At 37.5% G+C, this 288,358-nt stretch overlaps 1 long non-coding RNA gene across 1 annotated transcript; it reads left to right on the plus strand.

Moving 5' to 3' along the window:
- Positions 1–475: 475 nt before the first annotated feature.
- On the plus strand, positions 476–188,389 carry LOC143665344 (uncharacterized). Its single transcript, XR_013166894.1, has 3 exons — positions 476–1,095; positions 89,782–89,910; positions 188,301–188,389. It is a non-coding gene; the product is annotated as an uncharacterized LOC143665344 (long non-coding RNA).
- Positions 188,390–288,358: the final 99,969 nt, after the last annotated feature.

A 288,358-nucleotide genomic window follows, 5' to 3' on the forward strand; every position in this document is an offset into this window, starting at 1 on the left:
TGAATGGGTGGAGTCACATCTCCACCTAATCAGAAGGCCACACCCACAGTTGAGTGTGTCACATCTCCATGGAAGGAATCTAATAAAAGTTTCCCACCGTAAACAATAGGTCTGGCCCCACAAGATTGGAACAGGATTAAAACATGACTTTTCTGGGGGTACATAGAAGTTTCCAACTGGCACTTTCTCTGTCTCTCAATCTGGCACAGGGCATTTACAAAAAGAGAGGCCCCAGGGAATGTCATTCATTGTTCAGCCAAAATTATTGTCTTTCACACTAAGGACTCTGGAAATGAAGTATGATTGCAGGAATAAGGAAGTGAGCTATGTATCCAAGCCAATCAGCCTACATGAACCAAGAAAGATTTTTTAAAAAAACTGTATAGATTTTATGTAAATTTGGTATTTATGAGCACCAAACTTTTAGCACTGACATCTGCCTGAGAAGAAACTTCATTTACAGCAGTGGCAGAAATGAAGTTCACTGTGAACTAGTTTTGGATACCATATGCTTTAGCATTCTGAAAAGGAGGGGGAGAAGAGGCTTTTTAAAAACAGATTTTTCTTGCTCTCACTGTGGATGATGCTGCATGACAACATTGTGACATCATAACTTACGCTATCTTACTTGCTGTTGCGCCAATATAGCGTCAAGAGGTGTAACAGCACCTTGGATGTATGCAGTGCTTTCTTTCCATGGAACTTAAGGCACTTCACAGGCACGTTCTTTCTAAACCTCACAATATCTCTCTAAGGTATTGCCAAACTGGAGACAAATTTCACAGTTTAATCATGTGGAACACATTGGTAAATATAGATGTGCCTTTTAGAAAGTTGCTTCAAAGTGTATTTTGCAGCTCAAGAGACGTTTCTCAGGGTGTAAACCAGTGGTGTAATGTAAAGCTTTCGGCCCTCCTCCGTGTGAGCTGGGAGGAGAGACGTGTTTGGCACATAACACAGCGGTGCAGGAGGAAATGTGGGCAGGCCGACTGTTCTGTTACACTCTTCCCCTCTCTCCACCTCTGCAAGCCCACACAGGAGTGCCGTAGTTTTGCTCCATCTTATTCTTTTCCTTTCGGCGTCAATAAAGAAAAAGTGAGTTAAAAATTTAACTTGTAATTGGGTCTGGTTAGATTTTCAGGCCAAAACACAAAACATGTTAGTACTGTTGATTATAATCCTGGCAGTCTAACTGGTATTTATAATATAGTTTAAAGGGAAAATGAGTTCTTCTTATGAAATGGGAACGTGGCAACACTGTAGATATGTCCAATCCACGATAAAGGGAATGGGCTCGTTCTCAGAAACTTCTCCTTCCCAGACCCCAACCTAGCTGTGTGAACTTTGAGCAAATCATTAAACTGCCTTAAACCGGTGTTTTCCCATTTGTAATTTACAGATAATACCTAACTCACTCACAGGGTTGTTGTGAAGAGTAAGTAAGATAATGTGTGTGGGAGAGCTTTGTAAATCCTTAAGTGCCATCTAGATGTGTGGTGGAATGCGTTATTATCCATACCGGAGAGCTGTCCAGCAGCTAAGAATAAGACCGATTAGAAACATTTTTACAGTTCACTTTTCTGAGGCTCCATTGCTCTCCCTTCCGGTAATATGACCACATAATTTACTATCCAAACCAAGACATTTTTGAGCGAGAGGGGGAGCTAGCAATAATTACTCCAGGGCTAAAACAAGCGTAAACTGGGATTGTCCCAGGCAAACCAGATTGTATCACCAGCTTACTTATAGGGAACATTTGGATGGGAAGTGCCTGTGCCTAATTGTATGTAGCATTGTGGATGCTTGTGTTTTATGGATAAGAATCTCATTTATTTGCCCCGTACCAGTTGAACCTGTACCACTTATGTCTCATTCTCACAACTGTCTATACAGCTTAAATTTCCCAAAATATGGTGTGTGGACAACTGGTGGTACATCACTCCAGTTATAAGCGGTGTTTGGTAAACATTTTTAATAACTGTAATGTCCGATCTATAATTTTGGTAGTGAAAAAGGTTTTGTTTTAAAATAATTTATTTAGGTAAAATTTTGAATCAATTTAAAGAAGAGAAGAAAATCATACAATACTTGGATTATAAACATGGGAAGGTTGACTTCCAGTGACTGATATGGGGGGGCCTGCGTAATAGGACACAGCCAGCAGAATGAAAGAACACGCTCCTCACTGTTTGAATAAACATTATAAAAATGTAACCCCATTCATTCCAGGAAAAGTGTTTTATCGGGGCAGGAGAAAGGACAAGTACTCACTTGTGGCCTAGGTGGGAGGGGTAGAAATGAAGTAATAGTAGTTGAACTGTAACCTCCCAAATGTCCTGGCAAATTCTGGGCCTCACCATCATTTTTTGTACATTATTAGTATAAACTGTATATAAAGCCTAGATAAAATTTGGCAAAATTCTATGCATACACTTTTAAAATGTTTTGTGGGGATGTTTTGTGCCTGGTTTTCTTTGACAGTCATGAGTTAGTACTGAGAGTTAGCTGGTCTTGTCTTGAGAATTTCAGGAATAAAGGCTCCTCACTTTTTTAGTTTTTCATTTAATCCTATGTTAATTGAAAAGTTTTCCTGATAGCTAGCCCCAGAACCTTCTAATTTAAGTGCAAGCCCCAAAGAAATAGAAAAAGAGGAAAGGTTCTGCCATTCCACCTCACCGTATTGGGTTCAAAGACAAGGACAAAGGGGCGTTTCTCACCCTCATGTGATTTGGTATATACACGATTTCTTTTTTGTTTGTGATTTCTGCAGTGGAAACAGGAATGCTTCTTATTGTTTTTATTTGTTTATTTGAAATGGAGACAAGAAACTTGGGCACGAATGATTACAAGTCAGTTATCAGTAATTATACCATTTCCTAAAGCACATCACAATGTTTGAGAGATGGCCATTTATAACTAGCTACTTGTGTGCACTAGAACTCATGGTTCATAAAGTTTTACAAGTATTTATGTATGATTTTATGTATATTTTCAGAGTTTTTTTTTCTTGTGGAACTTTGAAAAATGAAGAGAATTAAGTTGTTTCTAAAAAGCCAAAGCAGCCTGCCATCTCTTTTTCTTTTCTGGGCTACAGTCCAATTTGCACAGCAGTTGCAAAGAAAAAGCAAACGCATCACTAGATTCAGCGAGAAATATTGTAACAGTATGTAATCTCTGTCAAGATAAAATTGCTTTGTGATTTACATTACAATAAATCCTGACCTTTAAGTGCTGCAGACTAAGCTAATCTGTGAAGTACTCTATTCCAACACTGAATCAGCGAGCGAAGCTCAACCGAAGTGTCTGTATTAGTCCCACCATGGTGTGGTTAAAGAGCCTATATATATATCGAAGCAGATTATAGAGCATTGTTCTGTGTGTACTATAATAAGGAGAATAATTGAAATATTCAGTCTGTTTCACCATTGTGAAATAATAGAATTATTTTAACCTCCTTTTTGTTTGCCTATTATGGGAATTACAACCAGCCACGTTTAAATATCATTAGGGTCTGACTTAGATTGATGAGAACAAGGAAATCCAGAATTAAGGCTAAAATACCACATGACATTTCAACCTTAATTCACATTCTGAGGGTACAATTTCTTTTCTTTTTTTGGTAAAATGGTTAGAATGTCATGCTGAATTTCTCAGTACCAACTTTAAAATTGTTGGCTTTTTGTATGTTTAAGTGTTAGGCTTATGAATCACTGGGAGGGTGGAATTTTCTCAGATATATTATGAATTTAAAAAATAGCTAGAATTGATCAAATCTGAGAGATTTGTAGCCATTACTTCTTAAAATAATTTTTCTCCCCAACACTCTTTTGGCTTACCTCTGGATTCTGATTACAGAGATACTAGACAACTTTCTAATGCCCCACAGGTCAGTTATTACTCTTCCCCCCCGCCCCGGAACCTTTATTTTTCTCTTTCTGTGCTTAATTTTGCATAGTGTCTATGGCGTATCTTCAAATTTACTGGTCTTTTATTTATTTATTCATTCTGCAGTGCTTCATCTGTTGTTAATCCTATCCAGTGTAGTTTTTATTTCTGATACTCCGTTTTTCATCTCCAAAAGTTGTACTTTTAATATATGTCTTCCATTTCTCCTCTCATGTTATGGACAAAATCGTGTCTCCCACACAGACATGTTCAAGACCTATAGCCTGCTCCTGTGGATGTGAACTCAATCATTTATAAACAGGATCTTTGAACAACCTATTAGTTAAGATGAGGCCAAAGTGAATCAGGGTGGGCCCTGATCCAATATGACGGGAGTCCTTTTAAGCAGAGGAAATTTAGACACAGCAGTAGGAATGAGATGGAGACAGGAGACAGATGGCCATGGGATGGAAGCAGGGATTGACTTATGAACTGCCAGCAAGCCACCACTGGAATGCCACAGACTTCGGAGGAAGCGTGATGGCTCTGACATCCTGATTTTGTCCTTCTAGGATCCAAAATTATGAGACAAATTCCTGTTGCTTAAGCCAACTAGTCTGCTGTACTCTGTTACAGCAGGCTTTGTAAATAAGACATCTCATCGCATTCATGTTTACTAATTTTATTATTTCTGTTATTTCTGAGTCTGTTTCTATTGATTAATAATTTCCTCTTGGCTATAGGTCATATATCTTGTTCCCTTTCATGCCTGCAGATTATTAGCTGGATGCTGGACATGGTGATATTCTATTCCTTTAAATAGTGCTGGATTTTTGTCCTGGCATGCCATTTAGTTCTTTGGAATCAGTTGGGTTCTTTTGAGGCTTGTTTTCAAGCTTCGTTAGGCAGATCCTGAGCAATCATTAGTCTGGTGTTAATTTGGCCTTACTAATAAGGCAATAGCCTTCTGAGAATGTTTCCTGATGCTTCGTGTATTACAAGGACTTTCTACTCTGGCTGGTGGGACTACAAACTATTTTCAGCTCTATATGAGTTCGGGAAATTGATTGGCCTACTACTTTCTGCTGCTTTTTGTTTGGCCAGAAGTGTGCTCTCTTCTCTCACATGTAAAGATTAGTTCGCAGCTAAAGATTTACAGGGAACCCTATGCAGATTTCTGGAAATAGCTCTGTGGCTCCCTCCTCTCTTGTACTTTGCTCTACATGTTCTAGCTACCTTGATCTCTCTGAATTCTAGCTTCTGTGCCTTCAACTCTGTGACACCACAGGGCTCAGTTTGGGTTCTCTTTCCTGGGATGATGATGAAAACTATCTTCAGCTAATAAACTGGGACATATATAGTAGCATATTGTCCCTCCCCCCGTCCCACTCCACTTAGGTATCACAATCCTGTGTGGCCTAATGTTCAGTAGTTGAAAACCATTGTTTCCTATACTTTTGTTAAGTTTTCTTGTTAAGGTGGGAGGGTCCCTCTTATTTCATCGTGGAGAGTAGCAGAAGTCTCCAATAACTAGAATTTGAATGATAATTTAAGATCTCTGTCTAACTATGTGATCAGCACTCCTTGCCAGGTCATGTGTCTGGAGATGGTAAATAATGTGCTAAAAGGTTATTAAGACAAATCTGGACACAATAAACTATAACCCTTATAAGGATCATTGCCCAACCAAAGGCACTGTAATCATTGCAAAGAACTTAGGGTACCATAACGACATTAGCTTCTTAAAATCAGAATTCTTCACTGTTTTCAAAGTTATATACATGTATTTTCTGGAGAACTTAGAGGCCTCTTCTATTGTTTCTTGCTCTGCTCTATTTTAAAGTTATACTGAGTCAGGGGAACAATTTTAATTTCAGTAAGGCAAACTTTTTTGTTATTTTGTGTTTCTTATTTTAGATTTTTATAATAAATTTATAGGGTGCCTCGAGGGCAGCTCAATTTGCATTGTAGGGGGCCACCTATGAAACTCACCTGGGAAAGACCACTCTGTTCTGCCTTGGAGCGCTACTGCCTGGAACCAGAATTGTTCATGAGATACCCTATATTATAAATAGAGACATCCTCAGGGCACCATATCAATATATACTGGAGGGTCTTCTCATGCATTGTGAGGGGAGAAAGGAATTTTGATTTCCCCAAGATGAGAGAAAGTATTCTTGATGCTAAAAGGATACCTAAGCTCTTAGTTGAAACAGTATTTTGAAAGGTCAGTTTCATAGTTCCAAACGATATTAAAATGAAAATATAATGATTTTTTGAAAGAAATTATATACTAATATTGATCGATATAGATAAGGTTACCGAAAATATTGACACATGCACACATGCATAGTCTTTCAGTGTAAGAAACAACTGCAAACTGATAGAACGTTATACTCTAATGACTTATCAATATTCAAATTTTCTTTGACCTAAGCTGTATATTAGAGTATAAGAATACCTTACCTAACTTTTGTGATGTCAGTTAAATAAATATATGCCTCTAAAACAGCAGGTTCTTACTAGAATGACGTTTAAGTCTTAGCCTGCAACATTTCCCAGTGATTGGGGATGTAGCTGTTCTCACATCTGAGGGACACCCCTTCACTTCCATATACACAAATGTTCTTGTAGATATTGATGTTTTGTTCCTATCCGCTTGATTTTGGGGTTCAATGGGATACCTTTTCACCTATTTTGTTTTAGATTTTGATTTTGTGGGTATTTGGGTTTGCTGTCATGATTGTCTTCTCTGTTTTTATGGGAGAACTTGGGGAGAATCAAAACTACTGACTGCCACCATTGGTGTCCTAGTATTTCCCCCATCTTGTCTCCTTAAGACTTGTTTCCTCAGTTATTAAAATAAAGAGAACTGAATGATCTTCCAATATCCCTTCTAACTCTAAGTTCTGAGATTGTATAAGGTAGCCTATTTGGACTTAACTATTTGGGCTTAACTAGACTAAATATGTGGAGGAAGGAGCAATGAGATATTGCCCTTCTATCATGTCCTTGACCCTGTCTTTATGAGATTAAGTTGCTGTGTACTGTGATTATATTTTGACAGCTGGGTCGATAGTAATCCTCTTATCCATCCATCTAAATAACAAACACTGAATATCTGCTATATATTAGCTTTGTTCCTCCAGGTACTTATCAGGTTTGCTGTGCTGCTCAAAGCTACAAATAGCCACACTAGAAGTGTTATCTTTCAGTTATATGATCACCCAAGCAGGCCTGATTGTTAACTAGAAATGAATGTGAGTGTTATTATTATTATTATTTTTTGTATAAATTTTTCCTGCTTTTTGACACCGAGGGATTTTTGCCTGCCATCACAATCTTGGACCACTTAATATAGTCAAACAAGGGCTTGAGATTTCTCTAGGATTTCACAGTCAGCTAGAGAAAGCCAACTGATGTGACCACTGGGCTAGAAGCTGGAATCTTTATGAGCTTAAAAGAAATGAATAATCTGGAAGTTCCTAAACCTATGGCAGGTCCCTGGGGGGGATCGCCTTTAGGCCATGAGGTTTTACTGTCATCAAGTGATCTTATGTGGGCTTCTGCCCACTTGGCTCTGTGGAGTAACAGTTCTGCTGAATAGCTGTCAGGACAGAATCCAGCAGATGGGACTAGAAGACACACGCATCTACTAAGGGCAGAATTTCAGTCAAGGCCTTATGCATGTTGAAAGGTCTTGGTCACAATGAATGCAGGCCTCCACTTACCTTTTACCATGTTCCCTGAGGTCACAGAATTTATACAATCAACATTTATGGAAACCTACCGTATGCCAGTCATTTTGTTAAGTCATTTCTATTCTTTTTGATTTTAATATAAATTTTTCTTATTAAAATAACACTTGTACATGACTTAAGAAATCAAATAATACTTACAGGCTTACACAAAATTAGGTGGTTCCTAATTAATTTCTCTCCATTCTTAATTCCTTCTCTCCAGAAGTAACTCCTTTAAATTCTTTTCAGCTGTTTCTTCTAATATTTGCATCCATATATCTAAATAATAGTTTCTATTGCTAGTTCTTGATTCGACAGTTTTTCAATATTACTTACTGAGTTCTTTTTATAGAAGATTATGGTTTAGCTCTTTTATAACCCAATCTCTTCAATACAGAAATATTTCTCCTTATCCTTCCGATAAAATTACATAATCAGTTCTGTTTAAATCAATATTTGTTTCCATTGTTATGACCATATAAATATGCACAAATAATTCACCATATATTATGTTATATTTAATTTCCTTTCTGACATAATTTATTTTCTCTGAAATTAAAAATCCCCTTTCTTTCCTTGTTTTCTGTGTAGATAGCACTAATTCACCCCCAATTCTCTAGCAGAATTGAAGTTCAAAGGCTTTGGATAACTGTTATATGTATTATATACTGAGATATCACCTCTGCCATTGTCCTCTAATGTGAACTGGTTGCTCTTTAGGCGTGCCACATAACTGTCATTCCAAGATTTCTTTCTACCATCTCTTATAAGTTTCCTCCACCTTTCTCTTCTGTTCTCTGTTTCTTGATTCAAGTCTTTTTGATATAGATTGAGTGCATTAATGACCCCAATTCATCACCTTTTCCTATCCATCCTCTTTATCATATGACTCTGTAGTTTAAAGACAGCATAATTTCTCACCTCATGTGACTTGCTTTGACCCCTAGATTGAGGCAGTGAGGGTATATAATGGAGAAGTTAAGATTTAACAAATGACTGTGATTACTGAGTCATTATATAGATATTTCTTTTTCACTTTCTAGTATTTAGAATAGCCATAAAGAGATATTTAAAATTACTGAACTGTAATCCAGCTGCCTTGATCTTTGATAATGACTGTGTAACTATACAGCCTTCATCTTCTGACTGTAAAAATCTTGGAACTCACCCCCAACTCGTACATCCTTATCTTGTTTTTCAACTTTAGTGTCTTATGATCACTAAAGATAGTACCTAATGTTTATTAATGAAGGGCCTTGAGTCTGTGCAGAACTAACCCACCCCAATTCCAAAGCTATCTTGCTAGACGATCTAACAAAATTGGTCTGTCTGACATGGGCAGAAGCTTAAACTTTAGACTATAAGTGATCTATTCTTTGTTATAATGTGAAAAATCATGCCCAACTAAAATCTTTTCATTTCTGGCTTATTTCACTCAATATAATGTCCTCAAGTTTCATTCACCTTAGTTGCATGTCTCACATCTTCATTCTTCCTTGCAGCCGCCCAATATTTCATTGTATGTATACACCACAGCTCGTTCTTCCCTTCACCAGTCGATGTATCCTCAGGCCATCTCCATCCATTACGAATCATGAATACTGCCACCATAAACACTGGTGTGCAAATGTCTATTCATGTTTCTGCTTTCAGTTCCTCCAAGTATATAACTAATAATGGAGTTGCAGGATAATGTAGAAACTCTCTACTTAGCCTCCTGTGGAGCCACCACACTGCCTTCCAGAGGGGCCGCACCATTCTACTTCCATATCAACAGTGAATAGGTACATCTCTCACCCCACATTTCCTCCCATACTTGTACATTTTTTTAAACAGTTTTATTCACACATCATACAATCTATCCTAAGTAAACAACCAATGGTTCGCAGTGTATGCACATAGTTATGCATTCACCACCACAATGTATATGAGAATATTTCCATTTCTTCTGCAAAGAGAGAAGAAAAGAAAAATAAATAAATAAAAACAAGAAGCAACAACAACAATATCAAGAATCTTATACCTCTCCCTTATATCCCCCTCTTATTGAAATTTAGCTTTGGTATATTGCCTTTGTTACAATTCATGGAAGTATTACAATATTACTGTTAACTATAACCCTAGTTTGCATTGATTTCCATATACCATCTCATTTTCAACACCTTGCAAGTTCATTTGTTCTCCCTCATGTAAAAATTTTCTCATATTTGCACATATATTAATAATAAGAAGAATATTAATTATTATTATTATATATATGTACATTTAATCACCCTCATTGTCCACTCCAGGTTTCTCTAAGTTATACAGTCTCAGTTTTTATTGTTTATCTTTCCTTCTGGTGTCATATATGCTGATAGCCTTCATCTTTCACTTTCAACCTATTTTGTCCTTGGATCTAAAGTGATTCTCTTGTAAACAGCATAAAGAGGCCCTGTTTTTTAATCCATTCTGCCAGTCTATGTCATATGATTGGGGAGTTCAATCCATTGACATTTATTATTATACTGTAAAGGTAGTGCTTTCTTCTACCAGTTAGTCTTTTGGATTTTATATTTTGTACCTTATTATTTTCTCTCATTTTACCCTCACTAATAATCTTTATTTCTACACTGTTCTCTTTCCTACCCTCTCTCTCCTGTCTTTTCCTATCTGCCTATGGTGCTCTCTTTAGTATTTCTTGTAGAGCAGGTCTCCTGTTCACAACCCTTTCAGTGTCTGTTAGTCTGAAAGTATTTCAAATTCTCCCTCTTTTCTCTCTCTCTTTCTTTTTTTTTTTGCATGGGCAGGCATGAGGAATTGAACCCGGGTGTCCGGCATGGCAGGTGAGAATTCTTTGCCACTGAGCCACCATCACACTGTCCTCTCCCTCATTTTTGAAGGACAGTTTTGCCAGGTTACAGCATTCTTTGTTGGCTGTTTTTCCCTTTGAGTATCTTAAATATATCATACCACTGTCTTCTTGCCACTGTGGCTTCTACTGAGAAATGTGCACATAGTCTTATTAAGTTTCCCTTGTATGTGATGAATTGCTTTTCTCTTGCTGCTTTCAGAATTCTCTCTTTGTCTTTGATATTTGACAATCTGATTAGTAACTGTCTTGGAGTAATCTATTCAGATTTATTCTGTTTGAGGCATGCTATACTTCTTGGTTCTGTAATTTTATGTCTTTCATAAGAGTTGGTACATTTTTAATGATTATTTCTCCATTATTCTTTCTGTCCCTTTTCCCTTCTCTTCTCCTTCTGGGACACCCGTAACAATGTATATCATGTTTTCACATTGTCATTCAGTTCCCCGAAATCCTGCTCATATTTTTCCATTCTTTTCCCTATCTCTTCTTTTTTGTGTGGTATTTCAGATGTCTTGTTCTCTAGTTCACTAATTATTTCTTCTGCCTTTCTAAATCTGCTGTTGTATGCCTCCATTGTGTTTTTCATCTCTTTTGTTATGCCTTTCATTCACATAAGTTCTGCATTTGTTTTTTTCAAGCTTTTGAGTTCTTTTTTTATGGTTACTCAATGTATTCTTTATATCCTTCATCTCTTTTGCTATATCTTCCTTCAACTCATTGATTTGATTTAGAAGCCTTGTTTGAACATATTTAATTAGTTGTTTCAACTCCCATATCTCATTATTTCTTTGACTGGGCCTTATCTTCATGCTTTGTAGTATGACTTGTGATAAATTTGCTGGTGTCTGGGCATCTGATTTCCTTGATTAATTTATTCTAGAGGTCATTTCTTCCTTCTACCTAAGTTTTCTTGTTGGTCGGCTTTGTTTTCTGTTATTTGACATTCAGTTCAACTTATTCTAGACCTCTAGCATAACTTCTCTTTAACTGATCAAAATTTTTCAGCTCTTCTTTTTCTGGTTCTTGCCCTGCCTATATGGAACTTTTTTGAGGAGGCTCTTCCCAGATATAATCAATCCCATTCAGATTTTCCTAGACAAGATAGGCCTAGGTCTCAGAAAGAAGGTGTAATTTGGAGTAACAACTTTCCCTGAGGGTGAGACCCAGCAGGTTGCCAGTCTTTCATGGATAGCCTCTAGGCTCTGTACCTTTCCTATCCTGCCCAGCCAGTGGCACTTGTTAGTCTGCAGATCCCCATCAGCATAAAGTGGTGCAGTGCCTTTAATTCTCAGCAAAACTTGTCCTTGCCAGGGGTGTGGTTGAGACAGAGGCTGAGGTAGAAGGTTGGCTTAAGCTGTTTCTGTTTTTTCCCCCTGGGGTCTGCATTCTCTGAATGAGAGCCACCTACATTTACTGGGCCTTTCCCCCTCCCTTTTCTTGGATAAGATATGTCCTTTAGGGAATTATCTCCCTTACCTGACTTGTTATACTAGATATACCTTAACTCCAGTCTTGCCTGGGTTGGTGCTGACAATTGAAAATGTCTGAGGCTTTATTTAATGAGCTGTTAAAAAATTTAAAAATAATCCTTTTCAGAGCTGTTCCTCAGTACCCTGGGTTTGCAAATCAAGAGCTGGAGTTGGTACCCAGCTGTATGTGCCCCTTTTCTTGGGAAGCTGTAAGTTTACAGAACAATAATGCATAAAATACAGGATTCCCATACACAACCCCCCCACCAACACTTGCATTCATATGGAAAATTTGTTACAATTGATCACAGCACTTTTTTTTTTTTGTAATTCTACTATTTTTTTTTTTTAACAGTAGTTGCATTTGATGAAGGATTTTTAAAGTAGTGGAATTAACTATTGTCCATAGTTTACATAGGGGCATTGGTCCCCATATTCCCAACCCAATATTATCATTATTATTTTTTGATGCATGTCTTTATTTTACTACTCATCTACTCATACATTGGATAAAGGGGTGTCAGTCACAAGGTTTTCATAATTGCACAGTAACAAGATAAAACCTATATAGTTGTATAATCATTATCAAAGATCAAGCTACTGAATTATAATTCAACAATTTCAGGTATTTTCTTCAGGCTATTCTAATATACTACAAATGAAAAAAAAATCTATGTAATGAGTCAATGTCATAATTATTTGTTAAGTGCTAACTTTTAAGTTACAACTACTCCCTCTCATTTGATAATTCTCTCAATCTTCAGGGATAGCTGGACAAAGACCATTCTAACTTCATGTTGAAAAGGGGTATCAGCATTATGAGGTGGAGAAATGAAATTGGTTGATATTCTTGGAGAGACTGGTACCTCTGAGTTTCAGGTCTTATCTAGCATAGGAGCCATCTGGAGGCTTTAAGTTTCTGAAACAATGAACTTGATAGGTAAAACTTTTACACAGTCTTAGATAGAGTTCAAAGTATTTTTTAGGGGGTTCAGGAATATCCTTGGTTTTGGCTTGGGATGCTGTGGCAATTTGCAATATCTAATTGAAGCTTGCATAAGAGTAACCTCCAGAATGACCTCTTGGCTTTATTTGAAACCTCTTAGACACTGAAACTTTAGTTTGTTTAATTTTTCTTCTCCTTTTTGGTTAAGAAGGCATTGTTAATCCCACAATGCTGGGGCCAAGTTCATTCCTGAGAGTCATGCCCCACATTGTCAGGGAGGTTGGTGAGCTTATTTGCAGAGATTGGCTTAGAGAGAGAGGCCACATCTGAGAAACAAAAGAGGTTACTGGGGGTGACTGTTAGACATAATTATAAGTAGGTTTAGCTTCACTATTACAGAAATAAGGTCATAAGGGCAAGTCCCAAGATTGAGGGCTTGGTGTATTAAATTGGGAGTCCCTTTTGCTTGAAAGAATATCAGAAATTCCCAGGTAGGGAAGCTTAATAGTTCCACATTTTTCTCTGTTCTCTCAATAGACTTGGTAGGTACTTTAAAAATTTTCTTCCCAAAATACTCTGGAATGTATCAGGGTTTTCCAATAACCAGTACAAAATAACAAGATCTCATTCCCTATTCTAACTTCATGTAATTAGATTGTTTAAATAAACTGACTAGACAGGTTAAATTAGATAGTGGGTTACAGAAAATTTAAATTTTAGGCAAAATAAGCATCCCTTCCTTTGGCTTCACCCAGAAGTTGAAGTTTAAAATACAGATAATGTCATCCTTTACCCTATATTCTGATTTACCTTAGTCCTAGGCAGATGAGCTTCATTTATATCTCTATTGAAGTCTAATTTCTTTTTCAAGTTCATGTGATTCTTTTTTTTAACATAGATGTCAGTTCTGACAAAATTCTCCAACTTGCTATTTATTTTATTGAATATATTACCATAGTTATTTTAAAGTCTGTATCGATAATCCCTGGACTACCTGTGGTCTGTTTCTATTTATTTTTTTCCCCTATTTTTAGTCACTCTTGCCTTACTGGCATCTAATGTTGGACATTGTGAATAAAAAAATGTAGAGGCTTTGGGTGATTTTATCTTCTTCTTTTTTTTTCACATGGGCAGGTACTGGGAAATGAACCTCAGTCTCTGGCATGGCAGGCGAGAACTCTGCCACTGAACCACTATTACCTGCTCTGATTGGAAGACAGAACAGGAATGGATTATTTTAAACCATTTGAGGATAATCTATTTCAAGTTTGCTCTTATTCCTAGGGCATTTCATTTGGGGGCTCTTAGTTAAAAGTCTGCAAGTATTTACTAATACTTCTTATCTTTGGTGGGCTTTTAACTCCAATTTTTGTGTCCCCAACAGTGTAGTCAATTGAATACTCTAATTTTTAGCTCTAACCTCAGTTTTCTGCTTGTTTTTTTAGCTTCTGTCTCTGTACAGCTTAAGAATCTATTAATCCCTTGAGTGGAAAGAAGTGGTAAGGAAAATGTTAGGCTCACTTTTCTGTGCTTTGCTTTTCTTCAAAATATTAAGTCCTTAAATCTTAGCAGCCTGGGTATTTCTGCATCTCTATTTATTATTCCCACCAGTGAAATTGACACAAACTCTAGGACACTGATGTGATCAGTGTTGTTGCCCCCAAATGCAAACAATCACGTATTTTGAGGGGGAAAAGGAGCAGTGAATGTAAAATTTGCCTCAATACATTTTCTTCTCTCTGGGGTCTTGGCTCTTCAAGTCCTGGCTACCTTGGTTGTCTCCAATGCCCTAAAACAGCTGTAATACAGAAATCTGAAAATACAGATTTCTTAGTTGTTTTAGGTGGAAGTGTTCATTTGATATAAGGTGTGCAACTGAAGGTGGACTCTGTTATGTTTTATTGATGATCTTCTGTTTTCCTTCTCACTGAAAGATTTTAGGATCTCTTTATCTTTATAGTTAGTACACTAAATTTTCATGTTGATGTGTCTTGGTGTAGGTCTTTTTCAACCATTACATGGGACCCCAGCAGAACATTTCAGTTTGGAAACGCATGGCTTTCAGGATTTGAAAAAAATTTTCTCGTGTTAGTTCTTCCATTCATTTTTGTTTGTTTGTTTTCTCTTTGTGCAGTTACTGATCATTTGATATTGGATCTCTTAGATAGATCCCTTTAACTTTAAAAGTTTTCTATTTCGATCATTTGATATTGGATCTCTTAGATCCTTTAACTTTAAAAGTTTTCTCTTTCATTTACATTTCTATCTTTTCCCTTGGGCCAATATATTTAGAGAAGAATTTTCCAATCTTATATACTGGAGGACTTATATATGCCTGACGGTTTTCTGAGAGTCAAGTAGGGAATGGAGTTGGGAGAAGAGGTTGTTCAGAATGTAGACTTGCAATCAATGCTCATTTTCAGCTTGGCACATCACCAATGCCCTTTAGCTGTATCTTATGTCCCTGAATGCAGTGCCTTCCTGGTTCATCCTCTCCAGAGAGTAAACCTAAGTCTTCAGCACAAATGGAAAACAGATGATCATTGCATCAAATCTGGGAGAGAATCTACAGTTTAATGCTTCTTCTTAAGATTTGTCTATAATTTTCTTTTTAGCTCCATTTCACACCCAGCTTTCAGAGGTACTTGATGCTGTTAACTTTGAGACTTTCCACGTTCTGTGGCACAACTAGATTGTAGACTTAGGTTTCAGCTTTCTCTGATATGTTAAGATACTTACCCTTCCCCCATTTGCTTTTCAATTTCTAACATCATCTTCTCATCTCTCGTCTTCTAAGTTCTCTCCCATTTTCATTGTTCTTATGAATTTGCATTTTTATATTTTCATTTAATTTTAGTCTAGAGCTTTGGGGAAGGAGAAAAAAATGAACAAGTAAGTTCAATTCACGATACTGAACAATAAGTTTTCCATGCTTATGTACATCACAACAAATTTCCACAGCATATATTGATATAAAGAAAATGCAGAAGGAACACAGTAAATGACCAGCTAGAATTAAAACTTAATCTATCTCACTTTAACTCCCTTATTTTGAAATGAGTTTTTTTAAACATTAACATTTTCAGATTTTACTCACAAACATGGAGAAACACAATCCTTTTCAAAGTCAAGTGGTTCATGAAATTATGAATACTTTCAACATGCCTTCATCTTCTCTAATTAGCAGTACATTCCTGTATATTTTTTAGACTATAATAAATAATAAATTAAAAAAATGAATTTAATTTTTCATTGTAGCTTTTTTGCTTTTTACCTTTTTGTCTTTTTATTGTTAAATATACCATATATATAAAAAAGTAATTAATTTCAAAGTATATTTTAACAAGTAGTTACAGGACAGATTTCAAAGTTTGGTATCAGTTATAGTTCTGCAATTTCAGGTTTTTCTTTCTAGCTGCTCCAAGAAACTGGAGACTAAAAATAAATATTAACATAATAATTCAGTAATCATATTCATTTGTTAAATCCTAACTTCTCTGTTATAACTCCTCCTTTTCCTTTGATCCTTCTCCCAGGCTTTAGGAATATTGGATTATGCACATTCTTTTCTCATGTTGAGAAGGGGTGTCAAAAATATGGGATGGGGGATGGTGCTGGTTGATGTTTTTGGAGATATTGGCACCTTTGGGTTTCAGGACTTATCTGGCCTAGGAACCATCTGAAGGTTTTAAGTTTCTGAAAAGTAAACTCAGTGCTGCAACTTTTGTAGGATCTCAAATAGAGCCCTGGGTATTCTTTAGGATTAACAGGAAAGATGTTGGTTGGGGTTGAGCAAATTGTGGCAATTAGCAATTTATCTAGCTGCAGCTTGCCTAAGAGTAACCTCTAGAAAAGCCTCTCGACTATTTGAACTCTCTTAGCCACTGAAACTTTATTTTGTTATTTTTCTTTTCCCCTTTTTGGTCAGGAAGGTATTGTCTGTCCCACTGTGCCAGGGCCAGGCTCATACCTGGATGTCATGGTCCACCTAGGGCAGAGAGTGGTGATTTTCCTTACAGAGCTGGGCATAGAGGAAGAGGGAGAGGCCACATTTGAGTAACAAGAGGTTCACTGGGAGTAAGTCTTCGGCATAATTATAGGTGGTCTTAGCATCTCTGCTGCAGAAATGTTTCATAAGAGCAAGCCTCAAGATCAGGAGCTTGGCCTATTAACTTGGGAGTCCCTAGTGTTTGAGAGAGTATCAGGGTTTTATCAGGTAGGAAAGTTTAATGGTTCATATTTTTCTGACAGTCCTTCAAGGTATTTTGCCTATACTTTTTAATTATCTGCCAAACATACTCTGGGATGTATCTGAATATTACATTAAGCTGTACAGAATCAGAAGCCTTCTTTTGCATTCTGGCTCCATGTATTTGGGTTGTTTAAATGAACTATCCAGACAGGTTGATAGAAATTAACCTGTCTTAAAGTTCTGCTACAGAAAACTTAAGTTTTGGACAAAATAAAGCTCTCTTCCTTTGGTCTCATATAATAGGTGAAGTTCCAAAACACACACTGTCATCCTTTACCCTATCTCCTGATGTACTTAACTCCCAACCAGATCAGCTTCATCCTTATCTCTGATTGAAGCTTGATCTCCTTTTCATTTTATTTATTTATTTATTTATTTATTTATTTATTTATTTATTTATTTATTTTACATGGGCAGGCACCGGGAATTGAACCCAGGTCCTCTGGCATGGCTCTTGCTTGCTGAGCCACCATGGCCCGCCCTTCATTTTTTTTCAGAACAGCTGTTGTATGTAGCAATGTTGACATTTAGAGCTGCAGAACTCCAATTCTGAGTCTTAGGTATCACACAGGTACCCAAAATTCCAGGGAAATACCAGATTATACATATGTGACACAGCACCTCAGAATCCAGAAATAACACTTAAACTCAGGAATAAATGTGACTGCTAGAAGAGCTTACCATCTAGGCCCCAACTTTCTTAAAAGTATTCTCTAAAAGAGGCCATACAGTATTTGTCCTCTCATTTCTGCCTTATTTAGTACAACACAATGTCTTCAAGATTCATCCCCCTCATTGCCTGTCACATGACTTTGCTCCTATAGCTTATTGTTTTTATACCTTGAAATTACTAAAATTAAACTCTGGAGTCACTGTTCTCTAATTGATACTTTTCCCTAGGTCAGAATTGTTCTCCTCTGTAGACTACTTCCATTTTCTTTCATAGAAAATAATTTTTTTGTTTAACTCTTGAGCTACTCTTTGCTTGAGGCTTACAAATTCTTGGAAAGTTTCTAATTCTGTTTCATACTGGGCTATGCCAGCATTCCCTTTCGCTTCCTCTCAGTATATCTTTGACCCTGTTTCTGGAAACCCTTGGCAAAATTTATTTATTCATTTTAATGAGAGACAAGTAAGATCTGTGTGAAACAAGTAAGATTTCTTTCAAAAGAAAATTTATGCATTTTGCAACAAATGGAATATGCAAAGCTTGGAAAGTTTCTGTGAGAAATCTGCATCTACAAGTGGTGCCAGCTTGCACTTTCATCCTACTGTTCAAGAGTGGAGAGGACCCTGTCTGTTTCAGATGAGGGACAGTTTCACTTGAGGGAAAGGAGTTATGATGGGCTGTCATCACTTCCAAAACTTTTTTCTCCATGGAGTCACAAAGACCAGAACTTAATCCCTTTTTTGATTTGCCACCTCCTTTCAGGCAAAATCCATCTTTCTGTGCAGTTTCCTCCTCACTTTCAAGAGGAAATGTAGTTTATATTTGTTAGAACCTTTCTGGGGAAAGTTCAGATAATTAGAGAAATGGAAACAATGTGGAAGCACCCAGTGTATAGTGTACTGTTTTAATTGAGTTTAAATTGGGCCACAATCAAACTATTTCATTACTTTCTAAGTCTCTAGCACTCTGAAACTTCCATGTTATTGCCTGCTTTAAAATAATTGAAATTAGCATCTCTTTGTTAAATGTCCCTTTCATTTATTTTAAAAATTTCTGCACTCTAGGAACTCCTTTTTGCCTTATGATATCAGAAATACTCCTCTGCTCTGTATCCTTGCTGAGAGATTTGTACATTTAGTTTATGCTGTCTTCTTTTCTTACAAATTCACACATCATTTTTTAAAAGCATTATATTGAGATACATACCATACAATCCATACAAAGGGTTCAATCGATAGCTTTTAGCATAATCACAGATCAACTTTAGAACATTTTCATTACTCCAAAAAGAAAAATCCCATACCCTTTAGCAGTCACCTCTCAATCCTTCTACCCTTCCCATCCCTATATACCCACTAATGTAATTCTATCTCTATAGATTCATATTTTCATTGTATAGAAATGGAATCATACCATATGTAATAATTTGTGCCTTGTTTCTTTCACTTAGCATAATGTTGTCTTTGTTATTATTTTTTTAATTATAGAAGTTGTAGGTTTAAGATAAAATTCATATAAAAAATACAAAATTCCCATATATCCTCTCTATTGCTGACACCTTGTATTGATCTGGTACCTTTGAAACAGTGGATGAAAGAATATTAGAATATTACTTCAACTATAGTCCACAGTTTGCATTTGATGTATTTTCCCCTGTATACCACCCTATTATTAACACCTTGTCATGGTGATGAATATTTGTTATAGTTCATGAAAGAATATTCTTATGTTTGTACTATTAACCACAGCCATTATTCATAACAGGGTTCACAGTCCTTGTTATAAAATCTTCCCATGTCCCATGTGTTATACAATCCCATGTTCTATCCTCTAGTTTCCTTCTAGTACCATATTCAACCACATTCACACACATAATTCATTGCTGTTAATTACACTCACAATAATGTGCTGCCATCACCACTATCCATTTTCTATCAACCTAATTAGAAATTCTACACAAATTAAACATCAGCTCTCCATTGTTTACCCCCATATCTCCTGGTAACCTGTATTCTAGATTCTAACTCTATAAGTTTGCTTGTTATAAGTAGTTCATATTAGTGACATGATACAGTCAGTATTGGCCCTTCATGTCTGGCTTATTTCACTCTAGAGAATGTTCTCCAGGTTCAACCATGTTTTCACATGCATCAGGATTTCATTCCTTCTTACAGCTAAATAATATTCCATCGTATGTGTATGCCATATTTTACTTATCCATTCATTATTTGATGGACACTTGAATTGCTTCCATCATTTGGTAACTGAATAATGCTGCTATGAACATCGGTGTGCAAATGTTTGCATCCCTGCTTTCAGTTCTCTGAGTATACACTTAGTAGCAGGATTGCCAGATAATATGGCAATTCTATACTTAGCTTCCTGAGGAACCACCAAACTGTTCCACAGCAGCTGCATCATTTTACATTCTGACCTGCAGTGAACAAATGTTCCTATTATTCACATAGTTTCTAATGCTTATAGTTTTCTGTTTTGTTTTTTTTTAATAGTAGCCATTCTAATAGGTATGAAGTGACATCTCATTGTGGCTTCAATTTGCATTTCCCTAATAGCTAGTGAAGTTGAGCATCTTTTCAGCCATGTGTATCTTCTCTTTGGCAAAATGTCTACTCAAGTTTTTTGCCCATCGTTTAATTGGTTATTTGTCTTTCTATGGTTGAGTTGTAGGATTTCTATATATATTCTGGATATGAAACACTTATTAGATATGTGGTTTCCAAATATTTTCCCCCAATGTGTAGGCTGCCTTTTCATTTCCTCGACAAAGTCCTTTGAAGCTCAAAAGTTTTTAATTGTTGCGGAGGTCCTACATATCTATTTTTATTTTCATTGCTTATGCTTTGGGTGTAAAGTCTAAGAAACTTTTGCCTGCCAAAATATCTTAAAGATGCCTCCTCAAATTTTCTTCTGAAAGTTCTATGTTGCTGGCTCTTATATTCAGGTCTTTCATCCATTTTGAGTTAATTTTTGTGTGAGGTGTGAGGCAGGGGGCCTCTTTCATTCTTTTGGATGTGGATATCCAGTTCTCCCAGGACCATTTGTTGAAGAGACTATTCTGTCCCAGTTGAGTGGATTGGACAGCCTTGTCAAATATCAATTGGTCATAGATGTTATGGTCTATTTCTGAACTCTGTTTGATTCTATTGGTCAATATATCTATCTTTATGCCAGTATCATACTGTTTTAACTATTGTAGATTCTTAATATGCTTTAAAGTAGAAAGTTGAATCCTCCAACTTTATTCTTATTTTTCAAGATGTTTTGGCTATATGGGGCTTCTTACCTTTCCAGATAAATTTGTTAATTTGCTTTTCCATTTCTTGATGCCATTCAATTCTCTGAGAACCTGCTCATTTTTTTCTATTCTTTTCTCTATCTATTCTTCGGTTTGTAAGAGTTTGATGGTCCTATCTTTTAGTTTGCTGATTCTTTCTTCTCTCTTTTCAAATGTGCTATTGTTTGCCTCTAGTGTATTTTTAATCTCTTCTCTTGTGCCTTTCATTCCCATAAGGTCTGTTATGTTTCTTTTCATATTTTCAAATTATTCTTTATGCTTACCCAATGTCTTCTTAATATCATTTATTTCTATTGCCATATTTTCTTTCATCTCCTTGATTGATTTAGGAGATTTGCTTGAACATCTTTGATTAGTTGTTCCAAAATCTGTGTCTCCTCTGAAGTTTTAAGTAAGTTCTTTGACTAAGACATATCTTCCTGCTTCTTATCATGGCTTGTAATGTTTTGCTGGTGTGTAGGGATCTGATTATCTTGATGAGTTTTCTCTGAAGGTCAGTTTCTCTCTTTTGCCTGGGGTTTTATTGCCAATTGGCTTTGTGTTAAGGCTCTTCTTTGACACTTGGTTCAACTTATTGTAGTCCTTTGAAATTGCAGGTGCTTAACTGATCAGACTTATTCAGCTTTTCTTCATTTGATTCTTGTCATGGGTATGTTGTATAGTTTTTAAGATTGCACCATTTGTGCAACTATTTCACCCTCAGGAGAAAGCTTCCTTTCCTCTGTCCCTTCTCTGGGAATGTTCTATTTGTTTTCCTTCTATAGCTTTTTACTCTCCTTTTTTTTTTTTTTTTTTTTGCCTCTAGCTCTTTTTACCTGGAAGGTGAATTCTGGGAGGAGAGTGACTCTTCAGAGGACTTTCCCATGTCAATATTTCCCAGCCAAAACAGGGCCAGGGACCCATGAAGGAGGCATAGATCAGTTTCAAAGAGCCCAGGGGAAGGGTTCAGGAAAGATGCCAAAAAGCCTTTTTTATGGCTCACCAAAGCTTTGCTTTCCTGGCTTGCACAACAAATGGCATTTTTCACAAACTGTTCCTTGCTGCCCTAAGGAGGCCATGCATCTTTAAACCTCCACTGCCTTTGCCCCTGTTGGGGGCAGGATGTAAATGATCACTATGATGGGCCATGTCTGGGGTGGGCTGAAACAGCAGTTCAGAGCTGGGGCCCAGCAATGTAAGTTCACTGATCAAAAGCTGTGATCGTTACTCAGCTTGTCCTGCTCTGTTCTTGGAGATGAGAGCTTCCATGCCCCTTTCCATCCACAGCAGCCAGCAAGGGACTGGATCTGAGGTGGCTCATCTCCAAAGTGGGGCATGGACACTGGCAGCTGCCGCAGAGTGAGTTACTCATAGTCTTTTAGCACAGTTTCTCAGTCTCTTAGTCCTGCTTTTCCCTGCAAGCTGAACAGTGATTCCATGGCCTCCTGAGCTCCAGATCAATGAAGTCAGGTAGTTTCAGTCTACTCACTAGCTGTTTTTGGAGGAGGAGTGAGTCCTAGAGTTCCCCACTCTGCCATCAGCCCCAGAGGTTACTCACACTTCATTGTTTTGGGAGTGATCCCTGTACCGTTCCATGTTTTTTCTCTCCCAATTAGATGACAAGTTCCTATAGTTAGAAAGGAATACATGCTGATATTACATACAAATATGCTCAGTAAACACCATTCCCCTAAATCTAAAATGTAGTTTTCATTCTGTAGGGTGTGTTTCCAAGTGGGTCAACTAATAAGAGGTCTCCATTCCCACATGGGATTCTGCATGGCCCACCATGGCCAAAGAAATGACAGGTAACTCAATTTCCGGAGTCCTTTAAAGCAGAACAATAATATTTAGCATACTATCTAGGTCCTAGTGGCATTCACGGGGACCAAAACAAGAAAAAAATTAAAGAAATAAAAGGAAAAAATTTCAAAGTGAAATTCTAGCTAAATGATCAACTAGCAGACAGAGGCAAGTTGAAGAATTTGCCAATACAAATAAGCAAGGGGAAATATAGGAACCATAAAAGAATACATATATAGATATAATATAAATCATGGTAACCTCTTCTGTGACAAGGGCAGTATCCAACAGGAAATTTTGGGTAAGGATTTAAATATTAGTATAAAAGCCACATGGAAAAAAATAAAAGCATAAGCAAGAATAGCTTCAAAACCACTTTATTTCAAAGTCTTTTAATGATAATAAAATAGTAGCAAAAACAAATGAACATCTGAAGGAAAAAGAGGTGCAAATAAGGATTAAAACTTGAAATGTTAGAAAAAAGGGAATTACAAATTAACGATGCAATTTTCCCCCAATTGTTGCAAAAAGAGATTTAAATCATTTTGAGGAACTGACTTTCTCTGAGGTAGAATTTACTTTTCTCTTTTAAATACATACTTCTGTAGAAATATAAGTTACTGGTTCAACCCTAGATTCCCTCTACCTTGCCCATGCTTGACTTTCTGATATCCCTTCATTTGGTATGTTAGGAATAAAAGCTAGTAATACCCACTGTGGGCGTATATGTGAGGACCAGCTGATGTTTTAGCCCAGAGTGGAGAGTGAGCCATCAAAGTCTATAGAGAACATAAAAAAATGGAGAAATAGCAGCCAGTAGCTCAGATGATTGGAATAAGAAATGGTGAGATATGGTACAAGTGAATGATTACCAGAATTTCCCACATAGTATTTGATAAAAGAATGAAATAACTGAATGCACTTATGAAAGCTGGAAGAACTTGTCCCAGAATTGACGAGCACACCAAAACAGAGAATAAAATTAGCATTTATCAAGCTCTTACCATGTGCTAAGCACTATTCTAAGCATTTTTATCACATTTAATTTGTTAGACACTAGTAGAAGCTAAATATTATCCCCAGTTTACTGAGGAGGGAAGCAGGGCTCAGAGATGGTAAGTGTCTAATCCAAGATACCTCAGCCAGTAACCAGGGGAGCCAAGATTGGAATTCAAAGCCCCATCTGACTCAGGAGCCTGACCTCTCAAGTCCTATGGCCCTACCTCTTCTCCCTGAACAAAATTGGTGGGATCAGAACTTACCAACCTTATTGCTTCTAGAATGATCTAGGTCACAATATAGCACGGTATGGAGGTTTTTTCTTTTTTCAATATATTTTTAAACTGTTCAGTTTTTAAAACTGCCCAGTGGACCCTCCATCTGGACATTCCATAGACCACAGTGAAGAAATAGAGCACCTAAAACTGAGGTTTGTCTTCCTCATAAACCTGTTATTCCTCCTCCTCTCCGTCCCCTCCACCTTCCTCTCCCTCCCTTTCCCCTCCTCCTCTGCACTTCCCTTCTCCTTCCCTCCTGCTCTCCTCCTCCTTCACATCCTCTTACTGCCTCCTCTTCTTCCTCCTCCTCCCCCTCCTCCCTGCTCCTTCTTCTTTTCTCTCCCATTCCATTTTTGTTAATGGCACCGTTAGCTCCCCAGGAACCTGTGAATAATCCGAGAATTCTACTCTCGCAAACTACCAAGCCAATTTGATTTCTAAGACCTGTGCTTTTATCTCTTTAGTATCTGTGGAATCTGAACTCTCCATTTCTGCCGCGATTGCCTTTGTCATGACCCTTATTTTCCTCATTTTTACTACAGCAAGAAACTTCTGATTTGCGTCACTGTCTAGCATCATCATCATCTTCAACTCAAACCTAGCAATGCCCTTTGGTGTCATTGTCTCTGGTTAAAATTTGCTGCCCAGGGGCAAAAGAAATCTCATTTGCTCCCCTGGCTTCCTTTTCCATCTGTATGCCAATAAATCACACATTTTTAATCTCTTCAGAGCTTCCACACTAATGTATCCAATTTAGTAACAGTACCACCTTGTTCCCAATACTTCCAGATCTCTCACATTGATACACATCAATGACTAGTTCTTACAGTCCTACTTCTTGAATAGCTCTCATTTCTATCCTCTTTTCTTCATTCTCACTGCTACTTCTTTCGTTCTTTCTTACACTTCTGCAGTAGACTGAGCCAGTGAGGCAGCCGTGACAATATCCTTCCAACTAGTCACTCTGTATCCGCGGTTTCCTGTTCCCAACCCATTCTCTACACCTATTATATTTCATCAATCCAAATGCACTTTTTCGCTTTACATTTTAACGTCCCTGAAATCAGGATATGTCTTACAACTGATGTGGTGTCATAGTTCAATTAGCAGCACTTTTTTTTAATTAAACATATATAAAATGATGATGCATTTATAATTCATGGCATCTTAGGTTTGATGAAATAGCATATAGGACAAACAATCTTTCTGGGTATGTTACTGCTTGTTTAGAAATTCAATGATTTACTATTGTTCTTAGGATAAAGCTCAACACTCTTAACATGTCTGTGGGTCTGCACGTTTTTGGCTTTGTTTGGAGGCACTATTACTGTATGGGTTGTACTATGCTTCTCGTGGTTATCTGTGCTTCAGCCACATTTATCCAAAACACATTTATTGGGCAGCTGCTATGCATTAGGCGCTATGAAGATATGTCAGTGAACCAAAAAATAAACATACCTTGGAGCTGACTGTGCAGTAGAAGCCTTCCTACATTATCTTGAATTTGCCATGTTGTTTCTTGCTTCAGACCCTTACACATGCTAGTCCTTCTCTTCTCCCACCCTCTATTTAGCTGATACCTACTTCTCCTTGTGCTTCAGTAATTATTTTGCACCACATTTGTCCCTAAAAGCCATCCAGTTAGGTACTTTCATGCTATGCCTGCTACCCCCCACCCATCCCTTTATAGCACTCACAGCACTTGCTTTCTTGGGATCTGTCTTCCCCTCTAAAATGCCAGGTCCAAGAAGGCAGGGATTGTAGGATTGTATCTGCCTATTTCATTGCTCTTTTCCCAGACACTAGTACAGTGCCTGGGGCACCTTAGATGCTCTATACATATTTATTGAATGAATAACTAATGGAAATATGAAACATGAATTCAAAATTGAACCACCCGGAGGTACACAGAATTTTCTACCATCACACTAAATTATTAAAATGAAACAAAACAAAACAACAACCAAAATAGAACCATCAGTATAATGGGCTATATGAAACGTTTTAGGATGCAGGTCAGAAGAAAATATTATTTTTAAGCTGAGATTCACAGAAGCTATGTTAAGTATCATAAATACTTCTTCCTTAAAATGATACTCTGTAATACTGTAGTAATCTAGCATTGTGATTTTCATTACAAATCAGTATACTGGCCAACAAGCCAATCCATACAGTAGTCTTGGTGTCATGACAAATTAGATCATGGTCTTCTGCTGGTTTTAAAGACTTCCTACTCCTTGGGCTACACATTGTGTTGAAGATGGGCTGCCCTTGTGAGTCACGGATTAGCTTAGTGGGTTATGCTTACGAACTAGCTATAATTCAGCCCCAGTTGGTAAGTTAGCCTAGCACTCCAGTTGTAGCCTGCAGTTTTGTAAACATGGGTCCTCTTATAGTCCCAAGAAAGCAATTTAAAACATGTCATCACATTTTTAAAAATAGCTTGATTTCATTAGAGTTCAAAGCAGTCTTAGCCAGTTGTCTTTTCATCACTCTAGATATCAATTTTTCTTCAATTATATGTACCCAAGATTATTATACAATTGTATATTTCTAGAAATAGTCTTTACATTTACATTAGCATAATTGTCCTTATGTTATGAAAGAAAAATTTGGTAAATAGCCAAAAAATCTTACCTTTGAAATGCTTTATAATAAGTAGAGAAAGAACCATAACTTTAGGTTTTCTAGTTTTTGAATTTTAGCTCTCCTGTTTTTAGTTAACATCTCCCCAAATCCTTGGATGAAAGGACTATAAAATTTGACGTTTTATTAGCACAGCCTATAGTAACAAACTACTGGAACGTAGGTAGAATCAAAGGAAAATTCTTATAACCACATTCATATTCAAAGATCTTGTGATATAAGTTATCCGCCTGTGGGGGTTTTATTTTCAAACATAACAGGATGACATTATATAATTACACACTGCTGGATACTGAAATGTCCAAAAAGAAAAAAAAGTGCTTATGGAAGTACTCATAGCTCACTTCTATGAATGTTCATATTTATCCACAATCTTTTGAGGATTAATTCTAGTTACATATTACAGACATTAGTAAAGATTTAGTGATTTATTTAATATCCGTATTGAGTTTTGATATTAATGTTGTAGCAAGCATAGGTAGGTGTGGTTCTAAAACTCACTTCCTTTCAATAAAGGGGCCCCAAGGTGAACTTCCTCTCCACTGTTCTGTGTTTAGTTTGTTAAATAGACTTTTCATATATATAGGCATATGCGAACCAAAATCCCATTTAATTGTTCTTATAATTTATGCTTGCAATCTACTTCTCTTTCCCTTTTACTGTTCTTTTTTTCCCTTTTGATGATAACACTGTTCATTTGTAATAAAAATTCCTCTTTTTTGGTCCAAATTTGCCATCCACTTCTGCTTGATGCATCTTCTGTCTACTTGATAGAAATTTGTTAGAGTTTCTGATTTCTCAGATTCCTTTTACTCTATTCTCAATACTACATTTCTCCCATTTGTGTTGCTCCCTTTCAAATATTAGGTTTGCAATTATTTTCATTCTTTTCCTTTAAAATGAGCTATTTGGTCTGTGTGGCACATCATGAAATATGGTTCCACAGACATTTAGGCTTCAAATGGCATCATTCTTGGAACCTGGTCTAGTTGTAGAAACAATATGTTGGCTGGTTTTGAATTTCTCTGTTATCCAGACTTCTATCCTACAGAGTGATGTATATAGTTATAGGGCATAATATTTCATACTTACTATTCCTAGAAAAAAGTTTTTTTCCAAGGTGACTTATTTCTGGGAGAATGGGATTGGGGAAGAGAAGAGAGAAAGAGAGTTAGATCAAGATTGAAAGATGAATGTAAAATTATTTTGGAGGCACCTTAAGTTGGCATATAAGAACCTTCATTATTTAAGAGGGAATACTAGTAAAGCAATAAACTGATAGCTGGTATAGTAACATGGGAACTACCAACAAAAGTCAACCAGTCATACCAAGCAATATGAATAGGCTGTTCTAAGTTAAGGGGGCTTGGATTAAAGTGGGTACATGCTCAATAAAAGTGAACTTCGAACCTTCATGGGGGTTAGGAGAGGGTCAAAGAGGCCTTGGTCTTTCCCAGGCTAATCTGGAGAACACCTATTGCAGCATTTTTTTATTGGCCTTTAAAAATGTCTGAAGGTTTCATGTTGAGATATGTCACTATCTTTTAAAAGAAATAAAACTGGAAAACCCTGTTCTCACTAGAAAACTAGAAACAAGTGAAAATAGGCATCAAATAAAAACAAAAGGAAAACACACTAGAAATGTAGAAAACTATTCTACTTTATCTTCCACTAAATCTGCTCTTTAACTCTTCATGGTCTCTTTGGAGTGTTGGTATTCATGAAGAAAAATATTACTCTGAAAACAGAACACAATTTCTTTTCACTAATAAAGAAGGTGAAAGCCTTCTGTTACAATTTATACTATTAAAGTTTTGATATATTCTGATGGCATGAAACAGAGTTTATTTTAACATAATCCTACATTAGAAAAATACTTTGAGATTTCCAAGTTCTACTGATGCTTGAATTTTTGTAATTATTAGTTGATACCAAATATAACAAAATAATTTTGGCGATAGTAATTGACCTCTAGAATTATATGTATCCAGAATAATGTGAGTAATGATTGAAATTAGAACAGAAAATAATTAAAAGTTACATATGTAGCAGAAATCACTTTTAGACAACAGAAACTTGAACATAAAACAGTCAAGTAGGATTTACTAACATTAAAATTATTTGAAAGAGTTCTTTAATCTGGGATTTCATGAATACCACAGAATTGCTGAGAATGACTGAACAGTATTAATAAATTTTAAAGGCCATAGAATGAGTTCTGATCTCCATAATCAGGTGTTTCTCATTAACGAACTGGTATAAGCCTTAGACGGTGTGGCTAAGGCTGGCGTCTATGCTGTAAGCCCAAGTATTTTTTTCTTCCATGGTTTGCTGATCTAAACACACACACACACACACACACACACAACATAGTGTCTTTTGTGCGATATATGTTTCTTGTGTCAGGACATTTATTAAACTTTTTGATATATGCAATTACAAGTGCTCAAAGTTCACCTCAAAGTATTTTTAGAAATTTTGCTTTTTTCCCCCAATATTTATTTTTTAGTTTTCTTTGGCCACTCAAGCAGATTCCATGCAATGGGTTGGCTTAAACAATGGGAATTTATTGGCTCATGGTTTGAGGTTAGGAAAAAGTCCAAATCAAGGCATTGTCAGAGTGATGCTTTCTCCCTGAAGACTGCGGCATTCTGGGCTGGCTGCCGCCATCCTTGGTCCTTGGCTTCTCTGTCTCAGGGCAGTGCACAAGGCAGCCTCTCCTGGCCTTTCTGTTCTCTTCAGGGTTGTGTTGAATTTCAGCTTCTGTCCGCTCCCTGTGGCATTTCTCTCTGCCTGTCTAAATTTCATTCTCTTATAAAGGACTCCAGAAACTGGATGAAGATCCATCTTGATTGAGGTGAATCACACCTTAACTGAAGAAACCTCATTGAAAGTTCCTACCCACAATGGGTTCACGCCCACGGGAATGGATTACGTTTAAGAACATGCTTTTCTGAGGTATATCACTCCAAACTACCACAACTTCCTATTTTATTTTCTAAAGGGGAAGGCTTTTTTAATGTTGCATATCCATGTCTCTTTCCATCCAAAGCATTCTGGGTCTGTGTTCATTCTGTAAACATTACTGAGTACCTATGACAGCAGGCATTGCTGCATTGTGAATTAGATACAATCCCAGCCCTAAAAGAATACAAATAAACAAAACCGTGGTTGCCATATATTAAAGGGCTGGAATTGTGGTAAATCTGGAATGTTTTGGAAATATCTAGTTTTGTTTTCATGGGCCAAGAAGGGATTTTCAGGAGAAGAGGCAGTGAAACTGAACTCTGAAGTATGAGTAGGACTCAGTCAGATCAGGTGTACAGGAAAGGTGGAAAGACACTTTCAGGAAGATGAAACAGCGTGCACACTCTGATTACGTTTTCTCTTTCCATAAATATTTTCTGTACGCTGTGATGATTTTAATAGTGTTTTAAATTCCTCCTAGGAAGAAAAACCTCTTTCTGCATTGTTAGACTAGAATTGACATCTTCATGTGGGGACAGCTGGCACTTTCTCACTGTTCACTATTCCCCTCATTACAGAAGTTTGGACACATTAATGGACCAGTCACTTATATACAAAACAACAAATGCAAACTTAGACAGATGAACTTGATCATACCTGCTTAGCAGTTCTCCTCACTAATAAACCGAACAAAATAAAACCCAGAAGGCATATTGCTGTCAACAGGATGCTCTGGGCTGCAAGTGACCAAAAATATCCAACCTAAATTGATTAAACAATTATGAAATTACTTTCATATAATTGACCAGCCAGAAGTAAGGCAGACTTCTTATCATACGGTTGCCGGCATTGTATGATGCAGGTTTGATCTGTCCCTGTACTCTGCCATACTCAGCATCAGCTTCAGCCTGTGCCTGTCTCCCCTCGTGGTTGCCGTCAAGGACATTAGGGCTGTAATAAGCTTCTTTATTCATGTCTAACAGGAGAGAGTGAGAATGTCTATCTCAAGTATGGAATCAAGTTGTTCCCTTCAGCCTGAACAGTGTGACTTGGGGAATGCCCTATATCCTGGCCCCAAAACAGCTGTGAGAGTTAAATAGTGCTCTGTTTGTTCAGTGGAGAGGTACACGTGGAGAGGTACACGTGGAGAGGTACACGTGGAGAGGTTGAGGAGTCATCCTCCGCGGAGTCATGCGGAGGAGGCGTGGATTTCTAACAAAACCATGTTTCGGTTAGGACAGAGGAAGGGAGAAGGGGTGTGGGCTAGGCAAACAGTGCCCCTAAGCAAGTTGTGTGCTGTTTCTTCACATTTGTTTAATTCAAAATGGAAAGCAATCTTCCCCAGAAAGAACACTTCCATATCGCTGGGATCAAAGGGCATGATTTTAATGGATCCTTACTCTTTGAACTATGTATGGGTTGGTAATTAGGGAGAGATGAAATAAACGTTGAGTTGTGGAGACCACTGTTTTAGCTTTCCTTTCCTTCACTTCCTGAATTGTACTTATGAATTTCTACATTGGGTTCTGTGGTTCACATTTACCATAGAGCAGAAAGAAATTGCAGACATTTATTTTGCTGTAAGAGTATTTTTAGATGTTTTGTGGGCTGTGTATCCATTACTATATAACATAGAGTTAGGAAGGAATGTGCAAAATATATTTAGCAACCTTGATTATTTTAGGAGCATTTGATTCTGACACATGCTATATAATTTTTAGAGATGCAGGTTACATCATTATAAGGTTACATACTGGGAAGTCTACACACACAAAAATCCCGAACAAAAATACCTCCTTGAAACCCAGACCAAACAATATGCCCTCAAAGAAAAGATATGTGATGATTGTTCAGGTTTTTCAGTTTTCTTCTTATACTGCACATGCAAGTATAGTTTTGTGGCTTCTCATAATGACAAATAGATGTCTGAATCAGAAGACTTGAATGTCAACTGGATAATTGACCCTTACTTTTTATTCAGGACTATTCTTTCCCTCTGGCTACACAAGGTAGTGTGATGTGCTTGCCAGAGGCTGGTCAAGATAAACATATTCCCCAAGAAGTGGCAGAGTGTAAGCACACAACCAAACTGAAAAGCTTTCTTTTTGAAAGTATGTCCAGGACAAACTTTGAAGGATAGAAGGAAAAATAAAATTAATAGTTTAAATACCAGCAAACAAATTCTACTTAATATTTACATAGTGATTTATATTTTTCAGAGTGCATACGTTATATGGTAGAGTGGATCTATGATGAAGGAATGCTGGTAATATTAAAATCATTTTACAGGTTAAGAAACCAGGATGTGTAGCGGCTGAGTTTTCCACAATTTCAAGTGGAAAAGCACAGTTTAAGTGATTCTTTTTCTAGTGTGTGTGCGTGTTTCTATAAAATTGGTTTTCTCCCATCTCTCTATATTCTTTTGAAAAGAAAGAGAACCAAAAAAGTTCAAAGAAAAAAAAGGAGATTTAAACAAAAAGTTATCCATTTCTAAAGAATACATGCTTGCCAGATGATGAGCTCTTACATGGTCGAAGTTGTAGATGTGTAGAAATTGAATAAATGTTGAATGAATGATACACTGACCTATGAATGATTTATAATCCTTTAAAAATTCCATTGGAATATGTTTTGTACTATTTTTCCTTTTCATTTTCCTGTTAGGGAAGAATCTCACATGACTTAATAGTCAAATCAATCACCCTCAGGTGCTTTTCTAGCATTGAGCTGTTACCTCTTCTCCTGAACCTAAACTCACCATTCTCATGAAGGCATTTGTGCCTCACACTGCTTGTGAAGCCTTCACTCAAGTCTTGGAGCATTAATAACGGCCCTTCAAATTATTTAGAGGGATTTGTTTAGGAGAACACATTAAGGAGGTTATTGCTAGGAGTCTTCGAAATCATATACGTCACATGGTGATTATCCATTCCTGGAAATGCCCCCAGATAAAATCTTAAGAATTTGATGACTGACTTGTAGTTGGCTCTCAAGAAACAGCTATGGATGACTATTGAGTTTGCTGCTAGTGTGACTTTGTTTTGGGTGATTTTGTGCTTTCTGAATACAAAATCGATTTTTGAGTAAGGTATGCTTTTTGACAGCTGCTGTTAACATCTGAGAGACAATTTAATTTGTCTGCAACTAGAGCAGCAGAAAATAAAAACGCGAACAAGCTACACCATTACCCCTTCTTATTTGACGAATATCAATAAATATGGATGAAACACCTGAAGGGGCGCATGAATGCCTAGTTAGCAAATTTGCCAAGTATGCAGACAATGGGTGCACTGCGTGATTATGTTTGTTGAAAATAAAAGAGACACATAAATAGGGCTACTGAGAATGAAGATTCAGTGACAGCCTTGCATAATACTCATAAAATATCTTTCATCTTGAGTAGTTGAAAGCTTTTTAAAAGTGTCCTCATGACATCCTTGTAGTGCTAGTAGGAGGAAAAAACATATCAACTCCACTTAAATTTAAAAGGATGCTGAAATGGGAATTGAAAAAGTTAAGTGAATGGCTCAGTGTCTGGGTCTCAGAAACAGAGGCTGTGTCTATCTGCAGCAAGTGTATTGTGTCATTTGCCCCCAACCAATCTTTTTCTAGCTCTGTATAAATTATCTACCTGCCAAAAAGAAGACTGAAGCTGGGAGCAAAAATACACTTCCGTGGGTGTAATTGTATTCAGGGCCAAATAAAAATTGGACTTCTTCCATCAGCAGGAATGCCTGGTGGTAGTACTAACTTTAAATCTTGAGTTGTCAACAAACAGAAGGAACGTAGCTGAGCAGGATTAGAGAGGAGGAGATGGTGAGATGGGATAAATATGGAGGCGCACCCCAGGGTTTAACCTGAAACTTCCTAGAGAGAGGTGGACTCTCTTGGAGCTCAGCTCATTTCGTTCTCTCCCCTCCCTGAACTCATACTCTTTCTCCTCTTGCACCTTCATTTTCCCAGAAAAAAGAAAACAGCCAGAGTCCAGGACAGATTTTTTTCCTGGTAACAAATGGCAGCACTGATGGTATTTCTTCCTCTTGCAGTTGACACTGCATTTCCCTGGAGCACCCTGCTGGTTCGTTCTTCTCTCATCTGGCCTTTTACTTCTTTCCAGTTTGCTCACACCAATTCCTGTAGGTCCTTGCTCTTCCACAAAGATGCTGGGTGTGGACCTGCCTCAGTGTCTTTGCACTTGCTGTTTTCTCTACCTGAACTGTTGCTTTTACTCAAGCAGTATCTTCTAGGTATGCCTTCTCAGGCCATTCCATGCAAATTTAGAGAGACTAACTATCCAGGTTTGCCTGGGACTGAGGGGATTCTCAGAATATGAGCTGTGACCCCTTTATTATTTTTTTAAACATTTTTTTGCATAACGTAACATACATACAAGGCAAAGAAAGAAAAAAGCAATAATTTTCAAAGCACTCTTCAATAAGTGGTAGCAGAACAGATCCCAGAGTTTGTCATGGCTACCATTCCATCATCTCAGATTTTTCCTTCTAGCTACTCCTGAACACTGGAGGCTAGAAGGAATATATATATATATATATAAAATCATCACAATCGATTACTTTTTTTGTGTGTGAAAAATAGCATATATACAAAGAAGCAATAAATTTCAAAGCACATTGCAACAATTAGTTGTAGAACAGATTTCAGATTTGGTATGGGTTACAATTCCACAATTTTAGGTTTTTACTTCTAGCTACTCTAAGATACTGGAGACTAATAGAAATATAATATAATTATTCAGCCATCGTACTCATTTATTAAACCCTGCCTTCTCTATATAATTTCACCATCACCTTTGATTTTTCTACCACTGTTTAGGGGTATTTGGGCTATGCCCCTTCTAACTTTTTCACATTGGAAGGGGCTGTCAATAATATGGAATAAGGAGATGGAACTAGCTGATGTTCTGGAGAGGCTGGGCCCTCTACATTTCAGGACTTATCTGGTCCAGGGACTCATCTGGAGGTTGTAGGTTTCTGGAAAGTTACCCTAGTGCATGGAATCTTTATATAATCTCATATAATGCTCTAGGTATTCTTGAGGCTTGGCAGGAATGGATTTGGTTGGGGTTAGGCAAACTATGATAGGTAGCAATGTCTAACTGAAGCTTGCATAAGAGTGAACCTCCAGAATAGCCTCGCAACTCTATTTGAACTCTCTCAGCCACTGATACCTTATTTGTTACACTCTTTTACCCTTTTTGGTTAGGATGACATTATTGATCCCATGGTGCCTGAGCCAGCCTTGTCCCTGAGAGTCATTTCTCATGCTGATAGGAAGACTTTCACCCCTGGATGTCATGTCCCACACAAAAGGGAGGGAAATTATTTCACTAGCACGGTTGGGCTTAGAGAGTGAAGCTACACTGAGCAACAAAAGAAGTCACTTTCAGGCATACCTATAGGTAGGCTGAGCTTCTCTGCTGCATACATAAGCTTCACAAGAGCAAGCCTCAAGATCAAGGGCTTGGCCTATTGTTTGGGTGCCCCTAATGTTTGACATAGTATTAGGGGTTTCCCCAGTGGTAAAGTTTAATAGTTCCATATTTTTTCTCCCATCCCTCAAGGGACTTTGCCAATACTTTTTTGATTATCTGCTTAGTATACGCTGGGATGTATCAGGCATTACACTAAGCTATACAGGATCAAAAGCTCTTATTATTATTCTAGGCTCCTTGAATTTGGATTGTTTAAATGGTCTATCCAGACAAATTGAATTAGATTATGTGCTGCAGCAAATTTAGGTTCTGGACAACATAAACCTTTCTTCTTTTGGTCTCAAAGAGTAAGTGAAGTTCTAAAATATAGACAATGTCTTCCTTACCCCTGCATTCAGAATTACCTTAATCTCAATCTGATTGGCTTTGTTCTTAGTTCTAAATGCCACGTTATACATTTATAAAACAGGCTCTCAAAATCCAGACATAACAGTTACTGCTCTGGACTAAATGTGAGTGCTATAAGAGCTTACAATCTTAACTGTAAGATTACTGACAGTTTTCTTGTCAGTATTTTCTAAATGAGATCATACAATGTTTGCTCTTTTTGTTTCTGACTTATTTTGCCTCACCAAATGTCCCACAGGTTCATTCACAACCCCTTCACTTTTCATCCTAGCATTTATCACTATCTAATATACATTTTACCTGCTTATCTTGTTTACCATCTGTCTCTTTGCCTCCTCACTGCAATGTTAGCTCTACAAAGGAAGGGATTTTTAAAAAATTTATTTTATTCACTGTTATACTCCAGGGTTCAGTATGGTTCAGAAAAGGTACTCAGTAACAGTTTTTAAAATGAATAAATGAAGTAATGAGAGGTTAAGAAAAATTTTAATCATGTATAGAGAAATCATACTGGGGATATTCTTTCCTGACTTGATTTATTGAATATATAAAGTCTTGGTCAAATGTAATTTGACTCTCAAAATTAGTGTATTATTTCTTAATGAATGATGAATTTCTTGGGAAATTTAAACAATGTTTTTTTTCATATATTAAAATCAAAGAGCTATTAATTTACTTAAAAATAAGCTTTTATAAAAATATAATATTAAGAAAATAGAGGATTGTACTTTGGATATCATGTTAATGGATCATTTGTATACGTTTAAGTCAACTGATTTTAATCTATTGTAATGTACTTGTAAATGGAAATTCAGTTGGTTTTAATCCTTCTAAGGCTCTTACTTAGAAGAGAACTTCTAGGTAAGAACTTAGTCATAAGTTTCATTGAGAAATGTGTCACTTTTTCTCTTAATATTCAGTTATTATTGACTGGATGAATACATGAATAACTTCAAAAGGCAAATATATAAAAAACCAAATAAATTATAATCTCTCTACTGGATAAGAAATAAGAATTTAGGCACCTCCATATATTTAGGGTGACATTTTTGCATGTCTGGTTTTTGTTGAGCTTAGACCTAACCTGAAAAGCCTGGGAAAGTCATCCTGTTGCTCTATTGTTTGCAAGCCCTTGGATAGTCTTTCCTATATCCAGGTTGGTGAGGTTCTCTGGGAAGAACACCGACTCTCAGAAGCTCTAGGTCTTCGTTCCTTCTCACCATTGAGTTTTCCATGTGGCCTTGGACAATCAGTTACCCTCTCAGAATTTTATATTCTAACCTGTGAAATGAGGTTGATAAAGACCCACCTACCTCACCATGTTGGTGTAAGCTCAAAATAGGAGTAGAGGTGCTTTGAAAATCATAAGGTGCCCTTTATTGATGCAAAGTGAGGTAAGATGAAGTGAGATGTTCTCTTGCATACGCGTCTCCAGGTGATTGAACAGCCACTACCAGATGGTTCTGAGATTGGTTCTTGGTTCATACCTATTCTCCACTTCACCAATTAGGAGTCTTCCTCTCACCAATGACATCCAGAGAGTAACAGGAATGGAGTCCAGGTATTTCCCTTCAAATCTAGAGAGTCCCTCAGGTTTTGTCCTCAAAGCATGTGATTAGGGAGCTATTCTCCCAGAAGCTTCTTGCCAGTTTTAATCAAACCACCTTTAAAGAAGCAGGCTACCCACTGGAGGTAAGGTTTTGTTCTCTCCTTTAAAATAGACATCAATCCTCCATTTTCTGCCTGAGATCAGGTCCTACCTCTGCCATTTTCCAGGTATTTAGCATTGACAAGTGACTTACTTCATGCATGTCTTGACCCCCCCTACCACACAGTGTGTATGAGAATTAAAAGAATTAATAATTGAAAGTGCTTAAACAGCATCTGATGCTTAAGTGCCATATGGCTAATGACTATTATTATACTTGCTTACTCCGTATTCAAATAGGGTGACTTAAGTCTTTCATTCAAGACCTGGTTTGTTTTACCATTCTTGTGGCAACCCACCAAATACATACTACCTAAGCTTCATTTCACTTCCATGAGATCTGGTACATTTAATGCAAATTAAGTGTTATTTCCAGAGAATGGTACCTCCTGCCTTTTCCTGTCCCCCATCCCACCCTCCCCAAGAAAAGCACCATGTGCTTTAGATATATTTTGTGAATATTTTGGAGTAGCAGCATATCAGCATAGGCCAACCACAGTTCTTACCAATTATTGTACCATCCAAGGGAAATTACTCCTCCCTTAGGCAGTGCCTCTGTCAAGGAAGAAGCTGTATGTTGTCAGGATACCCTCACTTTACTTTGTCCTTATGTTATAGCTGGTTGATTCAGGGAAGGACAATTGTCTCAGAGCAGTTAGTGTATAGGCTGTCCAGTGAGTGGCCTCTCAGGTTATTTTGAATGAAAGCTGTGTCGAAACACAGATTATGTTAATTATTTAGGCTAATTCAGATGTTCTATCTGGGGAAATCTTACTGAAAGGAGAAACTGAGAGTTATTTTATTAGCGGCAGTAGGGCTAAGTGAGCTGAAGTTACTAGTAAGCAGAAGCTATGAGCAAGTAGAAATCATGCATAAGCAAAAGACAAAAGGCAGCACAGAGCATTAGATAGTTGGCTTGGTAGTTTCTAGAACAGAAGAAGTGGAGGAGTTGGTATTGGAGTCCAACATAGCCCTTCTGTTGAAGGAGTGATAGACGAACTAGTTCTCAAACCTTCTCTTAATCCTTCAAATTTTGACCTGTTCCAAATTCTCCAGGCTAAGTCCCATGGTTATTCCTGAGTTTTCTTGAGATTATGGCCATGTTCATGCTCATAATATATTGTCACTATTTGAGGTAATCTGAACGAGGTCCCTTTCCTTACCAGACAAAATGCTGAGACTACTCCAGATGTAATCATTCTTTTCTTTATAGAAGCAAAAATAATGAACTTTAAGATCCTTGAGAACATGAAATAAATTGCATTCATCATTACAAATTCAAAAATTTAAACCAAATACATAATTATACTAACTTTTTTCAAGAAATTTTTTTTGAATAAGTGAAAAATGATCCTTGTTAATTTTTCCTTTTTCTTTATCAAGGCATATTTTCCATATAATTAAATGCACGGATCTTAAGAGTTTAGCTATTGATGAGTATTAACAATTGTGTTTGCCACACAGTCAAGATATAAAGCATTTACATCATTTCTGAAAGTTCTCTTATGCCCCCTCCAGTCATTCTCCAGCCCTGCCCCCCGCCCCGAAGAGGCTATTACTTTCTGATATCTAGCACCACACGGATTACTTTAGCCTGTTCTTAGAATTCAGATTAAAGGAATTATACAGTAGATGTCATTATGTAACCTGTTTCTTTTGCTCAACATAATGGGTTTTTAAAAAATATTTTTATTGAGAAATCTTCACACATATACAGTCTATACATGGCATACAGTCAGTGGCTCATAATATCATCATATAGTTGTGTATTCATCACCATGATCATTTTCAGAACATTTGCATCACTCCAGAAAAAGAAATAAAAAAAAAACAACTCATACATCCCATACCACTTACCCTTTCCTCTCATTGACCACCAGTATTTCAATCTACCCAATTTTTTACCCTTTATCTACCCCCCATCAATTTACTCATCTGTCCATACCCTGGATAAAAGGAGCACCGGACACAAGGTTTTCCCAACCACCCAGTCACATTGTAAAAGCCATATCATTATATAATCATCTTCAAGAATCAAGGCTATTGGAACACAGCTTAGCAGTTGCGGGTATTTCCCTCCAGCCTCTCCAATATACCACAAACTAAAAATAAACATCTACACAATGTAAAAGAATAATCTCCAAGATAACCCCTCCATTCCGTTTGAAAGCTCTCAGACACTGAAACTTTATTTTGTTTCATTTCTCTCCTCCCCTTTTAGTCAAGAAGGCTTTCTCACTCCTGATGCCAGGTCCTGGCTCATCCTGGGAGTTCTGTCTCACATTACCGGGGAGACTTACACCCCTGGGAGTCATCAATATAATGTTTTTGAGATTCATCCATGTGCATGTTTCAGAAGTGATTCCTTTTATTTACTGCATAATTTATTATCTTATCATAATTTTTATTATCTTATTATAATACAACATAATTTGTTAATTATCTTCCTGTAGATGGATATCTAGATTGTTTCCCAATTTTTGGTTATAAACAGTCTTACATAAGTCTTTTTGTGGACATATGCTTTTGCTTCTATTGGGTAAATACTTAGGGATGAAATTACAGGATGACTATTAGATGTATGTTTAACTTCATTAGAAACTGTCCACATGTTACCCAAAGTGGCTGTACCATTTTATGCCCTGACAAGCAAAACAAGAATGTACACATCTTCCAAACCTTCTTTGTTATCATCCTGCTTTATTGTGCTCATTTTATTGCTTTTGGAATGATATCTTGCTATGCTTTTAATTTGCATTTCCCTAAGAAATAATGATGTAGAACAATTTTTAAACTTATTAACCATTTGCAATATTCTTTGAAGCAATTATTTAAACATTTTGCCAATTTTTTATTGGTTACTGGCCTTTTATTGTTATTTATAGGAATTCTATATTTACCCTATATATAATTCCTCTAGCAGAAATATATTTTATAAAAATGGTTTTCCCAATCTTTGGCTTGCTTATTCATTTTCTCAATGGTGATCTTTTTTGGATGAGCTGGCAATTTTAATTTGAGATTGTGAGATTTCCTTACATTTTAAAAGGCAATTTATGATAATAATCATTTCTGGGAAACTCTGAATACAATATTTCAGGACATTACAGGGGAATCGTCTTTCCTTAAAATACCTTATTTGTTTTCAGCAAGGTAGAGAGATCAATAGTTTGGTATCAAGACCATGAATTCTTCATGTAATATCTCTGCTCTCCACTGATTGTGGGCCCCTAATCAGTCAACCTAATCAGTCATTGGTAGTTGTTAAGTATGGCGGTTATTAAAAAATTCTTATTTTTTGTCATGGGACCATTTTTAAGGAAGCAAAATTTTATTCCACACATAAAGTATAAACAAAAGAAAGTCATCATAATAGAAAGTAGCAGGTTTGGCTTTTAGTTTACAGAGTTGTTTTTTTTTTTTGTATTAATTTGATATTAAAATGAAAGAAAATTAATTGGGTTTTCTACTTAAAATGCAGATAACATCACAAAATGATTGACAACTTACTTTCTGGTTAAATAATTGTTTCTTGATTAAATTTTTCATCTACTGGGTGCTAAAGTACTGGAGTAGTATTTGTTCTTAATATATATGTGCAAAGCAAAATTTTCCATGACCTTATTGGCTTTGGCCCTATTTGTAGTCACATTAGCATTGCTGGTCAAATTATGGAGATTTGGGCAAGGATCTTGAGAGAATGAAGAACGTATAGTCTTATATTCAAGATACCTTAAAAATCAGCTATTCTGAAGATGCTTTATCTTTTGCAAAAGATTGACAGGTATAGATGGCATGGTGGTTATGAACGTGGAATTTGGAGAGTTTAGTTGGGTTTGAGTTTCAGCTCTACCATTTGTTATCTATGAGGCCTTTGGCAAATTACCCAAATTTTTTATTTCTGAAATAGAGATAAAAGCAATGTTTTAGTTTCCTCACTGTAAAGCAAATACCATGCAATGGATTGGCTTAAACAATGGGAATTTACTGGTTCATGGTTTTGAGGCTAGGAGAAGTCCAAAAGCAAGGCATCATCAAGGCAATGCTTTCTCCCAGAAAACTGGTGTTCTGGAGCTGGCTGTCATGTGGCAATGCACATGGTGGCCTTTCCTGGCTTCTCCTTTCTCTTCCCAATTCCCTTGACTTTCAGCTTCTGGCTGTTCCCTCTGGCTTTGTCTCTCTCTGTGGCCTTCCTTATAAGATCTTCAGTAGTAGGATTAAGATCCATCCTGGTTCAGTTGAGCCATACCTTACATGAAATAACCTCATCAAAAGGTCCTATTAACAATGGGTTCTCACCTTTGGGAATGGATTAAGTTTAAGAACAAGTTTGTCTAGGGTACATAGTTCCAAGCCACTACAGTGTGCCTTCTGGACACCCAAAAGATATGTTCTTTCCACATACAAAATACATTCATTCTATCACAACATCCCCCAAACCTCGTCATTTCAGTAACAATGCTAAGTACAAAGTCTCACTGAAATTGGTTATGGGTGTGATTTATCCAGGGTTACTGTTTCCCTCTGTCTATGGATGTGTGAAACTTATACCACATATTATCTGCTTCAAACATACAATGATGGAATGGGCATAGACTAGACCTATCCATTCCAAAAAAGAGAAATTGGAAGGAAAACAAGTGTCATGAGTCACCCAGCAGGGTAAACTCCAGTGGATTTCTAGGTCTGAGTGTCATGTTTTGTCATCTAGGCCTGATGGAGCAATTGCCCTACTTCTAAAAGCTTGTGCAGTGGCTGTACTCTCCCTGAACACTGGGGCGAAGGCAACACCTTCTCCAAGTATCAGGATGGCAGCCAGTCTCACCACCAAACCCTGGAGCACACGCCCCACTATCTCTGAGAATTTGGGTGATAACCTTCTATCTGAACAACAGGGTACAAGACCCGTCCCCTCCAAATACTGTGGCCGATGGACTGTCCCTCCAAATGCAGGGGCAAATTTGTTCTTTCCACACACATGGGTGGACCTGCTCTCTTGGCTCAGGGAGATCTCTGCTCCAGACTTGGTGTCCATGGTTCTGCCTGTGAAGACAATTTTTCCTCAGTTCATCTCTTCTCTGTCTGTTTTAGTTCAGGCTGGCAGTGGTCCTGTTCACACAAATTTTGCAAAAAACTTTGTCAACCTCACGCATGGTTCACAAGAGTCCAAATCATCAGACAATAGAACTTTCTAAAGATCCTTCCTGCATATACGCGTTTTCAGTCCTTACTTCCACTGAAGTGGCTGACTAGTTCCATGTTCAGTTAAACCCTCACATAGAGGTCTGTTCTCTGATAAGCTTGCTTCTGGCCCTAGTCTCGGGGCATGGTAGAGGCTCAGCATTTTCAAACCATCAATTACTGGTTTCTTTGTTTAAGAGTGCAGTTCTCAATTTAGCCCTTTCTTCTTGCATTTTACTATAAGCTATAAAGAGAAGCCAGGCCGTACCTTCCACATTTAGCTTAGAAATCTCCTCAGCTAAATACCATGTACATCACTTTCAGTTCTACTTTCTACCCGACATCAGAACGCAATTTCGCCAAGTTCTCTGACACTTTAAAACAGTATTGCCTTTCCTCCAGTTTCCAACAATACATTTATCATTTTCTTCTTAGGCCTCATCGGAGGTACGTTTACTGTCTCTGTTTCTACCAACTGTCTCTTCAAAGCAATCTAGGCTTTTTCTATCAGGCACCTCACAGTTCTTACAGCTTCTACCCATTATCCGGTTTCAAAACTGTTTTAACATTTTTTGGTATTTGCAATAGCAGCACACAGCTTTCCTGGTACCAAAAATTGTTTTAGTTTTCTGGCTGTCAAAGGAAATAACAGTTGCATAGTGTGGTTGCGAGAGACAAATACGGTGATATATAAAAAGACTTAGATTCGTGTCTGGTATGTTAGAGGCACCCTGTAAATATTAGCTATTATTGCTGTTATTATTTTCCTCCAAAAGAAGTGCTGGGAATTCCTGTGTGCGTCTATTACTTTCATAAATATCATATCATTATAGTTTTCTGTTGTTTTTCTCCACACTACAGGTATCCTCTCTGACTTTAGCCTCTCTCCAGTCAGAATGCTTTCTCTAGTCTCACATGGCTGACTTCCCTCAGGCTTCTGATCTCCTCAAGGTTTCTGTACCTCTTCTATTTGATCCCATGCACAGGCACAGGTGCTTCCTTTAGTTTTCCACAGTATGCCAGAGACCTGGCTATTACTTTTGCCAGATTATACTAAAGGCTCCTGAATAATACAGTGCTTTTGTTTACTAGCTGCTAAAACAAATTCCATACAGTGTATTGGCTTAAGAACAGGAATTCATTGGCTCATGGTTTCAAAGTCTAGAAAGCTTGCTTCCTTCCTGGTCTATTTCTTCTGGCTATCTAGCAGTTTCTGGGGTTCCTTGGATTTCCCATCACATGACAATGGTGGCATCGTTTACATTATTTTCTGGGTTCCATTGACTTCCAGCTTCTGACCGCTCCCCACGGCTTCCTCTCTGTGTCCAATTTCCTTTCCTTATGAGGACCGAAGCCACATTGTACTAAGGCCCACCCTCACACAGTTTGGACACACCTTAGCTAATAACATCTTTAAAGGCCCTATTTATAAATGGATTCTTCCCCACAGAACCAGGGATTAGGATCTGAATATGCCTTTTGTGGGGGACATGATTCAATCCCCAACACACATGGTAAGAACCACAGAGAAAACAACTTAAACTTAATACTAGAGGAAATCTGGGTTATGGTAGAAATAACAAAAGGTAATAGCAATAAAAAAATACAGCTTCCCAATAAAATTTGGAGGCAGAGAAAACACCACAAACTCAAAAATAAAACGCAAGTTGGGAAGAATAGCTGAAACCAGAAGAATGGCGCGGAATGCCAAATGATGTGGCCGGGTGGCAGGTGCAGTGGGAAAGACTGAGATTCTCTAGCATAAATAGAAAACAAAACTATCAGCAAACATTCGCCTCAAGAAAGTGGGGCCCTATCAGAGTGGCAATTAATATAAGCAGGACTGAGAACAAATACGGCAAGGCACTAGTGCCTTAGAAGGCACAGAAAATGGTTATGGAAGTGCAAAGAGAACACAGTAGCACAGTAATAAAATAAGGCAGATCCCCTGAGCTAAGAAACTTGGAAAGCTACCCTTACTTTTCTTTGCCCATCTACCAGGTTATCTTGATAACGTGTGAGCAAGGAAGTGAATAAAAAAGTAAAAATGCTGAATCTACACCAAAATGCCTTAAGAAAAGAGAAGAATCAGAGACCTGTAATGGAAGAAAACTCACCATAAAAATGCCACCACAATCAGAAGAAATGTGCAAGTAACATTTCTACATTTAAAAAAAATAGCTATATAAAGTAGTCACAGCTATAAAGAAATCATGAAATAGAAATAAAGGAACTCCGAGAAAAGATGGAAAGACAGTTAGAAGACAAAAATGGGAACTTATATGCTTCATGGGCTGGCCAGCTAGAAGACCCTGACCAGAGAAGTAAGCAAGCTTTCTGGTCAATATATTCTTATTGTTAAGCCAACCCACAGTATGGTATTTGTTTTAGCAACTAGAAAACAAAGCGTTTTGCACAGAAAAGTTGGACACTGCTATTACAAATACCTAAGAATGCGGAAATGGGTTTAGAAATGGATAGTGGTAGAGGCAGGAAGAATTGTGAAGTGCTTGCTAGAAAAAGTCAAGATTTATTTAACTAGACAGTTGTTAGAAATATGACATTAAAGGTGCTTCTAATGAGGACTTTGATGGAAATGATGAATGTGTAAATAGAAATTGGAGGAAAGGCAATTCTTGCTATAAAGTTGCAGGGAACTTGGCAAAATTGCATTCCAATGTTGGACTGAAAGTGGTACTTGTCAACAATGAACTTGAATATTTAGCTGAGGAGATTTTCAAACTAAATGCAGAAGGTACAGCCTGGCTTCTCCTTGCAGTTTATAACAAGATGTAAGAGGAAGGGGATAAGCTGGGGATCGAACTTTTAAATAGTTAAAAACCAGAAATTGATGGTTTGGAAAATTCTGAGCCTATCCCGATAGTGTGTTCAGATTAGGACCAGCAGTGGCTTTATCAGGGACCTCCCTGAGCTTTTGGGAAGTGGCTCCCTAGAGGACAGGGCTCCATGGGAGGGCTTAAATGAACAATCCTTTGCTAAAGAAGGATCAGTGTGGCTGAACATGAGTCCAGATAACCATTTCAGTTGAAGTCAGGAATAGAAATGCAGTTATTCAGGAAGGATTTGTGGAAAGTCTTCTGGCCTTTGAAACCATGAGCCAATAAATTCCTACTGTTAAGCCAACCCATTGTACAGTGTTTGTTTTGGCAGCTAGGAAATTAAAACATTCAACTATTTAGAGAAAAAAAATTCTTATTGTTTCACGAAACAAAATCTAATGCAAAACTGTATATAAGAAGAACACCTAGCATGAAGTGATTCAGAAATGTTGAAATGAAAGGACGGTCAAAGGCAGAATCTAAGGCAAACAAACAAACAAACAAGCAAAAAACCAGAAGGCACAATCTTGCTAATGGCTAAGGCAGAGTATAGCCTGAAAAGTACTTAATGAGACGAAGAAAGGCATTTTATAATGCTAAAGGTTAAAGTTATGACAATGTAGCAGCTATGAATATCCGTGCACAGTGTAACTCAGCAGCAACTTTCATAAAGCAGTAACTGTAGGAGAGGTAAGGAGAATGAGATAGAACCACATTAAACAAGACATTGACACATTTCTTTCAGATGAACACAAAAATCAAGTGGCTAAAAATTAAAAGCACCAAACAGTGTATAATAACTTAGATTGTGCTATTATACTGAGCTCTGTCTCCCAATAATAGGTTCTTTTTAAGCATCACTCAAAAGAGAAAATTGACCATAAATTGTCATGAAGAAAACTCTCAATAAATTCCCCCAAATAAAATAATACCAGCAAGCAGTATTTGATAATAATATAAGAGAATTAGAAATTCAGAAAATCTGAAAACCAAGACACTTCCTTCTGGAAATTAAAAAATAAACAAATGATGAAATAACTAATGGATCAAAGTGGAGATAGATCCAAAATAGCTGAATTTTGGAGAAGCATATCAGAATTTGTTCCAACAAACGTGGTATGTAGAGGAAAATATAGACCCTTTTATATTTATAGCAATAAAAATGGAAGAATGCAATTTAATTAAGCACAGGGTAGTAAAAGATGGAAAAGAGCAACAAATTGAATGGAATTAACAAAAGAAATAGATTATTAAAAAGGTGAAAATTAATGAACTAGAAAACAGAAATAGAATTAATAAAAAACAAGTTGATTATTTATAAACAATAAATTAATAAGTGCTAGTGAAACTAATTAAAAAGAAAAAAGTACAGACACAAAATAAGAAATATCAATGGGAAATAACCACTGATTTAGAGGAAATAAGAATAAACTGAGGAAAATGTACACCTATGCAAATAAAATTAAAACCTAGAGTAAATGGAATTATTTTAAGGAAAATACAATTTGTGAAAACTGATTGTGGAAAGGACAGACAGTGTAAACAGGTCAATTTACATAGAAGACATAGAAAAATTTGTCTAAGTGCTGTTTGTTAAAAATATCAGCACAGCCAGATGTTTTCTAACCACATTCAGATGTGTGTAAATTTTTTAAAAGGCAGATACTTTCAATATTATTTTAACAGTTCCAGTTTAGTAAAGAAAATATAGGGAAATGTTCAAATTCCTTTTATGAGGTGAGTATAACAAAATTAACAAAGTTGTCACAAGAAGGAAAAAAACTACAGAACCATCTCACTTATAGATATTGAAATAATTATATTAAATAAAATATAAGCAAAAAGTACTCAGTCGCACAGAAAAGTAAACAGTGCAGAAAAGTAAAGAAGTTTTAATATTAGGAATAATAATATATTTAAGGAGAAAAATCATATGATTAGGTCTATAGATGTTGAAAATACATTGGACAAAATTCAGTCTCCATGAAGAAATTCAATAAAATAGGAATTGATGGGTCAGCATAATCTATGCAGAAGCATACATATGAATAGATAAATACTCATATACAAACATGTATGTGTATACTCATGCCCGAAGCAACATTTTACATAATTAGAAACCAAAGGAAGCATTCTCAGCGAAGTAAGGAATAAGACAATTACTCTCATTTTCTCCACTACCACTTAAAATTGTACTGGCAGTGTTAGCTATTCCAATTAGATCAGAGAAAAAAATCAAAAGCATAGGAATAAGGAGGGAAAACTACGAATGAGTAATTGGAAAATTCCAAGAGAATCTACTAAAAACTATTGCAAACAAAGCTTTCGAAAGGTAATAGGATATGAAAGCCACATAAAAAATACAGTCTTAGCAAACACAAAGAAACAGAAGATATAGTTAAAAACAAGACCTCATTTACAAGAGCAACAAAAAAGATAAATTACTCGATGTAAAACAGCGAGAAATAAGCAAACCTTCTAAGTTATTTCATACATTTAATGGAAAACTAAGATATTTCCAAAGTAGGTAAAGAAAAGTGAAAAAGAACTGTCTGCATAAGCCCGTACCTCTTCTCTAGTTCCACAGGAAGGGGGAGAAATCTGTCGGTGTTCTTATTGGGATTTCATTAAATTCATTAGCAAATTTAGGGAGACCTTACAAATCTCAGAAGTTGAGGGAAAAAAAAGTCCAATAGAAAAAAAAAGCAAAGTGCATTAGCTGATGTAACAAAGTAAAAGAAATACATGCAGTCTTTAGACACATGAGAAAATGCTCAACCTCCCACATAGTAAGAGCAATGTAAGTTAAAATGACACCACTTCTCATCTCTCAGACAAGCAAAACCCCCAAAGTTTGGCAATACATGGTTGGGGTGGTTGTGCAAAAATAGGCACTTTCATCCTCTGCTAGGGGGAATACAAAATAGTACAACTTCTATGGAGGGAATTTGATTATATCTAACAGAACAACAGGCGATTTTTCCTTTTTACCCAGCAATAGGAATCTTACAGGTAAATCTGTACAAATTGTTAGACTTTTCCTGTAGTTGTGGACAAATCCCTCTCACCACATTCTGTCCTGAGATCTATTTGTAAAACAGAAGGGTCCAAGGATCCCTGTGTGTTATATGGCACAAAAGTCAATAAACTTTGAGAATCCTGCACATGTTTGGTTGTGAAATGTTAGTTTTCAGGGCCCATATGCAGAAATTACGGCGGCACACACTCCCACTTAAATAAAATGTAGCCACATTACTGAATCGTGAGGCAACGTGCAAAGTCATCTTCATAGTCTGTGAGTATCTGAAAACAGCAGCAGTTGTTGTTTCAACATATTTGCCTCCATCAGGGCCTGGAGCATCTAGGTTTCATCTTAAACTGCTGATGGAGAAAGTATTGAACCCTAAGAGATGCCAGGTACAGCCTCTCTGCTTCATTTGTCTGTTCCAAGAACAAATGATGTTTTGAACTGGTGGAAATTTGTGATATCTTAAATGGAATGATCTTTGCATTGCAGTGCAGAACCAGACTTAGCCAACTGCAATATGCAAAAAAATGAGAACTAGAAGGGTAACCTGACAACTTTGTGCACACACCTAAGTTCCTGTGTGTATGAAAGCTCTCAGGACCCTGTCTATATTCCCTTGGCACTCACCTTCCATTGTGGTCCCTGCTGTGCTTTCATAAGTGAACCTGGTGTATTCCACAACCTGGAGTACCTTCTGCTATGTCTGCCTGCCCCAGGTTCCCATACTCTGAACCATAAGGTCCAAAGTGAGCAGAGAGTTTTTCACCATCCCAATCTCACACATACTGTCTGAATCTGCCTCTCTTTTCTCAAGATCTTCCCATTTCCACTTCTTTCCAAGGAAACCCTAGTCTGAGAATATCCTCATGTGTTTTTCCCCAAATATTCAGATCAGATATAATAGCTCAACATCAGATTATTTTTGACGTCTGGGTTATTTCATCTTAAATTATGCAGGAGTTTTCCCACAATGCATAATAGCAAAGGGCTTTTCAAACCTGGCTTGCTTCAGAGACTTATATGGGGAATTCTAAAAATATACAATCCTAGGCTCATCTCCAGAGATTCTGACCCCAGTGCATTTTTATATCCTTGAAGCCAGTTGAATGTCAGGTATCTTTTCAGTGGTTCTATGTTTCAGCTCCAGATATTCTGTGAGCAATAATGAGACTTATCACATACTCATCTGCAACTTTTTGCAGGTAAGCTACAATGAAAATACAAATTTGAAAAATAATTTTTTCTTTAAAGGAAAGAATCTTCAGAGGTTGAACTCAGCCTTTTATATGATCTCCACGAGCGTTCTAGTTCTTTAGAACCACAGTTTCCCACACATCTCCACTTAGTATTTTGTATATCTAAAGTACTCATTTGGTGTTTTTCCAAGTGCAAAGAACATAGCAGTATATGGTTTTCATATCTTGGAAGATGGAAGGAGGCTGCTTACAGTTGTGAAATGGTAGTTTTTCCAGCTTCAAGGTTCCAGTGATCTTAGAGCCAGTTTTCAGTTGGGCCTTAGGTCAAGACACCTGTCCACCTTTTCTTCTCCTAGCAATCCCTAGACCAAGCAAATGTCATATTGAGATAATGATGGGGGAGTTAAACCAAGAAGAAATGCCCTTCCCTGTTTCACAATTAACATCTTACCAAACTTTGATCAGAATGACTCAAAACAAAGATAGGAATCAAATGTTTTAACTCTAACAATCTTCAATAAGAGGGAAGAGGAATATTGCCTGCCATTCTAGTTTGTAGTTGACAGAACAGTGCAAGATGGAAAAATAAAATGATTTTCTAAACGTGGCAATGATCTTTGAATGTGAGTATGCATTTACCAGCAAAAGGCCCTTTCTAACAATGCTCTTTCCATTTCTTTTATGGATTCCTAAATTTCTGGGTCAGCAATATTCCATAGTATAGAGTGGCATGGTCATTTGCCATTTCCTTTTCATGCTCTTTTGGAGTAGGTGAAAAAATGTGGAGTTAATAATACAATTTCCTGGAATTAAAGATTATTATACAACTATGTGCTGTGAAATTTTAATTAATGCACCAATGTTAATTTTTAAGATTTTGCTGGTAAGGTTTCATACACTATTCATCCTACTAAACATTCTTTTTACTATCTTGGAAATAGGACCCAGACTTACAGAAATTTCAATTAATATAAAATTTGAGGTATAGTGAATATATTGGTTAATGAGATCAATACTTATTGGAAAGATAGACTAAAACCAAGCAGATAAAAATTTATAGATATCAATGTAAAGTACTATGATTATTAAAATTAATACAAAAAATAAATATATTGCTGAAAAGGCATTAGCATTTTTGTTAATCCTATACCCTACATGAGATCAAAAAATGTGATGTGGCTGTTAAGGCATGCAATTTGAGGCTGCATTCATTGAAACCTGATATTAGCCACATCAAGAGAAATGCTTTTACATGGCGGAAGCTGAAATGCTTATTGCTAAGTGAAAGAAGCCAGCCCCAAAAGGCTACATACTGTATCATTTCAACTACAAGACATTGGGAAAAGGTAAAATTATAGAGACAGTAAAAAGATCAGTGGTTGCCAGGGGTTCTGGAGGAAGGAACAAGGGGAGGTAGAACACAGGCATTTTTAGGGCAGTGACACTTTGTACAATTCTGTAATGATGAATATGTGACATAGAACTGTACAACACAAAGAAAACTAAGTGGATGGGAGATATATGGGAGCTTTTGTACTTACTCTGCAATATTTCTGTAATCCTAAAACTACTCCAAAAAATAAAATCTATTTAAAAAAAAGAGAGAGAGAGAAATGTTTTTCCTGGGTCTGTATCTGCTGGTCATACCACACTTGGTATTTTATACTCAGTTCTAGGTGTCATACTCAGAGAATACCTTGGCGTATGAGAGTAGCAAAGAGAAACTAGGGAAATGGAAAATTGGAAAAAGGTATTATTAGTAAGTCTTGAAAGTTGTGGGCATGTTTAATTTGGAACCAAAAAGGCCTGGGTACATGACAGCAGTGCTTAAATATTTTAAAGGCTGCAATGTTGAAGATATATATATATATATCTTCAGTATATATATTGGTTTGGAAGAGTTGATAGAAGGTACGGGAACTGGCTGTTGAAACAAGAACCTGTACAATCATTAGAACTATTTAACAAGGAACTATCAGTGATTAATAGCCTATCACTGAGAGTCCTCAACAGATTTTCAGGGTTGGATGATCATCTGTAAAGGTTGGTTGTAGAAAAATCACCTCTATTATTAAAAACCTCCAGAGCATCTCAAGCCTTAAGAGTTTTCACTTCTGTTAGGTATTTAGTAATACATAGGAATACCTTGTTTTATTACATTTCATATTATTGTGCTTCATAGATAATTGTATTTTTTACAAGTGTAAGGTTTGTGGCAACCCTGCATCAAGCAAGTTTTTATCAGTCTCATTTTTCCAACAGTATATTCTCTCTTTGTTTCTCTGGATCACATTTTGGTAATTTTCACAATATTTCAAACTTTTTCATTATTATTACATCTGTTATGGTATTCTGTGATCAGTGATCTCTGATGTCTTATTGTAATTGTTTTGGGGTGCCACAAACCATGCCCATACAAGATGGTAAACTTAATCAATCATTGTGTGTGTTCTAATGGTGCTACTCACCAATGATTCCCTTATCTGTCTCCCTCTCCTTGGGCCTCCATATTCCCTAAGACACAAAAACATTGAAATTAGGCCAAAGAATTACTGTACAATGGTCTTGAAGTGTCCAGGTGAAAGGAAGAGTCTAACGTCTTTCACTTTAAATCAAAGTTGGAAATCAGGGCAATGCAACGGTGGCTCAGTGGCAGAATTCTTGCCTGCCAAATCCAAGACCCAGATTTGATTCCTGCAGGCTACCCATGCCTAAAAAAAAGAAAGAAAAGTTGAAAATGATTAAGCTTAGTAGAGGTCAAAAGCTAGGTCTCTTGTTGCCAGTTAGCCAAGCTATGACTGCAAAGGAAAAGTTCTTGAAGAAATGAAAAGTGAAACAGCCTTATTGCTAATAAGGAGAGAGTTTCAGTGGTCTGGATAGAAGATCAAACCAGCCAAACCCTCGTCCAGAGCAAGGCCCTAACTATCTTCAAAATTGGAAGGCTGAAAGAGATGAGGAACCTGCAGAAGAAAAGTTGGAGGCTAGCAGAGCTTAGTTCATGAAGTTTAAAGAAATAAGGCATCTATGAGACATGAAAGTGAAGGTGAAACAGCAGGTGCTGATACAGAAGCCTTAACAAGTTATCCAGAATATCTAGCTAAGATAATTGACGAAGGTGGCTACATCAGATAACAGATTTTCATTGTAGAAGAAATAGCTTTCCATCAGAAGAAGATGTCATCTAGGACCTTCACAGCTAGAGAGGAGAAGTCAATGCTGGCTTCAAAGCTTCGAAGGACAGGCTGACTCTCTTGTTAGGGGCTGATGAAGCTGGAGGTAAAAGCCTACGCTCACTGACCATTCTGAAAATCCTAGGGCCCATATGGATTATGCCAAATCTATTCTGCCTGTGCTTTGTACAACTTTGAACAACAAAGTGTAGATGACAGCACATCTGTTTACAACATGGTTTACTGAACGGTTAAGCCCACTGTTGAGACCTACAGTTCAGAAAAAGATTCCTTCAAAATATCACGCAGGAGCTCCAACAGAGGTGTAAAACGAGATTAATATTTTTTTTATGCCTGCTAACACAACAGCCATTCTATAGCCCATGGATTAAGGAGTCATTTTGACTTTCAAGTCTTATTATTTAAGAAATACATTAAATACATAAAAAATTTTTTTTAATTTTTAACTTTTTTTTGTTGTATGGTATAACATATATACAAAGCAAAGACATAAAAAGCCAATAGTTTTCAAAGCACTCTTCAACAAGTAGTTACAGGACAAATCCCAGAGTTTGTCATGACCTACCATATGATCCTCTCATATTTTTTCCTTCTAGCTGCTCCAGAATATAGGAGGCTAGAGGGCTTACATATTTTTTTTATCATCACAATTGACATTTTCCTTCTTTTTTTGTGAAAAATAACATATACACAAAAAAGCTATAAATTTCAAAGCACAGCACCACAATTAGTTGTAGCACATATTTCAGAGTTTGACATGGGTTACAATTTCACAATTTTAGGTTTTTACTTCTAGCTGCTCTAAAAGAGGTATCAATTTAATGAGTCAGCATTCATATTCATTTGTTAAATCCTATCTTCTCTGTATAACTCCATTATCACCTTTGATCTTTCCATCCCTCTCTTTAGGGGTGTTTGAGTTATGGCAATTCTAAATTTTTCATATGGGAAGGGTCTGTCACTAATATGGGGTAGGGAGATGGAACTATCTGATGTTCTGGAGAGGCTGGGCTAGGTTTCAGGACTTAACTGGACCAGGGATCCATCTGGAGGTTGTAGGTTTCTGGAAAGTTACTCTAGTGCCTGGAACCCTTGTGGAATCTTATATATTGCCCTAGGTGTTCTTTAGGATTGGCTGGAATTGTCCTGGTTGGGGGTTGGCAGGTTATGATAGTTCAAAAGGTCAAACGGAAGCTTGTGTAAGAGCAACCTCCAGAGCAACCTCTCGACTCTATTTGAACTCTCTCTGCCACTGAAACTTTATTAATTACACTACTTTTCCCCCTTTCAGACAGGATGGAATTGTTGGTCCCATGATGCTGGTTCTAGATTCATCCCTGGGAGTCATCTCCCACGTTGCCAGGGAGACTTTCACCTCTGGATGTCATGTCCCATGCAGGGGGAAGACAATGATTTCACTTGCAGAGTTGGGTTTAGAGAGAGTGAGGCCACATCTGAACAACAAAAGAGGTCCTCCAGAAGTAACTCTTAGGCATGCCTATAGGTAGTCTAAGCTTCTCCACTATCTATATAAACTTCACAAGAGTAAGCCTCGTGATTGAGGGCATAGCTTATTGATTTGGGTGTCCCTGAATTTGACACAGTATCAGGGGATGCCCTGATGGTGAGGTTTAATAGCTCCATATTCTTTCTCCCATCCCTTAGGGAACTTTGCCAATACTTTTTGATTATCTGCCTAGTATACTCTAGGCTGTATCCAAGCATTATAGTAATCTATACAGGATTAAAGGACCTCTTTCTTATTCTGTGCACCCTTGTTTCCATTGTTCAAATGAGCTATACAGATAGGTTGAATTAGATTATGCACTACAGAAAATTTCAGTTCCGGACCAAATAAACTTTTCTTTCAGTGGTCTCAAAGAGTATATGTGGTTCTAAAATATAGACACTGTCTTCCTTACCTCTATGCAGGAAATACATTTTATAAGGCTATAGCTTCCATAGATAGTGATTTCTCTGATGGATCTAGGCAAAGCAAATTGAAAACCTTCTGCAATGGATTCACCATTCTAGATTCCATTAAGAACATTCATGATTCATGGGAGGAGGTCAAAATACCAACAGTAACTGGAGCTAGGAAGAAGTGGAGTTCAACCCTTATGGATGAATTGGAGGATTCAAGACTTCTGTATAGTAAGTAACTGCAGATGTGGTGGAAAAGCAAGGAAACTAGAATTAGAAGTGGAGCCTGGAGATGTGAATGAATTGCTGCAATCTCATGATAAAACTCTAATGGATGAGGAGTTGGTTCTTACGGATGAGCAAAGAAACTGATTTCTTACGATGGAATCTACTCCCGGTGAAGATGCTTGAACATCATTGAAATGACTACAAAGCATTTAGAATATTACATAAATTTAACTGATAAGTAGCAGCAGAGTTTGAGAGGATTGACTCCAATTTTGAAAGAAGCTCTACTGTGGGTAAAATGTTATCAAACAGCATTGCATGCTACAAAGAAATCTTTCATGAAAGGAAGAGTCAATTGACGTAGCAAACTTCATTATGTCTTACATTGAGAAATTGCCACAGCCACCCCAACCTTTTGCAATCACCACCCTGATCAATACTAGCCATCAACACAGAAGCAAGACTCTCCACTAGCAAAAAGATTACTACCTGCTGAATGCTCAGATGGTGGTTAGCATTTTTGCAATAAAGTATTTTTAAAATTAAGATATGTGTATTGTTTTTATAGCATAATGCTATTGCACACTTGATAGACTACAGTATATTGTAAACATAACTTTTATATGCATTGGCAAACCAAAAAATTCATGTCTATTGCTTTATTGTGATATTTGTTATATTACTGTGGTCTGGATTGGAACCCATAATATTTTTGAGGTATGTCTACTATAGGCAGACTATCAAGATGAGTGATTGCATTTTTACTTTTGTAATTATTTTGTCATTTTGGATATTTTTGTCACTGTAACACCAATTGTTAAACAGGACCTCTTATAATTTTTTTCTTAAGCCACAACTACTATTAACCACTTGGGTATAAAATTTAATGATACTAGTCAAAAGAAATATTGTCATCTATGATAGACTGTAGCTTTGCTTTCAGGAAATCTCACTGAGCTAAAACAAAAGCTAAAAGACATGTATAGAAATAAAATGTCTTATAATAATAATAATTAGTTGAGGCATGTTTTTACTCTTATTTTTTACTGTAATTTTTCATGCATCTGATACCTTATGTACACTGAGTTGAATTTACATTCAGATTATTAACTCAGGTTTATCTTTCTGTGTGTTATTTCAAGTGGATTCAATCTTCCTGTGTATATTTTCTGTAATTTTAAAAAATGACTTCATTTTTATGTGACTCACAATGTGGAATTATTTATCACTCCAAGAAAACATTATTCCTACATTATATTGATTTACATTTATAATTAACACCTATAAATTAAATAGCAAATATAGTAATGCTAGCTGCTTTATAATTATTGTTCGTTGGATTTTTAGGGTAATACTGTCTTATTTCTCATATAATCAACATTAAACGGCAGTGACCATTTTCTCAAAATTTTTTTTTCAGTAAAAAGAGGGAAAAATGAAGACAACAATAGTACTTGAATTTTGTGTTTTGCTTTGTTTTGTGCTATTATTCAGGGAGAAGAACCCATATTGTCTTGACAGAGAATCTAATACAGCTTTTATTTCCCTTACTGATACAGGTACTTATTTTCAAAACAATTGAGAAATAACAGAAAATAAAGTTACAATGAATGGTTTTCAGGATTAGGTTAAAACTCGTAACACTGGCCTTTAGGCTTCCATTCTTTGACTGGACTGTATTCTCAACAATTTATTTTAACCAGGGGCAATCGACAGAGTTGCCCTTTATCCCACACTTTTATTTTCTGTGGTAATAGAGCCTTTCAGTGAAGCCATCTATATGTTCCGTAACTATAACTGTTATTGACGTAAATGGAGTGAGCATATAAACTAGCATTCATTGTTGAAGATCGTATAACGTTTGTCACTCACCTGGATTTCTTGTTTACAGTCTCTGTGGATACAATTGAGGTTTTAGCATTAGTCTGACTATATGTATTTTTCTTCCTCTAAATTGTAGTCATTCGCTTGTGAATTCAGTTCTACCCCTGAGGTTACATCTTTCATTTTACATTAGCAACTCACCATTTCAAATATTTATATATTCAGATTATCAGTTTTTAGGGAGAAATAGTGTATTGTACACTTACATCCTTTTTTACCTACTCCATTTTTTTCCCTTTTGCTATACGTGGAAAAATGCATTTCTTAAAAGCATCCTAGAACATAAATTTGACTTGTTTAATTGACTTCAAGTTTTTATAAAAGTTTAATAGGAACTTAATTTAAAATATTTTTAATAGTCAAAGCTGAAAAAATTTGAAAAATTACATAATGAAAAGTGGTCACCCAGTTTTATCCTTATATTTTCAATTTCCACTCCCATTTAGGTAACTAATATAAAGTTTTAAAAAGTGCTCAATATGGATATTTATTTTCTTTTTTTTATTATGAAACTGGAATTATATACCACTATTCTATGTGCTTTTAAAAAATTATTTAGCTGTATACTTCTTGGATCATTCCATGACTATATGGGAAACATCCTCATTGTTTTCATGGCTGCATAATATTTCACTGTGTTGATGTGCCATATGCTACTTAACTGGTCTCTACTGACCGATATTTGGATTATTTCCAATCTTTCACTATTACAGAGCACATTGACTTGTGGCTGTAGAATAAATTCCAAATGGGATATTTTTATTTACTCATTTTGTTTCTTTTTAAGAATAGGCTAATACTGTTTCTTAATGATTCCACAAGGTAAAGTTGTCACTGATCCTCCCCTACTCCTCCTTTAACTTAGGCATGCAGAATTTCTCTCACTAGATTTATAAAATCACCTGTCTTTCCATGAGGCTCTCCTCTAGCCCCCCAGGTTACCCTGCTATAAATGTTTGGTTTAATTTTGCATACTTTCTTCTATCTCTGCATTGCGGATTGGGGGCCTCCCAAAGGGGAACCCCTGGCAGGGTCCAGTTGTGTTTCTACATTCCAGAACTATCTTTTTTGTTTAGAAAAGTACTTTTACAAACTGGTTCTCTGTTCCTACATGTCTCCTTGAATTATCATTTCATTGTTTAAGAACAGGTCTCTCCTAAGCATGACAAGAGGAGTGCTTTATTCTTTTACTAAATTGGTCAGCCAAAGAACAGCTTTTGGTGAATAAAAGATATTCCCATTTTAGCAAATGAAGGGGAAGTTCTATTCCCTCCAGTCCAATGCAAAATGTTGTTATTCCTTAAAAATGTTCTAAGTGCTCAAAGTGCTGGAAACTGTTCAGAACATACCACAGGACCCAGTTCTTCCCTATATTCAAAATGTTTACATTCTAAAAATGACAAGAGAGGGAAGGTTGGGAAGGTAGCTAGATCCGGAACAGATGGGCACATATGCCCTCTCTCCTTACCAAATGCAGTCCTATGGATGGCTCAACAGTTAATGTAGATTTTCTTTTTACTAAGTTTTGTAAGTAACACTGCTCTACACCGCCAAAATGACTTGAAATGTGAAGATATAATGCCTCTTTGCTGTGCCCTGCTGTTCAAATGTTCTCAGCTTTGACAATTTATCTTGCTGGAAAATGTCTTCAGAATGTCAATCACTTTGGTTTCCCTGTTTGCCATTTGCATGTTGCACACCTGCTGGTATCTTTGGTTGTGATCTATTGTTATTTTTCTGTGGGGGTGGGGGGAAGGTACAGCGCTGCATTTTCAGGCTTGGAGTTCAGTTTGTGTGCAGTTTGGAAATGATTCTCATGAACCCGGCTCTTGTTCTCACCATCAGTATCACCTACAGACAAGTGATCACTGAGAGCCTGGTGAAATTATAGTGCTTCAGTAGCCATGTGGGAAGATAATTAGAGGTGAGTGAAAAGACAAGTTCCTTGTCCCCAAAGGATTAGTTTTCACTTGAAGATATACTTAGATACACAGGCACACAGAAACAAAGGAATACTCAAATGATATCATCTAGACAAACAAAGGTGCAGATATTCTGATAATATTTGAATCAAAATGTGTTATTAGTGGTTGCCTCTGATAAACAGTTTGGAATGGGGGGGGGTGGGTCTAGAGAGATGGTAATACTGTGTCCTATATTCCCCTCTCTTATTTCTGCTCCAAGTGAGCATGCAATATAACTTGTTTGAATGAGTATGTCATTACAAAATTTATTACAAAAATAAATAATTGTAAAAACAGCTATAAACTAATTTAATGTATAGTGTATCAGGATAATTTTGGTCTCAAGTAACAAGAAACAAGCATCTTAATATTAGCTAAAATAATAAAGTGTTTGTTACTCGACATTACAAAATCAGAATAAAATGTTTTCAGGGCTGATTATTCCACTCACTCAAGGATGTCACAGACTGCGCTGGTTTGAAGCTGTGATGTACCCCCGAAAAGCCACGTTCTTTTAATCCAATCTTGTGAGGGCAGACCTATTATCGGGTGGGACCTTTTGAATAGGTCATTTCCATGGAGATGTGACCCTGCCAAGTCAAGGTGGGTTTTAATTCTTTCCTGGAGCCCTTTATGAGAGAGACTTCAGAGCCGACACAGAGAGCAGAGAGATCAAGCCAAGTGACAGACATTTTGGAGATAGAGAAGGAGGGTATCTGGGAAATGCCAGAGGCTAAGAGAGCCATTTGAAACCAGAAGCCAGGAAAGAAGGACACTGGATGTTGCCACGTCTTCCCATGTGATAAAGAAGCCCCAGACACCATTGGCCTTTCTTGAGTGAAGATATTCTCTTGCTGACGCCTTAATTTGGACATTTTCATGGCCTTAGAATTGTAAACTTGTAACTTAATAAATCTCCTTTGTAAAAGCCAAACTATTCCTGGGACATTGCATTCCAGGAGCTTTCAGCCAACGGAAACAAGGACCTTTCTCTATTCTGTCATAAGAAGAGTGTTGTCCCTTTTGGTCATAATTATGTTCAGTTTCTGGAAACAGTAGGAGGGTGTATCTCTTCTCATGTTAGATTTTTCCCATGTTTCTAAAGTCATTCACTTTTGGAAAAAATGTTAGCATACATTCTTCATCCAGCCTCAACCATTTTCAATATTTTGCCAGTGTGTTTCATTTATTCCTTATCCCCACTTTTTTTGCTGGAGTGTATTAAAACAAACATATGCTTGACTTATAAGTTTTCAACATATATATTTAGCAAATAATGACTTTTTTACTTAGCCATAATATCATTATCAAATGTAAAAGTAATAATAATTCCTCAAAATCATTATACACTAATTTGTGTTCAAGTTTCCCCAATTATCTAAAGAAAAAAAAGAAGGCAAACAAGATTCATACATTGCCATTTGGTGTTGTTTTGTAACATGAAACCAGGACCGAGGCTGCAAGCCTCCAGGAACATGGCATGTAAACATAACGAGCTGGGATGAGGTTCTGAAGTTTCAGGAAGTGGGTTTATTAGTCTATGGCCACAGGGCTCAGCCAAGTAGCCTCTGAAAGTCTGATCCCCAGTCAGGGCCTGATATAAGGTATTTATAGACAGAATGGCTGGTAGGCTCTTCCTAATATGGTAACTGACTATGCTTGAGGGAGGTGATTGGCTGCTTGCTGGTGGGAGGTGATTGACTGCTCATTGGTGGGAGGTGATTGGCTGCTCAGGGTGGTCAGAACCAGGAAGGGTTGGGAAAGCTGAGTTACTGGGGTATGGGGCCTGCTTGCTGCAGGAGCTTGTTTGCTACATTCCCCCCTTTGATGCTTGCTTACCCTAGTGAGCAATTGCATCACTTCTATCTCATCTTCCTGTTGTAATATGTACTGGTATTTCCACACTGCCATAACCTGGGCCGTTGTTTTCTACCAGAGCATCTATGGAGCACGCAGACTGCCTATCAGGAGCGGAAAGAGGCATGGCACAAGGAAGCATGTGCCTAGCAGGCGTGGGACACTGATGATCAGGGTTTTGAATCCCCCAAAGGCAGAAAACCACCCTCCGAATAGGTCACCTGGGCTCCAACCTTTCCATGTTTGTACAGACACCTGGGCTAGTTCCCTCATCCAATCGGTTAACTCAGCCCCTGATGACTTTCCCTTGCTCTTCTGTTTGGAGGCAACAGTCAGTCCAATTAAGTTTTCCACAAACCCCTCATCTGCTAGGAGATAGTCTAGAGCCAGCCTAATTGGATAGATTGCAGCTCGAATTTTGTCCTGATTATCAGCCAAGGAGTTTAGGGCCATTGCGGTCCTGTTGGTTATTAACTCCAGCACGGCTTGAAGCCCAATGATGCAGTTGAGCATGTAAATTGAAGTTCTATAGCCCCAGGAACCTTCTTCGGCCCAGGTTGCAGGTCCATAATACTGCATTGTTCGTTCTGGGGGCCACGCATTATCCTACCAATCCCCAATGGTTATTTCTGCACTTACACTCTTCTTCTGTCTGGTGCTCACTCACATAGGGTATCCTAGCTGTCCTCCCCATGCCAGGGGGCTAGGAGAAAGGCTGGTCTGATGGTCCCTACTGTGCATGACCCTGTCCACCCGGCGGGTCACTGCCTACAGGCTGTCTGTCCACATATCCAGCAGAGTCCTGCAGGGGCTGGCCAGGGGCTGGGGGTGCTTACATCCTCCCAATATTTAGATTAATTTCAGGGAAAGGGGATGATAGGCTGTCATGTTCATTCCCTTTCCAGGTAGTTTTCTTGGTGCTGGTATTTTATACCTGCTGTCCTAAACATGGGAGCTTACCGACTAATATGGTAAATGATGAGCCCCATTGTACCATGCAGTGTTTCCCCACCATGGCGGTGGCTAGGCACCACTGGCTGCCCTGGGGCTTGGGAAATTCAGGGAGGGTGATACTTAGGTTTGCGGGCGCTCATTCCTGGGCTTCCCAAGGCCACTGATTTCCTGTTCCTGTTCCTTCACAGACATAACACAAGGTGATATTGAGAGAAGAAGCTGTCTGCTCAGCCAGCTGTACAAACAGATTCTGGGTGGGTCTGGGCAAACCTGACTCTTGTCTGAAATAAGTGGAGTAAGGGGCCCTGTTTAGACCTGGTTGGCAGGCCCATGTTCCCCTGTGTAGCAGGATGGGACCCTGTGCCATCTGTCAGCATGCTGGCCTCGACTCCCAGTTAGGATCCCCAGGACTGTGTACACCTGTCTACCAGGAGGACTGGGAGTGGTGAGCTCCTTAAGCCAGTTCAGGGGTTAAAAATGTACTGAACCTGGGTGCAAGGGGCAAGTGTCCTGAATGTCCCTGAAACCTGTGCTGTGGCTGGAGCTGAGTGCCAAGCTCCCTACCACGGTCCTGCAAGCTTCCAATCAGGTGTGTGAAGCCCAGCATCGTACATGTGTTGAAGGTTAGACAGACTGTGGTGCTTCCTTCAGGGGCAGTAGTGGCAATTTTTCCTTGGTAGACCAATGAGTATAGCGTTACTTGACCCGGTGAGGTGGGGTTACTGGGGGACCTTCCTTTAGGGTGCATACAGAACACTGGGTTCTCTTAAGAATGCAGGTCGGAGAACTGTCCTGGCATGAATACTGGTTATAGAAAACTATGGTAGTTTCCACCTTTTTCCCAACATATGTGGTCTTGAGGCATGCCTGGCATGGGTCATTCCCCTTGGAGGGGCTTATGACCATGCCGAGCAGAAACAGAGGCGTGAGGCGCATGGTGCTGGCTGTGGGGAGTGCCACCCTGTGAACATATAATTAGCCTCAGGGAAGGGATGGAGACACACTCTGGGCTTCTAGAATGCAATATACTAGAAATGGGTTGGCTTTTATAAAGGGAATTTATTGTTATAAGTTTACAGTTCTAAGGGCACAAAAATGTTCAAACTAAGGCGTCTAGAGAAAGATACCTCAACTCAAAAAAGGCTGATCTGTGAATGGGTGTGACTGATGTCTGCTTGTCCTTTGGCTTCTGGATTCAAACAGCTTCCATAGGGATGTTTTCTTTCTGCATCTCCAAATGTCTCTGTGTCAACTCTGAACTTTTTTCAAATGTTTTCCTCTTACTCCAGTAAGCAGATGAAGACCCACTTTGATTGGGCAGGGACATATTCCCATGGAAACTACCAAATTCTATGTCTCCATGGAAACAATTTAGTAAAAAATATCCCACCCTACAATTTTAAATCAGGCTTTTCTGGGTTACACAACAGTTTCAAACTGACAGAGTTGATGAGGTACATTTGTTACAATTGATGAAATCACATTTTTACGATTGTACTATTAACTAGTCCATGGTTTAACCTAGGGTTCATAGTTTGAGTTCCATGGACTTCTTTTTTAAAAAATTGTATTCTGTTACCATATATACAACCTAACAATCCCTCCATTTATTTTGTGGAAGAATCTGGACCATTTGTCCTGTAGCCTATCGCATATTCAGGAATTGGCTGATTGCCTTCTTGTGATGTCATTTACTTGATCTTCTCTCCTCATATTTCCTATAAACTAAATGTTTTAGTTTCCTAGGTGCTCAAAGCAAACACCATGAAATGCGTTGTTTAAACAATGTGAATGTATTCACTTAGGTTTTGAGGCTGGGAAAATGTCCAAATTAAGGCATTATCAAGGTGATCATCAGGGCAATGCTTTCTTTCTGAAGATTGGCTGCTGGCGACCCTTGGCTACTTTGTCACGTGACAAGGCACGTGATAGCATCTGATGGTCTTTCCCTTCTCTTCTGGATTTTGTTGACTTTGGCTTCTTGCTTCCATGGCTTTTTCTTTGTCTGAATTTCATTTTTTTATAAAGGGTTCCAATAATAGAATTAAGACCCATCCTGATTGAGGTGTGCCACACCTTAATTGAAGTAGCCTCATCAAAAGGCCCTACTTAAAATAGATTCACACCCAGAGGAATGGATTCAATTTAAGAACATGTTTTTCTGGAGTAAACACATCTTCGTGCCATTGCACTAGAGATTTTAATAGATTCACTTTTTGTTTTGTTTTACAAGAATATTTCAGAAATGGCACTACTTCAAATCAGGGAGCATGTAATGTCTGGCAGTCCCACTTAAGTGATATTAGGATTCATCTGTGGATACCGAAGTTATCAGTAAGTTCCATCCATTATAAAGTTTCACATCAACTTTCACATAATATTTTTCATATCCATTGATGGTTGTTGTCTAGATTCATTATTTCCTTAAGGGTTGCATTTATTAGTTGGAAGTCTTGAACAGAAAAAGTTTCCCTTGTCAACTATTTAGTTACACAAAACATAGGAAAGAGAGAATAAATGTTTGATTCATCCCTTCCCTTATTTATCATTTTCTTCTGGCCCTTTTTAAGAATGACAAATTTGCCCATTTCTCTTCCTAGAAGTCTCCAGCTAATTTTTTTTCTTTTTATAACATGGGCAGGTGCTGGGAACCGAAACTGGGTCTCCGGCATGGCAGTTAAGAACTCTGCCACTGACTACCATTGCCCACCCTCCAGTGAATTCTCATTGACCAGTTTTGTACTATATGCCCATTCCTAAAGTAATCACCTGCAAGGGAAATTAAATTACCATGATTGACTTGGACCAAACAAGCTTCTGTCCTTGGGTTTAAGAGAAGGCCATTCTTCTGAGAAGGTCATGGCTGACTTGTAATTGAATGAATCAGTTTGCTGTTAGTAATGAAAAGGTAGAGAAATTACTAGCAGGTACACAACCAAAATGCATAGAATATTATTTCTATCTGTGTATGATTGTCCCCTCATTTTTTGGTTATTAAGCAAACTACATTAAAATAAATCTTATTCTTTTGTTCTGACTACACTTTAGTTTCTTTGAATTTTTTTTCTAATATCTTAATCAAATACATTGCAACCCTTAATGGTGAAACTGCCTCAACGTGCCATTTTCCTCTGTTTCAATGACCTACCATTGCTTTATAATCTCATTGGCCTGTCTCCTTTCCTGTGACCAACCTGAGTATCACTGGGCTCTAGCAGCCCAACTCATCATGATGATATTTGAACCATCTATGTGAGGTGATAAAGAAACATTTCTTTCATTACACTAAAGTTTAGAAGACTCTGAGGTTTAAGCATAGAAGAACATAGGAAAGAGAATTTTTAGCACACATGAGTCCAATTCCCAGAATATAGGGTTTTGCTCCAAGTCAGCTCTATTCTAGCCCAAAGAGTTGGTGGTTTCACTACCAACTTGCCATCCTCTTAATTGCTATGATCTTTTCCATACCACAAGTGACATCTTGAATACTAGGGTCATATTCCTTATTGGTTTAATCACAGATTTAAATCACAATAGCTTTAAGTCTTTTCCCAGTGAAGATAATGAAATGTGCTTGACCTGAGCCACCCATAAGTGTCCCTTTTTCTCTTGCAGTTGTATTCATTTTCTCATAAAATGAAATTTGGATTAAAGAAAAAAAAGAACCCAAAATAAGAGATTGACTGTGGGGACAGGAGGAAAATTGGGTCTAAACAAAAGGAGTATTCTATTCTAGTTTTCTGAGAACTAAGGCAAAAAAATGTAATTTTGCAGAAAAATAATATCATAATTCAGAGAGACTGGCATATATACAAACCATAAGATGAGGGTGACTAATGGTACAATTAGTGATAGTTTTATGCCAGAAAAGTTGGGCAAATAATATCTGAATAATTTTTAAAAACATTTTTAAATTGTAAAATATAACATATGTACAAAGCAAAGAAAGAAAAAAGCAAACAGATCCCAGAGTGTGTCATGGGTTCCCATTCTGTCATCTCAGATTTTTCCTTCTAGCTTCTCCAAAACACTGGAGGCTGGAAGAACAGTGATTCAGCAGCCATTCTCATTGTTAAATCCCATTTTATGTGTTATGCCTCATCCTTCTCTTTTAATCCTTCCCCCAATTTATAGGGATCTTTGGGCAATGCCTAGTCTGACTTTTTCATGTTGGGGAGGGGTGTCCACACTAAAGGGTAAGGGGCTATACTTAATTGATACTCCTGGAGAGGCTGGTCCCTCTGGTTTCAGAATTTATCTGACCTAGGAACCCTCCTGAAATGACATGTTCCAGGAAATATCTGGCTAATTTTTATTGAGCGTTTATGATGTCCCAAGGCCTGTTCTAGGCACTGTACATGTATTAACTTATGTAATCATACACAACCCAGTGAGGTTGGCACATCATTCCCATTGCCTTCAGATAGAAATCAGATATATTCAGAAATTAAATAACTTGTCCAAGATCATACAGCTAGTAAATAGCAGGACCAATTTTGTAACTTGATCCTGAACTTATGCTATTCTGACCATACCCTCAAATATTGGGAATGGAGATTGGCAAAGCAGGCACTTCAGGAAGCTCAGTCCCTTAACATCGGTAAGTTGTAGGATGAAACATATGTGGACCTGGAGCAGTAGAAGCTCTGTAAAACATACTTTTCCTGGCTAAACATCATCAACCTAGAATGCTCCCTTTATGTTCTGGTTTCAGGTCTTAGGTATATAACTTTTCCATATATGAATGGCACAACTATGGTGATTGACCTTTCTGGTTAGAGTTATGGATTCATTCTTCCCTGTAGACACATTTAACTTATCTTTCAGCCAACAAGCCCCTCCACACACAAGTGATTCTGTGCATTGCAGATCCGTATTCTTACACTACTTCTGCTAGACTAAAATGTGAGAATCAACTTATGTGCTAATTTGAAACTATTATATAGTTTCCAAAAGCCATGTTTTAATCCTGATTCACTATTGTAGGTTGGAAACTTTTTTTGTGTGTGTGCGTGTTGGCTGGAGAGAGAGGCCACATCTGAGCAACAAAAGAGGCTCTCTTGGGGGTGGCTCTTAGGCCTAAATTTTAAGTAGACTTGACCTATCCTTTTTGGGTTAAGTTTCATATGAACAAAACCCAGGACTGGGGGCTCAGCCTGTAGCTTTGGTTGTCCACACTGCTTGTGAGAATATCAAGAATTCAACTTGAGGAAGTTGAATTTCTCCCTGTTCTCACCACTCCCCGAAGGGGGCTTTGCAGATACTTTTCCACTTACTGATCGAATCACTCTGGGATTCATCAGGGCATCACTCTGGACATACCAGCAAAATCTTATGTCCTACCTGAGATTCCAAGTGCTTATGGCGTTCAATCAAACTATCTACATAAGTTATATTAGGAAATGCACTAGTCAAAATATAAATTTTGTAACAAATAAACATTTTTGCTTTAGTCTCACACAGAAGGTTGGAAACTTTTTTTTTTTTTTTTTTTTTTTTTTTTTTTTTAAAGAGAGAGGGAGGAAGGGAAGGAAAGACAGAGAAGGAAGGAAGGATGGAAGGAAGGAAGGGAGGAAGAAAGGGAAACATCTTTAAACATTTTCTTGTTTTATTATATTTTGTTTGTTTGTTTGTTTTTTACATGGGCTGGGGCCGGGAATCGAACCGGGGTCCTCCGGCATGGCAGGCAAGCACTCTTGCCCGCTGAGCCACCGCGGCCCGCCAGGTTGGAAACTTTTGATTCCAATCATCTCAAAGGAGATATGACACTCCCAATTGTGGGTGTGGCCTTTTTGATTAAATGGGGATGTGACTGCACCCATTCAGTGTGGGTCTTGATTAGTTTAATGGTATCTTTTAAAAGAGGAAACATTTTGGAGAAAGCTCAGAGCTGATGCAGACACTTGGAGAACAGAAGTGACCAAGTTGACAGAGTTAACATGAGACCCAGACATTTGGAAATGCAAAGCCCAGCAGATGCTGCCATGTGTCTTCCCATGAGATGCTAAGCAAGCAGAACCCAGAGTTGTGACCTAGAGGAGCTAAGTAAAGGCCCACAAATGTGAAGTGAGGAGCCCTCAGAGGAAACAGAGGCTGAAAGCAATAAAGCTCAGGGGCAAGGGACCAACAGATGCCAGCCATGTCCCTTCCCAGCTGACAGAGGTGGTACCGATGGCATCAGACTTTCTTGAGTGAAGGTAATCTCTTGTTGGTGCCTTAGTTTGAATTTGGACGTTTTCTCAGCCTTAGAACTGTAAACTTGTAACTGATTCCCCTTTTAAAAGTCATTCCATTTCTGGTATATTGCTTTCTAGCAGCTTAGCAAACTAATACATCTTATAAGCAGTTACGGGAAGGTTCTCTCTCACTGTTCAGAAACAGAAACAATTGAAGTATAAATATTATGAAAGTTATGTAGATACAGTTTTTCTTTTTTTGACAGGTTATCCAGCTCAGAGGAATATCTTTCCCAATCGCCCCACAATGGACACAGATATGTGATATGGTGGATCGCTCTTGTTTCTGCCTCTTTCTCTTGGTAATAAAACTATGTTTACTTGGGAGGATTAAGAAATTTCTGCTTCCCTAATTCCATGGGCCCTGTTGGAATGGCCAGTCAATGTGCCCTAACTTCCAGCTTCCATATTGTTTAATTCCAAGGGGGCACCATTCACGCTAGTCCAGTCTTCTGCTAAAGTTAGTCAGAGTTGGAATCTCTTGTCCTAACTACACACCCACACACACTCATTCATGTTTTATGGATCATTTTTTGAAAATACATATTTAGCTTATAAATAGAAGTCACATCTGGACAAATGCAAGGAGAACTAAGGGTACTCAAAACCAACTGAAATTTTAACACACTATAAATATGATTTTACATAGTTACAAAAGTGAAGTTAGCTTCACTTTTCATAAACCCAAGACAACAAAAGCTCTAGAAGGTATCTGTAATATTTGTAGATATTATACACTATTATAAACACACTGTATATTATGTGTATATAAATGTCCTCTATAAAAAGCAAAATTAATATCATATTGTGCTGGTTTGAAAGGAAGTATGCCCCCTAGAAAAGCCATGTTTTAATCAAAATCACATTTCATAAAGGTAGAATAATCCCTTTTCAATACTGTATGTTTGAAACTGTAATAAGATATGATGTGATTTAGTCAAGAGTGGTTGTTAAACTGGATTAGGTGACGACATGTCTCCACCCATTGGGGTGGGTTTTGATTGGTTTACTGGAGTCCTATAAAAGTGGAAACATTTTGGAGAAAGAGATTCAGAGAGAGCAGAGCAGAACAACATAGCCATAAGAAGCAGAGTCCACCAGCCAGTGACCTTTGGAAATGAAGAAGGAAAATGCCTCCCAGGGAGCTTCATGAAACCAGAAGCCAGGAGAGAAAGCTAGGAGATGATGCCATATTCACCATGTGCCCTTTCAGCTGAGAGAGAAGCCCTGACTGTGTTCACCATGTGCCTTCTCACTTGAGAGAGAAACCCTGAACTTCATTGGCCTTCTTGAACCAGGGTATCTTTCCCTGGATGGATGTCTTAGATTGGACATTTCTACAGATTTGCTTTAACTGGGACATTTTCTTGGCCTTAGAATTGTAAACTAGTAACTCATTAAATTCCCCCTTTAAAAGGCCTTTTTGTTTCTGGTATATTGCATTATGGCAGCTAGCAAACTAGAACACATATGATTCAACTTAATATACACATGAAAAAGAATCAATACTTTTCTTCTTATTTTTATTTTTTTTCTTTCATATTTTCAGGAGCAATATGTGCAGGCAATAGAATGGATGAAAGGGAACTTAAGAAAATGGTACTAAGAGGAAAAGTTGAAGATAGGAGCTGGAAAGTAAGAAAGCAGGAATACTTCCCAAAGGAAGGGAAAGGATGAAATGTGAAAAAGAGAGAAGGGAGATGTGGAAAGTTCAGTGTTCACCAGGTTTTCCTGGTTTCTCCCTATACTAAAAGCATACTGGGCACGTCTCTGTGTAGTTCATCTCCTCTGATGATATTCAGTTTTTAAAATGTGCCTATGGGCCGGAAGACTAGTTTGGTTGGGGTTTTTTTGGCTTTTAAAAAGGGCATTTATTAAGTTGCGAATTTCCAGTTCTAAGGTCATGAAAATGCCCAAATTAAGACACAAACAAAAGGTTACCTTCACTCAAGAAAGGCTGATGCTGTCCAGAACACCTCTGTCAGCTGGGAAGTCACATGGCTGGCGTCTGCTGGGTCTTTGGGTTCTGACCACCTCCCTCAGCTGGGAAAGTACACAGTGACATCTGCTAGCTTTCTCTCCTCATTTCATAAGACTTCTTCAGGGACATTTTCCTTCTGGGTCTTCAAAAGGTCTCTGGCTGTGTGGGCTGTCAGCATTTTAGGCTCTGTTGGCTAGAAGACTAGTTTTTAAGGAGCACACATTTAGTAGGAATAAATTACTTTTTCTTTTCTCTAAATTATCATTAGTCAAAATCTCAAAAACCTTTATTATTTAACTAATAAAAATAGTTATATTTACTCCATTTACTTAGTGTCAATATTGGGCTGAGAAGTCAACCCTATCAATAACTCAGGGTGGCAGGTTTTATTATTCTGATTTGACAGATGTGAAATCTGTAGTTCATAGAGTTTTAAATAACCTTATCAATCTTTCTGTTTGTTAGTAACCAATAAAATCAGAATGCAGATTTTTGACCCATTCCTGCCTCTCTCACCAGCAGCTGCCCAGTGGTGTTGCTCTTTAGCCTCTCCTTGAATTCTTTCCCTGAATTGCCTCCTACGGCCTCATGACTGCAGGAACTTTGTTTCTGCCTTTTTATCCCATACTCGTATCATCTACTGAAAGTCAATCTGACCTTTTCCAGTGGAAGGGAGAGGGGTGCCTTGGAAGCAATGCTACGATTTTTGGAATAGGACAAAGAGCCAAGGAGTCCTTACACAGTAATGTTTGTTCCTGTTATATTTGATTATAAGTTCTTCATGATTTTAATCTCAACTGCTTTAAACTAATGACCTAATTAAACATTTACTGCTACATAACTTGTACCTCAGTATTTCAGTTTGTTAAAGCTTTCAGAATGTAATATACCAGAAACAGAATAGCTTTTAAACACAGAAATTTATTAAGTTGCAAGTTTACAGTTCTAAGGCCATAGAAATGTCCAAACTAAGGCATCCAGGGAAAGATACCTTGATTCAAGAAAGGCTGGTGACCCCAGAACACCTGTGTCAGCTGGGAAAGTACATGGTGATGTCTGTTAGCTTTCTCTCCTTCATAAGGCTTCCCTGGGGTGCTTTCCTTCTGCAGCCCCAAAACTCTCTGGCTGTGTGGGCTCTGCTGGCACTAAAGCTTTTCCCAGAATGGTTCCCTCTTAAAGGACTCCAGTAAGCAACCCCTCCTTGAATGGGTGGAGACACATCTCCATGTCTAATAAAAAATTACCACTCACACTGGGTGAGTCACATCACCATTGAAACAATAAAAAAGATCCCACCCAGCAATATTGAATGAAGATTAAAGAACATGGCTTTTCTGGGTCCACCACAATTTCAAACCAGCACACTCAGGGTCTGTGTTTTCTATATATTTTGGTGACTGTTTTCATTTTTACTTTAAAATGGTGAATAAATACATATTTCCATGTTGTATTCCACATTTTTTTTTGTAATTTCATAAGCCTTTTTACTAACAGGCCGTCTTAGAAGTCTTTATAATTCCAATAAATAAAACTAGTAAGTATTTCCTAAGTACAAATCATAATGTTCTCCCTCCTATAATAAGGTTGTGAGGGAACAGAAGTTATAGAAACACGTATTTCCTACTCTCAGAAAGCTTGCAAGCTAGCTAAGATTATAAAATTCTTAACGGAAAACAATAGCAAACAGCATAAGACACTATATACTCAATTATGAGGTAGAGATTAGGAAAACTGTAGGAATTTAGAGAGGTGAGTGATTGATGGGGTTTGGAGTTGCCATGGGGGTAGTGAGACTTTAGCTGGGTCTTAAAGGATGGACAGAGAGGGGACAGACCAGGCGAGCACAAGTAAAGGCAAAGAAGTAGAAATGCATAATACAGGGGAGTGGAGCACTGAACAGAAACCTCACTGCTCTCATGCTGTTGACCTAATGTGTGCCAACCACTGTCTCTCTATACTGTGTACATTTTGGTACCTGCCAATCATGGTTCTGTTGCTTTTCAATATCCTTCTTTTTTCTAACTTTTTTATTGTATGGGCTAAATACTTTGGAATGCTTCTTTTACGTCAAGATAATGAAGCAATCAATACTATTGCTTACTTCATGAATTGTTTCATGCTATCTATATTCCAGCATTTAGCACAATGCCAGGTATATAATTGATTGATGCTATTAAGGCTATTAGTGGGATGAGTAATCGCATTTGAGTTTATAAAGCTTAATATATGTTTTACTTATTCACCAAAGTCACGCATTTATATAATCAGTGTGGTGTGAGAAGGAACAGGTTTATAGCACCATCCCAGTGATTCTCAGGGCTGGTCGAAATGTTGTCTTTTCTCTTACATCTGTGAAGAGGGAAGGTCAGGGCAAGAGAACATTCAGTCACTTTAGAAAAACACCAGTGAGTCTCTAAAGTGTGAGGAGCTTTCCAGGTGACAGGAGGGTGCGTGACTGTGCTTCCTGTTTGGTAACACTGCAGTGTTGTGACAAGATGCTAGATTTGGTGGCAAACCTGTGGGTGGTCTCACTTGCAAGCACCTCAGAGATGTGCTCTCCTAGCCATGAAATCAGATTTTGTTTGGAAACTGGCGGCCTTATACATCTTCTGGAAACTAAATGTAACACAGGTATTTATTTCTAGCACAAGAGCTTCTTTGGCCGTCACGAATAAATTTTTTTTACACTGAGACCAACTTTACTAAGCGCTGGCATGGGTAAGAAGTGCTCCTGGAGTGAAGACATTTCAAAGACATTTTAATATAGTGGCACCATGCAGAGGGCATTAATCTTTCTTGTGATTTCCACTTATTCTTACAATGGAAAAGGCTTCTTATGTGCAAACCTCGTTAAATCAATCATCTTGGGAATTTAGATGCACAGTTTGATAACAGCAACAACTTTTTCTACCTTAAGGCAATTTCCATATGTTTCAGAAGTTGGGATTTGGGAAAAATAAGCTCTTTGATGGATTTATGATTCAGCTTCGAATCCATGATTGGAAGAAAAAGTCTTAAATAGTTAATAGTGTGTGTTTCAGTTTTAAATACTATTCACTGTTTATAAGGCTACTTTGGATACTCATCTTATAAACTGTAACTACACTATAAATATGGTAGGAAATGTATTAATTTCGAGCAAGAAGTTGTTTGTACTGTTCTCTTTTTTAAAAACCTTTACAGTCCTGTGTTATTTTGGTTTAAGAATTTTATTGCTGTTATTTGACAAAGCAGTTTTTTGAAGACTAAAAAATGTGAAGGAAATGTTCAAGAAAATAATGTCTTCAGAGACTCAGATTTTGCCTAGACTTAACTTCTCCCTATTTATATATAGAAAATTCATTGGAAAGGATCACTAACTTCCAGAATATTTTTTAAAACATTTTTTATTGTATAGTATAACAAATATACAAAGCAAAGAAATAAAAAAGCAATGGTTTTCGAAGCATTCTTCAAAAAGTGGTTACAGGACAGATCCCAGAGTTTGTCATGAGCTACCATATGAACCTCTCAGATTTTTCCTTCTAGCCACTCCAGAATATAGGAGATTAGAGGGCTTAAATACTTTTTTATCATCACAGTCAACTTCTTTTTCCTTCTTTTTTTGTGAACAATAGCATATATACAAAAAAGCTATAAATTTCAAAGCACAGCACTACAATTAGTTGTAGAACACATTTCAGACTTTTGACATGGGCTACAATTTCACAATTTTAGGTTTTTACTTCTAGCTGCTCTAAAATACTGGAGACTAAAAGAGATATCAATTTAGTGATTCAGCATTCATATTCATTTGTTAAGTCCTATCTTCTCTGTATAACTCCACCATCACTTTTGATCTTTCCATACCTCTCTTTGGGGGTGTTTGGGCTATGACAATTTTAAATTTTTGCCATTGGAGGGGCCTGTCCCTAATATGGGGTAGGGAGATCGAACTATCTGATGTTCTAACTTCCAGAATATTTTAAGTTAGGGCCAACAGGTATATAGATTATGCCTGCACAACTACAACCTCAGTAGTGGCAGGTGGGAGGGCTAATACTGTAGAAGGCACTGTTTTAGTGCTAGAAAGAGATCAGCCAGAGGAAACACAAAGAACATTTGCTTTAAATCACTCTCTGCTGCTATATTAGGGAAAGATGTTGATCCAAATGTTAACTTTGACTTTTTTATTAAATGCCATCTGTTATTTTCCTGGCTATTGGAATATATCTGGGGATTTTATAGTAAGATGGACAGTACGGGAAGGTCTAAGGGTCCATTGTTTGTGGACCCATATCCGGCTTGGAGTCAACATTTGTACTGTGAGATCTCCGGTGAGCTCTGCCTAAGCTATATGTATTATTGATACCAAGAATACCCGGTTTGACCCTAGAGGCCAAGTGCAGAACTCTTGCTCTGAACTCAAGAATTCCACAAATCAATATCCTATTGAACCAATTTTCTTATTGCTTTCCCGGGTTTCGTATTTTGGGAAGTTAACTTAACTCTTTCAGATACATTGATGCTCTGTCTATATGAGACAAGTGTTTTCTAATTATATCATGTTGCATTGTCTAGCTCTATTCCAGTTTGAATTGTACTTATTATGTGGCAGTAAGGTATAAAAACAGAAACAAAGAATTTACTGAAATAAGAGAACTGTGTTACCAGAAAGTAATTCATACTTAGTAGTATGAAATTGAAGCTATCAAACAAATCATATTTCAAGTGAGATCATTTATGTATGCATATACATATGCATATATGTATACATAGGATATATTTATATACACTACAGACATTTTGAGGAACTGAGATTATATTCTGTCATCTCTGAAAGAGCAATGTAGAGCTATTTTAGAAAGTCAATATTGTGTTACTTTTAATCCTAAAGGATCACTGACAACATAATCCTGAAACTTTGGTCAAACACCGTTTTTCCTGAGAAACAGAAGATTTGACTAAACACCTAGTCTTAACAGAGAAGTCGGACATTTTAAGTATTTCTTCACTGCTAAAAGCTTACATGGCGTCTAAGTAAACTTACACTATCTGTTACTTGACAGCTTAGATCTCTGGGGCTCAGAGAAAAGTGACAACTGTGGGAAAGAAATGAGCCATTGAGATAAATGGTTATCTAGTGTCTAACTTAACAGTGGCCCTTTTCCACACTTGGTATGTAATGGTGGTTTACATACAGGTAGAATCATATATATTTTCAAATCAGGATACCACTTTCCTCTTCCTTCTCCTCTTTTGCCCTCTTTGTCCTTCACTACTTTCTCTGCCTTCCTGCTTGGTCTGCCCTCCATAAGTTTTTGATGTAAAGGTATCCCCAGTAGGCTATTCTATGGTTTGCGCTTGGCATCAACCCTCAACAAAATTTCCCTTAGTGACTCTCTGTCTCCCTATGCACTTAATTAAAGTTGCTTACAATACAGTATATCTTTCTTTGCTATAGCTCTCTCTGTGAGAACCAGAGCGAACAGGTTCCTATTCTCTATTTACCTGACCTCTGCACCATTTTTGAGATTTGAAAATTTGAACTGATACTTACTTGTCCATAGGCAGGAAACGCTGCAGTAAAATATTTGGTTCTATTCTCAAAGCTTTGGGAGAAGATCAGACTGTTCCTGAACACTGAAGCTCTGATGATAAAGGGGCTAGAGAAGCCAGGCCAGCAGCTCAAAGCACTCACAGTGGCCATAGGGATGTTTTCTATTTTATTTTATTTTTTCCCTAGGTAGTGAAAAGAGAAACCACAAAGCGAGACATATAGTTGGTGAATGGGAAAGTATTTTTGCTGTGAAATCCAGTCACAGACAAAGGCCATTGTGAGCAACCTAGGATCTAGCAGGGGGTGGAGGGAAGATTGCAGGTGATTTGGTGAAGGCTTAGAAACAAATGCTATTTTATAGTATTAATTATTACATTACAGTATACTATCTATTCTACAGTATTCATTATTATGTTATGTAATAGTCATACACATTATATACTGTTCATTACTATAAAATTATACATAGTATTATGCCAACACACACTATAATAAAACACTACAAATATAATGATGGTAAAATTATTGCATCCTGCCAAATATGCTCTTTGTTCAGGAAGCTTTCATAGATAATATAGAACGTATTTGCTCCATGTGTACATTTCTGTTTCAAAATAGGACCAGAACTAATTGTGTGAGCGAGTATGTGCCAATCCATGACCATGGAATTCTGGATTTATTTTAAAAGCGGAGCATAATTTGTCAATAATGTGGTCTTGTTTCCTCTCTTCCCTTCTGGTGTGAGAGCAAGGGCCTTGAGCACTCTGTTCTTGACTTAGTCCCACCCATTTTACCTTTGTCATCCCACCGTGCTGCCAATGCCTGCGTCTTAGCTCCCTAGAAGGAGAGGAAGGTCTTCCCCCGCCCTGTTCTGTTTGTCTAGTCTCCATTTTACATGTCTGCTCACTGTTTTTTGTCTTCTCTGATGCTTTCCCTGGCAACTGATGCTGCCTTTTACATCTCCTTTGATCAGTATTATAAATATTTTCCAGGATCCTCATGTGCTCAGTTTGATACTAGGTAACTTTTTTTTATTAGTGACTCCTTTGTGTCTTTGATATTTCATATCCTTTCCTTTGTTAAGTCTTTCTTTCTAGTTTGAAATGCAACCAATTCAATCAGTAGATCTCCAGATGGCCGCGTAGGCTTGGCGCCCACCTTGTTTCTGTCATTCTGTAAGGACCCTTTAAGTGGCCTCAGATGTTAGGGCTACGGATGGGTGTGAGTCAGCGCACTTCCAACTCAGCTCCTGAGAAAGTGAAATTGCCCCTGGGGTGTTAAGGAGTCAGGAGTCTTAAAATTGTTGAAAGACTTTGGACTGGTAGGGTGTCTACTGCAAATGAGGTGTGGGAGTGTTTGGCAGCTGTCTGGAGAATGGTAAAAGGTGGAAAGAACACAAATGGAAAGACAATAAAATTAAACCAGGAACTGACTGAAAAAAGTTGTCAAATAGCTATGAGGTCTGAAAGAGGGTGGATATTGTTTGAAATTGATTTCCACCTGGAAAGAGCTAAGAAGAAAGAATACCTGGCTAGGTGGTGACTTCTGGGTAGATGATGGGTGCAGGACAGCTTTCAGCAGCTGCTACTGCATGTGGTGTGTATGGGAATCAAAAGTGAATTAAGATAGGAGTCCTGTCGTCAAAGAGTGCATAGTGGTGTATTTTGTCCTGAATGAGTGTCATCAAAGAAACAAAGCTAGATATGAATAATTGCATTTAGGATTTTAGGCTTTGGAATTGGCATGGCAGATCATTGGAAGGTTTTGGGGTGAAGCAACTAAAGAGATCAGTGAACTCGAAAGACTATGATTGAAAAAAATGAGGTTCTGATTTATTAGGAGAGTCAGACTGACTAGGAAATTGACCTAAGTGGGTAAATGATTTAGGCTTAGTATAAATTCTTAGTATAAATTCTGAAGAAATTCCTTTCTCTCATTTGGCAACAACTTTCCAAAAACTACATTCAAAATAATTTGATCCTTCTCTCTGTTTTTATTTCAAATTTTCATTTCTTCCTTTGTGCTGTAAGGGAACTTTGTAGCATTAACATTTCATTGAGCTTTGCAATTGAATATGACTGAAAAGTTCAAAGTATGGTATGTGTGAGAATTGCACCGTCTGTGTTATTTACGTAACGATCATGAGCTAAAAGAACTCTTACGTTCTTGATGTACAGAGAGCTGTATGACTAGCAAAACTGACTGGTCAGTCAAATTTGATGCTTGTTCGGCCATCTCCCAAGGGTTGCACAACTGAGGGCTTGGAATCTTAAATCTACCTCCTTTGTGATATTAAGGTGAATCATAGCAAATCATATTTTATGGTTTCAGCATATAGACGTGGATTATTTAAAATATAAGATAAATATAAATATAAATAAAGAAATCAGTAGAAAATTTCTAGTCTGTGTGCTCATTGTAACCTGCCCATCTTTTTAATTCTGAAGATTTTAGGCTCAACATGCTAAAACTTGAAATATATTGACTGAAATTTTCCCGATCCCTTCTCCACTTGTTCCTCACAATCCAAGCCACCAGACTACACAAGTAGTATTATTGCATTTGGATCAGATAGCATAGTACTCTTTGTTTGCCATACACCTCTACGTGTGAGTTCTCTTTTTCAAAACAAGAGTGAGCCATAGATAAATGGACAAACTGCATATATGAAGTGTCTTTTTATGAACACAGTTTTAAATGTACTGTGTTCTGCAGCTTATATCTGAAAGATAAATACTGCTTGTGAAAATAATTATTGATTCTTAGAGGTATTTTTCAGTCTTATATGCTCTGATATTATAAGAGTAATGCTGCTTACACAGGAAAATACTAATAATGTCAACTGTTTAACGTGGTCTTAAGTAGCAGAGGCTAACTTTGGACTAACGCCCGTTCATATCACTAAGAAACCCACCATTTTTATCCATTGGCATATACAGGTACACAATTAGTGTTGCCCAAGTAAGAATGACTCCTCTGGCTACTAAGCCTGTATTTTCCAAAAGCCTGATGCAGATATCTGGTAATTCCTCCCCAGGTGCCTGCTCTTTTTGTTTTCTACAGACTTTTCATCCTCAGTGGCCACCTGGTTTAGATTCCTTTTGTTTGATTCTAGCTCCCATCTCCCTCGGTTCTGAATAGTTTTGCAGAGATCAGCATATTCTATTTCTTGCTGAATGCCTCCCTTTCTCTGGGTTACATTTTGTTTTTGTACTCATTTCATCTTTTTCTTGCCTCTCTTCTAATTAACTCCATCGTTGCCTCCTCCATTATGCTTGTAATGAGGTCGCCGAGGTGTTCCGAAATTTCAGACTTTCCCATCTGCTTCAGGGTTCCAATTAGTTTTGTTTGAAAATCTAAAGTTTTTGCTTAATGGAAGCTTCCAAGAAAACTAACTGTAGACTCACCGCCCCTCCTTCATCGGTTCAAATGAAAACTTTCAATATTATACAGGCAGTCAATGGCGTAAAAGGCATCATTTTCTCTAGCATAGAAATGGAGTTAGAGACAACAACAGTTGAGCTGCACAGAAAATTTAAATATCTTTTGAAAGAGTGTGAAGTCTGTTCTTCCAGATTGCAAGTAGATGCAGGTGAGAAATTTCAGAAAGACACTTTTATCCACACTTTGACGTGAAGGGTATGTAGCTAACACAACAAAATGAATTTTAAAGGAAATTTGCAAATAATGTATCTTAAGGAAAAAGTTTCTTAACTTTAGGATCGTGCTCATGAAATGTTATTTTCATATGGAATTTTTCAATAGTTTATTGTTTAGTTAGTTAAAATTCTTTTAAAAGAATGTACAGTTTATGGACAAATGTTCTTGAAGTTGTAAAGCAGAGCATGAAACTATATACAGTGTGATCTTAATTTTAAAAGTATAGGAGAAATTGGACTCTCATGCATTGCTGGTGGAAATATAAAATGGTGCAGCCACTTTGGAAAACAATTTGGCAGTTCCTCAAAATGTTAATCACAAAGTTACCATATGACCCAGCAATGCTGTTGCTAGGTATGTCTAAGAGAAATGAAAAAATACCTCCATACAAAAACTTGTACATGAATGTTCATAATAGCATTATTTCTAATAGCTACAAAAGTGAAAAGAACCCAACTGTCCATCAACTGATGAATGGAAAACTACATACAATGGCATATTATTCAGCTTTGAAAAGGAATCAAGTACACGGTAAACTTTGAGAACATTATGCTAAATAAAAGAAACCAGTCTCAAGAAAACCACATATTGTATGATTCCACTTATATGAAATGTCCAGAATAGGCAAATCCATCAATTTAGAAAGTAGATTAGCGGATGCCTAGGACTGGGGGGGAGGGGGTGGGGTGTTGAGGGAAATGGGGAGTGATTCCTAATAGATTTGGGGTTTCTTTTGACAATGGTTGCATAGCCCTGTGAACACGCTAAAAGACATGAATTGTTCACTTTAAATGGGTGAATTGTGTGGTAGATGAATTACATCTCAATAAAGCACTAAAAAAATGTCTACATACATGTAGATACGCACAAGAAAAATGGGAAGGAAATGTGTCAACATATTAAAGGGTTCTTGGGCACTTTAAGCTGATTTTCTGTTCCTTCTTTATGCTCTTTTACTATTTTCTTCAAATTTTATACACTTAATATACTTTATAATAATCACAAAAAAAAATGACAAAAAAGTAAATATTCACAGCTCTCATGCCCTGGGCAAGGTTGTTCTCAGAGGTTTTCTAATCAATGAGAATGACAAGAACAACTGTTATCCACCAAAACTCTTCTCTCTACCCATCTACTGAGTGCTTGCTATGTGCTGGGTTTTTTGCTTAATGCCAGAAAGACAAACATAATTAAGCTTATAAGCTTCTGGGGGACAAGGGCTTTATTTTTATTCATTACTATAAAGAAAGCTCTCAATTTAGAGAATGGATGAATAAAGAAGGAAGACATTGTGTCATCTTTCAGGGCGGTCACAGTCGAATTGGAGAGGCAAAAAGTAAACAGGCAATTTACCTTGATAAGTATAAAAACAGGGTGCTGTGGGGATATTTAGGAGGGACACAAAACTCATTTAGGACAGGCTTCTTGGGGGGAAGTAATTTTTAAGGCTGAGTCTTGAAGGGCAAGTTTGTGGGAGGGATTAAGGAAATTCAAGGCAAAAGGACAAGTTTGTGGTAAAGAGAAGCATGTAGGTACCAAGGCCCAAAGGTGAGCTGCAGTATTGTCCATTCAAGGAACTACATCCTCTGTGTTCGCATTTGTTTGGAGTGTTGAGTGAACAGAAATGAGAAGTGAAGTTGGAGGAGTGAATAGTTCCGGTCATGAAAGGCCCTAAGTGGAGCCCTGAAAAGTTTGGATTTTATCTTGAGGCAATGGTGAATCACAAGAAGAATTTTAGATCTGGAGGGTTTCTTCATTGTATTTGTGCTTCCCTTGGTTTTGAAGAGATGACCCTTTGGGTCCCTTTGTAATAGTAGATTTTAACCTAGAGACTAGTCAGGAGTAAGTTAAGAGCAAAATAAAAAAAGGAAGAGGTTTGAGGTCTTCAAGCAAAAATCTTTTTCTTCTTCCTGTCTTCCCACCTTGTCTTACCTTGTGGAACAGGAAGCTGGGGTCCTGGAAAGGAGAGGAAGGGAGAGGCTTGGGCTGAGGTTCTGGACCATGTCTGTAGGTCAGCAGAAAATCTCTCCATTAATGTGCTTCTCTCACCACAACCATGACATCCCTTCAGGACACTTAGAGTAGAGCATAGGCTCTCCCACAACTTACCCCACGAGGGCATCTCCTGAGCCGCAACAGTCATTGTGTATTTACCTTTCACTGTCTCTGAGATACGTGACGTGCCTTGTTACAAATGTTACTCCAAAGAGAGCAAAATCTTTTTAATTCTGTAGATTTGTGATCAAACAGAGATGCATGTCATCGGGTAGACCAGTATTCAAGTCAAAACCTAGAGCAGTTTTTTATAGACAAAGTATGGGAAATGATCAAAGTCTTGCAATTTTTAGTTCAAATAAGTGTTGATTCATGCATTTAAAAGACATAAGATTCATAATATCAGGGTACACCATGAAATTACTAATATAGAGATTGCAGTTCAAGTAGGCAGTAAAATTTCTCGTTTCAAAGGCAAAAGAAACCAGCAACTTGATCACTTCTCTCTGCTTGAGGGAAACTTTAAAACGGAAGTAGAGAAAGAGACATCTCTGAAGTGGGTTTTCAAAAAGTCAAGAAATTACAAAATTGCATCTACTTTATGATTATCATTATATAAAAATATGCTACGTACATATAAAAGGGAAAATGACAAGGTGAAATTGTTTTTAGAGATTATTATAAATGAATGTTTTCTTTGCATCATTTTGATTTACATTAGCATTACATTAACACTAGCATTACATTTATTTTAGAAGTTTTGTTGTTTCTGCAATATAAAATTTAAAAAAAAATTTTTTTTTTAAGTGTGGTAGGGTGGTCACAGGTTACCAGGGCTACGGGGAGCTGGTCAGGGTGTGGCGGCGTCGGGAGGGCGGTGCTTTGGCGGGGGTGCGCATGTGCGGGCGGGGTTGGAGCAGGTGTGGGCGGGGTTGGAGCAGGTGTGCCCGGGGTTGAAGCAAATATGCACACCTATGCAGGGCAGGGACTATGTAGCACAGATTCGCCCGTGAGCACCTACCAGTTGTGGGAGCAGGGTGTTTGCGCTCGGGAGTGGGGCAAGTTTGCACGTTTGTGGGGCGGGAAGTTGGGGTGCTGGGGTCAAGAAGTCAGTGCACGAATGCGTGGGCGCCGGGCAGCGGGGAGGCTGCAGCTGTGCAGGTGCATAAGTCTGGGACTATTTCTGTAATATATAACATTTTTACAAGGGGCTCCAAATCTCCTATATACCATGTTCCTCATTGTATCATTTTCTTTAATACCAACAACAACCCTAAGAGGAAGATACTGAACAGGTTGGAAAAAAAGACAGACTTGTTATAGATCATGTACCTTGCAAGAAGTACAGTTGGGCTTTGAACACTGCTTGATCTGATTCCAAGCTTAGTTTTGATCAACTGTTCTACCCTAACTTCTTTCAGAGTCACTTACACACAATCTCCTCAAAGAATACTTTTAATATTTCCTGGCACTGTTGAAAGTATCTGCTCCTCTGTTGCTTTCTTTTAATTAATCAATCAATCAAATATTTCTTAAGCACTTTTTATATGCCAGTGATTATTCTAGTGTCTGGGAATATAAGGGTGATCACAATGGATAAGGTCCTCACTCTCAAGTTATTGGAGAAGAAAGAAAATACATTCTCAAATTAGCAAATAAGGAAACTGTGCAGTTACCATAAGTGGTATGTAGAGAATAAATGTAGGCTTTTGGATCGCGGCTAGTTACTGGATCACAGAAGCTGCTTTATATGGAACATAATGGGGAAACCTCTCTAGGGAGCAAACATTGAAGCTGTGCTAGGTCGAACACAGTGATCCCAGCAGTGGGACATGCTCTCACAGAGGTCCAATGGTTGAAATCAGATTGATATGTTCAAGGAAGGCAAAGAAAGCCTGCGTCACCAAGCATGGAAGAAGCAGGAGAGAGATGGGGTTGGAGAAGCAGAAAGTAGCCAGGCTAAGTAGGAATTTTTAAGCCAGAGTAAGGAAAATGGAAATTAGCTTAATGGAAATGGAAGCTCGTTGGAATATTTTAAGTAAAAACATAGTATTCTTGCTGCTGTTTGGAAAATGGATTGTAGGGGAACAGCAGTAGAAGCAAGGAGAAAGTCAGGAACTGTTACCGTATTTTAGTGAGAGAGATGATGGTCTTTGGCAGTGGTTCTCAAACTGGAGCGTTCATCACATTCACCAGTGGGGCTTGTTAAGCTACAGATTGATGCCCCTCCCTGCCCTTCCCCCACCCCACCCCCACCCCCACCAGGGTCTGATTCAGAAGAACTGAACAGAACAAACTGAATCAGCTCCTGCTGGTGTCCGGGGACCACACTTTGAGAACCAGCTGACAAAAGCATTAGTAGTGGAGATAAAAGGGAAAAGATTCAGAAAGTATTTTGAAGTTGGGGTGATAAAACTTGCTGATGGATTGAATTTAGGGCATGGAAAAAGAGTGCTATCGACACCTAAAATTTTGGGAAAATAGTTTTCGGTGATGAGGAGAACTCAGGAATGATCAGTTTTCAGCTGGGGAGGATTCAGGATTCAGTTAAATTAAGGGATGAAGTATGAAGACATATTTTAAACAGTCATATTGGATTGCATTAAATATAATTTTGGATGATTGATTACAGTCACGCGAATCCTTTCGCTGAGATGGTGGAAATGGTATGGGGAAAACAGCCAACTCGGGCTGTCGCATAGTTGGACCAGAATAGGGGCTGGAGCTAAAGAAGGAGCTTCTATACGACAGGATTAGCAAGCGTTTTTTTTTTAAGGGTTTCTGTACTGCAAAATGCTTTGATGAACCAGGCCAGTTTACAAGAGCAGTGGCAAGACAGGACCTTGTTTATTAATAATTACATGTAATAATAACAACTAACTTTTATTGAGTACGTACTCTTTGTCAGGAATTGCTGAGTCCTTACATGGACCACCTAATTTATCTTTCAAAATGGTGCTATGAAATAGATATCATTATTATTCCACATTTACAGACAAGGAAACTGAGATTGAGAGGGCAATTTGCCGAAAGTCATATGGCTGGAAAATGATAGTGGTGAGATTCAAACTTGGGTTTTGAATTTTAAATCACTTTCAGGGTTTTATTCTGTACAAGTTTAAAAGAAACATCTTTCTTTTTTTTTTCTGAAGAACTGGCTTTTTGTTGCCTTATCTATAAAATGTTTATTATCAGACAGTTGGGATTATTACCCCCCCCCATGCCTAGTTATATGCTGCTTTTATTTTAAAATCTAGATCCAGTTATACAATTTCATTTCATAGCTCCCATTCTAGGGACGTAATCCATAACGTGAGGAATGTTTGCACGTGCTGCGCCTGAAAACAAAATCCTCTACCTGGGATTTACTAGAGTTTATACCACTATTTTTTTAAAAAGTGTTAATAAATTAATCATACATGTGAAAGTGTTAAATTTTCTTAAGAGGACATTTTTTTGCTTCTCAGATATGGGAAAATCTCCATATTCTTGGATGTCGGGCTGTTTATCTACTTCTCCCCTTTCCTTGTCTTGTATCTTTCCTCTTGTCTCCTGTCCCTAACACCCTCACCTTCCAAAATGATGTTAATGGGAACATAGGAAGAGAACAAAAGATAGCCAACACATGCGACTTTTTAATGATAAGCATAAGATTATTTTCTGTACTCGCTCCAGATGCTGCCGTCTGCTTATTACACATCTACTCCCCTCGACCTCCACTGCTGGCCAAATCCCTGATTGACTGCTCACACAGACAAGTAGGAGAATTCCAAAGGCTCATTTAGGAGACCTGAGAGATAAGAAAGATATTTTCTTAAGATGTTAAATGTCAAGGGATTTTTTCTGCTCAGAGAAGCTTTCTAGAGTTGTACTCTTGTTATTTTCCTCAAGTCTCTGAATGAGTTATTCATGTGAAAACTTAAGAAACTGAAGGAGAATGGGAGTATTGAGGATGCCCTTACTTGAATACAGGCTCTTTGAGGGCAGGGAATTAGTTTTTATTAAAAAGATAGATCGTTTTGCAGTCATATGTTTAACAGAGCTAGTTGTACAGAAATGGACTGAAATGAACGAGAGTAAAATGCAAAATAAAAATGGCCCCAGCTGGGCGTAGCAAATCTCTCAGTCTGAGGATGACAGTTTTGCTTGACACCCCTGCTAACGAGGAGGGGGTGTGGAGTCTAACTCTACTACATGACCTAGCCCTTCTTTTCTGGCCCAAACAGTTGGTCTTGGGGTTGGGATGGAAAGGAAGTAGGGGGTGTGATACAAGAGTAGTTATTCCATAGAAGGTCCAGTGACTTTTGGCCTTAGCTAATACAACAAGAGAAGTTGGACTAATTAGATTCTCCTTCTTAGGTATTTGAACTGAATTAGTGGAAAAGCTGGGAGCTAAAGCTGAAAGGCTGCTAGGTGTAAAGATGGCACTCTGATCAACCATAAGCAATCAAAAGTTTTGAGGGAGCACACGCTTTGAATAAAGGTGGCTTAGCTTTTTACCTAAATAGATACTGGGAAGCATAGAGAGCTAACAATGCAATTTTCTACAGTGCTTGGTCTGCGAAAGTAGCTGTGAGTGAAGTTTATTAAAATTTAGCTTGTAAACTACCATTTGATAACACTAGGGTCTGTCCATAATGAATGTAAGATATTTTCTTTTTGTATTAATACATTTTTAAAAGCATGACCTGCAGGGAAGTTTGAAGTGGCATCATCTGATATGCCATCATTCTTAACATTTTGGTTTCTACAAATGATTAGCTCTACTTTAGGGTATGAAAATAAATAAGCAAAATATCGTAAAACGAGACCATGTGTTCAAACACGCTGTGTATACTTTGGTGAAGGGTATGCACAGATCAAGAAAAATCAAATCTAGCATGTCATGGAACTGGATCAAAGCTGGCAGAAAATGATTCTTATTGGATAGATTAGACAGGACAGTTTTAGTAGTGGTTTCCTTGAAGTATGAAGACCATAAAATTTATCATCCAAACGGAGACATTTTTGCGAGTGGTAGGGTTACTGTCAATAATTATGCCAGGTCAAGAGATGTAAGCCAGAAATCTTCCAGGAAACTCAGTGTGTAGTTATCCCATCAGGAATCCAATTCACCATCTCCTCTGTAAAATGTCCTACAGTTAATGGCCAGAGATGTAAAAGGTTGAAAATCCTGAACTTGAAAAGATAAATATTCTAAAAACTAGGTCTCTTAAAAGTGCACATTGTTAAAATGACTAATGAAAGTCAACATATCAGGGTCCTTTTCCTTAGGATCACAATTACTGTATTTTAAGAGAGGTGACTTAGACACTGAGACGCTGCTTCAGGAACTTGACTCAAATTAAAAACAGTGCACTGACTGGGATCGCTTTAGGAGACGTGGCTTCCCAGCTCACCTGAATCAGAAAAGCCAATCCCGAGGGCTTTTTGGGTCAGATCACATGCACTGGAACTAGTTTTCTTTGTTTTTTTTTTCCTAATTTGAGGTCAGATTCACATTATGTAAAATTCCTGTTCTAACCATTTTAAAGCCTAAAATTCCATGCCTTTTAGTACATTCATAATGTGGTACAACCATCATCACTACCTAGTTCCAGAACATTTTCATCACCCCAAAAGGAAATCCTGTATCTATTAAATAGCCACTCCCCACTCCTGCTTCCCCCCCACCCCCAAACCCTAGTAACCACTAAATTGCTTAGTTTGTGTCTATGGGATTGCCTATTCTGCATATTTCATATAAATGGAATCATACAGTATGGGGCCTTTTGTGTCTGACTTCTATCCTTTAGCATAATGTTTTCAAGGTTGATTCAGCTTGTAGTATATATCAGTACTTCATTCCTTTTTATGGCTAAATCATTTTCCATAGTATGGATATACTGTATTTTGTTTATCCATTCAGCAGTTGATGGACCTTTGGGTCGTCTCTACCTTTTGGCTTTTGTGAATAGTGCTACTGTAAACATTCTTGTACAAGCTTTTGTTTGAATACCTGCATTTTCATATCTTTGGGGTATGATCTAGGAATGGGATTTTTGGGTCTTATAGTAGTTCTATATTTAATTTTTGAAGAAAAAGTTAAATTTTATGGGCAAGACATTTTTAGAATTCTCAAGACAGTTACAAAGAGAAGGAGTTGGGAGTGAACATCTATGTATTGGTCCATTTTCTCAAAAAGTTGAGGCCTAAAGATGTATATCAATTTTTAAGGCTTAGTAGAGGTACATTTGACTACTTGCTCCCAAATTAGGCAGACACAAATACCCCACCACTTCATGGATGTGTCTATTCAATAAAACTAAGTTGGAAATCTGGCAAGATTTTTTGGTTAAAATTTTCTTTGGGTTCTACCCTTCTTTTATTGCTACTGAGTTCCTCTTGTTTCTGAAGTTTCTTTTAAGACCAATATTCAAGATCTACAAACGAAGAGGTTATCATGTTCTTTATTTTTTTGTTTGTCAAACACTAGCATACTTCGGAGGCTGATCTTTCCATATCTCAAAAACAAGTAGTTCCCTTGTTCATGATACAAAACTGCTAATACAAAAAGAAACCGTCTTAAAACCCCTTATGAGGGCAGGCCATGGTGGCTCAGCAGGCGGCGTTCTCACCTGCCATGCCCGAGACCCGGGTTCGATTCCCAGTGCCTGCCCATGCCAAAAATAAATAAATAAAAATCTTCTGATAAGCTACTTTTTTGCTTTCTCTCCTTAGAAGCATAATTCTTATCTTTATGAAATCATTTTAATTCCTCCCCCCACCCCGGCATGGTTTATTTACTAGAAATAACCCCCTTTTGCATGGGAACAGAAGAACCACATGGAAAGCTAACAGATAGGGGTCTGTGATTCTGACTATTTTACCAATATTATTTCAGATGTTTAAGTCGAACACTGACTAGCTTCCAAAATTAAATTGGAATACTGTAATTTGCTTTGGTCTTTCTTGGATAGAGGGGCTAAGAAACAAGACGTATGCTGGGGTTTCTTGTTTCCAACTAACGAATGGTCATGGAATACCTAAGGGAGTGATCCCACGTGACCCCCACAAATTGCGATCAGACAGTGTATTCAGATTGTTTTCTAGCCTCACGGAAGCTCCACTCGCTGCCCTTCAGAAGGTTCACTCTCACTCACAGATTTATTCATTATTAACTGAGAAAAGAGTCTAGAGATGCGAATCCTTTTGACCTCATATGTGAGCCTTTCTTTGCTTAATGCAAAATAGCTTTTTCATGGGAGAGGGGTATGTACAAAATGTTCAAACACATTAAAAAATAACTTTTAATAATGGTTATATAGGGCTCGATTGATTATATTTCCATGTTCCTTCGTTCCAGAATATCAGATGAAAATTTCCTCTACTCTGTCCTTTATTAAAAGTACTTTGAATATTTTTGTCTTTCTATTATCGCGGCATTTATTCTGCAGAACAAATTAACTTCCCATTTACACTCTCGAGTGCTGTGTCTTATTTACTGATTAAATAAGACAATCTGATTTTGTTTTATTAAATTTGAAATGTTTCCTGTGCTATAAAACTAGCAAGTCTATAAATAATAATAAAAAGTCAAGATCATAATTATTAAAATGATCAGAGGCAATGACAATGCGAGGAATGAACTAATAAACGAGACTAGTGAAGGTAATGCTTCATATAGACAGAAATGTAGATCACACTTCAGAAAACCTTGCAAAAATGCTGCAGGTGGGCACTTCAGTCAGAAAATTAATTTTTATCATTTCAGAGATCCAGAGTAGGCAAATTATGTGTGTATAAAATTTTTTTCCTGCAGGATCAACAATGGAATGCAGATTGTAATTTGTTCAAGTTTGTTTTTTTTCCAGTTTTGTTCAGACACTATCATTATAAACCTTGAGGTCTGAACATAATAGTTTTGTGTTCAATGTTGGAAAGATGATGAGTAGCAAAAGAAAAATCACCCTGAACTACCAGACCCTTTTGACTGGGAAAGAAATAAAATTATCTGGGAAGAGAGAACAGCACAGAGGCACTACATCTGTTTTACTGTTTTAGGAACCCATTCATTAAAATCCCAGTATGCTTAAGCTTGACTTCTGCAAAACTGTATTTTAACCCTATTAGTTTTGGAGTAGAGAGAGGGAGAGGAGAGAAAGAAGAGTGTCCCCATTTCAGAGGCTTCACACTCTACTACGTTGGATAATATCTACTACCGGGATTGTAAAATTTCAGGCACAGTGATGTATTTTGAACATCCGAGATACTACACACTGAAAACACCATGAAATAAAAATAATCTCTTCACACTCCCCAACTGGCTGTTTATCAATTTTTTCCTTTCCCACATTTGTGCATGAAGTGTCCCTTCACAGCCAGAAATCCTGTGGTGTTTTTGGCTCTGATTTGGACAGTAGCTTGCTTATTTTCAGAGTTAACGGCAGAAAGCAAAGAAAAATGTAGTCCATTAGTGTGATACATTATGTAAAGAAAACAAGATTGCTAAACACTGCCATCCAGTATACTTTCCAAGCATTTATTGAAACCTTTTCACTTCAAACTAAACATCGACTCAGCCCCCAAATACTAAAGTTGAAAAAAAAAAGAAAAGAAATCTCAGGATGTCTTAGAGGGATTGACCCACTTATTTAAACTTTCTGTAAAACCATCTCTATTAAGCAAACTCCAAGGGTAAAAAATATATATCTCCAATAACTACTCCTTATATTGAATATTGACTTTCCTGTTTTTCTTTCCCTTTTTTTAGGCTCCTAAGGGAAGAACGGCATAGAGTTTAATTCTCTCCATGATTATGTGTGCATGAGTGTGTGTGTGCTGCAAATTTAACAAGCAATGACAAGCAAAGATGAGTAAAGTGGGTTACTGAACCAAAACGGTAAGTGATCCAGAAACTTACTTTGAGGTTCATCAGATACAAGTTTCATAATGGATACTGTGTGTGAATAACGTTGCTTTTTGTAGCGGGGCCTGAAGCTAAATAAAATGCTATCTGTCTGTGGGCTGCAAAAGACATGATGGGGGCTATTAAAGGAGGAGTGTCTTGCTTCGGTAGGAAAAGCTTCTGCTAATACCCATTTCAGAAGCAAAATTCATTGCTAACTTTCAGGCTAATAGTTCCAAGAAAGTTTTAATTTTGCTCAGAGCAATTAATCAAATCAGGTAATATTAGAGTTGAAAGATATCTTTTCTCCATTCATGTAAGACAAAAGGAGTAACCCTACATTCTGATGTACTAATTATAAATAAAGATAGTTATGTATTTTTTCTATGTGTATGTTTCAGATTGTTAAAGCTGCTGGAATGCAACATACCATAAATGGGTTGGCTTTTACAATGGGGATTTATTAGCTTACATTTTAGGTGCTGAGGTTGTAAAAATGTCCAACTCAAGGCATCCATGGGATAATACCTGGACTATGAAGACAACCTGCCAGTATCTGGGACACCTCTGTCACATGTCCGGTGTCTGCTTGTCCTTCTCTCCTGGATTTTAATGCTTTCAGCTTCTGGCTGCTCCATCTCACAGCTTTTCCAGGTGCTTCTCTAAATTTAATCTCTTGGCTTTTTCCGTGTGTCCTTTATCCACTTATAAAGGACTCCAATAAAAGTATTAAGATCCAACTTGGGACAACTCCTCAATTGAAATAACCTAATCAACAGATCTGCCCTACAATAGATCTGCACCCACAGCAATGATTTAAAAGAACATGGCCTTTTCTGGGGTACATAACAGCTTCAAATCACCATATATATTTAGAAGTGCACAGGAAATAGATGAGAACAATGCACTTGTAATTAGCAACAGTATCTACTTCTGATTTGTATCTGGGTGATGTGGGACTAGGTTTCTTTGTAATGTTGAGAATTTACTGCAAATACATTCATGTATCACTTGTGAAATTAAACCTTAAAAGAATTCGTAAAAGAAGCTGTCTTTTCTGGGTTCTTGCCTTTGAACGGAATATCTAAGCTATTCGAGAGGGCCAGTTATTTTTCCTTTCAAAATTTTCTGGTGATGAAGAGCTTCATTCCCACTCACTCCAGTGTGTTCTAAATCCCCGAGTTGCCATTTTTCCTTCAATTCTTAGCTAAATTCTTCATTGGTTTAAATGCATTTCCTTAGTTCTGCTTTCTTTGCAAACACTGATTATCAGTGAAGAATGCTGGGCAGCACTTGGGAGCCATGTCATAAAACAATAGGGTATTGTTGAAATGTCTAAGTAATGATAACTTCGGGATAATATGACCATCAGGATTGTAATAACATGGATTCATTTATGCAATAAAGTATAAGAGCGGTATTATAAACAATATCACATTTTGTGTACAAAGCCTTTAGCTGAAATCCCATAATCCGAATGACCATCTTTGCAGGTAAAAGAAATGCAGCACAGATAGAGAGTTGTGCAGTGGGGTGCTCAGCTACCTCCACTCACGTGGCAGTTATCATCAGCAGTAACATGTTTAAAACAGAAGAGACAGTAACAAAATACAGTGCTTGTGTATTCTGTATAAAACAATGCCCAGGACTCGGTCTGCAAGGGCAGTTTACCTAGTTTTTCCCTCGCTAGGTTAAATAGAACTGGTTTAAGCCTCCACATGCTAGATTGGTACAGTATTGTATCTTGGGGGGCAGGCAAGAGGTTTGCAGAATTATCCAAGAACTGTAAGGATTATGTAGTCCAAAGGAAGCCCTTCCCCAATAGCATTCCCAAGCGTAGATGAGCCCTGTGTCAGCTTTATTCCCTTCACTGCCATGAGTCTGCTCTTCATTGACACAGTCTGCTGCTGTTCAGCCCTGGTCTTCTATGATCTGCTGTTCTGTGCACCAGGGACTTTGCTGGGGCACATCCAGGTGGACTTTCAAAGGGATGACTCTAGTCCCGCAATGTCAGGTAGAGCCCTTGTTGCTCTCCAGTGGGTTCTCATGCCAGTCTTTTTAACCACATGCACATTTCTTCTCCTTGAAGCCCTGATGGCTGGGCCCAGAGGTGCTACAGCCCCACCCTCCCACCAGGTGAAGGTATAACATACGCCCCAGGAGTTTATGCTCTGGGCCAGCTTTGCTTCCTTATTTGAGGGCTCCTTCTTTGAGTTAGGCCTCATTTGCTTCTGTTATCTTGACTTCTTACCCGGCATTTCCTCATGTTTATCTGAGAACTTTTTGCACTCCTCATTCCTGTTTACTTGTTTGCCTGCTTTGACTTAATGTCCACGCTCTGTGATGACCAGTGTTTGTCCAGTATGACACACAGAGAACTCGCTCTAATATTTCTACCATGGTCACTAACTGTTTAAATAAGATAAACTTCTTGAATTTCTCGTAATTGAGAATTTGAGGGATTGTGCCCCGCACAACGCGTGATCATTAAGAGGAATGGATTATTTAATTTGCATAACCAGATTTAGGAAAGAGTTGATTCATATTGAAAAGGGATTATGTATAAAAGCACAATTTAAATAGCTTCACCTTTCTTAGCTTTAAATTTCTGGCCATATAAATAGGGAAAAAATCCTATTTATTGCAAGTCCAGTAGCATTACAGGTTAGAATGTAAAGGTAGCTACCTCATAATATAAGCAGGCCACCACTACCTGCTTTAGAGAAAAGTACAACTACAATTTAAAATATCTTGGAAAACCAAAGACCAGATATCTGCTTTAGGTACTCTAACAATTTAACACTGAAGTATTCATATCATTAAAAAAAATCTTTATAATAGCCCTCCCAATAAATTGAACATGTTAAGGAGTGACTGCTTTATATATATTTTATAAATAAGTTCTTCCTAGAAACACCAACACTATATTATTGAGACAATATTATCATCAACTTAGACTAATTACACTTCTACCCATTTGTCTTTGGCTTTGCTTAGCTGGCTGAGGCTCCCTTGGATAGCAACGAGCCTCAGTGCAGAGGGGCTGATAAGGTCCCTACCATCCCTAAGAGCTATAGTGTTTTGGTCATTGTTTTTACTTATAGGTAGTAATCCTCTTATAAGGCTTAGCCACTTATTTGCTTTCCCTTTATGCAATTTCTTGTTTGTTTTAGCTTGTGTCTGTACCCAGAATGCTTTATAAATGACACAATATCCTGTTACCCAAATCTTTGTTGGAAAAGCTGCTGAAAACAAGCAATTGGGGGAAATGGCAATTATTAATAGGCAATGGCTCATATTTTCCTTTATAGAACTTTGCATTATGCTTTTTAGCAGATCTATGATAATGTAGGAGAATGAGGTTTGCACAGCTATGGTTTAACCTCAAATGCATTTGTCGAATTTTTTTTTTGTCTGAAATGCATTTCACTTCTGACATTTAGAAGATTGCAGCTCTGAAGAATTGTTGTGGACCTTCTGCAAGCATTTTATTTTGCTAATGAACTAAAATCGCTCTTTGTAATTGAAAGATAATGATACTACTTGACTGTAATGACTAAGTGCCAAGTGATATTTTGCACAAGTGAAATTCTGCACAATCCTGGATGTCATATAACTGCTTTATCTTCATTGTGAAATTATGCTGTATAGCTTCTCTAAATTGTTTAATTACTAAAGAAAAAAATCAGACACAAAGAGCAGGGGAAAGGATGCTGGACTGTGGGGTCTGCAGGCTTGAGTTCTAAACTAGAGTCTCTGCAAAACCTTGGGCAAGTCATTTAATTTCTCTAAAATTCCATTTTTCATCTATAGACCTGATAGAATAGGGTTATTTAAGGTCTTTCCTAGTTATTCCATGAACCTGAATCTCACCAAATTGATTTTTCATGGTAAAAAATCTGAACAAAGCTGATCTGTGACATATTTTATAAGCATTAACAGGACTGAACCTATTTCAGACTTTTCATGTTCCCCACATATCTTATACATCTTTAAATTTGAAACTGTGCAATTGTCAGTTACTCTAAATGGGGTTTATACTTCTTGCAGTGAGTGGGTAGAGAATGCTCTAACCTATGATGTGTCACAGGGTATACTGTGCTTTATGAACTCGGTCAAGAACAGTGGGTTAGATTGGAGACCTGGATCAGCTTTGGTCGTGCAGAGTTCGGATGATATTTTACTAGACTTATTCTTGATACTGGAACACGAATCTTTGAGATTTTTTTCCCTTGAGGGTAGGAAAAAAGAAAGACAGAAAAGCAAAACTGTCTGCAATACCAAAGCACCTGCTTTATTAAATCTTCCCCAGGGAGGTTCATTATGAAGCTCTGAAATATAAGATCTTTCTAGAAATGACAGATAGAAACCTGTATTCTCTTCGTTTTAAATATGCATATTATATGTATTTCTTATTAAAATTACATTTACTGATTGGCTCACACACACACACAAAGTGTTCTTCTTCGTAGAATTTTATGGGTAGATGCAGCATATTTAATTGTACAAAGAATGTTCACACAGTCATTAATAAAGATTCCTCCAAGAGACAAAACATATTCGTTTTCATCCCCTTTGCATTTCTAGAGTCTGTTTAAGACAACTGTTTTAAAAATATCAGAGAGAAGATTTTAGAAACAGGTGAAACAGACTTGCTTAATATAACAGAAAATATCTAGCTTTTTGAAACTCAGTGATAAAAATAGTGAATGTGCATATATTGTGAAATGAAAGGTATAAATAAGAATTCATTGGTGGATCATATAACCTGAGTTGATAAAGACTTTGCATCTGCCTTTGTATCCACAGGAGGCATGAGCCTAGCTTTTAGTCATTAACATTAATACGGTTTTTGTCAACTAATCTCTAGATTACAATATTTGTCACACAGTGATTTTTTTTTTAAGGGACAGAATTCAGTTTTCTTTTTTAAAAGTAGGCTTCTATTGTACTGTAGAAAAGACTCATATTCCTATAGACTTTCTTCCTGAATAAATGCCATGCTTTCCACTCCATGATATTTTGTATAATGATGATTGAAACACTAAATAATCCAGTTTAATTTAGAGCACAATGAAACTTGTTACTGTGATTCAGAATTTTCAAGACTTTCAATGATATTTTATATAATATATATTTTATTTAAATGTGAAGAAGAAATGAGAAAGGAAAGCACCTAGAGTGGGAAAGATTTGGGGATTAAGGGTCTATTGAGAGAGAGAGAGAAATAACTTCAGGGCTTTTGTTTAGCTCTTTTGCAAAGGGGTATGGTTTAATATTGCATTTTACTTTGAATTTTCATAGGTTGGGATGGGGGTCACAATCATTTCAGGGTCAAGGATCCCTAAATGCCTCAATCTGGCTCTTTGAAGCCTTTCCTTCCTTTCTGCCCCTTCTAGAATAATCACAATGTAGGCATTGCATTAACCCTGTATTGAAGAAAAGATAGCAAAGCAATATGGAAAATATAAGCATTAACTTAAGTTCACTTTCCTCTTTATACTGAAGGAAATTGTTAGAAATAGGATAACAGCAGTTTGCAAAGGAGAACTGTAAAGGGATGGTTCTTGCATCCATAAAATGAGAGATAACCGGCAATGGCCCTTGTAGCTCCCACATTCTGTGAGTCTGGGATTCTAATTACTTGCTGAAGCAGACTTCATTAGGGGAAAGGAAGACCTAGACATTCAGTTACAGTGACAAATCTGCTATTGCTCGGGTACATGCTACTTCCACATGTTTAATGTACAGTGATCCTTCTCAATCCTTATTAGCTCTGTGTCTTTCTTGTAGCAGTTACTATAAAATAAAATGAGCCTGTTAAATAACTCAAGACCGATTCAATTGCAAGTAAATAGAATAGATTGCCACGGTTTTATTTTTAATTGTTGAAGATGACATCAAGCATCAATGATATTATAAAATGTAATTTAATAGTACGATGGAATGCCTTCTCCCTGAGTTTACCATAAACTCTATGCTCAGAAAGTACTAAAGTCTATAACCAATAATGGGTGACATAACCCCTCTGTTTACATTAGATAATTCATCCATATTTTAAAAAGAGATAAATATCATTTTGGCATAGGAATCTGCTAAAGCACACCCCTGGTAGTCTGATGGAGATTGATTAGTTAGATCAAATGGCCAAAGAACAAATCTTTTACTTGTGGATTTTCTATTCTCCTAAAAGCAACTTTCAAATGTTGACATACTTTTCTATTCACTCAGAGGTATGTAAATACGGTTCAGTATGCTGTATCTACTGCCGAAAGATGCTTTATGTACAGTTTTATAAATATGTGGTATAAACAGGGATCTAAGTCTACTTCTTAGAGGCTATGAACTCTGGGTACTGAGAAATGCAGGTGTTGACATTTTGGTTGTATCAGTACTGCAGACTAAAATTAACCTTCTTTGCTCCCATTATTGTGTTAATCTGAGACATTATTCATATATATGTGACATGTCAGTTTTTAAAGGGACAGCAGTGATACATCTGCTTTGACTAACTTGAAATAATTGGAAAGGAGAAAAATTAGCCCATCTGACAAGGTATGATCAGACATTTCTTGTCCAGGTATATTCATAATTTCATTCAACCAAGTTGGATACAATATGATAAATACTCGGTTGCTTTGTTTAAAAGGCTCTATTTATATGCTTACTTTTTTCTTTATACAATAGAATGTTATTTTAAAGCTTGTTTATACTATCATGGAAGCAGCATGAATATGAAAGTTTTGTTATTTTGCTGTTTACATTGTTGGTATATATAAATCAAGTGGTTATATAAAGATATTTGTAAATGAGGTCTCAGAGAAACTTGACACAAGAAAAGACAAACTTCAGTTGAAGGTGACTTCTCCGCCTTTTGTAGAAAATTATCATACGCCCTCATTTGCAATCAATGCTATCAAATTATTTTCTTCTGGCTTTGGGCAGACACTGAAATTCTTTGCATCAAAACCTGTTGTTAAAAATATGAAAGAAGACAATTAAATGGCCGGGTTTTCTTTGAGCGTGGCAATGCCGTTTTGCCAGAAGGGGGAGCTCTCAGTCCGCCTGCAGCAGGGCGAGCAGACAGTCTAGTATCGTATCTGCCTGCTTGGAAATTGTCTGACAGGGAAATATCAACACAAACCAGGCGATTTGCCGCTGGAGCCCGCTGGACCTCATCTGCTTAAAAAGATGCACGGATATAGTCATCACAGTTCATAATTTAATAAACTGCTAAAAAACCCACACATTTTCATTTTAGCGACTTTGGTCTCACAACTAAAATTCACATTGCTACAAAGACATTTGAATTTTGCACTAATATGTCATGAGCACTGCACCCATTGCAAATTAATGAGTCTCTGAATAGCACTGAGCATTTGTCATTTGAATTTATGCTAATGCAACGAGGTCTCCTGGTGATGCTGATAGTCCATCGCAGCTGCTGGAATCATAGAACATAGCGACACTTCCCCTCTACTTTGTATTGCTACCTCTTTTCTTGGCTTTTCTGGCCTGTCACTTAGGCGGCAATCCTGGAGCTGGTTATCGATAGGGCTGCTAATTATCTTTGACTTTACACTGTCGGCCTGACCCCCAACACTGAGCAGAAGTAATGGATCAGTGCTGAGAGAATTATGTACATCACAGAGTGACAGCCTCAGACCAGGAGGTCAGTATGAGTTCATTGAGAACCAGTGGTATTTACAAAGAATTTTGGTATGGAAATGGCTAATATTTTTCGATGATATTGTGTAAATTATATCAATAAGTCGATCCAAGAAAGTGACTGGAATTTTTGCAAACATGAACAGCATTTGTACATGTGGCAAAAATAGGAGTGTGTCCTTCCAGTTTTTTCCTTTTATAGTCAGCCACATTGCAATCTAAGAAACCGTCATGGAAATACCTCTGGGTTATCAGGGCATCTGAGCCTTCACTCTGGCTGCATAAACTGGACAAAGCAATTTGGTAACACAATCAAATCTAGTTGTGGCATTGTTGACATAGGGTGTGTTTGTGTGTGTGTGTGTGTGTGTAGGGGGAGATGGACAAATAACTACCTTCATGGGACACAAGTCAGTGATAAGGGTCACTGACAAAAGGTTCCCACTATCTGAGCTTATTTACTTTACCCAAGTTTTAATTATGAAGTTGAATTTTTTTCTTAGACTAGTGCTTCCATTCGTCCTGTTTCTAGAGCTAAGGATGGAAGTATGTAGAGCAGATTCTAATAGACTTAGGAAATTGGATTTGATGTTTAGAAACAGCGTGGAAAAATTAAGCAGAATATTAAAAGCTAAAAGACAAAAGCACAGATCTTGACTATACACCTTTAGAAAACTGTTACTGATTTTAGAAGTGTTCTTTTTATTTCTGGGGCCAAAGGAAAGTGTGCAGATTTTTTTCTTTCAACTGAGAAAAAAGAAATTTTAAAACGGGGGAAAAAAACCCAAATACACACCCTATTTAAAATGTAGCAGTGTTAGCATTTATTTCCTAGATTGTAAATAAAGCTGAGACAAATAAGAGTCAATTCCTGAATTACCTCAAAGGGGGAAAAAACATTCCAAGGTAGACATATAGAATTGTGCATTAAGTGATGTCAGGAAGTACAGAGCATAGAAGTAAAAGTGACCTATTCATCTCAAATAGTGCCCCAGAGAGAGAAGACTTCTTTCTGAACCATGAAGCTCGTAAAAGGAAGAGGATTTTTATCCTGAGTCCACAGCCTACTAAGCTGCTCAGAGCACAAGCCCCAGGAAGTGTGAACATTTCTATCTCTAGCTATTGGTATCAATCTAAGGGTTAAAGGACCACCCCAGAGACAAAAACCTGACCGAGAAGGCAGCGAATAGATTCTTTACTATAGCTCCTCCGTTTTCCATCAAGGAGGGGAGACGTTTTCACTCTTCTTGGAAAAACTTTGAAATGTAAACTGTTTCGATTGATGGCTCCTTCTGGCCCTGGCAACTCTTTTTGGTAGCTGGTGCTCTTTCTGTAATACTTGTTAAAAACGTCTCCGTAGCAAAGATGTTGTTTTTTATGTGAATTTTTTTTTTTAAGTCAGCGCATGTGTGAGTACAGACAGGCTCTCATCTTGCACGGCGGAGACTGGCAGGTGAACACCTACTCCTGTTGCCCTTATTCATTTGCAATACTTTATAAGATTAGTCTCTTTGAAAGCTGTTTTCAGTCTAAACTGTCAATCCTCTTCGAATGTGGTCCCTCCCACTGGGAATGACTTCTTAGAACTTCTGAGAATGCTGTGGCCTGAAAGTCCCTTTCCGAAGCCCAGAGACGCTTCCATGTATTGCTGATATGCTGCCCCCAAATCTTCCATCCACGGCTGCCTAGGGGAAGCGTTAAAGAACAGGCATAGGTATCCAAAGTATCATCTGTTTTAGAGCAGCCTTGAAACTACATACGCAACTTCCACCACCACCCACATAACTTTAATCTTTTTATCTTGTGATAGAAATTCCATTTTTAGCCAATCATCCATGAAATGACTGTGCATATGTGATTGTTTTTTATGTTCTTGTAGCACTCTGAATCCACATGCATGTGGAAAGAATTCAGGTGGCGATACTGATCAATCTGCTTACATCAAAGGATTTAGACAGTGAAAATGGTCAAACTGCATAAACCAGTCTGAAAAATACCCATTTTTTCTAAATACTCACTGCTTATAGTAGATCTAGTGTACATAAAATGAATAGTTTTTTTCTTGATCCTGTCCTCTATAGACTTGGCTTCATAGAGTTGCATGTTCTCATGCATTGAAGCCTTGTTTTTCTTTTTCTGATCATGTTGCATTTATTGTGTTATTCTTCTCTGTTTTGCTGCTTTTGTGCTTCTGAAGGATCATATCCCCTAGAAGACACCATAAAGAGGAAAATCCTTTGGTGATCTGTTTCCAAGTGAAGCCCCCACCAACTCCTGCCCCGGTGTTTAGCCACTCTGAGTTCTTCCACCTGCCAATCGCTCCACCCACCAAAAGTACATTCTGAGGCGGCAAGGCTGCAAATCAATAGAGATTTCGACTTGTCAAGTGTCAAGTCAGGCTCTGATTAAGTGTTTGGTCTTAAGAGCAAGTAGCCATGCTGCTGTAGTCCTTTTCAGCTAAGAGCTGCTCAGGTGCCCAGAGGTGCTTCTTCACCTCCTCCCTTTATATATATGTCTTTTATATATATAAAAGATAACCCATATACATATATTGAAATTGTTCTAGTCTGTTTTCTTCAGCTTTTATGTTAAAGATAAACAAGCAACACTTGTGTAAAAGTATCAAAAAATGTCTCAAACATTTAAAAAATGTTTACTGAAAAGTAGGTAAATTTAATCCACATAAATCAATATGAAACTTGTAGGAAAACTAAATCAATATAAACTTAAGAGGCTTAAGTGTACTATGCAAATGCCTTCTTATTGCATTAACATTTTAAGCAATGATTGATTCTCTTCCATCTCAGTGTCAAGTATATAGGCACTCGGCCTTGCTGTATTATGATTTTTATGCGGTATGTATAAGGCCATGCTAAGGCCCCTGCCTTTAAGACATTTACAATCTGGTATGAAAATGGCATTAGAAACATATAAACAATGCAATACAAGCATAAATATAAAAATTATAACAAATAATAAGATTTATACTCTTATACTAAAATGAAAAATACTAGGTAGTATTTACTTTTCAGAACAATGTTCTTGATTTCTTACATATAATTGCTGTATTCTTTGTTTTTCAGAATATGTGAAAAAGATTCAAATTAGAAACTGAAGGATGGAATGGTTTGCCAAGTCAGTGCTTAAATTGTTCCTGTTTTCCTACCTGCTCCTTTTTCCTCTCCTTAGTCCTATCGGGGCCTAAGAGCGATCCTGAGTGAGATGCTGGCTCTGTTGCCACAGACAATATTTGGGTCAAGTAGAAACCCAGCAAAGCCTGTGACCGCTCTGTGCCCTCAGGTGGAAGCCCTGGGATCTCTGACCTTTTTCAAAAAAGATTCAGGTTTTACTAAATACTTGCCTGCATAAAACTTTCATTCTTTAATACGGTGGGCTTAAGTTTTATGGAAGAGAATTGTGGCAATTCACTGTCAGGGAGGCCTTAACAATCTCATTTGTAAAGTGAGGATAAATTTGTAAAAATTTGTAAAAAAAAATTAGATGATATCTAAGAACCCTTCTAAAGTAAAAATTCTCTTCCTTATGCTTCCAAATGATAGCGTCATGGGGTTCCAATTTTGATTACTTTGGGGCCCTGGAGCCTAAGGTATAGGAAAAAAACCTCCTAAAAGCATTTAAATTAAAATATGTGTTGAATTTGATTAAAAAATAGTGGAAAGAAAAAAAATTAATTCAACCTGGTAAGATTTTTATATATAGGTGAGAAAATGCCAATGAGAGAGAGGGAGAGAAAGAGAGCATATGAGAAATGTCTTAGGGAATGGAGGGCAGTGGAGGTACAAAAGGAAGTTGTGTGTATAAATCACTTATCTTAGGAGTTTCAATGAATCTCTCTTATTATATTCCAAATTCTTTAGCCAGATTCTCTTTCACTGAATCACCAGCACTTCTGCTTCTTTCTGGTACAGACACTGGGATGTAAAATTAAAAAGACTCTTGAAACCCAAAGGTACAGAATGTGTACGTAGCATCTCAATTATGTGTAGACTATATAGATGAGGGAGAAAGGATATCTTAACATCTTTGCACTAACAAATGCACTTATAAGAGAGAAATAGTTGAAGGGAGGAAATCTGGGGCTATCTATTTATATAAGGTTGCTAGAGAGAAATTTTAAAATCATAACTGAGAAAGGAAAACACTGAAATTCTGAGAATATTTGAACAGTGTCTGCATAATGTCATAAGAGGGCATTTGTGGGGCCTGATCAGGTTCACGCAGGAACATAGGAATAAATTTTGTTCTTTTTTTACTTTTTCAGCCCAGGAACAGAGTGTGAACTAAGGCCCTGCAAAGAAGCCAGCTAATCCTGAAAATATGAGCCATTGTCCTTAATTTTTGGTAGGTGACTGGCAAGCTTCAAATTCACAAGCCTGCAAAGCCCACCTTCCTCTTTGTGACCCTTTTAGGGCCCAATTTACAGCCATGGCCATGCAGGCAAACAGGAGGTACTTGCCAAGTGATTTATTTTTCTAAAATATGATAATCGGCTTAGTAGGACTTGGTAGCTTAAAAAAATCATAAATGGTATTGAAAAGATGTCTACATTTCTGCATCTTTTTTTTTTTTTTAAACCCTTCATAAATCTTATCTGGCACCATGAAAAACTCCACAGAAGGTTCTTCTCCTTCCTCCTTCCACTCCCCAATTTAAATCAACTAATTAAGAAGACTGTAACTAGAAGGGAATGATTAACTCATTAACTTAATCATTGTCTTACTTGTGAATAAGGACTTGTACCAGAGTAAGAGGTTAATGAATTCAAATATATTGTCAAAACTGCCTATGATTTTTCAAGGAGGAGGATTTTGTGTTCTGTAGTTTATATGCTTAGAAGAAAGAACTTAGCAATGATGAAGTTTGATATATAAAAAAGCTACTGAAATTGTGCAGCAACCCTCCCCCCCGCAAAAAAATATCCCGAATTTCTCCTTATCATGTTGCCAGCATCACTATTCTCTTTAAGGCTGCTGCAACCAATACCACTGTCACCTTCACATAGATTTTTCTTTTTCATCTGGGTGGCTGAGAAATTGACTTGCTTGGGTATAGACTGCCCACACATATGGGGATGTTTGAGTTCCCTAGAATTTGGTTCCTGGTCGTCTTCTCTTTTCACTATGAATGCTCTCCAATGATTTTATCTGTCTATTATATGCAAAAATTTTCTAAAAACATGTCTCTAGCCCATATTCTCTGAGCCCATTACCCTAGTATCCATTTAGTCATCCATCAAATGTAGCAAGCACAGTACTGGGTGCAAGGAATCCTGTGGCCAACAAACAGGCACAACCCCCGACCTGGCAGCCTTTACAACCTGGGGAGACGTATTCAACCAATTATTTCACAAATAACTCTAATTACGAATTCTGATTAATATTCAGTAAAGCACAGGAGATGGCGAGAGATTGTCCCCTCTCATGATGTGACCTGGTTCAGATCAGGAAGGCCTCTTTAGATCAGAAAGTAGCAATTATGTTAGAATCTGATGGATGAGCAGGAATAGCTTGGTGAAAAGCTGGGGGGAAAGAATTACAAGCACGGAAAATAGCACATGCAAGTGTCTTGAAGTAGGAAAGAGCTTGGCACTCTGAAGAAACAGAGAAGATGCTTTTGGCTGCAGGATAATGAGAAAGAGTGGGTGATGTAAGATGAGACTGGAGAGAAAGACAGGAGAAGACCACACAGAGACTTTGTAGGTCATAGAATTTAGGATTTTATTTTAAGAACATCAGAAAACCACTGAAGGTTTTTAAAAGGTGGGGAGTAGAGGGGGATGGTTAAGATTTTAGTTTCAAAAAGATCATTGTGGTTATTTGTGGAAAATGCACTGGAAGAAGGAATGTAGTGGATACATGAGAACATTTGTCTTGCTGAGATGGGATGGTGTCTCAGAATCGAAGATGAAAATGGAGAGAGGGACATGGATTCAAGACATGATTTGGGTGTCCAATCAATAGATCAGGTGCCCACTGAATAATGTGTAGAAGGGAGATGTTTGAAAGAAAGTTTCATTTGTCAAAGATTTCCTTCCCTTTTAATCACTCACAAAATCATGTGGTAATTCCATCCTTGGAACAGAGCTACCATGTGGCACAACTCAGGGGAACCATCACAGCCATTCCATGTGCTTGGTGTCCCCTGGAGTCATGCAAGCAATAGCCCTGGACCTGTGGACCATTGACTAAGTTTTATCGTCTGTAAAGATTATAAAGTAAAATGCTACTTGCACTGAGGGCCCCTATGTATGGTTATACTGAATGGAGGGGCTGGGTTGGGGCTTGAAAGAATACCTTGGTATAGACTTGTGCCTAGGAAGGGGACTGCTTTTGCTAGTTGTTCTACTTCAAGCAGGGAACATTTAGTAATTCATCTGCCAAAAGTTTGTATGTACATTTGGTATACCTAAAAAAGTAATCTTTTTCTAATTTTGTGCTAGCTGTAACCCTATTTCCATTAGTCAGATACTATATGTGTACCACAAACCCACCTCTGTAAACTGAACAACATGATGACAGGGTATTAGCAAAAATGTTTATAAGTTGGAGAGGACATAGGTATCAGAGGAAAATTATCTGTGTACTAAAAAGGAGCCATTTGTCAAGGCAGGAGCTCTAGGGTTCAAAATTACTCTTTTGGTTTCTAAACTTCATTGACTTCTGAGTGAAAAACAAAGGGAACACTTGATTAGTTTTTGAAATTTAAAATAATTAAATTTGCCACCTTTAGGTCCCAATGATTCAAAGCAAAATAGAATATCTATTTCATTCACACTTGCTCCTCAAACTGTCTTAACTTTTACAATGAATGTACCACCATCCCTGTGACCCAGTTGACCAAGTTGACCAAGCCAAATATCCCAAATGATCTAAACATTTTTATATTTCAGCTATCGTTCTTCCTTTCCTTACCCTGACCTGGTCCATAAGTTCTATCTTTTGAATCCATCTTCTTTCCTCCATATCTACTGCCTGGTTAAATAAAGTTAGAATAATCTTGATCACTTCATTTGCCTGCCTAAAATCCTTCAATGACTTTTTATTATTTTGAAATGTTGTTCATTTGAAGAATGAACTTCAAACCAAATCTGACCAAGTCAATGTTCTGAAGAACAACTGATGCCCCCCACCCAACTGTTTGCCTGTTGCCGTGTCCCACTTCTCATTTCAACTATACTGAAAGGTAGAATCTCATATACACCCAGCTCTTATGTAATTCTATGCTTTCAAATTCTGTTTCTTCTTTCTGGCTTTTCACTTCATCCCCAATCTTTTGACTAGCTTCAAACCGTTACTTGAAATTCAGATTAAATATTACCTCTGTTGGGCTATACTCAGATAATCCTACCTTAAATCATCTACTTTCCAGATGGAGGTCGGGACTTTTCCTTGCATCTTGTTGGCTTCCACATGGGCTTTGGCATTACATGGACCTACTAATGGAATGTGAGATCAGGGAAAGTTTTGGTTTCTGATGAGTAATTGATTAAATAGGATAATGCAAGTAAAACATATAACTCATAGTACATTTGTGATAAATGTTGCTTGTTGTTATTATTGGTATTAGTAGGAGTGGTATCATTTAGCCATGGTGGGTACTCACTTAGTGGGTACTTAATAAATGTTAACCAAATAAGCCTATACCAAGGAAAGTTGGGTTATAAAATCTTGAAGATAACTTGAATTTCTTATAAGAAAACTATCTGAAGTTCAAAGCAGTTTGGGCAGTTTCACATTGTATTATGGAAAACATGACTATAGATTTCATAACTGCCACTTGTTTTGCAGGGTCAGAAAACAAATACTTAAATACCTAATTTTCCATCTACTTTAAATTGTTGGTATTACCTAGAAAAATTTTAGTACAACATATAATTATAAATGAATGTTAAAAAGCAAGCTTCTGGGAAACATTTTTTTAAGGTGCATGGTATAAGATGTTTCCACTAGATTGAAGGTTCCATAATATGAATACATTTTCTAGCAGAGCTTGCTATTTACTTTCTGTGTGAATTAGCTGATATGTTCAGGTTTGAAAGCTCTCTTTCTTTTTCCTTTATCTCTATGTGTGGAATTAATGATTATTTGCTTACCTAATCAGATAAGATTGTATTTAGAATACAATGCTTTCTTATTGGTAGGTGTTATTAGCAATAATCAATATAACTAAGTCTTGGTTATACATACCAATATATACCAATAAAGTGAGTTATGGGTATGAACAAAACCCTTAAATGTTTCTATTATTCAAAATGGTAATGTGCTTTGATATTATCATTTCAAAATTAAGTATAACTATTTAAACATAGACAAGAATTTGGGTTAAACAAAGCTACACTGTAAACCACAGGTAGAATAAGAAGGAGATGTCTAAAGATTCATTCCCTGTGTTATTTAGATTTGGGAAATAGAATATGATGGTTGGTAGGGAGCTAAAGATCACCTTCCAATCCTAGTTGAACTTTCTAGTTCAACTTTCCTTGTCATGTATGCTCCTCTCTGTGTCCTACCTGTTGACTGGTATCTAGTGCCTTTTTTGGCCATTTCTGATTTGGAGACCTCTAGTTCATGAAACTCCAAATAGCTCTAGTAAGCAGTTAAACTTCTTTTGAGTTCACTACTTTCTTGTAACTTTCATCAATTTATCTTAATTCTTTTCCCTGCATGCATTCAGAGTATTGATTTTTCTTCCGACCTGTTACTTAAAACAATACTTTATATCAAAGATGGATATTTTATAGGGTAGCACATTTTATAGGGTAGCAATTTCTAACAAAAATTATTACTTCTCTGATTGGAGAAATATTAGGTGATTCTAAAAGTTTTCAATATAATTCCTTTTTTGGGGGACAATTTGTTTTTTATTCTTAACAAAATGAATGGTTGGGCATTCGAGTGTGAGAGAATCGATCCCAGCGTATGGTCTGGAAGGGCTCAGAAGAAACAGAAAGGGATATGGGGAAGTGATAAGGGAAAAAATAATAGATATAAAGAAGGAGGAGAGTTTAATGTATTTTATAGTGAGAGACATTTAAATTCCACAAGTCACACAAAAATATAATTTTATATCATGTTCAATTAAGGGATGAGAGACCCCAGGGAAAGAAGACAGAATAAAAGAAAGAGAATTGATATTGGAGTAAAAGGTAAACAAAAAACCCTAAGAACAAAGAAGGCAGGAGAGAGAAGGGAAAAGTTTAAAGATAAAATATTTCATTTCCTGTGTCTTGATACCTTATATTTCTCTGCCTTAGTCTGACATACCTTTCTAAAGGTTTGGAAAAATGTCTTTCTTTCTTTCTTTTTCTTTTTTGAAGCAGTTTTATTGAGATATATTCAGGTACTATACAATCCATCCAAATGTGCAATCAGAGGCTTTTAGTATATACACTGAGTTTTGCATTCATCACCACAAGCAATTTTAGAACATTTTCATTACTCCAAAAAGAAAACCTCCATACCCTTTAGCAGTCAACTTTCAATAACTCTATCCTTCTCTAGCCCTACCTAACCACTAATCTAAATCTGTCTCTATAGATTTATTTATATTTACATTTTATAAAAAATATAGGATATGCAATAGGTAGTACTTTGTATCTAGTTTCTTTTACTTAGTATAATTCTTTTTTAAACTTATTTTTTTTTAATTAGAGAAGTTGTAGGTTTACATAAAATCATGTAAAAAATACAATGTTCCCATATGCCCTCCTGTTGTTGACACTTTGCATTGGTTGGGTACCTTTATTAGAATTGATGAAAAAAATTAACTGTCCATAGTTTGCATTAGATGTATTTTCCCATGTACATCTATTTCCTATTATTAATACCTGGAAATAGTGACATATACTTGCTCTAGTTCATGAAAGAACATTCTTATATTTGTACTATTAACCGAAGTCATCATTCACAACAGCACACACCGTGTTATACAGTCCCATGTTTTATCCTCTAGTTTCCTTCTAGTAACACATTCAGCCACATTCATGTGCATAATTCAGTGCTGTTAATGACACTCACAATAATGTGCTACCATCATCACTACCTATTTCCAAAATTTCCAATCAACCTAATTAGAAATTCTGCATAAATTAAGCATCAGCTCCCCATTCTCCATCCCCATTCTATCTCCTGGTGACTTATATTCTGGTTTTTAACTCTATGAGTTTGCTTATTATGATTAGCTCATATCAGTGAAGTCATACAATACTTGTCCTTTTGTGTCTGGCTTATTTCACTCATGTCCAGGTCTGTAGCAGCTGCACCATTTTACATTCCCACTAGCAGTGAATGAGTGTTCCTAATTCACATCCTTTCCAATTCTTGTAGTTTTCTGTTTTTGTTTTTTTTTAATAGTAACAATTTTAGTAAGTGTGAAATGATATCTCACTATGGTTTTGATTTGCATTTCTTACTGGCTAGTGATGTTGAGCATCTTTTCATGTGTTTTTTTGGCTATTGGTAAAACCTCATTAGAATAATATCTATTCAAGTTTTTTGTCTATTTTTAAATTGGGTTTTTTGTCTTTTTATTGTTGAGTTGTAGGATTTCTTTATATAGTCTGGATATTAAAATCAGATTTGTGGTTTCTAAATATTTTCTCCCATTTTCACTTTCTTGACAAAGTTCTTTGAAGCACAAAAGATTTTAATTTGAAGAGGTCCCATTTATCTATTTTTTTCTTTTATAGCTTGTGCTTTAGATGTAAAGTCTCAGAAACCATTGCCTACCACTAGATCTTGAATATGATTCCCTGTATTTTCTTCTAGGAGTGTTATGGTCCTGGCGTATTTAGGTCTTTGATCCATTTTGAGTTAATTTTGTATATGGTGTAGGAGAGGGCCTTTTTTCACTTTTTTGCATATGGGTATCCAGTTCTCCTAACACCATTTGTTGAAGAGACTATTCTGCCCCAGTTGAGTGGACTAGACATCCTTGTCAAATATCAATTTGCCATAGATGTGAGGGTCTATTTCTAAACTCTCAGCTTGGTTCCGTTGGCCAATATATTTGTATTTATGCCAGTACCATGCTGTTCTGACCACCGTGGCTTTGAAATATGCTTTAAAGTCAGGAAGTATGAGTCCTCCAGCTTTATTCTTTTTTTCAAGGTGTTTTTGACTATTTTGGGCCCCTTATCATTCTAAATAAATGTGATAATTGGTTTTTGCATTTCTGGTAAGTAGGCTGCTGGAATTTTAATTGGGATTGAATTTGTAAATCAATTTGGTAGAATTGAAATCGTAACGATATTTAGTCTTCCAATCCGTGAACATGAAACGTCCTTCCATTTATTAAGCTCTACTTTGATTTCTTTTAGCAATGTTTTGTAGTTTTCTGTGTACACATCCTTTACAACCTTGGTTAGATTTATTCCTAGATATTTGATTCTTTTAGTTGTTACTATAAATGGAATTTTTTTTCTTGATTTCTGTCTCAGATTGCTCATTTTTTAGAAACACTAGTATATTGAAACACTATTGATTTTTGCATGTTGATTGTGTATCCTGCTAATTTGCTGAACTTGTTTATTAGCTCTAGTAGCTTTGTTTTTCAGGACTTTCTATATATAGGATCATGTCATCTGAAAATAGTTCTTCTTATTCCTTCCCAATTTGAATTCCTTTTATTTCTTTCTCTTGACTAACTGCTCTAACTAGGACTTCTAGCAAAATGTTGGATAACAATGGTGATAGTGGGCATCCTTATCTTATTTCAAATCCTAGAGGAAAAGCTTTCAGTCTTTCACCATGGAATATGATGTTAGCTGTGGGTTTTTCCTATATGCCCTTATCATGTGAAGGAAGTTTGCTTCTATTCCTGTCTTTTGAAGTGTGTGTGTGTGTTTTTTTATCAAGAAAGGATGCTGGATTTGGCCAAATACCTTTTCTGTATAAATTGAGATGATCATTCTTTTCCCCTTTGATTTGTTAATGTGGTGTATCACATTAATTGATTCTCTTGTGTGGAACCACCCTTGCATACCTGGTGTAAAATCCACTTGATCATGGTGTATTGATTGTGCTGTTGCATTTGATTTGCAAGTATTTTGCTGAGGATTTTTGCATCTATACTCATTAGAGAAATTGGTATGTAATTTTCATTTCTCATAGTATCTTTACCTGGCTTTGGTATTAGGGTGGTGCTGGCTTCATAAAATGAATTTAGGGTTCATTTATCTTAATTTTTTGGAAGATTTGATCAGGATTGGTATCAATTCTTCTGGGAGTGATTGGTAGAATTCATCTGTGAAACCACCTGGTCCTGGGCTTCTCTTTGTTGAAAGGTTTTTGATGACCGTCTCAATTTCTTTACTTGTAAGTGGTCTGTTGAGGCCTTCAATTTCTTCTAGAGTCAGCGTAGGTTTTTCATGTATTTCTAGGAATTTGTCCATTTCACCTAGGTTGACTAATTTGTTGACATATGGTTGTCCACGGTATCATTTTATGATCATTTTTATTTCTGTGGGCGCATAGTAATGCCCCCCTAACATTTTTGCATCTTTTTTCTTTTTCTTTCTTTGTCAGTCTAACTAAGGGTTTGCCAATTTAATTGATCCTCTCAAAGAAACAACTTTTGGTTTTGTTAATTCTCTCTAGTGTTTATTATTATTCTCGATTTCATTTATTTATGCTCTAATATTTGTTATTTCTTTCCTTCTGCTTTTTTTGAGTTTAATTTGTTGTTCTTTTTGTTCTTCCAGGTGCTCAGTTGAGTCTTTGATTTTAGATCTTTCTACTTTTTAATTGTAGGTGTTTAGGACTATAAATTTCCCTCTCAGTATTGCTTTCACTGCATCCCATAAGTTTTGATATGTTGTGTTCTCATTTTCATTCATTTCAAGATATTTACTGATTTCCCTTGCAATTTCTTTCCGATTCATTCTGTACTGATTTCCAACTTCATTCCATTAATTAAGCGCTTTGTGTAATTTCAATTTTAGCATTTATTGAGTCCTATTTTGTGATCCAACATGTTGTCTATCTTGGAGAATGATCCATGGACACTTGAAAGGAATGAATATTCTGCTGTTTTGTGGTGCAATGTTCTGTATATGCCTGTTAGGTCTAGTTCTTTTATCATATTATCCAAGTTCTCTGTTTCCTTAATTGACCTCTGTTTAAATGTTCTATCTATTGCTAAGAGTTGTGTATTGAAGTCTTCAGCTATTATTGTTTGATATTTATTTCTCTACTCAGTTTTGCTAGCGTTTGCCTCAAGTATTTTGGGGCACCCTAATTGGGTGCATATATATTTATGATTATTATTGCTTCTTGGTACATTGTACATTTTATTAATATATTGTGTATCTCTTTGTTGTTAAAAGAGTTTTACATTTAAAGACTCTTGTTCAATATTATTGTAGCTACCTCAGCTCTTTTCTTGGTTACAATTTACATGGAATATCTTTTTCCAACCTTTCACTTTCAATCTATTTGTGTTCTTGAGTCTAAGGTAAGTCTCTTGTGACAGCATACAGATGGATCATACTTTTTATCCATTCTGTGAGTCTGTGTCTTCTGATTGGGGAATTTTATCCATTAACATTCAATTTTATTACTGTAAAGGCAATACTTAGTACAACCATTTTATAGTTTGATTATCTTATTTTTATTTCTCTTTTTACCCTTTTAGTTACCCTTATTTATAATCTTGATTTCTAGGCTCCCCTCCAAGCCTCTCTCTCTCTCTGTCCTTTCCTTTCAGCCTGAAGAGCTCACTTTAGTATTTCTTGTAGGACATGTCTCTTGCTATGAGCTCTCTTAGTTTCTGTTTATCTGTGAATATTTTAAACTCTTCCTCATTTTTGAAGGATAGTTTTGCTGGACAAAGAATTCTTGGCTGATAGTTTTTCTCTTCAGTCCTTTAAATAGATCATATCACTGCCTTCTGATCTCCATGGTTTCTGATAAGAAATTGGAATTTAGTCTTGTTGCAGTTCTCTTGTATGTGATGAAGTGCTTTTCTCTTGCCACTTTCTGGATTCTCTCTTTATCTTTGGCATTTAACATTCTGGTTGGTATGTGTCTTGAAGTTTGCTAGGATTTATTGTTTTTGCAGTACATTGCTTTTCTTGGACAAGTATTTTTCTTTCTTTCAGAAGAGTTGAGAAATTTTCAACCATTATTTCCTCAAATATTTTTTCTGCCCCCTTTCCCTTCTCTTCCCCTTCTGGTGCACCCATTACATGTATAATTGTGCATTTTGTGCTGACATTCAATTCCCTGAGATCCTGCTCAAGGTTTTTTTTTTTCCATATTTTCCTCTATATTTTCTTCTGTCTGTAAGATTTCAATAGTCTTATCTTCTGCCTGTTCAAATTTGCTCTTGTATACCTCTAGTATATGTTTTAATCTCTTCTACTGTGCCTTTCATTCCCATAAATTCTATTTCTTTTTATGCTTTCAAATTCTTCTTTATTCACCCAGGGCCTTTTTAATATCCTTTATCTCTTTCGCTATATTTTCTTTCATCTCCTTAAACTGATTTATTAGCCTTGTCTGAACATCTTTGATTAGTTGTCCCAAATACTACTTCTCCTCCAAAGTTTTAATTAATTCCATTGAGTGGGCCACATCTTCATGATTCTTAGTACTATTTGTAGTTTTTTTGCTAATGTCTAAGCATCCAATTATCTTGATGATAATGACTCAGAAGGTCAGTTTCCCTCTCTTGCCTAGGGTTTTATTGTTGATAGGCTTTGTGTTAAGGCTTTATCTGACACTATTGGGATCAGGGTTGAAACAATGCCTGCAGCAATCCCAGTCCCGGACAGGCTAAAATAGTGCTTCAGAGCCAGGGCCCAGTGATCTAAATTCACAAACCAAAAGCTGTCATCAGAGCTCAGTCATGCCCCCCTCCCCTGTTCTTGGGGAACGGGGCTTCCACATCCCACTCTGTCTGCAGCAATTAGCCAGGAACCAGACTGATGGTGGGGCACCTCTAGAGTGGGGGATGGGCATGTGCAGCTGCTGCCGAGCCAGTAACTCACATTTCTTTATCCTTGTTTCGCAGCCTCTTTGTTCTGCTCTTCCATGAATGCTGTACAATGGTCCCCTGGCCTCTAGATCTCCAGAAAGTTGTTACAGACAGTTTTTGCTTGTCCACCAACTGTTTTTGTAGGAATGAGTTCTGTAGCTCCCTACTTTGCCATCTGCCCCAGAAGTTGGAAAAATGTCTTTCTTTTATCCTATAGCTACTTGAATCCTTTTCTTTCCATGCCCTTTATCTGCCCCCCAATATCCCTTTCCTGCCACTCTACTATTGCTGCAGACTATGCCCCTGCTTCTCTGCTTAGCCCACCTTTATCTGAAGGTTCAAGTCTTCCCAATGCCTTGGTGGAAACAGGGGGGGACAGCAGCTCTTAAACCATCCTGTCCTGTTGATACAAGTCCTGCTGCTTTTACAATGGCCACTTTTCTTCTCACATTCCAAGACAATTGCTTGAGACTTACCTGCCCCCTTTCTGAGACTCTTAGAATGAAGTTTTGCACATGATATTGGAACCTCAACCATGCAATTAGAATTCTGTTTTGGTCATTTGCACAACTGTGGGAGCTTATCAGTAGAGGAAAGGATATCAGGTAGACAACTGTTAAGGAAGCTTGCCAAGGGCTTAATGAAGTGAGGTTCATGACCAGCTTCAGTTTATTATCTGGTGTCCCACCATTGGTTTAATTAAAGCCCCGATTTGAGAGTTAGCAGAGAGAACTGAACATATTAGTTTTCATGCTGGTAAGATCTTCAACTGATTTCTTACCTTGTTGGACTTTAAGTCTATAGCAATGTAACATGCATGCAGCAACTGCTAAGTGGTGAGTCATTTGCCCATGAGATTGCAGCTTCTAGAAAGCACACCCAATGGCTTTTCATGTCCTGTAACCTGGAGTGAATGCCAGCTGATGCTGCCAAATTGGAGGCTCATCCTGTTTTAGCTGGGCCAAAACTCTAATAATGCCAAGGGTCATCACAGTGTCTATTTAGTGACTGCTTCACCCAGGCTGTGTTGAAGCATTCCATTTTTTAGGTCAGATTCTTGTGGGTCTTTGGGTGGCTCCAGAATTTTATGGCGTTTATTTATACTTGTATTATCAGCATGTTTTCTAATTAAATGAGAATTAATGTGTTTTTCTAAGTGTAGTTAAAATTATTGCCTTTTAACACTGAACTAGATTGTAAAATATAACCTCCAAAATTGTGCATCATAATAATATATTATGCAGTGCTTACTATGTGTAAGCACTATTTTAAGTGTGTAACATATTAGTTCACTTAATCCTCAAAACTCTATGAGGTCAATTTTCTCTTATTAACCCCAATTTACATATAGAGATGTTAAGACAGAAATAGGTTAAGTGGTTTGCCTAAATTACACAAAATCTTAAGGTATGCAAAAACTTTTTTTTCCCCCCTGGAAGTCTCTGGTATAACAAAATTCAACAGAGCTTTAAATAGGTTGATGTTTGTAGTTTGTGTGGAAGAGGCAAAAAATCAGGAGATGAGTGTCTGAATTAGAGACTCCTTGAGATTCAGTGACCAGGTGAGAAGGTTGGAAGATTTAGGTAACAGTGTGACAGTAGCATGGAAAGTGTAGAAGTGTTGGAAAATTCAAACTCCAGAGGATCTACTTCTTGGCATTTTATGGGGAATCAGTAGAGAAAGCAGTGAGTAATACAGAAAAACAAAATAACTTGAGAAAAAGCAGATGAGGTTAATTCAGGGAATTTGTGTGGGCAGAGTACAGTCCTTCTGTTGATTCAAGACAGTTTTGATGTTTTTAAGGGAATTGAGTGAAACCCTGACTGAAAAAGAGTAAGCTTTGTAATGACCAAAGGGATCCCATGCAAGTGACTGTCTCTGGGCTGGAAGGAAAATAGGGCTGAGCTCTTGAGGAATTTAGCAAAAACTGTGAGACATATATACAGCAGTCAGTAACTGCGTGCATTATGACTGACTGCAAACATCACACATTTTAGCCTATATATCACTCCACATGGGATTGTCTAAGAATGGGGCAGCAATCAATTGGATGCAAGGTAAGAATTTTCTTTTAAAATGTCCGCAGTTTAAATGTTTAAAAGTATTTGATGGGCTACCATGGATACCTTTTTTTTTTTTTTTGATCCTTCATAGCTGTGAGTCAGCCCTCTCAGAGCCAAAATTGACTTTTTATAATATATATTTGGTAATGCTAACTCTACTTTCTGAAACAAAATCTATATATTATATAAAAAAATCGATAACCTGGGCGGGCCGCGGTGGCTCAGCGGGCAAAGTGCTTGCCTGCTATGCCGGAGGACCTCGGTTCGATTCCCGGCCCCAGCCCATGTAACAAAAAACGGAGAAACAGAATACAATAAAACAAGAAAATGTTTAAAAATGTTTCCCTTTCTTCCTTCCTTCCTTCCTTCTATCCTTCCTTCCTTCTCTCTGTCTTTCCTTTAAAAAAAAAAAAAAAAAAAAAAAATCGATAACTTATATAAAGGAATAATAAAAGATTAATAGTAAAATATGTATTTCCATATGTAAATGCTTTCGCAAAATGACACTAGTAGACATAATGAGATCATCAGACATGTGTCTCTGTTCAAAGAATTTCTCTGGATTTGATGGTAGAAATGTAGACTGACAGATGTCTTATACCAGGAGCCCAAATACCATGACTAACATTGGTGTCAGTGGTGGCAATTTTCCAAAATGATGGAAATCTAGGCAAACTACTGTGCCAATGCGAAAGGATTATGTACCCTAGAAAAGCCATGTTTTTATCCTGAGTCATCTTGTGGAGGCATCCCATTTTTTTTAATCCCTATTCAGTGCTGTAGGTTGGAAACTTGATTAGATTATCTCCACAGAGATGTGACCCACCCAATTGTGGGTATTAACTTTTGATTAGAGGGAGATGTGACTCCATCCATTCCAGGTGTCTTGATTTGTTTCCTGGAATCCTTTAAAAGAAGAAATATTTTGGAGAAAGCTTGAAAGCCATGAGAACCATGAGAGCCCATGCAGCCAGAGACCTTTTGAGATGAAGAAGGAATACTCACTCCTCTTGGGGGGAGCTTCATGAAACAAGAAGCCTGGAGAGAAAGCTAGCACACACCACTGTGTTCCCCATGTGACCTTCCAGTTGACAGAGAAACCCTGAACATCATCAGCCTTGTTGAACTAAGGTATCTTTCCGTGGATGCCCTAGATTGGACATTTCTATATCCTTGCTATAATTTGGACATTTCCGCAGCTTTAGAACTGTAAACTTGCAACTTAGTAAATTCAACTTTTAAAGGCTGTTCTGTTTCTGGTATATAGCATTTTGGCAGATAGCAAACTAGAACAACTACCAAACAAAATAAAATACAATCTTCTTACTTTCTACAGTAGTTGCATTCTTAGAATATTATGGATGTCAAAACTGCAGAGTGCATACTTTGCATTTATATGTAGAAGGAACTTAAGTGGTGGGCTTTAGTTTTTCACCTAATTGAATGCCTGACATGATATTCTCAAGTCAAGAGAGATGCCATATAATTTCTTGTGGTACAGGATATCTAGCATCCTTGGGTCCCATATACTGAATGCTATCTCCATCACTATGGCAGTGGAAAAATTAAATGCCTATTCTAATCCTGGGCACTCATAGTGAAAGCATAAAAGAATGAAGTTGTGGTCTCAAAAGCATCTCAGGATAATTAGAAGACCATTTCCATCTCATCACTACCTTACCTAGGCCTTGCGAAAGCCATCTAGCAAAATATGTTATTTTTTACAGTTTCCTGGTTGCTTGTCAATTCATTCTTATGAATGCCCATCAAGCCTTCTCAGTTATGGTGACAGCCAAAAATGTCCCCAAACATTTTCAAATTTTCACCTAGTTCCTACTTGATTTTCAAATCTCAGTTTATGTATCGCTTCACCAAAACAACTTTCTTGATTCCACTACTCACTAGATTGAATTTCTCTTGTAAGTACTCTTACAACATTCTTTTCCTAACACTTACTACATTTAAAATTATTTAACGGGTATTTTCACAGTCACATTATAAGCTCTGTGAGGGCAAGTTCTATTTGATGAAGAACCTCTATTCTAGATCATCATTGTATCCTAACCACCTTTTCCCAGATGATTTTTTAAAAATTTCATTCATGCATGAAATTGCACTGGGTTGATTTGAAATTGAATTTGTGGATCAATTGCCAAAAAAATATGATCTAATAGTTTTAGAAAATGTTAGTCGGTTTTAAAAATGTCATCATATCAATTTAATTTTTTAAATTTGTGCTGAGAGATTAAATGAACTGATATTTTTGTTCAATAGAAAAGCATCCATATGACATAATGCATTCACACATCAATGCAGCGTCACATCATTACATTCTCCAGTCTTGTGCAAAGACTGTTCTTTGGATATGCATCCTTATCTACCTGGATTTCTGGTCACTTTCTGACCTATATTTCTCAGGTACACATGCTGGATCCTGAACTCAGTTTTCATCTTTTTTGCTATTTGTACAAAACCTTGCTTTTTTTTTTTCTCCTAAGGATTTATCCTTAATTTTGAATCACCCATTGTGCCTCGTTACAGCATGCTCATCCTTTAGTGGTTGATCTAGGTCTGACTCTTATATTGTCACTTACCATCTATGCCTAATCTTCACAGATGTGAGTCTTACTCTTCACTTATGGATCTGTTTTATCCTGTTTAGTCCTAAGCTCCAGGAGGACCAATATCACTAAAAACTAGCTGAGAAGGAATGAATCCAGAACACGGCCTTCCATGTTTCCACTTTCCATGTGTGGATTTCCCCAGACAAATGTAATAGGTCTGTTCACATTAGTAATTCATTAGAACCCTTCTTATCACCAATTATTTAGCCCTCTCATGGTTCCAGATTTGCACCTTCAGAATAATCCTACTATAGTTAAATTAAAGTCCACTTCTCTTTAGTTTCTTAGGATTTAGATCAAAGAGGCTTTGTTGTGCAGTGATGCTGGCTTAATGGGTGAAATCTGGCTTGGACTATAAGAGGGTGAGGAGCTCCACCTGAAAAACAGAGCCTGGACTAGATTATTTCTAGAGCTCCTTGCAAATGCAATATTTAAAAAATTATAAATTCTGCTCACGTTACTTCTGCTGGTTGTATCCCATAAAAAACTCCCTTAATTGCTGGCTTCTCTCTGCCTCCACTTGGTGCTATACCAATTCTTATGCAAGAAATTGGAACCTGGAAAAATAAGGTAGGACCTGAGTAGGTAATTTTTTTTTTATTTGCATGCCTGCATTACACATATGCTTAATCAGCCTTGTAGTCTGAATAAGTAGTAGAAGCAAGCTATGTATTTGAGCTATTTTGAGACATTGAAAACATTACATCTCTTTCAAAATTGGCCACATCTTTTTTGATTCTCTTCCCACTCTGAACATAAAGCAGGTGCACCAGCAATAGTTGGCACAAAGTAAAAAAGTTTTTGCATTGAAGACTGATCATTTCTTGTAGTTCACTTTATCTTAGTCATCAGTGTTGATTCAGAGATATTAAGTATGGTTGTAACTTGAAGCCAAATTAGTCAAGATTTGGCCAGCATTAACCAGGGTTTGCTTTAACTGTGGGAGGAACTTGCAAAAGGCAATATTGATTATGTCTGGGATATGCCAATTATAATTTGACATTCTGATTTCTCCTTTTTGTTTAACTTAGAAGCAGATTCTGCTTTGCTCTATTTGTGAAAGACAACTGGATGAGTGAAGATTTCTACTTGCAATGAGACTAGCAATTTTTCCAAAATCGGAGGCAGAGAGAAAATGTTATCTACTTTTTGCTCTCTCTGACTCAAAATAGGCAGAGGTAAGGAATATTGTTGAATAACATTGTCTAGGCAAAGAAGAGAATGCTGAAAAGAGCATGAAAACCAGGAGTGATTCTTGAGATGAGCATTAAAACAAAATATAATTAAGCACTAGAAAGATTTAAATATGATATATATCAATGAAAGGAGTAAAGAAGTTATGTCACCTTGAAAAATAATTGGGAACTGAGGGGATGCAGACTGTGCTGATATATAGAAAGTGGATATGTTGTAGAAATAATTGGCCACTTTGTGGTCAAGACAATCTACATCCCATGAAAGAGATGATATCCTGAGGCATTTGCACTTTAGTATGTGTAGTAGGATGTTAAAATTGGGTTTTCTTAGTTCTATGTGTGAAAAGAAGAAAATAATACCCCCAAAATGGGGTTTTTCCTTTCTTAGGTTTGCCTGAGGCTTGAAGACATGGTATTACACTGAAGAATGAATTCTAAGGCTGACCATTTACCTGAGAACCAGATAGATGTTTCTAAAAGCTGTATTAGGGACCAAAAACACAGGGGAGAGAACAAGATTGTATGAGGAGAGCAGAGTTGTTGGAGAGAATCCTTAAGTGCTGTGGGTACCAGCCCTCCCCCAAACAAGAATAATTGTAGGGTATCTTTATTACAGAACTTAATGGGTGTACCTTACAATTGGGGAACATATTAGACCAATGCCTGACTCACAGCAAAGTAAAGTTAAAGCACCAGTGGCTGCATCTAGAAAGTCTTTGTATGTTCTTCTCTTAGGAGCTCAAAGGTGCATGAGTTGAAGCCATGGTGAAAATTCAGTTGGTATATTCAAGTGGGGTCATTTAAACAAGAACTCTGCAAAAGGAGATGCTCTATTATGGAGAAGGGATTCTGGAGTAAGAGACTAGGATGGTGCGCCATTGTGATTAGAAGCTGCAGAAAAGGTGAGGCACTGTCCTGGCCAAGGGAATTGTAGTTGGAGGTGCCCAGCGTGAAAGTCTCCAAAGAATCTATAAAAATACGAACAAGAGAACATGGGTCAGTAGTCGATATCTCACAGGAACATGCACCCTCTCATGACAGTACAGTTAAATAAGAACCTTCTTGCCTCTTTTAATTCTCCCCCTTGCACCATACATTTGATCCTGGAAGATTTAAAAATAGCAGCTACTTAGAAAAGGAGAAAGGAAAAAAAGTAAGGAAAAGACAGAGAAGAAATAGACTATGTCCTGTTCCCGAAGGCAGGTAGCCCATCTGCTGCCAACCTTAGCTGGAAAGCAGTGGGGAGTCTTACTTGTGAATGAAGCTAGAAGTGTTAATTAATATAGTAGAGTAGATGTTTGTGGTGATTTGGAATTTTTATGGACCTCAGAAAAGTATGCTCTTCAGTTAATCCATTCCTGTGGGTATAGACTTATGGTGGTGGGTGGGACCTTTTAATTGGGTTATATCAAGTGAGATATGGCCCACCCCATTAAAGGTGGGTCTTAATCCTCTTACTAAAGTCCTTTATAAGAGGATAAAAAATAGAGACGCTAAGAGATGAAATTTAGAGAAACACCCAGAGAAGCTGAGAGACAGAGCAGCCAGAAGCTAAAAGCAACAAAATCCGGGAGAGGACAGCGGACACTGCCATGTGCCTTCCCGTGTGAGAAAGGAACCCAAGCTCTCTGGTAGCTGACCTTTAGAATCCAGGTATTGTCCTATCAATGACTTGATTGGGACATTTTCACAGCCTTCAAAGTGTAAATTTGTAAGGTAAAAAATCCCCGTTGTTAAAAGCCAGTCTATTTTTGGTTTGTTGAATCTCGTCAGCTTTAGCAAGCCAAAAGAATATTTTATTTTCTGAATGAGTATTTATAGTGACCATAGGACTTTCTATTACTGACAGGAAATTATAAAATCATGACATCTGCCTAACTAAGGCAATGGCAGGGGTAAAAAGTCCCCCTTTAATCATGTTTAAAGGAACAAAGGAAGAGAGAAATAATAAAAATAAATTTTGATTACATACCAGGAATATTCCTTTTCAAAGTACTGATTCCAGAGGAAAAAACATAGATTCTTTCTTGAAAGAGATTTTCCTTTGGGCTAACCTATCATGGCCTTTAGAATCAAAGAAATTTGTTTTCAAATATCTGATTTGCTATTTCTTAGCTATGACCCAGACCAACTTACTCAAATATTCGGAATCTCATTTGTAAAATGGGACTAATAGTATTTAACCTTGAATGGTTGCTGAAAACTCAATGAGTTATGCCCAAGAAGTGTTGGTTTATTTTTTTCCCACCTATTCCTTGCCTTTCCTAGATAGAAACCTCGATATGTTATTCTTTTAATATACCTCCTGAGAGATTTTGTGGTAAATGGTGTGTATCCTGGGTATATAAAAAACAGGACTTGGCTACTGTTTATGGATATATAATTCTCCCCATAGAATAGATTGTAAATTCCTTGAATGTGAGCAGTAGCAGTTTGATGAATGCCATAAAATATGATATTCAATGGGGACCATCAGAGTTTCATAGAAGAAGATATGGATGCTAGGGAGTGTTGTTGTTTGTAGGGATCAAGTTCAGTTCTATGGATAAAATAGGACTTAAACTGGATTTTATAGGATTATGGCATAACATTCAGGCATAGGAGCATAGAATTACTAAAGATTTCCAAACAGGAAAAAAAAAGCGTGAGCAAAAGTAGAAATAGGCATTGCATAGCCAGGGAACAATTTGTGATGGAGCAGATGATTTGAATGGGTTTGGGGATCTGTATATAGGGGGAGAAAAGAAACCAGGTGATAGGAGAGCCTTATGAACCAAAGGTTTTAGCTTGGCATTTATTTCTATGGTCAGTGTGAAGACCCTGACATTTTTGCACAGGAAATGTCAGATCCAAACATTGTTTGAGGAAAATTCATCTAAGATGGATTAGCTGGGAAAGAGACTAGAGATAGCGATACATTTACAGATTATTGCAATAGCTAAACCAAGAGGTTCCTGAATTAGGAGATAATAGTAGTGAGAATGGAAAGAAAGGGATAAACTATCATCAGTGAAGAATTAGCAGTATTCAGAAAATATATTTCAAACATTTTACATGGAAAAGTTTCTAGACCAGCATCATCAAAAAAAGCTTTCTATGGTGGTGAAAATTTTTTCTGCGCTGTCCCAAATGATAGCCATTAGCTGTGTGTGGCTACCATGCACTTGAAATGTGGCTAGTGAGATTAAGGAACTGAATTTAAAATTTTATTTAATGTTGATATTTTAATCTTAAATTTTTTTTTTTTTTTTACCCACATTCTCCTGCTTTTCTCCTACTTCAATGGCTGCTGTTTTTTGCCTTCTTTGGTGATTGTTCCTCCAAACTCACCTCTAAACTTAGAGCTCTTCAGAGCTTGATTTTGGTCCTTCTCCTCTAGATAAATTTTCATCCTAAATAATCTCATCAACCCATGGCTTTAAATATTATTCCTATTCTGATGACTTCAGGATATTATATCTAATATTTTCGATAACTTTTTAATCTAAAACCTAAAGATCAAGTCTAAATTCTTAAATCCAAAGGTTATCTGACACTTCCATTGACTGTCTTCCAGGCATCTTAACCTTACTGCATCCAAAATAGAGTTCTTGGTATCCTTACCAAATTTATTCCTGCTTTTGTCCTTTTTTCCTACATTAACATACCCCACCAGTGTCCTCCCAGTCATTCAGTCTTAAAAGTTAGTATTCATCCTTTATTTCTTTTTAATCATCCACCTCAATCAAATAATATACAAGTCTTGCCAGTTCAGCTTTTAAAATGAAGTTCCAATACAGCAGTATTTCTCCATCCCTATCACCTAATCTACGCATTTCTTGCCTGAGCGCCTATAATAAGTCCCTAACTTTTCTTCTTTCTTTCCTCCAATCCAATTTCCATATAGGGATTAGATGTTTTAAATTAATCTTAAATTTTAACTTAAAAGGCATCACATGGCTAAATGACTTCCATATGAGAGGACAGCATCTCTTCCACAACAAATTGTAACATGCACACTTGAGTTGGTAGTTGAAAATTTTGAGTATCGCATTGGTAGTGCTGCTTTCTAAGCTATTATTTGATTTTGGTATTATTATTTCTGGCAATTAGTGCAATTATTTGAACTTTTATTATGTTTCCCTCTAGTTTATGGAAATAGAAAAATGAAAATGCTGTTATTAGTTTTAATAATTGTGGGTCTCATATATTAGCCATAACTGAGACAAGATGGATATCATTAAATGTCCTGAAAGTAGTTAAACTTCTGTCTCAACTTAGCTTGTGAGGTCAATTGGGAAGAAAATAAAGATAAAGACCATATATAAAAATGCTAGCAATATATTGCAAGGCCATGTTCTAACATTTTAACTTTGCTTGTTCTGGTCAGGTTTATTCCCTCTCCACTAATACTAGATTTAATCATTTATGTTTGAATTGTTAGAGATTTGATGATTAATTATGAAAGCAACAAATTATTAGTATATTAGTAAGTAACATTTAATGCTTATTAACATAGCTAATGTCTTTATTTCTTAAGATAATGGGTGTATTTTCTCATAAAATGTTCAAAGTATCATCTATAAGAAGTTCTACACCTGATCTTAACAATTACTGATCTTGATTTTTTTTCTGAGAACAAAATGTTCCTATTCTCCAAGTTCACAAGATGAAGTACAGGAATGATTGTTTTTGGTTCTAGTCCCAAGTCATAGGCAAATAGTCCCAAAACTGCTTTTAAACCTTCCTCACACAATAAGCCACAGTATGCTGAGGTATCCACACTTCCTAAAGTCAGCCAGTTTTTTTCACTCCATACTGAAAGTCAGCCAATACCTATAGATTCCCATTTCTAAAAATCAGCCTATTCCTAAACACCATGCTTTCCCCAACCCAATACAATATCAGGTGTTTTCTGCTTTCAGAAAGACTGTGTTTTGCATAGTTCTAACTGCTTATCAATTCAGTTTACTTTAGATTCAGTTGACTGGTGGTCTCTTTTCTCAGTGTCACTCCACTTTTTTTATTAGGTGAGTTTGGTAGGGGACAAATGACTAAGAAATCATCCAATAACCTGGTGAAGACCTTTCTCTCCGTTTCTCCCAGTCATTCCTATAGGAAACTTAGGAGGACTTGTTGAAAAAAGACTGAATAAAATGACCAGTTATAATTGATTACAAACTAGTAAATATTGAATGATCTCCTTCCTCCAGTTCTCTGTCTCTTTCGGGATTTCCAGTGGGGTCCACTGAGAATTGGCTGACCTCACATGGCATCCATGAGTATGAGAATTCTTCCCTGACTTCAAGAAAAGAATTTGGGTATTGATTTAACACAAAATTTCATTGGGTCATATAATGATCTCTATTGCAATTTATGTTATAGAATACCCTTCTTCTTAATGAGAGATTCTGGAATGCCATGTCAGCACTTTCCACTATAAGAATAGCACTTCTCCTGCTTGATGGAGAGTATACATCCTTCAGTAACAGTGGCCTGTAAATGCATAAATGGACATTGTGGTTTTCCCCCAGGACTGCAAAACTCCTGGATTGGACCTGCAGAGCTATGACTTGAAAGCTGACAACATTTAACACAATGCAATACCACAAAGCCATGTTTAAATTAAAAACACAGTGTTACTATTTATCTTAAAAATAAAGGGATGAGATTGCTAATGTGGTTCCTATAAGCCACAAGGTATGGGGGCAGAATAAAATATAGAATACATCTTGATTGGAGAGTTTTTCCTTCAAGCTATGTCTAACTTACATGAAATGTAACCTCAATGTATTTTAACATTATTGAGTAAATAGGGATTAAATCTTTTGGCTCATGCTTTAGTGTACATGCAACAGCAATTAGCTAAGATAGACTGGATGCTATTAGGCAGTGTACTGAAGTTCTCATGCATTTGCTCACCAGAGCTGACTATTAAATTTTCAGAAATTTTGTTAGCTGGTAGATGACATGGGTGGCTTGAAATTGGCGATAGTAGGAATCTTTACACCACAGAAATTGGCAAATACCATAAATCAACGTCACCCCTCTCCCACCACTCACTCCCCACACATCTCTGCAGCTGGTAGGTGAACATTTACCTGAACACTGGCTCACAAATAACCATTTGTCCTTTGAGTTTAATTTTAGTTATTTTTGTCCATAGATGGATTTAGACACTGATTTATCTCTATAAGCCCCACAGACCCCATAATGAAAAGATCTTGTATCCTTGTGGAAAAAGGTTAACAGTGGACAGATTTGTTTTCTGACTACATTGAAGTGCGATTGTTTACAAACACTAAAATGAGCTTTAAAGGTTAAAATCCTGATCTAGGCTTTTTTTTTTTCTCATGGGAACTGTAGTTTCATTGGTATCAGAAGTGAAGATTAACGCTTTCTTTCCCTGCTTATCCTAGAATCATCATGGCTGCTACTAAAATGTGAAATTCAGGGTACTTGTGTAACCCAAATATTTCATTATCATAATTAGTTGCAAAAAATTTAACACATTTTCAGCAGAGGTGACCTCTTTTTGTAGTAATCTTCTAGAATGAGTTGCTAGGGCTGTCTCAGCATCATAATAAAAAGAAGTATGTAACATCCTTTATGTACTGTAAAATTTCTGACAATTTTGGATCCAGATTGTTCAGCTAGAACAGCAATGAATGAAAAGGAAACATAATTTAGTACTATTTTAGAGGGGAATTATGCAGTTTTGGTTGGGCTGAAGGTTTTGGGGAAGGGATTAGCAGCACTTTGGAAGATACAGCTATACAGAAAACTGGTCAATTGCTGATCAATGCTAAACAAAGTTAAATGACTATTTGGATGAACTGACCCATAAAGAGGGTTAGAATTTTAGATTTCTAAAGCTGTTTTTGTTTTGTTTTGATTTGATTTATTGCTGTATTCTGAGACTTATTTGGAGTTACATCACATTTTTCCCTTAAAGTTTTTCTTGTTAATATAGCACATGGTTCCTAAATCTGACTGCATTAGAATGACTTGTGGAATTTTTAAAAAAGAGAAAAGAAAAAACAAAAAACTCCTCCTGATGCCTGGCCCCCATCCCAGAACAATTAAATTTGAAAGCAGCTGCTCTAGAATGTAAACTTTTAATGGGGTCAAAATGACTTTAATTTAGTTTTGTTTCATCATTTAAGGAGTTAATTTCTAGGTGACTGCCTTTCTAGCTACTGTATTTTCATGATAGTTCTCTGAATTTTCTTTTTTGTGTGTATGTGAAACATTTTTGATCAAATAATGCCTATTTCATAAACTGCTGTTGTGTCCAGGATATCAGTCTTACAAGCTGAGAAGCTGAGAAGCAGTTGTACTTGCCTTGTTTCTCTTGATATGAAAAAGAGCCTATTGAGACATCAGCACATCTGGGGGAAAACGTGCTTTTAATATTTAGGCTATTATTATTCACTTTGAATAAAAAGCTATCAAACTTGACATATGTATCTTTAAAAAGTAGAAATGAATCCTTAGGGGTAACGATGAACCTGATTTTAAGAAGAATGCCATCTAGGCAGAGAGCCTTAAGGAGCTTTCCTTATTGCCACTTTATCTCAGGAAAGGACCTTTGAGGATATTAAAACTTGACTCTTGTCTATTGACCGACTTCATAAATACAGTGCCTGTTAAACTCAAGTTGCTTTTGTTCTGTTGGCTCATGCAGCAGTTTGTTGATACAAAAAAAAATCCTCAAGACATGAAGTAAAATGAGTGCCATGCTCTGGTGACTGGTATATACGAAACTAGAGGCAAATTCACATGAGAAAACTGTTTGACAAAAATATTTCATCTAAGATATTTTCCAGCTGAGTTGCCTTAGCAGTCTGTTCCCACCACATTCTCTGAATTGCATGGTGGAAAAGCTGAGACATTTAACTTATGCTCTGCCCTGTACTGGGAACTTGGGCACAGAAAATCAGGTCAGATTTTTTTTTTTTATTGCTGCCTTTCTACAAGGGTTTAATTATTTTTTTATATTGTTTCTGCACGGAAAGAACAAATTTAGGAAGAATTTACTATCATGAAAAACTGTCAACTGCCCCGGTTATATATTCCCATGCTGTAGAACGCTATGACTTGTTGTTATTGACAAATTATATAAAACAAATGATGATCGCCTCCATAGTTCTAAGCTGGGTTTGTACCTGTTGCAAGTATAACAGCATAGAAAGCATAATAGTGTAGTAAGAAAATGTTGATTAATAGTGTATGTACCAAATCAACAGACAGTTGTATTTTATTGAGAACATGTTGTTATGAATGTTGATTATTTCATGCCAACAATTTGTTCAGATCTCTACAGTAAACATAAAGATAGAGTTTCTTCCATAAGAGCTGACCATGGAAATTGTAAATTATTCAGCTGGACCATCCAAGCATGAAATGAGCATGTGACTAGATTCCTCTTATATTGTCTTCTTTTCTAATTTAGATCATTTTGCAAGAACCATGCATCATCCTATCAGCACATATAAGAGCAGTAAGTGAAGTAGACTCCAGACAATTTATTGAGGAATTCCTAATTCCATTAAGAGAGGCAAAGCTACTTTACCAAAGAGATTGTATAGGGTTTAAAGAAATTTGGGGGAGTTTGAGAAAATGACCAAAAGAGAATATTGACTGTTCATTCACAAAAATATTTATTGATCACGAGTTATATGTAGGACACTGCCTTAGACTCTAAGGGGGATATATATATATATTTAATAATATATTACATAAGTACCTAATATATAATAAATATTATATAAATATATATAATAACATATATTATAGAAGTGATTTTACTCCTAAGGAACTCAGAGTCTAGTAGAGGAGATGAGATGAATGCAAGTAATCATAAAGCAAGCTAGATTGTGAGAAATGTCAGACTAAAATTTACACTTACTCCTGGTTCTACTAGTAACTAGCTGTGTGACAGCAGGGCAGATCATAGAGTCTTCCTGGGACTAAGCTTACACATCTGTAAAACGCATGGACTAACTTTTGTCTTCAAGATCCTTTCCAGTTTCACGTAAATCCAGATTTCACGTAAATCTTATTACAAAGAGGGCACGTTTATATGATGCAGATTTCCATGCACTAACAACATTGTCAACCTTTGGTAAGCAATTATCATTGAAGTGCTGATAAAAATTGGGTGCATCATGAAGGGCTAGAAGAAGCTGGCATATGAATCAGAAGATGTGGACAACTGGGAGAAAACCCGTACTCTGGTTCTCTTCTTTCTCTCTCCTGGAATGGTGTTTTCCCAAACCGTCCCCCAACTCTGTCTCAACCCCCAGGTCTCTGCAAACAGACCACCTCTCCAGAGAAGCATTCCTGGACCAACATACTTAGAAAAGTCTTCCCATCCACATCTCTCTATCCCCACCTGCTCTGTTTATTTTTCTCTTATAATTCTTATCATTACCTGCCATTGCAGTATATATTGGTTTGGGTAGTGAATTATCTGCCTCTCCCACTAGAATGTAAGCTTATTCGGAGAGAAATTTTACTTATGTGGTTCAATGCTGTTTCACCAGCATCTGGGAATAGTATCTGCTACCCTGAAGCCTTGTTATAAATATTCGTTTGCAAAGAAAGTTAAACTTCTTTATAATGACTCCAGTTTTCGAAAGATAGTCCTTTCTCATTTTCTACAATATTTATTTCTTCTCAGAAGTATTACACTAATGCAATAGATTACTAATTTGTGCTAGCCTTTGTAGATGAGATTTGTTTCCTTCTTTACTTTCATTCTTCCTTCCTCCATTTCTTCTGTCTCTCCTTTCATTTTTCTTTTCCTTTCTTTTGAAATGTGGAAAGGAATTTTGAGTCAGGTAATAAAGAATGTGGAGCCTTTACTTTTCCATAAATATTAAACTGGAATCCTTATAAGTTTTCATGAATTTTGCTATTTCCAAGCTTGATCAAAACAGATATAAGAAATGATTTTTGTAGATTGTTTTCTATCTTATTTTTAGGGAAGCCTGAATGTACATGAGTATATGTTTATTTTTTTAAATTTTTTTATTGAATTAAAGGATATTAGAATTTACTTTTTGAACTTTGTAAATTATTTGTGTCTGCTCAGGTCAGGACAGCAGATTGTACTTTTATTTTTGATTAATTTAAAATAATGTGTCAGTACAGTGAAAAGCTGAACTGTAGCTAAATTTGGTTCACATCATGAATCGTTAGTATACACAGACAGTCACATTGTCATCGGCTACAAAGTTGAAGGGAGCAGTGCACAGAATGAGTTAACTCTATAAGTGGAGTCTCCTTGGAATTCTATAGGTGAAAAATGGTTTGTTTGGCTATTTGGGGAAAAAGAGAGTCAAATTGCTTATACCAAACTTCCCTCCCCTTTAAACAAAAATAAAACAAGCTCAAAACACAATAAAACAAGCAGGTTGCTTGTATGAATCTAAATTATAAATTTATAGCGAAAGCTTAAATTATACAAATTGAGTCAGGAAAAAAAAGGAGCAATCATAGGTATTTCATAAAGCCTGTGTTTCTTTCGAGTTCCAGCATAATATAACCAACATTGATTTTTAGCTCATATTTTTATTTTATCCGATCATATTTATATGAGTTCTTGCTTTTTAACAATTATCAATAGTATATCATATTCACTACCAACTACATAAGTGTAATTATAGATATAAATTTGGTTGTTTGTACTTTGATTTCATTAATTATTGTAATTATAAAAGAAAATGCTCTAAACAGACTGGAGTATCAGTTTTCATCTCTGACTATACACTTATTCCAACCTCTGATACCCTACAAATGTATTGCTAATTTCTGTTCAAGCAAGAAGCCATGGTCAAAAACACTCCGTGTAATTTTGTTCTGTTCACTGCTTGACCCATTATTGTTTTCATGAGGTTTCAGGCAATGGACAGCTTTGATGGACTGTGTTCATGCTACAACTCTGTGCTATCAAATTGAGAGAAAATGAAGGACTCTGGTTCAAATAGTATGGGCTCCTTGATCTTCACAAGCACAGAAAAGTCAATCAAAGTATAATTCTTTCTGTACTTTTCTAAGTTGAGCAAATTGGACACAAAGCTAAATAGTTTTGTTTATATAGACAAAGCAATTGTGTTTGTGTGGGGCAGTGACTGCCTTTGTACTTCTGTTCATTTTAGTACCAACTCATAGCTGAGTTATGATGGGACATTGGCCTAGAATTAACAAAAGAAAAATTCTGGACCAGTGCCGTCTGATTGCAACAAAGGCAGATTTGATGAGTTTTTGGAACCACTGGTAAGTGCAGTAGGACAAGAATATTAAATGAGCCTTTTATTAAACTAGTTAACAACATTTTGGGAATTTATGCTTATGTGGCTGAGACCAGCACAGCTAGGCTTTGTGCAGGATGAGCCTAGGTTCCCATCTGGTAAGGCTACAAACTCCTCTGTACCCATCTGGGCTAGATTCATAAAAATCCCTACTCAAGACATCTTGGTAACTGCAGCCACACCCACCTTCTTGAGACTGGTTCCAAAGCATCTTACTTTTCAAAAGTAAAGTATATAGTAGTAATTTGATGCAAATTGAAATTATGCAAATTAATTCTTGAGATATAGAAAATTGTAGTTGGTTTATTATAGCTTGGTTTCAACCAAGTGAAGTATTAACATTTTTTAAAATTCTGCTTTCAAGCATACTCTTAAGATTTTTTCTATCTCTCTGTGAAATCTTTAGACATATCCTAGGCAAATAACATTTTGGACTGATTTAGTCTAGTTCTGTGAAAATCTTCAATTTAATTGATGAATTTGAATTGTAGCTATGCCCTTGCTTCCAGAGCAGGATTGATTAGAAGTTGAGAAGGGAGTGTGGTGAGCTTTGGTTTTTCAATCCTCTTCTTACTCTAGCACCTTAGAAGGAAGTGACCCATGTAGTGGGCCTTGAATGTTGCGTATTTCTCCTCATGGTAGTCTAGCAACTCTGACCTATATTTTAGTGACTCCCATATGGCAGGCATCCAAAGACTGGCTCCTCTGAAAGCATATGTGTGACTTCTTCAAGAGTTCTGGGGAAGGGGGATCTACCTCATTCCCTGTTCCCTGCTGTGGAGGTTCAGGTGGGAGTGGTGGTATGTTTGTTGGGTGGAATTCTGATAAGATAGCTCAAGTCCAGCATCCTCTGCGTGTTCATGTGAATTTCTGAAAACTTGCATAAACTTGCCAGCTTTTCCAACTCTGCTGTCCATGTCCCTAATTCTCTTTCTTTCGTTCTGAAATGAACACAGAGGCAGCTCAGCAAGTCAGCTGACTCAGAAATTATCTCACTGGGAAGTAGTTTCTAGTCTCCTCCTTCGTGCAGCCTCCTCTAAATTTAAGTGATTCTCTTGGATCCCTCCTCATTAGTCTGGTAGGGGAAACTCAAGTCCTACCCTAAGAGGAGACAAGGTCATCTTTTCTCACCATGAACTCTGAATCTCCTGTAAGACTTTTGACCCCAATGATTATTTCTCTCTCCTGATTTCTGGCTCTGGGCTAATATACACGGCAGAGGCAAAGGTAGGATGGTAGTAGTTAAGTGGATAGAGCTTCCCAGCTGCCTTTTGGTAAGGCTTGAAGGAAGTGTCTGTCTCCATTTATTGGTACATCTCCTTAGAATTTGGGAGTATTAAGCTCCTCCTTTTCCTTGGCTGTGGGCCCTAATTGCTAATTTTAGAGATGGCAAGAAAACCCAATATTCTGTTAAAAATATCAATAAAGTCTTACTTTATGTTCAAAATTTTAAGTGAAGATTCTACCTGAATTAAAAAAAAAATCTGTGAACAATTCCACAATCAAGCCTATTGGGTCAAGTAAGGTGTGAAAACAATTCTACCTATTTCTACCTGGTGATGCCAGTTTAGCTATAGGTAACGCTCCTATCCTTTGTAATTTCTGAATTATGTAAGTGTTGAATTAGGCAAGTGTTCTAGTTTGCTAGCTGCTGGAAGGCAATATACCAGAAACGGAATGGCTTTAAAAAGGGGAATTTAATGAGTTCCTAGTTTATAGTTCTAAGGCCGAGAAAATGTCCCAATTAAAACAAGTCTAAAGAAATGTCCAATCAAAAGCATCTAGGGAAAGAAACCTTGGTTCAAGAAGGCCGATAAAGTTCAGGGTTTCTCTCTCAAGTGAGAAGGCACATGGCGAACACAGTCAGGGCTTCTCTCTCAGCTGGAAGGGCACATGGCGAACATGGCATCATCTGCTAGCTTTCTCTCCTGGCTTCCTATTTCATGAAGCTCCCCGGGAGGTGTCTTCCTTCTTCATCTCCAAAGGTCGCTGGCTGGTGGACTCTCTGCTTTGTAGTGTTGCTCTCTCTGAATCTCTCTGAATCTCTCATTCTCCAAAATGTTTCCTCTTTTATAGGACTTCAGAAACTAATCAAGGCCCACTCAAATGGGTGGAGACATGTCATCCCCTAATCCAGCTTAACAACCACTCTTGACTAAATCACATCAACCAGGGAGATGACCTCATTACAGTTTCAAATATACAGTATTGAATAGGAATTATTCTACCTTTATGAAATGGGATTTATATTAACACATGGCTTTTCTTAGGGGGCATACTTCCTTTCAAACCAGCACAGCAAGGTATTCATATACCTGCACATAAAATGTGACTGATGTTTATCTGTTAAACATTATGAAAACTAGTGTTCAGTATAAGCAACATCTTCTACATGTAAAAGTTCTCTGCAATACTTGGACCCAAGAAACCAAGGATGATCTTGGCCATGGGAAAAGGAGGCACGTATATGGTCAGTGGGGGGGGCACTGTGGTTTCAATGGAAACAAAAGTATTTGGCTCCCAGGAACCCTTCAAACCAAATTTAGGTCCCAAAACACCTCCGAGCTTAGTTGTATCGGTTACAGGACATGTTGGGGTTGAAGGTCATCAGTGCGGTGCTAGGGAGGATAGAGTAGATGGGAACCAACTTCACCCTTCAATTTTGTTCACATTCATTCCAGAGAGGCCTTTGGAGGACTTAATTGGGTGTGTGTGTCTGTGCTTGCATTCTTTATATATAACTTAAAATGAAGTTTTTAGAACTTGCCTGTGGGTTTCTAACAATGCATACAGCATTTCCAAAAGGGACAGTGGGATGTACAGGTTGGTCTGCTGGACAGAACCTCAAAAAGATAAAAGAAACAACTCCTTAAAGACTGGGACTCAGTATCTTTAAACAGAAAGTGGGAGTGAGTTCAGAAGCATCTTCTGGTGGCTTCTTTTACCTTTTTTTTTTTTTTTTTAGAATGGGTTTTTCCTATCCAAGAGACTGAGAAAATGTCCGGAAGTATGGATCTGTGTTTTATTTATTTATAATCCATAACTATCGTTTACTTTGAGGTGCTCTGGCCCAGAGCTTGGAAGGAGGAGGATTTGCAGTGAAAAATGCACAGAAGTGAATGCTATGAAGAAAAATCATGACAAAGGCACAAGTATTTGCATTTCATGTTTGTAAATGACTTACAAAGCAATGAAACCATTTACAGGTATTTCCCCACATGAAACTGAAGTCAAAGCTTTGAATCAGGTCTGTCCTCAACACTGCATGCACTCCAAATAGCGTATGATCTTTTTATTTTTTGGTAAAAGAGAGATGGAATTATCTATTTGGATAAATTATAACAGGATGGAAAAAATTAGTTAATTCTTTTTATAGTGGGTGAAAATTGGAGGTGGCTGTAAGGACGAACTCTTGCGAGTGGCATGCCAGGAATGCTTGCAGAGAAACTCATATGCTTGAGTTCAGTGTTTGGCCTCAGGCCAAAGGCTGCAACTAACAGGAAAGTGTCAGCATCTCAATATAATTGCATGTCCTGGAGCCTATTATTGCACTAATAAAAATGCTTTTCAATAAATCTGAGAAAGAAAGAGGGGGAAAAAAAACACCAGGAAGAAAGAAATTGCCTGAAATATTTTATTATATTTAATAAAATTCTCATTAATGGAAAGAATAGCTTTCTGTTAAATAAATGTGCTTTAATTTTATCTTCTGATTAATTTGATTTGGGGGAAAATGCAAGTATACTTTTTTCAATGTACTTTCTTAAAAGAAGAATAAAAAGCAAGTAGGCATCACTGTGGGTGAATGTTTTCTCAAGGAGAAGGAGGAGGTAAGGAGGAAGAGGACACTGGAAGCATAGGGTTTGGTTAGTAATTATGTCACTGATGATTTGAGTGACCTTGGACAAATGATTTAACCTCACCATCCCCATACATAAAATGTTAATGTTTCGCACTTACAAAAATCTTTGAGACATCATGAATGTCAAAGGCATTTGAAATGTGTACTGTTATTCATGATGGGATACTATAGAGAGCGTATATGCCCACCAATAATTATGTTAATCACACACACATCTGAGACATTTTCTTCTTTTGGCATATTTCACATCAAGAATGAATATCTGAAACACCCTTATGAGAGAAGCCACCTGAGTATCCTCACAGGAAGAAGCTCTCACAGAGCTAGTGAATGAATGAATGTAACCTATAAACATTTTTCTCTTGTGTTGCTTATAAAAACAAAGAAACACAAAAAGAGGAATAATGATAACTAGATTTTGTTGCTCGCTTATTATGGACAATGTGTTCACAACTGTAAAGGGAAGGAAAAGGAAAGGGAATCCTTTTATGTTAAGTTTCTACCATGAATCTGGTATCTTATCTACACTATCTTTTTTTCTTAGTGATTAGCAAAATTTCTGACACATAACGGGGGATCCATATATTTTTACTGGATGAATGAATGCTTCATTTTGTTATTCTCAAAATAACTTTCTAAAACAAGTCTTTTCTCCATTTTGCACATTGTAGTGAGGTTAGAAAAGTCTAAATCCTTAATCGAGACCACACAATTAGCAAATGGCAGAGTCAAAATTTGAATATTGGTTTGTGGTTAATCACAGGACTTAGCAGTATTTTGACTAATACACATCAGCATTCTGAAATTTTCAATTACTATGAGGATTTTATTGATAAGGAGGTCTGCATGATAACATCACCTTCTCACCTAGAACTTAAAGGATCTGCTTACTCCCTTTCACCCAAGAGCTACGTCTGAATGAAAAGGGAGGGGTAGTATGCCTCCTTGCTAGTAAAGAAGCCAATTGGTTGACATTGTCCATGTGGGATCTTTATTTATTTATTTATTTATTTATTTATTTATTTATTTATTTATTATTTTTCAGCTTTTTAAATACAATCTTATTGCGATACATTCACACAGCATAGAAACTGTCTGAAGCATGCAGTAATTGACTGCTTCATAGTATCATCACAAGGTTGTGCATACAGCCCTATGATCAAATTTAGAATAGTATCATTACTCCAGAGAAGAAAAAGAAGAAAGAAAATGCTAAACCTCCCACATTCCTTGTCCAACCATATTATGGACCCATAGCATTGGTGTGGTGTATTTGTTACTATTGAGGAAGGAGTATTAAAATATTACTGTTAATTCTAGTCCTTGGTTTGCAATAAGTACATTTCCCCTATATACCTCTCTAGCATTAATTCCTTATTATAGTGTCATACATCTGCTCTAGTTCATGATATTTAATATTTGTGCAGTTAATCACAGACATTGTCCACTATAAGATTCACTGATATACATTCCTGTGTTTTAACCTCCAACTTTCTTTCACTTGACACAGGTGACCAAGCTTCCGCTTTCTAACACACTCACCAAGCATTCAGCACTGCTTTCATTATTCTCACAATAATGCACTACTGTCACCTCTGCCCATTTCCAAACACTTAAGTGCATCCTAGTTAAACATTCTGCATATATTAAGAAACTGCTGCCCATTCTTTAGCTGTAGTCTATGTCCTAATAACCTATATTTTAAACTTTATGTCTATGAGTTTATATATTATAATTAGTTCATATCAGTGAGATCATAAAATATTTGTCCTTTTTTGTCTCACATATTTCACTTAACATAATGTCCTCAGTGATCATCCATGTTGTTACATCCTTTAGGACTTCATTTGTTCTTCCTACTGAATAGCATTCCATCATATTTATATACCACATTTTGTTTATGGCTATGTGGGATCTTCTATACCAGGATTGTGACACAAGAGCATTTCTTACATGCAGTCATGGGTATGAGTAGTTGGTGCGTGGAAAGTATAAGTCAAAAGCAAGAAAGGGTTGAAGTAGATATCATGAGCTGGTGAGCCAGGAAGGGATAAAGGGAAAGACAGCAGGTAAGTAAAGATAGCTTGAGCAGATACTAGAGGGAAGCAACTGCTGCCCGTGACTGAGTTTTCCACCGCTATCTACTCCTTGCTTTGATGAATGGATGGGGGAACATTCTAGATTGCTAGCTGCTGGAATGCAATATACCAGAAACAGAATGGCCTTTGAAAAGGGAAATTTAGTAAGTTGCAAGTTTACAGTTCTAGGGCAGTGAAAATATCCCAATTAAAGTAAGTCTATAAAAATGTCCAAATTAAAGCACCAACAGGAAGTTACCTTCATTCAAGAAAGGCCAATGAAGTTCAGGGTTTCCTTCTCAGGTGGAAAGGCACATGGCAAACATGGTGACATCTGCTAGCTTCCTTTCCAGGCTTCTTTCATGAAGCTCCCCTGGAGTGTTCCCTTTTTCTTCTCCAAAGGTTTCTGCTTGCTTAGGCTTGATCTCCTGCAGCTCTCTCATCAGTCTCAAGCTTTCTCCAAAATGTTTCCTCTTTTAGAGGTTTCCCATAAACAAATCAAGATCCACCTGGAAGGGTGGAGTCACATCTCCCACTAATCCAAGGTTAATACCCACAATTGGGTAAGTCACATTTCCATGGAGATAATCTAATCACAAAATTCCAACCTACATTTATGAATAGGGATTTAAAAAACAGGTTGATCCCGTAAGACTGGATCAAGATTAAAGCATTGCTAGGATGCATAATCCTTTCAAGCCAGCGCAGGGAAATAGTGCATTTTGGCCAGAATTGGTAGAATGATGTCTTAGTCCGGTATGCCAGTAATCAGTTATTGTCTCCCAGTTCCAAAATCACACTTCTTTGCTCTGCTTTCTACCATCAGACCAGGACTCTATACACATTATTTCTTAGCTAGCTGTCACAATGTAAGGCTTCATCAGTAGAAGATGCTTGAAGGACACTGTTTTATTTACCTAGGCTGCTCAAGCAAATACCATGATATGGGTCAGATTAAACAATGTGAATGTATTAGCTTATTGTTTTAAGGCTAAAAGAAAGTCCAAATGAAGTTGTGAAGTTGATGCTTTCTCCCTGAAGACTGGTGCTCTGGGGTTGGCTGCCTGTAAGCTTAGTCTTTGGTGCCTCTGTCACAAAGCAATGCATATGGTGACCTCTCCTGGCCTATCCATTCTCTTCCAGGGTTCCCATTGAGTTCACCTTCTTGTTTCCATCGCTTTCTCTTGTTGTCTTTCTGAATTTCATTCTGATTTAAAGGATTCCAATTTCACCCTAGATTGAGTTGAACCACACCTTCTTAACTGAAATAATCTCATCAAAAAGTCCTACTTACAATGGGTTCACACCTAACAGGAATTGTTTAAATTTAAGAATATGTTTTCTGGGGTACACACTGTGGAGAGCCGCCTCCCGGGTCAGGCCTAGTGGTCGCGCTGCAGCCTGCTCTAGAGTTCCCCCCGCCCATCGAGTGAGCCAAGATGGCGCCCGCATCCTGTTTCCGCGTATGACGCACGCGCCCACCAACCCTATCTTCCAATCACCTCTGTATACGTGGCACTAACCTATTGGGTTTGGGCACAGTATATAAGAGGTTACCCGGACAGGGTGGGTGGAGACGACCCACAGGGAGCCGTACCTGACGGCCGCATAGAGGTTGTTCCCCCGCGGGGTATCTTGTCCCGCGTGGAACCTGTAACAGAGAATGCAAGCTTAACTCCAGTAAAGGTCTGTGCTCACAACCGTTGCGTGCCTCGAACCCGTGTTTGTCACTTAAGTTGGTTTGCCTGCGTCTGTCTCTTTCTCCCCTCCTGTTCCCTTCGCCGGCCGGGGATCAGAAGTCGAACGAGACGGCGCCGGACAAGTGGTGGCCCGTACGGGGAACCTCCTCTCTCGACACCTCTTCTGCAAGGAGAGCCGTACTGTCTCTTCTTGAACTGAGAAGGACGTGCATCCTGAGCTCGCAGCGGACTTCCCGCGCCTGATCACCGCGAGAAGGTGAGTACTTCTTATTACGTGAGAGTTAAGGCCCGCGGGCTTTCAGGTAGCCCCGGGGACTCGGAAGAGCTCTCCGAGTGATTAAAGTACAGTGCCGACTGCAAACATGGGGCAGTCCGGAAGTTCACCTTTGTTAGCTCCCTTAAAGACCCTTCGGTCGGCTTCGTCTGCAGACGGCTCCTGTAAGAGTGAGCCGCCACCTCGCAAGCCGCCAGAGTCAAGCACTAGTTCAGACACCTCTGACTCAGAGTCAGATGGTGATGAGACCAAGGGTGCAGACGTGCCTCCGCTGATCGATTGGGGGAGGCCCCCTGTCTCACCCACGCAGCCTTCCGCCCCGCCAGCGCCTGCTGCAGGGGCGCGGCGGCTTCCGGTGAATGGTTTTGGTGATCTCGCCAAAAACCCTCACCACGGGCTCCCTCTGGTGGCCGAATTAGGTAATTACAGTGGCCCTCCTTTGCGAGACCCGGAACCCCCTACAGGCTGGTCTAGGGAGGGGCAGTTACAGCTGTGCCCCCCGCCTGCGTACGCAGGCCCTCAGGGTCCCACGTCATCAAACAATAGAGGGAGGCATTTCTGGAATTGGATTCCTTTTTCAACTTTTAGACCTTTTGGTATGCTGGGTGGTTACAAGCCACTTGGGCCGGAACCAGTCTCAGAGATGTACCCGGTTATTGTCAATCCCCAAGGTAACAATCAGTATGAACCATATGATTACAAAATTTTAAAGGAGTTGAGGCAGGCCGTCCATCAGTATGGCCCCAATGCCCCTTTTACATTGAATATGGTTGAAAACCTTTTACACCCAGTAATCTTTCCTAAAATGACTTCACCTGAGCCACTAGCAAGCGCCCCCACCGTATACACGGACGGCTCCAGCTCCGGTTCAGGAGCATATTATATGGAAGGGGATACTCCCAAAACAGTATTATTCCAATTGAAAAGACCTCAGTGGGTAGAATTACAAGTCATTATTACAGTCCTGAGAGAATTTGCCGGCCCCCTGAATATTGTTTCTGATTCCTTGTACGTCGTAAATTCTGTAAAAGTTTTAGAGACAGTAGGCATTATAAAGTACTCCTCCTCAGTAAGACCATTTTTTCTCAAACTTCAAGAGACAATACTTGCTAGACATCACCCCTTTTACATAACTCATATTAGGGCCCATACAGGCCTGCCTGGCCCCTGCCACAGGAAAAACTCTCAGCACTACACACGCTAGTGTCAGCACAACTAAAAGAGGGCCACATCATTCCCTCCTCATCTCCTTGGAACACCCCTATATTTGTCATAAAAAAGAGGTCAAGTAAATGGAGACTGTTGCATGACTTAAGGGCTATTAATAATTGTATGGAGCCCTTAGGACCCGTTCAGATGGGGCTGCCCCTTCTTTCAGCTCTACCAGAGCATTGGCACATTTTCATCTTGGATCTTAAAGACTGCTTTTTTTCCATTCCACTTCACCCTGAAGATACCCCAAAATTTGCTTTTACTGTGCCCTCTCTAAATCAAGAGGAGCCCTGTCACCGTTTTGAGTGGACAGTCCTGCCCCAGGGCATGACTAACAGCCCTACCATGTGCCAGTTGTATGTTGCTGCAAAACTAGCCGATACCCGGCAGCACTTCCCCCAAGTAAAGATCCTTCATTACATGGATGACATTTTGCTGACCCACGAAGACACAGATCTCCTTAAGACTGCGCTGTCACATTTAGTTCTTACACTCAGAAAAGCCAACCTAGAAGTAGCCCCTGAGAAGATCCAGATGACCGAGATTGTCACCTTCCTGGGAGCAAAGCTTACACCAGTAGAACCTTCCAAAAATTTTGTAATAATATGGAAGTACAATTAAAACATGGTATCCCCTACAACCCTCAAGGGCAAGGAATCATTGAAAGAGCACACAGGTCTCTTAAAGACTTGCTCAAAAAACAGAAAGGGGGAATAGGCCACGGCCTGTCCCCGAAGGCTCAACTGTCTGTAGCCTTATTTACATATAATTTTTTAAATGAAAATTCACTAGGAATGACACCTGCTCTTCAGCACACTACTCCAAGTCCTCCACATAGAGGTCTAGTTCGTTGGAAGGATGTCCTGTCGGGGCAATGGAAAGGCCCTGACCCGGTGCTCAGCTGGGCCAGAGGCTCTGTTTGTGTTTTTCCCCAGGAACCAGGACGTCAACCTGTGTGGGTTCCGGAAAGACTGGTGAGAACCATGACGTCGCCCGAGGACGCCAAGGAACTGTTGCCCAGAAAATTGATAAGCCTCCAACCAGAGCCACCAGATCCGGTCTCCAACTCTGCTGATGATGGCGACGAACGACAAGATGACAACAGGAGCGCTAGTCACCCTTCTATCGTATAGAAAGGGGACCAGCTTTAAAACCTCCCTACCTTTACTAACCTCTCCCAACAGGTGGATTCAGACCTTCGAGTGCTTGGGGATATCAAGTTGACCCCCGTTGACTTCGACCTTTCCAAACTGGGCGAGACTGTACAAAGTCTGTGGAACCGAGTCACCTCATGGTTCTCTTAGCCCAATTTGACTACTTGGATCCTCGTGGCAGTGGGACTATTAGTGGGCTTAGTCACTGTTAAATGTTTGTTAGAACGCTTGTTCCAGACACAGCAGCAATTACGTGTCACTACCATGTTGGCTATGTCACTCGCCCCTGATGCTCCTGGCAATGACCGTCCCGCTACCCAGTCCTTCCCCTCACCGTATGACCCGTCCCGGCCACTCAGGGCGGGGCGCTCGAAAACAGGATCTGCTGCAAAGCCCATGGCCGTGTCCCGGGTGTAAAAGGCGGCACCAGAAGTCATAATTTTTGTCTAAAGGATGATCTCTAAGGCAGAGTCACGGTCCTGGCCAGGCTAGACTCCGGCCATTGCACAGAGACACCTAGTGACACTCTCGATTCTGGTTGCCGCTCTCCTGCCCCCCCTCATAACCCAGTTGCGAGGCGAAGCACTGCAGGGAGAGTCACGTTGTTTCCGGTTCACGGGCTCTCCGGTCTCTATATGAGGAGGCATTCTGGTTGGTGCCTAGCAAGCCTAGTCCAGACTCCCCAAAGCACCAAAACATGTAGTGGGCCGCTCAGGCCCACGGGAGCTCACTCATCAATGGAGACACTGGGTCAAAATAAAAAAGGGGGAGATGTGGAGAGCCGCCTCCCGGGTCAGGCCTAGTGGTCGCGCTGCAGCCTGCTCTAGAGTTCCCCCCGCCCATCGAGTGAGCCAAGATGGCACCCGCATCCTGTTTCCGCGTATGACGCACGCGCCCACCAACCCTATCTTCCAATCACCTCTGTATACGTGGCACTAACCTATTGGGTTTGGGCACAGTATATAAGAGGTTACCCGGACAGGGTGGGTGGAGACGACCCACAGGGAGCCGTACCTGACGGCCGCATAGAGGTTGTTCCCCCGCGGGGTATCTTGTCCCGCGTGGAACCTGTAACAGAGAATGCAAGCTTAACTCCAGTAAAGGTCTGTGCTCACAACCGTTGCGTGCCTCGAACCCGTGTTTGTCACTTAAGTTGGTTTGCCTGCGTCTGTCTCTTTCTCCCCTCCTGTTCCCTTCGCCGGCCGGGGATCAGAAGTCGAACGAGACGGCGCCGGACAACACACCAAATAAGACTCTGGAGGAGGAAGGACTCTCTTCTTCTTTCCACTGTGATTTTGTCCTTTTTGCTCCTCTGGGGTGTGGAAACACCCAGTGGTGCTCAACATCATGCAAGTTTTGCCAACACTCCCATGAGACAATTTCTCAGCAAGTTTTCCAGCATCCCAAAAGACAGCTTGCTTGCCAGTTTTGCCAACAGCAGTAGTGACTTCCCAGAGTACCTCACCAGTTTCTCAGTGAGTTTCAGTAGCACCTTAGCAAGTCTTGCCATCACCAAGGGAGCAGCTACCCAGAGAGTCTGATGGAACCCAAGAGGTGGCTTCCTAGTGAGTTTCTTTTGACACCACAACAGGCAGTTTCTTGCTTGCCATCCATGACCCATGGCACCCCAGCTAGCTCCTCCTTCATTCAGTGGCTGCGGACTCTCTAATGAGGTCTCAATCTCAACCTTAGGGAGGGCTCTTATCCAAGTTCGTTCTTTCTTCTGATACTTTGTCTTAGCTCTAGAAGTTGTGGCGGCTGCCTTCATCTGCTACTCCTATGTTCTTTAAAATTCTCTTACTCCTTTGTAGTTAATTCTCTGTTAAAAGTTATTAATTCTTTATATTACATTTTCTCTATTCAAATTACTTGTGTGGTTTCTCTTTTCTGACTGAATCTTTATGAATACACCAGATTGCCCTCAAAAGCAGAGCCTGAGGTAAAAACTTATGTGAGAATTGTTTAATTGGGAATGGAGCATAGGGATTAGAAGAAAAGGATAGGGGAGTGAGACAGGAAGAAGGAAGAGCCAGTACAAGAATGTGTTATCAAGTTGATCAGGCCAACAGGCAACCAATATTCAATACCATGGGACCTTCTGAAAAACCATATGAAATATGTCTCAGAACCAGTTGAGAAAGAATGGAGGAAGCATCTAACAATTGATTCCCCTCCCCCATTGGGTAAGAAAAGTTCACGGTAAGTGTCTGCCAGATTGTATGAGCATGAAAGTGGTTGAAACCTGCATAGAACTGGCTTATTGAAACTGATAGAATATGCACTAGGACATATGAGGTGTTTGTTGAAATTACCAGAATATAAAATGGATATTTAAACATTTCTAGAATGTCTTACCATAAAAATTTAGCTAAAATTTTGGGGTCAGAGAATTACTATGATAGTTTAACCTCCACTTAAGGTACCTAAAATCAGGTGGGTGGAAGGGTGGAAAACCAACCCTACACAAAATAAGTACGAAGGAGGAAAGTATGCATTACGCAGTAGCTAATAAATTATGGCACAAAACTGGAAGGGATTTACTGGAAGAAGACAGTACATCTTCCTGGGGTAAGAGGACCAGAAGTTAACGATATGGCATTGTGTCTGCCACAGCCAAGAGGTCATGGATAACAATGGCCAGGAAAAGGAAAATTGACAGAAATCAGGAAATATCAAGAGATAAGTCTAATTACTGACAACTGAGGGTGCAATTTACTGCAAATGATGGAAACCAAGTATCCAAGGATTTTGTTCTTCTCTACCTCCTTTAATGGTGAGGAATAGGTATTTGTGCCAGGACAAACCTGGGGATGAGGATGTGACTACAGAGGGAGAAAACTGTAGCTGCAGGTGAATCTTGATGTTGAATGGGGGCAATGTGGAGTGTTTCCATTTGCTAAAGCTGCCAGAATGCCATACACCAGAAATGGATCGACTTTTACAATGGGCATGTATTAGCTTACAAATTTACAGTTCTAAGGCCATGAATATGTCTATATTAAGGCATCAATAGGATGGTACCATCAATAGGATGAAGAAAGGCTGCCAGCATCTAGAACACCTCTGTCACACAGGAAGGTGCATGGCCCATGTGTGCTGGACCTTCTTTTCTGAGTTTATTTGCTTTCAGCTTCTGGCTTCAGTTGCTTCTTCACTCAGGTCCTGTGGGTGTGTTCTTGCCTCTCAGCTTCTCTGGGGTTTCTTTGAGCTCTTTGGGCTTTTTCTGTCTTTATCCTCTCAGAGAGGACTCCAGTAAGAGGATTAAGACTCACCTTGAATGGGGTGGGTCACACCTCAGTTAAAGTAACGTAATCAGAGGGTCCCCCCTATAACAGGTCTGTACCTACAGGAATGGATTCAAAGAACCATGCCTTTTATGAGGTCCATAACAGCTTCAAATCACCATATGGGGAAATAAAGACACCCTATATTCCATTGCCCTCTTCTACAGGGCCTCCCTATCTCCTCCCATCTACCTTCCACCTCTGTCTCAACTCAGGGGGAAAGGGGAGAAGTCAATTTCTTCCTATTACTTCTTTCATTCCACTCCTAACCTCATGTCTATAGCTTTCTGCCATCTTCATTGTTTGCTGCCCATGCTGTTTGTTTTTAACTATTCTTTGTAACTTACTCTTTCCGTTTTCTAGCCTATTAGTTTGAGAGTTATTTTAAAATATTGTGCTGGTTTGAAAGGATGTATGTCCCCTAGAAAAACCATGTTTTAAACTAAATCCCATTTTGTAAAGGCAGAATAATCCCTATTCAAGATTGTATGTAATTAGATCATCTCCCTGGAGGTGAAACCTAATCAAGAGTGGTTGCTAAACAGGATTAGGGGAGCTATGTCTCCACCCATTTGGGTGGGTCTTGATTAGTTTCTGAAGTCCTATAAAAGGAAAGATCTTGGAGAGAGAGAGATTCAGAGAGAGCAGAGCAGAACGACATAGCCACGAGAAGCAGAGTCCACTACCCAGTGACCTTTGGAGATGAAGAAGGAAAATGCCTCCCAGGGAGCTTCATGAAATAGGAAGCCAGGAGAAGAAGCTAGCAGATGATGCCATGTTCGCCATGTGCCCTTCCAGATGAGAGAGGAATTCTGAACTTCATCGACCTTCTTGAACGAAGGTATCTTTCCCTGGATGCTTTAGATTGGACATTTCTATAGACATGTTTTAATTGGGACATTTTCTCAGCCTTAGAACTGTAAACTAGCAACTTATTAAATTCCCCCTTTTAAAAGTCATTCTGTTTCTGGTATATTGTATACCAGCAGCTAGCAAACTATAACAAATATGTTTATAGTTTTTGATTTAGGAATGTTCAAAAATATTTTGAATTTTAATTTTGGAGAAATATTTTTAAAAGATTTAGCTTTTTGAATTTCAGGAAGCTAGTGGTTTCATGTGAATCAGGGGGAATGATATACAATTTTCTTCAAAATTGTTCATTTTTCCTAATAATGTAGACTAATACTCTCTCAATTTTGGCTGTATAAGAATGCTATCAGAAAAGGTGTTATCTTAGCTTTGTAGTTGAAGGAACTAAATGCAGAGGGGTACAGGTAAAGTGTTTTGGGCCATATAGTCTTTCCTGAACTCTTCGGTCTTTATTTCCTTCTTCTCTGAAATCCTGCTGCACATTCATATGTAGTGTGCTTTTTTGTTTGTTTTTTGCCTCTTCTGACATCCAGATCCATATTATCAAAATGTTCCCAAGCTCAAATTCTGTGATTAGATTAAAGACAAGGAACAATTACTGCGTATTCTTAGCTTAGTGATGCTAAAAGAATGATGAGCTCTGGGTGGTGTCGGGGAAGAGTATAGTTTGGTGTGTTGATGCCAATTCTATCACTTAATAGCTGATGACTTTAGGAAAGTCACTTTAATTTTCTATGTCTCAGCCTTCTTTATTTTGTAAAACAGGAATAATGCAACCAATCTGATAGGCTTGTGGGGATGATTAAACTAAATGCTGTAGATCAGCAGTTCCCAAAGGGTGGTCTTTGGAACACCAATCCCAAAAGATGTTCCTCCATTAGAAAACTTCGTGCTTAAATTGTTTTGTGAAATGCAGTATATTGTATAAACCTCTTAATGAGTCACTACGCAAATTAGCACATTGAGGAATCTGCAAAGTCTAGCAAGAAAGAAGTCTGTTTGCCTTTACTAACCAAGTATTTCTCATACATGTCTGGCCCATCATCCTTTTAATTAACATATGTTGGCATAGGCAGACTATATACGCAAAACATGGCTCATCATAAAAAACACTTGTGCCTGTATTTTGGTATTCAGATATTAAGATTTTATCATTAAATTGAAAAACTTGCATGACCAGAGGATCAGATAGAAATTTATCAAAAAATGTTAAGTAAAATTCAAAGTGCTCCCATTTATGTTATAAAGAAAAGACTATGTTCCTACATTGCACAGAAAAATTGGGGAAAGATACAAGAAATTTTAGGGGTAGTTCCCTCTGTGATAGGTTTATAATAGGAATATATGTTTATCCTTTTGTCCCACTGCAACTTTTAAAAGTATAAGCAGGTATTACCTGGCTATAGAAAGTATGTAGTTAAATGAAACAAAGATGATAAACTCAACATGTGCCTTATTTTTTTTTATTAATTAAAAAATTAACTAACACAACATTTAGAAATCATTCCATACTATATATACAATCAGTAATTTCCAATATCATCACATAGATGCATATTCATCATTTCTTAGTACATTTGCATCGATTTATAAAAAGAAATAAAAAGACAACAGAAAAAAAATAAAACGATAATAGAGAGAAAGAAATTAAAAAAAAAACTATACCTCAGATGCAGCTTCATTCAGTGTTTTAACATAATTACATTACAATTAGGTAGTATTGTGCTGTCCATTTCTGAGTTTTTATATCCAGTCCTGTTGCACAGTCTGTATTCCTTCAGTTCCAATTACCCATTCATTATCTTACCCTATTTCTATCTCCTGATGGTCTCTGTTACCAATAACATATTCCAAGTTTATTCTCTAATGTCGGTTCACATCAGTGGGACCATACAGTATTTGTCCTTTAGTTTTTGGCTAGTCTCACTCAGCATAATGTTCTCTAGGTCCATCCATGTTATTACATGCTTCATAAGTTTATTCTGTCTTAAAGCCGCATAATATTCCATTGTATGTATATACCAAAGTTTAGCCACTCATCTGTTGATGGACATTTTGATTGTTTCCATCTCTTTGCAATTGTAAATAATGCTGCTATAAACATTGGTGTGCAAATGTCTGTTTGTGCCTTTGTCCTTAAGTCCTCTGAGTAGATACCTAGCAATGGTATTGCTGGGTCATATGGCAATTCTATATTCAGCTTTTTGAGGAACCGCCAAACTGCCTTCCACAGTGGTTGCACCATTTGACATTCCCACCAACAGTGGATAAGTGTGCCTCTTTCACCGCATCCTCTCCAGCACTTGTCATTTTCTGTTTTGTTGATAATGGCCATTCTGGTGGGTGTGAGATGATATCTCATTGTGGTTTTGATTTGCATTTCTCTAATGGCCAGGGACATTGAGCATCTCTTCATGTGCCTTTTGGCTATTTGTATTTCCTCTTCTGAGAGGTGTCTGTTCAAGTCTTTTTCCCATTTTGTAATTGGATTGGCTGTCTTTTTGTTGTTGAGTTGAACAATCTCTTTATAAATTCTGGATACTAGACCTTTATCTGATATGTCATTTCCAAATATTGCCTCTCATTGTGTAGGCTGTCTTTCTGCTTTCTTGATGAAGTTCTTTGATGCACAAAAGTATTTAACTTTGAGGAGCTCCCATTTATTTATTTCTTTCTTCAGTGCTCTTGCTTTAGGTGTAAGGTCCATAAAACTGCCTCCAATTGTGAGATTCATAAGATATCTCCCTACATTTTCCTCTAACTGTTTTATGGTCTTAGACCTAATGTTTAGATCTTTGATCCATTTTGAGTTAACTTTTGTATAGGGTGTGAGATACGGGTCCTCTTTCATTCTTTTGCATATGGATATCCAGTTCTCTAGGCACCATTTATTGAAGAGACTGTTCTGTCCCAGGTGAGTTGGCTTGACTGCCTTATCAAAGATCAAATGTCCATAGATGAGAGGGTCTATATCTGAGCACTCTATTCGATTCCGTTGGTCAATATATCTAGCTTTATGCCAATACCATGCTGTTTTGACCACTGTGGCTTCATAATATGCCTTAAAGTCAGGCAGCGTGAGACCTCCAGCTTTGTTTTTTCTCCTCAAGATACTTTTAGCAATTCGGGGCACCCTGCCCTTCCAGATAAATTTGCTTATTGGTTTTTCTATTTCCAAAAAATAAGTTGTTGGGATTTTGATTGGTATTGCATTGAATCTGTAAATCAATTTAGGTAGAATTGACATCTTAACTATATTTAGTCTTCCAATCCATGAACACGGTATGCCGTTCCATCTATTTAGGTCTTCTGTGATTTCTTTTAACAGTTTTTTGTAGTTTTCTTTGTATAGGTCTTTTGTCTCTTTAGTTAAATTTATTCCTAAGTCCTTGCATACCTGGGATGAATCCTACTTGGTCATGATGTATAATTCTTTTAATGTGTTGCTGGATTCGATTTGCTAGAATTTTGTTGAGGATTTTTGCATCTATATTCATTAGAGAGATTAGTCTGTAGTTTTCTTTTTTTGTAATATCTTTGCCTGGTTTTGGTATGAGGGTGATATTGGCTTCATAGAATGAATTAGGTAGCTTTCCCTCCACTTCAATTTTTTTGAAGAGTTTGAGCAGGGTTGGTACTAATTCTTTCTGGAATGTTTGGTAGAATTCACATGTGAAGCCGTCTGGTCCTGGACTTTTCTTTTTGGGAAGCTTTTGAATGACTGATTAAATTTCTTTACTTGTGATTGGTTTGTTGAGGTCATCTATTTCTTCTTGAGTCAAAGTTGGTCATCTACATTGTTGTATTTATTAGCATAAAGTTGCTCATAGTATCCTGTTATTACCTCCTTTATTTCTGTGAGGTCAGTGGTTATGTCTCCTCTTCCATTTCTGATCTTATTTATTTGCATCCTCTCTCTTCTTCTTTTTGTCAATCTTGCTAAGGGCCCATCAATCTTATTGATTTTCTCATAGAACCAACTTCTGGTCTTATTGATTTTCTCTATTATTTTCATGTTCTCAATTTCATTTATTTCTGCTCTAATCTTTGTTATTTCTTTCCTTTTGCTTGCTTTGGGGTTATTTTGCTGTTCTTTCTCCAGTTCTTCCAAGTGGACAGTTAATTCCTGAATTTTTGCCCTTTCTTCTTTTTTGATATAGGCATTTAGGGTAATAAATTTCCCTCTTAGCACTGCCTTTGCTGCGTCCCATAGGTTTTGATATGTTGTGTTTTCATTTTCATTCACCTCGAGATATTTACTAATTTCTCTTGTAATTTCTTCCTTGACCCACTGGTTGGTTAAGAGTGTGTTGTTGAGCCTCCACGTATTTGTGAATTTTCTGGCACTCTGCCTATTATTGATTTCCAACTTCATTCCTTTATGATCTGAGAAAGTGTTGTGTATGATTTCAATCTTTTTAAATTTGTTGAGACTTGCTTTGTGACCCAGCATATGGTCTATCTTTGAGAATGATCCATGAGCACTTGAGAAAAAGGTGTATCCTGCTGTTGTGGGATGTAATGTCCTATAAATGTCTGTTAAGTCTAGCTCATTTATTGTAATATTCAAATTCTTTGTTTCTTTATTGATCTTCTGTCTAGATGTTCTGTCCATTGATGAGAGTGGGCAATTGAAGTCTCCAACTATTATGGTAGATGTGTCTATTTCCCTTTTCAGTATTTGCAGTATATTCCTCACGTATTTTGGAGCATTCTGATTCGGTGTGTAAATATTTATGATTGTTATGTCTTCTTGTTTAATTATTCCTTTTATTAATAGATAGTATCCTTCTTTGTCTCTTTTAACTGTTTTACATTTGAAGTCTAATTTGTTGGATATTAGTATAGCCACTCCTGCTCTTTTCTGGTTGTTATTTGCATGAAATATCTTTTCCCAACCTTTCACTTTCAACCTATGTTTATCTTTGGGTCTAAGATGTGTTTCCTGTAGACAGCATATAGAAGGATCCTGTTTTTTAGTCCATTCTGCCAGTCTATGTCTTTTGATTGGGGAATTCAGTCCATTAACATTTAGTGTTATTACTGTTTGGGTAATACTTTCCTCTACCATTTTGCCTTTTGTATTATATATATCATATCTAATTTTCCTTCTTTCTACACTCTTCTCCATACCTCTCTCTTCTGTCTTTTCGTATCTGTCTGTCCCTTTAGTATTTCTTGCAGAACTGGTCCCTTGGTCACAAATTCTCTCAGTGACTTTTTGTCTGAAAATGTTTTAATTTCTTCCTCATTTTTGAAGGACAATTTTGCTGGATATAGAAGTCTTGGTTGGCAGTTTTTCTCTTTTAGTAATTTAAATATATCATCCCACTGTCTTCTTGCCTCCATGGTTTCTGCTGAGAAATCTACACATAGTCTTATTGGGTTTCCCTTGTATGTGATGGATTGTTTTTCTCTTGCTGCTTTCAAGATCCTCTCTTTCTCTTTGACCTCTTACATTCTAACTAGTAAGTGTCTTGGAGAATGCCTATTTGGATCTATTCTCTTTGCGGTGTGCTGCACTTCTTGGATCTGTAATTTTAGGTCTTTTATAAGAGTTGGGAAATTTTCAGTGATAATTTCTTCCATTAGTTTTTCTCCTCCTTTTCCCTTCTCTTCTCCTTCTGGGACACCCACAAGATGTATATTTGTGCGCTTCATATTATCATTCAATTCCATGAGCCCCTGCTCAAATTTTTCCACTCTTTTCCCTATAGTTTCTGTTTCTTTTTGGATTTCAGATGTTCCATCCTCCAGTTCACTAATTCTAACCTGTGTCTCTTGAAATCTACCATTGTAGGTTTCCATCGTTTTTTTCATTTCTTCTACTGTATCTTTCATTCCCATAAGTTCTGTGATTTGTTTTTTCAGACTTTCCATTTCTTCTTTTTGTTCATCCCTTGCCTTCTTCATGTCCTCCCTCAATTTATTGATTTGATTTTTGAAGAGGTTTTCCATTTCTGTTTGTATATTCAGAATTAGTTGTCTCAGCTCCTGTGTCTCATTTGAACTATTGGTTTGTTCCTTTGACTGGGCCATATCTTCAATTTTCCTGATGCGATTTGTTATTTTTTGCTAGCATCTGGAAATTTAATCAGATTTCCCTGAGTGTGAGACCCAGCAGGTTGAAAGACTTTCCTGTGAAGTCTCTGGGCTCTGTTTTTCTTATCCTGCCCAGTATGTGGCGCTTGTCTGTCTGCGGGTCCCACCAGCAAAAGGTGTTGTGGCTCCTTTAACTTTGGAAGGCTCTCCCTGCTGGGTGCGTGGTGGAGACAGAGGAAAGGTTGTAGGCCAGTTTTAATGGCTTCAAATTGCGAAGTCCTGGGATCTGAATTCCTTGAGAGAGGGATTCCACCTGAGTTGCGTTTCACCCCTCCCACGGGGAAGGTTCAGGTGGTAGAGAGCCCTGAAAGCAGCCTGTTTCTGCATTTGGGGCAGTTACAACCTGTATAATCCCAGCGCTGAGTCCAGAGGCGACCAAGCCTCTGTAGAAACAGCCGCAGTAGGCTCTGTTTTGCCACCTTTCCTCTTTTTCAGTTAGCCCAATAGGTGACTTCTGCCTTGATCAGTTTCGCCTGAGCTCGGAGCCTATTTTTAGTAGTCAGAGTTTGTTTATTAATGCCACTATTGGTGTTTGGTTGGACTCAGTCCCTGCTACTGTTGGAAACTCTTTCCTTTCCCTCCGGGAAGCTGCCTGTGGGGGAGGGGCGCCGGTCGCTGGCCGCCGCGGCTTGGGGAACTCGCTGATCTGAGACTCGTGGCCAGTCCGGGAAGCCGCCCGCGAGGGAGGGATGCCGGCCACCGGCCACTGCGGCTTGGGGAACTCACCTCTCTGAGACTCTCAGTTGGTCTGGGAAGCCACCCGTGAGGGAGGGGCGCCGGCTGCCAGCCACCACAGCCCAGATAAGCGCGTGCCGCTCGCGGAACTCACCACTGTGGAGTCTTGTAGCCAGTCCAGCCTGTCCAGACTGGGGTACGCTGTGTGTCTGGTCTCTGTCATGGCTCTGGGAGCTGTTCTGTACTGTTTCTGGTTATTTAATAGTTGTTCTGGAGGAGGAACTAAGGCGCGCGCACCTTACTAAGCAGCCATCTTGGCCCCCATGTGCCTTATTTTTTGATGATTTGTAATAGGTTAAAACTTTAAGAAAGCTTTCCTAGTATTAAATCATATATTATTTTTCTAAAAAGGGATTTTATGATTAGCATACCAGTTTGTCCATTTGTCACAAGAGCTTGCCAGTTTATTAATGCATATGTATAACAGTTTTGTACTTTGTTAGGTGCAAACCTCAACAGAGATGGTGAATTCCCACTTTGCAAGCCCACTTACAGATCCCTTTCACTGTAGAAACCATTACTAGGGAAACTTAGTAATACTGACATGCAGAATTAGATTTTCAGTTGATTCTTTGAGAAGTTCACAATAATTTGTGGATATTTTAGTATTTGTACAGGACTTAGGATTTCCTGGTATAAGAAGTTTAACCTACTTTTAAGATCAGAGACTCATTTTGAAAGGTCACACTGTGTGACATCTTACTGTCTTCAAATCCAAAAGGTACAAAGTGTTATAAAGTGCAATCTATACATCAATTTCTTAGAAGACAGAAGAGGTGGATTTGAATATGCAGTGATCGATAATATAAACAGGAAAGAAAGAAAAAGCCTCTGTTCCTATTCACAACAGAAGGAAGGTAATTTGCAGTGTATTTCCAGTACATGAGGTACTTAGAGTACATTTGGCAACACTTAGCTGTAAGTGGCAAATCATTGTTATGTCTCTCAGTACCCTCCACACCCTCATCCATCCGGGCTTGGGGCATTAGAATGGTCTGTGGCTATATCTGCTCTGTAGATCTTGCCAGGCTTTTGATTTGAATTTTGCCTTAAATCAAAGATCTGCTTTTTGAAAGTCATGCCTGAGGCATAATTGGCAGCTACTTGTTTCAACCCTAGCAGAGGGAAAGAAACAGAAATGGTCTCTTGTTTTACCTCTATCCATCCATCCTTCTTCTGCCTTAGTCCATGACCCAGCATCCATTACTTATTTCCCAATGGGCTCCACCCTCAGATCTCTAGCTAGGAAATTTACCACTTCTTAGAGGAGTGGAATTTCCTGTTTGATATTCATCTAAAAATAAAGTCAGAGGGAAAGAAGGGAGAGGAAGTTAAGCAAGGTCAAAAGGAATGCTCTCAAGGATGTTTCCTATTCTCAGAAGTGGGAGATTAGCATTAAACCAACAAAAGAGAAATCAGAACAGCAATTTCTTCGGGTACCTTTTCAGTCTTCGTTCTTATTCCTTTGCAAATGCAAACAATTTGAGAACTGGTAGGCAACAAAGACTGTTTTCTTGAACCTCAAGCCATCACTCCCCAGGAACAATGTGTTAGAAGCACCTAGCCAGGGTATCAGTGATCAGTTAAAGAAATTTAGTTAGGAAATATTCGCTTTCCTCTTTCTCTTCATAGTTGTGAACAGTTAAACACTTTGTTTTATTTTACTAGGCAGCTGAAAGCAGATACCATGAAATGGATTGGCTTTTAACAAGGAGAATTTACTAGCTTACAGTTTTGAAGCTGAGAAAAATGTCCAAATCAAACCATTATCAAGCTATGTCTTCATTCTGAAGACTGACTGCCAATCATCCTTGATTTCTCCGCCACATGGCAAAGCACATGATGGCGTCTGCTGGTCCCTCCCTTCTCTTCTGGGTTTCATTGCTTTCAGCTTTCTGCTTCATGGCATTCTCCCACTCCAACCTCACTCTGTACTTGTCCTCTTTATAAAGGGCTCCAGTAAGAGGATTAAGACCCATCCTGAATAAAGTGGGTCACACCTTAAATGAAGTAGCCTCATCAAAAGGTCCTCCTACTTGCATTGGATCCATACCCACAGGAATGCTTTTCTAGGGCGCATACAGATTTTAGTCACCACACATCTCTACCAACATTAGGATGGATCTTGATTGGTTTGTGAACATTTTAGGAAATTGTAGAGATACAGGGATAACTTATTAATTTGTTTTTCCCTTTTTAAGGCACAGTCTGAAACACTTTAAATATAATAACTCTTTTAACCATCACATCAACCCAATGAGGTATGAGGAATGTACTACTAATATCACTCCCAATTCAGATGAGGAAAATTTGTCACAGAGAGGTTAAATAACTTGCCCATGCTTTCAATCGAGTCAGCAATAAGCCAGGATTAGGCTCCAGGTACTCTGGTTCTAGAACAGTTTCTCTTAACCTTTCTACTGTACAACCTTGTGATGGATATAAAGAATGCAAGTGTAAGGAGGTATGACTTTAAATCACATTTGCAAATTTCACTTATGTGTTTTGTATATTATATTTCGTAATCTTAGAGAAGAATTTAGCAGAGGAGAGCTAATATTAGTGAGAACTAATATTGAGTGCTCTTCTAAGTGCCAATCTCTTTATATGCATGAAGAGGTACTCTCCACATCGGTTTAGATGCTTTGGTTGGGTTAGGGGTCTGCAAGTTTTGACTGTAAGAGGTGAAATGGGCTTTGTGAACCACAGAGGTTTCTGCTGCTGCTTCTGCTGCTCCCTTTCCTTCTCTTCTTCTTTTGGTTCTTCTTCTTTTATGTCCTTTTAAAAGGAAAAGGCATCTTAGCTTGGAACAGTATAAACCAGATTTGGTCCGCAGGCTTTACCTTGCTTACTTAGTCTTGACAAATAAACTGAATTTATTTGCTTATGCTTTTGAAAAAGTAAGATGAGCTACAGAGAGCAGTTCACCAACATGCTGCTTCCATTCCTCTGAGACTCACTGGTACCAGCTCCCCTCTTTGTATTGGATTTATCCTCAGACTGGCTTCCTTCATGATTACAAGATGATTACACAGAACAATTGGAGTCCTAGGCTTTCTTATTTGTATTTGAGGGATGGTGTGGTGGGGGAAGTATGAGCCTTTGGTGCTAAACATAAAACACAAACCCTGAGCATCACTCTCTTGGACAGTTTTAGGATTATCCACCTCCTAAACAGATTCCTGTGGATGGGAACGTATGACACTGATTGGCTTAGGCTTGGTTTGCATGAACTCTCATGGATCAGGTGGCAGGGAAGATGGAATTGCCTGCGACTCCAACTCCAGTAGTCTAGAACGGACTTGACAACTTTGCATTTCTAACAAGCTCCTAGGTGTTGATGCTGCTGCTGATCCCTAGACCACCCTTGGCTGTTAAACACTAAGGATTGATGAAATCAATGGATTAGCAGGCAATCTGGAAGGGAAGCATGGAAAGGCAGAGATAGATGTTGGAAGGGAAGCCAGGAGGAGAATAAATATATGCACATTATGTGATCCCACTTCTGCTTACCTAGGAGTGCCTATGAAAACTGAAACAAGGAAACTTATTCTATGCAAAGCGAGTTGAGGTAACATTTGAGGAAGCCAGAGCACCGAAGGCCAAGGAGGCCAAGGCATATAATTGCCTGAGGAATATCTAGTTGTTTTGGAGAGTCCTTCAGAGGTAACTCTATTAGGAAAACTTTCTCAGAAATCTCACTGCCCAGGGAAAGCCACCCAGTATATGACATATGTAATATATATATAGTATTTTCTTTAATTGTCCCCAACACTTTCTTAGGTAGATATTATTACTCTTGACCTAAAAATGAGAAAAATTGAGACTCTGGAATGTTCAAGATATTCAAGAAACAGGGTTTCACAGCAAGCAGACTGAATTAGGGGTTATGAGTAGGCAAATTCACAAATAGGAAAACTACAGATAATGAAGATTGACTATATCCTGCTTGTTAGTTGTTAAGATTATTTTTTTCATCTTATAAATGAAGGAGCTGAAACCCAGGAATTTAAAGTGAATTGACCAAGGTAACACAGCAAGTAGCAGCAGAGTTACTCCAAGGATTTTTAAACACAAGCGCTTAGAGAGAGATCAATTTCTTCAATTTTGCTTTAAAGAACAATAAAATGAAAATAATTGCCTCAAGTGCTGAAGGATTTTTAGGTTTGGTAGAATACTTTAGACTTAGAATTTGCTTTCTCTACAGAAGGAGCATCATATGAGACATAATGAGATGTACTACAGAGTTTCTTGTAGTGTGGTGTTATTTTATTATTTACGATGGTTTTATTTGCTATGTAATTGTAATTTTGAAGGTTTGGTTAATGTTTTATTGGAATAATTTTATTCTACTTTTAAATATTTGATTTTATCCAAGTAACCGCATTCTCCCTTATAACCACTACTACATACCAAGGCCACATTTTTACTAGCAGAATATGTATCTGAATTTAGATTAAAATCAATGACGAGTTAAAAAGATTCACTTTAGACGAGAATGTGTTTTGTTTTACTGCCTTCCTTAAATCAAATGACAAATCAAATAACAAAATCAAAACTTGATATTATAATTGTCAGTTATATTGCCGTTAATTGCCAGTAGGTCTTGGGTATAAAAGTGTCTTTTAAAAATTATTGAAGAACGAATTCATCTGAATTCGGTATTGACTCTACCCTCTATTAGGCTCTTAGCCAAAATATGACTCAACAGGGTGAATACAGTAGCTGGAGCAATATAATAGCTTCACCCTTTCAAATCTTTTGGAGTAAAATGGTAACCACAAGGGCAAAGGGGCATGTCTTGACAACAGCGCCTTTCATTGGCGCAGACGGTCAACTAAAGGACAACGCACAGTGTTACAGGCTAGATCTGTAATTCTAATGGCTCAACTATTTGGCAGGAAGCATCGTATACATAAAAAGTCGTGAGAGTAAAATAAAAAAAATACTCATGTTACCCAAATTCCATGTTCCCTAGATAGGAAAAAAAAAGGACCAAAGGCAGAGCACAAGTCAGTGTAAATGTGTGTGCGTGTGTCTAAGTGTGTGGGTGGGTGAGAGAGAGAGAGTGAAGGACTGTTGTGGCCGATTGAGACTTCTGCTGTTAGGTTGTTCAAAATTACCTATTGTCCTCACAGTTTTAATTTGTTTCCTTGAGTTCTGCTGCTCCTCACGCCCTTTCCCCCCACTCATCTCCAGAATCAACACAATTCTGATTCTTCTGGCATCAAGTGCAAAATCTTCAATAAGCTTTCCTGTCCACTAATGCTTCCTCTGAAATACAGCATTTAAAAAATTGGTGAATGAAGTATTCTTGCCTTTCAAAAGTAGGAAAAAGTTACCTATACATTTCATCTTTTTCAGTTATATTAGAAGCTGTAGTACATGAGAGAAACTTCTTGTCAGTAAGAAAGTATTTACTTAATCAACCATAAGCACATAAGCCCTTTTTTTTCCCCTGAAGTTTCATATCCCAAATATTCATTTGCGTACTTCCCAAGTGATACAGGAAGATAAGTATGTAAGTGTGCATGCTTATATAAGTTGGCCAGATATGGTATAGGTAGACAATTTAGGGCTTGTTCGTGTTTGTTAATACTTGGTTTGCAGTTTCAAGTCTTCTGATTTCTATATAATCAAATATATCAGTACACACAATAAAGAACATATGGAATAAAAATAAATAATAGGGGGAACAAATGCTGAAATAAATTTAGTTTAAATGCTAGTGATCAATGAAAGCAAGGGATAAGGGGTATGGTAGGTATAATCTTTTTTTTTTCCTTTCCTGTATTTGTTTTATTTCTTTTTCTATTGTCTTTTTATTTCTTTTTCTGAATTAATGCAAGTGTTCTAAGAAATGATGAATATGCAACTAAATGATGATATTGTGAATTACTGATTATGTATGTTGTTTTATTTTATTTCTTTATTTAAAAAAAAAAAAGAACTATCATTTAAAAATGACCTTTTCCCTGGATCTGAGACTGGGTATATTCATATCCTACAGTTCTTAATGCACATGAGTTTTCTCTTAAATTCTATTTTATGTCTATCTGGAAAACTGTGATTTCTAATATATAAGAAAATTTATTGCTTGTTTGTACTGACTGCTTAACTCTGTGACCGGCCTGGTCAGTGTAAAACTCGGGTTATGTTAAATTGGTGACAAATGATTTGGTTTTTAATGAAAATCTGAAACAAAAGCTTAGTACTGTACTGGATTGTTTAAGAGCCCAAATAAGAGAAATGAAATGTTTTTGCTATGTTAAACTTTCCCTTACTCACCTTCGCCACAAAATGGGACTTTGCCATCTTGATAATCCTTTCAATAAGTTAAATGAGAGCTTTACTTAACAGAGTAAGACTGTGAGTCTAGTGCAAATAGTGACATGTAGACTAGAAGTTTGGAGAATCAGAATTCTGTCTAATTCCTTCTGATGGATTGAGGCCCATGACCGTGTGGGAATTTGAAAGTCAGAGACAGCATTTGTATCCAAGAATAGGGCAATGTCTGGCAGAAGTTCAAGGAGGAGAAGCAGTCCGGGTTCAGCGATCACACCAAGAGAGTGAGATCCTAGAAGAGATGGGACACAGAGAGTAGACTAAGAAGTCCGGAGTTATAAGAGAATGGAATCTTGGCATGTATGGATGGGAGGCAGGCTAGGAGAATGATAGAAAGAAAAAGCAGGCTTCTGACTAGGACGGGTGAGCTTGGTTTATGTAGAGTTACAGGTAAAATGAATATATGCTAGTCCTGGTTTTTATGCCCTGGGTGATTTTGATCACATTTCCCTTTTCATGAACAGTTGTCATTTAAATTCAATTTTTGCTTCTGTAGAAACCAGAATACTAACCTCCTTTACAATTTGGTGATCCTACTTGACTTTTTGGTAGAAGGACTACTGTTTTTTTTCAAAAATCAACAGGGATCAATAAAGTACACTGGAAAGATAAAGAAAACTCTGAACAGACAGAAATCTATTAGACCAACAGCAGGTCTAATCTTTCTTAGAAGAAGATTCATATCGTTTTTTATTGCTTTGGCAGTATTTCTCAATATGTGTTCAGAAGAGCACTTGTATACAATAGACACTATTCTGTGACTATACAGACCTTAACTCAGGACTCCTTAGAGCTTTTCTTTTACTAGGTATCCTATACGACACTATCCAAACTTATTTGACAAACATCTTAAAGACCAGAGTTCTGTACATTGGAAAACACTGGCTTTGGGAGTTGAACTCAGAAACGGCATTCATATACAGTACTGAAACAATTTATTTTTTGACATCACTCCATCTTGAAGTTTCATAGGACTAATATAATTATGTTAGCTCAGTATGGGATCAAGAGAAGATTAGGAAGTATTTTCCAAGTGACCTTTGTTTCCTCTTTTCCCAGATAATTATTCCCAGTGGGAAGCACTAGGAGGATAATTCCAAGTGTTTAGTGGTGATTTTCTTTGGCTTTTCACTGAGATAGTTGCCATGTTAGATCACTGATTTGCAATGTCCATTTTGAGTGGGCATCTATGGAGCCACAGAAGCTGATGCAGTTACAAAATTCTCAGGAATACCCACTCCTGAAGAATCTCTGTCCTTGGACCAACTCATTTATTTTTATTTTCTCGTGTCACTGGACACATTGGAAATTAGCATTTTACCTCAATTACAGATTTCCTTTTCCATTCTGCTTCAGAAAGAATCTTTGGATTGGCATGCTGATGGGTTAAATGTTTCTCTATCCCAGGGAGAGGCCAGCACTAAGGCAGGAATAAAAAAGGAATTACTCTATCTTCAAACTCGCATAGCTAGCTAACTGAGAAATAGCCCTTTTCTTGGGCATTTCTTCCAGAAGGACTATCCCCTGTGGATTCCAAATAAATTTTCTCGGTGAAGTAACTCTGTTAATGAGAAGCTCTTAAGCAGTTCCTTGTTTGCCTCTGAGGACAGTAAAATAAAACTTTTCAATTGAATACAATTGGACACTTTTGTATTTTAAAATATGATAAAATAATAAATTATGTTTTAAGACTTTTTTTAATTTGATGGACATTCAAACATAGTTTATTGGTAAATTTAATCTTCAAATTATAAATATGTATTTATGACATGTCCAAGAAAATATAATCACATACTACTTAAAAAGTCATGTTTTTTAGTGGAGAAGAAAAGGAAGCCTCTACTTTTCCATATTCCTTTTAAAAGCAAAGAATACCTTTAAAACCCTGTAACAGCTTTTCTTTTATTAGTAGCTGAAAGAAATCTCAAGGAGAGGTGGATACTTTAAAAATAAAAGGAGCAACATGAAAAGGTGCTCATCTTTCTGAAACCTCTATTGTTCAGTAATGCCTAATGTTAGACATTAAAGGTTTGCGTGTTCATCATCATATTTTATTGAAGTTGGTAATAATTTACTTATTATCTGCAATGGGTTTCTGAAAAATATTTCTCTTTCCATTAAGGATTTCATTTTCAGCATTTGCTTGTCAGTTAAATCCTCACATCATTAATGTAACTTCTCATCATAGGCAGAATTGAATATTCATGCCTCGCTCAAATCACTGTTATTTTGGCCTCTTACTTTTTTTCCCTGAAAGTGTAGATTGTTAACCCATCACTTTACAGTTAAGATTGTTAAATTCCCTGAGACTGCCTTGGTTTGTAAATGTAACTTGAAGATTACATTTGGTCTTTTTTCTGATTTCTGCTTTTAACGTTGGACAAGTCCAGTCAAGTTGTTAAGCCTCTTGTTCTTCGTTAGCCACTTTATTAACTCTTCCATATCCAGAAGCCATGCTATTTCAGCCCATGATACAATGCCCTTTAAGCTTTGTACTGCACATTGTGAATAAACCCAGTCAGTTATCATCTTCTCAAGTGTCTGACCTACACTCAAGGAATTAATTTCCTTGTCTGAAAGACATTTGAAGGGCACTTGTAAATAGGTGACCGGGATGAAGGAATTCCTAAATGGGGAGGCAAGTAGACTAGATGATCTCTCAAGCCCCTTCCAGTCATAAGATAATAGGATTCTATTTATCTATTGATTTACCCCACTTTAGGTGAATCTCCGTTAATGAAACTAACCTTCAAATATATATTTTTTAGGTCAACCACCATGTTGCCCTTAATCTGCATTATGTCAGCATGGAGTCCCCACTCCTTGTCTTTCTGGGTCATTGCATACCAACTTGTCTTCTGGGGCTGGGCTCAGACTGAGCTAGGATAACAATAAGAGGTCTTTGGTTAATACAAGCAAGGGGACAGAAGAGAAGATTCTTTTTTGCATAATAATGTACATGAATTATCCTATTCCCAGAAGTGATAACCTTTGGCATTTTTGAAAGTCTAATTGTCTTCTAGATGTCTGATACTAAATCTTGATCTCTGAAAACAGCTTTCCGTCATCTCCTTCGGAGGAAAAAAAAGAGTAACAATTCTAAGTGCAGAACTTTTTCAAACTTGAAGAAACACTGATAACTAGCCTAAAGCTGAATAGGAGGAGGAGGTAGGATGATGGCAGGGTGAGTGTAGATGGGACACAAATGGGTGTACAAGACTAAAGGGCTTGTCAGAGAGGAGGGAGGATGGAGGGAAGAGGTCCGAGGAATATAAGACTGCGGAGAGTTTTCAAACTTGGTCAACCAATTTAGAAAGGCGTAGAGTGAGCTGGCTATGGTGGAGAAGCATCTAGTGAGGATGCTGTGTGGATTGCAGTATATGACTTGAGCCTGAATATGTTTAGGGATTTTATGCATGCTATTGATTTGTTTAAAAATAAGATTTTTTTGGGTAATGAATTTACAGTCTTACCTTTCTACAAGGGCAGAGTGAAGGGGTTACAGTGTCAATATGCAATTATTATTCATCTAGAAGGTGTTTTATGTTAGAACATATATACTGTTGATGATGAATGTCAAGCCTTGGAATGTAAGCTCTTAGAAGGTAAGCATAGAGCATATTCTATAGGACGTTTATGAGATTCAGTTAAACCTACTCTCCGTTTATTTGAATTGCTCCCTGCTGTCACACATGTTGTTTTAGGCCATACTTAGCCATTTAATAGTTGATTTACTATCAGAGAATTACTCAGGGGAGCCACAGGGGAAGAGAGAGCCTAATGAATATTAAACATCAACAATAATTTGGGCTTGTTTTCATAAGTTGCCTGGTAAAGGAACATGCCAACCCTGGGTTATCAGTATGAATTACTGGTGGCTCCTTATGCCCCTGGCCAGAATCATTACAAACTGTTTAGCATACAAATTATTCTGGAAAACGTTTTTTATATAGTAGAATTGACTCATTCATTTCACTAATCTGTAGATCCAATCGTTCTCAAACCAACCTCAGCAGCCTCCCCCTCCTCTTAATAAAGTTTATTAATAGCAGAAAACTGCTATGAAATCTCATGTTACAAAGATTTCATTACTTTGACAAAACATGCTCGAGTGTGTTTACTGGTCTATTACAAAATAATCTAATAAACATTTAAATGCAAGTCCACTTATCGGGTAGAAAGAGCCCTACACTTTTTCATGATAGGACATCATAGCAGTGCATACTCACAGGCAGCACTCACACTGACTAATTCGCAGTGATCTTTTAAGGTCCTTCATTAGTATGACAGTATAACTTAAGTAGGAAAAAGGATTCTGTTATGTTACCAGGAACATTCAGCAAAAGCAGGAAAAATGGTAGTGCCTCGATGGGTGGCACAAACATAACATTATTTATTTTCTAATTTTTGTGTCCCCACCCTCTGTAATGATCCTTATAATTTCTTACCAAATTTACAGTTTATATAAAAGGAAGGCTGAGAGATAGATTATAAATGTCAAACTGTAATGCATTTTCTGTACAAATGATGGGTTAACTATCTGGGGGGTGGTGAGGGGGGTAGGTGGGAAGGGGGAAAGCAACAGACCAGAGCAACAGTGATTTGAGCTATGCATGAATAATATTCAATTCTGCCTATGATGAGATATTACATTAGTGATGGGAGGGTTTTACTGACAAGGAAATGTTGAAAATGAAATCCTTAATGATAAGAGAAATATTTTTCAGAAACCCATTGCAGATAATAAGTAAATTGTTACCAATTTCAATAGCACGCCGGCTAATTCATTATATTCCCCTTGAGCTTTGGTTGAAAAACAGTAGTTCTGTGTAATTAAATGCTCCACAATTTGAATGCCTACTATGTGCATCCTATATATGGATACCTTACTTGGGATTGAGAAGGAATCTAGTTCCTTTCTAGGGATTCTCTATTTTGTTTTAATCAATTGGAGAAAGTGCTAAATAAATGCAATAATATCACATTTGTTCAGCAAATGTTTATGGAGCACCTCCTGAGTTTGCTTTTATTGTAACTGGGTAACAAGAAATTGAATTGGAAATTCTGACTCAGATACCAAGATGTGATAAATCATAAGCCAGGGAGAGGTACCAGATGATGACACATATTTTCAATGGAAATGATAGAGAATTAGCTTTGTGATTCATGAGACTTTTGTTTATTTAGGGGCATATAAAAAGATGGAGAGCTGAAAATTATAGAGGATTTGGTGGGTAGGATTTCTTTGGAAAAAGAGCTGGACTAGATTTATTCCCTCACTTTTGCTTCTCCAAGAGTGGTGAAGGAATGTTTATATGTGTTCCCTGAGTTAAGGGAACTTAGGCTAGGCTTCACTCACATCTTCGAAAATGAAAAGGAGCCTTTTGTAACTAAATAGAGTCTATAGCTGTGAGGGATTTTGAGTCAGTAACTGTTCTCCCTACCATGATGGCCAAAGGAAAATCTTTTGGAAAAGTTTTGAAACTTTCAGTAGGAACATTTGCTGGGGTCATTTTAGTAGGGATACTGCAAAGGGGGTCTCCCTGCGGTAAGAGGCTGGGGAGCACAGCCAGGGCTCTGCAGTTGAGGTGTAATTGGCATCATCCACAGGAGAGGCACTACCTGTGTTGACAGAGTTGCTGTGGGCTTGAGTGGAGAGATTCCAGAGAACCTGTGAAAGTGTCAATAAGAGAAAAAGCCATCTTTTAACATCTACTAGTTCTAGAGTGTATGGCATCATTTGATCTTTCTTTCCTCCCATGACTTCAACCACAGAGGGTCAATGAACTGTGTTTATCCAGCTAGTGGAAGTAGAAACCTCAAGATGGAGAGAATGAGAAAGAGAGCGAGAGAGAGAGAGAACCAACCATCCTTCCCTTCCTGGACTAGAGACGTCAGCTGGGAAAAGGAAAACTTAAGTAACTCAGTTGAAATTTAAAACTTTTTGTGACTTGGAAAGCTTCTGCTTCCAGAAGGATAGAGTAGGTAGGTATACTTTCCCCTGTTTTTTTTGTTATGTAGAGCTAAAATCCAATTCCATTTAATAACATTCCTGAAGTTGTAAAAGTATGGAGATGGAAAGTAGACTATTGGTTGGCAGGGATTAGGGGTGGTGGTAGGTAGGTCATGGGTATGACTTAAAAGGAAAATCTTTGTGGTGGTGGAAGAGTTGATTTCTTGATTGCAGTGGTGGTTACACAATCTATACATGTGCTAAAATGATATAGGAGTATACACACAAATTGCAACTGAGTGAAGGGTACATGGGATCTCCTTGGAACAGATTACCTGTTGCCTTTGAATCTATTATTATTTCAAAATAAGTAGTAAAAAAATTTTGTGACAAAATACTTGTTGGCTAAAGTAACTTTTATAATTTCTGTTACCTGAAAATAAGAAGAAAAGTCATGGGACTGTCTGAGTTTTATCCAGAGGCAAAGTGCTACACCCATTGAATGAACTTAGACAATGAGAGACAAAATCGAGTTGATTATATGATTGCATGTATAAGACTGTTTGTTCAATATACCCATTATTACATACAGTATTTTTCTTAAAATGCTTTATTCCTTTGGTTTTGACATGTGCTCTCCTCATTTTACCCATATTTATTTTCACTACATCTGTTCCTCCTTCAGTATTCTTTTTCATTTGAAAGTGCCACTAGCCAGCTAGTCGCCCAAGTCATAAATCTTGGACTCATAAATCTTTGTTTTGTTCCCATCTCTTCCATATAATCAATCACCAAATTCTGTTTACTTTACTTTCTAACATTTTTTTCCCCACTGTTGCTTGTTTAAGTCCTCATTCGCTCTTACCTGAATTACTATAACACCCCCAACACGCACTTAGATACCTGCAAGCTTTTCCTCCTTAACTCCATCTCCTAACAACCAGCAAGAGTAATCTCTCTTAACTGCATCCGACCTTGCTATCTCTTGCCCAAAATACTTCAGTGGTTATCCATTGCCTATAGGAAAGTTTGAAGCTCCCTGAAGTTCCAATCAAGGTCCCCGATGATCTGATCTCTGCTATCCTTTCTGGTCTAATCCTTTCCCACAACCTGAGCTCACATATATCATAAAGATAATCATCTCTGTGCTATTGTTCATGCTCTGTCCTCTGCCTTGAATGTCGTCCTTATCTGGAGTACTTATATATTCATGTACATGAACATGTATTTTCCCACAATTTTTAAGGCTCATTTTGAGTGTCAAGCTCAAGAAATCTTTCTGACCCCTCTTAGACTAAGTTAGGTTCTCATCTCTATGCACCCCAAATTGTTGTGTCATTTAGATTGTGTCTGTGGTGTAAGTATAATCTCCTTTATATAGAGAGAAATAGATTAAATTATCTCAAATTCTTTTAAGATTTGTTTTATATGAATGCGTAAGTCACCTTTTGGCATTTGGCATTTTTCATTGGTCATTCATTCAAATCTAATAAACATTAATTAACTGCTTCTGTACAGGAATTATGTTAGGGTCAGCAGATGTAAAAATATGTGAGGCATGTCCTTGCCCTCACGTATCTCAAAGCATACAACATGAAGTTGAGATTTGTGGTCAAATGGGGGAAATGTTCAAGACTTTCTTGAACAAATTAGCAACCTGCATGAGCTGTGTTAGCATTGAGATGAGCCCTCAAGAAGTGCTCAATTGTGGAATCCTGCCGCATAGGCTGCGAAGTCTCAGGCTGGTGTGTCCACATCCACAGAGTTACATTGTTCAGGAAGTATGGAGCCGCAGGCTTCTTGAGTCAGTTTGTGCCAGTTAATTCATCCTGAGCATTTCAGCTATAAGGTTAACTACACGGAGAAGCATTTGGAAATCTGATCTTTCTCAATGGCACTACCCACAGTGTAATGGAAGACTACTTTGAAGAATGAGAAGGAATGATGGCAGTAGTAAGTTGGTGAAGTTGGAACTTGATGCTTTCTGTCAGCAGAGAGTCAAACCAGGTTTCTACCACCATTTTTTCCTTCTTCTGTCTCGATTCTAAACGCTACTCTGTTTTTATTGTCATCTGGGTTGTAAAGGATTAGAAAATGTTATAGTCAAATATTGTAGGAACTAGAGAAGACTGAAAGTTCTTGGTGTGATTCCTGGTCTTTTGTGATATTTAACAATCAGTGTACAGAAACAAAAAAAGAGTGTCTGTGCAATTCTGTTAAATATCAAAAGAACGCTTAGAAGACAAATTGGAGAAGTAATGGTGCTTCTCTTTTTATAATATGACAAAGAGCTAATTCAGTTCCTTTAACAGAAACTCAAATAAACCCAACCCTTTCAAAAAGCCTTTATATTCAATGTAAAGGAAAATGTGTCTTCAAATCCTAAGAGTTCAGCTTCCACTGGTTTCAATGGGAGTTGTACATTCAGAGCCAAGGGCTAATTTTGGTCTCTGTGTTTCCCCAATAAGTTCTCTCGGGTGATCATTTTAGCTTCTGCAAAGTATTTCCTCCAGCTATGAGAGCCCATGTTTAAAAGTTTAAAGCAATGCGAATAGGCCAAACTCTAAATCAATATTCCACAGAGCAAATAAAGGGAAAAGCGAGTTCAGCAGAGGCACATGGTATGTGTGCCAATCCCCTGGTAGGCAGATCAAGGTGGTTTCAACGAGAACTTAAAAATAAAAGCGCCTAAAAAACAGATGTTAACAAAACTATTCTCTCCCTCTCAGTGAGAAATGACTGGTTAGGTTTTCAGATCAAGACACTGGGGTCATGAAGGGAAATACCAGTGTCAAGGGAGAAATAAAGGGCAGAAAGGATTCAGATCAATAGACAGTTGCTTATTTATCTTCCCCAATGCCAATTATTTTAACAGAGTTTGTCCTGACTTTTCCTAGCTTTTAGGCACTTTGGGTCCTGCAGTAGTTTATATGGAAACTACATGGTATAAATGCTCATGTTTTCTCCTCTGCTCCAGCTCTCCTTCTTCCTTTCAACTCCTCCTTAGAAAGCCTTTTGCAAATAACATTTGTGGGGAGGCTGGGGAGCCTGCCTGTCCATGATCTCTAGGGCTCTGAAGATTACTCATTATCTTTTGCCCTTTGAGAGCACTGAGTGATTTGAGCTTCAGACTGAAGACTGGAAGGAAATACCATATTGAAAAAACATCCAAAAGCGAGTCCATCACGGGCCCAGTTTATGGTAACGTTTTACTTCACTGTAACAGCAATTTGAGATGTCAGGGTAGGAAAAACAAACCACAGGAATGCATAGGGCCTTCAAATTCTTTAAAGGTGGGTTTATTATAAGGTGGTTTAATGGCTAAAATGCCAAATGTATTTTATTATGAGGAGAATTTACCTTTTAAGAATATTCCACAATAATTACAGCAACAATGATCAAAATAAATGGAATTTATGGAAGGATTTATATTCCAGAGCATATCGATTATCTCATGAATCCCCAAAGCAGCTTATAAGCGGATTCCCCAATTTCTTTCCAAGATAGATTTTCTAATATATAAGTGCAGAAGCCCAAAGAAATATATTTTTTTAGGTGAAAAAAGTATATCCAGAGAGGAAAAACTAGGGATATCTGCATTACAAGATAACTGCTGTTAAAATATGCAGCAAACTGACCTGGAAGTACAGGGAGAGTATGCCATGTGGGAGACCTGGGTTCGATTCCCAGCCCATGCACTTCCCCTCCCCAACTCACCCCCCCAAAAAAAATTCAACAAATGGGCTGCAATAATGGGATACTTGCATGGAAAAAGAATGAAATGTGACCCCTGCCATACAGCATACAAAAAATATATAAAAGTACAGGGTATTTACTAGGGCAATATCTCAGGAAATGGATCCTCCTTGAAGAAGCAAGGGCTATAATTACTGAGTCATCACAAAGATTTATGGGCCCCCAACATTATGATTCTGCTGTCTTTTCTATTTTCTTCTCTTGTGGAAACTGTGAGGATTTCCCCAAGTTTCCCGACAATTTTGAGATGGTAATAACTTACTCAGTGAGAACAGTTAGGTAAGAGTGCTTAAGGACGCAAGTATGTTTTTCATTCTAGACAATCTCTCACATCAATTTTTGAGAATAATTCTGATAAAGTTTGAAGATGGTCACTTACTTCTCATTTTTTCACCTCTCACCTATATATAGTGTTCTTGGAGTTTGCAGACGCTATATAAAAGTGTAAAATTCCATCCCTGTGCTAGAGGGATTTGTTGCTACATTAAGGAGAAGGAAAATACACACTTGAAAAGTAAAATTACAAGACTGTATATGTCTGGGACAGTAAATATTTAGTAGGGATATTAGAAGAACTCAAGGTTGTGGGGGTAAGGGACAGCTATCGAAGTTTACATAGAGGAGGTGAGAAGATTTTGATAGAAAGAAAGGAGACAGCACTAACGCAGGACAGGGGGTGAGAGGGCAGAGCAAGACTGACAGGGAGGGGAGGGAGCAGACACCAAGGCTTGAGGCCTGGAAACGGTATTCGGGGGCCTGTGCATGGCAGCCACTGGAGAGCCAGCGCCATGGGACAGCCAGCACCACTGGAGAACCAGCGTCAGGGGAGTGGAGGGTTTGTGGGACGGGGTAGTGAGAACTATGCACCACTCTCTGGAAAACAGAACATTAAGCTAGAGAGTTTGAAAATTCTTTGGCAAGGTGAGCAACTAAGGTTTCTGAGAAGGGACATGACTAAACGAAAGAAGAATTTTAGACCAATTAATCTTTCAAGAATGCCCAAAAAAGGGCAAAGTATAGAAGGTAGCCCTAGGAATCCAGGCATCAGGTGACAAAGGGCTAGACTTCTTCCAGCTAGATTTAAACCGCATAGTTCTGTGTTCGGGAAATACAGCATTTCCTAATGTTTCCTGAGAGTCCATCAATCTCAGTAGCTCTAAACCAAATGGGATGCTTAAAAATTTGCCATCGGGATTGTGGATGTATCTACTTTGTTAACTAAAGAAATAAAACTGTTGTGGAGCCTGATTTAACTGAAATGTAGAACTGCACAGACTTGCAACAGCAGACGCTCAGCTTATATAACTGTTTAAGGCTGTAAGTAAAAACTACTACCACGTCGAGGAGGGAAGGAATTTTTATTTCAGGATTTTGGAGATTGACCAGATTTCATCCTCATTACTTCCCCTCAGTACCTTGTCTTTTTCCATGGATCGGTATACAGTTCATATCGCTCACCTCCTGACGTCCTTAGTCTGCTTGTCAAATGGATGAAGACGTCACGTGGTCTTTCCTGAGAAAGTAGAGGGGCAGCCCATCAGTGTCCTGGCTTGCAGTTTGGTTAACTGGCAGCACAGTGCTTCTTGTTTCCTTTTCTGGGGCTAGTTTTTCAAGGGGTTATTGCACAGCAGAGGAATTTTTAACAGGAGCTATGATTTTTCTAAATATTGGCGAGGTAAAATTCAACTGAACTTCAGCACTTGTAGCAATCTCAGTGTCTTTTCCTTTTGGTACTCATCCTCCCCGGAGCCCTATGTAAATATTTGTGTGTGTGTCTGTGTGTGTGTGGTACATACTGTTTCTAAATGTCTCTTTAAGTTAAGATGTTTTGGAGCCAGTAGAACTGGCAGACTATGATGGTACATGCTGTATTATTCATTGCTTGGTGACTAGACTTCATATCTGTGGTAAAAATAAACATGATGCCTCTCAGTTTACTTCAGTCCATTCGGTACACTCTGAATGGCTTCCTGTAATCGTGTAACTCCTTTTAAAGAATGTATAAAGAAGAATCAGTCTCAACCATGAACTACATGACATAATTTTTCGGAGCATGCTGAGTGGCAACTTCGATTTATAGAAAAGCGTAACAATTGTCTTGCTTAGCACTCTAAACATAGTTATTTTTCTTTGACAACTATGGTTTTCCTTCCCATTCTTTCATTTGGAAGCAGTCAATTTTGTGCGTAGACATCATAGGTAAAAACCGAATTGTCATTTTTCTCATTAAGACGAGGAACTGATTTGTGGCCATATTGGTTTTAACTTTGCTTCACAACCGTACCAGTAGGTGCTGCTGTGCTAGCACGAATGTTGACTCCACAAAAACTAACTGGACACTTCCTGTCGTGAGTGGGTCCCCCAGCAATTCTAATTTGTGCATTCCCTTTCGAAGATCGAAACACCCCCACCAAATCCTGAAGGCCTGATGGGATTACTTCGACTGTATAAGAGATTTTTAAAAGAACAGGCTCTTCTATTCCGCTGTCAATTCACAAGACTGGAAGATAACTTCACTGACTTCCCAGCAGTGTTTGGGCCTTTGAGGAAGCAAGCAATTACCAATTTGAACAACTAGAAAAAAAATCAGTTTTTTCTTTCACTCTTTTTCTTCCCCTAATTTCTACACTTTCTGTGTAATACGTATTATTATCATTCCAGTATCCCAAGCCCACGTTTTCAAGTAAATGTGAGGGTCTAACTTCCAGGATAAGCTTCCAGGCTGAGATAACATTTGAGGCATTTTCTTGTTTGTTAGACAAACAAGTGAATTTACACAACACCCACTGTTTAACTCTTCACAACATACTCCAGCATTTCAAGTATGTGTATACATTGAAAAGTGTTTTCATATTCTTATGTGAAGGCAGAAACAAATTGATCTCCTTGTGTTAACCTCCATGACACTGCCACCTGTACTTATTATTAGGCAGAAGCAACAGATGCTACAACTTCTGTTTTTTGACTTAAATTTGCTAAGCAAAACCTCAAAACCTAGAAAAGGGAAATATCTGAGTTCTGTGTTCAAAGAGGAGGTTCTGAAAATTAAGAAAGGAAAAGTTCCGATAATTGATTCTTAGGCTATAAGCCAAACACCTCAAAGTGTGCCTTGAAAGAAAAAAAGCAGTTTGTGTATATTACTGCTTTTGCATCTGAAGTTTACTCGGCTGTACCAATATACAAAATGTGCACAGTGAAAATGTGAACCTATAAAAGCAGTTTTTTTTTCAGTTGCTCAATAGAGAAGAAACCTATATACTTTGGAATGAAAAGTTGTGCTTTAATCTGAACAAAACTGGTAAAAAAAAAAAAAAAAAACCTCTGGAATGTGGTGAAAGAAAGAACAAAATATAAAGTTCTAGGAGGAGAGGATAGAGATTGGAAGAAATGAAATGTGAAGAATGAATGGGAGTGTAGAGCTGTTATCTTTTGTTTTCATAGTTGCGATGCTTCAATTTATGAAGCAATAACAGTCTATTGAGCCTTTAACACATCGGGCTGAATCACAAAAGCCAAAGAGAACATGGATTTTTCTGTAAATTGCACAATGCACATTTAAAAATAATCTTTAATAAAAACTGTGAAGTACTTCCGTTGTAGAAATCTCTTAGAGCTTTCTAAATAGCAAAACAATAAAGCCTCTTGGAGAACAGAGTTCAGGAGCAAAGTAAATAGATCTAAACACTACATTTTTCTGTATTATTTTGTAGTGAATTTTCATTGATTTTTATAGCCATGATTTCAATCCATGATCCCCTCTCCACACCCACCCGGGACCTCCAGCCTGCCTCCTCCCTCCCTCCCTCTTTTCTTTCCTTTATGCTCCCTTTTCTCCATATTTCTCAGTGGTGTCATTTGGGGGCAACTTCAGTTTATGGTAGTTAGCAGAGTGAGATTACACAAGGTGAAGGAAAAACACCCAAACAGTTTTTTCTCCCCGTAGAGTTTCATTATTAAAACGCTCTGAAGTCATGGGTGGTGAGTGTGAAAAATGTGGAGCTGTAGATTGGTTGGTAATCAACTCAATGCTTGCAGTTACCGAGGCTGTAGCATTCTAATCATTCCCTGTAACATCTTGTGAAAGCTGGGTTTAATTCAGCTAAATGGCCCATTATATGGACTTCACTCCCCTTCAATTTGGTTTCTCCCCTCTGGCGAATTTTTAATCAGAATTTCCTACTATTTAGTAAGGAAATGAAAATCTGTAAGTTGTAGGCAACTGCACATAATGCAATGATGTATCCATAAGTATTGAAATTACTCAGAACAGTCCATATAATGAACATTCTAATGTAAAAATAGCACAGTTAAGTTTTGGTATGGGGAAATAATCTTGTTAGATACAGCAATAAAGCATAAAGGATCACTTAGCTTTATTTTGGAAAAGATTTAAAAGGTAGAAGCTTTTCCTCAAGTATTGATTTAAGAGGAGTCGATGCGAAATTTCCACTCAAATAATAGTAATATTTATTTGACTGCTTAATATGCGCCAGATGTTTGCTAAGCATGTTAAAAATATTGTTTCATTTAATCTTCACACCAACTTAATGAGGTAGGTGCTGCTTTTACTCACATTTTACATATCAAAAAGCTGAGGTTCAGGAAGGTTCAGCCACGACTTGCTGTAGGCCAGGCAAGGAACTAGTAGTGCTGAGGCTGGGATTCAAATCTAAGTGTGCCTGACATTCCAGAGTTCAGGCTCTTAAACATCTGGTTATGGAGATATAATCAGAATATATTCAGGCATTTAGCTTTTATTATTTTAATTTATTTTGTATGAAGTACTCATCTGAGAATATGTGATCAAATCAGACAGATAACTGAAAGTGTGGCATATTTATCAAGTTTAAGTGAAACTTCCTGTCCTGCAGGCATTAGCAATGGAAAGTTAAGCACTAATATGTGAACTGTCAAATGGTAAATCAACAAAACAAAAGACTACCGAAGAATAGGATAGATAAGAATTGTGGGGGTAGGTTCCTAAGGGAAGCAAGACTTTGAACTGCATCTTGTTCAATTACAGAGGTATGCAGAGGTACAAAAATGGCTAGGTAGAAAGAACAGCATGAAAATATTATTAAAGGTGAATAAATCGCTATCAGGAGAAAGGTCAGTATGGTAGCTCAGCAGTTCTCATCTACGGGGGCACATTAGAATCATCTAGAGTGTTTTTAAAAAATACAGATGCCTAGGCCCCACCCTTGACTAATTATATAAAAATCTCTGGCAGAGGGACTTGGGTAATGGTATTTCTTAAAAGCTCTCCAGGGGAGTCTAATGTGCAGTCAGGGCTATGCAGCTCTGATAAAGCTGTGTGGTGCATTTGTGTCAGGGTCAGGTAGGGTATAAAATTGAGTGGGCAACAAGCAGGCACCAAACACAGCCAGTTCCTGACGTTAGACCTGATGGCATAGGTATGTGGGTATAACAGATTTCTGAGTGAGGGCAATTCAGTGCAGCTAATAAGACCTGCGTATTTTCCCACATAAGTGCTAGTGAGGGATGTGAAATGGCGAACCCAATTGGTCTTGCCCTTTAAAGTTTCGTAAGTATAGTGGGGGGTATACGGTTAAGTGTATTAAAGCCAAATATGTTAAGGGCTATTATAAAAATGCAAAAATAATCTGGAATTACAAAGGGATACTGTATTTCTGGTTGGGAATACCTGAAGATTTCAAGAAAGAGATAATTATTCTTTGAATTTTGACCCAAAGGAAGGTGGGATTTGGGGGAACAACATGAGTTGAAGAGGACTTTTGGTCTAGAAAGCAGCAGAGCTCAGGGCTTAGAGTATCTTGGTGGAGGAAAAGGGGGAGGAGCTTGGTGAGAAAGGGAGTGCACAGGAAGAGAGAAAGGCTGTGAGGTCAGAGTGCTGAAATGCCCACCTGAAGATCAATGAGGCCCCCTAGAGCTCAGGTCATCAACTCCATGTTAGTTCTCCAAAGCCTGCCTGTGCTGCTCACGAAGGAGGTGGCGTTTATCTCAAGATCAGCTGGCAGAGAAATGAGTGAGACAAGAAGGGGCCTGGCAGTGCAGGTTGTTAGAAGTACTAACTAGTGACGCATGAGAAATATTTAGCCTTGTTCCCTAAAGGAGCCACGCTGTACTTGCCATGCATTCTCACAACTGTTTGCATTTTGCATCACTCTATTCCTCCCCCTTTCTAGCTGCTTGATGTCTTACCAGCCTTACAATTTCTGTTAAGCTTTTCTCTGAGCCTTTTTAGGAAGACTTACTTTGGGTTTTCCTTTTCACTCCAACAGAACTTTTTAAGTGTAAGTCAGCATTTATTAGGGTTTATTAGTGTGTGAATGCATATGTGGATCTCTATTAGTTTGTGGGTTTCTGGTAGGTGAGACAATGGAGACACAGGTGTATGAAATGATAAGTAGATTGGCTTATCTGGATAATAGGGAGTGTACTTTTTTTCATTAAAGCTATATACATTTTTAAATAATTTATTGGGCTTCTATATACTAAACTCATTATTTAAATTTATTCTCTCCATAAACCTGCGAGGTAGGCATTATTGTGTCCATTTTTTTTAGATGAGGAAACCAAGGTTTAGAGTGGCTAAGTAACTGGTTTAAGGTCATGTAATTAGTTGTCTGACTCCAAATCCTCCAATCATATACCACTTAGAGCAGTGGTCTTTGATCTTTAGAATTCACCAGAATCACCTATAGGGCCTTACCTAATTCAGTTATATGGAGTGGGGCCCAAAGAATTTACTTCTAATGAGTTCCCAGGTGATTCTGATGCTGCTAGTCTGGGAACCCCATTTTGAAAACTATTGCTTAGAGAGTCTTATATAACTGGTTTGAAATGTTGCCCATAAATCATACAGATATTTTTAAAGTACCTCCAGCTGATGCTAATGACAAACTAATGGTAAGACCCTCTATCTAGATCATGAAGAGCCTTGAATGCTAATTTGACATCATTATGGCACCAGCTCTGAACTGAAAGGAGCACAATAATGGCTGTGCTTTGGGTTATGAGAGGAAAATGAATTTGGCGGACATATTTAACAGGATGTAGTTTCCGAGTAAGGAAGATACTGAAAATCCAGTCTTTTCCTCCTCTCTGGTATCTTGCACACTACAACATATCAGATCTTTCTAAAACACTGTTTTCACTGTAGATCAAGCATCTACAGAAGCTCTCACCAAACTGCTGGCCTCAAAAACTGGTCCCACTTTCCCTTTCAAGCTGCATTTTATAATAACATTTTCACTTTGATCCGGCCAGACTTTTCACCATGCCTGTGTGTTACAGATTGAATCATGCCCCCCAGAAAGACGTATTCAAGTGCTGAGCTCCTGGTTCTGTGGATGAGAAGTCATCTGTGAACAGGAACTTGGAAGATCCTATGAAGCTAAGGCCAAACTGAGTCAGGGTGAGCCTTAGTCCACTATGGCTGGTTTCCTTATAAGCAGAGGAACTTTGGACACCATAGTGGGAATGTACAGGAGACAGAAACAGATAGATGGCCATGTGGCAGAGGCAGCGATTTGAGTTAATGGATTGTCAGCAAGCTACCACCAGAATGCCATAGAATTCAGAAAAAGCATGATCTGCTGCTGCCTTGATTTTGGACCTCTAGTCTCCAAAGCTCTGAGACAAAGAATTCCTGTCCTTTAAGCCAACTGATTTGTGGTCTTTGTTATAGCAACCCTGCAAACTAAGACACTACATCTAACAGTGTGCTTTTGCTTCTTCAATTCTCTTTCACTTGCTCTCACCGCCTCAGTTTTGCCAAATCCTATTCCTCCTCCTTACGCCTTCCATTAAAAAATGAAAACAAGATTAACACTCACATGGTAAAAAAGAAAATGCCACTGAAAGACTGATGAGCAAAGCTTAACTCTCCCCTGCTTCTCAACCCCCAGTCCTACTCCTCAGAGGCAAGAAAGAATCTTTAACTCTGTTGAGCAATTTATGCTGCTATCTTGTGATTGATCAATTTCAGAAACTATTTGCTTCCTGCCCTGAAAATAAGAATACAGGTCTCTTAAATGCCTCATTTCCGCTCTCTATCCTTTCTACACAGCAATGTTATTATTTAATCAATTCTGTTTTCATTATGACTGTATATATTGCATTTGCAGATTTAGATCTAAAGTACTATTCATAGTTTATTTTCTTCTATAGATATTTGTTTTTCCTGAAGTTTTGAATGTCTTTCTCTTTTTCTTGTCATGTTTTCCTTCTAATAACCTTCAACATTTTTCTTTACCATATCAGGTATTTTTTCAAGTTTTAAAGGTGTTTTTCCTGGTCCTCATTTTTCAGTTTTCATCTTTTTGTTCCTGTGTGGGATGGCTATTCCAAAGTCTGCTATAAAGTAATAATCATAGAGCATCCCTTGCTATCTTTTCAGTTTGAATCAACTGTTTCTTAGGCCCATTCTAGTTTGCTAGCTGCCAGAATGCAATATAACTGAAATGGAATGGCTTTTAAAAGGGGGAATTTATTGAGTTGCTAGTTAACTGTTCTAAGCCTATGAAAATGTCCAAATTAAAGCAAGGCTATAGAAATATCCAATCTAAGGCATCAGGGAAAAATACCTTAGTTCAAGAAAGCTGATGAAGTTCAGAGTTTCTCTCTCATCTGGAAAGGCACATGGGGAACATGGCAATATCTGCTAGCTTTCTCTCCAGGCTTCTTGTTTCAGGAAGCTTCCCCAGCAGCGTTTTCCTTCTTCATCTCCGAAGATCTCTGGCTGTGTGGGCTCTCATGGTTCTCAAGCTCTCTTGTGACAATTTGTTCTTTCCAAAATAGCTCACTCTTTTAAAGGCTTCCAGTAAACCAATCAAGAACCAACTGGATTGGGTGGAGTCATATCTCCATCTAATCAAAAGTTAATACCCACAATTGTGTGTGTCACATTTCCATGGAAATAATCTAATGAACATTTCCAACCAACAGTATTGAATCAGGATGAAAGAAATGGCTGCTTCCGCAAGACTGGATCAGGATTAAAATATGTCTTTTCTAGGGCACATGATCCTTTCAAATCAGCACAGGCCCAATGTCTCATCTTTTTTAGTTTACTCCCTCCTTTTGCTGGAACATATTCTCAAATACTTCCTAAGAAAATGTGTGTGGCAGGTAAATTATATGAGTACTAGTATGCCAGGTATGTCTTTATATTTTGAAATTTGACTTACAGTTTGGCTAGATTCTGTAGAATTTTTTTGTTGAACATTATTTTTCCTCAGAAATTTCAAGGCATTTTTCCTTTTTTTCACCTAATATTCAGTGTTGTTGGAAAGTGCCATTCTGAATTCAAATTCCTCTGCTAGAGAATTGGATATTTCTTCTCAGAGGAAAATTTTATAATCTTTTTTTTAATAGTGTTCTAAAATATAACTCTGATATACCTGGTATGGCTATTTTTCACTTAATTATTATTTTTCCTGGATTTTTTAGTGGAATATTTGAAGCTAAAAATCAATGTTCTTATCTTTGGAAACTTTTTTGTATTTTTCTTTGATAATTTCCTTCTCTTCATTTGTTCTGTTCTCTCCACTGGTCAGATGTTGAAGCTCCCGAATCACAACTTTCTATTTCGTGTGATTTCTCTTTGATTTTCCTTCTTTTTCTGTTTTTGCTTAATCTTTTGATAGCTCTATATTTTAATCTTCTAACCCAGCTTTTAAATTTCCATTTCATTAATAACAATTTTAATTTGCAATAGCTAATTCCTGCTCTGTATTTCTTTTTAGTAGCCCCCTTTTATGTTTATAAATAAAATGATTGAGTATTTTTTTGAAATGTTTTCTTTTGTGTTTTCTCTGGGATCATATATTCTGATTGATTTTTTGTACTTCCTTTTGTATATTGTATGTTCTCCTCAGGTCTGATGTTCTTTGTCCAGATTTTAAAATAAGACCTCAAAAAGTTGATTTGGAGGTCTGTGTTCCTGTATTCACTCAAAGACTGGACAGGATTATTTTCCAATTATTGTTTGGGGAGCTGATGCTGGTGCCCTAAATGTTAGAATGTGGAGGTCTGTCTATGGGCCCATTCAACTTCTCCAGAAGAGAAACATTCATTCTCTTTCCAAGATAGATATTGGAAGATGATTAGTAGCTGGTGTTCTCTGTAATTTTCAGCATATGAGTCCAGAGTTTCATATGGTTATGTCATCCTCTCTGTTGCCTGCATCCTCCTGTGAAAATTTTCCAAACTGTGGTTTCCTCTACATCAGTTATCATTTTCCTTCTGCTTTACATCCTCCATAATTTTGTTAAAATCTCTTGTCTGCCAATGACTCCTCTTCAGAGTCTTGTATTTGTTATGAGTTTGCACTTTTTCATTTCTTCACTGTTACTTTACTTCTACTGGGAAGAACACACATAAAATTCTTTTTTTTATATACCATATGATATACCATCTTTTGCCCAAACTTACAATCCAGTTTAATACCATATTCTATAAAATCTTTCTTTCTTTACTTTTCGATCCACTCTGATGTCTCTCTTCAAAATTTTTATTGTATTAAAATCAATATTCTCAGTGTACTATTTATCATTCTATATTTTTATACATTATTTCCCATATTTTCAGCTGAATTAGCGTAAGGACCATGGCTCAAACATTTTTTGAATCCTCACAGCACCAAGAATTGTCCTGGGCAAGTCATGGATGATTTGGAAATGATTTTTGTTGATTGGGTTCAGGAAATGAAGGGTACAAAAGACACACATATGACTGAGAGTGGGAGCCTTGGTTATTTCATAAAACATTCATAATATTGGGAAAGATAGAGGATTTGAGAAAGGAAGCCTGTGAGTGAATGCATAGACAATTGTCAGAACTTTTGTGTTTCTGCAGAATTCTTCAATGCCTTTTCTTGTTTGAGGACATATTTAACCTTATTGGTGCTTTTCCAAGGCTGAAGGATTCACTTCTCCAGCCTTCTTTGCTGATATGATACATGTCACATAACTGAGGCATCACCAATCAGACGTACCTCGATGAGACTTTTGCTGAGAAGTGAACATTCAGAAGAAGAAGGCATAATGAGTAACCCATTTCAGGTGAGGGTACTGGCAGAGACATCTGACTTTCCAGAATATTTTAGTTTCTGGGGCTGCTTAAGCAAATACCATGCAATGGGTTCACTTTAACAATGGGAATTTATTAGCTGAACATTTTGAGACTGGGTACAAGTCCAAATCAAGGCATCACCAAGGCAAATGCCTTCTTCCTGAAGACTGGTGTCCTAGGGCTGGCTGTGGTGACTCTTGGTCTTGGGGTCCTCTGTCATATGGCAGTGCACCTGGTGGCCGCTGTTGGCCTTTCCTTTCTCTTATGATTCCATTGATCTTCAGCTTCTTGCTTCTCATGGCTTTTTCTCTCTCTGTCTGAATTTCATTCTATTTATTAAGGACTCCAGTAATAGGATTAAGACCCATTTTAGCTGAATTGTGCCACACCTTAGCCTAAGTAATCTCATCAAAAGGCCCCACATACAATGGGTTTTTACTCACAGGAATAGATTGAGTTTAAGAACATTTTTTTTTTCTGGGGTACTTGCTCCAAACCACCAAAACGGCAACCATGGATTTGTTTTGGGGTTGTTCTCTAATGGGTTCCCTGGGACGTGAGGCATGTTTTTTGCTGGACATTGTTCCTGTGGAAGGAGCCTCCAAGCCTGAGCCTGAGGTGATCTTGAAAATGGGTGTGTTACCTAATGTTCTTTGTTTTTTTGAGGGGGTGGTGGTGGTACATGGTTCAGGTATTTGACCCAGCTCTGCTGCATGGAAGGCGAGCATGTTACCACTGAACCACCCATGCAACCTGCTAATGTTCTTTATTATTCTTTTTGTGCTTGGACTAGCTAGAATGGGTTTTGTTGTTTGCATCTAAAAACACTGAATGAGAAAAAAAAAAGTATGTTTGTGTGAGGTGACGTATAAAATGTGACACAAGTAGGTCTCACAGTGTCTATGAAGCATGTAAATATATATACAATAATCCAAGAAAAACAGGCCTCTGTGAAAAAGTAGAATAAAAAATATGAGGACAGGAGGCTTAATCTCAGCTCTAGCTTGCTCTCCTGATACCTGGAGTGAGTTTCCCTGCGTTAAAACAGCCAAAAGATCTGTTGCTAGGATTGCAGCTTCTGTTCCTACTATTGTGCAGAAAGTTTTGGCCATCCCAGAAGAAGAGAGTGAGAGAGGGTGAATGGGGGGAGAGGGGAGAGTGTAGGGGAGCAGACAGAGAGAAAAAGAGAGAGGGAGAGAGAAGAAGAGAGGGCTGTTAACTGAAAAAGTGAATGTCCGTGGGGCAATATATTGGTGACTGGGGTATGTACTAGATGGGATGTTGGGGTGTGTATGTGTAAGGGAAATAAAATGAGTTTAGTTTTGGACATGGTATTTTAGAGGTCATAGGGTAATGAGGTATAATTTATAATTGGGAAATATGAAACAGAAACATGGATGGAAGTTGACACCTACAGATGGAGAGATGAAATCAATCACAAAAGATAACCAGTGAAGCCAGGAGAATTGATTCTATTTTGAAAGGGAGAGAGGAAAGAGAGAGGGAGGTGGGGTGGGAGAGAAAACAGAGTACTTGGTACTGAGTATTGGGGGAAATTCCTCTTAAGGGGTACTGGAAGATGACGAACAGCCAAGACACAGAATAGATTAATCAGAGCAGTAGGATGAAAAACAGAATTGTGTGTTTCCATGGAAATCAAGGGAACTTTGAGGCGATTCTTTAAAACAGTCCAATGTTACAAAACTGAAATCTTCCAGGGCTGTCTTTTGTATTTTGATCCCTATATTTCATGATGCAAAGGAGGGTCTCAATAAATGTTTGTTGAATGTATGAATAAAAGTCTAGCAATATAAGGACTGGGAAAATAGGGTAAATTATCTTCTGAGTGTAATTTTAGTTGATTGGGAGGAGGCAGACACGTTTTTTAGGGATTTAAGGAGAGGATGAGAATGAAGGCATAGAGGCAGATGACCTAGACCACACAACTGAGACATTTGGGCAAAGACATGAATTTATAAAATAAGGTACTTACCAGACAGACAGCAGGATCCAGTGAACAGGCTTTGTAAATTGGAGCAGATCTTTGCATGACTAAGGGCAGAAGGGAAGGAGCCAGCGGAAAGAGAGGAATTTAAAATATTGGAAAGAAAGTATTAAATGTGAGAAATGTATGTATCAAAAGTCTCTTTATCTGGGAAATTAGAGAAACAACAAGAATAGATGTATCTCTTTTGATATAATTCTATGAGAAAGATTTCAAATCTGATCCACTTTAAGTCATTATAAAGTGTTAGACCTTGAACCAAGGATTTTGAAACTCCAACCATGCCCCTTGTTTTACAGAACAAATCCCATGAGATAAATTAATACTTAAAGCCTGGTTCAGGTTCAAAGATTGTCAAGGATGAAGATTTTCCTATAGTCACTTTCTCTTTGGTTTACTAAGGAAGCAAACAATGCAAAAGATATACACAAAATCAAGGGCGTAATGAGTGGGTGTGGCTTCCTTATGCTGCCTTTCCTTGTATTTGTTAGGTGAGGTACAGGCTAAGTTGTTGTAACAAAGTTGGCCTAATTTATGGTAGCTTAATTTGACTGTCATGGAATATGTGTATATATGAATAGTCAATGACTGTCAGGGGAGTTCTGCCACCCCAAATTCTTTAGTTATCACCATTTCACAGCCTGCGAGAAGAGGGACAGAGAGAACTTAAGCCAAACAAGTCTATTTGAAGATGACTTGTAAGTTCTTCACATCCCTTCCACTCATACCCTATAAGCCTAAACTTAGTCATATGGCCACATGTACCTGCCAGAGAGGCAGGGAAATGTAGTCCATTAGTGGGCACCCAGTACCGTTACTGCATTTTTATTCTTTACAGTCCTAGATAAACATTTCTGCTCATAGCAATAGTCAGGTGTTTCAGATGGGAGAAGTGAGGCAATGGAACAGACAAGTGAAATGAATACTTAATGAAACATCATAGCATATTGAATAAATATGAGAGATTAAATACAAATTTACAGAGGCATCTATTTAAAACGACAATTCTATTTGGGTGTCTGTTTGATTTTCTACCATGTGGCATTTTCAGCCAGTGTATCTGTTGTCTCTGGGCAATTAAAATTATTCAGCATCAAAATCCTAGCTCTGGGACCAGAAAAAGGAATCTAAGAAGCATTCACTGATAGTCTGATTCAGAACAACTGCTTTTCCCTTTGGTCTATTCATGCATATTTCAATTGGCATTAATGTAAAGTACCTCGTGGGCTCTCTTCTACATGAAATCCTCGTTCTATACTTGGCAGCAATCCTGGCACTAGGTTCTAAATGGTCATTCTGGGATGGTAAATCAGTAGTCCTCAGCTGATGGGTCTAACAATGCTGGAGGCAGGTGGTGTTGTGAGGGCTAATTCTGTTGGCATTAAGTGACAATTCATATTTGCTGCAGGAGCAGTAAATTGCACTGTTTTAAAACAGGAAGTCTAAGTTAAAAGCTGTATAAAACCATTATACTGAAGCCAGCACTCCAGGCTCTTCTAATTAGGTCATTTGGAAAAAGATGACCTTTTAGTTTCTGTGCCTCTTTGCTGGGGACACATGTTTCTAATTATCATTTGTATTTTACTTTGCCAAAGCTGTTGACAAGCTGAGCTTTCTTTGTGTGTGGGTGTACGTGTGTGTATGTGTGTGTGTACGCACTCTATGAAGTTAATGACATTTCTGTCTTCTAGCATTCCTTAAAAAGAAAATGGAAGCAATATGTACAGTAATTTTAATGTCAGAGCCACAAAAAATCATATGGACTTGAGTGAAGAATGCATTAAGGGCCATTCATTTCTGATGCCTTAGTTTTTCAGGCCAGGTTTTTCAGGCCAACTTGACTTTAACTTTGTCTGAAATCACTGTATCAATGTTTATTCTGTTTTGGGATGCAAAGTGTGAACACATGGTAAGATATGAGGGCAAAATGAACGTCAGTCCATACCGTCACTGGAAAAATAACTGCTGGTTATGCTTGAAATTCTATCCAGGACTTGAAAAAAGCAAAGCCGAAAATCTCAGATGATTTTTAAGGACCACTTGCCCTTTAGCATGCTGTTTTTGGAATATTTACACATGCAAATATACTGCCTTCTAATGACCATTTCTTCCAAAAGAAGTTCTGAAATAAGGAGACAACATAATTGTCCATGGTTCATAAATATATTCCATGTTTTAGGAGATAGCCTATGAAGCAAGGCATCCCCGACGGATGGCTTCTCCACTAATTTTTTCTCCATTATGGGGAAACTTTCTCAATGTTGCTATGGGGTGCTTCATCTGAAATCATAAAATCTTAAAATCAGAGAATTGGAAGGCTTTTGAGAGGTCATCTAGTTCACTCTCTGCCTTGAGGCCTTTCTGAACTTAAATTCTCTTGGAATGTAATGGTCTACTCTTTACTTAACAATCTCTCACATGCGAGAGTTGACAAAGAAGGATGATACTATCTAAATGTTTAATATATAAATTACTCTGGCAGTTTGAAGAAAATGTGTGGAAGATGATTTGAAGTTTATTATAAAATTGCTAATAATTTATTCAACTCAATTTTCTCTTAAAAGTTCTGAGGTAGGTAATGATGGGTCTCTAAGAGAGCAAAGTCTACAAGGGAGCTGGTGGCCATTTTATCAGAGGTTGGCAACGTGCTAATGTGCCTGATATGGGGCTCTGAGTGGCATAGCCTGGGTCAGCTAACATAGATGGACAGTTTCTTGATTTAAGCGCTCTTTCAAGTCTGCTACTTTTCTCCTACTGTTCTGGTAATCCTAGGAAAGTTGGCCCTTCCTTCTCTTTATTCTTACTCTCAGCTGGTATGCAACTATTTAGTATTGAAATATTAATCAGTAATTAAAGCATCAATTGCAAGTGGCCCACAGAAGGTCATTTTTGGTAGGGTCAAGATTGGTGTCCAAGCCCCTTCCCATTTGTGGAAGATTAAATCATGTTGCCCACAAAGACAGGTTCAAGTCCTAACTCTTATCTTGTCAGTGTGAATTCACTTATAAATAAGATTTGTGACGATGTTAAGGCCAAGCTGAATCAGGGTGGTCCTTAGTCCAATATGACTAGAGACTTGACAAGCGGAAGAAATTGGACAGTAGTAGTAGAAATCACAGGAGGAGATGGAATGAGATTGCTGCGTGATGGAAGCAGAGATTGCCTACAGGCACCATCAGAATGCTACAAACTTCTGAGAAGGCATCATGTGCTGAAAAGTTGATTTTGGACTTCTAGCCACCCAAACTGTAACATCATAAATTCTTGTTTTTAAGCAAGCCAGTCTGTGCTATTTGGTTATAGCAGACCTGAAAAACTGACACCAGTCAAATAGCTGGTTTGGTCATATACTTGAGGTGCCATCAGAATGTGTGAAGAAGACCTCAAAGTATAAGGAATAAAATTGACCAGGGGGCCCCAGCTGTTGCACATTGAAATTCACCACCGTGTTACATGTTTGCAATGACACCATGTTCCCCAAGGACTGCTGCAGCCAATGACTAGCAGAAGTAGGGATACTAAGGCAGACTAGTATCCCGGGAGACCCAGAATGCCTCTAACAGAATTTAACTCAAGGACTAACTCAATGCCTTGCTGAACCTTATACTGCTCTGTGGTCCAGAATGCCTCCATCCAACCTTCCTCCCTCTCTGCCTCACTCAGGGCAAGGTTTGCAGAGTGATCTGACCAGTCTCCCAATCTCCTCTGGCCCCCTCCCTGCTTACACTCACCTGTACTTCACTAATGAAATCCTTGACTGTGTAATCCTTGACCATCTTGGCTTCTGGTTTTTGGAGGGCCTGGAAAAAATGCTATCAGGTAGAATTATTAGGGGAGACAATAAAAGGTAAGAATATACTTTGACTAGGGTGAGGGTGGACATGGGGAGCATAACAAAATAGAACAGGGGCTGTTTCACTATTACCTCTTTCTGACTGTGTTTGCACCACCATAAGAGGTTATAGACTGCTTCAGAGACTTGTTGGCAGGGAGATGTCAAACATCTTTGAAAATTCCAGTCACCCTTCCTCCCAAGAAGCACATACTTCCCACTTCTTTGATTCTTCCATCCCATTTATTTAAGAGAGCAAATAAAGAACATCTCGTCTGCTAGTTCTGAAGAACGACAAAACCTTATTTCAGGCATGTACCCAATGAACTATTGTAGCCAAAAATTATCTCATTAGTAAATGTACAGGTCACATAGAAACAGGACCAAAGTGTTATACAACTCTGTGTTTGTTTTGTTGGAAACTGTCATGAAGCTGAACAGGGAGGGTATCTAGAATGATGAAGCTGTGCGCAATGTACAGTGTGTGCAATTGTGGGTGGTGGACTATGAAGGCAGACTACAGAAAATAAGTATCGTCCATCCAATAAAAGGAAGGCTAAGAGAAGATAGGAGCAAAATAGTGATGTGATTAAAGTGATGAGATAATGACTGGATTTATTCTACTGTGATTTGTTCATCAAGCAATAAACTAGGGGCTGTCATTTAAGTTATAGAGATGTAAATTTAGGGTGAATAAAAAGAAGCAAATACTAGATTGCATAGTAAATTGTGAACTTTTCGAATTCATTATTCCAAGAATTTAAAAGGTTGCATCCACCCCCTAAAATTCAAATCAATTTATAATTATCTATCTGTAACATAATTTTTTTTTTTGTATGGGCAGACACCGGGAACTGAACCCGGGTCTCTAGCACAAGGAAGGCAAGAATTCTGCCACTAGGCCACCATCGCACTGCCCTGTAACAGAATTTTAAGAGGCACAGTGGATTGAATTTTGTACCTCAGTTTGGATATGGTCGTAGTTTGGGTCTGCATTCTGTTGGGTGTTCACCTGTTACAAATAGGATCTCTTGAAGATGTTACCTCATTAAGGTATGGCCTAAGTGAATAAGGTTGGGCTTTAAACTGGATTGTAGGAATCCTTTATAAATAGAATGAAATTCAGATATAGAGGGAGAAGGCCATGGGAAGAAACTGGAGCCAGAGGGGACAGGAAAAGATATCACCATGTGCGCTGCCACATGACAGAAAGGCCAAGGACAGAAGATGATCATCAGCCAGTCCCAGAATGCCACAGTCTTTGGGGAAAAATAATTGCTTTGCTGCCACCTCAAATTTGAACTTCTCCTAACCTCAAAAGTTTGAGCCAATAAATTCCCATTGTTTAAGACAACCCATTGTATGCCCTTTGTTTCAGCAGTCAGGAAACCTAGAATATTGTGGGTTTTAATTCCTAATTTTTAAGATTCACACGAAGGACAATCAGCAAATTGCAATATAATTGCCTATGTTCAAACAAAATAATGAATTGAGGATCACACTAGGTATGATCCAACACTTAATGCCTCATCTCCATGTCAATGGATGGAGGGAAGACATCTACAGGATAATAAAATCTGACTTGCTGATTTATAAATGAATAAATTGGCCTATTTTAGTTGACAAAACTTACCTTTTTTAACATTTGGTTCCACAACTAAGTATTTCCCCAAACTCTACCAATTTAAATTAATTAGAGTTTTGTCTACTTAATAGACTTTGCCTGAAGTAAGGAAAAATCCAAACCGGAGGTAGAGAGTTGGTATGAACTAAGGGAGAGAGTTTACAGTTAAGATTTCTAGACAGGCACATTCTGTTAAAGCTGCATTTGGGAATAGTTTGCACTTTTACATTTTGTCCTTTAGACCTCCTCTGGAATGCAATAGTAGTACCAGACCATGTGGTGAAACACTGGGCACCCTTCCATGGTAGCATACAGAAGGCTTTTTGTATACTTGCAGTTACCAGTGTCTGTACACATGTGTAATCCGAAAGTCCCCAGCCCTGGGTGTGCACCTTCCCTATAATACCTGGCTGACTGAGTTCACTTTCATATCTATAGAAATCCACTTAGCCATTCAGCTGTGCCTTTCCTCATATACCTTCACCTAAAGCATCGTAGTCAAGCACTCTTACGTAATTCTTCAAACAAAACAAACACTGAGCTGTAGTGTTTAATAAAACTTTTTTCTTGGAGGCTAGAGGTCTTATAAGAGAATAGCAACATGAAAAAGGAAAACTTACAAGTTTTCATGATGCCATCTTCATGCTTATCTCTGGGAGCATTCTCTTGACTGGTAGTTTTTTCCCCTTGCCCACTATTGGGGGGCATTTTATCTCCCCTTGGCTGGGAATCCCCTCAAATCAGTCCTTTCTGGAAATTTAGGTCATTTCTCCTTGACTCCCAACCCATTTCTCACCCTAGCCAAGGAATTTAAAAGGAAGCAGACACCATAACAATCTCTATAGAGGTGCTGCTCACAAAGCCATTATTAGGCCTTAGTGTCTGAAATGACCTATTTCAAATAAGACTATTGCTTTTCTTTTACATGACCCAAAGGACCATTAAAGTAGTTCCCCCCAAACAAAGCCAAACAAAGAAGCATTCTTTTCCTAGAATTATAAATTGCTTTCATCCCTTGCACAGGGTGTCTCAACATTGCATTATTGACGTTTTGGACCTGATGATTCTCTGTGGTGGGCTCCTGGCCTGTTCATTGGAGGGCGTTTAGCAGCATTGCTGACCTCTACCCACTAGATGCCAGTAGCATCCTCTACCCCCAGCCATAACAGCATAAAATGTCTGCAGACATTCCCAAATGTCTCTCAGGAGGTAGAATCATCCCTGGTTGAGAATTACTGCTCTAAAGCAATAGGCACAAACTGAAGGAAACTTTTAAAAGAATGTATTTTTTTTACCTGTATATGGATGACTATCTGTACTACATAGTCTCTCTTTTTTTTTTTTTTGTAATGATAACCTATTTGAGAATTATATATACTGGTATAGGCCAAAGAATTGATGTTTTTGAAGTTTCTTTGAAGTGGAAAAAGTAAATGTTCAAGGAAGATTGTATGTGTTAGTTTTTATATATGTGTGTGCATAACCATCAACATCTAGTCGAGCTGGGAAAAGTGATCTACAGTCTTCAACAATATGTTGTCTAATATAGAAAATTGCTGAAAAATTTCCATTCTCTGCTAAGTTTGCCATTTAGCCAAAATATTAAGATATACGTAGACATAGGTATTCCAAAGGTAATAGAATTCTCCTACTTTCATTTCCTATGGTAAACTAGCTAATGTGATATACGTATCTGCCTTTTCAACATCAAGATCACACCCCCTACATGTGTGAAGGATGCTTGTGCATTGCGGCCCTCTTTTGTAATACAGGTTAATTTGGGGAGTAGATTATACCTGGAAGGGCTGAGGACAGGGTCTGCTGCTGACAGAGGTTGGGTGTTGATTTGTTCTGGTAATGCATGACACGTCACTGTTGACTGCTGCTTTGCAAGCTCCCACCACTAGAGTTAAGCAATATCCTTGACTGATGCTTTAGCCTTGCTGGTGAAGCACAGTCCATTTCCTAGAGTAGTAGCTCATCTGAGTTTTGGTCTTCATTTTGGAATGATTCCAAAGGACAGTTTTGGGGGTGATTATTATGGTAGATAGGCAGAGATGAGGCTTTGTGTACCTTCTTTATCATTATAGATTGGACTTGGAATATTTCTGAAAGTGAATGATCAAGAATTGGGCAAAATATGAAGATATTTCCATGTAGGTCTCTCATAAAGCATTTCATTCTTTGATTTCCACCTCTTTCTTCCTCTCTGTGATGATTTTAGTTTCCCTGGCTGCTGGGGTAAATACCAGGCAATGGGTTGGCTTAAATAATGGGTGTTTTACTGGCTCATGGTTTTGAGACTAGGAGAGATCCAAAACCAAGCCATCATCAGGATGATGTTTTCTTCCAGAAGACTGTGGCATTTGGGGGCTGACTGCCAGAAATCCTTGGTCCTTGGCTTTTCTCTCACAGGACAATGCACATGGCAGCCTTTCCTGGTTTCTTAGTTCCATTGACTTCAAGATTCTGGCTGTTCCCTCTGACTTTTCTCCTTGTGACCTTCCCTAGAAGGCCATCATTAATAGAATTAAGACCCATCTTGATTCAACCAGGACACATCTTAACTGAAGTAACCTTATCAAAAGTTCCTATTCAAAAAATTCACACCCACAGAAATGAATTGAGAACAAGTTTTTCTGGCATAGATAGCTCCAAACTACTACCGTGATCTTGTATTTTTCTTTTACAGTGATTTTTTGATTAAATTAAAGAACCATGATATACACAATGAAGCAGTTACATGATGAGAAGCAGAATAAGAATGAATATTAGAATAATGCCAAGCACAGAAATTGTTATCAGAATTTACAGAAGTGGACTTTTGTTGAGGGTAAGTATTAAAAGTGCTGAGGAGGCCTGGGGATTTGGGTTAGGCATTGAAGTTTAGGCAGCATTTAGAGGGGTAGGGGAAAGAATTTGTGCAAAACAGGCATAGTGTGCATGTATGTTAAAATAGTGTGAAAGGTTTGGCAGTAGAATCAGTTTGGGATGTCCCTGGGAGAGAGCCCTGACTAGGACCGAGGATTTTCAGGAGGAAGAGCAGGGAACAAATTTGAACAAGTAGGGCAGGGACAATCCTGTGCCCTTTAGTTGGGGAGCTTTTGGAAACTTGCTACATGCTTACCTTCTGCAGCTTGCAATAATAATAGCAGGCTTGCTGAAAGCTGACTCAGGGTGGTACCCACTGTTCTAAAACATGTTTCATCTAAAGAGAATTACAGAAAAAAATTGTTTGCTGAGAGGACACAAAGGAAACTAAAGTGTACCCATGACAGCCTTGCCCTCTCAAAATGAGCAGGGACTTGTGCAAAAGCAAAAGCAAAGCAGTTTATCTGTTTAGAATGATGTACGTGAAAGAGGAGTCAGTAAGAAAGTGAATTAATGCATGTGAACATTACATGGTGTGGACTCTACAGGGCTCAGGGCACATCACAATGTTGTTCATGTAATAATGTTTGTATTAAGCACTGGCCACACTTAAATCCTGAGACATAGAAACTGAATATTGACTTTTATAACACTCAAGTTAGAGGGATGGGATTGGAATTAACCGGGTGCGTGGTACCGGATGTCACATGGCTTCTCTGTGCATCCGTTTCCTCTTCTGCTCACTGAGGCTGCTTCTCTCCAAGCTTCCTTTTCTCTTCTAATTCCTTATTTCATCCTCTAAACCCGTGTTTCAAAAATTCCTTGAAGTCTCCCATTTTAACTTAAAAATTTATGAAATTTTCTGCCCATCTATGTACGTGTGTCTTGATATTAAAATAACATTTGAATTCACATAGAGTGCAGTGGATGCTGTGGAAATATGTGTCTTCTTTATCCTGTGGCTTCTACAGTCCCCTGGCATAGAGCAGTGGAACCCCAAAGATATGCACACTTCAGTTTGAGGAAACAGGGGATTAAACATTAATCCCTGCCCTTATCAAACAACATAGGGTCGGCTATATTGTGGTGAGAATAAACTCAAGATTTCAGTGGCTTTAAACAACAGAGACTTTTTTCTTCCTCATGATAAACAGTCCCCACTGGTTAGCTGCGAGCTCTGCTCATTCTCACCCTAGGCTAGCGGAGGGAACTCCATCTCTGCTTTCACGATAGAGCAGGACAGTGGAGATGTGGCCGGTCGTGCACGGCTCATGTCACTCACATTTTGCTAGCCAATGCGAGCCACGGGGCCATGCCTAACTGGAAAGAAGGATAGGGAATGCTGTTTTAGAATATTCCAGAAGGCAGAGAGCCAGGGAGATTCAGTGTACAGGACTACCATAGCAACGAAAATCAAGAGTGGGGCAGAAAAGGGTGCCCAGGAGATAATGTCAATATGAAATGAGAAAGACATTCCCTTTCTCTTGTTACTATTGGGATTAGCCAGGAAGGAAAGGAAATAGTTATCCAGAAGGAGGGAGAACCCTGAAGACACCATCCTTTTGGATGCCGGCTCTAACCTGTCACCCTAGGGTACTTTCCAGTAGCTCTGGGACTCTGCTTTCTGGTTAAGTCATAGACAAGGGTTGTGCCAGTTTTTTATTTTTAATTTTTTTGCTCCTTCTTTCCATCCACTAAATGTCTGTTGACCCTTAGGGAGCGTTTTCTGAGTATCTCCTTTGTAATATGATGTCAGGGACTACAGAGAGTCTGAGACAGTCTGAGCCACTTCTAATTTTTGAGGCTCCTGGGATATTAAACAATAAAGTGATGCCAAAAGAGAATTGTAGAAACTGATAAATTTAAAGTTGTTGGACAAAGCTCTCCTTTGGAACAAAACTTGGCCAGTATGTCTATGAAAGACTAGGTATAACCTCATTTAGAGATATCATCAAAAGTATAAATATGAGGGTTCTTTTCAATATGAGACATGCGCCAAATGATCCTCTTGGATTCCCCCCTCTCCTTACCATCCTCTTGATAGGTCCTAAAAGTGGTATAAGACAGTCTGTCTGCCCTTGAGACACTCAAAATCAATTTGGGGAATCAGTATTGAAAACATAATACAGAGACTAATCCAGGTAGATATTAATAAAGTGGTAAGTTGGCAGCGCATACCATATGTATTTTTAAGAGTTCTGAAAAAGGAGAGACCATTGTGGGCTAGAGTAGTTGAGAGTGGTTTTATGGAAGAGATGGAGAAGTTCATCTAGTACGAAAGAGTTTTGGAAACAACAACAACAAAAACAAAAAGATATCGATTTCCTCCTATGCATTTACATCCAAATAGAGCTGGCACTACTTTACCAGTTTTCACTTGTTGATCCAGTCTTTATCTTCAGCCAAAAAGGCCCTGGACGAGAGCTCTTCTGAAATCCTGTATAATTTAAGGCCTGTCTAGCTGTCCCTTTGAAGTAAGTTAATACAGTGAACCAACAGCCACTAGGGATGCAGATTTGAGAGCAAAACAACAGATTCTGCTCACTCTTCCCTCTGAGTCCAAGAGGGAGCTAATAACTTTGCTTGCAGGGCATGCAAACCCTGGTGGGGTCTGAAAGTATTGATGGCTGAGTTGATGCAGGCAAGCCTTTTGGAGGGGCTTCTAAAGCTCTTCTGTCTTTGAAGTGAGTCGGAATACCTCCTGTGGAGCTATCCCAAGAGTGGCAGGGCCAGACCCACAAACTGTAGTAGCTGTAGCAAGCCGGAGATCTTCCCCTACAGCCTCCCCTTTGTACACCAGAAGCCTGGAGAGCACACCCCATGGAGTCATGAAGTCTGCGAGAGCAGGAGAACAGCAGTTACCACCCAGTGACTCCTACCCCCTGTTGCCGTCCTAGGTGAAGGGGGGTCTGTTGGGACTTAATTTTCTTGCCTTTTAAGAGGATTTCTTTTCCCTCTCTTAAAACCAAAGTTAGAATTTTTGTTTGAAAATGAATTCCTAGACTCTGGTTTTAGTTAAAAAATTTCCATAGGGGAACGACAGAACTATAGTGTATTTCTAATTTAAAATTTTGCATTGTTGAGGAAGTCTTGAAAATAACAGGACCAGGCAACTCAAACATCTGTTACTTTAATTCTTTTCCTCCCAAACTCACAGCAACCTTGCGGTACTGGTCTTGGAATGTGGGCACTGTCTCTGATCGATATTTGGGGGAGTTCTAGAATGCACAAGAAAATATAGATAAGATTCTTTGCTTAAAATTTGTAATGTAGTGCAGATTGTGCTGTGGGTTTCTGAAGCAACAAAACATCGTATTGGGTTTTAAAGGAGTTTGGAGGAATAGCTTCGCTCTTTGATGTAGGGTATTTGATGTAGGGTATATTCGTTATAGCGTAAAGGTCAAGTTCAAAATTTGGGTCTCCCTCTGATTACTACACAGCAAACTACTTGAAATTGAGATGAAAAGTGTATTCTCTGGGAGAAATGTAATGTTATTCTGATTATCAAATGTACTGAGAATAAAGGTTCACGTTTTCCAGTTGGTGTGGTGCAGAGACAATTCAGCAGCCTTGTGTTGGTTGCTAAGCAGGGTGGCTGTTGCTATCAGCAGCTTCTGGCAGGAAAGGTAGGACCTGGGCCTGGGGAGTAAGGGTCAAACTTCCAGCACTTACTGAGCTGAGTCACGACTTCTCAGTCATTGAAAACTGGTGGCTTACTCTGCCTAGGCCCAGGAGAACCGCAGAGACATAGTTTCACTTTGTCTGGAGAGGTATTGGTCAAGAAGTCGGCATCGCATTCCGGAACAAATCCCTGTGTACCATTATTTTGATTATATATCTTTTTTCTTGCAAAGGTATCCTTAAAATGATGTTGACATTGATGTGGTAGGTTGGTTTATTCTTAATCTGCATCCCTGTGGGTATGAATTCATTTTCAATAGGGCCTTTTGAAGATGTTATTTTTAGTTAAGGTGTGTCCCAACTGAATTAGAATGAGCCTTGATTCTCTTTATAAGGCCTATAGTAGGCCTTATAAAGAGAAGTCAGAGAAGGCCATAGAGAGGAGCAAGAAGCTGGAAGTCAATAGAAACCAAAAGAGCAGACATAAAGGGAGCGAGATCCCATGCAATAGAGGCAGAGGTATAAGCCAAGGAACTCCAAGGATGGTGGCAAGCCAGCACCAGACTAATACAGTCCCTGGGGAGATAGCATGGGTTTGCCAATGCTTTGGTTTTGACTTTGACCCTCCAGAGCCTTGAGACAATAAACACTTATTGTCTAAGCCAACTCGTTGTGAGGTATTTGCTGTAGCAGATGGGAAAACTAAGAAGACAACTACGTCATCAATATCCTGCTCAGAAGATTAAAAACTGTTATCTTTCTCTTTTAAAATTTCTTTTCAACCCAACCATGTAGGGTAGACTGAAGCCCTGTATGAGCTGGATTGGGGATTCTGCTTCCCTACTGGTAGCGATGTTGGTGATGACAGGAGATCGTGGCCAGAGGGTAGTATTATCTAGCAATCTGCAATGAGGCCCTGGGCCTGATCTAGGTGGAGCTGAAGGATAACCAGGTGAGCAGGCTTGGTCTGAGCCGATCTCTAAAGGACCAGATATAGGAGTCTCAGTGTTTGAAGTCAGATGGCTCCAGAGAAGCTTGGAATTAAGGGTGGTAGAACAATTACTTTTAAGCGTGCATGTTCTTGTAGGATGATATTTTATGTTGACCAGGGTCTGTGGTTTTTCAGGGCACTGTCCTTTGGGGAGACATTTGTGGCTTAAGCAGTCAGGTGTGCTTGGCTACTTCAGCTTCACAGCGGGCACTGTTTTCTCACAGTGGGCCATTTCCTCTTGTTAAGGTGAGTGTTGGGAATCCAGGCAGCAGCAATGGAGGGAACATGGATTCTAATGAGTTTTGTTTATCAGCATTCTGCATGATGTCATTCTTTCCACTTTAAAAATGCAGTTTCTTCTTGATTTCTAGGACCCAGGGTTTTTTCCTATTTACTTCGCTGATGAAATAATAAGCTCCTGATATGTCTGCATCATATTTCTAAACCAGGATTAAAAACTGAATAACTATTTGGAAATCTAGGGTCTGACTTTTATAATAAATAAGTTAATTGCCTCTCTGTAGAAATTACTGTTTAACACGTTGGATTTCCCATAATTGTATTCTCGTAATGACAAGAGTTACCTGCTAATGCAATCAAATATGATGGGCTATGGGAGTAGAGGGCTGCTGCAGCAGTGTAATAAGAGCTTTTTTTATTTTTTTAATCTCTGGTAGCAATGTGAATTATTTTTCACATGAGCATCTTATATCTAGTTTACTACTATTTGCTACCTAGTTTCAGCAAAATAAAAAGGGATTGAAATATAGGTTCCCCAGAAATTAAGGAGAAAAGTTAATAGCCAACCCCTTCTTTCTATTGCTGTAGAAATGAAATCAGTGGTTTTCACCGTTGTTCATTAAAACTAAAACAACCACAAATTTAAGCAGTCTTTGAGGCAGCGTCAGAAATATTTAAAAACAATCACATTCTGTGGTAGTTTGGAGCTGTATACCGCAGAAAAACATGTTCTTAAACTTAATCCATTTCTGTGGGGGTGTACCCATTTTAAGTAGGAACTTTCGTTGGACCCTTTTTAAGTTGGCCCACTTCAATCAGGCTGGATCTTAATCCTATTACTGGAGTCCTTTGTAAGCAGAATGAAATTCAGACAGATATGTAGAGAGAGCCATGGGAAGCAAGAAACTGAACATCAACAGAACCCAGAAGAGAAGGGAGAAACCAGGAGAGGTCGCCATGTGCATTGCCATGTGACAGAGGAGCCCGGGATCAAGGATCACCAGCAGTCAGTCCCAGAAGATAGCAGTCTTTGGGAAGAAAGCTTTGCCTTGGTGATGCCTTAATTTGGACTTCCAGTAGCCTCAAAACTGTGAGCTAATAATGTCCCTTTGTTTAAGCCAACCCATGCAATTTGCATGAGCAGCCAAGGAAACTAAAACAATTTCATTTTAAATTATTGAATTGAAAGGTAGAGAAGAAGTCTCTCTAATTTCTCTCAATCAGTGATGTAACACAGCTTATATTTTCCCACCTTCCCTCTATGTCCTCTCCCCAGTGTGGGTGTCTATCCATCTTCACCAACCAATGATAGTTCCCATTCTCTAGAATGATACCCTTGAGATATGGCTGTTCTCACCTCCACTCTCCAATATGATTTGAACATCAATGTTTATGACATTTACATCTATATAACTGCTCCAGAGGATAATTTCCAGTGCTTTGAGGTAGTGGGTTTTTTTTAGCTACTGGTATATGTTTTTTGACAGACTTTCCTTTTGGCTTTGATCTCACAGATATATTCATGCTTGTATTCACATAATAAAAACACATTCATACATGCACAACCACACCAAATTAATGTACACAGCATTAAATAAAATTTTGTTGAATAAATTGTTAAACACCCTGTTCTAGTTTGCTAGCTGCCAAAATGCGATAGACCAGAAACAGAATGGCTTTTAAAAGGGGGAATTTGTTAAGTTGCAAGTCCACAGTTCTAAGGCCATGAAATCAGTCCTAACTAAAGGAAGGCTATAGAAATGTCCAATCTAAGGCATCCAGGGAAAGATACCTTGGTTTAAGAAGGCCGATGATGTTCAGGATTTCTCTCTCAACTGGAAAGGCACATGGCAAACATGGCAACTTCTGCTGGCTTTCTCTCCAGGCTTGTTGTTTCATGAAGCTCCCCTAGGGGAATTTTTCTTCATCATCTCCAAAGTTCTCTGGCTGTGTGGGCTCTGTAGCTCTTTCCAAAATGGCTCCCTCTTAAATGCCTCCAGTAAGCAACCCCACCTTGAATGAGTGGAGACACACCTCCACGGAAATCATCCAATCAGAAGTTACCACACACAATTGGGTGGGTCACACCTCTGTGGATAATCAAATAGCTCCCACCCAGCAATACTGAATGAGGATTAAACAACTTGGCTCTTCTGGGGTCCATAAGATTCAAACCAGCACACACACATATTACAGAGTGGGTGTGTGTGTGGGAGGGTAGTATGTTTTGTCTGGTGTTCTATAGATTCAAACACTGAGAAAAGTTTCTTTCTAAACCCAAAGTTTGTATTGTGCAGCTTCAGAGATTTTCCTTTGGATAATTCCTTTTCAAAAAGTTTGAAGAAAAATTGCACAGCAATTTTGACTTACCTGTAGGTGGAAAAAAAGGATAATTTTTACATTTTATAGCAATTTTGGACTTATTACACATGGATAATTCCATAAGCTTTCAAAGCAAGCACTTTGAAATTTTCTGTTCTTTAGTTTAAAATGGTTGAAAGTAATACAATAATATTTGTACTTTGATTTTTATAATTATCACTCTGTATACAAATGTACATATTTATATAATCAATGTTACCTAAATTTCTAATTGTTTGATTAGTTGCTTACTTTGTCAGTGCGTTACTTTTTAATCTTTCTAAAAATATATATATAAATAATCTTAGGCACAGAGGAAATACCTTTTTTCTTTTAGAACCTCTGTAAAATCTACTCATTTGCTTGTTAGCACTGGAAATAGTTTTATTTTTTGTTCAACTAGGTATTTATCTTGAGTTGAAAATAAAGCATGTGTATTTCCCAAAACTTAAATATCACCTTTCACTATGGGCTAGCCATGGGAACAGGGTCACTGTCTCCCTCACCCTGTCCACTTTACTCCAGAATGGCTGGCATTTAGATGGTGGTGGTCCTTTGTGTAGGTGACAGCATGTCCATGAAGTTTACGATCGCTATAAAGCCCTATGTGGTCTGGGATCAGAGATACTCTTCCTTTGAAAGTGGAATTGTCCTCCCAACTGGTAAATAAAGTTTTGTTTTTTTTTTTCATTTGTATGGGAGAACTTTGGGGGTTCTGAGAACTAAGAGGAAAAATATCACACAGTTTGAGGATGCTGTGTTTAGGAAGGTTTGTCAACAGAAGGGAAAAAGACCTTGTTCTCGGCCTCTAATGCTAGAGGTAGCTGTTAGGTGGTGTAACTGAAATCTAGAATGATCTCGTTTTATTTCCTGAAGAAGTACATCTACAGTAAAAAGGTAAGACTGTCCAACTACAGTAATAAAGCTGAATTTTAATTTATGAGGTCTTTCATTCATACTAACTCAACTCTAATTCAGTATTATTCCCAGATTGGATATTTAGCATTATTTTAGAGTAAAGTGAATAAAACATGTAAGTACATTGGCAAAATATTTATTACTACATGAACCTCATGTTTGACATCTCTTCTGTGGGCTACATTTTTAGGGTATTGATATCAACGATGTCTTCCACCTTTAATATTTGTTATCTTGCCATGTGAATCATAGGTGATGTTGATATTTGACTACATTTTACTAGGATCATTTTCTTATCATGTTGAAAATGAAGTCAGAACAATCCAGGTATAAAGTTGCATAGGATGAGAACTTCAACTTTTATATTTCCTGGTGGATAAGTTTCTATTGCTGCGTAATCAATTCCTCCCTAAATTAGGAGTGTGAAACAACATTTATTTATTTGATTCTATGCTCAGTTTCATGGGACAGGAGTTCAGGAAGGGCTTGATTGGACCCTTTTCACTTGAGGTTTTTTGTGGGGTTGTGGTTAGATGCCAGTTGAGCTGCTGCCAACTGGGGGCTTGACTGGGCTGCAGGTCCAAGTTGGCTGGCAGTTGATGCTGACAGTCAGCTGGGGGCTCAGTGGGGACTGTCGACTGGAGCAGCTACCTATGACCTCCTCACCATGGTGGTTTCAGGGTAGTTCCCCCTCTCACATGGTGCTAACTTACTCTAGAGTGAGTGTCCCCAGAGAACCAAGTATGACCTATCCTGCACTAGCCTCAGAAATCTCTTCTGTTGTTTATTGGTCAAAGCAATCATAAACTTGGCTTGATTCACGTGGTGGAGAGGTAGACCCTACCTCCCAGGGGGGTAATATCAAAGGATTTGGGCCATATTTTAAAGCTACTGCACCTAGTTTGGGTGATTTAAAGTTTATAACTCAAACACTGAATTGATTGAATTTAAAAATTTAATATTATATGTTTTTACCAGTTATTGTGTAATTAACCAAAGTTATTAAGGACAAGGCATCATAAATAGGATCTCCTCAGACCTTAAACAGAATGGACAAAAAGGACAAATTAGGTTCATTTTCTAATGAAATGAAATCCTCCGAAGATTTCAAAATGCATATACGACAATATTTTTGTCTTTACAGTGTTTTTGTCTTTCAAAATGGAATTGCTGCATATATTTACTCCATTTGACAGAATCCCATTAATTCAGAATAATTGAGTGGAAATCCAAGCTGAGTTGTTGAAAAACTTGAATTACTGGATATTTTAAGAAAACTAAAGATATTTTTAGGCAAAATAGGCTGTAAAAGAAAGGCATTCTAGGAAGAAATCATTCATTTCATGAGTATTTGCTGAACATTTACTCTATGCCAGGTATTGTTCTCTGGGTTGAGGATACATCAGTGAATAAAAGAGACAAAACCTTTCTCTCATGGAGCTTAAGCGGGTGGCAGGGAACAGATCCTAAACAAAAACATATTCCGAATCACATTCTGAGAAGTACTATGAAGAAGATTGAAGTAGTTAAGAGGAATGCATGATGACCAGAGGATTAGGGATGGAGCATAATTTTGAATAACTCTGTCAGAGAAGGTGACATCTGGGCTGAAGCCCGCGGGCCAGGCCATGTGACTTTCCTGGGAAGCGCAGTCCAGGCAGAAGGAACAGTTGGGTGTAGAGGTCAGAGGCAGTGGCTTGGGCAGAATGTAGGAGAGGTAGGAGGCCAGTGTAATGGGAGTGGAGAGTGACCCCTTGGGAAAACTAGGGAGAGCATGGAGCTGAGGTTAGAGAAGAAGTAAAGTGGGAAGTCATAAAGAGAGTTTTAAGTAGATGAGTGGCATGCTCTGGCTTAGATTTTTAGAAATCATACCAGCCGTTGGGCAATTTAGGAGGATTGTATGGTCAAGGATAGAGTCAGGGTGACTAGTTAGGATGTTACTGTATTATTTTAGGCAAGAGATGGGTGTGGGTTGGGATAGATCGTTAGCAGTAAGGATGATTAAAAATAAAAACAGACAAGAGTCTATCTCCATTTTACAGATGAAGAAATGGATGTTTAGAGAACTTATTTGGAAGCTGTAAACTGGTATTTGAATCTTGATCTAATTTCACAGATGAACTTCAGCCAAATTCCATGTAGAGTGTCACACATTGCAAATTAATAAAGTTCAAATAAATGAGATTTTACTGGATTTCAGTGGGTTAGACTAAATTAAAAGCAGTTAACCCTGGTCCTGGGTTTTAGACATTTTCTATGATTGTCCCTCTTTGTTGTCTCTATGGAGAAAAAGTTGAAAATTCGATACATTGTATGAAACTGAAACTACATCACTATTTTGTTGAATGATTTTTATAAAAAATGAAATGATTGCGGATATAAAAACTATAGTCACATACACACACTCTATTTAATCCTGATGAACAAGGTCAAGTACTCAACTTCAGAAGTTTTGCTATTACAATTTAGAGGAATTGGTAAATGATCAGTGATGCATCTGAAACTCATTTGTCTTTTTCTCATTCAATAAGGATGGAAGAGAATATTGACAATTATGGTGGAAGTAATTTGGAAGCAAATCTACAAATCCATGCATTTCACTGAAAGGTAGATATAACTAGAACAAATCCTTGTGGTACAATGAGCAGCCTGGAAATTCTCCCTTGATTGTATCTTTCTTTTTTTGGTCAAGGGAAGGAGAGAAGTCTTTTAAGTTTTTCTCTTGCCCCAGTTTAAAATGTCTATTGGATAAGAAATTGACTCTTTCATTATCCAGTTCATGGAATCTTTTCTGTATATTCTTTACCGTGTTTACCTCCTTTGTGATCTCTCTGAGTTACAGATAAGATGATTTACTTCTGACTCTAAAACCTCTCTGCTCCTGGATTTATAGGTTATATGGTGCTTTTCTCTTCCACACAATTGAGATCTTCAAAGTAAGCATCTTTCAAAGTGGTGACAAGCAAAATACAGCTGGAAGATTAGTGACTCCCTGTTAAGCAGCTTTGCCTGTTGTCATTGTTGACTGCCAGGGGTGGTGATCTATGTCAGTCACTAAATGACACCTTGGCGAGGCTGCAGCCTGCTCTAGAGCTTTTGTGTATGGGAACCCTTTTAGATAATGAGTTTTTCACGTAACCCCAGCATCTCACACACTTCCTGGAACATAGTAGGTACCTAGTAAATATTCGTTATATTAATTATAAAACTGTATTTTAAAAGATGTGCTAACATGTGGTAGGTAGATTTGTTGCAGGATGGAGTACGGCAAGAATTTCTTGTCAGTCTGGATAAAGTTTATTGATACTAGAAATAAATAACCTTCCAAGCAGGCAGACACTTTTAGCAAGACCCAATGGACTGATATAAACTTATATTTTTAAGGCATCAAACTAAGAAGTGGTTAAGACTAACGTTTACTTATTAAGATAATTTCCTAATCATTCTTATAAGAACTTAATGAGTGACAAACTGACGCTGGATATAAATTTATAATTTCCCAAAATAACATTTGATTGGTTTGAGTGATGTCTTACATCAAGTAATCATAGTTAATTTTTGCTTCTGGAGAGATTTGACTTTACCAGTCTATCATGTCATCAGATGTATTTCAAGAATGATTTCTTTGTCTGTTGATACAGAGCTAAAGAATTCCTATGGAGATTCTTGAATCTATAACTTGTATTTTTATCAGGGTAGATGGGGCTGGTTCAAAATAGTAGCAACAAGACTATATCTTTATTTGAAATATATTACAAACACATAAAAATGATTTCACCTTTAAAAAATATTTGTGTTGTGTAAATCAAGAGCAAAGTTGGGATTTTTCCCATATAGGAGTTGGAGTTGACATTGATGCAAGAAACAATGGGTCACATTTAAATTTTAATAGGTCACTTATTTCAGTTTTGTTGTTAACATCAACATTTACAATGAGAGAAGTGTGCATTCAACATACAAATGTAAAAATTAGTAAAATCAGTGTTTCTATTATTTCTTAAACATTCAGTATCTATAATTAAATCAGATGTCTGCTTTTAATTTACAAAATCCTGGATCTAAAAGAAATTTTAGAGGACCAAAAAGATATATATGTTGGTAAGGATTAAATTGTGAGGCTTTAGGTTTCCAGATTCTTTCTTGACATCTGAACTTTGAATGATTATATTCCCTTTTTAAAGGGGGGTGGAAATAGACCAACCAACCAATGACCCTGACAAACAAAGTCTTAATAAAATTATTGACGCAATCACAGAAGGCACACTGAGAGGGAGGGAATAATCTTTCCTCCCTATTTGAGAAACAAATCAGACAACCTGGGTGAGCACTTAATCTGGATGAAGTAAAGAATAGTCCCTGTTTTCTCCTAGAGCTTTCTGCTAGAGCTGAAATGATGAGTCTCTAGCTGTCTTTTGACACAGATTCCTGTTTCTCCACTGGATCAGCTGCAGCGCAACACATTTCTTTTGAGGGTCACTCTTCTGAGCAGTGGTGGGCATTTATTCCAAGAGCCCCTGTTGTTTCCTAACTTGTCTTTGCCCTTGAGGTCTGGGGTTAGCCCAGTCTAGTGAAGTAACTGGGGAGTTCTTATAAAATGCCTGTATCCCGGTCCCACCTCCAGAGATTCTGATTTGCTTGGTCCAGGATAGGGCTCCGGCTTTACTACTTTTGGAAATCTCCCCAGGTATTTTTAAGATGCAACAATGGTTGAGAACCAGCGGCCTAATGAAAATGTAAAGAAGGACATGAACACACCCACTGACGTCCTGCATTGGTTCTCACGATCAATTTTGTATTTTCCCACGGGTTCCTCAAAGAGTCTCAGAAACCCAGTGTACTAGGCTCAGGTGCACCCAGTGATTGTGACTCATGATCCTTGACTCTTTCCTAAACTGCTTCCTGGATTTTCTTTGCATATAATCTTTCCCAGTTTAGAACTGGAGAGAGAGGTCAGAGAAGGACAAGGCATCCTTGTCCTTGGCATCATATGACATCATAATATGATGCTATACAATAGAATGTATTCTTTTGGAACGTTCAGTAAGTGAATTGGGCAGCACTGGAGAGTAACAAATTTGCATATAAAATGTATATAAAGAATTGATCAAAGCAAACACTTAAATTTAACCAACAGCACTGCAGTAAATAAGTACTGGCCTGGGATTTAGAAAGTTTTAGATTCAAGTCCTGGCTTCACCATTGTCAGCTGTTTAAACTTGTATAATTTACCTACCCTCTCTGAGCTTTAGTTTCCTTATGCATGACATAGGAGCAATATATGTGATACTTTCCTTACATGATTACCATGAGGATTAAATTAAATAACAAATGTGAAATAAAATTTATACTAACAGGTGATATACAAAAGCTATTATTACAATGGATTGAGTTGCTTTAATTTGCATTTATGTGAACATATTTCATGGTCCACTTTTTCCATAAGGGGGCAATTGTGGGGAAATTGTTATAAAACTGTAATTAAATCAATGTGTCAACTAATCTGCTTCTTTGCAAATTTATATAAAATGAAGAGTGTACTTTTTCTAAACCTAATGTTTCAATATTACATAGGATATATTGGCTACTGGTTTAAAAAAACAAATTTCCATATCATTTTCTCACCATTTGAACATACATTTAAGGGTATTATCCCAATAGCTGTTTGCCCATAGAGCCATTAAAGCAAAATGAACCACACCATTATAGGAATGGAAATGTCCATCATGCAGTTAAGTTGTTGTGTTAGTTTAGAAGCTGCTGGAATGCATTACCAGAACTGGAACAGCTTTTGAAAAGGGGAATTTAATAAATTACAAGTTTACAGTTCTAAGCCTATAAAAATGTCCAAATTAAGACATCAACAAGAGGTTACCTTCACTCAAGCAAAGCTGATGAGTCTGGAATAGGTCTGCCAGCTGGGTAGTCACATGGCTGGCATCTGCTGCTCCCTTGCTCCTGGGCTCTGTTGCTTTCAGCCTCTGTTCTGTAGGGTTCCTCACTTTGCTTCTCTGGGGCTGGCGTTCAACTTTTGGCTTCCCATGGCTCTCCCCAGGTTCTGGCTTGCTCAACATCTCATGGCATCAGGTGTTGGGCTCCAAGCATCTCCAAACACCCATGTCTCTGTTTTCCATGCATTGGCATCTCTGTCACTTTGCTCTGAAGTTTCTGTTGTTTCTGATTCTCTTCAAAATGTTTCCTCTTTTAAAGGATTCCAGTAAACTAATCAAGACCCAGCTGAAATGGGTGGAGTCACATCTCCATCTAATCAAAAAATCACACCCACAATTGGGTGCGCCACATCTCTGTGGGGATAAGCTCATCAAAATACTCCAATTTACTGCAGTGAATCAGGATTAAAAGAAACAGCTGCTCCCATAAGATTGAATCAGGATTAAAACATGGCTTTTCGGGGGCACATAGTATTTTCAAACCGGCACAGTTGTGAAGGAGGTCTTTGTTTTGTCTTCAGCTGTTCCTACAAGTAATGGAGTGATAGCTAATGTCCCAAACCACTGTTGACTGAGCTAATTTTATGATCAAGTACCAAGCTAAGTATTTGAAATACATTGTCTCATTTGGGCGTTAAAATTTTCTGGGCAAGTGAGATTCTATTACTCTATCACTTTTACTGATGAAAACAAAACAGGTGCAGGGAGGTTGTCATTCCCCTCTTAAACCTGAGCAATTTGACTCCATATCTGTTACTTTGCATCACTGCACTAATTTCCTGGCACAATTATTTGATGGGGGGGGCTAGGGGTGAATAGGTGAGAGTGAGATCTTGGAAGTGTGGGGAGTTGAAGAAGAGCTTATCATTTCTTTCTAAAATAGTTACCCTGGTTCAGAGCATGGACCCAGGTTGAACTGTATGGTGCAGATACCCACTGAAATAATTGTTCTCACAAGAAACTCTGTGGATTGCTGGTACTCAGTTGCCCTGATCCAATACCAAGTGATGGAGTAGGACATCATTGTGGCTTCAGTGCCCTGGGGCTTTGAGAGCATCAGAAGGCAACATTATAGGCTGGGAAATGAGCATTCTCAGTGACAGCAGTGACAGTGGAAAGACCCCATCAAGTCACGGACAGAGTCAGTATCTCGGGGACCAGGCAGAAGAAGATGGGTATGGTGGATGTGATGTTGTAGTAAATTGCACGTGATCATGAACGCAGGCAATGTTTGCTGGGGAGTTCCTGGAAATACCAATGGGGTGCTTTGCATTAATAAGGGGAGACATCCCAGCAAAACGCAGGTGATTTCTGTGGATGTGACCTCAAAGTACCCACAGGGAGTGGGTACAGCAAAAACGACAACAAAAATAGTCATAATTAACTTACCATGTGCTCTTCTAAATGCTTTGCATAGAATTAGCTCAATTACTATCAAAGCAATATAACGACCTATGGAGCTAGACAGTATGCGTTTTACAGATAATCATCTCAGAGATAAATAACTTGCCTGAGTTCATACAAGTTAATCAGTGCAATGTGAAATTGAAATCCAGATCTTTCTGATTCCAGAGACTTCTTTGACATGCTACTAAAAAAATAGTTGAGGAGGATGTTGTACACCTTTTCATTAGAACTACTGAGTATTGGAAGTGGATGAATGGCCATCAGGTATGCCAGGAGTATGAACACTAGGCTTCTCTTAATTAATAGAACATGACACAGCTATGGCTTTTTGCTTGATATTGCGCACAATTCCTTCGACCGATCCTATGACCAGCAAAACAGTGCTAGTCTTTAGGAACAGTGAGTGCAATTAAATACCCAGTAAATGGAGAGTAAAAACAGAAAAGTGGCTTTGAATAAAGGGACTTTGATTGTATTTGTTTTGTACTGACAGAAAGGCCAGCAGTGATCTGCAATTCAGAATTACAAAACAATCAGAAACTTTGTGTTTGATCCCAAATATTAAAGTAGTTCTCCAATTAATGTTAACGGACATTACAAGTCAAGATTTAGATCTGGTTAGGAATATGAACAAATTCTACCTAATTATAAAAGAGATAAATATTGAAATATTGAGAGCTGTATATCTATAAACACTGAGAATAGTAGCGCAAAAGGGATGATTTTGTTAGAATGTTAAGTTATAGCACACCCCAAAACACTGCCATCTTTTCCCAGGATATGTGGAGCACTGCCTGCTTTATCAGCCCTGGAAACAGTCTTCTTTCAAAAGTGGCATCCACCTGACTTCCAGATGCAGAGCTGAGCCAACATTTTGGCAGTCAGCATTAGGTCACCTATGCTGCCAATTTAGCTCTGGTCTTAAGATCTGGTTACATATCATATAAACTTTCCCTTCATTCTGGTACTGCCCTGTCCTGCAGATCTGGTCTCTCTATGCTGGCATTTTATTCTGTGGCAGTTTCCTGGTGTGGTAATTTGTCCATGACTGCAAACCCTTTCCCTTACATAAATCAGATCTATTCTAAACTCCAAACCCTGTGACTGGGGATGCACCTGAGGCTCTCTGTTGCTGACCATCTTTCTATACAGATTTATGACTACTTTCACCTCTCAGACATTGGCAGTCACCTGCATGAAGGAGCTGCTTGCCATGGCAGTGGTTCTCAAACCTCAGCTTTAATTCAAGTCACTTGATGAATTTGTACAATACAATCCACCGAAGAGATTCTGATCCAGTAGGGCCAGGTTGGGGCCTAGAAATATGCTTTTTAGAAACTCCCCTTGGTGGGACTCTGTGTGTATTATAAGGCCACACCTAGGAAAACACTGGGACGTTGTCTGTTGCAACAGCCAAAGCTCTGGCAACATTGCACTTCCTCCTGTTCTAGCAAATGGGAACCTCTTCCCTCTGATTTATCACTTTGCTCTCCTCCATTGGTCATTTACGTTTTCTCTTAGATGTCTTTTCTAGGATCCCTTCTCCACCCTCCCAACACTGTTAGGTGACTCTTCTTTGAGTTACTGTAGCATCCTGTCCTTATCTCTTCCCAATACTCCTCTCATTATTAGTGTTTCGCAATTCACTTGTTTGTCTTTCCTGCCAGACTCAGCTCCAGAGGAGGTAGGCCCTGTTCAGCTCTGAATCCTCACTGTCTAGCTACTGTCGGGCACAGAGGAGGAGGTCAATAAACAGTGGTTAGGTCTAGATGTTCCAGGGAGTGGCTGGTCCTACTTAGTCTTATTCAGCTGAGTCAACTGGGTTAGTGGAAGGTCTAGATGTAGATTGCTTCAGAGGTGCTGGTCTGCATTGTCTCTGGGTCATGAAAGAGCTGAGGTTAAGGACACGAGCTGGTCTGTTGATGCTAGAGCGTGACTGGTGTTCCATATTGGTTCTCAAGTAAAGATTGACCTTAAGATAAGAAACAAAGCCCTTGTGATTCCTTAGAATTCAAACTATTCAAATTGTCAGTGTGAAATAACACATTCCAGACCTAAGGCATTCTGACATTAGAGAAAATGAGATGTTTCCTTTTGAATCTGGAGTAGATCCAATGTATTGAGGTAGTTGAGGATAAATGTCAGAAAGCAGCAGTTTCTTACTCATAAAAGGTCCTTCTAATTGTAATAGTCTCTGACTCCAAGTCAGAGAAATACTTAAATCTTAAAATTACTGCTTGTCCTGGAAGGGCTTTTGAGATAATTGCAATAGTGGTGAAAAAAGTTGGGTCAAATATTTATTCAGTGTCTATAGTGTGGAAAAAACAACCCCCCCCCCCCAAAAAAAAAAAACTCTCCTAGACTTGAGGCTAACAAATGCTCAGGTTCATATAGCTGCTTAGTTTTACCTTTCATCTAGATCCCAGATTCCTGAAATCCTTGACAAACCTTGATCTGCCTCCTGTATTTCCAAGCTGAAGTGAAACCTCTACATATATAGGGTATATACCTGTCTGATTTAGTCCTTCATTGCAGCCAGTTTATTCCATTCTCCAATGAGTTTTCATGATTTCTTTTTATAATACATTATTTTTCCCAAGGTATTGTATTATTTTAATAGCTAGACTGTTGAGCGTGTATTCTTCAGGGCTAATTATCTTATTACTTATTTAAGACACATATCTGGAATCGGCAATGGGGAACATTTAAGTGGAGCCTGTGAAGGAAATGGAGGGCAGTTGAAAATGGCCATACTTAGGCAGTTAGATGTTTTTTGGCTCATGTCTTATGAACATAAATTTTATGTTTTTGTATATTTCCTTAAAATATAATTAAACTGTTGCCAACTGCTGGTCATTTTCTCTAAGGGAAGAGGGCCGAGGATTGAGTAATATATGATGTAGATAGTCCAAAAATTATTAATATTTGACATATGAGCATTTTTCTTCTCACTTTTTTCAGGAAAACTTTGCTGAGAGTGTGTTATGAACTATGACTATGCACACGTAGGCCAAATAATTTCACATTAAGTAAAATGTTAGAGATCTATTGTTAAAGAGTAAAAAAGCTGTTGAATTTCTTTATTATATATTTCACTCTTTCCAGCAATCTGTTCATGGTGGGGACTAGATTTTCTTTTTCTTTCTTTCTTTTTTTTTTTTGTTTTTTTCAGGTTGATGCTGGATTTATTTTCTCAGACTGTCCCTGGAGGAATCTTCCTGGTTAAGTTGGTAGTTTTGTGTGCAAATTGCATAGAGGGATTTGGGATGTCAAAAGAGCTTTCATTGTGTAGATGAAATTTTAGCTGCTAATGTAATTTCTGAGACATAACCTAAGGAAGGATTTAGGGAGAACAAATGATCTCAAAACACTGGGAGGCAAGTTATGCCTTCCATAAACCATATTGTGTGGGCAGGTGGTTGAGATTGAACTTTACCATTAAGGGGAAATCTCAACAAATGTGAAAAAGATTTAATGATGCAGAATTAGTTAGTGCTCAATTAGAGTAAGGATGAACCTACAACCAAACCCATAAATGGCAGTGGGTCACTCTCATTTGCTTCTTGAAACAAGTGCTTCTAAATGATTACAGTAGGAGTATAATAATATTTATGATGACTTTAAGCATTCCAAAACTGCTGTGGATTAGTCAGTTTTCTTAATGATGGAAGCACAGAGCATCAAATATCCCTCCATTAAACATTAAATGGAAGATCCAACTAATGTAAAGTGCAGAGAAACTTATATTTTGAAGCGATGAAGGTTAAAGAGCAGTATGAGTCTTAAAGGGATAGTATATACACACACATGCATGTTTTTATGATATATAAAATTATATATATTTATTAGTTTTAGGTGGTAAAGAAGAAAGGGTTTCACTCCAATCTACCCTGGCTACGTTCTTCACTGGACAGGCCCAGTGATCAGGAAAAGCCTATGGTGGTCTTTGGGTCATTTAACAGATTTTCACCAGACACTTCTGCATAAACTATGAGTCCTATCATTGCACTTGAATTAAGACACAAATTTAACATGGTCTGTGTCAAAACACAAATAAAAGGTGACATATTGGGCCAACTACCTGCATAACAGAATAGAGTTCCTCATATTAAGTCAGCGCTACTCAGTATATAGGCAAGAACGTGATATTCTACAAAGAGGGGCAAGTTTGGATGGGTCTGAGCGGTGAGGGATAATAGAATTCTCTTGTACCTGGGATGCAGCCCTAGAAGAAATAACAAGATGTGGGGGAGATGGAAATGGATGGGGGAGGGCTTGGGCCAATGAAGCCCAATGAGTGGCCCCTCTTCTCTGGCTGGCGGCCTGTGCTGCAGGGACCCAGGCCTTAGCCCACAGATCTGGAATTACTCTTGTAGGGCTGTCCCTGCACTCTTTCCCACATGTATTAAGTGGGGCATTTTCAATTGCAGAGCAAATAATTCTACCTACCTGTGTAGCTGCTTTGAAGATTAATGAGGTAATGCTTAAAAAGTGCTGGAGATGAAAGGTTCAATATAAATGTTTGTATATTCTGCCAAGAAAAGCTCTCTTTCAGAGCTGGTGCTTTTTAAATAAATGTAAACACCTAGTGTTTCTGGTGCCTTCATCCTATTATTAGGGAGATACCATGTTGGCAGCTGGACAAGGCATTGGTATTTGATCCTCTCTGATATTTTATCTCATGGGTTTCCAGGGACATTCTCCACAGGGATGAGTCATGTCACACTGGTCAGTCCTTTCACATAGAAGTGAAGTCAGAGGACAAACATCTAATCCAGGAGAGAGAGGCAGGGATAGATTACACATTGGTAGGCTAATGATCTGCTGAAGACCCCAGCAAAGCAAACAAAGACACATGCATGCACACATCAGTAGATTTAATATGAATCTAATTTCATTTCTGCATGCATAGGAAATTGGTGTCATTTTGAAAACTATAAAACAGGCATTCATAGTTTAATGTTTGTTACCTCTCTAAGGATGTATGGGTATGGGAGTGGTGACAATAGAGAGTTTAGGTCATTTAAGGGTCACAACCCTGCCGTGGTTAGGAGACACAGCAGCTGAGGGAGAACCTCTTCTTTTGGCTGCAGGAAGAGGTCAATAATTTTAAGTAGGGAAGATTTCCTGACTATGAGCTGTATTTTTATTTCTGCCATTTTTCCTCCAAGTTGGAAACCCATGCTTAATCTATAAGCAGGTACTCAAAAAATGAATCCTAGATTGAATCACCAATTTGCATCTTTTTTCCTGCAGCCTGATGGAGCAGTAGTGGTGTAATTGGGGGAATTGCCAAGGTTGCTTGCAGCAATCTTATCCCAGAAGTAACATAACAGGTGGGAAAGGCCTATTCTTATTTTATTAAAATAGTAAGGAAAGAAATAGAACAGAGGAAAGAAACAGGGCTTCTAGGCCGGATACTTAAAAGTTGACAAATGTACTCTTTCTTCTCTCCTTAGGTAAGTTTTCTCTACCCCTTGTGTGTTCCTCTCATATATTAGATTTTGTGTTTAAAAATCTGATATCAAGAAATAATATCTCAGGAAATTCTCCAGAAAGAAATATCTATACCTGTCTTGCCTGTGAAGAATGCTGAACACAAATCTGTTTAAATATGTTATTAATGATACGTAATTCCAAGCCCTGAGGCTTCAGAATGGAATAAAGAATTTGTTTAGAGAAGAAAAGAAGTTAAAAAGGGGAGGAGGAATGTCTCCTTTGCAACTTCCAAATCACATCTGAAGTCTCTGTGACTGAAAGAGAATTCTGCAGCAGGCTTTATGGGAACCACTGGCCACCTATGTGGTCAGGAAAGTCCATATTTATGCCTTTGGGCATTAGGACAATTGTGGGGTTTTACAAAAATTGGTTCCTAATATTCCTGAGCATTGGTTTCTGCATCTGTTTACAGACATGCAAAGGGGTTATAAAGCGAATAGATCATCTGTATATTATATTTTTGTATGCAAATGATTTATTTGGATACACATGTTAAACCTTAGAGTATATGAAAAGATAGGACTCACACGAAGGCTTGCATTTTTGCATGCATAGCATTCAAAGACTACCTAATAAATTCAGGGGTTAAGTGTGGCAAAGGGCTTCTGTGCTGGAGATTGGAGGAGGAGGAGGAGGAGGAGGAGGAGGAGTGGATTTATAGCTTTTCCAGGAAACAAAACCAGAAGGCTGGAAGCACCTTTTCTTTCTTTGTAGTCTGCAAATACCTCTCTGCTTGCCCACAGAAAAAAAACTTGACAACACTTTGGCCTATAAGCACCGGTACACCAACTGTACTAAATCTCTGCCCATCTATTTTGGGTAAGCTGGAGGAAAAATAGCAGACTGCAAAGGAGGAAGCCTGGGGCCCTGCCAAGGCCATGACGTATAGGTTTCCAAGCAAAGGCTGAGGCTGAATCAGGAAAAACACATCTGAGTCAGACAAAGATGCAAGGGCTCCTCTTCTTAGAATTCCTCAGCAGATCTCCAGGGAAGAAGAGGTAGGAACTCTTCATCTCTGAGATGAAAGATTGTGTTCTATCCTAAGTGGCCAGGTAAATTTTGGAAAAGTGCTTTAAATAATGGACCAGTTTTAAATATAAGCATTTTAGGAATATATTTCTTCTCTGTCCAGGAAACATAAATCAAGGCTCAGTAAGTTCAAAATGGTTAAGTAACAATGTGAATTCTCAACTAGAAATCAAACTGTTGCCATTTTAAGACATGAACTTTTTACATAAAGAAGAACCATATTTTGAAGACCAAAAGCAGGAGGTATTAAATCTTTTGTCTTACTAATGAGACTTGATTCAAGAAACAGATCATTCAAGGCCACTCAGAAGTAACTTTATTTTCATCTTTTGGGAGGGAAAGAGACAGAGATGCATAAAAAGTTACCTCCTTCCCCCATACCACTAACCCACTTTACATTAAGGGCTTAGGATATACAAATTTTACATAGAGTCACTATTTTAAAAACTCATTTGAACTCCATATTGAGCTTGATTTGGAAAGCAATAATGAAGCACAAAGTAAAAAAGAAAGAAAGGTAAAAGAGTAAGGAAAAGAAATCTACTGAAGAGGGTAGTATGCTGGTTTGAAGCTGTTATAGACCCCATTTTATGGGCAATGATCTTTTAAACCATTCCTGTGGGGGCAGACCTATTGTTGGGTGGGAACTTTCGATTAGGTTGTTTCCATGGAGATGGGACCCAGCCCATTCAAGGTGGGTCTTAATCCTTTTACAGAAATCCTCTATGAAGAGAATAAAAGGCAGAAAACACAGATCCCAGAGGGATGAAACCAAGTGAAGGATGCAGAGAGAGAAAAACACCCTGGAGATGCAAACAAAAGATCCAGAGGAGCTGAGAGTGAAAACTCCTGAAACCAGAAGGTGAACCCAGCAGAGAACAGCCAGCAGACTCTGGCCATATGCCTGCCCATGTGACAAAGGAACCCCAGATGCCAGCAGCCTTTCCTCAGAGAAGGTATCCTTTTGTTGATGCCTTAATTTGGACATTTTCATGGCCTTAGAAGTGTAACTTGTAACTTAATAAATCCTCATTGTTCATAGCTACCCCATTTCTGGTTATTGCATTCCAACAGCTTTAACCAACTGAAGCAGAAAGAGAAATAAATAAAAACAAAAAGTGACAAAAAGCCTCCGAGAAGGAGAGACATACAGTAGGTGTGAGAGCAAGAAGAAGAGACCAATGTAGAAGAATAGATGATTGAGGTACATAGAGGGATTTATAATGAGGGAGGGATGTCAGAAGATGAGCCTGGAAATCCATTGGGCTGCTAGCACAGTGGTTAATAGAGGCTCTGGTGTCAAGTTCTTGGGTTTGAATCTTGGTGCCACCATTCATTGTGTGACCTTGAGTAAATGACTTAGTATCTCTGGCCTCAGTTTCCGAATTATAGTATTTATCTCCTGATACTAAGGTAAGGATTAAATGAGATAATCCTTGGTGCCTGACACATGGTAAAAACTCAATCTCTATTAGCTATTATTACTGCCATTTGTCCCCCTTTGGCATATGCTTTGTGGCTGTTGTTGCTAGTTCTCCCCATGGGGCTCACACTCAGGCTGTTTTGCTCTGTGGTGTTTGTTCCCCTCACTGGATATGGACTCTGAATTCGTGTGCATGTGGTGTTTACTCCAGGCATCTTGATTTAATGTGTACATTTCTCCTTACCCCCAGTTAATAGAGGTCTTGATGGCAGATCTCTGACTTATTTAGACTCATTACAGTTAAGACTCAGTGAAGATCTCTTAATGGATAAATATCACTGAATATATCTTTTCATATGTTTAAAAGAAAGAAGACTCGGCTGTTATGTTTGAAATACTTGAGTCTACTTGTATTAAACATGATTTGGGAAAATTACACCTTCTCTTGACTCTCCATTTCCTTTTTCTTTAAAGGGATATTGAAGATATTTGTGAAATCTTATCATTAAGTGAGTGGAAGTCTTGAATGTGCTCTTCTTTATCTTCGATTGTTATCTTTTTAATATCAGGTTCCTGTGTTCTGGAGAGGCAGGTTTTTTTTTTTTTTTTCTTTTTTGGATTTCATCTTCTGACCAGAAGCAGGAAGTACCAGAAATCTTGTGAAGGGACCTGCTTTGGGGAAATTTGCAGTTCAGTTTAACAGATGTTGTTGCTGGGAAAATGGGCAGCTAAGGCAGACTTCAGAGTTGCTTGTAACTCTGCCTGCCTTTCCCAAGTCTGAAGTTCTGATTAATGTGGCCCTGCATATGTTTAAATATTCATGAAAGGTATATAGGTGGCAGGTGGCATGATTACGAAAGCCGAGTTCTTTTATTCCTTCTCATTCCCTCTTCCTTTCTGTTCTTATACTTATTTTTGCATATTTACTCTTTCTCTTGGCCTTCCTTTCTTCCTACTTCCTGCTGCATTTCAAAGAACATGGCCTGTTTTGGTTGTAACATTACTACTGAAAAGCACCTCATAAGGCACGCAGTGGAGAGAAGCTATGCAGGCGAGGAGAGCTATGAAAAGAAAGCAAGCCCAGTGCACAGGAAACTAAAAACCATGCTTTCTCCTTACAGGTTACTTTCTGTCTTTATTGAGAATTCTTGCAGCAGATACTTTACAGCTTTATCTTATAAACTGATCATTCCCTTCTTTCTCTTTGACTTTCAAATTTTCTCCCTTTCTCTGCTATTGGTCATCGTCAAGACTGCACATTCATGCACTATTACCATGTCTACATGAATAAACACACTTCAAACCTCTGTTGTCTGATATATTACACTAGGAGTTTCATCATCTGAATCTAATCTGGGGTGAAGGGACTTCGGGATGCACTTTGCAAAATTATGGAAGGGTTGGGGAGAAAGGTTGAATTGCAAAGCTCTACTATTTCTTCCGGAAACTGTTTATCCCCATTATAACTGATTTGCATTTCTTGCAAAGCCCCCATTTCTCCTTTTCCGCCTCCGTTTCTCATTTTCTCAGCCACTCTGCCACTGGGATGGGTCTGGCTGTGAATTTCTGGGTTGTGGTTCTGTGCCCATGTGCTTCTTGCATGGAGCCCCGCCCTAGTCTGGCTTTGAGGCTTTTTACTAAGAACGGTGGCTGGCACACTTTCTCTCCTATTAGTATCCTGTTCAATTAGTGTTTCATGACAGGCCTAGGTAGTGTCTACAGTCTTGTGGGAGTGTGACAGTAGAAACTTGCTTTTTGTCTGGTGACCCTACCGGGACATTTCCATCAGGATTTGAATCTCTGGAGCACAACTTGCTGCATTTCATTCTCTGCTAATTTGCATCTTAAGCGAAGCATCTTACTTTCTAGTCATCCATATTTATGATCTAGCACAGTACATGGGTGACTCTTTTCAGTGCAATTTTCCAAATGCCATTAGTCTCTGTATTTGAAATTAGGGCCACCCTGATAAATAGGCAAATAGTTTAGCAGTGTTCAAAGGGGGATTAGATAAACACAGGTAAATAAGAATAAAATATCACTTGCACTCAAGCCAACTCAGAGAAAATATGTATATTCTATGTCAACATCTTGTCACCTTAAAGGATATACTAATAGTAGTAATCAAAACTGCTCTAATATTTATATTGTCCTTTAAAATATACCAAGCACTCTTACATTCATTTTTTCATGTGTTCTTCTCTAAAAATTCATAAGATTGACAGGATGGGAAGATTATTGTGATTCAGAGCGTTAGGGCTTATGAAGTTCCAGGACAGAACTGACCCCCTAATCGTCCATGTCCTGGTCTTGTCACTACAATATGTTGTTTGATAGACTCACTTTAGAGAGGATAAAAACTGAGAAGCTTCACTTCAATTCAGCAAACAATTGTTGAAGCTCCATGCTAGGCATTGTATTATGTTTCAGGGACACAGAGACGCATAAGAACCTATCCGTCACGTATCTCCTGCTGACCCGTTTCTGCCACCAATATTCGTATTCAGAGATTTGCTGGGGTTGTGTGGTCTTGATCCATGATTTAGCATCACCTCTTTGCAACAGCATTCCAAGATGAAACTAGCTCACATGCTAGAACGGGTAGACGTATCTGCTGTTAACCCAAGCAGAACTTGCATCCTAGCACACACTTTTTGTTTGATTCAAAGGGCTACTTCTTTCAATATATTCCTGAGGATGAATCCTAAAGAGGTTGAGAAGGCAGTTCAGCCACCTAGATATCCTAGGACAAATGTATCAGAAACTGAATTTATCAAACTTTGTCTTGCCTCCAATAGACCATGTGGCTCTGGGCTAGGGATGAGAGTGTGTGTGGGAGAATGTATTGGGTAGGGAGGGGAACTTGAAGGGACGTGCCTTCTCTGATTATATTGGTCCTAAGAGATACTGTATGATTCCTAGTAATCCCTTATTGGAAGGCTCTCCCCTATCTTGAAAAGAATGGTTCTTACCTTGCTCTAGTTACCATCTGATTTCTTTCCTTTCTTGTTGGAATAATTGGCCTAAACTTGTAACTCCATTTTATTACCCCTCAATTCCTTATTGTTGGCATAAAATATAGCTTTCCCCTGCTCCTTGCTTACCTTCTCAAAGGTAAAAATGATTTCATTGCTCAAAACAGTGCCAGTAGTTTTTCTGTCCTCACCTTCTTTGACCTCAACATAATAGTCTCTTTCTTAAAACTATTTTTTTCTTTGGAATCACAGATTTTTTTCCCCTCATTTTACTTTTCTCTGCTTCATCGTTCTTATTTCTTCCACAGGACCCTAAATGCTGGCATCACTAAGTTCAGTTGCTCTCTATATTGCCTGTGCTCTCATTGGATAATTTCATTCATGTCCGCTATTCAATGACCACCCATATGACAATGACTTACAGATCTACAAAGTCAGCCTAGTCACCTCAGGTAGACGATGTTCTTCTAAAATCCACATATTAAAAAATCTTCCAAATTCCCATAATAAATAAACAAGCACCCCCTCACCCCAACAAAAATCATCTTTCCCAACCTAAACCTTTCCTCTTGCTCCCGTATTCTCAGTCTTGGTTAATGTCATTACTATCCACCCCAACTTAGAAATTGGAGTCAATGTTGACTCCTCGCTCATATTCCAAAAACAGTTTTTACTAAGAGAAATCTAGCTCATAGACATCTCTCCAACCCCCTCTCCATACCCAGTTCTACTGTCTTACTCTAGGCCTTCACGAGCTTTCCCTTAGATTATTGCATCAGCCTTTTAACTACCCTATAATTTACTTATTCATGTGGACATAACTTTGTTTCCAGATAGAGAGCACTATTATGAAATATCTTACATTCCTTTATATTTTCTGTCCAAATAGGACTGTTCCTTATTCATAGTAGGGACTCAGTAAATATTTGTGAAATTTTTTTAATTTTTTTTTTTCTATTCAACACGCATTTATTCAGCGGCTTATTTGTGAAATTTTTAAAATCACATTTGGATTTCCTTTGAATTAAGAATGGCCTGAAGGTAAACTGGGTCTTTTCCGGAAGAATTTTGATGGACTCTTCCTTTGTCCTTGGTCCTGGTGAACTTACTGACATAGAATGCTACTCATGCTAACCTGCTCAGGTCTCTACCATGTGGTAGGAAGAGGCTTGTTTATTGGACATTTACAATTGAAATCAGCACTAACTTTTTAGATTGTGCTTTAATATTAGGCAAATATAAAGTTGCATTTTGGATATGCTCCATTTCTATGTGAAATCAGCATTGAATTTTAAATATTCATATTTATCTACATTTGCATATTCAAGTCAAGTTGCACCATGAGTATGCAGAGCATTATAGGTGTGTTATGCCTCCATGAAAGATTTAAATATTCAAATATAATCTATATTATATTTGCACTGAAGTAAATGTTGCTTAGGCACTATTGAGAGAACCAGGATATCCATGTGATATTAGGTGCCAGCAGGGAGTTTAAGTACAATGGAATCTTCTCTTATACATGAGTCAGTTTCCAAAATGAAGTGGAACAAAAATTGCAGAGAGCCAAAATAACACTCTAGTGCCTTAAGAAGGTATCATTTGGGAGATGAACTTATGTTGTCTCAGTAAGTCCTAATTGTCCATATTTTTCTCCCAATGTTTAAGGAAATTTCTCTGTCTTTAGTTGAGAAATAGAAGGTAGCTTTTGTTTATATGGCACACTAAATAAAACATGCAACCAGCAAACACCAGAATCGTGTGCATCTTCATGGTATGCTCTGATTCTGAGTGTGGACACACGGTCACCCTTCCATTTCTAGCAGCCTAGTGTACCATGTGTGTTCACTGAGCGAGAAGTGAGAATCACCAGCCCCATCTATTATCTAAATTGTTGAGTGCATATAATTAATTTTGTATAAATTAAATTAGTTTAGGATACAACTCTATGGAACATCCAAGCATGTATGCATTGAATAGATTTTGGCCACCCTGATAATTTTTAAATGAATATTTCAATGCTATTTGCTTCTCAGTTTGTGTTCAGAGGAACACTCTTAACATATGGAACTTTTAAATCTTGGTCTTTAGAAATGAATTTTGAAGATGAGATAGACTTTAGGTTCTCCCCAAAATTAAAGATCTCAAGCTTTTGGTTTTTGCTTTTATAAAATAAATAAAATTGAGTTACACCCCCACCTTCACTCCTCATGTCACTGGCCACATGAAACACATCCATGTTGTAGTACCCACGAAAATATTTAAGCTTCATCAGCTTTGAAAAGGTATAACTATTGAATTTACTTTGATTGCATAGCTAACATTCTCCTGGAATATTGTAATTTACTGTTAAATCATAGCTATAGTTTTCACTCAGATTTCTGAATTTCTTGTAGTAGGCATGCATATGTTTAAATGTTTATGGGATTCCTAAAGATGAGCAACATACTAAGAAATTGTTAATCAAAGATTCATTGCAATTACATAATTCCACTTTTTAACCTGGTCAAATTTCCTTTAAATAAGAGGATTTGAAGTTCAGCAAGATCAAAGGTAATTAGTGTTTTCCAGCAGTAAGTATGATAAATACTTGCTTGTTAAGTCAATTACATCAAGACAAAACTTGAATGTGAAGTAAGGGTGTACTATAAGTAAATTGTGACTAGCATTCATGTGACAAATCCACTAATTTACCCCTAGTTATTCCTTCAAGATTTGAAAATTTAGATAGCTGAATTTGCTATCAGGAATACAATTTACTGCAGAATGCCGCAAGAGAAAACTTTAGACCTCAGCTTTGCCTGTTAATTTCTGCCAGCTAGTCACCTGGTATCTATTTTGAAGCAATTTTTGATCATTCACACAAAAGCAGTAATTGTATAGAAAAATTAGAAACAATTAAACACTTGCTTCTTGGTGATATAATGCTATTTGCTTAAGATGTGCAAGTATTTGCTGCAGAGTATCAGTGGGTATTGGTCTGAAATGCAAGAATAATAGAAAAATCTGGGAAGAAATGACAGCATTCCCCGCTGAACTGAAATGTAATGAGGATGGTGGAGAGATGTAATCATGTGTTCTACCTAACTCAACTTTTAATTTAACTGGAATCTGTAACATGTGCTCTAAAGTTATTGTCACTTAGTAAAATAAGTTATAATTCTTACTTCTTCCCATTTACTTGAAATTTTAGAAAGTAATTGAGCAAAAGTTGGAAAAATAAAAACTTTACCACCTGGTCTATACTTTTACATTCACATAACCAGGAATTTCTAAAATGAGGAATTTAGTTCATTTTTATTTAATTTATTTAAAATTTAGTTATGGTTGATTTAATGCCCTAAGATCTTATTCACATGATACATTATTTCATTGATTGTAAATCCATTTGATGGTGTAATAATAATAATGTACTCTGTTTAGAATTAAGAAGCCATGGTTTTCCTGTATATAGGCATTTCAACCCTTGATATTTATTGATGAAAGATTTGAAAATGTCTATGGAATATGAGAACATATTTCATGGTTATAAGTTAAGTTTTCTTTTCAGTTTCGTTTTCTATCTCAAATGCTTTATTTATGTAAATATCTGTGATGGGTTGAATTATGTACCCCAGAAGAAAACATTTTCTTAAGATTAATCCCATTCCTGTGTATATGAACTTACTGTAATAGAACCTTTAGAAGATGTTATTTTTAGTTAAAGTGTGGCCAAGAGAATCAGAATGAGTATTAATTCTGTTACTGGAGGTCTTATAGAGAGAAGTCACAAGGAGGAACCTGAAGCAGAGTGAGCAATTACATGGAAAAGGAAGCAGAGATATCACCATGTTGACAGGAAAATCAAGGAACCCAAGGATTTCTGGCCAATCAAAACTCTACTGACCCTGGAAGCAAGTCTTCTGGCCTCTGAAACTATGAACTAATACTTTACTGTTGTTACGCCAACCCACAGAATGTTTTTTTTCTTAACAGCCTGGAAATAAGACAGTATGTATGAATGTATGTATGACCTTACTTATTTACTTACTTACCTACTTGCTTACTTACTTTTGGTGACTAGGCTTAAATTTTTCAAAGCTAATCTAAGTTCTGTTCTCCTCAAGGATCTGTTTTGGGTGGCTTTTGCCCAAACCTACTAACTAAACTCTTCATATTTCTGACTTTGACTATTTTCTGTGAAAGGTTAGATATGTATTGTTTCTTTGGGTGCATTACAGCTTTTGCAGATTCTGAATTCAACCACAGGCAGGAAACAGGTTACTTTTTGGAGTCTTTCTAGAGTATTTTGCATGCAGTAGGAACTTAGCAAATAGTTTTTGATGATTTCATAAACCTAGGAGAAGCATAAGCAGAAATGAAAACTGCCTCAATGTTTAAAACTGTAAAGGCCAACTGTATATTTTCTGTGTACAATTCCACATATTAAGTGTTAATTTTTAGATTCCACCTTACTCTGGAGGCAGAGTAGAAATGATTAGGTTGAGAATCACAACCCTGATAATTAGCTTAGAGATTCTGAATCAGGATGTGTGCTGCAAAAAGCTATTTTTTTGGAGCATTTGGCCCTAAGGGGCTAGATAACCAGCTGTCTCATATTTTACACCTGCCAACATCTGGTTTGGTCAATAGTTACTAGGAAATGTAACAGAGCAGGAGGGAGTTCTCCTAATGCTGTCTTGACCTCTGGAGAGTAAGACAAATCCCTGATTCTCTAGTGGGAGAAGTTGGAAAAATATGGGATTATTTGTATTGTATAACATTAGCGAAGTGCTTTGCAAACATTTAAAAAAAATTCTTGCTCTCAACTCTATTTGAAGATAATTTGTATGCAATTTCTTTGCTTTGGTACCCAAATGAATTAACACTGTCAATGGGCCAGTCTGTATTTTCAGTTTCTGTCATATTATTTCAAAGATAAGTGAAACCAAGAGAGTCAAGGGGAGGATAACAGAAAAGAAAAATAGTAGAGTGACCAAAGAGGAAAAGGTTAAAAGTTTAAAGGTTATTTGTATACTTCTCATTTTTAAAAATACTAAATGTACATTGATTCTGTAGTTGGTTTAAAAATTTATTCATAATATACTCCAAAGTGCAAAATAATACTTTTTTAAAATTCTGCAACTAGTGTAAGCTTGCACATCTCTCCCATCTTGCTCCAATCCTGTTGTACAGTGGAGAAAAAGATGTTTAACTTTAAAGTTGGAGGATTACTCCAGTCACTTCCCATTTGTTTGGTCTTTTTCAGTAGTCCGCAGATCACTTTCCTCACTCCCTTTGCTTTTCACAAAGTATCACCTGGATGCAGGAGCAATCTTGATGATCTCACGGCACTAGGGTGGGAGAAGGGGCCCTTGATTTTGTGCAAGTCTTGGCTACAGGGGCTGCTGATGATCTTGGGTGAGTTCCGGCTGATCTCTTGAGATGTGGGTGGTTGAAGGTGTCCTGAATGTCCTGCCCTCCCAACACTGTGCTTCACTACTTCTGCAACTCATGGTCTGTTTTCAAGGATTTTCAGCCACCACCCTTGCTAATGGGCCTCCTCTCAGCTCCTGTTGGCTCTGAAGAATTCCAAGTCTGTTGCTGGGACTCTCATTTGCTGTTTGCCTTGTGTGCACATTCCCAAGCTGGACTCACAGCTGTCTTCTACTTCCGCCTCAGGGCATGAGGGAATTTCTAGATCCCTTCTGTATCACACAGGAGAGGAGGAAAACTTGGGAGTATTTGCTCAGGTTCTTTCTCTACTTATTACCATTATTCTGCTTTGGCTACCCCTAAGTTGATGATGGTGGTGGATTTACTGCAAAGCAGACTCTTCCTAGAATCCCAAGTGAGAACTGGGACGTAGTCCTTCTGCTTTGGCTTTCCCATTAATATATAAAATACACCTCACTTCTCCCCCTAGACTTATGCCTAGAGTGCTGAAGTCAGGACATAAAAATCTCATTTACTACTTCTGTGTGCTTTGCCACACAGTTTAACAACCCAAAGAGTTAGTTTCTCATTTTCTTCTTTGGAAAAAAATTCCCCATTTTGTAACCTCCTTTTCCTCTACTCCAGCCTCATAATATGGACAAAGGGAAGCTTAAGTCAAGACAAATTACAAAAATATATGCTTAATATTAGTCCAAGGAAATAGCAGCAAAATAGATTGAAATATAACGACTGAGCACTTTATGACACTGTGACTTGAAAATTAAAGAGAATTGGGTTTGATTTTCCAAGTCTGCTTATTATTTGTTTTGTGTTCAAGAGGATAAAAATTTCATTGAGGAATACATACATTGTCGGGAACATTTGACGTTAGCATATCCATAAAAATAATATAGTTTGATTGTTGGACCGAAGGATTCTAATCTTGACTCTACGACTTTTCCTCCTCTCCAGATTGGGGTAACAATTGTCATTCTTTGTATGTTGTACAGCTGCTTTGAAAAGCAAAATAGTACCTTCAGTATATGTGAAAATGTTCTGGGATAAAACAGCTGTAGTGTGGAGAAAAAAGAATACACTTGTTGTGAGCCCCTGCGTAAGCTCAGGGAGTAGGACTTGAGGTTTTAACACTAATGACAAGATTCCCTTTTCTCCTCTCCTCATGAATTTATGTTCGAATTTGTCCAAGTTTCTTTTTTCCTGATTCCTTCATTTATTTGCATCTATAATTAAGTTGTTTCTCTGAATAGGAAGTTAGCAATACTTTTCAAATTTTTAATTCTAAAAATTATGCCCTGCGTAGCACTTGATGTGTATAAAAGAACATTGTGGGTTTCTAGATATCTGATATCTAGATGACATACACTATCTGGTAATTGTAATGCTTGTCATCATCATTACAAACTGAATTAATGGGGTGTCTGCTTTAAAAACTTTGACAGGTTCTACTGTGTGCCTTACAATGTAATATGTGCCCATTAAATATTTTATTTATATTTACATAATACCATAATTGTATTTATACATAATACGTATATTTAATACTTTTAACCAACAAACACATATACATGTAAATAGAATTTTAAACAGCTAGTACAATATTCCAAACCCTGATTTAATCTTAATCTGTGAAATAGATGAACTATATATAGATTTTTCTTTGGTGTGGCCTTATTTTTTTTCTATATCATGAAGGGGCCTTCTTTATATTACTTCTCTAAGTTAGTCTTTATTTGGAGGATTGTTAAAATAAAGTCCCACTAGCCACAATGACAGCTTATATTTAACTGATCTAACACTATCTTTTTCTGTATCTTAATATCCGAACCAATTTTAAGCTAATCTTTTGCAAATAAAATCATTTAGTTTGTGTAATGGGGAAGAGAAATCAAAGAGAAAGTTAAGGTTAGACTGCCATGATATGATATGATGCATAAACTTTTTCTCTTTTTCTGTTTTAATTTTTAATATTTGTTTTTATAAATCCCTGAAGATATGTTGGTCAAAATGTTTTATTTAGATATCTATGATGAAATCTACAGTATAATTTTGAATAGATTTAGTTTTCAAAGAGTGAAAATGATCTTAGAAATGAAAATTCTCTAAGGTGCATACTCAATTGGTGGTCTTCAAAAAAGATTTTAATCCATGCAATAATAATTTTAGAATTGTACCTAATGAAATAAACTAAAAATACCCCTCTTATTCTGTTGATGCATTTCCCTAGAAAGAAAGAAAATCTTACTCTCAAACCAAGAGGATGTCATGAGAAGTAAGAAATACAAACAGCAAAAGTAATAGAATGTATTGGGCAAGTCATAGTGGCTCAGCAGACAGAGTTCTTGCCTGCCATGCTGGAGACCCAGGTTCAATTCCCAGTTCCTGCCCATGAAAAAAAAAAAGTAATAGGATGTATTTTTCAAACTCCATATAAATTATATAAATATCATTAAAGAAAAAGAGAGCACAGTCATCATAGTCATGAACAGTAAATTTGGGCTTTCTGGCATATATCTTTCTGAATTTGATAATATATAAATATATATATATGTATATAATATTATATTACATATGGGTTTTAGTCTCAAATGGCCTGAAGACCTCTTTTATCTTTTATGGGTGGATATTTCTGAATAGGAGCACTGCTTCACTTAGTTTTCAAGGCATCACGGAAGACACAAAGACAATACAATACCCAAAATGAATTGCCAGCTGTATTAGTTAGGGTTCTCTAGAGAAACAGAATCAACAGGGAACACTTGCAAATATAAAATTTATAAAAGTGTCTCACGTGACCGTAGGAACGCAGAGTCCAAAATCCACAGGGCAGGCTGCGAAGCCAGTGACTCCGATGGATGGCCTGGATGAACTCCACAGGAGAGGCTCACCAGCCAAAGCAGGAATGCAACCTGTCTCCTCTGAGTCCTCCTTAAAAGGCTTCCCATGATTGGATTTAGCATCACTAATTGCAGAAGACACTCCCCTTTGGCTGATTACAAATGGAATCAGCTGTGGATGTAGCTGACGTGATCATGACCTAATCCTATGAAATGTCCTCATTGCAACAGACAGGCCGGTGCTTGCCCAATCAGATGAACAGGCACCACAACTTGGCCAAGTTGACACCTGTCCCTAACCATGACACCAGCCTTCAAACTCAATGTTTTACTTTGAAATTGAATCCAAAAAGAAGTTATTGTTGGCTGTATACTTTTTAACTGAAGAACTCCTTTAAGATTGTTGCATCTCTGAACAAGTATAATACTAAGATTTACTGACACTAATAGCAAAAATCAGTATTGCTGAGTGCCAGCAATGAGGGAGATATTGAAATCTAATGTATCTTAATAACTTTCTTCAAAGGAATTATTTTTCCTCAGGATAAGTTAGGTCTCTTTCTCATTACTGAGTGAGAAATACAGCAGCCTCGTGGGTTGAACTGGGGAAATGCCAGTTATACACATATGTACAACAACCTATGAAGCACCTTACACATTTTGCAATTCTTCTTGGGTTTTTTTGGAGCTGTTTCTCTCTTTTATCACCCAACATCTTCTTTGCTGTTTTCTTACCTAAATATTTAGATTTCTTATCCTTGTTCCTCTAAACACTGGTCTAATTTTAAAGCTAGGGGAAGTACTCATAGGAGAAGATTTACCCAGCCTTATAGCAGGATAATTTCTTAGGCAAAAATTCTTTCTCCCCCTCCCTCCCTGCCTTCCTTCCTTCCTTTTTTTAGTTTTAGCTTTCTTCATTTGGGTCTATTATTCTTTTCTCCCCATCTGGAATTCTTCTTCTCCGTATGTTAAAGGTAGTAAAATCTGTATTTCATTATTTAAACATTTTTTGGTTACACAATTCAAATTCTGCCAAAAACATTTGAGAGTTTTCTTCTATTAATAAAGGAAAAACCCAATATTAAAAGTATATAGTCTGCTTTTTAAAAAGTAAAATATGTTCAAAAGTAACTTTCAGCATTATTTTTTTTTAAGGAATTTTCTTTTTAACATGGGCAGGCACCAGGAATCGAACCCAGGTCTTCAGCATGGAAGGCAAGAATTCTGCCATTGAGCCACCTTGGCCCACCCTTTCAGTCTTCCTTTGAATGCCTTCCACAGTACCATTAAAATAATTTTCAAATTTCTGCTCTGGGGCAGGGGTGGTTATTGTTTTCCTCAGATAAGCCTGAGATGTGTCATCTTAGAAAGCAGTTAAGCCAAATTGACACATTGAGACTTTCTATACTTTATTTGTAGCAAAAATCTGAGTCTTGTATCTCGATGATTTTGGAAAGAATTATTCAGAAAATATTACAAGAGAATAACAACTGATTCAGTATGTCTTTGTATTTTTGTGTGTGTGTGGCCAAGTATATTGTATCTTTGTGGTATAAATGGTTTCCACATTGGTTAGCATAGTCAACTTTCCAGGCTTCCTCACTCCCACCCAGCCACTTCACTTCCTAATTGCAATGATACAAATAATTACGCTGGAGAATTGCTGGCCTACGAAAATCATGAAAGCCACAGATTTTCCTTTCTTCCAAATTCTTTCAGACTTCTTCTCAAGAAATGATACTTTCTAAAGAAATTTGATTTTTTCAAAGGGAAACAAGTTTCAAAATAGAAGTGTGACAGGGCCTAGGGCAATTTAGAGCTAGCTATTAATTAATATGTTTTAACTGAAGTAGGGTATGGATGACAGAAAAGAAGTTACAGAGTCCACAAATATTGCTATCATAAATGAGTCCATTTTGTACTGTACGAAAGTGTTTATACTTTCGTCTGAAGGTAATGGAGTCCTATGAAGGATTTTAAGGGGGGTAGGGTTATAGCACAATTGGGTTTGCATTTTAGGAAGGTTCCTCCAGTTGCAGTTATGAACGTAGCAGGGAGATGTGCCAGGAAGCTATGGTAGAATCTGAAGTTAGAGATGATGATGGCCTGATCCAAGGAGCAGCTGTGGGAAGGCAAAATAGGGAAGCTCTCTTTTCGAGGCTGAATCTTTAGGCTTTGAGTTGTGGTCCATTCTTGGGGGCTGAGAATCAAGTCACTTTTTCTATTAGTGTAAGTGTGGATACATTCTCCAGTTCTACCATCGACATTCCTAACTTGTTTCAAAAGCCTCATCTCTACCTAGTGCTCCAATATTGTAGAATTATTGTGCATTCATTTAATGAGACATTTAGCTCAGTTAATGTCAAAGGAACAAAGGGGAAAATTTACTCTTCAGAAGAACTAACTGGTCTTACAAGAGCTAAACAGTTTTGTAGCAATAAACTAGGCTTCCAATGCTTGAGGGTGTCATGGATCGAATTATATCCCCCCAAGACACGTTCAAGTACAAATCTCCAGGCCTGTAAATGTGAACTTATTTGTAAATAGGATCTTAATTAATTAATTAAAAGACGCCAATTGGTTAAGATGAGACCAAATTGGATTAGGGTGGACCCCTATCTAATATGATAGGTGCCCTTAGAGGGAATCTGGAGAGAGAGAGACAGAGAGTGAGAGAGGGAACGCACTGTAGGATAGGAGGTCAGCAAGTTTATGGAACTAACTAGATTGAGATTGAGGTATGTTGCCACAAGTCAAGGAATGCCAGGGGAGAGGCATGAAATGGATTCTTACCTTTAAGAAGAAGCATGACCCTGCCGACACCTTGATTCAGAGTTCTAGCCTCCAGAATCAGAAGACAATAAATTTCTGTTGTTAAGCCAACAGGAGCAGCATGTGGTATTTTGTTACAGAAACCCTGGTAAACTAAAACAGAGGCCATAATCCCAAAACTAGTTATTTATGGTCATAGATCAGACTGGAAAATGGAGTCACTGAGGGCTCAGTACAAACATATCACTATCATGGCGAAAAATAAAATGAAATGAAATACTCTCCAAGTATCTGGGACTTATGAGAAGTCAGTAGCACCAATAATCAGTGCCCAAAACAAAAACTTTGAAATACTTTCTGTATTTATATACTTATACTAGAAATCTAGCTGCCGAATTCCACCCCACAATAGTTCTATGAAATGTAATCTCAATTAGAAGAGAGCAGAGTACCTTATACTCTTTGAACCTTGCCTAATTTCTTGAGTGACTTGGTAGTTGAGAACTGTCCAGGGCATGGGAAATGAGAGATGTTGTGGATGAAGGGAAACTATAGCCAGAATTTACTGTGGAGGAAGTTACTGTCTGCCCTGTTTAGTATAGAAAATGCCTGCAGAATAATTATCTTAGGTTTCATTGGGATAGACTTGATTCTCCTTATTTCCCAGAAGAGTACTTCAACTTATTATTATTCTGCTAGGTTTCTCTCTCAGCCTTCTTCTAACCATGTGAAAGGCAAGGCAGAAGCTATCTAATAGGAAATGAAAAAGGTCATTTCTTGTTTGCCCAGCTTCTCCATATGGTGAGAACAGATGTGTCAAAAAATGACATCAATGATGAGTTACCAAGATAACAATGGCAGGATTGGTGTGGTTTTTGGACATGGAGATTTGATCAAGTTTGTGTTAAGAGAGTAGAATTAGTGAAGGAGAAAGTGACTGTGTTGGCAGAAGCAACGAAACTTTGGAGGAGCCCTAGTTCAAGGAAACTAATCTATGTGTTGGAAGCACCAGTCATAATGTTGAGCCAAAAAGTAGTGGTTGGAGTGCCTGCAACTGGTACATTAAAGTCTTGTCTTCCTTGAGCAATTGTAGACAGTTGAGATTCTACCATGTAGAATTGTGCTTTTATCTAAACTGGGTTTCCTTGCTGTGCCTTGAGGAGTCGGGAAAAGCAGCTTTTAAGCAAATCACTGGAAATTGCAGAAAGATATTGCAATATGTCAAATGACTTAAGCTGTCAGTAAGCATCAGAGATTAATTCAGTTACTGGATTTCATGCTTAGTATTCATTTTTTTGCCAAAGATATGACTTCTAATACTAGAAAACAGAGGTTATCTATTACTCTTACTCTAATACTTCTCTTCTTGATTGAAATTGGCGTTTTTAAGCAAACCAGAAACTATACAAAATATAGTCATATTCTTCTTTAAAAAAGGACTACATGAAATAAATTCAGACCTTAGACTTATTTTGTTTATTTTGAATTCTGGTGTGGGCCATGAAGGATGTGTACTGATTTCTTAAAAAGGATATTTTGGTAATGCTTCTTCATGCTGCTGGAATACATTCATATAATAATTATTTTTGAAAGGTCTACTACATGTCTGGCACTGTTTCAGTGGTTGGCATACACTACTGGATAAAAAAGACAAAGTGCTCTACTGTAGAATTTACATTTTTTTAGTAGGGGAAGTCAGACAATAAATAGTCACATAGTAAATATGCAAATTATATAGTATGTTAGAAGCTGTGATAAATGCTATGGATAAAGAAAGGTAGAGCAGAATAAGGGGCACTGGGTTACAATTTTAAAATTTAGGCTTGTCCTCTTGAGGTAACATTTGAAAAACTTTAGATGAAGATAGGAAATCTAGCCAGGAAGAATGACCCCAAAAGAGAGAGAATAGCTCATGTAAATATGTGTTTGGAGAACAACAGGCAGGTAAGGTGAGTGGTTCACCATAAAGAGCATGGCCAGTCAGCAGCCCTAACGTGCAGGAAGTCAGGGGTCTCTCCTTCATTCAGTGAATGCATATTAACTGCCTCATCAGAACCAAGCACTCTATTAGGCTTTTGAGATGATTAACATTTTCAGTGATCTCATAGAGCTTATACCCTATTAGGGAAAGTATACATTGAATGCATAAAAGCATTATTATGATTGTGAAAAGTTTTCTAAGAATAGGGATGCCACAGAACAATATGAGAGGTGAATATAACCTGACCTGGAGCTCTGTGTTGATTTTCTCAAAGAAATTACTTTCAGCTGAGATAAGAAGAATAAAGAAGAGTGAGCCAGGCTAAGGGATAGGTGACTTTCTCAGTAAAGGAACTGCCATGTACAGGAGGGACTGAGGCAGGAAGGAGGCCAGCAAGTTTATGGAACTAATAGAAAAAGGCTAATGTGACTTGGGTATGGAGAATAGGAAATGTAGCTTGAGTTGAGGCTGTGGCCAGATGATACAGGCCCTTAGATCAGACTGAGGAGTTTTGATTATATCCCCAGGGTCAAATGAAGCATTGGATGAGTTCGTTATATGAGGATGCTGGCAATGGAGAAAGAACAGCTGACTGGGAAACAGGAGACCTGTGTTCTAGTGCTCCCGGTGAAATTAATTTCCCAGTGAATAAAACCTCTGGGTCTCAGTTATTTTATTATCTGTATCTGTACCCATATCCATATCTATATCTGTTCTCTAGATACTGTGTCTCTAAACAAATATAACTTTTAATATTCTGTTATATTATGGAAATTTTTAATGGAGAATTTTATGATACATTAGATATTTCATGAAATGAAGTATGACTTTAATAGATACTTCTGAGTGGAGGAACTTGGTGCTTCTTCAGGGAATCATACTGCATAATATTATAGCTCTTTTATCTTAAAACAATTTTCCCTTGACCTAGAGTTCCCCTCTATTACTATCTATTGCTCCTGTTCTCTAAAGAATTGCCAATACTCAACCATTTCAACTTACCATCCAGGAGCTCCTCAGTCCTGGAGGATCTGGATTCCATTCCTATCAATGTAAACTAATTGCCTTGACAAAAGTCATCCGTGTGCCCTTAATCGCTAAATTTCATAGACAATTTTCAATCCTCTACATACTTGGTCCTCTAAGTGGCATTTGACTCTGTTGATGCCTTCTTGTTAAAGTTTTACTTTTCCTTAGCTTCAAACCCAAGACCACAGTTTTCTTCTACTTTTCTAAATTTTTCATTTTATTTGTGTCATTCTCTTCTCCTGTCTGTCCTTTGAGCACTAGTTTTCCCAGGGCCCTGTGCACTTTTGCTGGCTCATTCGTCCTTCCCTATGTCTTTGCTAATTGCCCACACGTTGATGACTCTCAAATTTGCATTTTTGGCCATGTTCAACTTGGGCTCCAGACTACTGTGTCAAAATACCTACCAGACCTTTGGGGTCAAACATGTTCCAAACTGAACTCATTGTTATTGCCTAAGCTACTCCATTGACTCTATGCCTTCTACCCATGCATCTGTATCAGCTACCTGAAAATTTAATTAGATTGCTCTGGCTTCATCATTCCTCACAGTCATTTGGTCATTTAATCTTTCTTACTTGTTTTCATCTACATGGCAATAGCATTGGTTCTTGGACCATAACTGGTCTTCCTAGTCCCACATCACTGTTGGAGGGACTTTCTAGAATAAAACCTCATGATGCTAATCTCAGGCCTAACACCCTTTAATTGTCTTTTTATTGTCTAGAGAATGAACTTCAAACTCCTTAACACGGTGCCAAAGATCAGTTTTCTGTCTATAGTATTTTTTACCTGCCAGACTCTCCAATCATGCCACATGTTTTTCACAGCATTCTGCTTTTACTCATCCTCATGACTATTAGTAAAAGTCCTCTTCCCAGTCGTCTTGATAGACATCCTTAGTCATCCTTCAAATCTCATTTCTGTGGTAGTATTTTATGAGCCTTCCCTGATAGAACAACATACTCTCTCCTTGGTGATGTTGGTTATGGATTGACTCATGGCTCCCATCAAGATATGTTCAGTTCTTAACCTCTGGTCCTGTGGGTATGAACCAATTTGCAAATAGGGTCTTTGAAGATGCTACAAGTTAATTTGAGGCCAAATTCAATCTGGTGGGTCTTGATTGAATAAGACTGGACTCCTTCAAGCAGAGGAAATGTGGACACCATGGTAGGAGTGAGGAGGAGAGAGAAGCAACAGATGGCTCTGTGATTGAGGCAGAGATTGGGTATGGGTTGCTGGCAAGCCGCCACCAAAGCGTTACAGACTTCAGGGAAAGCATGGCCTATTGACACCTTGATTTTGGACTTCCAGCTTCTGGAACTGTGAGATGATAAATTCCTGTTTTTAAGCCAACTAGGCCATGGTACCTTGTTGCAGCAGCCCTGGCAAATTAAGACAATATCATGCCATCCATGACACTTAATGTATTTAACATTTATGCTTCCATTTCCCCTTCTACATAGTGACTATCTTGAGGTCTGGGGCTATCTTTATCCATCTTTGTATTCCAGCATTTAAGCCAGTGTCTTCCCATAACTGGTGCTTAAAAAATGCTTTTTGAAAGCATGGTATATAAAATTTTTAGGTGTTTCATTTTTAAAAGAGCACAGTGATTTTAGGATTTTGATTTATCTATATACCAGATTATTTCTGAGTTATTTTAAAAAGGGCAAATTTTGAAGACCATCCAGGAAAGAAAAAACCTTCACAGAATATAGATCATGAAATATGCTATGTTGAATTTTTACTATAATCTATATTCAAATATGCTTTCTGGTTAATCATCTCTGCTTTAAAAATCCTAAATCGATCAAAAGGTCATCACTCAACTCTGGCAGTGGCTACCTTAGGAGGGAAAGTATGTCTTGAAGCAGCAGTGGGAGGTGAATTAGTGTCTATTGTTCCAATGGAAAGACTTAATCAACTTGCCATATTATTATCGTGGTGGGCAGAGGGAGGTAGTGACTGTAAGCAATGAGTCCTGCTTGAAGAGGGCATGTCAATAAAGGTTTCCCTACAGTGAGGAACCTGCTCCCAGCTTGTTTTGAATGTAGTGCTTTATTATGGTGTTTCTGGATGGCTCTTTTCTTTTCTCACTCCTTGGGTCCCTCCTGTAGGACTCAGTAACACGGTAGAGATGCTTTTTGACAGACAAGAGATAATCTTACACTTGACTTCCAATATCAAGGCATTTTAACTGGCACACTTTATATTGAATAATTCATGGTATTCAAGCTTTACTTCACTCCACAAAGAAAGTGCTTTCTCTTAGCAGCCACAGTAGATATGAGCAGCTAATTCATTATTTAAAGAGATTAAGTATTAGCAACTGGTACTGGCTCTTCAGAGCTCTCTTTATTCCCCGTGCTCATGTTATCCCCAGCCTCTCAGCTGCCTAGAACAGTTTTTAGATTGATTTTTACCATATTTAAGTCTTTTTAAAAACAGATCTACCCCAAAACCTCACTATTTTCAGAACTGCTTTGTCCTATTTTAAAAACTAAAGCAATGTCTGTTAGAACTCCGCAAGTCTCTGCAGGCTCACGGGAATACATACAATTGCAACACTTTTTGCTTTCAGTTAAGAAAATGTGGCAGGTGGGAGGAATGTAAAAAATCCGAGTTTGCTCATATTTACAGACCACTTGCTGCAACAGGCCAAGGAAGTCCTGGGCATTTTAAACAGGTGGTGAAAGTGGATGAATCCTCAACTTGGGAGTATTGTTGCTCTGAAAGGAAAAGTCCCCATGGAGAATTGTCCTGTTTATGTGCTCAGAGGAAAAGAGGAGAGAAAGGGAGTGAAACATCTGTTTCTTTTTTGTAGACAGATTCTCCGGTTGGATGTCATTCAGTGCAAATTTTCACTCTCTCATTTCCAGTTAAGAAGAGAGAGGACAATTTGTCAAGGGTTATGAAGTTTCGCTTTCCATAGGCCTTGCCAGAGAGTAATATAGCAAGGTAATATGGTCTGGAATGGTGAAATAATGATGGATTCTAAGGAAATACATTTCTAGGATGAGCTGGAAGGTAATATTGGATACCAAGTTGCTTAAATTAGCAGTAAATGCTTTTCTTAATTTTAGATTAGGTTTAGCCTTTTCTAGGGGGTATTATAAAACAAGACTTTCCACTGGGGTGATGAAATAAGTCAAAGGCCTTATTTCAACTCTACAGTGTCCTGAAAAACAGGGTATCACTAAAACTAAGGCTCTATTAACTAGCACAGCTTTCTTTTTTCCATTCATTTAAATTATTAATAAACATGGATTGAAAGTGAATTTCCTGTTCCTCTAGTATGCTCTATAATTTTGGGTAATCTTTTACTTACTACATAGAGAATACATTATACCTATATTTCATTTATTCATTATGATTATACCTCACCCATTCAACATTTCTTGAATAACAAAATCAGGAAGGCATATAGTTGGCGATCAATTAAAGTGTAATTCTTCATTGATTAAGACACAGATGCAGACTTCAGCTCATATCTGCCCCACACTGTGAGATTCCTTGATTTGAAAGTAGAAAAATGTGGGTGTATCAAATATCAAGTACCCTTTTATTGTGTGTGCTGAGAAATAGCAGCCAAAAGGCACTATCCTTGCCCCCATAAAACTTAGTGTCTACACTAGCCTTAGAGCCATCAGAGAATGGGGTGGAAACTGATGGGAGACTAGAGGATCATCAAAATTGTTTCTAATATTGAGATTCTACAAGCTCTTTCTTTGTCTAAAATACAACAAGGAGTTCAATTGAAGATTTTTCATGCAGAGACATGTAAAATGGCTAGCAGTTCGGGTTTGAAGTTAAAATAGCTTTTGTTTAAAACATAGTTTTACCATGTAATAGCTGTGAGACCTTGGACAAATGGCTTAACCTCTTCAACCCTCCTTTTTCTCATCTGTAAAATTAGGATTTTAATAGTATCTCATAGGGTTCTGATGAGAATAAATGAGATAATGCATGAAAATTGCTTAGCATAGTGCTGGACACATAAGAAACATTCAATTAAGCTCTTTTCTAGAATGTGATTTTGGAAAATTAACCTGGCACTGACATAAAATTTAATCTGTAGTTGAGATTGTAGAAGTTCAGGAAATTGGGGCTTTGTACAAAATCGAGAATTTTATGGAATGATACTCTATTTTGTTGTAATTTAAGTAGGCTTTCCAGAGCAGGGTGCCAAAAAGGAGGAAAAATTTTCTGTACCACTCTAGGACATAACTATCTATAGGTGTCAAAAGAGACCTGCTCAATGTGATATACTAGCTACTGCCTCCTCTGGGAGTCTTTTTGCATATTTTCATTGAAATGAGATTTGTTTTAAAAGAAAGTATATAACGTTATTCATTTTGTAAAGTTTTGTGAACATTTTTAAGTTTTTGTAAATGTTTGATGAATTAAAGTAATGAATTGATTACTTGAGCCATTTAACTGAGATAGCCATGGCATGTGAAAATTTGCTTCTTGAATGGGGAAAACAAATGGAGAAGGAAGCCACATCTATTATCGTGCGAGTGTTTTATAAAATTATGTAGGAATTCTGAATTGTAAAAATTTGGGACAGATCAGATAGAAATAAGGCCTCTTTCCTAACAGACAGGATTTAAGTCATAAATTCCAGGATTTAAGATTCATCAATCATATTCATCATATGCAATCAACATCTTTCTTCTATTGGATTTCTTTCAGAGACATTCTTCAGTTATGCTACTTTTTCTAAAACACACACACAAACACACACATTTGCATATAGAAAACTTTGAAAAGTATGTAAACACCCTCATATCCTCTGCTCGGATAAAATCAATAAGAAGGAGGCAAAATGCCAAAATTGAAATAATCATGTATTTATAAAAAATTTATCAATCCTTCCAAAACTTTACAAATGTAAGCTATTATTTTTTTCTTTGTAAGCATATTTACTTTAATACAGATTAAAAGTGCTGACAACTAGTTTGGAGGAGCAAATTGTGTTTGGCAAGTTTCAATTGCAATTAGCTAAGGGAAATCATTTCTCTGTGGTAGGGTCATCTAACAGGGGCCGAGTTGAACTCTACCCACAGTTATTGAATGCTGGTAATGTGCCCTCCCTGTGCCTTTTGCTGGGTACACCAACAGGAACCAAAATTGGGAACTCAAAGTTGCTGACAATCCCATGAACATGCCCTCACTTGAGGGCAGAAAACTGAGTGTATGCATTGCTTTGAGGTGGTGCAGCAGGTACCTGTTGCTCATAGTAGTAAAAGATCTAAAGTTTGGGAATGAAATTAATTTTACATCTGTCTAAGAGGATTCAGGATTATTCCTAGAATGGCATCCAATGAGCTCATGTGCATTTTGATATGTTTTCAAGAGGAACAAGGGAATTTATAGGTAAAGCAGGGAATGGCATGGAGCCAGCAAACTCTAGGAAGGAGCCATTGTTGCTTGCTGTAAGTTAACAGTTTCAAGCTAAGGGTGTTTTGTAGAACCTGTGAATTTTGACATTAGAGTTATTTCTATTGTCTTTTTAATTTTACCCATGAATAAATTTTTTTTTGTATGCTGTTTGGTGGGGCCGCATTTCATTATTTTTCCATGTGAGTATGCCCTTATTGCAGCATTTTTGTTGAATTTTTGTTTGCTTGCTTGTTAGTTTTTGGGAAGTGCATGAGCTGGGAATTGACCCGGGGTCTCCCACATGGCAGGTGAGCATTCTACCACTGAACCACCCTTGCACTCCTCCATGAGTAAGTTTTTAATGAAAAGAAGGTGAACCTAGATAAAATATAAGAATGCTTAAAGTACCATATAAATGTCTTAAAGTGTATTACATATACATATCATTGGAAAGAATGATATACTTTATATAGAACTGTATTGCAGCCTGTACATTCTATATTATAATAAAAATAAATTATATTTATTTCTGAGTATCCTTTAATATCACATAGTTGCTCAGTTTGTCAGTATAATTTGTTGAGCAGTGCTATTCTGGAAAGTTTGAAATTCATATTTAAGAATTTAAGAATTAAGACTTTCTTAATTCATAGAAGAATAATTAATATTAATTAGTGTTAAAGATTAATGAATCTAATGCTAAAAAATTAACTATTTTTTTATGAAAACAGATTTTGAGATCTTTAAAAGTAGGATTTAATCCTCATGCTTTAAAAATAACTTTTTGAATACTATGCCAACTAAATAGACTGTTGTATCATTTAATTTATTTTCTTCTTTTTTTTTTTCCTCTGACTTTACTTTAAAAAAATAAAAAAGTTTTGCCTTTGAATCATGACACTGTGGTCATCAGGCATGGAAAAAAATGTTGGGACATAGTGATCTCATGGATTTCAAATGTACCTTTTTTCAAAATGCATGATTGCCGTATTAACGCTACCACAACAATACCTGAGATTCATTCATCGGTAAATACGTGGCCAGCTACGTCAGATCTAGCCTCTGACCCTGTCAATCTGTTCATTTTCCAAATCTCAAATTTCCTGATTTTGGGGGTCATATTTCTTTTTGGGGTAAGTTTAGCCACTTTGCGGAGATGCTAATATTAGGGTTGAGAAACTTTCCAATTACTGACTAGTTCTGTCCAAACAGGGTAATGAAGTCTCTTCCCAAATGCTCTTTGGGAAGAGAAGGGTCTATTTAAGGGCTAATATTTATCAATTTTATTTATATTGATCGCCTTACTGTCTATCTACATTTATAAGAAAAAGAATTAGCTTTGTGGGGTGACTCAAGAGTAATAAAATATTCCATAATGTCTGCAATGAACAGTTACGTTTTGAAATAATGTGAGCCTAACAGAAAGCTGAAAGCATCTAGTACTAAATAGACCTATATGGAAACAGAGATATTAGCACTGACCAATTTAGGTACAAATTTGTGAGTTTGAAAAGTTAAGTACCAAAATAGACATGATAAATAAAACCTTACAACTTGCAGTTGCAAAGGAGGAAAAGTAAGGGAAATAGATCACTTGAACTATTTTGGTAAATCTTACCGAATTACACTAATTCCCCCCCATGCCCCTCCACGTAAAGACCAATATAATGAATGAACTCAGTAAGTCATGAACTGTAGGTTTCTAATGTCTTCAGAATTATTTATTTTTATGATTGCTGGTATTCCAGTATGGGCCCACTAATACTTAGAATATTTGGTTTGAAACATGTCTCTTTCTCTTTAGTACCGTATGTGAATTTTTTCCGAAACTCTGGATAATTAAAAAAAAAAAAAGAGCTTATTTTTGTTTTCTATCCTGTGAATATCATCTTTTATGTAGAAATTCAAACCACGGATTCCAGAACACTTGTTTCAAAATGGAGCAGAGTGTGGTATGCTTGCATCTCCAAAGGCTGTGCTATCTTGCCTATGAATTCAATGTAATATGGGTATATTTTTTGGCATTTTATCACTAAAAAGCATTATTGAACAGAGTGCAAATGTCTAAGAAAGCTGGATTAGAATTAGTTAGAGTTTTATAATTTAGAGGGTGGTTTTATATTAGCCAACGGTATTTATTTAAGTTAAATTAATTCTGTTATACCTATCTTCTTATGAATGATAACACAGCAGGTAACATAGATGATAAATATACAAAATATAGTTGTATTTCATACGTATATATAGCATTTCCTTGGTCTATGATAGCCAGATAGAAAACAATGACAGATCAAAATGAAAGTCTTATCATGTACAATCCACAATCATTTTATACACGGGAAATCAAAAGTCATTTATTGGGTGAATTTGAGTTGTGAGATATGGGTAGAAATGTTGCCAGGCCCTCAGATCCCAGGTGACCATGCAACTAGAATCCCAGGGCTCAGATTATAAGAGAATAGGTCCTGGGCCTTCCAGCAACATTTATGTATGGAAAATGGGGAAATTGAAAGCAAATGTAAGTAAAAAATTAGGGGTTTTAACATTTGAATTATTCTCTTCAGTTCATTCCAGTTCCTGAGAAAAGTTTACAATTTGCTTAGCACAGAGGCCTATCATCCATCCATCCATCCGTCCATCTAGCTATCTTTCTGTTTACCTATTATCTATCTTTCTATCCTTGTATCTACCGAAAAAACTTTAAATGTATACAAACACAAATTAATTGATATGGTCAGAATATACACTACTCACGTAAATACGTAAGTGGCTTTTCCACATAACTGCAGCATAGTCTATGAGGACTCAATAGACATAAAAACACATAAAAAAAATTGAAGAAGAAACTGTTAAAAAGTGGCAAAGGCTTCTAGAATTCCTAAAAAGCACACTTAATTGGTTACTGCTAACTCGGTCAGAAAACACTTTGGCTCTCAATACACGGAAGCTCGCAAGGGCAACTGAGATATTTTGCCTCTATGCTGAGGATCCCATAGGTTATGCTCTGTGGTACTGATATGTTTGCTTTTATACTTAATTCTGTTGCAGTCACACTCTCTGTGTTCATTGCTGCACAGGCCTGCCTTTCACAGGACTCTTCTAATCAGCTCCCTTCTCTCTAACACAATTTGCATATTCTATACCACCTTAGGCTGAGACTTAGTTTAATAGAATTGTCTCTAAATATTGGTTTAAGTGAACTCCAAGGAGACTCCTGGGGAGCTATTTTATGACAATAGTATAGGGAATTATGCTGAGGGAATTGTTGGAAAAAGCTACTTTTATTCTTTACATTTCTTCCTTGTTTCTATCCTCTGGGAGAAGGAATTGAAAATCGAATTGATTAAATCACAGAACATTTCTAGGGCCACAATTCCAAGTAAAGAGTATTACTACGATGTAATGCCATGACCCATTCATTTCCCTATCCTGCCTCTGGCACTTTTGACTTCTTTGAATTTAGTCAAATAGGATCTACTTCTTAAAGGCAGGCTCACTAGTGCTCACTTGCCCCCCCCACCCTGTCTCTGTGTTTCAGTTCTTAGGCATCTGGGACAGGATGGCTTAACCATGGAAGGTCTGTGTTGCGTGCCTAAAAATCTTAGTTTTCTTAGGAGAAGAGCAGGAATCCTTGTGTAGACCTCATGTCTAACCTATGGCCTTAAAAAAAGTCCTTCAGGGAGTGGATTGAATAGTGAAGAGACACTTGGGTGATCTCTTCAAACTAATGCAGGGCGTACTTTTATTCATAAAAACTTGGCTCGAAAAGCAAAGGAAGGAGACAAACCCTTCCGTTCCCTTGGTGTGCATTTTGTTTGTACATTTTGTGACCTCTGTTTTGGCTACTTGGAGACTTTTGGGGTTCTTGTTCGTATTTTTGAAAGACAGGGTTTCTGGATGCCTAAAGTGTTATTCTAATTATTTTAAGAGAATTAAGGATGCCTTGAAATGTAGGCACTTGAGTTTTATTTAATGCGGAAAGCCATATGTAGTATTTGGTAGAGTTAATCATGTTACAGGACTTTACCTACTTGAGTAAAATTCTGAATTAAAGGATCAGTTGCAGACTTTCCAGGCATGCTTAAACCAAATAATTTCAATGAAATTTCAGTCAAATAACTATTAGTTCTTATGCCTTCTATAAAAAGGAAAAATACCTGAGGTCAAAGCTAAAACCTAATTTAGATCACTTGTATTACGCTCCATCTAAGAGACTCATAATTTTTTCATTAAAGGAAAAAGCGATTTTTTTTCCATTCCGTTCTGCAAAATACTCTCCTTGTTATGGAGATTTTCGTCTAATTTATATAGCTGGAGCCAAGTTGAATTGCCATTTTTGAGCCAAACTTCTGATTGACTGAATTGGACCATTATTACTGAAAAGAGCAAAGAATGTTTTGCTAAAGGACCTTTAGGTGTTAAAGACATAATGTCTGCAGGAAAAAAAAAAAAACTAGTTTTACGTGTAATGATGTTTCAACACTTATCTATGAAACTGCTTTGACCAGAACTTGAATAAACAAGCAGATGTAAGTGAAGTTTGAAACGTTCTTTGATGAAATAGGCAAATAGTTCACACTTTGCTTTGTTAATGTTCCGGAGAAGACATTGCATAGGATTGGGACAAGCAGGGTGGGATGTGAGCTGCTAAAACTATTGAGATCTTTCACTTAGAATAATTATATGCTGCTATGAGAGACGTGGAAGTTTCTTTTTGAATTACTAAAATATTACTTTTGAATTACATGTAGTCAGCTATCCCAGGGTTTCCATTTAGTATTTCCTAAACCACTTAGAGGATTTCCTTCTGAAACTAGCAGAACTCAGCCCTGGCAGGGACCTGATAAAGTTCTAGCCCTGGATGAGGGTAAGGAATAAAATCTCATTGCATCCTGTCTTCCAGGGAAGATAGATAAATAAGTCCTATAGAAATTGTGTGTCTATTGTATTATTCTCTTTAGAAGACTTTTTTTTCCTTCACTGCAAGGCAGTTAGGGGACATAATATCAGCTAATAAAGTTATGCCATACTGAAAATAGAAGACGTTTTAAAAACTCATGCTACTGGTAGCTGGCATTTGAAATGTTAAATTAATTTGGAACTAATTTCAGTTGCATAAATACCTAACAACTAGGTCATATTATTTCCATTAGACAATGCTTAAGGTATTGCAAGGCAATCTCATGGCTATGTTCAGTTACTTTTCTAAAATGTCTCTAGCTTGGGATTATTTGTCTATATAGCCAGTTCGCATAGCTGGTTGGAGAACTCAAGCTGTGAAGACATCCCCCAATTGTAGCATTTGTCTTGTTTTTGCTTCACAGAATACAATTATTAAAAATATTCATACCCAGAGGTAATTTCTTCTATAAGAGATTTCTACTACACATTTGGTTAACTTTTGCTAAACATATCATAGAACTACAGCAGTTTAGATTTGCAAAGAATTTCAAAAAAGATTGAAGTTGTCTCTCTTTTTAAATAAGACTGCAATTCAATCATTTAGGAAAACTATCCGTCTTCCTTTCCACAATTTCTCCTTAGAAATGTACTTTATTTCTGTAGTCTCCAATCAATACATCAAGTTGAACTGGGAGACTTCACACAGGAACTGAGGAAATTTCTGAATGGCTTGTTAGCACTGCAGTTCCTTATCTTCTAGGCAGGGGCTTAGGAGGGGACCTGCAGGTGTATTTGGGGGGAATTTTCTTCACCTTGCTTTTAGTTTACTCATGCTTTGGAAGTAACTTCCATCTTCCATACTGTATTATGTTACCAGTAGGCAATTTCACTTTCCCACAACTTTTGCAATCTGTAGGTACTAATAAAATTGCATCATAAATTCTTTGTGCTTCAACGTAGTCCTTGATGACTCCTCAGAAGAAACAGGGAAAAGCAACTCGGGATTGCTGATCCCACAGCTCTCTGTGTACTTGACGATTTTTGGCTCGTGACTGATCTGCTGTGACAGAAGCAATGTGTGGCTCATCAAGGGCTGCTCATGAGTCAGCAAGTGATAAGACAACTGGCTGTCTCCCTAAAAGACTCCTCGCGTCTGACACTCACACTCACTGGCATAAGAGCGCAAGAATGAACAAGTGAGGATGGTATCAGGAGAGAATTTTTATCCCTGTCTGAGTCTTCAGATTACTTTTGCTTCATTTTGAAATCTAAACTTCAAGTTTCTAAAGGTTCATCTTATTTGCTTCCTGGTATATAAAACTGATCTCTAAGAAGTACTCTACCTTTCACAAGGAGTGATGTCAGGGCTACTAGGAAGCTCCCCCTTTCATCAGAACTAGAAATTCCTTTGGACTCACCACAGATTAGTGGAAAGCATTTTGGAAACAGATGGTCCTGGGCATGAATTTCTGTGCTTCCACTTAATAGCTGATGGGAAACTTGAAAGGAGAAAGGCGAAGAGAACAGAGCTTGAGGTTAAGGAGTAGGTATGGGACACCATGTGCCAGCAAGGAAGATCTTGCAACATATATAAATGTGTATGTTGGGAAAAGTTGGGGTGACATAAGGGGATTACAAAAGATGAGGTGAGACAGCACCAAAGATAAATCCTTTGGTAATCAAAATGATAAGAAGTGAGAGGGAAAGACCAGCCCAATCTGTCTGCCATTACTCAGATGCTAGGTACTGGTGTCAGCCACTGGAAAAACAAAGGTAAATAAGCTAAGGTCTTAAGTATCCTACATTTGCATAGTCCTTTATGGCTTTCAGGGTATTTTTCTTATAGAAGATCTTATTTTATGTCTTCAGCAACTTCTGACAGAGAGCCATTTAGTCTTGCCCAGGGCAATAGTAATGGTCAGCAGGGAGGTATTGCTAGGAGTGAGGCCCCATATCTCTATCTGGCACTTTTCCATGTGACATTGGTAAGAGTGTGAACTGATGTTAGGGAAAGCATAACTAGACTGGTGAGGATGGTGAACACTAGAAGGTATGAGTTATTCTGGCCTGTGAGTGTTGAAAAGAAAAGATGTCTCCCTCCTTTCTTATTCAAAATTGCTCCGTGTCCTAGAAAATGAACCTAGTCTTTTGAGGAAGTGCAGGGGACTCTGACCCTATCTGTAGAATCGCAGGCACTGCGTGTGTGCCCTGTGGAGAGAACTATCCTGAGCAATTGTGTGCAAGCCCACTCTCCTTCCAGTGATTTAGAAATCATGATCTTCTAAAGCACGACTATGGGCTAATGACAATACAGGAGTTACATGGTGCATGAGTATTGGCATTCTTAAAACAAGCCATGTAGACAGATAACTCAGGAAGGCATTTTTCCAAATGAAGGAGAAATGGGGAAACAAATTTCTAAAAAATGTTGTTACAAATATTATCCATTATCATTAAATATAGATACACAATACAGAATGCAATTAATGTTATTTTTGATTCCTGGCAGAAGTTGTAATGGTGGTTTTTCTGACTGCTGCAGGACATCAGTGAATGGGAATGCACCTCCTTAGGGAGGTGAAAGGAGAATAAAAAGGGCCAATGCAACAAACAGAGCTCCTTGGTACGGACAGTTTATGCACTTGGTCATATATAGTAGGAACTCTGTACCTCTATGTCATGAAGAGGGAAATAGAGAGAAAAACAGGGTTCCCAGCTAGGATATTTGAAGGTATAAATGGTTGTGAGTTTTGTGAGCCAGAAAGACAGCCATTAAAATTGAGTTTCACTTTAGCCTAAATGGATTCAAACACTAAAGGTTGCCAAACCTTTATTTTAAATGCATTGCAGAATTTTTCAGTGCTTATCAGATTAGGAGTATTTATTTAAGTCAGTTCAGAAACTAAGAAAAAAAATAATCATATAAATCTGGTTATGTTAACCCCTCTCTAAATCTGAAGGCTTGTCAATGCTCCAAGGGGAAAACAAACAAACACTTTTGATTATGGCTTCTTTATTGGTTTTGGCCATTTCAATTTTGTTCCAATTCCTTGAACATGCAAAGCTCCTTCCTGCTTCAGAGAATGGACTTCCTCAATCTCTTCTTAATCTAAACTCCAAATCAATCTTCAGATTTCAATTTACATGTTGTCTCCTCAGAGAAGCCTTTCTTAGTTACCATCTCTAATTCAGAACTTAGAACTTAGGACTTCAATTCCCCCATCCTTTCTATTAATCTTATTTCAGCCCTATGATTTTCTCCTGTGCTTTTTAGAATTTGTCCCCATTTTATTAATTTTGTTACTCATTATTATTTTTTTTTATTATCTCCCATACCAGACTATAAGATCCACAATCCATTGGATCCATTGGTATATTCAAAGGAGCTATAAGGGTTTGAGGAAGCAGGCTAGGCCAGAAGTCATGCCCTGTGTACAAAACCATTTGTATGGCACTGCTATGCTTGCTGAAAGGTCTAGTAAAGTGATAGTCACTGAAGCTGTGGGGAGGCTTGGTGAGCTGATAAAAACAACAATGTATAAGGTTCATAGGGTCTGTTAGGATACATTAAGTCCAGAGAAGAACTGTGGTTACTTGCTTTCATCTCTCCTTAGTTCACCTGAGCACTGAGAAAATGAGAAGAGGGGTGGAAAGCATATGTTAAGGTTCTAATTTTGCCTCATGTTTTCAATCCTCATTCCATATGATGGGCACTGGCAAAACAGGGAACAGAGGCAGGATTCTTGACCTCACCCAGTTTATAGTCTCAGTTTTTACTAGGATTTTTCTTTTTAGATTTTATCCTTTACACAAGGGTCATATCCGGAGACATAAACTTCTCTGTGAATATCTGTGGTTGTTTTCCAGTGAATATCTTTAAGCATTTCCAGTCTGATACCGCTTCAGATTTTTCTTCAATGTTTATCTTCATCATTTTGTTCCATGCTACATATTTGGTATAATTTTAATAGAAAAGTCAGCATTTTGGAGAAAAATGGACTTTGAAGTAATCTAATTCCTATTGCTGGCATTATTTCTTAAATTGGAGACCTGGAATAACTAGTTTTGGGGGAAATTGATTCTGGTAAATCTCTTTGCATGAACAGGATTTCACCCCAAGTTTGTGTGAAGTACCCAAATTTTAAATGACCGCAAAAATGAAACAAAAGTCACTTTATTTTTTGGAGAAAGCCTTTAAAATGTTATACATAACATCGTATCCTATAAATTAATCCTATCCAGATTAAAACATGGTAATCACTCTGCATGAATTAATTTTCATATCTTGTATTCAAAACTAGAATACTGAATATATCATTGTAAGCATCAGTTATTATAATTTTTGTTGATTTATAATGTCTGTAGGAATTTGGAGATATGGAGGATGTTTTCATTTCTTAACATTGCACCTATTTTTTCATTTATTTATAGCATTAATATGTTTATTTTACATGGTTCTTTTCCACATATAACTTCTTATTTTTAATGTATTTCAATATTATCTGTAAGAGTCCCTCTTTTTACTTCATATTTTCTATGACTGGTCTATGGTGATTTTTAATGCAATTTTACTGAACTATATTACTTACCATATAATCCATCCAAAGCATACAATCATGACTCACAGTATCGTCATATAGTTGTGTATTTCATCACCACAATTAATTTTAGAATATTTTCAGCAATCCAATAAAAATAATAAAATAAAATAAAAATGAAAAAGAATACCCCAAACATCCCATAACCCCTTTTCCCCTATTATTTATTTATATATTTTTGTCTTTATTTTATCATCTGCCCGTACACTGGATAAAGGAAGTGTCAGTCACAAGGTTTTTACAGTCACACGGTTACATGATTACAGCTATACTGTTATACAATGATCATCAAGAATCAAATCTACTGGATTACAGTTCAACAGTTTCAGGTATTTCCTTCTAGCCATTCTGCTACATTAAAAACTGAAAAGGAATATCTATATAAAGCATACAAATAACCTCCAGAATGACCTCTAGACTCTATTGATCCCTCTTAACCACTGAAAATTCATTTTGTTCCACTTCTTTTCCCCATTTTGGTCAAGAAGGTATTCTAAATCTCATGATGCCTGGGCCCAGCTCATCTTTGGCAGTAATGTCCCATGTCACCAGGAAGACTTGCATCCCTGGGAGTCATGTCTCACATAGTGGGGAGGTTATTTGCAGAGTTGACTTAGAGAGAGGCCACATCTGAGCAATAAAAAAGGTTCTCTTGGGGTAAGTCTTAGGCATAATTATAAATAGACTAGGTTTCTCCTTTGTAGGAATAAGTTTCATAAGGCCAAGCCCCAAGATAGAGGGCTTGACTTATTAAATTCAGAATCCCTTTTGCTGTGAGAGTATCAGGAATTCCCAAGGTGGGAAAGTTTAATATTTCCACATTCTTCTGCCAGTCCCTTGAGGGTACTTTGAAAGCTTTTTTTTTTTGATGCCCAAGATATTCTGGGATGTATTGAGGTATTACATTAAAATGTACAGAATAACAAGATCTCATTCCCTGTTTAAGGTTCCTTGTAAATATGATTTTTTTTTTTTTTTTTTTTTTGCATGGACAGGCACCAGGAATTGATCTTGAGCCTCTGGCATGGCAGGTGAGAATTCTGCCACTGAGGCACTGTCGTACCACTCAATATGACGACTTTTTTGATACCAAATAACTAAGTTTATTATAGCTGTTCTTAAAGTAAGAATAAACTCTTGAATGCAGATGTGTTATGGTTCTCAAGCAAATCAGATCTGACAGAAGATAAATAGATAGATAGATAGATGGACAGATGGTCTCATGTGACTGTGGGGATGGGTAAGTCCAAATTCTGTAGGGCGAACCACAAGCTGGGGAGACCAATGAAGGTTTTTGATGAATTCTCCAAGAGAAGCTGGCTGACTGAAGTAGAGATGGAAATTCTCTTTTGATTGCTGACAGCATCACCCCTCCTTTTAAAGCCTTCAACTAATTGGATGATGCCTCCCTAAATGTTGAAAGCAATCTCCTCAATTGACAGTAGATGTAATCATAGATGCAATCAATTTATTGATGATCAACAGATGATCTGCACAGTTACAATCAGGCCAGCGTTTGCTTGATCAAACAACTGGGCACCATAAAATGGCCAGCTTGACACATGAACTTAGCCATCATAGCAGTTATGAGATTCTTCTGTGCCTGAAGTATTTGAACATTAAGAAACAGATCTCATGACACTAACTTTATTTCCTCAAAAACCTATTATTTACTTACTTTCTCTGGACAGTTGAGTTCATTGGAGAGACAAGTTCTGGACAGGAGGCACATAACTGTATTTTATCTTTCTACTTTTTTTGCTTGGTTTTTGTTCCTAATTGCTTTTACTCAAAAGGAGTTCTGATATTTCCACTAATGTCTTATGTAAATAATTCCAAATAACGTCTGAGAAAAAATGGTGCACAAAACCAGGAATATGCCTCCTTAATGGTCCTCCAGATCTAAGCAAATCATCTTTGCTTTGCTTTTGTGTGTGTATGTGTATGTGTGTATATGATGAATGAATCAAATAAAAGGGAAGGAAAAAAGAAAAAGGAAAGAAAATCACTTGGGGCAGGAATGATCCCACACCAAGGAAATAGTAATATATAAAAAAAAAAGAAAGCCACAGCACATTCCAGAGATATGTCAGCATTGCCTCAGAAAGGAAAAAATAAAAACAGAGCTAATAATAAAAGTAGCAAGTAAGCAAGACAACTCTAATTATTTAATTACAGAATTTAGAATAATGCTTTAACTAGATTATTCTGAGTAGCTATCAAGACAGTAGCAATTATTTAACCACAATGTCCAGAGTCATATTATTATAGTATTTCAATGTTGCTGAAAGTTTAGGAGATGTGGTATAATACATAACATATTAGAAAAAGCAATAACTTCATCCTGCAGGTTTGATGGAAGAATAACAATTCAATGTTTAAAAGAAGAGAAGAAAGTTATTGAGAGAAGAAACAGTGACATGTTATTGCATAACATTTAATTCTTGGTTCCTAGTGCTATTAATAGGGACATTAATGCTATAACAAAAGAAGTCAAATATATTTATAATTGAATACAGAATGATAGACAATATTTGGAAGAGACTTTGGAGGACATCAAAATAAAGACTTGTCCCTGACCCTATTTTAAATTCTTTTTTTCTTCTTTTAATTGTAAACTATTCTCAGACTTGCAAAAATGCTGTAAAGAGTTCCTGTATACCCGTCATTCATTTTCCCCGTATGTTAACATCTATTATAACCACAGTACAATTTTCAAAGTCAGCAAATTAACACTGATACATTTCTATTAACCAACGATCTTATTCAAATGTTTCCAATTGTCCCACAAATAGTCTCTCCCCCCTCCAATGTTAAGTAGGAGCATCCAACCATTTTATTTCTGTTGTGGCCCATATTGCTGTCTGCATTGTATTGGGGTCATTAAAATATTATGGGTGAGTAGAGGAATCCTTGAAGTTAATAAAATTTCTACTTTATCCTTTCCTTGGAAAAACTAGTTACCAAATTCATCTGGAAGAGAAAGAGACCCTGAATAGCTAAAAGCATCCTGAAAAAGAAGAAGAAAGTGGGAGGATTAATACTTCTTGATTTTAAAACTTATTATAAAATCACAGTGGTCCAAACAGCATGGTACTGACCAATGTAGCCAACTCGAGGGCACAGGAATAGACTTCCAAATCTATGGTCAACTGATCTTCAACAAGGCCTCCAAATCCACTAAACTCAGACAAAATAGTCTCTTCAAGAAATGGGATGGGAGAACTGGATATCAATAGACAAAAGAATGAAACAGGAACCTTACCTTACTCCCTATACAAAGTGGATCAAGATCTAGTAATAGGAGGTAGCTTCCTAAACTTCATACCCAAAGCATAAGCAACAAAAGAAAAAATAGAAAAATGAGAACTCAAAATCAAATGCTTTCATGCCTTAAACAAACTTTGTCAAAAAGGTGAAGAGGCAGCCAGCTCAATGGGAGAAAATATTTGGAAATCACACTTTAGATAAAGGTGTGATATCCTATATACATGAAGAAATCATACAACTCAACAACAAAAGAGCAAGTAACCCAATTTTCAAGTGAACTAAAGCTATTTGAATAGACATTTTTCTGAAGAGCAAGTACAGTTGGCTAAAAAGCACATGAGGAGATGCTCATTCTCATTAGCTATAAGGGAAATGCAGATCAAGACTGCAATGAGATAACACCTCGCATCTATAAGACTGGCTGCTATTAAACAAACAGGAAACTACAAATGTTGGAGAGGATGTGGAGAAATTGGGATACTTATGCACTACTGGTGGGAATGTATAATGGTACAGCTGCTATGGAAGACAGTTTGGTGTTTCCTTAGGTAACTAAATATTGAGTTTCCCTAGGACTGGCAATACCATTACTTGGTATATACCCAACAGAGCTGAAAGCTGTGACACAAACAGACATTTGCAGACTGATGTTCATATCAACACCATTCAAATTCACCAAAAGATGGAAAGAATCCAAGTGTCCAACAACAGATGAACAGATTAACAAACTGTGGTATAGCCATAAAATGGAATATTGTGCTGCAGTAAGATGAAGTGATGTCCTGAAGCTCATGACAAGATGGGTGAGCCTTGAGGAAATAATGCTGAGTGAAATAAGCCAGACACAAAAGGATAGATATTGTATGATTCTACTTTTATGACCATGGTAAAGGTAAAATCAGAGGCTTACAATACAGAATATAGGTGACCTAGAGATACAAAGAAGCTTGAGATGAGTAAACAGTTAGTTAATGAGATTGAGCTTAATTGTAAGTGAATAGATAGAAGTGAAGGCAGTTCAGTTGTGGGTCTATAAGTAATAATACCATCTTGAAGGTGAACATGATTGAAAGGGATTGTATAGACTCATATGTCTCACTGATTAAATACTACCAATACAAATAAGTTCTTGTATGAACCACTGCAAAGGTATGAACCTGTACAAAGAGTGTATAATTTTGGAGTACAGGGGGAATAATGCTATTGCATGCTAAGGTTAATGTTTAACAGGAAAACATCAACAATCTTGCAGCAATAAGAATACATAATGGGGGGAGGGGCAAAATTGGGGGGAGATTTGGATTTTCTATTTGGTGAGGGTGTGTTTTCGGCTATCTATCTCTTGGAAAAAATGAAATTATCTAAACTGATGAACTGTTGACTTTGGACATTATACATGAGGCCCAGCAGATGAAGGTGGCTGAAAGATGCACTGACTGAGAAGTAGATCGGCGAACGGTGGTGTACACGTATCGTTGAACATAGTGCTGCTACAAAAAGGAACGAAGTTGTGAGGCATGCAGTGATGTGAATGAACCTGTGGAAGATTTGGCGAGGCAAAATAAGCCAGAAACAAAAGAACAAATATTGTATGATCTCATTTAGAAAATACTTATAAGTAAACTGGGGCCTAGACTATAAGCTCTTATAGCAATCATATTTAGTTGGAGTGGTAATTTTTATTTCTTGATTTTGAGGGGCTGTTTTATATATATATATATAACGTGGTATTTAGAAATAAGAACAAAATCCTGATCAGGTCAAAATTAAAATAATTCAGAACATAGGGGTAAGTAAATCAATAGGCCATGCCCTCAATCATGATGCTTACTCTTGTCAAGCTTATGTAGGTAGCATAGAAGCTTAGACTACCTATAGGCATGCCTAAGAATTACTTCTGGAGGACCTCTTTTGTTGCTCAGATGTGGCCTCAATCTCTCTAAGCCCAACTCTGTAACGGAAATCATTGCCCTCTGCCCTACATGGGATATGACATCCGGGGGTAAAAGTCTCCCTGGCGGCATGGGAACGGACTCCCAGGGATGAATCCAGACCTGGCACCATGGGATCAACAATTACATCCTGATCAAATGGGGGAAAAGAAGTGTAATTAAGAAAGTATCAGTGGCAGAGAGAGTTCAAATAGAGTCGAGAGGTTACTCTGGAGGTTGCTTATGCAAGCTTCAGGTCGACTTTGCTACCTATCATAAACTGCCAACCCCCAGTCAGGACCATTTCAGCCAACCCTAAAGAATACCCAGGGTAATTTATAAGATTCCACAAGGGTTCCAGGCCCAAGAGTAACTTTCCAGAAATCTACAAACCCAGATGGGTCCAAGGTCCTGAAAAGTCCTGACACCTAGCCCAGCCTCTCCAGAACATCAGATAGTTCCATCTCCCTACCCCATATCAGTGACAGATCCTTCCAATATCATAAATTTAGAATTGCCATGGCCCAAACAACCCCAATGTATGGAAAGATGAAATGTGATGGTGGAATTATACACAGAAGACAGGACTTAACAAATGAATATGACTGCTGAATCATTAAATTGATATCTCTTTTAGTTTCCGATATTTTAGAGCAGGTAGAAGAAAAACCTAAAACTGTGAAATTGCAACCCATGCAAAGTCTGAAATATGTTCTACAACTAATTGCAGTGCTGTGCTTTGAAATTTATAGCTTTTTTGTATATATGTTATTGTTCACATAAAAAGAAGGGGAAAAAGTCAATTGTGATGATAAAAAGGTATTTAAGCCCTCTAGCCTTCCATATTCTGGAGCAGCTAAGAAGGAAAAATATGGGAGGATTGTATGGTAGACCATGACAAACTCTAGGATCTATCTTGTAACCATTTTTTGAAGAGTGCTTTGAAAACTATTGCTTTTTTATTTCTTTGCTTTATATATATGTTACTATGTAATCAAAAAAGTTTAAAAAAAGCTAGAAACAAAAGAGAAAATAGTTTGAAAATAAAAATAATAATAATAAAAAAAGAATATAGAGGAAGGAAGACATTGCATTTTAGAACTTCACCTACTCTTTGGGACCAAAGAAAGAAAGTTTTATTTTGTCCAGAACCTAAATTTTCAGAAGCACATAATCTAACTCAACCTGTCTGGATAGATCATTTAAACAATCCAAACACAGGGAGCCCAGAATAAGAATGAGAGCCTTTAATCCTGTATAGTTTAATGTAATGCCTGGATACATCCCAGAGTATATTAAGCAGATAATCAAAAAATATTGGCAAAGTTCCTTGAGGAATGGGAGAAACAATTTGGAACTATTAAACTTTACCACTGGGGAAACCCTGGATAATGTATCAAACATTAGAGACACCCAAATCAATAGGGCAAGCCCTTCATTGTAAGGTTTGCTCTTGAAAGCTTATGTACATAGAGGAGAAGCTTAGCCTACCTATAGGTATGCTTAAGAGTCACCTCTGGAGGACCTCTTTTGTTGCTCAGAAGTGGCCTCACTCTCTCTAAGCCCAACTCTGTAAGTGAAACCATTGCCCTCCACTCTATGTGGGACATGACATCCAAGGATGAAAGTCTCCCTGGTGCTGTGGGAGATGAGTCCCAGGGATGAATCCAGACCTTGAACCATGGGATCAACAATTCCATCCTGACCAAAAGAGGGAAAAGAAGTGTAACAAATAAGGTATCAGTGGCTGAGAGAGTTCAGATAGAGTCGAGAGACTACTCTGGAGGTCACTCTACGCAGACTTCAGTTAGACATTGCTACTGTCATAACTTGCCAAACCCCAAACAAAACCATTCCTCCTAGTTGTAAAGAATAACTAGGGCACTATATAAGATTCTACAAAGGTTGCATGCTCTAGGTTAACTTTCCAGAATCCTACAACCTTCAAATGGGTCCCTGGACCAGACAAGTCCTGAAATGCAGAGGGGCTAGCCTTTCCAGAACATCAACTAGTTCCATCTCCCATCCCATATTATGGACAGCCCTTCCAACATGAAAAAGTTAGAATGGTCATAGTCCAAACACCCCTAAAGAGTGAGAGAAAGATCAAGGGTGATGGTGGAGTTATGCAGAGAAGGTCGGGTTTAACAAAATGAGTATGAGTGCTGAATCAGCATATCGATATCTCTTTTGGTCTCTAGTACCTTAGAGCAGCTAGAAATAAAAACCTGAAATTGTAAAATTGTAACCCATGTCAAATTCTGAAATCTATTCTACAACTAATTTTTGTGATGTGCTTTGAAATTTATTACTTTTTAGTATATACGTTATTTTTCACAAAAAAAGAAAGAAGAGTATAATAGAGAAGATAGGATTTAACAAATGAATATGACTGCTGAATCAATATATTGATATTTCTTTTGGTCTCCAGTGTCTTGGAGCAGCTAGAAGAAAAATTGAAAAATTGTGGAACTGTAATTCATACCAGCCTTCAAAATCTATTATATAACTATTTGTTTAAAATATACTTGGAAATTTATTGCTTTTTTTATACATGTTGTTTTCCACAATAAAAAACTTGTTAAAAAATACAGAATACCTGAAAAAAAAACTTTGTCTTAATTCTTTGCAACATGTTTTCCTATTAATTGAAATTCAAATATTTATTTCCTATGGCAAGCTAAAAATGTTAAAATTTTCATCATGATTGAATTAACATTATAATTACCAGTATATAAATGATCAAAACTATATGCAAAATTTTAAATTGTGAAAAACTAATTATTGAATGTTCAAAGGTTTGTTTTTCTTCATTTGAAAGTAATCAATCACATATTAATGGGATAAATAGTGTTTATTACTGTATTGAGAAGTTTTGCATCAATTCTATTTCTATTTTTTGTTTCCATAGTTGAAAATGTTGCAAAATCTTTTCAACAGAAATAAGTATTTGGATATGAGAGTTTTTTGTTTTTTGTTTTAACAGAATGACACTTATTATTTTTAGTTCCTTCCTGGTCATATGTCAAAACATATAATGATATATTATTAAATTTATCTTTAAACTGTCAACTGGATGAAGGCTTCCTTCAATTTCATTGGAAGCAAAGGAGTAGAAGCCTCCTGACTTGCAAAAATACAGTCTTTAGTCATTTACATTTTTAGTACCTTAAATGCTTTTCCAGGGCTTTTCAAGTGATGCTTGCTCCTGTAAAGGCACCTTGTTTAACTCAACATACTCAGAAAAGGTTGCTGAAATACAAATATTATTCATTTTAATATGCTTATGCCAATACACCTTTTTAAAATAAAGTGCTTCATAAGTGTTTTATATATATATTTCCATCAAAACTCTTAACTCAAAACAACTTTTTCATCTCATGGAAAATATTCAGCACATAATCTAGTTGGCATATTTAGTTTTCATTGTCAAACAAATCAGTCAATTAAGAGTTAACTTTCTGTCACAAACGGCCTGATTTCCTTTCTCACTTTAAACAAAGAACAATTTTTAGCATGCTTTCCCACAATAACTGAAGTGATTCTGACGGGCAAATCAGGGATTGGGTCTTGACATAAATTTGTCACTTAGATACAATCAGGTGGCTACACCTTTGATATTTTGTGTTTAAACCCCCACAGGACTGTTCTCAGAACCAACACATTCCTTGTTAGCAGGCAAGGAGAGACAAAATGGAATAGTTATTGAAAATTGTCTTCCCTCCCACTACCCTACTCCACTTATATCTAAATTCAAAATTATTGAATTCTGTGGACCAAATTACCCTCCTGGAACTGTCACACTTAGCCCTTAATGAGAATAGGTATAATAAAGACAAGGCAAGACATGAAGCCACATCATGCATTTATGATGCCTTGATTTAAAGAGTCTCCACAGATATCAATATTTCAAATTTTTCCTTCAGTGCGCACCATAGGAGTTTATACTCCAGGGCACCCTGGTGAGATTCTGGATGCAGGGGGAATGGTATGCTTTTTCGTTGTCAGGTGTGAGAAAAGTGTCAAAGGCATGTGGGGAAGGAGAAGTGACATGACTCCAAGACTGTTTTTTCTTATAGACCATGTTTTTCCCTTGTGAAAATAAATGTGTGTGTATTATATCTATGTGTAGATGTGTACACATACACATATATTTAGCATGAGTGACAAAAAAATTAGCTGAAATTATATTGAATGTTGGCCTTATCTTTAACTTGGTAGATGAAAAACAAAATGTTATTTTGCTGCTATTTTTCAATGGAGGAGGCATGAATTTACTTATTTTTCCTTCTTATTTTTAACCCTTTCTTTAAATTTTATATATACCAGAATATCATAGGATACTGTAATATGTCAATAGATCTAAAGATTAGGAAATGACTTGAGTTAAAATTAAAAATCCTATCTTTCCTGAAAAGGTTACTACTATCTAGAGAATAGTAAGCTAAGAGGAGTTATGGAAAAGAGAATCTGTTTGAAATTTACAAGGAAATCCAAAATGGTATTGGATTCCAAATATTTCACACTTTGAAGATTAGGATTATGATGCATAGATCCATAGGCATTGATGCAATTTTTTGCCTTCTTTCTTATTTAAATGTTTTGATTCATAAAAACTCTGAGCTCCAAATGATTACCCCATGCTCGATCAGGTGGCAGGCAGGATAAAATACCAGAAGTAAATAATAAAACATTTTGCATAAATATGAATTATTTTATTAAATCAAATACACAGGATTGTGTTATAAAGTATGCTATTTCTGAAAGTAATAGTTACACAACATTTTGAAAATTAGGAAAAGATAAAGAAGAAATAATTATCACTCATAATTACAACACTTAGGAATAATGACATACTATTTTGTTCCGCTCATTTGTCCATTCACTATTGTGTCTTTTCATGTAGTTGAAATCATACCACATATATATAAAATGGCTTGTAGCACCTTTCACTAATTATAATATTTTACAATTAAAAATTATAGAAATAAATTATTTATTTACTAAAAAACTGGAAATCTACTTTTACTGACTGTATAGTCTTAAGTTATATGGATGTATCACAATTTAAGCCATTTCTATTTTTGATCCTTTTTAATTTTGATATGATGAATATCTTTTTTAAAAAATAAACCTTTGTTTACATTTCTGTTTTTCTCTTAGGATAGAGTTTTAGAAATGGAATTTTTAGAACAAAAAACATGAATATATTAAGCGTTATATTGCTGAATTGTTTTACAGAAGCATAAATTCACAGTTCCATCACCAGATTATAAGAGTGGTCATTTCTTTGTAACTTCACAAGCACTGATCACTAGCTTTAAAAATTCTTTGCTAACTGGTGAAGTGAAAAATGCCATCTCATTTTAAAACACATCATTTTCATTCATTCACTAAATTCCTTTCTCTCTCTCTTTCTGTATGTTTTATATAGTTTATGCTACAGAGAATTTATTCACAAAATAAAGTTATTAAAAACTGGTTAAAAAAACTCAAGTTTGTAAACTTGGATGTGTATTATCTACACATATCTGGAGATAGAATATATACAAAGAATCCCTTAAAGTTCTAGATTTTAGATGGAGGTATAGTATAGATTGAATAATTTAAAGTGTGATTCTCTTTTGAAGTAGTATTAATTTCAACAAAGTTTCTTGTTCAAATTTCTTAATAGTTCTTTCCATTTGTACTTTTGTCATTCAACTCATGCCATCAGTTCTAAATGTCTTTTCTGTGATATATGCGTGTTGCTTAATACTGGTCCCTCCAAATATGTCCATGTCCTAATCTCTGGAACTTGTGGCTATGTTAAGAATAAGATTGTTGAACAATTAACCTTAAAATAAGGATATTATCCTGGATTATCTGAGTGGGACCAATATAATCACAAAAGTCCTTAAAAATGAAGGAAGGATGCAGAAGAAAAGATCAGAGTGATGTAATGTGATAAGGACTCCTCTCACCTTTGCTGATTTCAACATAGGGAAAGGAGGCCATGAGCCAAAGAATGTGGGCAGCCTTTAGAAAAAGCAAGGAAATGCATTCTTCCCCAGAGATTCCAGAAAGGAATGCAGCCCAACCAATACCTTGACTTTAGCTCAAAGAGACCTGGGCAAATTTATGACTTACAGAACTGTAAGATAATACATTTGTGTTGGGTTAAGCCGCTAAATTTGTGGTAATTTGTTACAGCTGCAATTGGAAACTAATATGTACTAAAAGTTCTCTTGTGATTCAATAAGGATCTGGAGCAGTAAATTCTTCTTTGATTCATCATACTATTTTCCTCCTCTCATTATCATTTGAATTCCAAATGCTTTTTGCCAAAACTGTAATGGATATATCGACTATATTTGGATTTTTTCCCTCAGCCAATTTTAACAACATGTAGCAGATGTTTACTTATTAATATGCTTTACATTTTCCTCCATGCTCTATGACTTTCCTTTTATGTATTGAGCAAAATTCATTGCATGTATTACTTTATTTATTTATTTATTTTTACCTGTATTACTTTAATTACCACTTTCAGGGTTGGCTCACAGGCCCAGTTTTATTCCTTTATATATTTACTAGATAGAAGTAGAGACCAATATCTCAGAAAATATAAGATAACACCTATACTTCTCTCCCATCATTGAGTCAGCCAAATTATATTTGGGGCTAACATGATGTTTGGGTCTCTTCAATTCAGAATTTCTATTAAAAAGGCTTTTAGAAAATATGTGTCAACATGCTTATTCATTCAAAAAACTTATCAAGTAGCTATTACATGCTAAATATTTTGTAAGATAATGATGCTACAGAGACACAAGTCCAATTTATCCCCTCAAGGTGTCAGAGTTTTAAGACAAATTTATGAAAGTAGGGTAATTTCAGACTAGAATTATGGTCAACTTACAAAAGGGACCTCCCCCCCACCCCTTGATCTTTCCTCTGGACTGCTATAAAATTTTCTTTATTGGTTTCCCATCTTTCTCCCTCCCCCCACTATAGTTCATCCTTGAGACAGAAGCCAGAGTAATTCACTCAGATGTAAATCATACCATATAATTCCTCCGCTCAAAATCATCCTTCTCAACTCACAGTAAATACTGAAGTCCTCACAAGGTCTCACAAGGCTCAGCGTGTCTATCCTGTACCTCACCGTCCCCACTACTGTTCTGCCTCCTGATCACACAGCTCCAGGTATACCAGAAGACTTGCTAGTTCCTAAAACATACCGCCTTAGTCAAAGTTCTCCAGAGAAAAGAACTGACAGGATATACACACATACAAACACACCCACATATATATATAATTTTATATGTGTGCATATATATAAAGAGATTTATTACAGGAATTGGCTCACATGACCATGAGAATTGACAAGTCTGAATTTTACAGAAGGTAAGCTACAAGTTGGAAATTTATGAAAGAAGGAAAGAAGGTGAAGTTGAATTTCCAAGGAGAAGCCACAAAGCTTAGACTTCAATGAAGTTGACTTTGAATTCCCCAGTAAAAGCTGGCTGCCTGAAATAGATGAAGAAATTCTTCTTTCTGACTTCTGAAACCCTCAGTCTGGCTTTTAAGACCACTGATTGATTGGATGACAAAACCTCCCTCCTTGCTGAGGGCAATTTTTTGTTGTTGATTGTAGATACAACCAGCCATAGAAACAGTCACCTGACTGTAGATGGAAATACCTTCACAGTAATAAGCAGGCCAGTGTTTGCTTGACTGAATAACTGGACACCATAGCCCAGCCAAGTTGACACAGGAAATTAACCATCACACACATTAATAATTTTCTCATCTCAGGTTTTTTACATTTTCTGTTCACTCTGTCTGGAGCACTCTGAACTTAAATCTGGTTTGTTCCCTCACTTCCTTGGGATTGCCTCTTAAATGCCATTGTGTTGTTAAGGTTTTCCCTTGATCATATTATTTAATAGCAACTTCCCTATTGGGCTAGGACAAGCTAGAGCCCTAGCCTACCATATTTTTCTGCTATTCTGTTTATTAGTTTATTTTTTTGTCCCTTCCCTAAGAGGTAAGCTCTAGGAGGAATTTTAGTTAATATGACTATTGCTTTTAGTTCCACAGTGTAGAACAGTAATTGGCACACAGCAGGTGCTCAAATATTTGTTGAATTAATGATTGAATGAAAGGCACCTGATCCAATCTCAGATGTCAAAAGATTTTCCTATGGAGGTGAGATTTGAAATCAGTTTCAAAAGGTGACTAAGAATAAGCCAAAAGCAAAAAGAAAGGGTAAGTAGTAAGGCAAGAGGTCATGAGAAAGTGCAGTTTTATGGAATATGTACTGAATTATACATGACCCAAGGCTTAGGTGTGGAGAAGTAATAGCTCGAAATGAGGCTGAAGTGCATATGGAGGGGCTGACCTTATATGTTTGCCTAAAGGTTTAGATTCCATTTTCTAACGGGAGATCCATTAAGGGTCTTACATAAGATTATGATAGAATAAAATCTGTGATTTGAGGGGCGGGCCACAGTGGCTCAGCAGGCAGACTTCTCGCCTGCGGTGCCGGAAACCTGGGTTCGATTCCCGGTGCCTGCCCATACAAAATAATAATAATTGTGATTTGAAAGAATACTATGGTTATTGTGGTGGTTTAAAGCAACTGCAGTTACCCCAGAAAAACATGTTCTTCAATTTAATCCATCCTTGTGGGTGCAAACCACTTGTTAACAGGACCTTTTGGTGAGGTTATTTCAGTTAAGGTTTTTGTGGCCATGCCCAATCAGGGTAGTTCTTAATCCTGTTACTGGAATCCTTTATAAGCAGAATGAATTCATATGTAAAGGAGAAAAAGTCAGAAAGGAAGAAGCCAGAAGGTGAAATCAATGGAACATAGAAGAGAAGGGAGAGACCAAGAAAGACCATAACATCATGTGACAGAGAAACCAAAGATCACCAGCAGCCAGCCCTAGAATGCCACAGTCTTCAGGAGTAAGCATTGTCTTGATGATGCTTTGATTTGGTGCCATTTTCCCAGCCTCAAAATCGTGGGCAAAAAAATTCCCATTGTTTAAGCTGAACCATTTCATGGTGTTTGCTTGAACAGCCTAGGAAACTAAAACAGTGATCAATTTTAGAATGTACTGAAGTTAATGTAAGGTAGAGAGCAGAATTAGGAAAAGGCTAAGGTTCAGGGCAAAATTCAGGGCCCTTGTCATTGTGATTATAAGTCCAGAAAATCTACTTTCACAAATTTAATTATCTTTCAAAGTGGTTAGAACTCTAAATGGATTGAAGTTGTATTTATGATATTTAGCCTCACTTCCAGGAGAGCTTGTAAATTACTTTACATGTGTGTCTTTTCCATAACCTCAGAAAGACAACTTCTTTCCATTTCAAGTAGAAAGAGGATGAACACTGAAGGTTGATAGACAACTACCTATTCAAGACAACAGAGGTACAATGGTATTTTACAGGATGAATGAAAGCATTGAAAGTGACAATGAATGCTTCTAGTATTGTGGTTTGGTATGTATGTACCTTAAAGGGATAGGGACTCTAACTTGGGAAAAATATTTTTCTATTATTTGGAAAAAATATTTACCCTGCTTCTGGCTTAGTGTTTCTCTTTTCCAACTTCAAAGGAAACCTTTGTGACAGTTCTGGTTTAGTTTGATTTTCCTCATAAGTTTCATAGACATTGAATTTAGGAAATGTTGGAATATGTCAGTTCCTCCAATGGAGGATAAAGAAGAAAAATATTTGAAACACAGTCACACAAGGTTGGGAATGACGTGTGTAGTGTTGAGCAACATATGGAATTACAAAAGAAAGTGTTTTATGTAAGTAATCACTTTCTTAAAGATACTTATAATTTATTGAGGGAAGTAAAATAAACAACATAGTTATATCCTGCATTTATTGGGGGCACACCACATTCCAGGCACAGTGATAAGTGATTTCGTAGAGTAATTATTTAGTTCTCATATCAAACTGATGGGATAACTGCTATTATTCTTTATATTTTACAGATGAGGAAAGTGAGAATTGGAGAGACTAAGCAACTTTGCTCAAATTTGCAAATCAGTAGAGCACCAGAGCCAGTATTTGAACTCAACTGTGCCAACTCCCCAGACCATACTCTACTATTCTACACTCTGCTTTTACCCAAAAGCACACAAAATTACATATGCAGAAGAAGCAAATTAAAAAAAATAGAGTTTCATGTGGGTATACATGTACACCCATTTGTTTGTATTATTGGCTCAATTAAAAACAAGTAAGTTAGTAGTCTTTGCTCTGCTCTAATTGTGCTCTTGGCTAAACTCAAATAACCAAAATGCATAAATTATTAACATTTCTCTGTATTTAGTTATACTTTAGCAGGTAGGTGGAACATTTTGATGGTTTTAAAAGACTGTTTTTCTCCTGAGAAGTCAGAAAATCAAAACTTTTTTCCCAAAGGGTATTTGCTTTTCTTCATTACTTTTATGTTCATAAGTAATATCTGTTATTAAGGAATCTAATGCATGTGATACTCTGGGCTGACATCTATCTTTTTAAGTAGGCCACTTTGTAAGAATTTGGCATTTAGAGAGGTGCATTAACTTTTTAGGCCCCTATTTAGTGCTCTGCTGGAGTAATTCATTGGTCTACTATGCATCCTGGAATAATTTGCTGGCAAAGTAACAAGTGTCATCTGTTAAAGCTCCAGAGAATATGGCTGGCTTCTGTAGAAGCATAATGACTTATTAAACACACACACAGACACACAACAACAACAGCAACTCTAGAATTTCTACTGGAGATTCAGAAATAATCTGTGCAAAATTGGAATGTTTCTGAAATTCTTAAGTCAAAAAATCTCATTAACTTGATGTTGGTATTTTAAAACCAATTCTAATTTGAAGAGTAATTCCCAAGCCACCTAAATTACATTATCTGTACAAATACGAAGCTTGGAAATTTGGTCCTAGAGCAATGTGTCTCTAGAAATTGAATATCAAGCAACTGTTTTGTAAAAGTCTGAAAATGATTAGTTAACTCACGATTTGTTAAGCACTTAGCAAAAAGCAGAAAGGAAAAAGATTAAAGTGCTGTTTATAATTTATTTTTTTCTTTCTGCCTTAAAGATAATCCTTTATCAAATAGTAATTTGTGTCAATAGCAAGCGGTTTGCCTAAAGGAACAATCTCATTATGTCCTTACTTGGCTCATTTAAAATCAAATAATATTGAATATATATATCTTTAATTCAAAGGTATTTTTCCTTGTTCTTTGCTATTTTAAATCACTAGAATATTGTGTGGACTGTCTTTACTTTCCTAAGGTAGAAAGACCTCAAATGTATTTATATAGATGCATTTTAAAAAAGGCAGTTTTAGTTCATAATTCCAAATTCTTCTTTTTGAAAAACCCAAATCTTTTTCTCATCTTCCACCAGTTTCTCTTGACAGCACTTGAATAAGCCAAAGAACTCAGTCAAATATCTCTGAATTTGATCTTGTCCTTACTTTGTACTCTCATCCAATGAGCGAACCAACTCCAACCCTTTTCATTGTTAGTTCTGTTTTTGCATTGCTCTTATTGCAAATCAAGTTCAGGTTCTTATTGTCTAATACTTGGAAATGTTGAAATGGTGTTTCCATTTACACTTTCTCCAAATTCCTTATGCACATTCATTTCAGGACCCTTGTTGATTATTTTAACCTCCAGTTCAAGAACCTATGGTGATTCTCATTTTAAAAATCATATTTGAAATTTTGACACTCCTCTAAGGGTCTTCTCAAGTTGACTCCAAATTTACCTTTCTAGAAGTATATCTACTACTTCAAGAGTAGCCTATATGCTTCATGAATACTGAGCAGTAGTGCTCTCTTTATGTGATCTGATTTGTTCTCTATCTGGTCACCTTTGCTCATAATAGCTTGAAAATGGTCTTCAGCAATTTCATACGGCTCAAGCTATAATTTAGGTTATATAATTAAAAAGTGCAGATTTGTGATGCAAACTTAGAGCAGAGATCTTGCTCTTAACCACTGTGATATATTGTATTTGTATTTGTTTAATGCTGAAACGAATGAATCATACCATTTTTTCCCTAATTAATGAAAACAATGTAGCTTCCTGGGAATAAGTATTTATAAAAATATTTGAAGAAAAATCTATTTTCTGTCTACCAAACTTTTGAGATAGCATGTAAAAGAGGGAAAAGAGCATGGGCTCTGGAGCCAGATTGCAGGATTCAAATCCTGACTGCTATTTGCTAGCTCTGTAACTTTGAGCATATTAATTTCACTTCTCTGTAACTCAGTTCCTTCATTTATAAATCGTATTCATTTCATATTATATAATGAAGATTAAATGAGTTAATATATGTAACAGTGCTGTGCACTGAAAATCAACAGAAGGCAAAGTAAAAGTTATTAAAAATAGAAACAGATATATTTCAAAGTGTCAAACTCTAGAAACCCAAAGTGCAAACTTGCCTCTCTAACTTGATTTGTTGATTTGCATCCAGATTACTTTACTAGATACATTTCCTTCAATTAATCTTGACCTTTGGATGTTCTCAAATGAGAAGAGCCTTCCTCCTTGTAATCCAGTGAAGGAGTTGTGGTAGACAATACATGACTTGGAGTAAATGTCCTTGTAATAATGCCACTGGCAAAATTGCTCTTTTTGACCCAGAACTCTTTCCACAAAACTTCCATGACCTTTGAAAAATTGTTATGCTAAAATTCTGGAGGACAGATAACCACTGAAAAGAATTATAATAGTTTACTAAAATAGTTAAGATCATTGATCAATCTATGTGCCAGGCACTGTCTTAAGTAGTAAATATTATATCTCATTTAAGCCTTACTACAACCTAATAAGATATACACCATTATAAATTTTCACTCTATAGATGAGTATACTGAGGTTCAGAGAGCACAACCAGAAAGCAGTAGAGCCAGAGTACAAACCCAATCCATCTGATTCCAGGCAACACCCTTTTCCCACCACTCTAACCACTAAGCACATTTCTCCTTAACAGCGAAAATAACTGCCTACCCTTGTAATCTGTGACTTCAGATACCCATTCCTGGAATATTTTGCATTAAGAAAAAACAACAACAAAACTTGGTTCAGGCAAAAATTTAAATCTTTATTCATATTTCTCTCAATTAATGACCATCCTGTGTTTGTCAATACTACCTCGTTAAATTTCCTGTTCCCGTCTATTTTTTGTCATTCTCAACTCTTAGAAATCTCTCCCACTTTTATCTGATTCTAACACACTCATCCATTCATCCATGACCACCTGGCCCTGCTATTTTGATCCTTATATCCCTTCTCTTCTCAAACTCTAGGTCCTGGGAGAGAAGTTCTTGGTTAGCTTTGCTGGTTTTTCTTTTGAAAATTTGCATATACTAACTTAGTCTTTTTTTTTTTTTTTTTTTACTCTAAATAATTACGCACAGAACTGTCAAAGTGGGAGAGGGAAGGGTGTGAACCTTTGTACTTTCATAGCCTCTACCCCACCATATTAACTCTAACACATACTATGAGCTAAGCACTGTGAGCATGTTTTATAGCTTTTATGTTTTTCACTTTCACCTGAGTTTGGTAATTTAGTGAAATTTATCTCTATTTACAGATGAGAAAACTGATTTTAAAGAATGCATATTGTTTATTAAGGTCACAGAGCTTGTAACCTCTGGAGCCGGGATTCACACTTCAGCCTCTGTTGTACATAGAAATCATGTCTTTGAATACGGATCAACTTTTATCATTGTATATAACATTGCTGAGCAATTTCTTCCTTTTTTATTTTGGGGAGGAATTTGTGGAAATTTATTTTAAAGGTGGTTGCTAAAATTGTGTAAGTGTAACACTTTGATCTTCAGGATTGCCAGATACTAAAGTGTATGGAAATTATCAAAATGAACACATTTTAAGTTGCAAAATGATTGTATGGTTAAGCAATTCATATCCATATATAAAACGTCCTCCTTAGAGTTCCTGGGCTGCATGCAGGTGCTAAACATAAATGGAACCCTGATAGGATCTGAGAAAAAGAATCCCACGTTCCAAGTGTAAGTAGGAAAGCCAAATATTGCACTGATTCTGGCTCTGGGAAAAGTACATACTGTTATATTCTGGCATATCAGGATTTTCCAGGGATGTACTTGGTGTCTTGGAGTTGAGCCAATGTGATTTTTCTGCCATCTAACTCTTGCTTCCTTATAGGTCTCTTTGCCATGCTCATTATGTAAATCATAGCTTCCTGTCCCTGAATTGTGAGACTTTCTTCTTTTCCCACACAAATGGAACTATTCTCACCATTTTCCAGAATCTTTCAGATATAATCATCATTTTGTTCCTTTATAGCTACAGACCTGGCTTAGTACAAATGTGTGAAATACAGAACTAATGAAGAGAAGTTGATTATATGCATTCATACCCCCTTCACTAGTTACTTTTGCTTTTATTTATTAGTATTAATGTTCAAATTGTTGTCCACTTTTTGCAGATGAAGAAGCTTTTTCTTTTCTGTTCTTCTGTTTATTCTTACAATCTTAAAACCAGGCTTTGAGAATAATTATGATTCTATGATATTTGATTTCATTAAGTTTAACTTGCTGGCCGTTAGTCTCAGTTTCACCTGACAAATTCTTTTAGGATCTTTGGAAAGCTATTGTAATTTTTCAATCAATTTAGAAAAGTAAAAACAACTCAATGTGAATTATTCAGTAAAAATAAAAATTGGTTCTGTTTAGAACAACTGATTTAAAAAATACCTATAATTTTAGAAACATCATTTAATTAGAATAAATAATCAGTATTGCTTTATTTTTCACTGAAATTTGAGGGTCAACTTTTAGTGTGAAAGATTCAAGTAACTGAGTCTAAATCATCTGTGAATGCCTAACATTACGAGTAAAATGAACAGGACAACTGGGTTATATAGGTTCAAAACTGTCACATTAAATATGCATCATGTAGTTAAGAACAGGAAATGAAGTAATGATAGGTGATTATAAAAGTTAATAAAATAAGGAGAATGTGTCCAGTTGAAACAAAATTGCTTAGAAAAGTCATCATGTTCCCAAACTTCCATTCTCTGTAAATTTATAATTACTCCTGAATCATTTTCTAAACATGCACATTTATTCCTGTTGTTTTTATGACAGCAACTTTAGGAATCTAGTCATGCTGCAAAGCATGGAGTGGAGAGGAAAGGAGAGCAAGCCTCTTCAGGCTTGGAGAGCAAGCAGAGAACCCTATACCATGGCTTGGGGGTTCTTCAATTCTTGATTGGGAATCCCAGTGTAGATTAATGAGGACAGACTGAAACCAGTGTATCTGTTTCTTTTGAAAACCTGCATTTGGTTTTGTGTCTGGATCCCCAAGAACTCAGAATAAAACTGTCATACACATGATTATGGTGTTCTACAGAAAAAGATGTGATTAAAATCAGCAAAGGGAAAAGTCACATGGATCAAAGTCCAGGAGAAGACAGGCTCATGCTTCCAGGTATCGCTTTCCATGGTGTTACACAGGGACATGCTTAATTCTGTGTGCAATGATGTATGATGACACCTGTGAAATGTTACCAAGAAGAGAAGCTCACCTGAGCCTTGGTGACCAGGGATTTGGGGCTCATGATGAGCTTGTAGCACCTGTGCTTCAGAGACCACAGCTACTCTGACTTTAGAACCCTCAGAAGTCAAACTAACGCAGATCAAGGCCTCAGAAACACAGAAACATAGGTTCACCATAAATTACATTCTTAACATAAAGTATCTGGTCAAACTGACACCATCGTTCTCAAGTCCTCAGGCCTACAAAAACAGTCTTATTTGGTAGGTTGTTCCAAAGGCTGGGAGATTATTTTCTAGGAGATAGGCCAAGGGCCAGTCCTGAAGACTTCAGAATGTGCAGGGTTTGAGAAACCTAGACCTGCTGTGTCAGTCCTTTCCTGCACAGGTTTATAGCTACAGAAAAGCTAAATGAATAGGTTATTTTACTATCATTCTATTCACTTCTCAAAGTAATTAAGAAAGTTATAGTGTTCATGAGAATAAGCGTTCTGTCTGTGGGAAAGATAATGTTTTGGGTCTTTTAATTAGTGGAGAATTTAGAAAATAATCCAGAGGTCTAGAAGGAAATCCAAATAACTCAGGATCGTATAGTAAAGGAAAAAGTATATTTTGCCTTTATTTAATTATTTTTTATTTATACTTTTTCCCTTTATGGGAATTTACATTTCTTGGGAAGAGCAGAAGAGTAGGATATAGAACCCTAATAATTTCAAATGGTACCATAATAATTTTTAGGGAAAGTACTGATTTAGAAGTTCAATTCCCAGAGGTACAGACAGGTTTATCACCCAGCTATAAATGTCTAAATGCATAATGGAGTGCAAAGTCTAATTTCTAAAATGTGTTTGGATGATACATTTGTCATGGAGAAGTGCAGCTGAAGTCTGAGAAAAGAGTTCCACTATTTTTTTTCGAGTTAGTCATGCAATAAGGCATTATTCCAAAGGCAAAAATATTATTTAGCCTAATATTATGGGGAAAGATGGAGGACCACCAGCTATTTTTCTTTGCTTATTTGCTTTCTTGGCTTCTAAAATTATAATGATTCCAGTTCAGTTTTGGAGCAGATACATATCTAGGAGTGACAGAGAATCAGCCTATCATGAGAACTAGAATCAGCTGATCAAAAGAAATGTATGTTACAGTCAAGGTGTTATTCCCTCTACTAATAGCTCGTGCTGGCACTAATTAGCTCTAACGTAATAATGATAAAAGCCGTGTGTACCCCTTAATTGTAGGCACACTTTGGACATTTTATTCTCCCATGAAAATGATTTGTTCAATTAAATCTTGATGATGATAGGCCTAACGCCCACTATTAAAAATCCAGAGAGGTATATATGTATACATTTTAAAAATAGCTAATTGCTTAGGTTATTTCAAGAAACAGTAGCTTTTGGGCAGGCACAAAAGAATATGAGTGGTTTTAATTAAATCATAGTTGGAAGAGGAAATATGATATGGGTTTCTGACAAAGAACAGAGTAGTTGAATATATGGATAGTACTGCATTCCACTTTATTACAGGATATAATGATAGGCGTGGAATTGCTACAATTGCCACATCTCTCTGAATAAAACTTTTATAAGAAAAGACCAAGACTGGAGTCCAAAAAATCCTGTGTTCAAAGCTGGAAATTCAAAAGAAAGATTGAGACTTATTTTAGACAAGGAAATAAAGGCAAGAGAAGTGCCTTACAAATCATTTCTTAAAGACGCCATTTCAAAAGGTCAATTTAGTAGTTGTTCTGTGGTTATGATTTCTCTTTGTTTTAGCAGTTGTTTTTCTTATCAAACGTGAAAATCCTACAGAGTTGAGTGACAACTTGATTGGCAGTTTGACATTGCTAGATAAACTAATTTGTTTTTGGAATGAATTCATTGTCCAGTGGCTCAGAGGGCTGCAGATTGAATATGTCAGAAATTTGTTTTTATTTCTAATAAATGCTTCTATTTGTTTTAATAACAACGTACTGTATTCTTGAATAGGTGAGGAGAGCTTTATGATCATTAATTGTGACTCTTAAATTTGAGTGTTTTTTTAATTTGAGGTATCCTTCAGTAGTACCTCTTGAAGTGATTTTCAGTGGAAAGCACCCCAATCAACTTCCTTTTTAAGAATTCAGACTTTCAAAGTAAAAAAAGGACAATGATTTTGTTTCTGAAATTCAAACAACACAAGTCAGTTTATATTCAAATGAAGACTTACCTTCATTCATGGAGAACAGAGATTGAAAAATAAAATTTCATTACTTCATTGTCAGCATTCCTCAGAGTAAAGTATAATTCAAGCACATGAGAGAAGATTTTGCTACAACAATAGTGATCATAAACATTGCAACAGCTACTTTATAATACCCCAAAGTATGGAAGATTAGGAAATCAAAAATTAAATCAAATTCAAATATACTTGTGAGGTCTTAGTGGAAAGCACAGTATTATGTTCTTTGAGGGATATCAAAATAACTAAAATCATTGCTCCTATATATAAAGAAGCTAATGATTTTACTATAGCAGGTAAATAGAGCCCAATTGTTGTATAATAAGGAGAGGCAGTGAGGTGCTTAAGAAATTCTTATGAAAAAGAAACTAGTATGAGCAGGAAGATACAGGGATAACTATAAAGGAAGTGGTAAGAAAAACTTGGTCTTATAGCTACAATGACAGTTGCAATTTAGATATACTGAGGGGAGGAAAAAGGAAAGTTTAGGCTTTGGGGAAAATACAAATAAAAGATAGGGTTGGAATAAACAAGTCAGGACTAAAAGGGTGTCTGTAATGTTTCAAAACTTTGTAGACTTGGACCCAATTGTATTGGATTAACATGAATTTCCACAAAGCATAGTGTTTTTGTATTTCTAATTTCCAAAAAAAATCTCAGTATTGTATTAATATTCCCCTATATTTAGGCTCTCTTGTCTTTCCTTTTCAATGCACTTTCACCCTAAATATTTAGATGCCTATTGATAGTTCTTAGCTCAAGAATTTAGGAGAACCGAACCAAAAGAGTATTTGAAGGGTTTTTAAGTATCCATTTTTTAAATTGCCATCCTAAAATTTCTAGGAACATTGCAAATTCCAAAGGCTATTAGAAGAAATGTGACAAGGGTGTTTATTGAGAGTCCCTTTTCCCAAACCTTTTCTGAAGACTTTCAGTCAATTCAAACTTTCCTTCCCGATGCCCCAACACAGCTGTTCCCAGTATCTCCGCACTAATCTATTTTTATGTCCATGTGACATCTGTGATGGGGAAACATAAGGTATTGATTCATTCCCAAACGTTCACAAATATGTTGCACTGTAACCCTACTGATGAGTCATTTGTCAAGGCGTATCATGGGATTTGAGATTGTGATCTGGCTTGTTTCTTTTGATGTTCCTTCAACTCTCAGGGCCTGATGGCTTTAACAAGATGTGATGGATAAAGGTGGCAAAGTAGTCTACTGAGAAGTTAATTAAGCTGGGGTAGGTGGGAATGAGGGGGGAAGAGAGAGAGGGAAGTCAAACCCCAGGCAGTACTCTTAAGTCTTTCCCATGGGTATCAAGCTGCCACTTTATTCACATTGCACATAGTGCAGTGGTTAAGAGTCTCTGAAATAAACAGCCTGGATTTGATTCTTGACTTGACCACCGCCTAAATGTAGCCTCAGGTCAAGTTGCGTAGTCTTTTTATTTGTAAAATTGGGGAAATATTAGCACCTGTTTCAGAGAGCTGTTGTGAAGATTGAAAAGTTGTGCTTCAAATAGTGCCTGGCATATAGTAGGTGTTCAGTGAATTCTAATAATTGTTAGTGTATGAAGAGAAGAAATTTCAAATGAGCTTACTGGACTTTACAATTTTATTTTCAGGCTGGGAATCATCACTTTCATTGCCCTATCCTGGGATGCATCTAAACTATGCTGCATACCTTAGTTGCTTGCAATTTGCAACATAAGAGGGAAGTTGGTTTACAGTGCACCAACCATCAAGGTGTAATTGCAATGCAGTTTACTGCAGAAGACAGAATAAATGGAGTTAGCAGAAAGGACCACAGAAAACAAGCTGTGATTGCTTTTGGCGTAGGTCACATTTAATGATCTGTGTAGGATATCTAAGATTAGCAAATGAGACAAATATATTTAGTTGAAAAATGATAAAGGGTAATAAAAAAATAGTCACAGTTTAATATGAATTAAACTGAAAATTAAAAATAAAAGATGTCAGAACCTCATCCATATTGCAATCACTGGCAGCACTCTAGCAATTTTGCAAATAAAGTGTGTTTGCTGTAAAAATGCACTCCAAAGATAAAGTGCTCTCTTTGAACAAATTACTATTTTTTTTTTTTTTTTTTAAGGGAAACATCTTTAAACATTTTCTTGTTTTATTATATTTTGTTTGTTTGTTTGTTTTTTACATGGGCTGGGGCCGGGAATCGAACCGAGGTCCTCCGGCACGGCAGGCAAGCACTCTTGCCCGCTGAGCCACCGCGGCCCGCCCACAAATTACTATTTTTAAGGCATTCTTATACAGAAATTTTAGAGACATTGCAAATTACAAATGACATGTTTTGTGGTAAAATTCTTCTATTAATCCATTCACCCTTTGCCTTATTGGTACGTATGAAGAATATGAAGAAGGAAACTTCTACCGTACTTTGTAGGGAGGTGGGATGCTAGGAAAACAGACTGTTAAATTTTCCAAACTTGGGTATCTGAGAGAATATCCATGGATTTACCCAAGTGTTTCTTTTTCCAGTTGGATTAGGAATTGAAATAGATTGTGACAGACATCGCTGGGACTCACTGATATCTAGTTCTCCTTTTATTTTTGTGGAAAGTCTATATTTCTGTGTTAGTTAAATTCAGTTGTCAACTTGACCAGGTGAGTGTACCTAGTTTTGTTGCTGCGGACATAAGCCAATGGTACGTGAACCTCATCTGTTGCTAATTACATCTGCAGTCGACTAGGAGGCGTGTCTGCTGCAATGAGTGACGTTTGACTTAATTGGCTGGTGTTTAAATGAGAGAACGCAACGTAACACTGCTAAGCAGCTCGGCATTCCTCATCTCAGCACTAGCAGCTCAGCCCAGGCCTTTGGAGATGCAGAAAGAAGTCACCCCGGGGAAAGTTGTTGGAACCCAGGGGCCTGGAGAGAAGACCAGCAGAGACCATCCTGTGCCTTCCACATAAGAAAGAACCTCAGTGGAAAGTTAGCTGCCTTTCCTCTGAAGAACTAACAAAATAAATCCCCTTTTATTAAAAGCCAATCCAGGAAGATGGCGGCTTAGTAAGACACGCGGGTCTTAGTTCCTCCTCCAGAAAAGCAACTAAAGAAACAGAAACAATATGAAACAGCTCCCGGAGTCACGACAGAGACCAAAAAGACAGCGTACCCCATTCTGGAACAGCTGAACGGGCAGGGAGAATCCGCTGCGGTGAGATACCCGAGGGGCGCGTGTTTTCCCGGCCGGGGCGGCTGGCGACTGGGGTCCCCTCCACGCACGTGGCTCACCGGCCTGACTGGGAACGTTGGATAGCGGGGCCCTCCCGTCACGCTTGGCGTTTCGGGCCAGCTGGGCAATTAGGACCGGCACTCTCCCAAGCCGCGGCGGCCAGCGACCCCCGCCTCCACGCGCGGTTTCCCGGGCCGACTGCTGTACAGACAGACGAGTGCCATGAGCGCCACCTACTGGGAAGGAAAAGAAAAACAGAGCCCAGAGATTTCACAGAAAAAGCTTTCAACCAGCTGGGTCCCAAACCCAGGGAAATCTGATCAAATGCCCAGACACCAGCAGAAAATAATGGATGACGCTCGGAAAATTGAAGATATGGCCCAGTCAAAGGAACAAACCAATAGTTCAAATGAGATACAGGAGCTGAGACAACTAATGCTGAATATACGAACAGAAATGGAAAAACTCTTCAAAAACCAAACCAATAAATTGAGGGAGGACATGAAGAAGGCAAGGGATGAACAAAAAGAAGAAATGGAAAGTCTGAAAAAACAAATCACAGAACTTATGGGAATGAAAGATACAGTAGAAGAAATGAAAAAAACGATGGAAACCTACAATGGTAGATTTCAAGAGACACAGGTTAGAATTAGTGAACTGGAGGATGGAACATCTGAAATCCAAAAAGAAACAGAAACTATAGGGAAAAGAGTGGAAAAATTTGAGCAGGGGCTCATGGAATTGAATGATAATATGAAGCGCACAAATATACATCTTGTGGGTGTCCCAGAAGGAGAAGAGAAGGGAAAAGGAGGAGAAAAACTAATGGAAGAAATTATCACTGAAAATTTCCCAACTCTTATAAAAGACCTAAAATTACAGATCCAAGAAGTGCAGCGCACCGCAAAGAGAATAGATCCAAATAGGCATTCTCCAAGACACTTACTAGTTAGAATGTAAGAGGTCAAAGAGAAAGAGAGGATCTTGAAAGCACCAAGAGAAAAACAATCCATCACATACAAGGGAAACCCAATAAGACTATGTGTAGATTTCTCAGCAGAAACCATGGAAGCTAGAAGACAGTGGGATGATATATTTAAATTACTAAAAGAGAAAAACTGCCAACCAAGACTCCTATATCCAGCAAAATTGTCCTTCAAAAATGAAGGAGAAATTAAAACATTTATAGACAAAAAGTCACTGAGAGATTTGTGACCAAGAGACCAGCTCTGCAAGAAATACTAAAGGGAGCACTAGAGTCAGATACGAAAAGACAGAAGAGAGAGGTATGGAGTAAAGTGTAGAAAGAAGGAAAATCATATATGATATATATAATACAAAAGGCAAAATGTTAGAGGAAAATATTATCCAAATAGTAATAATACTAAAAGTTAATGGACTGAATTTCCCAATCAAAAGACATAGAATGGCAGAATGGATTACGACCCAGCAATACCACTGCTAGGTATCTACTCAAGGGACTTAAGGGCAAAGACACAGACGGACATTTGCACACCAGTGTTTATAGCAGCATTATCTACAATTGCAAAGAGATGGAAACAGCCAAAATGTTCATCAACAGACGAGTGGCTAAACAAACTGTGGCGTATACCTACGATGGAATATTATGCAGCTTTAAGACAGACTAAACTTATGAAGCACGTAATAACATGGATGGACCTAGAGAACATTATGCTGAGTGAGTCTAGCCCAAAACTAAAGGACAAATACTGTAAGGTCCCACTGATGTGAACCGACATTCGAGAATCAGCTTGGAATATATCATTGGTAACAGAGACCAGCAGGAGTTAGAAACAGGGTAAGATAATGGGTAATTGGAGCTGAAGGGATACAGACTGTGCAACAGGACTAGATACAAAAACTCAAAAATGGACAGCACAATAATACCTAAGTGTAATGTAACTAGGTTGGAACACTGAATGAAGCTGCACCTGAAATATGGTTTTTTGTTTGTTTGTTTGTGTGTTTGTATCTTTTGTTTTTGTTTTTTTTTCTTTTTCCTTTATATATATATATATATTATTAGTATTATTATTTTAATTCTCTTCTCTATATTAACATTCTATATCTTTTTCTGCTGTTTTGCTAGTTCTTTTCCTAAATCGATGCAAATGTACTAAGAAATGATGATCATACATCTATGTGATGATACTAAGAATTACTGAGTGCATTTGTAGAATGGAATGATTTCTAAATGTTGTGTTAATTTCTTTTCTTTTTTTTGATTAATAAAAAAATTAAAAAAAAAAAAAAGCCAATCCATCTCTGGTGTGTTGCATTCCTGCAGCTAGCAAACTAGAACAATTTCCCAGTTTCCAGGAGTCAGTTTCCAATTCTAATCAGTGAACAAAAGTCATGGGAGCTGCTTCCAGTCTGAGGCAGTAAATGTGCCTGATGGATATTTTTCTTCTGCCCCCTTAGGGAGTGTGGAGGCCTTGTGTTGAGAGGGTAGAGTCACGAGAGGAAAGCAGCCTGGATCCCTGAGTTGCTGAGTGGAGGACAGCAGCACCAGAGCTGTCTGGCCATGCAGCTGGCTTAGCAAAAATGCATTTTGCTCTATTAGCCACTGAGACTTTGAGATTGGTATCGCAGAATAGCCTTTCCTATCCTGACTAATGCAGAGGACTAAACCATGCTTATTTTTGTGAAAGTGACTTTAGGCTAAGCATATCTTCAGTTTTTGCAAGATGATATTACTAAAATTCCAAAAAATAAAGCAAAATGCAATCTATTGGTCCATCTTCATTCTCCAACTCCTCTTGAATTTTTCTGTACCATGGGAGAGAACACCTTCATGGAAACAGAATTCAGGTTGGTAAATGGAGATCAGTTTTTCTTTACTGGTTGCTTCTTTACTTTCTTTTTGAAGGAGGGGGCTAAGATTTTCCTCATAGTCTCCATCTTAGATATCCTTTCCATTTCCCCAAATATGTCACTGTGGTTTCCATAGTTTCTAAAAAAAGACTCTGCTGCAAACCTAACACACTAAAACATAGTGACCTGCATTAAAGAGGCAAAACAAAATGGAGGCCAGCAGGAATTGCAGATACTACTGCAAAGTGAGTGGTATACGGGCGGGTGCAGAATGCTTCCAGAGGGAAGTAGGAAATATCCTGTTGGCATTATCCAAAACTCAGTTCAAATTAGTCAGTGTTTCATTTGGTCTTTTATACCCAATTGATGATTTAATTAGTCCTATATTTCTGTATGCTCTTCCCTGAAGATGAACACCTATTAATATAGTTGATTTAGATTTTTTGTAATAACCTGTAAGTATTATACGGCAAATTTCATTTTCCATAAATGGTTGTACCAATATGTACCTCATCGCATGTGCTTTGCTTACAAGGTGACATTGGTATTACTCTGCTGAAATGTGGGTTCTATGTTCCCTCCCCTGAAACTGGGCCAATCTATATAACAACTGCCTCTACCAATGGAATGTGGAGGAAGCATTGCTGCATGACTTTGGAGGTTAGGGCACAAAAGGCCATATGGCTTTCAACCGCATTTCTTTTTTGGGAGACACATGCCAAGGGAACCTAGAATTGGCATGGATGAATTTTGGTTGCCATGAAGCCATTATAGAGAAAGAGGAGACACACCAATCCAGCCTGATCTGTTCAAGTCTTGTAACTGAGAAGTTGGGATGATTAAAATCACTGAATCATTATATGGATATTTCTTTTTTTTTTTTTTAACATGGGCAGGCACTGGGAATCGAACCCAGGTCCTCTGGCATGGCAGGCGAGAATTCTTGCCTGCTGAGCCACCATGGCCTGCCCTGGATATTTCTTTTTTTACTCTTCTGTCATAGTAGAGTAGACAGAGGGAAATACCTGAAATCTCTAAACTATAATCCGGCTGCTTTGATCTCTAATAATGATTGCATAGCCTTTACCTTGTGCCCTTGTGATTGTAAAAACCTTGTGACTGGCCCCCACATTTTACTTGGCTTTCTGACTTCTGAGTCTATGATCACTGAAGACAGCACCTAGTGTTTATTAATGAAGGAACTTCAGTCAGCCCAGACCTCACTCATCCCAATTCTTGATAACTGAAGCTGGATCTACCCAAAATGGGCCTGCCTGACATGCACAGTAGCTTAGATTTTAACCTATAGGTGATCTATACCATACTGTAATACTAAAAGTCACACCAATCATAATAAGGCTACCATTTTCTGACATACATTCTGTGACTAAGCATGTAATTAATCTGTGCATGCTCAATAATTAGATCACCTCTAATCACATCATCTAGAGCCATTGTGCTCATTATCCTAATCATGACCATCTTCTGATACTATAAAACTATCAGAATTACTGCAGTTCAGGGGGACAGATTTTTGGACCGAGAGGCCATCTGATCTACTGCTTTGCTTCTGGCAATAAATTCTTTCTCTCTTTGAAACCGTGGTGTCACAGATTAATTGTTATGCAATTAGGCAGAGAACCTGCCATTTTTATCCATTATCAGTCTCAGCCCAGGTACAAGGCATGTAAGTGAATGAGCTTCCAGATAATTCCAGATCCCAGAAAGGGCAGTGCTGGCCAGGCTGTAGTGGACCTGAAACAAACTGCTCCCACCAAGCCCTGACAAGAGTGCAGATTCCTGAGCAAAATAAATGTTTCATCCTTTTAAGGCACTAAGTTTTATTTTAATTTAATTTTTATTGAGATACAATTCACATACCATAAAATCCACTATTTTAGTATATTCAGAAGGTTGTGCTACTGTCACTACTGCTTAATTGCAGAATATTTTCATTACCCCAAAAAGAAACCCCATATCCCTTGGTAGTCACTTGTTATTACCCTTCCCCTCAGCCCTGGCACCCACTAATATACTTTCTGTCTCTATAGATTTGTCTATTCTGGAAATTTCATATAAATGGATTAATGCAATATGTAGTCTTTTGTTTCTGACTTCTTTCACTTAGCATAAGGTTTTCAAGTTTCATCTACATTATAGCCTGCCTTTTTGTGGCTGAATAAAATTCTATTATATGTATATGTCACATTTTCTTCATTCATCTATTAGTTGATAGGCTTTTGGGTTGTTTTCACTTTGGGGCCACTATAAATAATGCTGCTATGAACAGTTGTGTACAAATTTTTTATAAGCATATGCTTTCAATTACCTTGGGCATCTAAGTAGGAGTGGAATTGTTGGGTCACATGGGAAGTCTATGTTTGACTTTTTGAGAAAGCACCAAACTGTTTTCTAAAAAGGAGGCTTGATCCAGTAGATATTTCTAACCCAGAATTTCAACCCCATCATTTAAAACTGCTCTATATTCCTTGACTTTGCCTAGACAATCATTCACTTGGACTGAATATACTTTAAAGAAAAATAGATCAGATAATATCTTTGGTTTTCATGCTGTCAAAATTTTACTTTTCCTATTTTTTCCTGAAGTATAAGAAGAATGTGATATATGTAACCTAAATTGCCAGGAAAAAACTGATGAAAAAAGCGGTAAAACTGTGTGTGTAATAGTCTTAAAGAATTTAAATGGTTCTGGTTTGTGCCTATGAACTTCAGGAAGACCGTGCCATACCTCTACTGAGCACTATTGACAAGACTCTATTCTATGTAGATTACTTTGTAAATATTTGTAAAATGAGAAATATTATAATCTTGAAATATACAAGATTCACCTACACTGCCTTGTTTGTGAGGCAAAATATTTAGTTATGTGTCTACAGTTCAGTTTAAGTAGGTACTTGTGCACTTGCTATTCATTATGGTGAAATATTATGCATACTATTAGAATAATGGCTTAAGAAAGAAAGGAAATCCTATAAATAAGGCAAATTCCAATTGAATAGTACTTAATGTAGGAAGTTACAGTCAGGAGCCAAACTTCAGTTTAAAATGTTTTTCTGTTTGCTGGTATCTTGTTAGGTATTTACAGGGCATGGGTCAGTTTGAAGGATTTGTTATATATAGATTTGCATTTTACATGTATTTAGAATGCAGAAAAACAAGCACAACAAGAACACACAAGGAGAGACTAGGAACGAGCTTTCAGTGACTCTTACAACAGAATATATTCAGTTCTTAATTAGCTGTGTTACCAGATTATTTGTTAATCTTTGGTCCAGGTTTGCTCAGGTAATATGGTGTGTTATATTGTGCTTCAAAATATAAGAGTAGTGCGTGGGCCACAGTGGCTCAGTGGCAGAGTTCTTACCTGCCATGCTGAAGACCAAGGTTCGATTCCAGGCACCTGCCCATGCGGAAAAAAAAAAAAAAAATTGAGATGACAAAGTAACCATGAAGAATTTATCTTTAAAGTTTGGGGAGATCTAAAATAGAATACACCTGCAGAGGAATGTAACTGAATTCCATTAAGCAATCACCTGCCAATATTTGAATTTTGAGAGCATGGTATTAAACTTCTTGTTAACTTAACTATGCTCACAACGCTGAATTCTGAAATTCTGTTGAAATAATGTTAAAATAATATGAGTTAAATCAAACCTAACATCAGAGACACATTGAAACATAAGTGAAAACCAGCACATGAATCTATGCAGGGTGTTTATATCACCCTAGAGATTTAGATAAAGAAAAACAAACATAACCTTTTCAGCTGTTTCTAACAAGGGAAAAGAAATGAAACATTTGATTATAATTGTTTTAATGAGCTGTGATTCAAATGATGTGGTTGTAATGGTTTGGGTAAAAAATATTCTGTTAATGAGCTTTTATTTCTATCAAAACCTACGAGATACAAAATTCTCCAAGGATAAAGTTTAGTGGCAAAGCACTCACTGTTTACTTTCTGAAAATTAAAATCCCTAATATTTATCCATTTTTTTCAACAAACGTACTTATTAATAATTGGTATTATCATGGAAAGATCTGCTAGAAGGAAACAAAATCGTACAATAGACAGAATATTTTTATGTTACTGGTTTACATACTGAACTTCAGCTATGAGATAAAATTCTTTACCTGATATTTGGGAGTACCTTAGAGTTTTTTATAATTTTTGTCTCTGATTATAATGACAGGAATGAAGTTGTCCAATATGAAACAATAAAAGCACCATGCCCATTTAAAATAGGCCACTATAAACTGATACCTGTTTTGGATATCCATCGCCATTTTCTCAATAATGAACATTTCCACAATGAAAACTCAAAAGGAAAGCTAAATATATAGTGCACAGTTGTCTACCACTGATTACAACTTTTTAATATGACTCAGGATAAAGCAAAGTAATACAGGCATTCCCATTCAGTATTACTATTACAAATTACAAAAGATGAAACCTGGCCAGTTTATCTGCATATTAGAATTCTAAGTGATAGTCAATGACAAGTGGCAAAGAAAGATAAAATTGTGAAGGGTTTTAATAAGAGAGATTCTATTAGGTGATATTCTGTGGCTCAGGAAGATTGGTAAGGATTGCCACTGAGGGTCATTGAATTATTAAGGTAGCACTCTTAACACTGCACACGCAACTAAAGCTGAAGTTCATTTCATTGTCATCAGTGAAAAATACATTTGAATTTTGGATTTCCACACAGCCAATTCAATTTACTCTTTAAGTTTCATTTACTTATGGCAATTTTCTATTTGGTCTCTCTCTCTCTCTCTGTCTCTCACACACACACACAAATACAAACACACATCTTTTTCATCGGGTTGTATGCTGTGAAATGCAACAGCAGGGAAATTGTTGAGAAGGAAAGGTGAGCAATGCCTCAAAAAGCCTCTCCTTTTTACCTAGTTTCTCTTTTTCCTTAGACATTTACTTTGCACATTTAGGCATGATACGGACCTCTTTGTGATCATAAATGTTTAGATCTTAAAAGAGTTTACTTACAAACCTACTATAATTCCAAAAAGCTGGCAAGTAAAAGAGGAGATTTGATTTGTTAATTAGTTGTTGGTATATACACCATGTTCCATAAATAAAAAAATTAAAAAATAGATTGCTCTGTTTGAAAAGGCCAGGTAAGGAATAAGGTTGTAATAACAACAATAAGAGCAGCTGGTAGTTACTAAATACTTTATGCTGTGTCTTCTACTGAGCGCTTCATATATATTAATTAATTTAATATTTATAAGAATATTATGAAGTGGGTACTGTTTTAATCCTCATTTTTACTAGTGAAGAGACTGTGTCACTGAAGAATGAAGTAACTTACCTTACCTCAGCTGTAAATGTCAAATAAAGATATCTTAATATAGGGAAAAGTTTAATTTGGGGTTTCAAGGTAATGAAGTTCATCATACAATCACTTTATTGAACTGAAAATGAATGAACTAAGCGACATTTCCAGTACATGGTTTTTCCTGTACATGTAGTACATTTACTACATCTATGAATCCATAGATTAAATAGTATATATTTCTAAGCTTTACAAAATAATAATCTTTTACTTATTCACTCAACAAACTTATTGAGTCACTACCACTGACTACCAGGAATTGCTCTAAGCACTGGGAATACAAAGTTAACTAGATTATATCCTGTGCTACCTGCATTTATATTCTAGTACTATCAGATTGTACACATCATTCAGAAACTTGCCCTCTCAAATTATGTTAATTAAGAGTAATCCATACACACATAAATCAAGTTCTTTCATGTTTTCAGCTATGATATCGTTGTATGGCTCTATGAAAATTGATCCATTCCACTACCTATAGACATTGACTATTTTTCAATTTTATGCTATTACAAATGATGCACCTGTGAATATGTCTCCTTGTATATATGTGTGAGAATTTCTCTCTGGTGTGTACCTTTATATATTAGCTAGTGTGCTGATCTGAAACTGTTGAATACCCCAGAAAAGTCATGTTTGTTTCTTTTTTAAGCTGTCCACATAAGTTATATTAGGAAATGCACTAGTCAAAATATAAATTTTGTACCAAATAAACATTTTTTGCTTTAGTCTCATACATAAGTTAAAGTTTTAAAATATTAATTGCCATCTATTTTCAACAACCTGCAGTATCAAATTCTTTTGTTCTTCCTCATGCAAAAACATTTTTAAATTTGTTCATTTAGTCACTATCATTACACACTCTAGGCATTCCTAGATTATACCATCTCAGTCTTTATCGTCCATCTTTCCTTCTGATTTCATTTGTGCCCCCAGGCTTCCTCCCTCTATCATTCTCACATTCAGCTTCATTCACTGTTCTAACATTATTGTGCTATCCATTTCTGAATTTTTACAATCAGTCCTGTTGCACAATCTGTATCCCTTCAGGTCCAATTACCCAATATCTACCCTATTTCTATCTCCTGATGGTCTCTGATCCCAACTGAAATTCTCCAAGTTCATTCACTAATGTCAGTTCATATCAATGAGACCATACAGTATTTGTCCTTTTGTTTCTGGCTAGTCTCACTCAGCATAATGTCCTTGAGGTCCATCCATGTTGTTACATAATTCATAACTTCATTCTGTCTTATAGCTGCATAATATACCATTGTATGTATATACCACAGTTTGTTTAGTCACTTGTCTGTTGATGGACATTTTGGCTGTTTCCATCTCTTGGCAATTGTAAATAATGCTGCTATAAACATTGGTGTGCAAATGTCCATTTGTGTCCTTTAAAGTCATGTTCTTTAATCCTCATTCAATATTGCTGGGTGGAATCTTTTTTGATTAAATTGTTTCCATAAAGATGTGTCTCCACCCATTCAATGTGGATGGCTTACTGGAGTCCTTTAAGAGGGAATCGTTTGGAAAAACCTTCAGAGCTGACACAGACAAGAGAGAACTTTGGAGATGCAGAAAGAAAACACCCCCCAGAAGCCATTTTGAAACAAGAAGCCAAGAGAGAAAGCTAGCAGACATTGCCATGTGCCTTTACAGCTGACAGAAAAACGCTGAATGTCATGGGCCCTTTCTTGAGTCAAGGTATCCTTCTCTAGATGCCTTAGTTTGGACATTGTTTGGCCTTAGAACTATTAACCTGCAATGTAATAAATTCCCTTTTCAAAAGGCATTCCATTTCTGGCATATTGCATTCTGGCAGCTTTGGCAACTAAAGCAGTCAGGATAGGTTAGTTGTGTTGCTATAAGAAGCAACTCCAAATATCAATGGCTTAACAAAAAAGAAGTGTGTTTCCTGCTCGCACAAAGCCTGTTACAGATGCATGTGATTCTCCGGGGCAGCACGTGCCTGTTGCATTTGGCTCAGCATTCCCCAGGCTGCTTTGATCTATGGCTCTTCTGCATTGACACGTGCTTCTATGATCACTGTGGCAGAGGAAAAAGGAGTTTAAGAGTCTTATACCAGCAATTAAATGTCCAGCCAGAAGAGATAACCATCGCTTCTGTCTCCAAACCCTTTCAGGACCAGCCCCATCCAAAAACAAGGGACTTGGGAGCATACTCTTTCAATATTCCCTGCAGAAAGAAAGAATGGCAGGGTTTATTCTCACAGCTTAGCCATGGAATCATCCTGTCACCAGGTAAACACATTCTCATATTTTCTAGATATTGGCAAATCCCTCACAAAAGGGATAGTTTGAAATTTATATTCCCATTAGCTATGTAAGACAATGCCTGCTTCCCTACAGACTCATCAGTGCTCGATACTGCCAGACTTTATAATTATTTTGCCAATCTGATATATATACAATTGTATTTCATGGCTTTAATTTGCGTTTCTGTGGTTACTAGTGAAGTTCAGTATTTACTAAATGTTTCTGAAGTAGAAAATCCATCTATAGAGTTTGCCTTCAGGGAGGGAAGAGAGAAAGAACACTTATAGAGAAAGCAGGTCACTGCATTTACTACCTGAAAAAAAGCACATATAAAAGTATTTGAAATTTGGGTATTAATTTAGGTAATTATTTTCAATGTCCTTTTGATTTATATTGTGTGTCATTAGAATGAAAATGTAACTGCTTCAAGTTCAATATTACTGCTTCGCTCAGCTAATTGGGCTACTTCCCAGGTGAATAATTCTTTAGTCTTAATATCATTGACTCTTGAGTTTTGAAACTAAACTATATCTGATTTTTATTTTCCCCTGAGAATTTTTTGTTTTAGTGATAGATTTCTTGCATAACATGCACTCATAGGTTGGTTGATTTTGAGAGTTTTCTCTTCACTTTTCAGTAAACAAGAAACTCTGAATTCTGATTTAAATGATTTGTTTTTGTTTTTCTCTGAGCTTTTCTTTCTAAGGTTTCAATGGGGGCTGTCCACATCAGAGACCTAAATAACAAATGTGGCCTCACAACCCAGAGTTTTAAATGATTAAATGCACTTAATTTCAGAATTGAATTCTTCCTTCTTTTTTTTCATATCTGTAAACATTCCCAGAATTTAATTCTTGGCCATTTCTCTTCCCTTTTTGTGTGCTTTCCCGGGATAAACTGTGACTCATGGTTTTTGACTTTCACTTCCATGTTGATGGTCATGAAGCTCTTTACAGAACTTCTTCTATTTATAAGTTGGTGAAGCTCCAAAAAGTTGTTTTAAGTCTGCAAAGTGACACTTAAAATGCGTAACTGCTAACACCCTCTGATGGTACCAGGCAGAGCTGATTGTTTTTTTCCTTCCTCTGGCTCACTGCTTTGAGTCATAAGAGAAACTTTTGTCCCATTTACCCCTGCTTCAGCCCTGTATCTCAAATGTTTTGGGACTTACTCCTCTCTCTTCAAACTCAACATGTTAAACATTAACACCATTTTCTTCTCAAATCTGTGCCTTTCTCCCTTTCTTTTTTTAATGGTTCCATTGAAGTTACTGGAACTCAGAGTCGCAGAAATGTCTAAGCTTCTTCCAACACTTTTGTCTCTTTCAGTTTCATTAAATTCTGTTGATTCTTCCTCCAGACTTTCTCTGGGGTCTATATATTCTTTGCCATTACCCACAATGAGTGAACTAATTCCAAAAGTAATTGTCATATGCTTTGAAGCCCATAACAGACTGCTCCCTGCTCTCAGCCTTCCATAGCTCCGGTCTCATTAACATAATGTCACTCTACCCAGCTTCGTACAGTGCCAGTTGTAACATGCAGTCCTCTGCTCAAAAGCCTGGAGTTATATAACTAGATAAAATCCAAACTTCTCAATATGGTATCAAATTGCCTCAGCACTCTGGTTCCACACTGATCACTCAAATTTATTTTTTACCTTTCCATCAAATTAGGTCATTTCCTCCCAAATGCAGCCTGTGTATTCTCTACTCCAAGCTTTTACTCATTCTAGTACTGAACCTTGATTGCTTTCCCCTCATTCCTCATATCAAGCTCATCCTTATTTCAAGACTCAAATTAAACATTGCCTCTTGAAGTCCTTTTTAACATCTTCAGTTGACATTGGAAATTTTATATTTTAAGTTTGTATTACTTTTATAATAAACATATAAAAGAAAATGAAAGGTCAAAGTCAAGAAAAAATTCAGAAAGTTGAAAAGCCCCATGACAATCTCATTTACTACTGTTTTGTTTATTTTAACTTTCATCACTATTTCAATGGTTCTGCTTTGAAACATCAAATATGTCTTATCATCCAATTTCTTTAGCTGCATAAAGAGACTTTCCACCTATATGGCCAGCCACAATCTCAAACAACACATTTTGGCATATTTTTTTCCAGTCTTTTTTTTTTTAATGTGTTTTTATATTATACTGTTAGGTAAAACTAAATGGCTGCACATGATTCTAACATATAAATTTGTCTCACCATTCTGCTCTAATTGCATATATTTCATTTAAAATGTTTATTATTTCCCATTAGAAATAATGCTGGATAGTGCATTTTTAGACGTGGATCTTTGACCAATTTCAGATAATTTCTTCAGATCAAATTTCTAGAAATGGAATTGCTGGGTCAAAGGTATGGAAAGTCTTATAGCTTTTTAAAAATTCATATTCTCAGATTATTTTCAAGGAGGTCATATTATTTCAAAACTTTTTTAAGAATCTGTAAGAGTGCCAGTTTTTATTATAACTAAGCAGTTTAGTTTTTTTGAGATTTTAAACTCTTATAAGCAATATGATTTAGCTAAGTTATTTAATATCTTTAGGGCTCAAGTTTCTCTGTAAAATGGAAATAATAATTATGTACCTCATACATTTGTTATGACGAATTAATGTACATAAAATCATTAGGACACTGCCCAATACAAAATACACAGTCAACAAATAATAGTTATTGGAAGTATAATTGCCCATATAACGCTATTTTTTAAACTATTCCTTTTCTATTGTTTATTGTAGATTTATACACTTTCTCCAAAAATGAATCTCCCGATAGATTTCTTTAAATTGTAAAGAACTTTCTGCATATTAAAGACAATCTTAAATATCAATGCCCCAAATAGTGAGACGGAGACCCCTTTAAATTATGACATGTTTCACTGCTCTGTCTACAGCACTGCCGAGTCCACATTCCCTCTTTCCCTTGAAAAATCTCTAAACCTCTAGCAGGTTGTCAGTCAATTCCTCATCACTCTTTATGCAATAGTGCCATACAGAAAAATGCACAAGTCTTAGGAAGCTTTCCTTAAAATTTAGTGTGAGATGCTAGGGCAGACCTATGGTTACTGGGGTCTAAAACATGCAATTTTAGGAAAACCTTCAAAGAAAGACAATAAAAATTCTAAGTTAAAATCTGCTAAAATCTCTGCCAAGTCCTTGTAAGGGCTCATTCAAAGGAGGAACCCTAAATTTATATTAGCTTCATGGTAAATGAGCTCCTGCTCCCCAGCATGTCCCGCCATGCTTTGTGTTGTCACCTTGACTTAACAGGTACTCAATAAACATTTATTGATTTACATAGGAATTGGAATAATTATCATACACACTTCAATATTGTGTATAGATAAAAGTGTTAGATAACATTCCACAGAGATTCACACATGGCAGTGATGTAAAAATATAAATTTGCTGGCAACATTGACAATATAAAGGAGAAATCCACCCTTGATTTTTTTTTCCAGAGTCCCCCAGAACCCCTTGATTTAGAGTTTATAGAGCAAATACTCTCAGTGCTAACAAAATTTACATGCTACCTTCATGACTTGATATTTGTTCATAGGTTTTTTTTTTTCTTTTTTCTTTTCTTTCTTTTATGTTCTTGCTCTTTTGAAGTTATTCTAATGGAAATGGAGGTCTGGCTGTCAGTTTTATTGATAGAATTAAAACTGATGGTGGATTTTCATCCTGAGTATCAATGTTTTAAAGGACAGAAGTTGAGTCTTGGTTTCTCCAAAGGAACACCTTTTCCGGTTTGGTATAACCAAATCTGAGTCCATAAGATCATCCCCAGCCAGTTTATGCCCTGTCACGAGAAATAAAAATAAAGTTTCCATAAACGGTGAAATCTTTTATTGTCTAAGAACGGAACAGCAAAATGGAAAATGAATAGTGCTTACTGGCATATGCAAAAATGTGAGTATTGGAAAAATCAGACTCCTTTGCAATTGAGGAGAATATGTTTTCAGCTGCTGCTGTTAGAAAACAGTAAGAATTGTAAAACATTCTTACTTTTGGTAACTGAGGTTTCAACAAGTCACTCTGCTAGTCATCTTGGCTTTAATGATTGCTCTTTCATCAAGTCCATTTCTTGTTTATTCCTTAACAGAAAGAACTTTAGATTCTTTTGCATCTTTCACAGCTACTGAACTTCTTTTTCACCTGAACACCCTGTTGAGGGCTATTTGAGAGCCCTGCTTCTTGCTTCCTTTACAATAAAGAACAAAATGTTCCCGGCATGATAATTCTACTTAGCAATGGATAGATTCTCACATACTTAAATTCTGAAAGGTATACAAGATGGTCTACGCTAAACGACAGGTTGCCATGGTTACACTCTTCCGTGGCTCAGGTGGGGATAGGGGCCAATTATCAAGTTTTGTTTGGTTGATTTTAAGTAGTTTGTTACCTGGATACTCAACAAATACGGAAACTAGAAAAAAAAGACTTGTTTTCCTCTTCCCTAGAAAGGAAATCATTTGGGGGGGGGGGGAACAGCCCTCAAATTCCAAGCAGCATAGTAAATTGTTCAGATAAAGAGTTTTTAAACTGTTGACTTTATTTAGAGAGAGGTATAAGGCCTGTGCACCAAGATAGCTTTAGTGCTCTGAACTGGAATTTTTGAATTTTTTAACTCTCTTGAACCCATAATACCAGTTTTAAATAGTCCCTCCCTCCCCCAATTTAAATTTGTTAGGGGCTTTTCAAATTTGTATGGATGTGTGCATTTTTAATAGGCACTCCTTTTATCAGTTTTCTGCTCAGTCTTCACCCTCCCTCCCGTGGTGGAAGTGGGATTCTTAATTAATGATATTCCAGAGGCAATTTCTGGAGCGACTATTGGAAAACTCTTCTTAATTAACAAAATGATAAATCCTCCACTGCAGCAGCACTGCAGCGAAGTTCATCTGTGTCATTCAAATCCAGGATTTTAAAACATCCTCCGACATATTTGTGAGGATGTTGAACACTTAAGTCTGGATCTTTTATCAAAGGTTCCACAGCAAGCGGAGAAGGAGAAATGAAGAGTGAAACGGAGACAGGAGAACTGGACAAAATTAAAATGCTGTCCTGTCATTGTAATAGTTCATATGGGCACTGACAGGAGAGCATTTTAATTTTGTCAAGTGTGTCTGCTATTCATTTATTCCATCTCCTGCTTGTTATCGAAGTTTCAGATTAAATGTAAAGATATGAATATATTGCCATAATAAATTTATAAGTGGATATTTAAAGAGCAAAGATTTGAATGACGCAAATGAACCTCGGTATAGCAGTAAAGTGGATAAGATTTGCAGCAGGATGCCACAGAAGTCAGAAATGACTGCTGGAATCGCCTTAATTAAAAAAAAAAACACCTTGAGTTGCAAGAACCACCACAGAAGTTATCTAATATGAAATTGGGCTTACTTTACATTATTTATGTCATTTTAAAATAATCTGATAAGAGCTCTAGGAAATCTGATTAAACTGTATCATTCAAATGTAAGGCAAATATTTTAGACAGTGGAATTGTTTAAAATTTAAGCTGTTAAATTGGGGGTTGGGGATGGTGGTAAATTCCAGACAAAGTTAAAGCAGTATGTCATTAAGTGGAATGGATTTCTTTATAGCTACAAAATACAATTTGTTTGTTTTTTTAAGTTTTATCTAGTTATGTGAATAGCAACCTCAATGTAACAAACTATAGAATCGACACTTTCTAAGGATGCCTTATTTTAATCCCAGAAAGGAACACTGTGTTTGCTTAGATATCACAGGGGAACCACATGACCAAATACAGTCTTACAGAGTTTGGATGACATGTGTATTCATAATTGGAGAGAAAGCAATGCAAAGAGTCACTTAGCTCCTATTACGTGAAATATGGTCAGGAACCAGAGCGCAAGACTAAGAAGCAATGGAAAGTAAAATGAGGGCACTGGGAAAAATTACTTGACATGTCCTGAGTAGATCTGACTTTTGTAATGACACTCAAGCAGCAGATAACCCTGAAGGCAATCTGAAAAAGAAGAATAAGGTGGTCATACTAGCAAATATGAAAGGATGTGAGTAAGCTTCTCTGAGATGTGTGAACCACTATTGAAAAGCTTGTCCTTCAATTGTGACCACCACTTCTTTTTTCTTCTCATTCCTGCTGCCTCCCGGCTAATATAAGCCTATCTGCTTTAATACAGAAGAACCCTAGTGAGGACAAAGTTATAAAGATTGTAAAGAAGAGGAAAGCAAAAAAATGCATACAAAATAGCAATGGAAGTTTTAGAATAATAGCATGAGAAAGACCTTGTTTAGTCTGGTTTTCTGATTTTATCCAAAGAAACATTGCAAATAAATAGTAATATCTGCCTTGAGCTTAAATGGAATGGGAGGACATGGAAAAGTTCTCAGATCCAGCATTTTGTTTTCAGTTGATTGTAGATTGTAAATCTGTCTTAGGAAAAGTCCAGCCAGTTAGTGTAATACTTAAAAACTGCCTACAGGATTAATAAAACTTATGATTTCAGTTGATCACTTCGGTAATTTGGAGTGAGGAAAGCATGTGGGGAATTTTGATAAACAACTAACTTCAACAGATTTTCCCTAATCAAGAGAGTGTTTGTGGTAGATGCCCTATCACATTTGTGAACAAATTTGATTTTATTATAAACTCAGGCTAATATTAAGCCTCTTTATTTTTTTTTTTTAACTAGACCATTATTGGTTGCATAACTACTCACACAAAGTAGAGAACTCATTTTAATATATAGTATGGATCTTAGGTAAATTGCATATTAAACTGGATTTCCAAAATGTGGGTATGTAGCAGGGTCACAATTTACAAATTGCAACTTAAGTGTACAGTCTGTAAGTAAGTAATCATAGCTACATATATTACTGAGTACTGTGCAGGAAGGGTGGCGGGAAGAAAACGTGACAATTAATGTTCCCCCAGCTTCTCTGTACCTAAGACAGTCTCTTTTGAAAAAAAATACTACTCCTTTGAATTTCTTCTTCCACCCCAAGATAGTATCTGAATGGACTGGCAATGGAGATGGTGTGTCTAGTCCCATCTGGCCTCAATGGAATGAGGTTATGCAGACAGACACCACTGAAGGCCATGGTTCCAGCTATTTACATGCAAGCACAAATTCTATGCTCACTAGGACTTCTTTATCCTGACATCAGGCCCCTGCTACTTCATCGTTTCCCTAAGTGGACCCATGGTCTCTTACTGAGGCACGAAAAAGCTTCTTACCCATTACACACAGGCCAAGGACAACTAGGAGCACCGTTTCAAGCTCATTTCTCCAGCTACTACCCTGCATCAATGTGTCACTATGACCCACCATACTCCTATCTCCCTAAGGCAAGACTGACTATTCCTAGATGCTTGTGACTTCTCTCAGGTTGTATTGGAAGAGGATTGTTGCCATAATATCTCAAATTTCCTCACACATATTTAGAGCTTCTGTGGGCCCCTTCCTTTAGTGTGTCCCCTTTTTGCTCCACCTCTGATTCTCATTTTGGTCCGCACTCCACTGGCACCAGAAGCAGGTGACTTTTTGCTTTCTTGTTCTCTATGCAATGAACTTACTCCTTTTAGTTTCACCTCATTCTTCTTTGTACTTCTAATTCAAAATGGAACACCCAAATCCATACCATATCTTTAAGTCCAACGTTAACTCATGTACCATACCTCTCTGATCTCAATTCCTCCTATTTTTCCTCTTGCTCATTAGGCTCCAGGTCCTTGGATTTCTTTATTGTTCTTTGGAGATACTAAGGGAGATCTGATTTCAGGGCCTTTCACAGAATTATATCTGTTTCTGGAATTCACATATATCACATGTCAACACTG

This window comes from Tamandua tetradactyla, chromosome 21 (assembly GCF_023851605.1).
Source record: "Tamandua tetradactyla isolate mTamTet1 chromosome 21, mTamTet1.pri, whole genome shotgun sequence".
NCBI classification, from domain to species: Eukaryota; Metazoa; Chordata; class Mammalia; order Pilosa; family Myrmecophagidae; genus Tamandua; species Tamandua tetradactyla.